The sequence below is a fragment of the Mesoplodon densirostris genome, chromosome 18 (genome assembly GCF_025265405.1).
Source record: "Mesoplodon densirostris isolate mMesDen1 chromosome 18, mMesDen1 primary haplotype, whole genome shotgun sequence".
Taxonomy (NCBI): Eukaryota; Metazoa; Chordata; class Mammalia; order Artiodactyla; family Ziphiidae; genus Mesoplodon; species Mesoplodon densirostris.
In genome coordinates, this window is record NC_082678.1 from 15,326,856 (window position 1) to 15,609,667 (window position 282,812).

A 282,812-nucleotide genomic window follows, 5' to 3' on the forward strand; every position below is an offset into this window, starting at 1 on the left:
TTACTCCTCACTGACCTCTCCGCTCCCAACCAGCACCTGCCTGAGAGCATTTGTGAGGAGCCTAGGTCAGGCCCATGGGATGCTACAAATGCCAGTTAGAATGAGCATCATTGTTACATTAAAAGGGCCCAGGGGGCTTCCCTGGTGGCGCAGTGGTTGGGAGTCCGCCTGCCGATGCAGGGGCGCGGGTTCGTGCCCCGGTCCGGGAGGATCCCGCATGCCGCGGAGCTGCTGGGCCCGTGAGCCGTGGCCGCTGGGCCTGCGCGTCTGGAGCCTGTGCTCTGCGGCGAGAGAGGCCGCAGCGGTTTGAGGCCCTCGTACCGCAAAAAAAAAAAAAAAAGGGCCCAGGGCTCCCACCACCTTTCCAACCATTTCATCCTTTCCCACACCCTCCACTCACACTGTCCTTCCTCTGGGCTGGGAACAGCAAGCTCTGTCCTTCTTGGGGTTCCCCTCCTGCAGTGCCTGCCCCTCGCAGGGCTGGCTTCTCCCAGCCATTCAACCCCAGCATCTTTGCGCTCAGGCAGTGCTTAGGGTTTGGGGAGCAGAGCTTGGCTGGGCCCGGCAGAGTGGGGACCTGTGGACCCCGCTAGTGTGCACATCAGAATTCTGGGCCAGCCCCAAGGTGACAGGGAGTCGCTAAAGACCAACAGAGTGGGCACCACTGTCAGAATACCGCGCTGGGTGGGGTCAGAATGAACACATCACATGGCCTGAGAAAACACATTTACCTGCCGGGTGCGATATCTTTCATTTTAAAACCCAACACAGGGACTTCCCTGGTGGTCCAGTGGTTAGGACTCCACGATTCCACTGCAGGGGAGACGGGTTCAATCCCTGGGTGGGGAACTAAGATCCTACATGCTGCGCAGAGTGGCCAAAATAAATAAGAAAGAAAACCCAACACAGCCTTAAGGAATTAGAATTCTTCCAGTGAGAGACTGAGCCCTGCAAAGGGAGGTGCCTTTAGGCCATTTTAATGCCACAAGGGGATCTTCCCTCCACCCTCTTCTCCGTGTCCTTGTCCACTCCTTAGAGGAATCATGAAATAGTAAAGGGATTTTTAAAATCCAGCCTTAGAGAGATGGTGGGGTGTGGGGGGGATCCGCTGTCCTGCCTTCAATTTAGTTTGTGGTTCAAGATAAACGTGGAACAGTGAACAATCCAGCTGGATTAACAGGTCACCTCCTCTACCAAGTCTTCCTTCAGCCTGTACAGTCCAGTGTAACCTGGCTGCCCAGGGCCATGGCTGTAGCATGCACTCCCAGGCGTGGAGTTTGGAGTGACACCAGCACACTCACACCTCCAGAGGAGGAAGCTGCTTATAGCAGGATGCCTCAGCTTCCTACTTTCTGAGAAGTCAGTATATGGCGTGGTCAGTGTGGTCATCCTGTTTCGACAGGTGTTCCAAAGTAGAGGTTCTGGACACTGTCCACTTCCAGGTGCTGAGGACCTATTTGTAAGTGACCCTATCAACATGTCACCTAAACCAGAAAGATGGTTAACAACCCAAAGAACCAAGTCAAAACACACATACCACATCCAATAAAGACCAAGAAAAGATGGGAAAGCCAGTATTAGGAGCCCATCCTGAATACTCACAGAGAAAACCCCTCACATTCCCTCGTCTATATCAATGCAATAAGTGTATGCATTGAAACATGCACACAATTTTTAAAAATAAAAAAATAGTATAACGTTAGATAGTATATAAATGTAATATGTGATCTAACGTAATTAGAAAATAACAAAATACAAAGACAGTGGTAGATGCAGTTTACTTTGCAGGGCTGAGCCAGACGCAGAGAGGAGGAGGGTGGAGGAGGAAGGTGGGGTGGTGGGATGAAGGAAGGAGGGGATGAGGAAGCCAGAGGACTTGACGAAAGGTTTCAGATGGCATCACCTCCAGCTTTGTCCCTAAAAAGATGGTGCTGTGAACACTGTGGGCTTGAATCTGGACATCCTCTCTTCCTGGCCTGTTGTTCACAAAGGGCCTGGGCTCCTCCACATAGAAGATCTGCTTGGGAAAAGCCTGCCCGGTCATTATTCCCCAAGTCAGCTGCATGACACAGCAGGGGAGCCCCTGGACTTAGCCCCACTGCCCATCCAGCCAAACCCAGCATAGAATATCTTCCTGGTCCCTTGGATATTGGAGCACTTGAAATTTCCTCAATCTCATGCATTTGTAGAATGGATTCATTTGGGCCCTAAACACACCTTTTGGTCCGTCTTGCTCCTTGCCTGCCTAACTTGATAATCCTGGGGTCGTCTGCAGAAAGGACGCTCTCCGAGGCACACTTTGCTGGGAGGATAAGTGTGGTGAGAGGCTGGAACGAAGGGCCTTGTGGGGGTTGCTAGGGCGGGACGCGGTTCTGCTTGGAGAGCATCCAGCCGTCTCAAAGCAGGGCCTGTGTGACCAGGCAAGCTGAACAGAACACTCACATTAACTCCAGAGCCGTGCAGAACAAGAGGGGCCTGTAGTTCTGGGCTTCGTTCACATCTACTTCCCAGCCTGCCTCCAGATCTTCATTTCAGCTGTTTTCCCCACGGAAAGACAGGAGTGAGACTCAGCAGTTAAGTGTCTCACTAACGGGGCTTTGGGGTTCTATGTGGTCAGGGTAAAGTTTGGCTGGTAGGAGTCAGGTTTCTGGGCCTGGGTATTCTTGACTGAGGATCATGCTCTTTGGAACCTATGGAGTAGCTGTTCCCGAGTCAGATGTCCCCCAAGTTAAAACATTGGGGGCCAAAAATTCAGTCCTCTGTCAGCACCAAATGAATTCATCCACCTTGGGCTGCAGGCCTGTCCAGACAGAAGGAAGAGCTGCCGGTAAGGAATTATGTTTCCTTTCTTGTTTAGGGAGGCAGGAGGGGCAGAAGTGAGAAGAAGAATGTAGGGGATTAACTTCATGGCTCCCACAGCAGCACCTCCCTGTATGTGTGTGTCTCTGTCTTCTCTTCTTATAAGGACACCACCCAAGTCTAGTATGACATCATCTGAACTTAGCTAATTACATCTGCAAAGACCCTATTTCCAAATGAGGTCACAGTCACAGGTGCCTAGGATCAAGAATGTAACTCTTTTAGGGAACACAGTTCAACCCCCTACAGGCACCAGCTCCATGGGCTTTGCCAGAAGTCCTCTAAAAGATTCAGCTGTCGGCACTGCACAAAGATTCGTATGATTTGGATGAACTTGGGTCCTTCCAGAGGATTAAAATTATTTTAAAAGCGGGGAGGGGAGAAACAGGCTCTTTGCCAGCATCAGCAGCTAAATTTACAAAGAGTAGATAGATCTACCCAAAACAGATTTTATAAAAATAATCACACTTCAGGCAGCAAAGGGTTTGCTACTCACTCCCCGGTTAGCCCAGGTTAGACCTGCTCCAGGGAGACTATCTTTTTTTTTTTTTTTTTTTTTTTTTGCCACACAGCTTGCGGGATCCCAGTTCCCCGACCAGGGATTCAACCTGGACCACGGCAGTAAAAGCACTGAGTCCTAACCACTGGACCGCCAGGGAATTCCCAGGTAGACTTTATCTAGAAGAAAGATGGAGGTCCCTGCCCCACTCCAGCACTAATGGGAAAGCCCACCACTCCCCCCCACATTAGCTCACAGAGCACCCTCAGCCTCCCCTGCCCACCGGGTGTGGGGTCTGCAGGGATGTGGCTGGTGGCACTGAGAGCATTGCTCCAGGACGACTTCAGGCTGTAGAGCGGGCGTGACAGAGCAGTCACACCAGATCTCCTGCCCTCTTTCATTTTCATGTAAATGGATTACTGGGGTGTGGGTGGGACATGATGCTGGCATTGCAGCCTGAGTCCTAAATCCTTCCCTTTCCGCCTCCCATCCAACCTCTCTGTCTCCATTATCAGGGTTCTGCATAAAGCGGCTTCCTCCAGGGCCACTTCCCCAAAGACACAATTTTTATTGAAGCCACACCTTGAGGGGGAGCTGCCTGAACTGCATTAGACATTCAGTTCACGTGGAAGAGAGGGTGAGAACAGGCGAGGGTAGGACAAATAGAATTTGAGGAGGTTCAATTCATGACAGCAGCAACTACTTCTTAAATGCCTGCTACTCATACACCCCAGGCCTCCACTCTTCTCTTCAATTTAATCTGTGCAGTGACCCTTTGGAAGATGTGGAAACTAAGGGTCAGAGACAGTAGACAATTTAGTCATCATGCATTATGAAATCAGAACAACCTGGACTCAAACTCAGTTCTCTCTGAGCCCGCCGCACCATGCTGCCTTCTTGTCCGTGACTTTCAGAGTTTCTTGCAATCATCTCCAGAGTTCCAGTGGAGACAAACACAGGCCCAGGCTCTGAACAACATGAGGCTTCCTAACCATTTTAGATTTGAACATGCTAAACCTACATCATCTGACACAGCAGCCACGAGACACAGGTGGCATTGAGCACTTCACGTGTGGCTGGTCCGAGCTGAGATGTGCTGTGAGTGTACAGTTCACACCGGGTTTCAAAGTCTTAGTATGAGAAAAGTAATGTAAAATATTTCATTGATAAGTTTTACATAAATTTCATGTTGAAAATGTTTATTTTAGATGTTATCAGTTAAAAGATATGTTAATTTCACCTGTTTCTTGTTACTATTTTTTACATCTTTATTGGATCTTGTTACTTTTTTTAGTAAAGCTACTTGAAATGTTAAAATGACCCATGTGGCTCACACTGGGGCTTGCATTGTATTGCTGTATTGCATTGTCTGTTGGACAGCGCTGTTCTACATCACCACCATCATCATCATCATCATCATCTGTGTAGTCAGGGCTCCACCAGCTGCTGTAACAAGGGGTCTTCAGAGCTTACTTCTGGTCCATGTAACAGTGCTGGCCAGGGCACAGCTCAGCAGGTGGCCTCCTTCACTCCAGCTGACCAAAACTCTGTCCCTTATGATATGTGGCATCACCAGGTCCCCCAGAAGCTCATCTCCAGGCCAGCCAGCCAGAAACAGGGAAAGCGCTTGGAGGAGGGAGCACGGAAGGCTTCTGTTGGCCAGGTTAGAAATGGCACGCACATTCCCCACGTACTGTATTAGTCTGCTAGGGCTGCTGTGACAAAGTACCACAAACGGGGTAGCTTACACAACAGAAATGTACTGTCTCACAGTTCTGGGGGTTAGAAGTCTGAGATCAATGTGTCAGCAGAGTTCGTTCCTTCTGAGGCTCTGAGGGAGAATCTGTTCCAGGCCGGCCTCCTGGATTCTGGTGGTTTGCTGGTGATGGCTGGCATTCCTTGGCTTGTAGAAGCATCACCCCAATCTCTGCCTTCATGTTCACATCGTGGTCTCCCTGTATATGCATATCTGTACCAAACCTGCCCCTGACCTTCTTTTTTTTTTTTTGACTGCGTGGTGCAGCTTGCAGGATCTCAGTTCCCGGACCAGGGACTGAACCTGGGCCATGGCAGTGAAAGCCCAGAAGCCTAACCACTAGGCAACCCTCCCCTTTTTATAAGGACACAGCCATATTGGATTAGGGCCCACTCTACTGTAAGTATGCACTTAACTAATTACATCTGCAATGACCCTAGTTCCAAATAAGGTCCCATTCTGGGTACTGCGGGTTAGGACTCAACATATGAACTTTGTGGGGCCGGTACACAATTCAACGCACAACAGACAGCACTGACTTGGTATCAGTCACGTGGCCACACTCACTACAGGGGAGGCAGGGAACTGCAATGGTGTTGGTGATGTCAGTGCCATAAGCACCACGCCAGCCAGTGGTGAGGAAAGGCTCCATCGACTGTGTCATCATCAGTACAGTCACACGGATCCCTGGTTTATAGACCAAGGCTCAGAGAGCTTGTCCGGCTGATGAAAAAGGATGATGGAACCCAGCCCTGCATCTTCTGACACCAAGTTCCAAATTCTTTCCAGGCAATTCTCCATGCTTCTTTTTTAAAATTTAATTTTTAAGTATACATCAATGTAATGCTCTTTGAAATATTAAACCATACAGATATGGTTACTGTCAACCCAAGAAGTAATCACAGTTACATGAGTTTGACGTTTATCCTTCCAGAACTTTAAAAAAATCTCATACATATATCATACCATCATTTAGTGGCTGTGTTTACACAAATGGTATCTTAAGATGGGTATCACTCTGCAACTTGCCTTTTTCACTCAAAAATCTGTTAGTACCTACACCAATTCATTCCTTGAATGTTCCATGGTCAAGACACTTAGGTTGCTTTCATTTTCCAAAATTGCTAACGAGGTTGTGATAAACATCCTTGGTCTGCTTCCCGGGAGACAGGCTTATGTTTTGCTAGAGTGGCTTCTGAGAAGCAAAGCTGCTGAGTCACAGATGGTGAGGGTTTTCAATGAAATTGGTCCCAGCTGAGTGTATCAACTGGCTACCCTGTGAATTGGATGATCTCTGGGTTCCAGAATGGGTGGGCTCAGAATGTGGGCACAGGCCAAAAAGGGACCACAACTCCCATCACAGCTCTGGGCAGGTGTTGCCCAGTGGGCAGAGCTTCAGGATACACTCGCCTTGTGGAAAAAGAGAAACTGCCTGAGGTAAGGAAAGGCTGCCTTGGGGCTGGCGGTGAACCGTTTAGCTGGCTGGTCAGGGTTCTGGAAGGAGAAACACCAGAAGATGGAGGACAAGGAATCTTCAAAGACTCGTGTATTATGGGCAGGCCTGGACCCCTGCTCTGCTCAGATACCGGCCAGAGTGGCCTGGGCAGAACATCGGTGGCTCTATGGCACTGCATCCAGGGCCATCTGCATGGTGAGTTCTTTCTCAAAGAGTCCAGGAGCACAACCTTCCTCAGCTAGGATTTACCTCTAAAAATTGATGGAAGTGAAATTTAAAACAGGCAAGTCCGTGTATGGAGAGCTTGCTAAGTAAATTATGATGCATATAGAATAAAATACCACGTAGCCATTGATAATCATGTATTCTGTTTATTATCACAACAAATAATTCACAGCAATGACCGCATGAAAATGTGGGTCACAGAGCACCATGGATGAAATGATCCCATTTACATGACTGTAAACAAATACCCACATGCTAACGTACACACATGTACGTGTACTGGAGGGAGGAGGTGTGGAGCTATCACCAAAGTGGATGGGGGGGATGGTTACCTGTAGTTTTTACAATAAGCATTTATGGTTTTTACAAAAACACCAAAGCTATACTTATTTTAATTTAGAAAACACAACGAAGTTATTTTTAATAGACACTTTAAGTCATTTGGCAAACCTTGGTTTTCCTCCCAACAACAGCTCAGCCGCCGCCATCAAGGGAACCCACCTGAGAGATGCCCGCCCTCCCCATTTCCCCTGAAATCCAGGAAGCAGCTGGGGCGAGAGGTCTCCTCTCCAAGACCAGGTTGAAATCCCTGCCCTTTTCTTTCTCAAGTGGTCTGCCATTCTAGAAAGCGTTCTCCAAATCACTCTTTAAAAAAAGAGTTCGCATACCAGGAAGAGCAGGGAGGTACTTTTTCAATCATCTCAGAGGAAGGGATGAGTCCCACCTGTGGACCCCCACGTAGTTGCCCTCCCCCTCCTCTGGGACACCTACTCAGGTTTCTCAGATCCATCTGCAAGGCGGCATCCGGCATCACAGTGACCAGAAACTTCCGTGAGACCCTCTGATGTCGGGCGCCCATCGGCAGCCCAATCAGGCCTTCAGCAGGGCGATCTTGTGTTCTGGAACAGAGTCTTCGCTGCCATTGTAGGGCTGGGTCCCTGGTTCTTGCTTCAGGTATTTCTCTGCAGAAAACACAAGGTTTCCAAACACTAAAAAAGCGAAGTGAGGATAGGTCAGTTCACAGAATGGGATTAAAGGCTGGCCTTTTGGGGGCCTCAAGCCTGGGGAGTTAAGGTCCCTGGGCCAATGTCTCCAGCCCTGGGCCGGTTTCACCTAAGTCTCCACCAGCACCTCACCACTCTCCAAGCCATGATAACCCTACTCACTGCTGGGCGGGTTCCATGGTGCAGCTGGGCCCAATCTGCTTATCCAGTTCCTGTGGATCAGCATCTGGCTGCTTTAGCAGCAAAATGGATGAATCGCACAGACACCAAGTTGAGCCAAGGAAGCCAAACACAGAAAGAACCCTCTTGATCCCACTACATGAAGTTCCACAACAGGCTACACTGACCGATGGTGGAAGAAATCAGAGCAGTGCTTACCCCTAGTGGGGGTCACTGGAAGAGAGAAAGAGGGAACTTTCTGGAACGATGGAGAAAAGCTACATCCTGACTGGACGCCCACTGCATCCATGTGTCAGGACTCAAACTCACATTTAGGATCTGTGCATTTCACTGTATGTAAACTGTGCCTCAATTAAAAACACACATACACTCCCAAAACATAAAACCCCAGAGCAGGAAGGCCCCCTGACAACCTGTCCACTGCCTCATCCTCATCGTCTGAGTGCTCCCCACTCTTGGACTCAAGCACTGACCCTCCAATCTCCCAGGGTTTCTGTCCTGCCGTCCTGACCCTGTGGGGTGTGGGCAGCCAGGCTGCCGTGGCTCTCACTCTGATGACTGGCCACACCCACCTGCTTCTTCCAGGGTGCAGAAGTACAGGACGCCCTTCAGGTCAGCTGACAGCAGGACACGGAGAACGGGGACCTGTGGGACAAATGGTGATTCCAGGTGGGAATGCTCCTGCCCTAGCAAGCCACATCACAGGCTAACTCACATCTCTGTAAGAGGAACACTTCTTAAGTGAGTATCTTCTGAAGGACATGGAGATGCGTGCTCTGCAAATACAACACATGATGTAACGGACACAAGCAGAGCTCTGCAGCCAGATGCCACAAGAATGGAGCCCAGCCGCCTTCTTCACTGTGTGGCACTGGGCAAGTCACTCAGCTTCTCTGGGCCTTGGCATCCTCACCTCGACATGGGAACGGTGACAACACAGACCTCAAAGGCTACTTCGAGAGCAGATGCTGACACCCACCTGCAGGCCAATGAGGGCGAGGGTGGCGCCCCGCTTGTGGAAGTCCTCCAGGAGCTCCCCGAGCCCCAGCACCACCGTGTAGTCAATGTTGCAGATGTGGGTGCAGTCCAGGGCTGCAGAGCGTGGCGGGGATGCTGGGGGGACAGGGGAGTGGTAACACCAGGCAGAGGCTGCCAGAAAAGGCTCTGGCCAGGGGCATATGGGGCCAAACAAGGACAGCAAGAGCTCCTCCCCAGTGGGGACGGGAAGGGGAAAGGACAAGGACCCAAAACATTAGCTGTTTGGAGAAAGCAACAACCATTTCCTTCATAGGGCAGGCAAACAGACCCCTTTCTCCCCTAAATACCAAATCCTGGAAGGAGTGGGCCCTCAGGAACACGTTGGGAAACTGCCACCCTTGCTGCATGCACACACGGTGCGGGGATGTCCACTGGACGCCACTCTGAGACGCCAGAGACCCCCAGGACCCAAGGACAGGTGAGCTCCTTCCTGACAGCTGAGAGCAGGGTCTTGGGGTCCAGCAGGAACTCCTGCTGAGTGGGTGGCGGGGAGCTGGGGGTGACCGCAGCCCATCTGGCCACATACTTTCCAGAGCCCGGCTCAGTAACGCCTCCCGGAGGGTTTCGATCGCAGGGAAGTGCAGACCGCTCGCCGGCTGCAGGACCAGCATCGGGCCCTCTGACACCTGGGGACAGTGGGTGGGGGAAGCCAGTGAGCCCTGGAGGCAAGTTCAACAGGGCAGCTCTTCCAGGCCTAGGGTGGGCGGGAGGGTGCAGAGCTGGCAGGACCCCCACCTGTGCTACAGCCCCATGCACAGCAGGACAGCACTGTGGGGTTATGACCAGAAGGTCAAACCAGCCGCTAGGTGAATGGTCACTTGGCAGTGCCTCGGGCCACAACCACACCAAGAGCTCAAAATGCAAGACAGTGGGGTCAAAGGGTCTGCCCATGGCATGTTTCACCCCACCGGGCCCCCTGAGCCCAGCAGGTCCCCCTCAGGGAGACCAGATGGGCTACCTGTATCTTGGGTCTGGCCACGGAGTGCAGGAGAACCAGCATGGACACCAGGGTCCCTGCCAGGATGCCGTACTGGACCTCCCAGAAGCAGAGCAGGAACGTCACACAGAGGGGCAGCAAGTCCAGCCCTGGGAGAGGGGATCCAGCTGAGGAATGGCCCCTCCTCAGCGAGCTCGGCTCCCAGCTACCCGAGCCCCCTGACAAGAGACACCTCGTGCGTGGCTTTCCTCATAATGAGTGAAGGTGTCATGGACCCCAAACAGCTCCCGAGGGACCCCCATCCAGAGACCTGGGGACTGATGCTTCTGACAGGCCATGCCAGCTCAAGGATGTGTCAGAGGCAAGAAATCCCTCCCTACCTGGGCAAGGGGCCCTTAAGACCTGCCTGATCGGCCTGGTCCCCTGCCCCTGGGAAGAGGTCCCAGTGGGCAGTTCTCAGGGGACCAAGGGAAAAGGGATATGAGGACCAGGGAGGCACCAAGCCTTCTCTTAGATGCAGAAGCCACATAAATCCCTTAACTGCTTTGAAAACCAAAAGAGAACAAAAACTTGTTACGGTAAAGGAATTGCAGGTTCCGGGAAACCTTGAGCTGCTATGACCAGTGGAGAAAGGGAGGCTATGACATGGGCTCTGCTGGTCACCCCAAAGCCCCCATCGCTCCCCCAGCTGGGCCAGCCTTGGCAGCAGCCAACGGCAGAGGAAGGATCATCGATAACCTTGGTGCCGACGGACAGGAGATACATACTCTTCACTCGCCAGAGCGTCCCCACGATCTTGGTGTCGAACAGGGGGACCACAGCCATGATAATGACAGCAGCCAGAGCAGACTTGGGGATGTAGTAGAAGAGTGAGGTCAGGTAGTCGAGTGACAGCAGCACCAGGGCTCCTGCAGGGGCGTGGGGTGCTGTGACCTCATGGCCCTGCCGCCCCGACCCCCACCCAGCAAGGAGTCCCTGCTCTGGGGCACACAGCCAGGTGCCAGAGCCGACGGCACCCGCACCCCGGGCTCCCTCCACTCCTCTCCTCCTCTCTCACTGTGGCGGACACGGGGAACACAGTGTCTGTGCAAGGGGTGCTCACCTGTCATCAGGCCCCCTGCTGGGGTGCACACCCCTGACTGGGCATTCACAGCCGTCCTGGAAGGCAACAGAGACCCGTTAGTGGCTGTCAGGCTGGGAGAGCAGGGAGGCGAGGGGCCACAATCCCTCCCACCTCCACTATCTTTCAGGACTTAACTCCAGCACCAAGATGCTGGGAGCATTTCCATGCACGGGGATCTTTTTTTTTTTTTTTTTTTGCGGTACGCGGGCCTCTCACTGCTGTGGCCTCTCCCGTTGCAGAGCACAGGCTCCGGACGCGCAGGCTCAGCGGCCATGGCTCACGGGCCCAGCCGCTCCGCGGCATGTGGGATCCTCCCGGACTGGGGCACGAACCCGTGTCCCCTGCATCGGCAGGCGGACTCTCAACCACTGCGCCACCAGGGAAGCCCCCACGGGGATCTTTTTAATGTTAAACTGCAGCACCGTGTATTGGGGTAAAGAAGACCAGCCAAGATGGTGAGGGAAGCAGAGAGCCCCCTCCTGTCTCCCCATAGACGTCGTCACAGCTGACCAAGGGAGAGAGGACCAATGTGGAGAAAAGTGAAAACGGCCTCAGGACGTGGGCAAGGGCCCAGCAGGGGGAACCTGGTTCTTCAAGCTGGACAAGGACACTCTGTCCTGGGCGGGGACCTCCCTGGAGACACAGGGAAGGGGGAACGTGGTGACTCACCGACCAAAGCTGCCTGTGACCGGGTAGGAGGAGAAGAGAGAGCCCAGGATGTTCGTCAGGCCTGTGGAGAAACGGAAGGAAAAAGATCATCCAGGATGAGAAGAAGCATAAAATAGAGAGAAAAAGGAGAGGAGGAGGAAGGAGATAAAAACCAGAAAGGAAACAGGAAGACAGAAGGTGAGAGGAACTACCCAGTGGGGCATCCTATATCTGGTTCTCTCTCCCTCTAGGAAGGTCAAACCATGATCTTTGCCAAGTGCGCTGAGATTGATTCTAGCTATAAAGCAGTTCTGACCCAAGCCTTGCCTGTGTGAGTGAAATATACCTTTTCCCATGTATAACAGAATGAGGAATCGTTCCTGCCCAGAAAGGGGGATGGCTGAGTAAGGCAAGTGTGCACAGACAGGCCTGAAGTGCCCAGTATGCCTGCGGGCATCCCTGCTACTCTGAGTTCCTTTAAACCCACACTTTCACGAGATGACCAGCCAAGGTGAATGGGAGGTCATGGCCAGTAAGCTGCCTTCCCTGCGTGCCTCTGATTAACCTGTACTGCAAACAGCCATGCCCGGAACCTGGCTGGGACCTCAGAATGGAGGTAACTGGCCCAAGTTCATCACCATCAGCTCGTCAGCACCCACCTCACCCAGGGGCCTTCACAAAGACCACCATGGTCTCCTTGGCTCCGCAAACCCATAACTGGTCACAGGTTCAAGGCCTGCTCTCGAGACAGCTCAGGTGTCACCTGGGATGCACCGCTCCACAGTCAGGAAGCCTGGGGCCCACCTGAGTTCTCACTCATCTGCCAGCCCCTCCTGGAGGGAGGCACAGGGTGAGGCACAGGCAGCCAAGATCCCACACAATCAGCAGGCTCACCTGAGATCCTACCTGGCCACATTCCTCAGCAACCTGACCATTGCCCTGGAAGCCCCCACCCCCAGCCCAGGTGGAACATTCCAGGCGTTCCCAGGCATAGAACAGGCCACAGCCCTCAGGGTCTGGTACACAGCAGGTGCTCAGTGAGCCTCAGTCAGACACTAGATGTCGGCACCCTACTCCTAGGGATTAAACTGAACCACCTGAGATGGGAGAATGGGCCCCACTCGGACCAGCTCTGCACCCTGCGTGTCGGCACCTCCACCACCCAGACCCCGAGAGCCACCCGCCACTGGAGTCTTACCGATGGCCAGCAGCTCCTGGTTGGCATCAATACGGTAATTATTTTGAGAAGCTATAAAGAGGACAATAAAAACACTGTCACTAGATACATATCATCAAGAAACTGTCTATGAAATGATAAAACAGGCTACCAATTTCCCCCTACAGCATTGTCTATGTTTGTAAATAGAAGGTACAAACACAGATAAAATATATACATATATGCAAATGTATACACGTCTTTGTGTGTTTACAAAAAAAAAAAGACGTAGAGTGAAATGTTAGCAGTTAATTGGGGTAGTGAAGGACATTACAAGTGATTCGTTTTTTAATCCATTTCTGAACTTTCAATATCTGTGCAACAAACATGTATTGCTTTTATAATAAGGGAAAGATGTTTTAAACTAAAAAGCTCTCTGGTTGCAAGTCAAGATGACTAGAATGTCTCAGATGAGGCCCAGAGACATGAGCGGGAAGATTTAGGGAGAAATTATGGAGCGGCATGAATATTAAGACAGTGGTTGGTAAACTTTCTGTAAAGGGCCAGACTGTCAATATTTTAGGTTTTGAGGGTCACACCCTCTGTCACAACTGCTCAACTCCCCGTTATAGCACAAAGCAGCCATACAACACGAAACAAGTGAACAAGAGATCATCTTCCAATAAAACCTTACTTGTGAACTGAAATACAAAATTTCATGTGTCATCAAATCCGAATCTTCTTTAGATTTTTTTTAAACATTTAAAAATGCAAAAACCATTTGCAGGTGATGGGCAGCAGGCTGTGGTTTACTAAACCTTGATTTAAAAGCAGGGCAAGCTTTACAAATGAGCACAGGAAGTCAGCTGACTTCAAAAGAAAATGGAGAGTTTTCTAAGTAATAGACAAGATGAGTAAAATCTGTCACATGCAGATTCCGAGATATGCCCCTCCACATTAAAAAAAAAAAAAAAAGGATCAGAAAAATAAAAACTGAACAAGAAAGATGTGAGCTGAACAGGTCGCAAACTGAAATGCAGCGTGGTCTTGAGCAACTGCTGGTGTTTGGAAAGGAAAACCCTTTATAATGAACACTGGTTTATAGTCTCCTCGGAATGGTCTAAGGATCCAGATGCTGGAACTTCAAAGAAGGAAACATAATCCTGGCACAACCTGGGCTGGGCAGTGAACACAATTTAGGTAGTCATAGTAACATACATGTCATATATCTGAATTTTAACCTTTAGAGTCAAATTAGATCCAAACAAAGGACTTAACCCTCTTATAGAACAGAAGAAACACATCATCCTCATGGACAACACAGAACAAAAGTCCAGGGACCTAAGACAGAAGCAGGGACACATGAAAGGTTTGGCAGCCTCAGCTCAGGCAGAGGGAATCAGTATTGAGCAGCAAACATATAAGTAGATTAACGCTTCCCAGCCTCTCCAGGGGTCGGGAGGGGACAGGCCAGGTGTGCTCAGACACTCGGAAAGGGCACCTTGTCAAATTTTTAGGAACTTTGCTAACAGGGTATCAAATACAGCTATTATTACCAATTAAATGAAAACTGTCAATTAAATAAATTATATTAAAAACAAATACTTAAAAAAATAATACTTTTAAAAAAGCATGTATTACTCAGATAAAAATTCAAAGTTTTAAAAATCAAAGCAGATAAAAAGCAAGCAGGAGATCAGGCAAGCAAGGTAGGCTGGGCTCCGGGTTGAGGTGCCAGGGAGGGCATGGGTGGTGAGCATCTTACCAAAGGATTTGGCCACTGCAATGCTCTCCAGGAGGCCCATCAGGGGCACCACGGCCAGCCCGGCCCCCATGCCCTGAGAGAGGAGAGAGGGATGGTGAGTGACCCTCTGGGGAAGGACAGAAGAGGTCTGACCAGTCAGTGACCTGATAAGGTAGGCACTGGCTCGTCCATGTCTGACAAAAGCAAACATACTTCAGCTGCAGGGCTGTGAGCTCACACTGCAAGGAACATGACACACAGCAGAACACAACAAATTCCTGCTCTACCAGCATCCACGATGGCAGGAACAACCCTGGGCTCAAGGTAGAAAAATAAATGCGGTGCCCTGTGAGGTTGTGCCTAATCTGGAACTCATTCCTACCTGTACCTGCACCAGAGACGCCCCTTCCTGAGGACAGCAGTCCTAGCTGAGTTCAGAGCTGCCTGTCACTAAGCGGATGCATTAGGAGATAGAACCAGGCCCAGGGGCCACTGCGGCCTCTGCCAAGCTGGCCTGGCTCCCTGTCTCTACCCACCTGTACCATCTCGGTGAAGGAGATCGTCCCGTTGGCAGTGGTCACTGAGAAGGGAGGGATGTGGGCATCAGGGAGCCCCTCGGGTGTCTTCCCAGTTAGAACAAAAGGCTGGTATCCAGTCACCTGGAAGGAGTATGCGACCAGGGCAGCAAAGGAGACCACCAGGGCGTTGCGAGCTAGGACAGGGGGAGAGACTGTCAGTGAAACATGGATCGTCTGGGTAACTGGGGCAAATACACCTCAGGAGGTGAAAGACCCCACCCCAGCCTGGGAAACAGCATGGATACAAGCAACCGTATGGCAGGCATGAACACATGACACCATGAAAAACGCACAATGGGGAAACAGAGGAGTGGTGACACACAGGACCAGCACACATTATCATCTACTGGTCACCAGTGATTGCACGGTCAAAGGCAGAACTGGAAAGACAGATCAGATCTCCCAAGGTGATGCCACTTTGAAGATGGAGAAACAGAGCAGGTTTACTCTGCTGCCTAAAACAACTAAAAACTGGACAAAATATATGGAACAACAGCGTCTGTGTATATATACCCAAATATCTCCCAAACTGACCTTCTAGAAATGAAAACCGTAACGTCTGAGGCAAAAAATACACTGAATGGATTAAAGACAGATTAGATATTACAGGAAAAGGACTAGTGAAACTGAAGATGTAGCAACAGAATCTCCTCAAAATGAAACACACAGAAGAAAAGAAAGATTGAAAAATTGTACAAAGCATCAGTAGCTGTGGAACAATTTCAAGTAACCTAATATGTGTCAGAGTCCACAAAGAAAGACCGTGGAGTGGCACGGGGAGATAGCACAAGGATTTGAAGAAATAATGGCTGAGTATTTTTCCAAATTTGATAAAAACTGCAAACCTGCATAACCAAGAAGCTCAGTGAATTCCAAGGACAAGACACATGGGAAAAGAAAAAAAAAAAGAAACTACAACAAGGCACATCATAATCAAATTGCCTAAAGCCAATGATAAAGAGAGTTGTTTTTTGTTTGTTTGTTTGTTTTTTTTTTGGCTGTGTTGGGTCTTCGTTTCTGCGTGAGGGCTTTTTCTAGTTGCGGCGAGCGGGGGCCACTCTTCATTGCGGTGCGCGGGCCTCTCACTGTTGCGGCCTCTCTTGTTGCGGAGCACAGGCTCCAGACACGCAGGCTCAGCAGCTGTGGCACACGGGCTTAGTTGCTCCGCAGCATGTGGGATCTTCCCAGACCAGGGCTTGAACCCGTGTCCCCTGCATTGGCAGGCAGATTCCCAACCACTGTGCCACCAGGGAAGCCCAAGAGAATATCTTAAAAGCAGCCAGAAAAAAAGGTCATATCTAGAGGAATGAAAGTAAGAATGACAGCAGACTTCTTGTAGGAAACAGAGCAGGCCAGAAGACAGGAGAACAGCATTTTTAAAGTGTGGAGGAGCAAAGTATGTCTAGAATTCTATATCCAGCAAAGCTACCCTCCAAAAGGAAAGTAAAACATTGACTATTTTGGACATACAAAAGCTGAAAGAATTCACCACCAACAGGCCTGAACTACAGGAAACAATATAGAAGGTTCTCCAGGCAGAAGGAAAATGATACAGATGGAAATCTGGATCTACACAAAGGAATGAAAAGCACCAGGAAGATGCATAATGTGGGAAGATATAACAGACTTTGTTCTCCTTACTTATACATCTTTAGAAGTAACTACATATTTAAAGTGGAAACAATAATAACGACTGAGGGATTTAAAACACATGTTAAAGAAAAATATATGACAACCATAGCACAAAGGCTAGAAGAGGAGAAATGGATGTATCTGGTCATAATGTTCTTATATCATCGTGAAGTGGGAATGTATACTGTATTAAGATACAGATGTATATAATAAACCCTAAAGCAACCACCAAAAACAAACAAGCAAAAACAAAAACACACACACAGCAGTTATAGCCAATAAGCCAATAAAGGGAATAAAAAAAGAATCATAGAAAAATATTCAATCCAAAAGACAACAGAAAGAGAGGAAAAAGGGAACAAAGAAGAAATGAGACAATAGGAAACAAAGCAATATGGTAGATCTAAAGCTAGATACATCAATAATCACATGGAATGTAAACATTACCCCACCCCCCAATGAAAAGGCAGAGATCATCAGATTGTATTAAAAAACAAAACCCATCTATATGCTTCCTACAAAAAACACACTTTAAAAATAAAGACACAAATAAGTTAAATAGGTTTAAAGTAAAAGGATGGGAAAACATATGCTAATACTAACCAAAAGAAAGCTGGAGCAACTCTACATGAAAGTAGAGCTCAGAGCAAAGAATGTTACCAGGATAAAGGGTGTCATTTCCAGAGAAAATTATAATCCTACACATGTATGTACGTACGTTTGTTCTCTGACAGTAATGGAATTACGTTAGAAGTCAGTAGCAAAATACTAATTAAAAAATCCCCAAATATTTGGAAACTAATTCCTAAAAGGCTCCTGGATAAAAGGGTAAATAATCCACAATTCAAAAGAGACGTCAAAATGGAAATTAGAAAGTATTTAGAACTAAGTGAAAATGAAAACACAACCTATCAAAATTGTGGGATGCAGCTAAAGCAGTGCTGAGTGGGAAATTTATGACCCTAATCACTATATTGGAAAAGAAGGAAGGTCTCAAAGACCTCAGCTTCTGCCTTAAGAATTTGAAAAAGAAACGTAATTCAAAATCAGCCAATGCAAGGAAATAATAAAGATCAGATCAAAATCTACTAACGAGAAAACAAAAGCAATAGAAAGATCAATGCAATCAAAAGCTGGTTCTGTGAGATAAATAAAATCGATACACTTCTAGATAATTGATCAGGAAAAAAAGGGCAAGTGACCTGGGAGCAAGTCCTCACTCTGCCTGCTCCTAGATATGTGACCTTGAGAAGTCTTATTTGGTTTCTCCGTTTTACCTTTCAGAGCCTCATTTTCCTCACTGGCAACACAGGGAAAATAATACCCCATCCTTAAGGCTGCTATGAGAATCAAAAGAAGTAATGTTTGTAAAATGCTTTATAAGCCATCCACCACTGTATGTCAGATTACAGCTCATTCAATTTCTGCAAGTCTCTACTTTTTCATCTGCAAAAGGGGAGAAATGACAACTATTCCACCTGTACCCCACAAGAGTGTTCTGGGGCTAAACAAATTCTCTACGAATTGCTAAACAAACACAAGGTACTACTATAGGTTAACCTGTCCTCACTCAGCTAAAATACAAGCTGAAACGATGACTTTTTAATAAACATAGTTGGGTGCTCAGTAACTAGTTTCCTAAGGATACACCACATATCCTGGAGAGAAAGAAGACAGTAGTCCCTGAGAAGCCTACAGGGTTTTGGAGCAGCATTTCTCAGACCTCAGTGTGCCTACAAGTCACCTGACAAGCATGTTAACGTGCAGATTCTGCGTCAGAGGTCTGGGCGGGCCTGAGAACCTGCATTTCCAACAAGCTCCCAGGGGATGCCTGTGCTGCTGGTCAGAGGCCACACTTTGAGTGTTAAGTTCTGGGCAACAGAGCCTGTTTTCACTATTTTACAGATGACTGTACTAAAGCTCATAAAATTTTGACAAGTGACTCATGCAAGTGCCAGGTACGTGGCTAAACTAGGACTTGAAACCACTAGTTTCACCATAAACCCAGTGCTCTTCCACCCTCCCAAGTGCTCAGCGTTTACCCATGGCCTCCGGGCTGCAGAATGGCGTCTGGTGAGTGACTCTTGGGACTGGGGACCAGCTGGAGAAGCTGGAAGTAACTCAAGGGCTGAAATCTAGCCACCCCCTCCCTTCCACAACTGGCTGGATTTCGTGGCCATGGAGCAGTAGGGCCAAGCGGGATGATTTCCATTCCCCTCAGCTCTGGAAAGGCCCAGCAGATATCAATGCTTCCTTGCTTTGCTGTACCTGCCATTCTCTCTCTGTGTCACCTACTGGCAGCTCAGTGGAGAGATGTCCATCCCCACCCCCACCCTGAGATGGCCCTCCAACCAGCCAACGGTTCCACTAACTCTCCTCATCTTGCCACCTTTTACTTCAGCCTTTCTTTACAGGTCCTCTGGTTAACTGCAACTCAACCTGCTAATTCCAGGCCTGAAGCAAAATGTTTACCCTTTGCAGCTACACAATTAAAACAGGACCAGTCTGTCTCAGTGGAACTTGCTTTCTCCCCCAGAGACCTGTCAGAGTTTCTCAACCTTAGCACTGCTGACACCTTGGGCCAGATCATTTTTTTGCCATGGGAAACTGTACATTGCAGGATGTTTAGTAAAATCCCTGGCCTCCACCCATCAGAAGCCAGAAACAGTCTTGCCCAGTAGTGTCAACCAAAAATGTCTCTGAACATTGCCAAATGTCCCCCGGGGGCGGGGGGGGGGGAGCAAAATCATCCCTAGCTGAGAACTTCTGCTGTTAAACAGAGTTCTCAGCCCTGGATGCGTATCAGAACCACTTAGCGAGTGACGTGAAGATCTCTAGGGATGGAATTCCGGTTCCTGGGGTGACTACAATGTGAGGCCAGGTTGTGCAGGACAAATCTGGAAATGGTCCCTCAGCCAGAAGGCCCCCTCACCTGTGGTGGCAGTCCAAACCAACCCATGGCTGAGCCGCACGCCAGTGGGCATCTCGGGATGGACGGGAGGCACGTGGTCCCGCATCAGCTTTAGCACGAGCAGCAGCACCATGCAGACCAGTCCCAGCACTGCATCGCCCACCCTGCAGACAGACACCAGTCACCGCCCAAACCTGCTGATAGCACAGGCCTTCTGGCCTTTGGTTTCTGCTGGAAAATTTTCTCTCGAATGCTCTTTTTGTTTTTTCCTAAGTAACCTGTGTGCCTGTTCCATTTCAAAACTTTATTCAAAACTTAGTAGGTACACATGCCCTGGGAGCTGAAGCCCAGATCACAGTGGTAGCCGTCCGTAGGCACGCTACCAGCTCACGTTTTTAGTCACATAGCTCTCTAGGCTACACGTGTCTCGTCAGTTCCGGGAGATTCACTCCTGACTGCCGATGATGCTCTCTGACCGGTCCATCTCCATCTCCACTGCCTCCCATGTGGCTGACCCCCACCAGGTGCATCTTATGGGCCACGAAACCTCAGCAGCAGATCAGAAAGGGAGGAGAGGATGGTCACAGGGTCTCCCCCACTCCCTCTAGGCAGCTCCCCGTACAGCTCCCCCCAGGTCACTTCTTCCTCTTGCCCCTCCAGCCAGAGAGGTGTTTTGGCCTCCAGCTGGGCTCATCGAGCTGCATCTCCTATTTGTCCCTTTAACCTGCTTGCCGAGAGAAGCCCCTCCATTTGAGTGATGTGCTTGCTGTAGGAACTCTCTCCACCTGCCACCCGTCTGCTGGCACCTGCCTGTCTGTTGGTCCCTGCCTTCCCTTGCCCTGTGGTTCTCTTGCTCACTGAACTATGAACTCCTTGAACGAGAGACCACCTGCCCTTCCTTCATATGGTCTCTCCTCACTTCGACCACAGGAGAAAGCCCTGCATGGGGTCACGCTGACTGGCACACTGGACTGACCAGAGCAGAGCTTCTCAAGCTTCAATGTGCCACGTGGGCCTCTTGTTAAGCCGACTGATTCAGCAGGTCTGGGCCGGCCAGACTGTGCTTCTAACCAGCTCCCAGGTGATGCCGATGATGCTGCTCACGGGACCCCTGTTTGAGCAGCAAGATCCCAGAGGATTGGAATAAATGCCACCTGGGAGTGGAAATGGGGAGGGAACTGGGAGAGGGATCTAGAAGGAAGAGTTTACTTATGGGGGCGGGGGGAGAAACACAGCCAGCCGGTACCTGGTCTCTCCGATGTTGTGGAAAGTGTAATACACTTGCAGAAAAAACTGCCTGGAGATGTGCTGCAGTCCCAGCAGGTTCTGTCAAACAAGAGATTCTGATTAGACAACCTTCTGCTATATAAAGGCCCGAAACCCATCCCTTGCAGCACCTCAATACTGTTCCAAACCTGGAACCCCCTACCCCTCCAAGGGCCCTTCCTGGGGGAAAACATCTCCTGGCTCTCCCAATTCCCAAAGTCCCCAAGGGGAGGAGATCAAAGTTAACCCCCGCGGGGGGGAAGTGGGGGCGCTGACAGTATTTCACAATGTTTCAGTTGTAGCACATCTTTGCAAATTACTTTCCTGAGGAAAATCAGACTGAGCGACCTCAAACCAAGGAGACTGGTTCAACTGCTCCGTGGTCGGGGCCCGGCCCGCCCCCTCAGGCCCGGCTGCCATCTGTTCGTGGTACCATTCATCACTCAGTGGCCCGCCCTTCACAGCACAGACCCCACCGCCATTAGCCCGAGGCCGCATCCGTCATTCGGAGGCCCGCCCATCGGGGACCGCCCCCTGTCAGAAGGGAAAGTCTCGCCATGAGGCGGGCAGACCTGCACGGGCGGGGGTGGAGGGGACGCCGAGGTCCTTGGAGGAGGGCTGAGGGGACCCCGCCAGGTCGGGGGTCCTCAGGTGGGAGAAGGGGCGCCACTCTGTACTTTAGTTCTTTATCTGGTTGGGATCAGAAGGGGAGGTCGAGGCCCAGACTCCCAAGGCAATCAGGCTCCAAGGACCCCAAAACCCACTGTGCACACAGCCCCCGAAGGGGAAGGGCAGACACAGACAGCAGCTTCTGTCCTGGGCAGGGACTCCTGTGTGGGCAGGTCAAGAGGACCCCCACCCCAGCCTAGAGGCTCTCAGATGACTGTCATGACCTAGTCAAGGTTTTGAAGACAGGGACCTAGGGTTGCCAAATACAAATGCATAAAGAAGCTACCCTCTCACTGTGTTATGAAAAAAGAACATTCTTGACACTAAAAATGAAAGATAATGTTTCCAGAATAAAGGACAGAGCATCCCACGAAACAGCACTCGCCAAGCTTACCCTGACATATGTGTGTACATAATCTATAGTTCGAATTTACCCACATTGTTCTAGGCTGTTTCCTCCTAAGTGGAGATAGTAATAAGCCTACCTCCCAGAGGACTTCTGAGAACTAAACATAGGGAGAGTTTAACCCAGCACCCAGTGACGCGTCAACTACTTTATTCTCTCTCACACGTACCCTCTTGGGCTTCATGTTCTTACTTTCTCATTCGGCCTCCATCCGCGAAGACTGTCACAGGCCAGACTGAAGCAGAGCCTGACTGTCGGAACCACACCATGGAGAGGGGTGCGTGCGTGCGTGCGTGCGTGTGTGTGTGTGTCCCTGAATCTGTACGATTCAGCTCAGTTTCATTCTGTACACCCAAGCACAGCTCCGGGCGGCCACGTTGGAAGTAAAACAGTGCCTGCCTTCCAGGTACGCAGAACCCAATGGAAGGAGAGTAAATGATATCCTCAGATAACCAATGATCACTGATTCCAACACTTCTCATATGTGTTTAAACAGAAACATAAAAAGGCACGATACTTGAGAAACATTAAACAAAAAATTGGAAAAGACAGACGTAAAAGTGAAATCACCTAGCTAAATTAGCTTGGGGAGCAAATTGCTTGTTGGAATTTTAGCAGTACACTCGTGACTTGTAAAGGCCCAACGGTTCAATATACAGTAGGGGCAGGACTCTGTGACGTGAACCAAGCACTCAGGCATGACAACTGCAGCAAGAGCGGGGGCTGTCATTACTGGTCCCCCAAATTACCTGTTGTAGAACTTGGCCATCACTCAGTGTCTCCCCCAAAGGATGATTTTATTAATGGAAACTCATGCCAGCACAACAGGCTCTGAGCCTCAAAATAGCAAGAGTCTGACCCACACATATCAGGACCTGGTCCTGGTCCTGCTAGCCAGCAGATGCCCCAGGGCCAACTAGGGTGCCTACCTTAATCTGCCCGAAGCCGATGATGATGGCGGCAGCCGAGGTGAAACCTTTAATGACGGGACAGGAGATGAAGTCCAGCAGGAACCCTGGACAGCCAAGAGGGAACACCAAGCTGGTCCCAGCCCCACTGGGTCAGTGTGGGCTGGGAGAGGTGGTATGGGTGGGATTGGGTCTAAAGACTAGTGGCATACCCTGTGTGGGCTGGTTTGGAGAGCAGGAAAGAGACTAGGGACTGAGGCCCTGGGCACTTCTCAAAGTGTCCTGGCCCCTGAGCACAATAGAGGAGAGCTGACAGCCACCCTCTTGACACACACACACAGACAGACAGACAGACACACACACGGATAGCCCTTGGAATGCAAAGAAGGAAATGCTGAAGGCAGGGCATCCCCAGAAGGAGGTGCCTCGGTACCCCAGGAAGAGCAGAACTGCAACCCCCCGTCCCCATGACAGGAAGGTCTGAGTGTCTTACCCAAGCGCAGGAACCCCATGCCTAATTGGATGCAGCCCGACAGAAAGGCCAGCAGCACAGCATAGGCAGGCTCGCGGAAGGTGTAGAAGGAGACCAGGAGGGACATGATGGCCGTGGGGCCCAGAGTCACATCTCGGGAGGTACCCAGAAAAAAATATACGAAGCACCCCATGAAGGCAGAGTAGAGGCCGTACTGTTGGGCAGAGAGAGCAATGAATATACAGGAGGCACACGGCACCCCCACAGGGTCCCTGGTGTAGCTGGTTAAGCACAGGGATCTGTGTGGTCCACTGTGTATTCTGGGCACAGCAGCACATACAGGCAGGGTCAACTGCTCACCCTGTTACCCAAGGTTGTGAACCTACAGTGACTACGGGGCCTCTTTCCTACCCACACCCAACTGGGGCCTCGTGTCCTTATGTCTGAGCCTGTGATTCTGAGAAAGCATTCTTAAAGCCAGAGTGAGTCATCCCACTGGCCCCATCAGGCAATCCAGAACTAGCTTGGTGCCCGTGTGTGACAAGCATGACAAGAGGGGTTACAGGAGCACGCGTCTGCCCAAAGGCAGTCACGTGCTCTAGGTTGTAAACTAAGGCTTCTTGGGCCCCATGGGACTGGAGCCCAGGGTGCCCCCCCCCCCCGTCTGGAGGGAATACTATGCATGCATTTCTACTCTGCTCCTGGGTGAACACTAAGGCCTGGAGTGGGGTCAGGCTAAGGGGAAGGGATGTGGTGGGCAGCAAGGGCACACATCTCACCTGGGGAGGGAGTCCAGCCACCTCGGCATAGGCCAGCGCCTGGGGAATGACTGTGAGCCCGACTGAGATCCCAGCGATGAAGTCCATCTTCAGCGCGTGCCAGGTGTAGTCAGGCAGCCAGGCCAGGAAAGGCAGCCTCTTCTGCATGGTCGCAGTGGACCAGCAGCAGGACATCGGGGCAAAGCCCTTGGGCGGCTTCATAGTAGATGACATGTCTAGGAAGAGTGGTGGGGGGGCGGGGGGACACAGACCAGCAGTCAGGGCCTGGGCTTCAGAAAACCCAGCAATAGGGTGAGAGTGAGGGTGAGGTCCAGAAACATCAGGAGATGCGCAATCGGTCTCCTCTCACCCGGGGGGAGGAGCTAGATGCGTTAAATCTTCCCTCACCTTGCTGATCTGAGTCAGGAAACCAATAGCCTGTGCAAAGAAGGCGTCAACCAAAGGTGGAGTGCCCCCCGCCACCGACTGCTCTCCCTTAACCCCACCTGCCCACACCCTAGGTGCCTTCTCTTCCTCCATCGACTCTGGCCAGAAAAAATAAATGATTTCTCACTGAGAAGTTCAAACACTAAGCACTAATTAGACTCAAAGTTTCTCCTCCCAGGAGAATTTGTTTCCTTTTTTTACTCCCCCCCCCAGGAAATTTAACGGGGAGCAGTGCAGAGAAAAGCAGGCCCACGGAGATACCCACACGTAGCTGGCGAGGAGTAGGTGGGGTGACTGGAAGCCCTGAGGTTTTCCAAGTGCGCAGCATAGCAGGCTCCACCCACTACGGCAGACTGCGGCGCTGCGGTGGTGGGAGGGCTCCCATCCTGAAGCTGCGCATCATCCCAACCCCCACCTGTGGCGTCTACATCCTTAGAGGAGCCTTAGGTATTCTAGTTGGTTCTGAAAGAACGTCAGAAGCTCCCCCCAAGTAATTCACGGCGCGCATCCTCTAGGGTCCTGGTGCTCCTGGCGCGCAGCGCCCGTCCCAAACCACCCCCAGCCCCGGTGGGGCTGCTCTGGACAGAACCGGCCCCCCACCCCCGAAGCCGCTTGCCCCGGACGCTGGGGTCTAAGAGGGGGACCCCACACCGTCTGCCGGCCGGTGGCCTGCCGGCCCCAGCAAGGCGGAGGATGGCGGGGACCTGGGTGGGGATGAGGTGGGTGGGGAGCGGGGTCCCCGCGGGACGCGCCCGTACCCTCGGACGACTTGCCGCCCCCCCAACGTCGGCCGCCCACCAGCGACCCCGGCCCATGCCCTGGCAACTCGAGCACCCGGCCCCGGGCTCCGCCGCCGTCAGCCACGCACTCACCAGACGCCACAGCTCGGGGTCTTCCGTCGTCTCCGCAGCGGGTCTGCAGAAACCGCAGAGGTTGGGGGAGCGGGAGCCGGAGCCGGGGCGGGTCCTGGGCGGGTCCTGATGTACACGTGACCGAGGGTGGGGGCGGGAGGGCTGGTGCTCACATGACCGCAGGGCGGCGCCCGGCTGGAACCGTCGCTATGCGCTGCTCCAGGCCGGCCTGCTGGGTGTTTCTCTTCGTAGTGGGTCTCTGTTGTGTGCACCGGGCGCGCCCCCGAAACGTGCTGCTGATCCTCGGTAAGTTCCGACCCGCCGGCACCCCGGGCACCGCCCTCCACGGCCGCCTGTTGTCGACCCCGGAAGAGGCCAGCGCTAACCCTCCGTGCCCTGCAGACCCCATTGCCGTTCATTCCCCGACTCCTCTTTTTGCTGACCCCAGACTCTTCGTGGTCGGCTCCTTGAAGAGGCAAGCAGAGGCGGCCCTGCCCACTGCAGGGTCTGGAGGGGTCAGCCCCAGCATTCACACCCCATTCCTGCCCCCGGTTCTGACCCTGTAGCCCGAACCGTGACCAGAACAGCCAGGGCTAAGCCTGCGGTCCTCACCCACCTCGGGAGGCTGGGCGGCTTTCCACAGATCGCAGAGGGGATGCCAGAAGAGGAGCTGGTGCCCAAGTCCTCAGATACCAGCAGGGTGCCCTAGATCTTTCATCTTCTCCCCAGCAGTGATAACCCCGTTCCCCTTCCCTTCTCAGACCCCAGAGCACTGTGGCTCAACTCTCTTTCTCCTGGCTGAAGGGAGCAGCCCCCACTCACCCACCCGCCTTCTCCCCCGGCCCTCCCCCACTCCGTGAAACCCCAAGTTCCTCTAGCGCCCTGTTGTTCACGAGACTTCCTGCTTGGGTAACCAGAGCCCAGCTATCACAAGGCAACCTGATTCTTTCCTTTTTTGAGGTCTGGCTCTCTGCCAGGGTCACTGTTTCTGATTAACTTTGTGGTCTGGGGCAGGTCCTTCAGCTAATTGTAACTTAAACAGCACTCTACAGAGCGGTTCCCTTCAACTCCCCATATCTCAGGGGCATTGGCAGAGAACCAGCACGTGGATCCACATCCTCAGGCATGTCTGCAGAGCTCAGGACTGCCGAATCATGCCTGCTTGGATCTCATGCTCCCCTGAGTTTTATGCCTGCCTACTAACATGTTCACCCAGTTTTCATACATGCCTGGTGGCATTCCCATTCAAGTAACAAGCCTGCTGAATATCATGCCCACTTGGGTCATTCCCACTTGGGAATCACACCTGCCTGATATCAAGTCTACAGAGGCATCATACCCGCCTGGGCATCACTGCCAGGCCACTGCAGCAGGACCCGGGTCTCTCTCACTCTTTCTGAGCCCAACCCATCAGGTCCTCTGTGTCTCCCTCCTTCCTCAGCGGATGACGGAGGTTTTGAGAGTGGTGCCTACAACAACAGTGCCATCACCACCCCTCACCTGGATGCCTTGGCCCGCCGGAGCCTTGTCTTCCGCAATGCCTTCGCCTCCGTGAGCAGCTGCTCTCCCAGCCGGGCCAGCCTCCTCACTGGCCTGCCCCAGGTGAGGGCAGCAGGGGTTCAGGAGGAGGGAGAGCTCTCAAGGCCTCTGCTGCTGGGAACCCCTCCCTGGTCTCCCTGGGGACGTGCCCACCTTCCCTCCCCCACCCCCAGCCACATGGTCCAAGTGCAGCCCTGCTCCACCACTGTGTGACTGTGAGCAAATCACATATCTCTGTGTGCCTCAATTTCCTCACCTGTAAGATGGGGTGATAGTAATACCTCACTCCTGGGATTACTATAGGATTGGCCAAGCTAACTCTCTATATGTAAAGCTCACAGCAAGGTGCCTGGCAGGTACTTGCCCAGCCCAGTATTAACTCTTTTCATGATATTGTCCCAGGAGCTTTTGTGACAATAAAAGCTGCCATTTAAGGCACTCACTCTACTGTGCTAAAGTATATGTAATGAAAAAGTTTCCATTTTAACTATTTTAAGGCTGCAGTTCAGTGGTATTAAGTACATTCGCATTGTTGTGCAACCATCGCCACCATCCATCTCCAGGACTTTTTTATCACCCCAAACTGAAACTCTGTCCCCATTAAACACTAACTCCTTATTCCCGCTGCTCCGCCAGCCCCTGGCTGGCAACCACCATTCAACTTTCTGTCTCCGTGAATTTGGTTACTCTGGGTACATCACATAAGTGGAATCATATAGTATTTGCTTTTTTGTGGCTGGCTGATTTCACTGAGCATAATGTCCCCAAGCTTCACCCAAGCACGTCAGTACCTCACTACTTTTCAAGACTGAATAATGTTCCATTGTGTGGATAGAGCGTATTTTGTTTATCTATTTCTCTATTGGTGGACACTTGGGTTTCTTCCACGTTTGATTGTTGGAATAATGCTGCTGTGAACCTGGGTGTTCATGGGCACTTACTCCTGATGTATTATCTCACAGCGTTATTTTATGGGGGGGGATGCTCTGTACGTCCCTTTCTGAGAGCCTGAGGCTGTGAGTAGGAGGCCTACATAAAGAGGAGACTGTGGCCTGTACACAGAAGCTTCCTGAAAGGTTAATCAGACAGCTGTAGGCTACGCTCACCTCTGGGCAGTGAGCCACAGGAATAAGGACAGGGTTTTTCCTTCTTACATCTCTCTAGCCTGTTTGAGTTTGCAACACGTACAACAATTTTTTTTACACTCTAAAAAAGTCAGCTAATAAAAAGAGGCCTGTTGGTGTGGTTTTCACTCTACGACGTGTGTTCTTGATAGAAAAATTGGGAAGTACAGATACACAAAAAGAAGAAAATAAAAGCCACCCCTAATTTTAGTGTACATTCTCCCAGTCTATTGTATTTCCTGCTGTCGTCCCATGGTAGGGACCTGTGGGCCTGTTAGGCAGGGAGTGAGAGATGGAGAAAACCTCTCTGAGGACTCTAAATCAGGGGCCTACAAGGGGCCAGGCTGGTGAGCCTGGGAGAGCAGAAGCGTTGGGAGTGGGGTGGGGGACAGGACGCTGGCTGCCAGGAGGCGCCCGGCCTCACAGCATCTCTGCTGGCAGCATCAGAACGGAATGTATGGCCTGCACCAGGATGTCCACCACTTCAACTCCTTCGACCGGGTGCAGAGCCTGCCTTTGCTGTTGGGCCGAGCTGGTGTTCGCACAGGTGAGGGACTTCGTGTAGCCACAGGGGCAGGACAGCAACTTACCTCCCTGCCCCAGAGGGGCAAGGCCTTGTCCTGAGCCACCATGGGCCCTGTGTTGCCTGCTCTGAGCACTTGACCCCAAGGAATCTGGGCCTCCTGGCTGGGCCATGGGCACACGAGAACAAGGGCCCAGCTGCCCTCCTGGAAGCCACAGCAAGACACAGGGTCTGGAGAGCGGAGAAGGGGGCAGAGGGGAGTGGGAGACCAAAGGGGCTCTGGATAGTCTTCTCTCCCCGACTCCAGGCATCATTGGGAAGAAGCACGTGGGGCCGGAGACGGTGTACCCGTTTGATTTTGCGTACACGGAGGAGAATGGCTCTGTCCTCCAGGTGGGGCGGAACATCACTAGAATTAAACTGCTGGTCCGGAAATTCCTGCAGACTCGGGACAACAGGTGTGAGGAGGGTCCCTCCCCCTTACTGCCCTCACACAGCCAGACCTCTGGACAGTTAATACTGGATGCAGATCCCAGAGTCTTTGGTTGGGATTCTTGGAGTCCCCTGACAGCTGGGGTGTGGGTGGAGGAGAACGTTCCAGATGCTCAAGTTGATCTGGTCAGAAGAAGAGGGGACATGGGGAAACTGAGGCAGTGTGGATCACGGGGAGGCTCTCAGTTGTAGGGGAGTAGGCAAAACTGAGCAAAGGATGAAGCTCCCCAGGGTAGAAGTTAGGTGGTGGGTCAGCCATCTGACTTTGACCTCAACACTCAAGCCCGTCCTTCCATCTGCAGACCTTTCTTCCTCTATGTCGCCTTCCACGACCCCCACCGCTGCGGGCACTCCCAGCCACAGTACGGGGCCTTCTGCGAGAAGTTTGGCAATGGAGAGCGTGGCATGGGGCAGATCCCAGACTGGACCCCGCAAACCTACAACCCGAAGGATGTGCAGGTAGGAGGACCCCTCACCATGTTTCCGAGAACTACCCTTCTTCCACCTTGTAAATATGGGGACCTGTGCCCCGTTTGTGGGTTGGCAGCCCTGGCCCCAGATGTGTAAGAAGAAACCCTCTGACTCACTGGAGCCAGGTCCCCATCCATGGGGTGGCAGAGAGAAGCGTAAAGACATGGAATGATGGTACCCAAAAGCGTGGGTGTTCTGGGATAATCCATTCAGGAAGAGAGATGATTTGGGGCCCTGGGAGGAAGGCTGGCACCTGTATCTCCCACCCTAATTCAAGGGCTGGCCACTTTGCCCCCTCCACCCAACCTATCTGTTCTAACCTTGACTTTCCACCCACCTGCCCCATCCCAGGTGCCTTACTTCATCCCTGACACACCGGCTGCCCGAGCTGACTTGGCCGCTCAGTACACCACCATCAGCCGCATGGACCAAGGTGGGTTCAAGGAGCCCAGGTGGTGGCATAGGGCACAGCTTGGGCCCCCATCTTGGGCCAGAGCCAGGAATCACAGTGCCGCAGGGCCATGTCCCCTCTGGGGGAGAGTCATTCCTGCCTCTTCCAGCTAATGGTGGCTGCAAGTGTTCCTTGGCTTTGCAGCATTACTCCAGTCTCTGCCTCTGTTGTCACATGAGCTCCTTCCCTGTGTTTTCTCTTTAGTCTGTGGCCCTCCTCTTCGTTTTGTCATTCGATTTAAGGACCACCTAGGTATGTCAGGATGATCTCATCTCAAGATCCTTGACTTAATTGTATCTGCAAAGACCTTCTTTCCAAATAAGGTTACATTGACAGGTTCTGTGTGGACATATCTTTTAGGGGAACCACCATTCAACCCAGTCTGGGAGGTTGGTGCCTTTATCGTTTCCCTGTTGGTACCATTAGTTCATGGGGACTTGGGAAGGGGGTGGGTGTAGAGAGAATCTTATCTCCTGGCCCCACCCAAGACCATCCTTATTACCTCCACGGGGAGATTCCAGGAAACACAGAAACCACTGCATGGCAGGTAGCAGCTGCATAGGGGTGACACAGAACTGCCAAGGTTGGCCAGTGTCCCTGGAGGGGTGCACTCAGGTGGAGGCCATGCAAGTCCTGCTGCAGGACAGGGCCCTGGGCAGAGTGCTGGGCGGGAGGCCTGGCTGGTGGTAAGGAGGGCCAGGGTGATTGAAAGAAATGACGGTGCAGGGTTCAGCAGCCGGATGAAGAAATGCTTTAGTGCACATGCATTCCCACAACTGTACATCTGCCTGCGGCTGAGCTCTGCTATCTCCTCCACACCCTGCAGGGATCGGACTCGTGCTCCAGGAGCTGCGTGGGGCGGGTGTCCTGAATGACACCCTGGTGATCTTCACATCTGACAATGGTATCCCCTTCCCCAGCGGCAGGACCAACCTCTACTGGCCGGGCACTGCTGAGCCCATGCTGGTGTCATCCCCAGAGCACCCAAAACGCTGGGGCCAGGTCAGCGAGGCCTACGTGAGCCTCCTAGGTATGACTCTGCATTCCATGCAGCAGGGGTCGAGGAGGGGGAGTGGGGGAGGAAGAGGACATTTAGTGGGACCACCACGACCAGACGTAGCTCCTCATCCACTACCTTATGCGGTTGCTACATCACCTCAGTGAGGAAGGGATGGTCAGCCCCATTCTACAGATGCAGAAATGAGGCTCAGAGACATGAAGTTAGCAGCCCAAGGTCACACAGCTTGTAAGCACCAAGCTTGGATTCTAGTTTGGGTCTCACTGCCTTCAAGCCAGTCATTTTTCCACTGGCCCACTGGTGAGCCTCAGTCACCTGGAGCACTTGCTAGTATCCAAATATCCCACCCCAGAGTGTCTGATTCAGTAGGTCTGGGGTGATGCCCCCAAATTTGCATTTCTGACAAGTTCCCAGGTGATACTGATGCTCCTCGACCCCACTTTGAGGGGTCAGGGCAGCAGCATGCTTGGGCCCCTGTGGCTCAGGGCTCACATCTCCCTTTGGCCCCAAGGTCAGGAAGTGTTCTGGCCACAGCACAGAACAGGAATAGGCCCCTGTGTGGGGGCTTCCTCGCTGGTCTGAAGGATTTTAGAAGGATCCTGGGTATCACCAAATTGGGGGCTCTTGTCATGGCATTGAAAGCATGACGGCCCAGAGGGTGACGCAGCAGTGACGGGTTGGCCTGTAGCAGCTTTTCCCTGTTGGTGATTTGATGTGCAAGGTGGCCCCCCAGCTTCCAGAGTGGCCTGGATTCAGCCCTTCCACAGGGGTGGGCCTGGTGCCCTGGAGGGCCCGCCCTGCTGAGATGTCATCTCCTTTCCAGATCTCACGCCCACCATCTTGGATTGGTTCTCTATCCCCTACCCCAGCTATGCCATCTTTGGCTCAAAGACTGTCCAGCTCACTGGGCGGTCCCTCCTCCCGGCGCTGGAGGCGGAGCCTCTTTGGACCACGGTTTTTGGCAGCCAGAGCCACCATGAGGTCACCATGTCCTACCCCATGCGCTCCGTGCACCACCAGAACTTCCACCTTGTGCACAACCTCCACTTCAAGATGCCCTTTCCCATTGACCAGGACTTCTACATCTCGCCAACCTTCCAGGACCTCCTGAATCGCACCACAGCCGGCCGGCCCACGGGCTGGTACAAGGACCTGCATCACTACTACTACCGGGAACGCTGGGAGCTCTTTGACAGGAGCCAGGACCCCCACGAGACCCAGAACCTGGCTGCTGACCCCCGCTATGCCCAGGTTCTGGAACTGCTTCAGACCCAACTGGTCAAGTGGCAGTGGGAGACCCACGACCCCTGGGTATGTGCTCCCAATGGGGTGCTGGAGGAGAAGCTCTCTCCCCAGTGCCGGCCACTCCACAACGAAGTGTGAGGCCCTCCCCACCCCCACAGTGGGGGACCGCTGTCCTGTGTCTGAGCTGTGTCCTGGCACAGGAATTCCCTGGGGGGTACCCAGGATGGTGCAGAGTCCCCAACCTGTGACAAGGTGAAGGTGGTCTGGGGAACAGCAGGAAGAAGGGTCTGGGACGTGGGGCTTCAGTCCCTCTTGGTTCTCTGGAACCCACAGACGTTCTTGTGCCCTTCACCTGAGAGGAGATGGGCTTCTGTGTGCCACGAGGGTAGTGGGTGGGTGCAAACTGCACTCAATGTGGGGACAGCGTCTGTTTGTCAGTCCTGGTCTGGAGGGAGCCTTTGAAGGAAACTTGGGCTTGTCTTCTTCCTTCACTTTGTTCACAGTCAGGCTCCCGAGCCCCGGGCTGGGTTTCCATACCACTGATTCTGGGCAGGCTCCCTAAGTGACGAGTTTCATCCTGGGGTCTGTACGAGCAGAGCTTGCCCTTCTTTTTGAGAGTGTCCAAGGATGAAGATGTCTCTGCTCAAGGCCTGAAGCTGCCCCATCCTCTGGTTGGGTGAATTCTGTTTGGGTGAACACAAGTCTGTAGCACAGACAGTACTCGTGGTATGCTCCAGACCTGCCCTGCCTCCGCCTGCCTGGAAAACCCAGAAAGGGGGCATTCTCCTTCAAGTGGATGGGCTCCCATCACCCTTCCCACCCCCATCAACTCCATCCTGGAGGACATGGTGGGGAAGCCACAGGCCAGAGCGTTGTAAAAGCTTTTTATTTTAGTAAAATATACCACGTTCATTTTCTGAATTTGTTTATGACACAGGGGCCATCAGCAAGGCCTCTACTCTGTCCACACAACCTTCTTCTGCTCATCTGCAATGGCCAGGCGGACACAGCCGAGCAGGGCATGCAGGTCGCTCCAGCTGTCAGGGGCCAGGCTGCTGTACAGACAGGGCACTTCATCCAGCTCACGCTCCTCTTGCCTGGCAGCCTCCAGGAGCTGGTCCTCTGCAGTGCCGAGCCGCTGCAGAGCCTTCCTGCCAGAGCCGGAGATGGGAGGGTGGCTCAGGGAGAGCCTTGCACCAGCCTCCCAGCACGGAGCCCCAGAAATCAGACGCCAGCTTGGAATTCTAGGGACCTGGATGGACCGATGATGCAACAGATGCCCCTAGACACAGATGGCCTGCTTTGAGGGGACCCAGTGCCTTGTGAAGAAGGTGTGACTGGGGCCCTAGATGATGTTGCACTAACGGGGGTGGGGGTGGGGGTGGGGGTGGCGGATCTAGTTTATAACTTCGGTTCTCATAAAGGGGGCAGCAGGATATCTGGGCTTGTCCCACCCATGGACCAAATAGTGTTTTTCAGTCTCTGTCCTTACCTAACACAGATGAACTGTTAACTCTACCCCATGAAACATGTGGCCTCAACCGAGGTCATTCAGGTTCTAGGGTCTCACCTTACTGTCCTCTGGGTTGCTCCCCGGGGGTGGGCTGCAGGACCTCTGTCCTGGATATTTTAGGGGAACTGCCCTGTGACACTTCCAAGGCTGGCACGAGGTGAGATCCTGGAAACCCCATCACGGGCTCTGGATGTGGTCACCATGGGCCTTACGGGGAGTTCTGGTGCCCATTCAAACCTCACCACCAGCCCCCAGGGGTGCACCTACTTGAATTTCTTTGCCACCTTCTCATTGATGGAGATGTGGATAATGATGGGGAATATCTCCATCTTATGCAGGACACGGACACTGTCCAGCTGGACGTCCAGGAGGGCGTGGGTGTTCTGGGGGGAGAGGGGAGGGAAGTGAGCCTCAGCCTTAGAGGAAGTGAGCGGAGCCCACACCCAGGAGTGATGCTGAGAGAAGGGAGAGAAGGGTGAGAAGGGTACAGGCAAGATTGAAGTTTGTAAAGGAGGTGGGGAGAAGAATTCGGGAATGCCCTTTTGTATACAAGGGTGCTGGCTGTACAGTTTTTAAAAGTTTCCATCCGTTTGATTTTTTGCCTGGGAAATCATAGGTCATTGGGATTGAGGGAGACTGCGTAGAGCTCAAATCCTAGGAGTTGGATGGCCCCATCAACCTCTTTGGGGTTGTGAAGGATGGGGGGCCATTGTGCCTCTGGCTCACAGCTGTTCTGACTGCTCTGTATCAACACAAAACTTTATAGTTCACAGTGAGCTTCTTTTCATATATTTGTTTGAGCCTTAAAACATGGAGTGTTATCTCCACTTTACTAATTTAGCAAATGTTTATTAAACATCTCCTGTGTTGAGGAAACAGGCTCAGGGAAGTTAAAAGTCCCGCCCGAGGTCACGTGGACACCAAATGGCAGAAACGGGGTTTGGTCTTTCCATGATGGAGCCAGAGATAAGATGAGCACCAACCTGGGGTGTCCAGGGGGCCCTGGAGGTTGGCCCTTCCTTCTCCCACTGCCGTCCTCTGGAGATGGAGTTCCTCACAGCCCCCACCCCACCCCTTACCTTTCCCATGAGGGACTCGACTGCTCTGCAGGTGACACAGTAGCGACCACCAGACGCCTCCCTCTGCTGGATGATGTCCCCTCTCTGGCTGGAGGCATCATACTCCTCCTGGCTCAAGTATGCTGAAGGTGACAGTTGATGGGGATGTCACCCACCCAGCTGCTCCCCCAGGACCCCATGCTGAACACCCATGGGTCTGCCCCCACAGACCCCCACCAGCTCTGTGGTGTCCTCCTCTAGGGTGTCCTCTTTATACACTTTATAAACCTGACCCTGCTCTTCCTGCTTGGAAGAGTCCATGCCCTGCACATTCACCCTAAACCATTGGACACAGCAGGTGCCTAGCCAGTGCCAGGATGTGGGTGGATGGATGGAAGGTTGGATGGAGGGAAGAATGGAGGGAAAGAAGGAAAGATGGACAAATGTAGATAAACCCTTCTCCCATCACTTCCCAAGCTCCGAATTTACATATGCAACTTCTTAACACCCAGAAATCCCTCCAATCCCTTAAATCAGTGGTTCTCAACCAGGAGCAATTTTACCCCCAAGTTACACTTGGCAATGTCTGGAGACATTTCTGACTGTCACAACTTCTGGGAAAGGGGTATGCTCCTGGCATCTAATGGGTTGAGGCCCAGGTATGTTGCTTATCTGTGATGCACAGGACATCCCACAACAGAGGATGATCCAGCCCTAAATGTCATGCCCAGGCTGAGAACTTCTGCCCTGTATAAACATGTTAAAACACACCCTGACTTTTCCCTTCTTCCTGAATAGCACCCAGTCTCCCAAGTGAGAACTGCACGTGCCCTCCTGCTAGCCTCCACCCTCCAAAGCATCACCAGATCCTGCAGACAGCTGGCAGACAGCTCTTGGGGCTGCCCTCTTCTCCCCACTGTGGCTTTGCTGTACCACCTCTGGCCCAGCCCCTAGCCAAGCCCTTCTCCAGTCCATCTTCTATTCTGCTTTGAAAACGGGCATTCAAAGATCAGGCCTGATCACGTCCCCTTGCCTACCACATAACACGGCACATCTGGGCATTCACCGCCTCCCCATGGTGCTGTCTGTGCTTCGGTGCCTTTGTACACTCTGCTCCCTCAGCCTGGACTTCCTGGTTCTGCTCGCAAACTCCTGTCCTGTCTTGCCATCAGACTGCAGCCCCACTCCCACCCCCTCCAAAGAATCCCTCTCTGGATCACTTGTGGAGCTAAGATGGGTCAGTCTGCCATGTCTTTAGGTGTCTTGTCTCCAGAGGAGCAGAATAGACCCTGAGGGCCTCTTGGACTCTATCTCTAGCCCGCTGCACAGAGCCTAGCACACAGCAGGTGCTCACTGGAGGAACTGCGTGGGCCACACTTGCTTCTCTCTGTCCCCTCTGTGAACTCCAGGGGAGAAGGACAGGGCCCTATTCACTCTCAGCTTGTAGCCTAACTCTCTGAGGCAGCCACCGACCAGTGATTGGTGGATGGAAGAAAGCCAAGGAGCTAACTCCTGCTCTCCACTCTCCAACCAGCTGAGCCACCTTTCCTGCTGAGCAGGGCCACTGGGACCCAATATTCCCACTGGCCAGTGCATCTCCATGGCCCTACACTGAGTGGCTATGGGCAGATGGATGGAGCCCTTTGGTTGTATGACTCCGGTTAAGTACAAACCTATCTGCCAGCAGAGCTGCACTGGGAGGAATAACATACCCCCCAAGTCCATGTTCATCTGAAACCTCAGAACATGACCTTATTTGGAAATAAGGTCTTTGCAGATGTGGTTAGTTAAGATGAGGTCGCACTTGAGTAGGGTGGCCCTAAATCCCATGACTGGCTCCTTGTAAGAAAGTGACGTGAAGACAGAGGGATACACAGACAAGGAGGCAGAGATGGGAGTAATGCAGTCACAAGCCACCAGCAGCCACCAGAGCAGGAAAAGGCAGGAAGGACTCCCCCCTAGAGCCTTTGGAGGAAGGGCAGCCTGCAAAGACATCTTGACTTCAGACTTCTGGCCTTCAGAACTGTGAGAGTACACATCTCTGCTGTTTTAAGGCCCCCCCCCGGTTTGTGGTCCTTTGTTTCAGCAGCCCCAGGACACTCCTCTGGTTGTGCTGCCCTCCTGAAAGCAAATACTTCTCCTTGCCACCTGACAGTCAGGTGGGACTCCCAGGAGACAGCGTACCTGCTGGGCACTTCTTAAACCCTTGGAGGAGGCACAGCTTCTCCATCAGGATCTTCCCGACCACCCTGGGCACGAAGAGCACGGGCCGGGGCCGGCTGGGCCTGTGGCTGTGCACCAGGGTGTAGGGCACCAGGGTGAAGTAGCTTTCAGCCCAGAAGCACACGGTGGAGGGGTCTGTGGAAGGAAGGAGCCGTGAGCAGACCGGGCGCCAGGCTGCAGCAGCCCCCCACCCCCAGGAAGGCCTGTTTCTGTTTTGCTCGCCACTGCAGCCCTGGCACCTGCAGTACGTAACACAGGGCACGCTGGGCTCCCACACGATGCACCATGCCCTCCACACCTGCCCTGGCTGATTCCTTTGTACCTGTTGATTAGATTCCCTGTGCTTCTCTAGGATCAGCTTCGTAGGCTGCAGTTTAAAACCTTTTCCTTGTTTGGCTCACAGGGAGGATAGAGAAACCATGTTCATCCTTGCAAACAATCTGGAAGCTTCCTGTGTCTTCTCCCTCAGCCTCAAGGGACACGTGATCCCAGTCCTTCCCTCCCTCCCAGGTCCCTGATCTCCTCTCCTGGTCATTTAGGTTATATTAGGCACTCAAAACACTTTTCAAGAAGAAAATAAACTCAAAACGATTTACCTTTCTCTAAATTCACTTCTGCTTATCTCATTGCACAGTTTTACCGGCTCAGGGGTCTGTGCTGTGCCGGCCTCTGTCACGGCCTCATGCCCACACCAATCACTCAGCAGTTGTCTGAGGGTCCACTGGTTTGTGCAGTGTTGGGCACTGGAGAGTGTTCAGACTTTAATATTCTAAAAGGACTGCTGTCCAGATGACTGTACCAGTGGCTTCGGCCAGTCTTATTGAGGCAGGTTACAGAAGTAGGAGTGTCAGTTAAAGGACATTAAAGGTGTGTAGCTCAGCTGCTCTCCAGAAGGGCAGGTGGACGTCAGTTATGGTTCTTAAAGTCAGATTCTGGCCTAGATGAGTGGCATCACCCTGACCCAGCTCACCAACCACAGCAGCCTCCAAAGACCCTCCACCAGCTCCACCCGCCTCACCTTCTACCTGGCTTGGGTCCAACTGGCCCCCGTCAAAGGATGACCACAGAGGGCTGGCCTTGGTTCTGTCCATACTGACGATGCGGACCAGCTTCTGGGCTCCCCCAGAAGGCTGCTGGACAAGGGAGAAGGGACGTCCCACGGGGCTGGGGGGCTGGCACCACCCCCCCCTGCCGCCGGCAAATCCAGGGTGGTCCCTGGACTCCCAGGCTGTGCCTGCTGAACAGCCAGCAGGCCCAGGCCCCATGCCAGGGGGTAGGTGACAGAGGGTGGCAGGAGAGGGTCCTCAGGCTGAGCCCCCCAGCCCCCTTCCCGAGCAGGGCATCCGTGGGAAGCAAGAGGGAAGAGTAGGGGCCCCCAGCCTAGCCCTGCCATGATCCAGGGGGCTGCCCTAGTGCCTTGTTCAGGGACAGCTGAGTGCTCTGTGTTGGGAGAACCCAACAGTGCCTGGCCTCAGTGGGGAATAAGGATGGGGGGCAGATGGTAGGCAAATGGGGTGATGGAGGGAGCAAGACGGAGAGAGCATACATGACGTATCTGCACGCGGTAGAGGAGCTTGCAGGAGGGGTGGCATGCAGACCCAGGTGAAGGTTTGGAGGGCCCGGGGGAGAGACACGCCGGATCACCTCCCTCAGGTTAGCAGCCTACACTCTCCACCTGGGACCCTCAGCCAGTACCCACCTGTCTTCCAGCCCATGCCAGGTGGGGCTGGGACCCTCTGGGTGGAAGGAAGGGTTGATTGGGCCCCTCCCTCCAGATGATGTGAGCTGGGGGAGAGAGGAAGGGCCCACCCAAGCAGGACCCTGCATCTAGGACCTGCGCTGACTGGTCCTCACCTTGCGGGTCATGGTGCTCTTATGAGCCATGTCCTGGATGAGGGCGATGAGCAGCTGCTGAGCCCTGCACAGAGGAGGAAGGCCCCGGCCCAGCTGCAGGGAGGGCTGGACAGGAGAGGTGGGCCCCCTGCCCAGTGCTCTGGGAGACCCTCACTGCCCCCACTGCAGTTCTCCACCCCAGCAGCTATGATAGTCCCCTGGGGTTTTAAAAACCTGCAGAGCCTCAGCCTGGAGATGCTAATTGAATTGTCCCGAGGCGGGATCCAGGCGACACAGTGTGAGTAGGGTCGAGGCCACTGCTCCAGAACCTCGCTACTCCCAGTGTGGCCCGAGGACTTCAACCTGGCATCACCCAGGGAGGGGGTTGGAAATGCAGAGTCTCAGGCCTCTCCCTGCACCTGCTGAGTCTGATCTCCAGGTGACAGAATTTGCCGTAACGCTTGAGAGGAGCCAGATGAGACACCATGCTTTGTGCCCTATGGTCGATCTAGAACATGGTTCTGAGCAGGGGTGCTGTTGCTCCCAGGGAGGGTGACCAGCTGTCCCATTTGGCCCAGGACTGAGGGGTTCCCCAGGACATGGGACTTTCTGTGCTAAAACCAAGGCAGTCCTGGACATACCAGCAGGATGAGTCACCTATCCTCAGGGTGCACTGGCAATGTCTGGAGATTTTTGGTTGTCACAACTAGGGGGGCAGGGGCACTACTAGCATCCAGCGGGTGGAGGCCAAGATGCTGCTCAACATCCTACAGTGCCCAGGAGGGTCCCCCACGACAAACAGTGAGCCAGCCCCAAATGTCAATAGTGCTGAGGATGAGGAACTGGTCCCAAGTACTCTAGAATGCTCTAGGACTGAGGTCCATCCCAGTTCACAGAGAAATCCCATCCAAGCAGTGAACTTGGTGGGTAGCACTTCTTTGAGGTGCCCCACCCTGTATCCCTGGGCAGTAGAGGGAGCCTCAGGAAAGCTGTTTCTCCTGGGCAGGAGGGGGCCTCCTCACTGAGTGAGGCCAGGCAATGTCCCCCCACCCCGGGGAGATCCCCGGGCCCTCTCTGGGGTGTGGGAGCCCACAACAGCTGCTCACTGTGCATAGTTGGGGATGGTGCCCTGTTCGGTGCCCTTGGTGCTGTAGGGGCCAACACGGTGGGCGTGCCAGCAGCTGCCGCCCTGGAACAGGGTGTCTGTGACGTGCAGGATGTCGTTGCAGTGCACCTGCAGCTCTCCCTCTGCCCGCCTCTCCAGGGCAAGGTTGACCCGGATGTAGAAGGAGTCCCCTGACGTGGCCACTTTGGCCTTTAGGTCCTGGACCAGCTTCTTATAACCTGATCAAAGAGGACATGAGGACAGGTAAGTTTAGGGCTGTGATTCCCCATGAGAACAGTTCTGCCTGGGGGGCCTCTGCAGACCTGGGGCTCAGCCTGGCTCTGCAGTGGGCTGGGAGCACTGGCACCGGTGGCCTCTGGGTGGGGGGTAGGACAGGACAGGGGAGTGTGTACCCTCCATGTTGACCTTCACAGACAGAGAGCAGAAGCCGTTCACCCTCTGGAGAAGTCTGACGGCCCGATCCAGGGTCATGCCCTCCAGGACAGCCTTGGACAAGGGCTCTGTTGCCTTGTAATCCACCTGAGGGCAAATCATGAGGGTCACCTCTGTTGACCAGGGTTCTGCAGCTGTGATCTGAGTGCAGGCGTGTGCCCTGCAGGAGACCCACTCCTTCCCAGACACCCACCCACACCCATCAGAGCCCTGTGTCGGGACATCTTGGTGCAGCGCCTCCTGGTTACACACGTTCCTGCCCCGGATCATGTATTGAGATCGCCACTGGGCACTGAGTGTCTGCTCTCCAACATGCTCCATTCTAGAGCATTCTGGAGCAGAGTCCTCAGCTTGGGACTATTGACATTTGGTGCTGTCCTGGGCCCTGCAGGATGTTTTGTGGCATCTCTGGCCTCCACCTACCAGATGCCAGGGCACCCCTCCCGCCACTCCTTCCCCAGCTGTGAAATCAACAGGGCTCTCATCCATTCATTTATTCCCGGTGTTGTTTTGGTTTAGGAGAGTAGATATTTTTATAATGAGAAAAAAAATGAGATATGTTTTTAACGCTATTAGAATTGAATTGGCCCCATTTGGATATCAGGACTGTCTCATAAAGGGGATCCGTTGCTTTAACCACAACATGAGCTGATAACTGAGAATCTCACGAGGACTGTTAGAAGTGTGACGAAGGGCTTTCATATTGGGTGGACTGATGCTTACGTCAGGAGCTCTGTGTGTGATCATTCGAGACACATGAGAACTCAGCTCAGCACACAGACAGTGAGAGAGAAGCCATGGGGTCCGAGGGAGTCCTGACTGAGGCCTCAGCCCCTCCCTCTCCCTCTCAGCGCTTGCCTTCACTCCCTACACCCCCCTACCCTGGGAGGAATGGGTGACACCTGTTTCGAGAATTTCTTGCTATTCTTAAAGGGCCTGATGTTTAATAATTCTGCTTTTAGGTTACATCAAAGTCACCTCCCTGCCCATATGTTCACTTAATAATAATTTGGTTGTACATTTATGTTTTTTGCAGTTTAATGAATATTTTGCAGTAAAAAAAATTTTTAGATGCCCCCAATGGTTAAAATGGTGAATTTTATTATATGTATTTTAACACATACACACAAAGTAACGATAAGATTACAGTAAAAAAAAAAAAAAAAAAAGCCCCACATCAGAATCTTATGTAGCCTTTATCAGATCCCTGGGTCAAGACTGCTGCATCCGCAGGAGGGAGGGGATGTGGGAACAGATGTATATGTATGACTGATTCACTTTGTTGTAAAACAGAGACTAATAAAAAAAAATACTGGGGAAAAAAAAAAAAAAAAGACTGCTGCATCCCCAAAGCCCTCTCAACTGGTGCATAGTCCAGACTACAACAGCTCACAGGCTCACCCTCCAGAGTTCAAGGATGTCAAGGTGGAGAAGCGTGCAGGGTTTTGATGAGAATCACCAGGACTCTCCTCTAAACATGTGTGACACTCTGCTTTACATCAGCCCAAGAAGGAGCGTGGGCCTATCCAATAATACATCTTTGTCAAGTTGAATCTGTGGCTTCCTGGGTTACCTGCCCCTCCCACTGACCCCACCCCTGAGAGGATCCTGGGGGCTCGAGGGGTTGGTGCCACACTCACCATCACAATCTGGGTGCCGGGGCACAAGGCCATCTCGTCTGCCGCGGAGCCCGGGGTGACCCGATGAATGTAGATGCCCGTGAGGTTCCCGCCAATAACGCTTATCTGCTCCAGCAGCGCGTCCCCCTGGAAGGCCAGCACCGTGACCTGGCTCAGGATCTTGCGGGCTGGCCTCCGCCTCAGCGGGACACTGCTGCAGAAAGGGAGGGGCCAGAGCTCATGCATCCTAGAGCAAGAGGTCGGGCCAGGCCGTCTCCCCATCTGCCCCCTCTAGTCCCATCACTCTGGTATTCTCCTTCCCCAGCCTCAGAAAGGCTGATAGTGAGGACACAGTCCTCACTCTGCTCTGCCACCTGCTGGCCCTGGCCCCCGCCCTCTGCTCACCTGGCGGAGAGGTGGAGGCCCCCAGAAGACAGCTGCAGGATGTTCTCGGACTCAGGGAGGTCTAGGAGGAAGCCGCGGGCTTAGGCCTCGAGCCAGCCTACCCCTCAAGGTCATCCCCCTTCTGAAGGATCTTTGGCTCACCCGTGCAACCTCAGTGCCGCCACCACAGGCACCCCCCTACCTGTTCTGTCTTTTGCTGAGGCTGAACCTTCTCTTGCCCCTCCCTCCCTTGATGCGTAGAACCTTGATTCACCTCCCCGAAAATAGGAGTAGCTGGTGGAGAGCTGCATCTGCCAGAGTTTAACCTACATTGTGTCCTTTTGCAATCTTTGAATGAGTTGCTAGCATTTTACAAGGTAGGGAATCTGGATTTCTGGCTTCACTTGAGAAATCAAATCTGGCATAACCCTGGATGTGTATTTCTGTGTGGCAGCCATCGCCGGCACTGGCCATCGGCTGCCTCCTGTCTCCCCAGGCCACGCTGCTGACCAGCTGGCCATGGCAGGCCTCTGAGTTGGCAGTCTCCTAGGACTAGATGTCCCCAGAGTCTCTCCAAGGCCTGTATTTTATATGTGTCCTGTGAGGCAGATGGCACACCACCCCCAGCCCAGGTGAGGCTGCCCTTCTCACCTCCTGAGCCGCTCACAAGAACCAGAGGGGCCAACAGAGAGCTAAGAGTTGCCGGCTGCAGGCAGCCTGTGCCCAGCTCACAGGCAAACAGCCACTTGTGCTTACATTCAAAGCCAAGTGAAATTATACACTCCTGATGTATTTGAGGTCAATTCCACTAAAGTTATATGAACCAGGACATTATGCAGAATGACAAAAGGAAAAAAAAAAGAGCAATGACTCTTCCTGTTCGTGCTCTTACATCCTGGTTGGTTATACCTGGGGTGGATCCTCTCAGTTGATCACCGTTATAAATAAAAATGGCAATGAATTTGCAAAAGGCAAGGTTTCTGGTCATGTGACCCACAGAAAGCCTGGGGCCGTCTGTCCTACAGGTGCTGCTAGGCAGAACAGCGTGGGGTATGCGCGCCCCTTGGTGGCCGTAGGATGAAATCTAGAGGGTGCTAAGCACCTACTGTGTGCAAGGCCCAAGGCTGGAGGCAGATGTGCAGTGGTGGCAAAGTAAGGAGGCTGCCCGTGAGGGGTCTGTGCCTTGAGAAGGAGGGAGGACCAGTTAAGTGACAAATATGAGGAATAAGCCACAGGAGAAATGGGAATGTCTCAGGTGCCAACACCCAGTAGAAATGTTCCTAGCAGGTGCCTCGGCCAGGAACAGAGAGGATGGAAGCCTGTTGCCCTCTGATATCACTGGGAGGCCCAAGTGTCCATGGGTCGGAGCAGGGAGGGACAGAGAGACGAGGTGTGTGCCTGGAGCTGTCTGAACATTTATGCCGAGCTGGATGTGGAGGTGAATGCAACTCCCTTAGCCTCCAGGTGAAAACAAAGGACGCCCAGTAAGCACGGCACATCTGGACACTGGTTTAAACTGCCAGGTAGTCTGGATTTTCCCAGAGGCCCAGGGCAGTGCAGTAGTCAAGTTCGCTCCTCTCTGCCCATCCCCTGGACAGAAACTGGGGTGTCTCATCTGCCTCCCTGAAGATCCCTGTCTTCACTTCCCCGCCTGACTCTGCCAGCCCAGCCCAGGGGTGGTGGGGTGGCTGCAGAGGTTGGGGGATATGCTCACCTGCCCTGTCTACAATCTCATAATCCAAATCTGCATCACCCTTCTTAGCACCCAGGGAGCCTCCCTGGTCCACCTCCAGGGTTTTGGGGCAGCCACTGAAAAGCATAAGAAGAAGATGGAAGCCAATGTCCCAGTAAGCTGCCAGGGGGCTGGAGTCATCCGATCCCTTTACCAGCCCCTCTCTACCTGAAAGACGAGGGGTCTTCCCAGAAGTCCTCTGTGGCCCGCTTGTACAGGGACTGCTGGCTGGGAGGCACAGGGCTGCTGGAGTGGAAGCTATCCACCAGCTCTCGGCTGGACGTGGCGCTCAGGTCAGACCAGAGCTGAGACTGGAGGAGGACGGGGCAGAAGTCACCATGGGGCTCTCACAGGGACCCCTGGGACACCTCTCCTGCTGCCATACTGTGTAAAGAGTATAATGATGATAAACCACAGCCTCCCACTGACAGGGCAGAGGAAGCAAGAGGGAAGGAAGGGAGGAACAAAGAGCCAGGCCACATTAATTGAGCACCTACTATGTGCTGGGCACTCTATTACCTACTTTCTACATTTTATATTGCTTAGTTCTTATGATAAATCTATACGATGGGGAGCGTTGTCTCACTTTACATATAAAGCAACTGAGCCCCAGAGAGGCCACATTACTGGCTAGTGAGGGTCACATGCTGATGGGGTGTAAACATGCAAGATGCAGAGTGTGGCATTGGAGGATGCAGGTGAAATGTGTAGATCCAGGGGTAGCCCCTCGGTTCACTAAATAAGCATTTCTGTAGCATCTACTATGTGCCAGACCCTCTTCTGTCCCGATAGACGAGGGCGAACCTGGTCTGGCCCCAGCAGTGGCAGAGGCACTGGCATACCTCAGAGGAGCTGCCATCGCTGTTTTCCCATGGGCAGAGGGCAAACATGCGCACCAGCCGCTGCTTCCTCTTCGGACAGGGCTCCCTGGCTCCCGCCTCCTGCTTGGGCTGCCAAAGACCCGGATAGGCCGGTTAATTCAGGAAACGTCCTTTGGTTGCTCTTGGGGTTTCTACCAAGTCCCAAACCCTGTCTCCAGCCTTCCGAGTGGTTTCCTTTCATTGGTTTCAAGGCAAAACATTTATGTCCCTTCCTCCCAGCCTGGGACACCCAGCACTGTGGGAGCTGGCCACCAAGGGGACATGCAGCAACCGGCTTGGTGACTGCATTTTATTCCTTTTGGATAATATCTGTTATTCTTTCCTGGTTATACAAATAATACATACTATATGTATAATATATCTAAACACACTCCACAAAGAATATTGGTGGGGAGGAACAGGCTGATTAGAGAAGAAAATAAAATTGACCCATCCTCCCACACTCAGAAATAGAACAGCTAGCAGTTTGCTATCTGTCCATCAGGCTTTTTTCTATACATATGTATATATATTTTTTATTTTTTTTTTGCGGTACGCGGGCCTCTCACTGTTGCGGCCTCTCCCGTTGCGGAGCACAGGCTCCGGACACGCAGGCTCAGCGGCCATGGCTCACGGGCCCAGCCGCTCCGTGGCATGTGGGATCTTCCCGGACCGGGGCACAAGCCCGTGTCCCCTGCATCGGCAGGCGGACTCTCAACCACTGCGCCACCAGGGAAGCCCTACATGTGTATATTTTTTGAACATATTTGATGTGGTAAGTGGGTAGGAAGGAAGGGCTAGGGCCCCTGCATAGGGAGGGGAGGGTCTGTTTGTGCCTCACCCAGGTCCCTGGGCACCTCTGAAGAGTCTCGCCCACCCACCAGGGTGCCTTGGAGCTGGAGCTGCCGGCAAGACCATAATTAGAGGTTTTACAGTAATCTAAGTTCTTTGAGGACATAGCTCCCTCCGTGTCTATCACTCAGCTCTCAGATAGTTGACTTTCAAGCATCCCAGGAAGGCATCGTCCTCCAGAGCAAGTGGCTGTCTGCACAGCTCATATGCTGCCTTCTTTCTTCATCAAACACCACACATTATAGACTCCAGAACCTTCCACTAAGCTACCCCTTCTATGAGGTGCATAGTATTACCATAAAAGGAAATGCAGAAGGAGACTTAGCCTTCCCAGCTGGGTACCTTCAACCTCTGACCACACAGTCTGCTCACGGGAGCCAGCGTGGTGGATGGAGCTGAATCCGGTGGTGCCAGCAGGGCCCGTGCGGCCCGCTCGGTCCCACCCCAGCACACCGTGCATCCCCCCCACCCCCCGCCCCACCCAAGCAGCAGCAGAGCTCACCCCTGGCAGCGACTCGGCCTGCACTTGTAGCCGCTGGACCTGCTGGCGCAGTTCGCAGACCTGGTCTGTCAGCTCAAACACCTTCCTGCGGAGTGCGTCCTTCTCTGCCAGGTTCTGAGAAATCTCCATCTGGGATCCATCCCTCGCTGAGTAGGCCTGCGAGCCGAGATAGAACGGATCGACGCCCAGAGGATAAAGAGGCTGTGCCGCCACCACGGAGAAGTCCAGCTAGAGAAAGCCTCCCATTTCTGCCCCGCGGTTATCCTGGACTTCCCCTGTGCGCACCATACACAGCTCATTCTGCAGCTTACCACCATTTACAGTTCACGTAAATGTGTGTAGTTTTAGTAACACCCAATAGGTGGGGTGCACACAAACCACTGTTAGAAATGAAAAGAGGGAGGACGCTGTACAGCAGGCATGGCAGGAGATGACAGTCGAGGGGAGTCAAGAAACCTCCCAGGGACCGGGAGAGAGACCCCGAGTCTGGAACCTGCTGCCATCGAGGGCGGGTGACCCGGCCGGCCTGCCCTCGGCCACACCCAGAGGGGCGGGGCCTTCCCGAGCCTCCCGACCTCCCGAGACTCTGCCGGCGCCGGCGCAGCACCTTCTGTTCTCGGAGCCCCTCAGCCCGACACCCAGGCCGGCCCCTTGCCTCTCCAGGGTACCTGGTCCCGCTCCTTCTGCAGCTCGACCACTTGGCTCTGCAGGACGTTCATCTTCTCCTTGTAGATTTCGCAGTCCACCTTGGTTTTCTGGAACTGGAGCAGGGTCTGCTCCTTCTCTTCCCAGTACTGGACAGAGGGGGACAAACATGGCCCATGAAGGTCAGCGGCTGTGAGGGCGAGGCTGAGGATGGGTGGTGGGGGAGCCTCGAGGAGAGGGAGGGAGGTGGTTCTAGAGGGAAAATAAGGTGAATTCACGCTCATTTCTTAAGTGCTGGATTCCATGTGCATCTACAGAGTTGCTGTGTTGATTATATTTTAATTTGGTCATCAAAATATGCATGGGTGCTGCATGTCTATTTGTGTTTTGTTTATCCCATGTCCCAAAATGCATAAATATTTTCCCTCTACCTGCCTCATTCTCTTCCACCATCTCCTTTCTCTCATCCTCCCCTTGCCTTTTATAGCAACTAAAGAAATCCCTGGCTCTCACCCTGGGGCCCCTACTTGAAATCACTCTGTGTTTTAATCACTTGTTTGCCTGACATGTTTTCTCCCCACCCCACAAAGTAGACGTGACCTCTAGTCTTTGACTGTGAGTTGGTGCCCAATCTAGTTTTGACAAAGAAATCAACGAACAGGCCCATGCATTCGTTAGGCAAAGCTGGTTTTAAGCTCAGTGTGGATTAAAGAATCTGCTTCCTCCCCCAGGCAGCCCAGCCCCTAAACACGGCCCAGAAGGCTCACCTGCTTTCGCTGTCTCTCAGCGGCCATGGCCCGCTCCCTCAGAGAGTGGATGCGGTTCACCAGCTCCTGCCTGCTCTCCAGGGCCTCATCCAGGTTCTGCTCCAGAATGTCCTTCTCCGCCTGGTGCAAAGAGAGGTCAGCCCAGGGACCCTGAGCTCCCCAAAGGCCTGCCCCTGGGGAAGCATCCCCATCATCTCGTCCCAAGGATCGGAGGCAGGAAGCTTCAAGGATGGTGTGTGGACGGATTTAGCCTTATTACTGCACATCAGGCAGGAAAAAAGGCAAGGTCAGCAATCAAAATGGAGAACATGCATTTCAGCTCCAAGTGTGCATGGCTAGGAAACAAAGTACAGGAAGCTGAAAGCCTCTGAGGGTAGCATAGCACCTCCACTGTTTAGGCACCTTCAGGCTGCTCCTTCCACAAATCCACAAGCAGAGCTTCCAGGAGGGGGAACACCAACGGGTGGGTCATTCCCTGCTCATGCTCACTTTTATGAGTGATGGCACAGTTCAGGCCACGGGGTGGCAGTGCCAGGCGGTGGCCTGCCCCACACCCCATGAACGTCTATTGAAGGATTAGTTCAAAAAATAGGTATTTATTGATTGAAAGGGATTGGAGAGGAGAGGCAGAGGGCTTGCATAATTCCAAGGCTTTGGCATCACTAACTTCTCTGCATCCTACCATTCCCCACTCCCTCATGCCTGCATGGGCAGGGCGGCAGAATATTTTGCAGGCAGAAACGTTGCCCTGCTCCCACAACCTTAAGCTAATCCCATCATTTATAATCAGCCTCATCTATTCCAAACAACAGGGCAGCAGCAAACCAGCTGAGTAAGACTTTCGAATATGTGTGCAACAGCTATCAATTCTGCTAACATTTGGGGGCTGGGAAGAGCGGGAAGGAGGGATGTGAGAAGGAGCCGTGGAGATGAGTCACTAGGTTTCATCTCACCCAGGTCTTAACCACACCTCAATAGGACCACTTGTCAGAAATCCCACAGTCTGGAGGCCACAGGCCAAGGTCAAGGACACTCTCCGCTAGCCACCAGGGAAGGAAGCTGAATCTTGTGGGGACCAGGGCAGGAAGCTGACCCTTGGAGGCACCAGGACCCACCAGGCTGAAGGTCAGGGAGCGGAGCCTCTCATTCTCCTCCTTCAGGCGGCTCAGCTCCTCATCTCCAGGCTCCAGCTCATTCGTCATCTTCAGGGACCGCTCTCGAAATTCCCGCTCACAGGAAGAAGACATCTTCTCTCGCTGCAGCTCTTGCTTCATCAGATACAGCTGCCAGGATGGAGATCAAGAGGGAGAATGTAACTGCTGTTTCTCCACTAGACCAGGAGCCAGCTGTCGTTCTCAACCTTTCTCCTTAAGGATGATGCTGTTCATACTCAAAGAGGTCCCTCTCCGGAGATTTCAAAATCCATTAAAGGATTTTACCTAATGAATAGTTCCAGTCCCTGCGGGACAGGAAAGACATTTTAGCTTTATTTTACAGATGAGGTGTAGGGGTTAAATCACTGGGCTGGGGTCCTCAGGGACAGAACAAGGAGCCCTGGCCACCAGCTCTTGCATCTGACAGCCAGCACAGCCGGGAATGAATGTCCAGTAAGCCTCCTCCAGCATGGCCCTGCTTCTCTGCCTTTCCATATTCTGCTAAACACGTCAGATGAAGGGAAATTGGATTCATGAAAATCAGTAAGTAAAAAAGAGGAAAGTCAAGTCAAATAGAGCAGAGATACCTGGGAATACAGGACCTGGTCTATTCAGACACACTTGAACTCTGTGTGCTAGTATGAGCCGCCTCCCACCCAGTGGGCTGCATGTGCAGGGCTATGAGCTCTGTAAACGACCTGGCCAGGTCCTGCTGGCCTCGGTCCTGCTGGGTAGTGGTCCAAGAGAAACTTGCACCTCGAGCTGATGGGCCTGGCCTCTCCCCATCTCGGGTGTGGTGTCCCTGGGAAGAGGGGAGTTTCCCTATAAGGCAAACCCAGGAGGTCTGGATGTCAGGGTGGAGTTCAGCACTCACTCCAGGGTTGGGGTCAAGTGGAGAAGGAAGAACATTTGGGCTTGGACTTTTTCCCTCTGACATCTAGTTAGCAAACTTTCCATAAGCAATTACCAAGTTCCTGCTATGGGCTAATAACTAGGTTAGGCATATCATATTCTCCAGATTCAAAAAGTAAAATTAGGGCTTCCCTGGTGGTGCAGTGGTTGAGAGTCCGCCTGCCGATGCAGGGGACACGGGTTCGTGCCCTGGTCCGGGAAGATCCCACATGCCACGGAGCGGCTGGGCCCGTGAACCATGGCCGCTGAGCCTGTGCGTCCGGAGCCTGTGCTCCGCAACGGGAGAGGCCGCAACAGTGAGAGGCCCGTGTACCACAAAAAAAAAAAAAAAAAAAAAAAAAAAAAAAAAAAATTAAATCATTAAGATCTGGAAGGAGGAGGCCTAAAACTGAAAGTAAACCAAACAAATGAACCTAATTATATTTCAAGCTAATACCGTAACCACATGAAGGGAGAGAGAGAAAGGGGTGAGGCAGAGGCAGAGAAAGAGAAGATGGAGGGCAGCCACAATAACTTACGAACACAGTATTTAACTAAAGACCCTCAGCCTAGGGCAGGGTTGGGTGGTGGCGGGGAGAGAATTACAAATCCTAGTCTAGTCCATTGTACTGGTACGGGCAAAGCAATTCTGAATCTATTTCAGATGTACCACAGGACCGAGCAAGAGAGGAATGTGTTAAAGTGGGAGCTAGGGTTCTCACTGAGGAAAGAGCACACAGTATGGAGTGGGGCACAGCAAGAAGAAACCCTGGGGGATCTACTGGAATTAGAGGTTTGGGCGTGAACTCATGATTTCTAAAACATGTGCATGTACGTGTATATGCATACTTGCGTGCATATGTGCCTATGCATATTTGTATGTGTATGTATACTTGTGTATCTATGTGCACGTTTCCTAGCCCTGTCCACTGAAAGGGCCGAGAAGCAAAGACACCCCAGTAGCAATGAGCATACTGGATCTTGGTCTCTAAAAGGAACTGGGGCTCCTTGGAGAGATGGCTGACCCTGGAGCTGAGGCAGGGTGGGTACGAGATGATCCTGGAATATTTTGTGATGATGCAAAGAAAGTCCGTGCTAAGAAAACGCGGGGGCATGTCCCAGGACACAGAGCAGATTGATGGGGCTCCCACAGCCAAATCTAGGACACTTTGAGCACCAAACTCGCTTAGGACAATAATATGTTTTAGATCACTGGAAATGGGAATCCACATGTCTATGCCAATAACAGATGCATAAGTGGGGGAAAGGAAAGTCTCGTTCTCACAGCCAGGATGCCGAGGGTAAACTGGTCACTGGAGAAAGCACTGGAGATGGGGCTTATCATTCTGCAGCCACTAGAGTAAAGACACGCTCGAGCAAGAATCCCCGGTGAGGCTAAGTCCAGAGGGGAGTGTCGACAAGGAGCAGGGGTGCTTGCTGGCCTCAAAACACCTCCCCCTGACCCCCAGATTGCTTACTAGCTGCAGGGAGTAATAGTGTGACTGGCGATTTTGGTACAATACCTGATCCTGATCTGGATCCTGGACTGGAGGGAAAATGCCATCAAGGATGTAATTTAGGTCAACTGATAAAACTGGAACACGTACAGTAGATTAGATTAAAGGATTGTATCAATGTAATTTTATGAAGTTGATAACTGTACTATGGTTATATAAGAGAATATCTTATTTTTAGGAAATAGTCTCTGAAATGTTTAGGGGTAAAGGGCCATGATGTACGCAGCTCAGGTGGTTCAGGAAAAAGTGTGTGTATGTGTGGAGAGAGAGAGACAGAGAGAGAGAGCACAAGTGATAAAGTAAGGGTATGTGGGAGTCCTTTGTATTTTTATGTGTATATTTTTGGGGAAATTAGAAATTCTTTCTAAATAAAGTTTAAAAAACTAAAATCAAACAGTGCCATAGTTAAAAGCAAAAGCAAATGCCAAAATGACAAGGAATGAATATCCTCCATAAAGAACTCTTGCAGGTCAATAAGAAGATGATTATCCTCAACAGAAAAATGAGTGAAGGACTGCTGGGGTCTAAGGGCCCCTAAATAACAACACTCCTGTTCTCCCACCTGAATCCAGGACCAGCTGAGAAAGACAAAGGAGGGGCCGATAGAGGTCCACTGTCCCCATGGTTACTGACACTGCCGGAGGGGAGTGGGGCCTGGGTGGGTCCACCACTCCCAGAATAGCCAGATGGGCCCCCAGACACAGGCAGGCGGGGTCCCCATGGTGGGCACTTCGCAGACCAGGCAATTACAGGGCAGGGCGGGCTCGAGGCCACATAGCCTATGCAAGGGGGCCCTGGTGGAGGAGAAAGGTCAGCTTCCTGCAGGGGCGTCACAGGGAGTGGGGGTGGGAGTTCCAGGAGATGGACCAGCGAGTGCAGAGGCACGGGGTGGGAAGCAGCAGGTCAGGATGGGCACCCCGAGCGGCATCCCCGATACCTCCTCTTGCAGGCCACGGCAGCGCGTGGTGGCCAGATCCTTCTCCTGCAGCGCGTTGCTGTAGTGCAGCGAGAGACTCAGCATCTCGTCCTTCAGCTTCAGCACCTCGTGGAAGTGGGCACTGACCTCGTGCTTCATGCGGCTGTGGTCGGCCTCCAGCTGGCGCAAGCCCTCGGCCCGGGCCTCGGCCTGGCCCAGGTGTTCCTGCAGCTGCTGGCACTGCCGCAGCAGGGCCTCCTTCTGCCCCTTCTCCTGGCTCAGCTCTTCCTGCAGGCTGCCGATGGCCCCGGCCAGGCACTCGGTCAGCTTGGACGTCTCCATGAGCCCTGCGGGACGGGGCAGTGGGCCCAGGGGCTCTTCATCCTCCAGAGTCTTGCCTCCTGTGCCCGGACTCTCAAGCAGGACCCCCCCCACCCTAATCTGTTGGTCGCCTTAAACGCTTCCAGGGTCAACAGGACTGAATATTTTGGTGAACTAAAGCGTGACAGGCAATTCTGATACAAGGACTACCCCTTCTTGGCTTCCCTGTGGGATCCTGCTCTTCAGACCCAACTTCCCCCCAGTCGGCTGAGCCGTGCTCGATGCTCGTTCTCACGTCATCCTAAGGAAAACATAGCAAAGAATCTATATAACAGAACTCTGAATCACATAAATATGGACTGTGATGCCAAACAGGCAGAAACGTTTTCTTAGCCACAGTTTTGAGTGATGTTGCCTGCTCCTTTGAATACCTAAATCTTTCAACAGCTCCTCCAGAGAAGCCTAAAATTACTCAATTAATAAACATGGCCTCTTCTCCCACCCAGCCAGTATAAACCTTTACTTAGCAGCTCCTCTCCTTTTCCCCTCTGGCGGCCCCTCCTGAGAGCCAGACCCAGGTGGGACAGGGTGGGACCGGGCTCCCCTCCACCTCAAGCACCAAGTAAAGGTCTCCTAGGAAATGACACACTTCCTCTTTGCCTGCACCTCTCAAATGCAGATTCCACGACCTGTGAGGGTTCTTCTCTTGGTGTTGGATAGTTGGGGACAAACTTTTTCTTTTAGAACCCAAGGTCATGGGCTCTGCCTACCCACCCCCACTATGGTTAGTGTGTGTGTAGGGGGTCTCCTCACCCCCAGAGTGCGGGGTTGGGGGGGTGCAGAGCACAGGGACAGGAATGTCAGCTTGAAGGGAGCAGGGAAATGTCTGGAACGGCCTGCAGTCAAGGCGGGACACCCCCTCACCCCGGGTTACATCAAAGACCCAGCTCTCACCACTGAAGTTTGTGAAGTCCACGCTGGGCTGTAGCCCGGTGACCAGGGTGTAGACGTCAGGGTTGTGGAATTTCAGGCTCTCCAGGAAGGCGATGGCCCCGTTCTTCCCTCGAGTCTTCAGCAAATCCAGCAAGTGCCCTTTGGAGAGAGAACAGTCTTAGCTGACCAGGTGCTAGGCGGGCTTCCCATGAGGGGAGCAGGGTGCAGGGAGGGGCATCCTTGCACATCTAGAAATCAGGAGGTCAAAGCAGTTTTCCAGGGCCCCTGGGGTGGGGTCCTCACTGCTCCATTTATTCCCATGATGGTGGTCAGTCTCGAGAAGGGCCAGGCTGATATTTATTGAGGAACTGCTACAACACAAGTGCTAAGAGTTGGGGATAAAAGACTCAGGAGGATGATCTTTGCTCTCAAGACTTCCCAGGTTTGTTGGTGGACACATGCAGACACATGTATACAAAGCAGGTTGGGGGAAAGAAGCAAATAGCAGCGCCCCAGGTCCTGCGTCCCAGAGAAACTTGGGCCTTCCCAGCCCACCCAGATCCCCTCACTCTCAGCTTGAATTAGTAGCTTGACTTCATTTCTCCTTTAATGGTCATAAGGCAACAGGCACAAATAGTGTCATATTGATAGCTACCACTTACTGCCTGCTTTCCATGGCCCAGGCTTTGAGATGAGTATCTGATAAGTTGTAACCCATTCAATTCTCCTAACAACCTTATGTGATGAAACTATTAGCTTCCCGGTTTCTGAATGAATAAACACAGCTAATCAGACAATCAGAATCAGCTCCAAAGACATCTGGAGTGGGTTGAGTCATGGGTCCCAAAGTTATGTCCACTAGGAACCTACCAATGGGACCTTTTTTGGAAAAGGCTTTGCAAATGTAATTAAGGTAAGGATCTCAAGATGAGATCCTCCTGTGTTATCCAGGTGGGCCCTAAATCCAATCACAAGTGCCCTTATAAGAGACAGAAGAGGAGAAGATGCAAAGATGAAGCCCACGTGAAAATAGGGGCAGAGATTGGAGTGATGTGGCCACAAACCAAGGATGCTGGGACCACCAGAAGCAGAAAGAGGCAAGAAGTTTTCTCCCCTAGAGCCTTCAGAGGGAGCACAGCCCTGCTGACACCTTGACTTCACACTTTTGGCCTCCAAACTGTGAGAGAAGACGTTTCTGCTGTTTTAAGCCACCTGGTTTGTGATCATTTGTTGTGGCAGCTCTGGGACACTAATACAGTCCCCATGACTGGACCTCGGGTCCCCTTGGTGTTGTTCCTTAAAGTCCTGCACTCCCTGCCCTCACACGGGCCTTCCCGGTGCAACCTGCACTGAGCAGGCTCTGCAGAAAGGGCCTGCTGGGGCCACGGTGGCCGGGATGCAGGTCCTCACCAACTCTCATGGCCGTGTTTGTGAACCTGGGGCTGTGTAGCACCTCCTCCTCGTCCAGCTGGTCCAGCACCTTTGCCTGGCGCAGGTAGGGGGTGAGGCGGCTGGGGCAGATGCTGCGCACGATCCTGCAGCGGTGGTCCTCCATCTTCTCCCACAGCATCTCCTCATCCAGGGTGGTCAGCGAGGAGTCCGTGTGGCACAGTTCTGCCATGGCTGGGCCTGAGCACCCTGAATGGGAAGAGCAGCCATGGAGGGCTGGGATCAGGGACACAGCTTCCTGTACAGAGGACCTTTCCATCCAAACCCTCTTCCCCACGTCACCAGTAGGGAGGAAATGACCAATTTGGAGAGGACATGACACCCGATGCGGCCCTAGTGTCCCGTGACCAGCAAGAGGACACTATCGATTCTTACTGTTGATATCAAGTCGATTGCTCTACCCGGGGCAGAGCAAGAAGAACTGGGTTTCTTTGGGATCTAGGAGACTGGATTTGCCTTTAAAACTTAGGAAGCTGCCCCTGGCCTGGGGAATTGGTTTACCGAATGAGGGTGACATTAAAAACCAGATGGATCTAGAACGTGCATTCTTAACAGGAGTGACAGAGCTTCCAAGGGGTCAAAAATGGATTCTTGAGCAAAAATTCTTACTCTTCTGTGTATAAAGCACAGATGTGCATAAACAGACACACAGTGTACCTGTGATGTTAATATCTTATGAAAGGGTGATTTGGGAGGGGGTAGGCACAATCACGTCTAAGATACAAGACCTTCTGTTAAGAGGACCTCAGGGGGGCCCTGCCAGCCACAGAACACACACCCCACCCCTGGCTTTGTAATGAGCCACCTCCACAACTTTGCCCCGCCTGAGCCCCTCCTCCCTCCAGCCCTGGCACAAGGTCATTAGCCCACTGATCCATCTACATAACCCTAAGATGCTTTTAACCTGTAGCTTGTTTCAAGCATACTAAAAAAGTCCTGCAAATGATATAAAATATCCATGTACCTGCCATGCAGATTCAACCCATCTTAACACTTTGCACCTGGCCTCCTTTTTTTTTTTTTTTTGCGGTATGCGGCCCTCTCACTGTTGTGGCCTCTCTCATTGCAGAGCACAGGCTCCGGACGCACAGGCTCAGCGGCCATGGCTCACGGGCCCAGCCGCTCCGTGGAATGTGGGATCTTCCTGGACCAGGGCACGAACCCATGTCCCCTGCATTGGCAGGCGGACTCTCAACCACTGCACCACCAGGGAAGCCCTGGCCTCCTTTTTAAGGAAGTGCAGTTCGTGACAGCCCAGGCCTGTTGTCTCCTGGTCCTGCTCCTCGCTCTCTGCCCACAGGTAACTCCTGGGCCACGTGCTGCATATGAGTGTGTCTAAAACAATGCATGGCACTTCTGCATGATTCTTTGTGCCAACAGAAACTGCATAAACAGTGTGGTGCTGGGCATGGCCCTACACTCTGCCTGTTTTTGAGGTTTAGCAAATGGATACGTGCAGCTTGAGTTTTTTTTTTTTTTTTGTGGTACGCGGGCCTCCCACTGCTGTGGCCTCTCCCGTTGCGGAGCACAGGCTCTGGACGCGCAGGCTCAGCGGCCCTGGCCCACGGGCCCAGCCGCTCCGCGGCACGTGGGATACCCCAGACCAGGGCACGAACCCACGTCCCCTGCATCAGCAGGCAGACTCTCAACCACTGTGCCACCAGGGAAGCCCTTGAGATATTTTTTAACTGAGTACTGGATTCAATTATACTAAGAAACCATAGTTGGTGCTCCTGTGGGCAGGCATTAGGTCATTTCGCCTTTTTCTCCAACACACTGCCGCAGTGACCGTCCTTGTGCATTATTTTGGGCACAGCTGGGAGCATTTCTCTCAGACTCGTGAATTCCTATGATTTGGTTCTTTTCATCTGGAATGACAAGCTGGACTGGCTGGAGTCAAATACCTCTTGAAGAGGTCTGTACACGAAAAATGCTTGAAAACCAGAGCAAATCAACCCTTGTAAACTAAGAAAAAGAGGAGATGGTTGTTGGAGGGTCCTGTCCCCGTGAACAGCCCCCCACAATCCACGCGAGGAGCCCAGTCTTTAGCAAGGACTCACCAAAAGCTGCTCACATTCGTTTTTGTAGGCACTCCTCACAGTGGGATGCGATCCCGTGTTCTCTCCGAGGCCGGGTGTGGTGCTGGCAGGACGGGGCTGGATGGGAAGAGCCCGAAAACCAGTGCTAAGATGATCTCATATCTATTTCAAGCCATGTGACTTGTACCCAAACTCAAAGATTGGGCACCAAAGACTAATGCAAGGGGGAAAAAAGAAAGCAAACTCTGATCCAGGAAATAATTCGACAGATCTTTGACCCCTACCGTTTACTCAGTAACTATAAAAGCTTCCTTGGGGCTTGAAAGCAGGTTTCTAGAAGGAAACTGAACTTTGAACCCTGGAATACCAAGGAGAGTGGACAGGTGCAATAGCTACCCAGTGTGTCTTGGTCACCATGGGGCCAGATTCACTGACACCCTTCCCCTAAGTCTTGTACTCAGAGAGATGGATCTGCCGGCAGGGGTGTGGGTGGGAAAGGGCCCAGGGGTCTCACTGGCTGAGGGAGGAGGGGGAGCAAGCTGAGGACAGGAGTTCTGTCCTCAGGCGGTTCATTCCTGGTTTCTTCAGGGAACAGTCAATGGATGCTCATGAATCAGGGCTTTATAGGCTGAATTGTGTCCCCTTAAAAGATATGCTGGGGCTTCCCTGGTGGTGCAGTGGTTGAGAATCCGCCTGCCGATGCAGGGGATGTGGGTTCGTGCCCCGGTCCGGGAAGATCCCACATGCCATGGAGCGGCTGGGCCCGTGAGCCATGGCTGCTGAGCCTGCATGTCCGGAGCCTGTACTCTGCAACAGGAGAGGCCACAACAGTGAGAGGTCCGCGTACCGGAAAAAAAAAAAAAAAAATGCTGAAGTCCTCATCCCCAGTACCTGTGAATGTGACTTTATTTGGAGACAGGATCATTGCAGATGTGATCAAGATAAGGTCATTAGGGTGGGGCCTTGAATCCCACATGACTACTGACCTTATAAGAAGAGAAGAGGCCCAGAGACAGACACACAGGGAGAAGCCATGTGACAACTGAGTCAGAGATCGGAGCGATGCTCATAGAAGCCAAGGGACGCCAAGGATTGCCAGCAACACCCAAGGCTCAGAGAACGGCATGGAACAGATTCTCTCCTATACCTTCAGAGGGAGGCTGGACCTGCTGGCACCTAGATTTTGGATTTCTAGCTTTCAGAACCGAGGGCAAATAAATTTCTGTTGTGGTAATGTATTATGTCAGCCCTGGGAAACTAATACAGAGGGGCAAAGGGGATTTGGAAACTTGCCCAAGTCCTGGAGTGCCCAGCCACGTCCAAGCTGTCAACCACACACTTGAATGGAAAGTTCTCAAGCTCCTGGGATCTCTACCCAGTAGATGTTTACATCACTGGGGTGCGGCCCTCCAAATCAGGATGACCTTCCACCTTGTATCAGGACCAGCTATACAATCCACAGAGCCCGGTACAAAGTGGAAATATGGGCCCCTTGTTTAAAAAGTATCCAGAATTTCTAGTCAGTGACAGCAGAGCATTAAACCAAGTGTGGGGCCCTGGGCACAGGTTACACCTATGAAGCTGGCACTGCTTTGCATGATCAAGTGGTCTCCAGGCCCCCACTACGTAATTTATGCCTAAATCCCTGTCTTGACCAAGTGATTCTTTTGTGATGATCATCGCCCTTCTGTGAGGTTCTCTTTAAATACCCCTGGGGGAATGAACATTCACTCCTGGCACCTAGGTGTGAGGGGGCTTGTCAAGAGGTGGAGGGCCAAATGGGACCCACTTTCTCCATGGCTGCCAGGCTGGTGGCTTGGGGGCCAGGACAGGATTCTAACTGTTCAACCTTCATAGCAGAGGATTTTAACTGGTCAACCACCCAAGGACCCAGGACAGAGGATCAACCCCAGGAGCAGCCCTACCAAGCCCCGTCTGGCCCTGCCTGGTGAAGGCCATGGTCTTTGCTTTCTCAGGCCCTGCCTGTCCTTCTGGGACAGTGGTGGGGCAGCAATAAGATCTCAGGTACCCAGCCCCAGTGCATGGCCAAGGAGGCCAGGCCTGCTGGCCCCTGCTGGCCCAGCGCCCCCAGCCAAGATCCATCCCCTGCCCAGGAGGCCCTGAGTGGAGCTGAGTGCTTTTGCCCCGAGGCAGCTTTGCATTCCCTCCTGGCCTCCTCTGTTCCATCCCTACACTTGCTCATGCCAGCAACCTGTTCCCCTCAGCTGATCCCATGACCCCCAGGAATGCGTTGCCACGTGTACCGAGGCATCTAGGGGGTCCCCTTGCGCCTTCTCAGATGACAATCTCGTGAGAGCAGCCACTTCTGCCACATCCAGCTCAAAGGTTCTGGGTCAGATTCTACACATAGAACCAGTCCAAATGGGAAAGGGGCTGAATGAAGAAGACTCACAGAGTCTCTCTTCCCCAGTGCCTCGCAAAATGAGCCAAAACATAAAAAAAAAAAAAAAAAAAGAAGAAGAAGTGGCAGCAGCCACAAAATAGGAACAATGGAAAGATAAACAAGTTTTTCCCCCAAACTTTGAGAAATGTCATAATATCAGACGAGCCCCGCAATGGGTGCAGTGGTGTCAAGGGGCTCGGGGCCGCCAGTGACAAAACCAGGTCTCAACGGAGGCATGTCGATTTTATATAAAGCCTCTGCCTTGTCGTGGTTATCATAATCTCTTAAGCTTAGTTAGGAGATTTTTAGGGAAGTAATGGTTCTTGGAGTTGAGAAACACTTATACTGCATTCAACTGTTTCATCATAATTTAATTTTAAATGTAAGTAAAGCTAAAATTTTACTTTGAAAACATGTGGATCTCATTTTTGTTGAATGATGTTAGTGTATCTATCTCTCTAGCAGTCCCTCAATCCATATATTTATCCACCCATCCGTCTAATCTGTCCATCTGTCTATTGTTCAGTATGTGTGTATGTGTTTGTGTGTGCACTCGAATGTGTGGGAGAGAGACAGATAGAGAGAGAAACACAGAGAGATAGAAACAGAGAAACAGAGAAAGAGAGCAGGTAGATTCTGGAATGCTGTTCCCTGATGCTAATACTCATTATTTGTGGTGCTGGAATTTTAGGAAATCTGTTGCTTTCTTTTTTTCTATTAATTAAACTTTTTAGAATGAGCAAGCATGGGTTCAATAACAACCATAAACTCATTGTTTCAGAAAACAATCAAATTAACTCAGTTGATCAAATGGAGAGGGAAGTCATCATAGATAAGGTGCCCATCAGTCTTAGAGCGCCTGGGATACTTCCTGTCCAAGCATGATTATTCACCGTGCCCCCCTTTCTCTCTCACAGGTGACATGGTTTGGGTGCCCAACTATCAGAGACCAGTAGAGGCATCCCCTCTCTTGCTTTTCCCTCAGTCCTGTGAGGAAGAGCCAACCCTCATGTGTGCCGGGCACAGAGATGGTGGGAGCGGACCAGGTTGACAGGTGCTGGCTGAAGAGGGGAAATTCTGGAAAAGGCAGGGGCGTGGGGGAAGAAGACTTGATTGGCTCAGTCCTGCATCAGTGGAGAAGGGAATTGCTTCTGACTCCCAGGACGGGATTTCTTAACCTTCCACTTAATAAAGGAGAGGGGAGCACATTTATAAAACCCTGTGTTCCCCACAAATCTCTCATAAAATATCCCCCTTAATATGCATCAAGCCTGAGCCTGAAGATTCAAAAACAGATGGGAAATAAATACACTGGCCCTGAACGGTGGACCTAAATGCCTTCCTTTGACTTAGGTCAATGGCCCTGGATTAGTTGGCTCCAAGGAGACAGTGACCCAAAAACTTGGGCTCACAGAATATTAACTTTTATTTTTAGCTTACACCCTGGCATGCTGTCTGGTATTATATGATATAGCTGCCAAGGGTCTGGGTCAGGGAGCACATCTCCAGCCTGCAGCTCAAATTCTGGGAGCTCCAGATGCCCAGGTCTCCATGCATGCCCTGACAACCAGGACTGGCTGGAAAGCCTTCCCTGGGCTGGGTCACAGGGGGTGACAGCCTGCCCTGGGAGCGCCTTCTAGTCTGACTGCCACCCCTGCCCCCGCCTACCATAGCATCACAGGACTCCCAAGGAACACCTGACTGTTCACAGACTCCCACTTCCATCAAAGTGAACTCAGGAAATCAGGGCCAGCTGAAGCGACGAGCTGCCTTACCAGGACAGCTGAAGACAGGTCTCTCTAGGACTCTCTAAACCTCAACCAACTACCCCTGGCTCCTGGGACCTGTCAGCCACACCGGGGTTTGAGTATAAGTGGGCGTAGCTGAGTAGAAGCCATGCTAGTCCCTGCTTCATGCAGTGAAGCAGCTCAAGACAGGTCCCCAAATGGGAATTTAAAATGTGGGAGTTTCTTTGCAACTCAGCCCCAATGTAAATAAGGGTTAGTCCTAACAGTAAAGAAAATTTAGTCCAGAGATCCCTAAGGATATTTTGAACTCTATAAAATGCTCTTTTCACCCTACAGCAATTCTAGAGGGAGGCTTAGATTATAAGAGCCCTGAGCCTCTAAGACGTGGGTCCTCCTATCTGACCCTTTCCCATGTCAACATTCTTCTCAAAGCCCAAGGCGGAGACCTTCCCTTGCCTGTGATGTAGGGAAGAAGGATAAATGAACACACACACACACACACACACACACACACACACACACACACACACGGAGGCATGCACAGTACTCCAGAATAGGGAGAATGAGTTAGAGGAAGCTTAAGGGAATTGATGACCCACAAATATGGTGAGTGAGGCAGAAGTTCACCAAGCACAAAAGGGGTGCTCCCTTGAACCCCTCAGCTAAAATCCGGCACCAAAGTGCCGTTGTAAATGTCCAGCTATGCCCTTACCACAGATAGGAGGCAGCTGGTCTTACTCACTTTATACCTGAACTTAGAAACCTTCCTTCCTTTTCTTTTGTCCTGGGCAACGATGCAGAGATAAGAGTACTAAACAGAGCATTCCTTTCACCCAGCATGGCCCATACTGTCTTAAGGTGGTACTTAGCAGCCAGAGAATGTTCAAGTAATTTAACCAAGCAAAATGGGACAAGATGCTTTCTCCTCTCGTACCCAAACCAGGCACCACCTCCACGCCTTATAAGGAGGAAGCCAGCCCCTCTCATTCCCCTGTAGACAGCTCTTGGACCCCATTCTTGGCCTATCCACCCTCCCTGGGTATGATGACCTGCTCTCCTGGGGACAGACTCCGTTTACTTGCCTTCCTTGTCCTTGAGAAGCGATGGTTGACCAGCCACAGTCTTGGCTGAGCAGCCACAGACAAGCAGGTTTGACAGGCACTTCTGTCTGGGTCCTGCCCACAGGAGCTGCGCCTCACTTGAGCCTCCACGCATCAGTGAAACGCCAACACATTTTCCCACAGCAGGGAGGACGGCTGTGAAGGGTTTGTTTTGCCTTTGTGAAAACTGCAGGAACCTTCCGAGAACTGCCCGTGTATGTGGTCAACCCACAGAAGACAGTGATTGAGAAGATGATGGAAAATCTTGGAGTGGATAGAATCTTCTCTTCTATGTGAACAGTCAGCCCATAGATCCTTCAGAAAAGTCCTAGGAAGTTTAGGATAAATTCTGGACCTCTTCTTTGGTTCTCATGAGCAATTCTGGGAAGTATCTAAATAGTTCCAATAGATCCATCTAAAATCAACATTTGATAATTACTATTTAGATTTAAATGAAAGTCTTGGTTCTTCTATGTTAAGATATATCTAGAATGTGATCACTCCCGCCCTTTGCACTGCTGGGATCTGATCAGCACCTACGCAGACCTCTGCAATGACCTCCTAGCTGCTTTCTCCATGCCCCCCGAGGCAGGTTCTCAACACAGTAGACAGGACCTCCCTGCTAAAGGATGAGTCAGGTCATGTCATTTCCTTTGCTCTACAAATCCTCGAGGACTAACCATGCCCCACACGTGAGACTCTGATTTCCTGGTACTTCCTGACCCCATTTGCATTTACCCACTCCACATATGGGGCCTCCTTGCTAGTCTTTGACTGCGCCAGGCAGATGCTAGTCCCAGCGCCTTTGTACTCGCCTCTGCCTGCAATGCTCTTTCCTTCACCTCCTTCAGGACTCCACTCAAGGGCCACCTTCCTAGAGAGGCCTTTCCAGCCATTCTATTTAAAATCATAGGACTGGGCTTCCCTGGTGGCGCAGTGGTTAAGAATCTGCCTGCCAATGCAGGGGGCACGGGTTCGAGCCCTGGTCCGGGAAGATCCCACATGCCGCGGAGCAACTAAGTCTGTGCGCCACAACTACTGAGCCTGTGCTCTAGAGCCTGTGAGCCACAACTGCTGAAGCCCGCGCGCCTAGAGAGGGTGCTCCGCAACAAAAGAAGCCACCGCAATGAAAAGCCCTCGCACTGCAACGAAGAGTAGCCCCCACTCACTGCAACTAGAGAAAACCCATGCACAGCAATGAAGACCCAACGCAGCCAAAATAAAATAAATAAATAAATAAATAAATAAATAAAAGGTCTCATTTTTAAAAATAAATAAATAAAATAAAATCGTAGACTTCCCACATGGCTCCTCATCCCCCTTTCCCTATTTCATTTTTCTCTATTGGACACACTGCTCCCTGACGTATTATATATTCTAATTATTTATCTGTCTCTTGCCTGCCTCCCCATGACAACCCTGAAACTTCCAGAGGACAAGAATTCTTGCCTTTCTTGTTTTCTGCTGTGTCCCCACCCTGAGAAGAGTGATGCTCCATGCATACTAGTTGGGTGAATCAATAAGCATTGGTTGGGTGCCTGGTTCCCACTGATGCATATACTACTCAAGAAAGAAGGGACAATCATTGTTCCATGGCCTATATGAGTAGGAAGGACCTTAAGGATTATTCTCCTGACAAAGGCAGGTTCCCAAGGTCACACAGCTAATTGATGGAGGAGCAGCAACCAGAACCCAAGTCTCTTCCTCCTGGTGAGTGAGAGGGTTGGGGCTGCGGTCGCTCGGGGCAGAGTAGGTAAGAACACAGGTCTGAACTCAAATAAGAAAACAAGTTCTTGGACCAGAGCCCCAGCCCTGTTGCACATCAGCTACCCTCTGGGGCAGGTTATTTAAACCCCTAAGCCTCAGCTTTCTTACTTCTCCAGTGGGGCTAATAGTGGCACCTGCTTCATGGTGGGAAAGCTCTTCTCTCTGTGCCTGGTGCATAGAAAGTTCTAGATAGTTTTAAAAAACTCAAAATGCTGTCCTTCCAGGTAAAGGAGGGGGCCAGAGCCTCACTAAGACTCTGTTAAGAACAGAAATTCTGAGCGTTATAGGACCAGAGTTGAGAAAGCCCCAGCCCCCCAAGGTCCATGAGCTTTCTGAGGGCAAAAACCGTTTCTTAGTCACCACTGGGTCTTCAGGAGCACCCCGACTGACAGTTATTCTGTATGACACGGGACTATAGCTGTGTACACAATTCTAGGGTCAATCAAGCAGCATTTTGGTAACCTGGGCTCAGTGGGAAGAGTATGTCCTGGAGAAACTCCCAAGCCCCAGGGGGCACCAGGATAGCACCACCTGGTCAGCACGGCCCCTGGCAGCAATCAATAAAGGATCAAGGAGTGAGCGATAGACGGTCATTGTGAATGCCCTGGGCACTCTGTGGAGGGCCTCTGGGTGCTACCTTATCCATAAAATGTAGGGAGTTGGTGGGGGGTTCTGGGTTTGCCTTGGGATCAAGATGCTAACACCACTTGCAAATGCAGGTGCTACAGGAAAGCCCTGTAGGAATAAAGTTCAGACTCGCAGCAGAGAGCACCCGGGGACAGGGTTCCAGGCTGAGGTGTGGCTCTCTGGCCTCTGCATGGGAGCACGGACCCCCACCCACCCACCCTGGCCTGCACCAAAGCGGGGAGTGGGCCAGGGGAAGTCGGGAAGCAGCAATATCCACAGGAACAGGTGAGAACGGTCATTCCCTACTGCTTTTCACATATGAACATGCAACTGACTACCTGACAACTCCCCTTGGATACCTAGGCATCTCAAATTTAACCCAGGGAAATCAGATCCTTTTTTTCCTTTTTTTTTAAGAGACAGGGTCTTGCAAATTTGCTCAGGCTGGAGTGCAATGGTTATTCACAGGCGCAGTCCCACTACTCATCAGCATGGGAGTTTTGACCTGCTCCGTTTCTGACCTGGGCCAGTTCACCACTCCTTAGACAACCTGGTGGTCCCCCGCTCCCGGGAGGTCACCATATTGATGCTGAACTTAGTGCGGACACTTGATCAGCATAGCGTGCTACAGCCCAGAAATCCTGGGCTCAAGCACAGATCTATTATAAAAAAACGTTTGTTAATTGAGGTGAAATTCACATAACATAAAATTAACCATTTTAAAGTGAACAATTCAGTGGCATTTAGTACATTCACAATGCTGTGCAACCATCTCCTCTATCTAGTTCCAAAATATTTTTGTCACTCCAAAAAGAAAACCTGTGCCCATCAAGCAGCCCCTCCCCCCATTCCCTGGTAACCACTAAGCTGCTTTCTGTCTCTATGGACTTGCCTATTTTGGACATTTCACATCAATGGAATCATACATATGTGACCTTGGAGGTCTGGTTTCTTTCGTGTAGGATAATGGCTGAACAATGTCCCATTGTGTGGGTGGTCCACGTTGTGTTTGTCCATTCATCTGTCGGTGGACACTGGGTTGTTCCTACCTTTTGGCTGTTGTGAGACCTGTGGCTATGAACACATGGGCACATGCGTTTGCTGGATCTGTTGATTTTGCCCTCAAACCAGCACAACACTGCTGCCCATGGCTTCCCCCATCTCATGATGGTACCACCCAGATGCTCACACCTGAAACCCAGGAGTCAATTTTCATCCTTTAAACCCTAACAGCCCCCTCTATCCCATGTGTCAGCCCTGTCCAGAATGTCTCCTGAGCCCTCCTCTCACCATCTCCACTGCATCAGCTCCAGAAGCCACCACCACCTCTCCAATGGGGCTCCCAGCTCCTCTCTGGCCCCTTCACACCAACCTTTCAACCTCTTGCTGCAGCCAGGTCATCTTTCTACACTTGATCTTAGCCAAAAGGGTGAAAAGTGATAAGCCAGGTCATCTTCCCAAACTGTTTATCAGAATGAATCCTCTCCCCACAAAGAAAGACAACCCTGAAGTGGCTCCTATGGCAACCATGATGCATTTAAACTCTATTTCACAGTCTATAATACCTTTTATGATCTGGCCCTGTTCACCCCTTCTCCCACTCCCCCTCTGGCCGACATTCTCGATGCTGCAACCATGCTGGCTTTCTGTCCCTTGATTGTGTCAATCCCCAGTCCACCTGGGGGTCTCCACACTCCCTGTGCCTTCTTCCTGGAACCTGGGGTGTTACCGCAGCCACCTCTTCTCACAATTCACGTGAAAATTTCCTCCAGTCACCTGGTAAATCTGCAACCCATTAAGTCTGCCACTTTGCCTCATTTGATCTGAATCACAGAAATTACAAAGCCTACAGTTATTTTATTGCCCTCCTCTGGAACACAAGCTCCACGAGGACAGCACTGTCTGTCCTGTTTGCCACCCAATACAGCCCCTGGAACAGTGCCTGCACCAGGAAGATGCTCCAGGCACATCTGTGGCCAAAATGTCAGATGCCAGCAGTGTGGAGTCCCGGATCCAGCTGGGTGGGATCTGGTGATGTTTATTTAGTAAGGTGTCCTGCCTGGCTGGGTGGGTTAGAGGTGGCTATGCCTACAAAGGAACAGTGTTTGTCATTCAATACCAGGTGATAGGTGAGGTTTCTGGCAGGAAGTCGCTCTTTGGGGACAGCCCCTAGGATCCAGGACATCAACTCCTGTGGTGATGATTCATGGAAACCCAGCCCAGCCCAGCCCAGCAGCACTACACCCAAACTTCTACCCATCCCAGACAAGACGAGCTGACTTGATTGTGTACACCCTGAGTCCAATAAGGGTTCAGGGAAGAGGCAGGGCAGCTCCTCAGGTACCACCCGCTGAGCTGTTCCTGTCTTGCCCACCACTCCAGCGTGAGCTGGGAGAGTTCCTGTGCTCCTCCTCCCCTCTTGCGTTGGACACCCAGGCACACCACGCTGTACTAGGGCAGTGCTGGGGAACAAAACAGACATGGGCCTGCCCTCCTCGAGATTAGTCTAATCAGGAGAGATAACCTCCCTCCCACAGATTTGGAAAGCATGGGAAGTGAGGTGCAGGAGACAGAGGGCTGTGCCCAGACGTAACAGGCAGGTCCACCTGGGTGACCCAGAGCCCTGGGACAAAGGATGCAGGCATGGTAAGCCATATAAACACACTTTTTCGGGGACTCAGAGTGGGGCAGCTTCTACCCGTTGCTGCGCTGGAAGTTACTTTTATCTTAACAGGCTGGGCGTTAGTTTTCCCAGCAGTAAAAATGATTAAGACAAGATATATGCCTGCACTCCTTAATTGAAATTGCAATGGAGGTTTCTGATAAAAATTGAAACATTAATCTGGACATTTAAGCAGTGGAATTATGTATTGACAACTCGTGGGCTGTCAATTCTTGCTTTGTAAGTACAGTTGACTTTTTTTTTTCTGATCAGAAGTTTCTAGGAGATAGCTTTTTTTCCCACATCTTTATTGGAGTATAAATGCTTTACAGTGTTTTGTTAGTTTCTGCTGTACAACAAAGTGTATCAGCCATATGTATATATATCCCCATATCCCCTCCCTCTTGAGCCTCCCTCCCTCCCTCCCTATCTCATCCCTCTAGATAGTCACACAGCATCGAGTTGATCTCCTTGTGCTATGCAGCAGCTTCCCGCTAGCCATCCATTTTACATTTGGTCGTGTAGATATATCAGTGCTATTCTCTCACTTCATCCCAGCTTCCCTTTCCCCCACCACCGTGCCCTCAAGTCCATTCTCTACGTCTGCATCTTTATTCCTGCCCTAAAAAGGAATGAAATTGAGTTATTTGTGGTGAGGTGGATAGACCTAGAATCTGTCATACAGAGTGAAGTAAGCCAGAAAGAGAAAAACAAATACTAATGTATATATATGGAATTTTAAAAAGTGGTACTGATGAACCTAGTCACAGTCAACACTTGAACAACAGGAGTTTGAACTGTGCGGGTAACATCTACAGTGTTTTATATCATATAAGACAATATTGATATAGGTACTGAGAGACAGATGATTCATCTTGTAAACATGTAACTGAAAGCAGGGCCCGGCAGCTTGCCGCTCAATGGCCAATAAAGAGGCAAGGTTGGTGGAAAGTTTGCTTTATTTTGGATGCTGCAAATGGCGGGTGGGGGGAGGCAGACACCTGTCCAAAGGCCAACTCCCCCCACCTGACAATCAGGGGACAAGAGCTTTTATAGGCAGAGGGAGGGGGCTACATGTAGAAGCAGCACAGTCAGCTCTGACAATCATCTTGAAATTGGTCATTGGTGGTCTGACCAGCATCTTCTTGATAGTTTTAAGTACAGTTAATCTTCAGTTCCATGGTCGGTTTGTTCCCACTTCCTTGAGGCCATGTCTCAGGATTGTGGCAGCTACAGTCTGGTCATCATGTAGTTAACTTCTTCCACCTGGTGGGGGCTTCAGCATCTATAAGACAGCTCACGGGACACGGCTCAGAATATTATCTACAGCCCTTGAGGAGGAACTAAAGGTCCTTGACTTTGCTTAATGACTAAACTATCATTATTTAGTCTTGGACAATTTTCCTTTGTTTCTGCATTTTCCCACTTCTCTGATTTAACTTATTCTTTGGCTAAAGTTTTACCACAGACAAAAGGCAGGTGGAGGACAGAGGGGAAGGACCATAGTGTCCTGCTCTGTTTCAAACAGACAATGTGAACTTGGGGTATCGATTATTACAGTACAGTACTGTAAATGTATTTTCTCTTCCTTATGATTTTCTTAACAGACATTTTCTTTTCTCTAGCTTACTTTATTGTAAGAATACAGTGTATAATACATATAAATACAACATGTGTTAATCGACTGTAGGTTATGGGTAAGGCTTCCGGTCAACAGTAGGCTATTAGTAGTTAAGTTTTGGGGGAGTCAAAGGTTATACCTGGATTTTCAAATATGCAGGGAGTTGGCATCCCAACCCCCATGTTGCTCAAGGGTCAACTGTGGAGGCTTAGGTTCAGCATAACATAGCTACGCAGAACAAGTATTTCAACAAATAGGGAGAAGAGCCAGGCATGTTCCAACACACGACTGCCTAGGTTATTCTCACCTGCCGTTGATAAAGCAAAGCGCGTTTCAGGGAATTCCCTGGTGGTCCAGTGGTTAGGACTCAGCGCGTCCACTCACTGCGGGGGGTGGGGGGGCCCTGGCTTCGATACCTGGTCGGGGAACTAAGATCCTGCATGCTGCCTGGTGAGGCCACAAAAAAGGAAAAAAAAAAAAAAAAAAAGCAAAGTGCATTTCGGATCTCGGATCTTAGTGACACTGAGACCTTTGGTGAGCATTGTACAGCCCTTGTGAAAATTGGCACCATGTTTGAGAAAAAAAGAGAAAAACCTCTTCTCCTGAGAGGAGTTCTTATCCTGGTTGCAATTACCCAGAGCCCTCTTTCCTGCGTAATAAAAACATGGCTCTCTATGACCTATTGTGCCCACTGCCAGCTCCTAGTTCCTGGAAGAGTGCAGGTACACTCCTTATCATCCCAAAGAGGCCTCCTGGTGGACCTGCCCCTTCTGTCGTTATCTTGGGGGAGGGGTCAGCCCCTTTGATTAGAGGAACCTCAAGGAGGACTAAGGCCAAGTTGGCTTGGTTGCCAGTTCCACTTGAGACCTTTGCTCCCTGACATAGCATGCCCACGCCCACCCCTGACTCTTGTCATCTTCATGGACTCTGGTCTAAAAAGTTATTGGCGCCAAACAAAAGGAAGAGGGCTTTAAGATGTGTATTCAGACATTGAGCAAAAGGGACATTGCCAGGAAAATGGCATAAAATATAAATGTGTGAAGGCAAGAGACAAGTCCAGGGGGATCATGAATAAGATCAAAAATCTCTCGATAAGTACAAAAGAGGCAATCATCCTCTTCAAACTTAGTAGAAGAGTGCAATAATTTCATCCCCTCCCCATTGATATCAGATTCATAAAGTCAGCGATCTTCAGTTTACTCTTTCCCCATACCCTTGGCAAGGTTATTTCACATGCTGTTAAGTACCTAGAGCAGCACCATCCAATAGGAATACCACATATAATTAAAATGTTTCTAGTAGCCATATTTTAAAAAGTAAAAAGAAATGGGTGAAATTAATTTAAACGACATATTTTAACTCAGTGTATCTAAAATATGGACATTTCAACACATGATCAGTACAAAAATTATTAATGAGGTCTTTCACATTCTTTTCTTATACTAAGTCTGAAACCTGTGTGCGTTTTACAACACAGCCCTAGGGCACAGCTTGCAAAACGGAGTGTGGGCAACTTCAGAGAGGGTACTGGATAACTCTTTGTGGAGTGAGAGGACATAAGAACTTATATTTGCATTTTATTTAAAGTCTAAGAAAGAAATTCAAATTTATAAATATTTGACTGATACTGGCATCCTTTTCAGGCATGTTTCTCAGGTCAATTATCTTGTAAGGTCTGGGCATATTCCAAAGTCAGGGCAAGAGCTTCAGGGCAAGTAAGACCGCCCCATTTCCTTGTTTGCTGTCAACATACTGCAAACCTCTGCATTCTAAGTGTGCCTGGTTTAGTGGATAAAATGATTATCCCTAAAAGTTTTCACTAAATTAACCTTCACAACAGGAGAGCGTTCAAGCAGTCCTGGAAAGAGGCTGTTAAGAGATTAAAGATGTGCCCAGTGATGCGAGGCAAGCAAACAATGAGAAAGGACAGAGCTTGCACTTGGGCAAGTGTAAGTTTCACAAAGTTAAAAACGCTATTTTCACACAACACAGATGAACGCTCGTCAGGCGGTGACGGTGGTTGAGGAGCCGGATTTTTAGAGGCACTTAAAGAAGTTTAGGGTAACATGGCATAACTGGAAATATTCTACAGGGCAACCGAAAGCCATAACCTCCAGGGTCATCTTTTCTGCAGGGCGGGATTTATCAGCACCTCCGCCAGACACGCGGAATCCAGGGCCTTAATGAACAGACAGACGCACAGTCCAGCAAGGCGCGGCCCAAGGTCACGCGGCCAGTCCTGGGGGTCCTGGTGCCGGGGGCCGTCGCAGGACCCTTACTCTCCCAACACACTCGACCCCGGGTAGGGGCTTTTCCATTAGGGGGTTAAAAACCGGCCTGGGGGTGTCAAAGTGAGAGCTGACAAGCAAGCAGTTAAAGATTCCAGACTTTCCAAAAGCAGACGATGTGCAGTGAGGATTTCCATTGGGCGGCAGTGGTAACGAGTAATAATGCGTTTACCGGCGTCCCCGGCCGGCGACAACGTCGGGACATGCGTACACATGAAGGAATGGGTACCGGTGGGGACCCGCGCCCAGTGGGTGGCGGGTCCCCACCGAAGCAGGGCGGGTCCCCACCGAAGCATGTTCCCACTCGAAGCAGGGCCGCCTGGAGACCCCGCCCTGAGCAGGGGCGCCCTGGCGCGGTCCGCGTCCCGCGCGGAGGATCCGGTAACTGGAAAGGACTACATCAGCCAGAAATCCAGGCCGGGAGTACCACACCCAGTACGAGCCGCTGCGCCCTGCCGCCTCCGCACCTTTTGTAGGGGTGGGCGGAGCTCGGTTCGGCGAGATCCCGCGGCAGCCCCTCCCGCGCAAGAGCCGCAGCACCGCCCCGTTCCCAGCATTAGGTGCCCTTTCCCCTTTCACGTGACCAGGAGCTCCCCGCCCCTTCTGAGGCTTGGCCCCGACGCACGCTCGTACGCACGCACGCAAGCGCGCGCTATGACGTCAGTTCCGGCAGCGGCGGCGCGGGGCCGTGCTTCCGCTTTCTTCTGAGGCGAGAGCTTGGCTCTCAGCCTGCTCGGAATCATGGCGGGTACGGCCACAATGGCGACCTCGGGCTCGGCGCGGAAGCGGCTGCTCAAAGAGGAAGACATGACCAAAGTGGAATTCGAGACCAGTGAGGAGGTGGACGTGACCCCCACGTTCGACACCATGGGCCTGCGGGAGGACCTGCTGCGCGGCATCTACGCTTACGGTCGGTGAGCTTGGGCCGCGGGCTGGGGTGCCCGCGGGGAGGGGGGCGGCCCGGCCGGGGGTGGTTCCCGAGACTGGGAGTGCGGCCGCCCCGGGGCTGGGGGTCAGGGTTGAGGCCGAGCCCGGGGGCCCTGACGGGCGACCCCTGCACCCAGCACGTGTTCCCACCCCTGTTTGTGTCGGCCGGTTCGGGTGTTGTTCTCCCGGCGGGGCGCCGTGCTGGATCCCGCGAGAGCTGCAGGGTCCCGCGAGGGCTGCAGGGTCTTCCTTGCAGCCCGGAGTCACTCATTCAGCGGATGATTGTCTTGCACCTGCCAGGTGCTAGGAACGTGCGCGGCTCTAGGCACTGGCGGCTTAGTAGTGAACGAGGCAGGCCTTACGGAGCTTGTTATGTTTGGGAGGATTATATAGTCAGTGGTAATGGCTACGAAGAAAATAAAGCGGGATAACGGAATCAAGCGTGATTGGTGGGAGGAGAGAGTTAAGATAGTAGAGCACATAGGTAAGGGGGCTCCCAGGAGGGGCTGGCATTTGAGCTGAGATCTGGGCTAAGGAACCCGTTATGAGAAGATTATGGTAGAACTGGGCAGCTGGTGCCAGGGCCCTGCAGCCGGGAGCCTTATGCATTCCAGGAACAAAAAGAATCTCCCTGTCCTGGGAGCCTAGGGGCGAGTTTGGGGGGGGGGGGGCGCAGATCTTGGAAAGCATGGTGCGAGGTGATAGAGTTTGAATTTTATTTCTAAGTGCAGTGGGAGGCCATTGGAGGGTTTCAGGCAGGGAAATGATGGGATCAGATTTACAGTCACAGAGGTGGTCCTGGGTGTCTGGATATGGGGGGAGGTGAGGCAGGAGAGGAAGCAGGGAGATGTTAGGAGGCTTTTGCTCCAGTCCAGGGGAGTGATGATGGTATTGTGGTGGAGATGGAGTACTAACAGGCTTTGCTGATGGGTAGAATGTGAGCAGGAGATGAAAGTCCTGGATGTTTGAGTAACTGGGCAGGTGATGATGCCCTCTCCTCCGGCGGGGAGCACTCGAGGGAGGTCTTCTTGAATGAGGAGAGCTTGAGGGACCTGTAAACCATCCAGTAGGAGATGTCAAGGAGGCAGTTGGGAAGAGGTCGGGTTGGGGATGTAGATGGGCGTGATCAGCATCTGTGCTTAATGCCTGGGACTGGGACCCACATCTTTTTTATTCAGCAGTTCATGATGTCATGATAGTCTAACACAGAGAAGGTACGGAGGGAATGGGAGGTGAAGAACCACTGCAGCTGGCCCTCGTAGTGTGGCCGACAGCCCTGCCTGCCTCTTGACAGCCGGGACGTCCCTGCCCTAAAATACTGTGTTTAGTTTCCTATCTACTTGCTGGGTCATCCTGAGGGGTTTAAATCATCTATTATATTTGCTTTTGTGTTAGATGGGAAATTGTACTACATTTTAAAAGACTACCAAAAATTAATTAAAGTACATTATTTGTACGTAAAGTTTTGTTTGTTTACTTGGACAGTAGAGGGGTGGTGTTGTAGTTCATGTAGCTGCATCAAGGCAGGAGGAGTAGATGAAATGGGGTTGTAGGTGATAACAAACAACCTGCAGACTTACTGCTGGTGGGGAGTGGTGACTACAGCACTGATGGGTTTATATTCCTTTTTTTAACTTAAAAAGTAATAAAAAAAAAACCCCATTAGTGCAGGTTATTGTAATATAGTCAAACAACACACAAGTAATTGAAGTAAAATGTGAGCCTCCCTCACCCCATTCTCCAGGAGTAACCACCATTTTTTTAACCTAACTGGGGTGTCTGTATTTTGCAACAGTGTTCCTTAGAGATTGTGTCTGTATAAATAAGATGTATGTTAGTATAAAAATCCACTTCAGCCTACTTCATTCAGCAGCTGTTTCTTGAGAGCTTAGTATGTTGGACATTGGGTTAGGAGGGGGTGGCGGATTTTAAAAAGATAACATCCTCTGCACAAGGAGCTCCAGTGTATGGTTGCAAGTATGCTGTCCTAGTGGTTAGAGCTCATTTTTTCTGTTTTAATTTACAGGTTTTGAAAAACCATCAGCAATCCAGCAACGAGCTATTAAGCAGATAATTAAAGGGAGAGATGTCATTGCACAGTAAGTCTGCTCATGCAGAGGGGGAGTCAGGTGCTGGTTAGCACAGCAGCGTGTAGGTCAGTGCTTCTTCATTCAGATGCCGTTACCAGCTCTTGCCTTGACTTCAGCTATGGGCTGTTTGTTTTTAGTTTTGCATCCTCCACTCTAGAAAGCTTTCTTTTTTTTTTTTTTTTTTTTAGCCAACTTTACTTAACCTATTATTTGGCATATGGAATTGTATATAATACTCTTTTAATAGTATTATTCCCTATTTGCCTAATTTTTAAAGACTCATTTACAAAAAAAAAAAAAAGTCTGAAACCGTAGAAAAGAATTATATAAAGGGGAATCTTTTTTTTTGCCACCTCTAACACTCATTCTATAGATTCTGCAGCTCTATCACCCCCTGATGCAAAGGCCACGTTTACTGTCCTTATCACCTGTGATTTAAAAGTTGTGACGTTATGCCTGAGTCCCACCACCTTGCAGTTAAGATATTGGTCAGGGGGTGTGGGGGAATCAACTTGGAAGAAGCTGCCCAGTGCTTCTTCAGCTCATCTCCTCAGAGCACTGCTGGAGCAGGGGTTACATGAATGGGAGCAGTGGCATGTAGCCCATCACTCTAAATCCCATTTATCTGTGTTTTCTTTACTAGATCTCAGTCTGGTACAGGCAAAACAGCCACCTTCAGTATTTCTGTCCTCCAGTGTTTGGATATTCAGGTAATCTTAAACTTCTCTTTAATCCTAGGAAATACTTCCTTTACCTTCTGTAACTACAGTGTTCAAGAAGTACAGTTCTTAAATATCTCTAGTTATACTGATTAAACACATTTTTAAAGAGAATCTTAAGTGCACACTAATATCTGAGCTAATATCCTGTCATAAATTCTTTATTTAAACTGAGAGTCTTTTTTAAAATTTTTATTGAAATTTAGTTGATTTACAGTGCTGTGTTAGTTTCAGGTGTATAGCAAAGTGATTCAGATATATCTAGTTCCCTGTGCTATACAGTAGGTCCTTTTTGGTTATCTTTTTTTTTACATAGTAGTGTGTATATTTTAATCGCAAACTCCTAATTTATCCCTCCCTCCACCCTTTCCCCTTTGGTAACCATAAGTTTGTTCTCTATGTCTGTAAACTGGGAGATTTTTTTAACTAGTGGAAATTCTTGTCTGTAAACAAGAATTCTGACCGGTATACCCATTATCACTGGATATGCAATTTAAGTAACATTCAGGTTCGCTTACCTGAAATCAGATGTGTGGTTAACTTGAGATAATATTCAAAATAGATCTGAGTCTGAATTAGTGCAGTCTACCGTGAAGATACTGAGATTCTCTATTTTCCGACAAATTATTTTACCAGGTTCGTGAAACCCAAGCTTTGATCTTGGCTCCAACGAGAGAGTTAGCTGTACAGATCCAGAAGGTAAGACAGTTAAAGATGGCACTGTCGTATTTGCAAGTACAGTTGACCCTAAACAGCATGGGTTAGAACTGCATGGATCTATTTATATGCAGGTTTTAAAAAATGAATATGTACTTCAACACTACATGATGCGAAGTTGGTTGGATCCAAGGTTAGGGAGGGCTGATTGTAAATTCTGTGTGGATATCTGACTAAGCTGAGGTTGAGGGGTGTCTGCAGTCGGTAGGTAGGCCGGCATACCTAACCTCCCTCCCTAACCCCCACGCTGTTCAAGCCAACTGTTGACTTAATCTAATGCGGTTTTTCTGTTCTGTCAGATTTTTTCCCCCTGATTCCTAACATTTTGTGATAAATCACATATTATATGAGTTACTGGTTTGTATGAAGTCATTGTTAGTGTAGCTTGTGGGATTCCAATAGTTTTTTGCAATCTTAGAATTGTAATTCTCTTCCAAAAAAATTAAAAATAATTGTAATTATTTTGTTTTTATAGTATAAACATTTTGGAAGTGTATCTATTAAGATGTTAATAGCATCTGTGGGTGGATAGGATTATGAATTTTATATATTTTCTTATTTTTCTGTAAATACATACTGCTTTTGTAATGAGAAAACAGTAAAACTGACTTCATTCTGGCGCAGAAAAGAGTGGAAGGAGGAGACTTGGGCTCTCTGTAGTTTTATGATAGAAATAATGGCATAAACAATACCCAGTGGTCATCTTAAACTAGAATAGAAACAATCTTCATTTTGGGGGAACTCGGATGTTTCAGACTCATAGCAGTCTTGGGGCAGACCTTGAACATGAATCTGTGTTTTAATTCAGGGCCTGCTTGCTTTGGGTGACTACATGAACGTCCAGTGCCATGCCTGCATTGGGGGCACCAACGTGGGGGAGGACATCAGGAAACTGGATTATGGACAGCATGTTGTCGCTGGCACACCTGGGCGTGTCTTTGGTAATTGCTTTTGTCTATAAAAAGTGCTTAAACAATAGAGGACAATTTTCAATTTGATATGCTACATAGTGGATTTTTGCATTTGAGTAACTTGTAAGAAGTAGAGGGAAGGTCCCTGAAATGCTGTGGAAACTGGTTGAAATGGCTGGCTCTTTACTACAGCCTGAGGTCTGCTTATTTCGAAATCTGATTTTATAGATATGATTCGTCGCAGAAGTTTGAGGACACGTGCTATCAAGATGTTGGTTTTGGATGAGGCTGATGAAATGTTGAATAAAGGTATGAGTAACAAAAGAATTCATTTTCTATTGATGTAAAATTCTTAAATTTTCACCGTGTAAAATTGAAATGTGGAGCTAATGAACTCAGTATAAGTAGTATGTTCTTTGTGGAAAACAGTTATGCCCTGGGTGCACTTAGGAATATAAAACTCTGATTTTTTTATGGTAGTGGTTTGTAAGACTGATGACAACCAGAACAGCAGCATTTCAGCCAAACTGATGGGGTACTGCTCGTTGTGTGGTGGGTGAGCACAGATGGCTGAGGCGTGGAGCTGGGATTTGGTGCAGAGACGCCTGGTGGTGGGGAAGGGGTGGAACAGATAGCTGAATAAATCTTGTTACATGGCAGTAGGGTATTTTGTGGTTTGGATGTTCCATAATTTATTTCACTAGTTGTTTTTGATTGGTTGTCCAGGTTGTTTTTACTCTTGTATCGGTTATTTTTCAAGATAAATTTCTAGAATTGGGGTGTATTTCATGTATTTCTCCCAAAACGTATGAGGACAAATATGTGAGGACCCGTAAGTCATAGCAGTTGTGCTCTTAGCACAGCAACTGGGAAATGCATAATGACAGCTGTTACCTTGGTTCAGTAACAGCTGCGGGCAGTACCTCACAGTGTCTTCACGCCTCCCCTCCCTGCACACCCCCCTCCAGTCTTACTTCCATACCAGGGGGTCGGATGGGTCGTCCCCTTAGACATTGGGGTCGCCTGGTGTGAAGGGAATATTTTGCTTCTCAGGAGTCACCAGTAACTCATGGGGTTCTTCCCAAGCGTTTTCCTGTTCCCTGGTTCTTGAGCAGTTCTCTCAGGAGCCTAGAGGCTGATGCCACCCCTTGGAGCAGCCCTCCACCCCACCTCTGTCTTGGGCCCCTTACCTGGAGGCTCTGCTCTTCAGCTAAGTTAAAGGTACAGTTACTACAAAGTGAGGTCTCCAGAACCAGTGGCATCTATGTCAGCTGGGAATGTGTCGGAAATGTAGCTTCTGGCCCCCTGATCTGTACAGTCAGAACCTCGCGGCTTCCTGTCCCCTTCTCACACGTCAGCCTCCTAACGCGTCCTGCAGAGGTGGTGGTGTGGTGACCCGAGGGCCAGGTCCTGCTTGCCAGCAGGTTTTATTCAGCCTATACCATATGAAATAATGTAAACTAGTTGCATTATTTAATTGGGAGGTTTTTAAATTAAGGTGTAATTGACATGTAACATTTTCAGGTGTACAACATGGGTCAGTATCTGTGGGAGATTTTTTTTTAAGTGGAGATTTTTTTGGTGAAAATCTAGATCTCGGGCTTCCCTGGTGGCGCAGTGGTTGAGAGTTCGCCTGCCAGTGCAGGGGACACGGGTTCGTGCCCTGGTCTGGGAAGATCCCACATGCCGCAGAGCGGCTGGGCCCGTGAGCCATGGCCGCTGAGCCTGCGCATCTGGAGCCTGTGCTCCGCAACGGGAGAGGCCACAACAGTGAGAGGCCCACGTACCGCAAAAAAAAAAACAACAACAAAAAATCTAGATCTCTGGATTTATTTAAAATGTGGCAGATCTGGCCACAGTGGATGCATACCCTCACAGGGCAGCAGCAGCTGGAACTGAGATGTGAAACTACCTGCAGGGGTCTGAGGTTGTGGGCTCAGGGCTCAGGTTTCTGTTGCTTTTACTTGTTGGCATCCAGGACTCTTGGGTGGGGTCTGATCCCTAGAGCACACCAGGGAGAGGAGAGGGGATGCGAGAATTTGGTCCAGCTCTGGAAGAAGATTCCGTGTGAAATGTTGCACCTTTACAGTCACAGTGCTGCGTCCAGTCAAATGTGAACAGTTGATGTGCAACTTCTGTTTCAAAGTGTGCAGCCTTAAAAATTCCCCGTGTGTCTCATTCCTCATCCCAGGTTTCAAAGAACAGATCTACGATGTGTACAGGTACTTGCCCCCGGCCACTCAGGTGGTGCTCATCAGTGCCACGCTGCCCCATGAGATCCTGGAGATGACCAACAAGTTCATGACCGACCCTATCCGCATTTTGGTGAAACGGTGAGGATGCCCTACTTCTCAGGTGGGACTAAAACATAGCATAGTTGTATTTGGGTTTTAAAACATGAAAGTTCTTTTTAATTTTCTCATTTGAAAAGCCAGCTTTTATATAGTCTCCTTTGATCCAGGAATTCCAAATTTAAAAATTTGCTGATAGTATTTACTTATCGATGGAATTATTTACCATTGGCAGTAAAATGTGTATACTATTGAACAGCCGAACATTTTGTTTAGAACCATATACAGGGTGTGGTTAAAGGTTCATACTGATCCCGGGCTTGGGCCCGTGCGGTGGAAGTGGCGACTCCTAGGAGGATGTGGCTGGGGGGAGGGGCAGGGGTTTAATGCCCAGGCTCCTGGGTCGCTGGGGGTTGGGCCTGTGCCTGGAACAGCCCCTGGTCTGCGCACGTCCTCAAGTTTTGGTTGGAAGGATGAGTTGACAGGATTGTGTTTGTCCTCCAGTGATGAACTGACTCTAGAAGGCATCAAGCAGTTTTTTGTGGCTGTGGAGAGAGAAGAGTGGAAGTTCGACACGCTGTGTGACCTCTATGACACGCTGACCATCACTCAGGCTGTTATCTTCTGTAACACCAAGAGGAAGGTGTGTGGCTATCCTGGCTCTTTAATGTCCTGTGGCGAAAACCAAAGATCGGTTTTCATAGAACTTAGGTCAGGTATTTTCTGTTGAGGACCAGAATTATGTGCTTTAGGCTCTGGGTATGTGGTCTCTTCGGGCAGCCACTGGGCTCTGCCCTTTAGCTCAGTGTCACCCTGGACGATGAGCGGACAAGCAGGTGTATCCAGGGAACGTGTGCCAGGTGTTGATCTGGTCCCTTGACTGAAGGCTCCGGGTCATTGGTTCAGGTGGGGCCCGGACACACGTTCTTTGAGCTCCCAGGTGATGCTGATGTGCCGGCAGAGCTGAGAACCCTGGCGGCTCTCCTTGGAATAGGAAGAAGATTTGGACCACATTCCAAAAAAGATTCGAACTTAAATTTCAGATGAGAACAGTGACATATTGTCTTTTAAGAGAATTTTTGCCCCAATATTTGCTGGGCAAAATTAAGTTTTCTACACAGCCAGTGAGGATTAGCCTAAGTTTTGTTTTTATATATATATATATATATATATATATTTTTTGTGGCTGTGCTGGGTCTTTGCTGTTGCGCATGGACTTTCTCTGGTTGTGGCGAGCCGGGGCTACTCTTCGTTGTGGTGCGCAGGCTTCTCATTGTGGTGGCTTCTCTTGTTGCGGAGCAAGGGCTCTAAGCACACGGACTTTGGTAGTTGCAGCACACAGGCTCAGGAGTTGTGGCTTGCAGGCTCAGGAGTTGTGGCGCACGGGCTTAGTTGCTCCGTGACACGTGGGATCTTCCCAGACCAGGGCTCAAACCTGTGTCCCCTGCATTGGCAGGCGGGTTCTTAACCACTGCGCCACTAGGGAAGTCCCTAGCCTGAGTTTTAAGAGCACTTGTTTATGAATATTCGAATTGGTTCTGCAGGTAACTGACATGAAATCCTGTATACAGTCTCTGGTTTGTGAGCTTATGGCAGCATCTGTTGATTCCATCTGTAGGTTGACTGGCTGACGGAGAAGATGAGGGAAGCCAACTTCACCGTGTCATCCATGCACGGGGACATGCCCCAGAAGGAGCGTGAGTCCATCATGAAGGAGTTCCGGTCTGGCGCCAGGTGGGTTGGCTGAGCTCTCTGCTGTGGTCCTGGTGCTGGTGCTGTGGGCCAGCATTTACAGGGTGTTACCCGAGTTTTCCCCCCAACAGCTGAGCTCGGGCAGGTCACCAACTTGCTGGTGAGCAGGGCGGCCACTGCTGGTGTGAGATGAGGCTGAGATGAGAACTAGCCTTAACTACGTAGGTCGGTTGCCTTATTTAGAAGTGTATTTTTCTGTTTCCAAATAAATGGAGATTTTCTGTTTATCTTTTTGTATTGGTTTTAGCTTAATCCCACTGTGGCCAGAGAACCCGCTTTGTGTGATTTCATCCCCTCAGTGTGTATTCAGACTTGCTTTGTGGCCCAGCACGGGGTCATCTTACAAATGTTCTCTGTGCTTGGACAAGATGGGTGCTGCATGGTGTTGGATTTCAGTTGCTAGCTGTATTTCTCAAAACTGCATCCTTACCCTTTTTCCCTTAAGTCTTGTTTCATCAGTGTTTAGAGTGCTGGTTTTCCTCTTGGGGGTTCTGTCCGTTCTTCGTTATGGGTCCAGAGACCTGAGTGTACAAGTTCAGAATTACTAGATTTCTGGAGGATTTAGCTTTTGCTGTGGAAGCGTCTGCCCTTCTCTACTAGGGCTTTTGTCCTGAATCCTGCTCTGTCTGACCAGCAGCACCAGCTCTGAACGCTTGGTGTCTCCTTAGTGTACCACCTTTCTTCCTTCACCTCTGGTTTGTAGACTTAAGCTTTAGATGGATTTCATGTAACCAGCATATAGTTGGGTTTTATTTTTCCTTTTCTTTTAATCTAATGATAATTGCTCTTTTTTAAAAATTTATTTTATTTATTTTTGGCTGCATTGGGTCTCCATTGCTGTGTGGGGGCTTTCTCTAGTTGCAGTGAGCGGGGGCTACTCTTTGTTGCGGCGCGCGGGCTTCTCATTGTGGTGTCTTCTCTTGTTGTGGAGTATGGGCTCTAGGCCTGTGGGCTTCAGTAGTTGTGGCACGTGGGCTCAGTAGTTGTGGCTCATGGGCTCTAGAGCGCAGGCTCAGTAGTTGTGGTGCACGGGCTTAGTTGTTCTGCCTGCTGTGGGATCTTCCTGGACCAGAGCTCGAACTTGTGTCCCCTGCATTGGCAGGCGGATTCTTAACCACTACGCCACAAGGGAAGCCCATAATTGTCTTCTAACTGGAACATTTAGTCTAGTTTCGTTTAATGTAAATACTGATGATTTGGTTTTAAATTGACCATCTTATATCTTACTTGTCATTTCTCTTCTGTGGTTCTTTCTTCTTTCTTTAGTTTGGATTTTTTGTTGTTGTTATTCCTTTTCCCCACTTTTTATTTTGGAAAATGTTTATTTATGTTATTTAGTGGTCACCCTGAAGAGTCATCAGCAGCTGTGGTCGCTTGGTACTTTTACCATCTCCCCTGAGAGCACAGAGAACTTGAAACGCTGACTTCAGTGACCCCCGCCCCAGACTTCTGTCACTGTTGTCATGTGTTTTAATTTACATATATTTCAACCTCAACAAGAAATTTTTGCTTTATATAATGAAACTTACATAATTCATATAATGAATGCTGCATATTGACCATACTTGTTACTCTTCTGTCTTTCCTTTATCTCTGAGCTTCCATCAGGGATGCATTTCTTTCTTTTTTAATATATACATATATATACATATTTGTTTATTTATTTTGGCTGCACCAGGTCTTAGTTGCGGCACGTGGGACCTTTAGTTGCGGCATGCATGCAGGATCTAGTTCCCTGACCAGGGATCAAACTTGGGCCCTCTGCATTGAGAGTGCAGAGTCTTACCCACTAGACCATCAGGGAAGTCCCAGGGCTGCATTTCCTTGTGCTTGAAGAATGTCTTTCTGTATTTAGTTTGGGTCTGCTGGTAACAAAATATGTGTTTTAGTTTCTTTGGAAATGTCTGCTTCATCTTGAAACACCTCCTTCTGATGTGTTGAAGGAGGCAATCCAGGCGGGATCAGTCCCAGAAGTCCTGTGGACACCAAACTCTGCAGACATTCTCATCCCTTACATGAAGTGGCCTAGTGCAGGCGGCCCTCTGTATTTGGTGTTTCTTGGTTGTGTCGGTCCTGTGGGGATGTCACCTGCTGCTGCTCATGTAAAACAGTGTCTTCTCTGCAGGCTGCTTCTTAGGTCTGTTTTGTTTGTGTTTTGTTTCTGTGGTTTCATGCTGATGGGTCCATGTGTGATTCAGTCTTACTCCTTCCGTTTGGCACTTCTGTGACTCTTGGCTTTACCCCTCTGTTGGTGCTCTGGCCCCATTCTTTCCTCTTCCTTCCTCTAGGGCTCCAGTTATATGTGATTATCTGGCAGGATTATTTTCTCCTGTTCTGCTGTCCCTTCAGACTTTGAATGCTTCTAGACCAGCGATGTCCAATAGAAATATAATTCAAGTAAACATATATCATTTAACCCAATATATCATATCACTTCAACATGTAATCAACATTAAAAATATTAATGAGGTTTTTTGCAATTTTTTTGTACTAAGTATTCAAATCCAGTGTGAATTTTACACCATAAGACAATCTAATTTCAGACCAGCCACTCCGGTGCTTGGTGGGCTGGTGGCCTCAGCATTGTGTAGTGTGGGTCTGTGGTGTGTCAGATTCTGTCCTGTGTGAAGGACAGAGAGGTGTGAGTTGCATTTCTAATTTGAAGATACTGTAAACACTGCACCAAAATCAGTGAGGCTGCTGTACTTGAGTTTTTGCTAGACAAAAGTAAAATGTCCTTCCCAATTATTGGTATGGGACTGGCTCTAAACAAATTAAATGTAGTAATGTAAAAGATAGCCAATTTTTTTTTTTTTTAATCAGCACACATGACCTAAGTAATGAAATATACCAAACGCACCTTCTGAACGGGGCTTTCTGGTGCTGTCCCTTGTGCTTCAGCCTGCAGAGGGGCCAGTGTGAGGGGCCCTGATGTGTTCGTAGCCGGTCTGACCCTTTTATGCTAAGGTGATTGTCTCAAATGCCTTTCTTTGTGCAGCCGAGTGCTCATTTCTACAGACGTCTGGGCCCGGGGGCTGGATGTGCCCCAGGTGTCCCTCATCATTAATTACGACCTGCCCAACAACAGAGAGCTGTACATACACAGGTAGGCAGCACAAGCTTTTCTTTGGTTTCACTCTTGTTAATGGATTTACTGAAACCTTTTTTGCTATGTTTACTGAAGTGATTTTGCTTTATTGTTGAAGAATTGGGCGATCAGGTCGATATGGCCGAAAGGGCGTGGCCATTAATTTTGTGAAGAATGATGACATCCGAATCCTCAGAGACATTGAGCAGTACTATTCCACTCAGATTGATGAGATGCCCATGAACGGTAAGACAATAAATCCGTATTTGTGATTGTTTTAGAGAGAGCTTCCTGGTTCCTGGTTTGGGGCACTTGAGGTTTTTCCCTCTTTTTTTTCTTTTGTTTTTGAGAAGTCTTTTGTGAGCCTTTAGTTAAATTTACAAATTTTCACTTTGTATTATTCCTTCTTGTTTATCTTCTCTTTCAGTTGCTGATCTGATTTGAACAATCTGCTTGCTGGAGCCTGTTCACCTATTTTGTATCAATTTGGAAATATTTAGGGGCAGTTTCTCTTTAATGGGGTTTATGTGAATTCTCTTCTCAAAGCCCCCCCAGGACAAACTTTGGAGATTCTGCCACCTTTTCTTACCCACATGTAAATAATGCATTGCTTTAAGTCTTTTTCATTAAACATTTAAAACTTTTCCCATAAACTCTAATTTGTATTTCTAATTTTTGTTTGCCCCCAGCTTTTCTAGTAACCTGCTGCCTGTATGATCTTGGGCAGTCATTTCACTCTTTTTTGATCTTTAGGATGGTGAAATGGAAGTGGTAAGCTGCCTGGCCTCTCCACACTTAACCAGATTGGTACCCAATCCCATTTCTTTTGGATGGCAGGTGGGGGAGTTGAGACCATAAATACTTTTCTCTGGGTTGGCCTTGGTCTGTGTGCCCAGATGCAGAGGGGCAGGATGGCACCCTGGGCAGATAACCGGGAGGAAGGATTCACCAGCCAGGCTTCCTCTGGACTAGTGAGCCCACTGGTCACAGCTGAGGAGGGGTTGTGCACAGGGCACCATCGGTGATTCAGGGAGGGGCAAGCAGGAAACAAGCCAGAAGGTAAGACACCTGAGAAACTTAACCTAATTGAGATGCTGTCAAGTAAGGTAACAAAGAAATGCAAACATCCACGGAAATGTGTATCCTTGGGGGTGATTCAGAAGTGTTATGTTTTCATAACCGTTAACCCTGATGTTGGTGAAGGTGTGGGGGGTGTGATGGTGGCGTCAGTAGGTGCAGACTTTTTGGAAAGCAGCCTGGCTCTTGGGCAGTAGGAGCAATTAGAATACTTCCCTCTGAGGGCGTCCTTCTGCGTAGGCAGTGGTCTGGAGTGCAGACTGCACAGGTGAGCTCACCAGTGACCTCCAGCACCAGGAAAGGAGTGCGTGTCACTGGGGGCTTGGGGAGGGAAGCAATGGGACGTTGGCACTGACGCACGTGGGTGGAGGTTCTTGGGGCCACTAGCATCACAGGTCAGGTGGGTTCCATTGTAACCCGTGGTGGCTACGTGTTGAAACACGGGGCTGGTGTGTCAGGTTAGACAGAAACGTTCACAGCAGTATTCATAATAGCCGAGAAGTGGAAATAACCCAAGTGCCCATTGACTGAAAGATACGGTAAGTACACGAATATTATTTGGCAATAGGAAAGAATGAAGTGCTGACACATTGCAATATGGATGAACCTTGAAAATAGGCTAACTGGAAGAAGCCAGTCACAAAAGGCCACAGTGTTTCCGTTTCTGTGAAATGTCCCAAATGGGTAAATCCATAGGACAAAGCAGATTAGTGGTTTTCTGGGGGCTGAGAGGTGGAAATAGGGAGTGACTGCTAAAGGGTACAGGGCTTCTTTGCGGGTGATGAAAATGTTGTGGGACTAGACAGAGGTAAGGGTTGCACAATTCTGTGAATGTACTAAAAAGTACTGAATTGTACATTTTAAAGTGGTAAAATTGAGTGATATGTGAACTATACCTCAAAAATCAGGTGGGGAATCTTACTTCCTCCTCTAAAATTATACTTAAAGACAAAAAGGGCATGAGCAAGGGGGGAAAATATTTGCAAAGCATATACTTGACAAAGGACTTAAACTAGAAAATATCAAGAACTTTATGTGTAGGTAGAATGGTGGTCCCCCCAAAATGCCCACCTCTTAATCCCTGGAACCTGTGAATATGCTACATTAAATGGCAAGGACTTTGCAGGTGTAATTAAAGATTGAGATGAAATTATCCTGGATTATCCAGGTGGACCCTATCTAATCACATGAGCCCTTTAAAGTCAAGAATGCTCTGGGCTACCATGGGTCAGAGTGTGGTATAAATGGAAGAGGCAGGATTGATTCTCTGGGGTGAGAAGGACTCAACCCACCATTGCTGGATTTGAAGATGAAGGTGCCACGAGCCAGGATATGGAGCAGCCTCTAGAAGCTGAGGAGGACGTCTGGCTCACAACCACAGGGACATGCGGGCCTCACACCCATACACTCAGGAGACTGAATTCTGCCGACAACCTGCATAAGCAGGGGAGCACATTCTCCCCTGGAGCCTCCAGAGAAGAAGCTGCCTTGCTGACACCTAATTTAGCCCAGTTGACCGTGTCAAATTTCTGACCTACAGAACTGCGATAGAATAAATCTGTTATTTTAAGCCACAGAGATTGTGGTAATTTGCTATGGTAGCATTTGGAAAAACAGTGTACTTTGTAACTCATTAATAAGGTCAACAAATCCAAGTAAAAAATGGGCAAGATACCTGAACAGACACTTCACCAGAGATTTATGGGTGACATAGGTCCATGAAAGATGCTCGCCATCTTCAGTTGCAAGATCCACTGTCACTGGAACAGCTGAAAGTGAGCATACAGACCACACGAAGCGACAGCAAGGCTGGTAGGAGTGCAGAGTGGGTCACCCACTTTGGAAAACAGTTTAGTCACACACACCCTCCATATGACCTGACCATATCACACTTGGTGTTTGCTCAGGAGAAATGAAAACATGTCTGTTCACAGAGTGGTCCATGATTACCACATCTTTATTCACAATGGTCAAAAACTGAAAACAATCCTAACATCCATGATAATTTGATAAATGTGGCACCTCCATCCAATGGAAAACTATTTGGCAATGAAAAAGCACACAACATGGACAAATCTCAAAGTAATTAATTAATTAGACCAAAAGAAATACATGCTATATGATTCCATTTATATAAAATTCCAGAAAATGTAAACTAGTCTGTAGTGACCAAAAGCAGACCAGCTGTTGCTTGGGAACAGAGGTGTTGGGGATAGCAGCTTAGTCTACATAGCCCTTGGGCAGGGTCGAGGGGAGGGTGCATCTCCCACCACGTGACTGACACCAGGCCTGGCTGGATGTTTTCCAGTCACCTTAGAGATGGGTGATACTAGGGTGTGAGGTGGGGATGTGTGAGGGTGCTGCTTTGAGCGTGCACAGTACAGCACACGTGTACACCCTGCCTGGGAACGTCCAGGGGCCCATCAAGGATGGAGTCCTGCTTCTGTGTCAGGGCCTTTAGACACATCCTCCTTACCCTGAATCCCAGAAGGGCCGGCAGAAGCTTGATTGCAAATGCCCCTTTTATTAAAAATAATTGCACTTCAGATTAAGGGTTCCCCAAGTCCTGTGAATTCTGCCGAGTGTCTGGGCCCACTTGTCAGACTGGTGGACAGCCTCCACCTGTTGTCGGGGGCAGCTGCCCAGAAAGTCTGCAGCGGCCCCCAGCTCTGTGCTTTCATCAGGTCAGAGCAGCAGCAGAGCTGCCCGAGGCAGGACCTTGGGGTGCAGGTACCACCCCATCCCAAGCACCACCTCTGCGTCACAGGCAGGCAGCGGTGACTGACAGTGCACGCATCACAGTGGCAGGCTACAGTGAAGCAAATCTTCCAGTAAACATTCCAGATACAGGGCACCCCTCAGGGCACTGACCTGACTGGGATCTGGACAGAAGACTCAAGAAGAGCTGCTGGCCCAGAGCCTGGGAGGCAGACTTACAAGCAGATCCGGGTGTTCAGTGATGTCAGTGACATGCGATTCGGGGTAAGCGCTCTGACCCAAGGCCCACATACCGCCGACTGAGGGTGCAGGTGCTGGGCTGCCGGGAGGTCTGTAAAGGAGCAGCACCACTGGGCCCCGGATTAAGACCAACTGATGAGGAACTGCTCTCCCATCGTCAGCAAGACAGGGATGTCCAGGGTCTGGGGACAAGAAATAGGAAAATTTGCTTGGCAAGAGAGGTGGGGCAGACAGCAGTCTGTGGACATGGGTGGACGGTGGACATGGGGTCTGACCTAGCCCTGGGAGCGTCTCGCTCCGTTCCCTCCGAGCACTCTTGGCAGTGGCCGCCTTAATTTGCTTTGGAAACGAGCTGCCCTTTAACCAGGGGCTGACAGTGTGGACACAGGCAGAGAAAAGATGTGAAGTGCGAGAGGACTGAACCTTCCCACTCCTCCCCGCGAGGATCAGTTCCTCTCCACCCATTGTAAGGCCTGAGTGTCCTCTCCCTTCTGGACAGGGAATCCCATGATGACAGCTCAGCGGGCACCTCCCGCCCCCTCGCCCACCCTCAGGGACAGGCCTTCTGGCCTCAAATGTAGGCTCTCTTGCCTCCGTGTCAGGGCTGTAGGTGAAGTTTGATACAGGAACGCCATTGCAGAGGACCTGCTGGGGGGCTGTGGCCACCCCCAGGACGGTCACCTTCCTCAGCTGCAGGCCAGCCCCCTCACTGCTCACGTGCACCAGCTGGTTCACGATGGTGTTCTGGCAGAAGCAAGGGAGAGAGGACCAGAGGTGTGAGCAGATGGCCTGGGGCAGGAAGCCCCACCAGGGCAGGGCCTCTGGACAGCAGATGGGGAGGGCAGGTCAGCAGCACACCCCGTGCAAACCCTAGGACACTGGCGCAGTGCAGGGGACTCCAGCCAAGGCAGTTGGCCTACGGGCTCTTCTCCCCTTCAGTCTACTTGACCCAGGGACAGGTGGCCATCCCAGGACCCCAGGCCAGCTCCCCCCACCAAGTCAGGATAGTCACCCCAAGACACCCCCCAGCCTGGGCGGATCCCAGGACTCACGTTCCTGGCCAGGAAGATGACCTGCGTGTACGCCCCACGGTCCAGCACTCCCAGGCTCTCCCCATCGTCCCAGAACAGCTCCCCTCGGGCCTCCCTGCTCGCAGTCAGGGCCACGGCCAGGGCCATGGGCTTCTTGCGGGACTCTGTGGTTGTGAGGCCAGGGCCCTGGGAGGGAGTGGCCCACGTCACTGTCCCAAACCTGGTGGAGGCCTCCAGACCCAGGCGTGAGGAGCACTAGGCTGGGACAGTGCCGTGCTAGAAGAAACCAGGATCCGCAGGACAGCCTACGGCCGAGCGGCCTGGAGGCCCATGGACACCTCAGAGGACGTGAGGCCCACAGAGGTTTGCAGACTGACTGAAGGCTGTTTTCTGAGAAAGGCCAATGAAGCAGGCCTCTCCTTCGCCAGGCCCGAGAGCAAGTGAGTGCAAGGATGTATCCTGTCCTTCTCCAGCCCAGTTCATCCTCAACCCTCAGAAGTATCATCTCTGCCTGGGGGCAGACCCCCAATTGAACAGAGGCATGTGGGGTCCCAGCAACCCCAGGGCTGGACAAATAGGATCAGGGGCCCGGCCCAAGTACCTGCATGGGGATGATGTGCCCGGCCCGGAGGTGGAGGTTGATGGTGTCCAGTGGGGCGGACAGTGTCACCCACTGCCCCTCGCTGTGGATGGCAGACGTGAGGGGTGCAGGAGGTGGGAGGCTGCCAAAGGCCTCCACTGGCACCTGGAGGGGGATGTCATGTCACAAAGGGTCCTGGGCATTGCCAAGCTCCTGTGCTGTTGTCTGGAGCTGAGAGCACAGATCTGGCCACATGGTGGGGACAGAGCGTGCGAGGCCTGAGCCAGTGCTCGGGTCGGGCAGGTCAGAGGATGCAAGAAGGGGCAGGAGTTTGGGAGCAGAACTGGAGTCCCAGCTCAGCTCGGTGCCAAGTCACCCACTCAGCCTCGGTTTCTCCATCTGGAAAATGGGTCCTGTAAGGATCGCACAGGATGCTGCTGATGGAGCACCCAGGTGAGGGCCCTCATGTAGCCAGGACTCATTTTTCACTCTCTGGTCCACATGGATGGTGCTGGAGGGAAGACCAGTTCCATCTCCCCCATCCTCCCCGGTTTCAGGGCCCCAGGACTCACCGTCTGCAGGTCGTACCACGTGCTGCGGGGGAAGTAGCCAGTGACCTCAACCTTCCCGGCCTTGAGCACCGGGGTGATGAGCAGAGCCTCCCCCCACAGGAGCTGGCGGTCCACTGTCCAGGTGTGGGGGTCCTCGGGGAACCTTCAAACAGGAGGGACGGGCAGGGGGGCCTGGTGACCTCTGAGGTCAGTGGGCTCAAGGGACCCATGGGGAGGTGTGGACAGGAGCCAGAGGACCTGGGTTACATGTGGCAGGGCCGGTTCTGGCCAGCTTAAGTCAAGGCAGGAGCCAAGAAGAACCTCTCCCTGCCCGACTACTCGGGCATGACCTGTTCACATTTCCTGTTTGCAAGTTGTGTTCTTGCCCACATGTCTATCTGGCTCTTACCCCTGGTCTGAGTTTCTGTACATTAGGGACAGTGACTGTCATTTTATTGATAATGTTTTCTCCCATTCGTTTGCCTTGATAATCTTTTTTTTTTTTTTTTTTTTTGCGGTACGCGGGCCTCTCACCGTTGCGGCCTCTCCCGTTGCGGAGCACAGGCTCCAGACGCGCAGGCTCAGCGGCCATGGCTCACGGGCCCAGCCGCTCCGCGGCATGTGGGATCCTCCCAGACTGGGGCGCGAACCCGTTTCCCCTGCATCGGCAGGCGGACTCTCAACCACTGCACCACCAGGGAAGCCCCTGCCTTGACAATCTTATGTTCAGAGCAGTTTTAATATTTTTCTGCTTATGTTCAAAGAAGTGTTACTTTTTTTTTCCTAAATGAAACCTCCTTACCTTTGCTTTTTTGCTTTTGATGCTTAGAAAGCCCTCTCCTGACAGGTCATAGAGAAACATTCACTTCTGATTTCCTGCAGCTTTTTCTACCGCTTAATTTTTGACATTTAACTATTTAATCCATTTGGAACTTAGGTTTGTATGGTTGAAGGGAAAATATGTTGATTTTTGCAAATAGCTAACTAATTACCTTACTACTGGAGAATCCTTTAATCCTCTGATTCGAGGTGCCATTTTATGGTACGGTAACTTCTTAGATATACTAAGTCCTACTTGGGGGATATCTATTGGATTTCTTTAGTGGTCTTGTTCCCTTAAGCCCCAGATGGATTCATGATAGTCTTATAACTTGTTTTACCATCTGGGAGGCCTGGTCTGTACTCAGTGTTCATCCTGGGTTTTTCTGTTATCCAGTGCTCCCTGCCCTGAGCTGGAATCTAATGGGTGGGAACTGGGGGTGCAGGGGGGCACCTCTGTGGGGAGTGCCCGGATTTTGCTGCAACCTCCTTCCTCTCTCAGTGCCCAGAACACCCCCTGCAGCAGGTTAGCTGCCCTGGGGTCAGTGGGCCGGGGGCCATTACTCCCAACCCAGTCGCTCACTCCAAGAAGAGGGGCCGGGCCACGGTCTCGCCTCTGACGTGGGCCCCATGGAACAGCGTGTAGAGATAGGGCAGCAGCATGTAGCGCAGGGCAAAGGCCTTCCTCATGGCTTGCTGTGCTGTCTCGCTGAACCTGTACGGCTCCTGCGGCTGCAGTGGAGGGAGTGGAGGAAGCACCTGGGATCTAGGACCACGGACTCCGAGGTCCCCCCACCCCAGGAGACCCAGCACTTTGGGCCAGCCAGTGCTGGGCTCACTGGCACAGAAAGTGGCACTCCCCAGGGCACGGCCTCCCCTGCCGCCCCCGCCCTACCAGGCTGTTCAGGTCATTGTGGTTCCGCATGAAGGGGTAGAAGGCCCCCAGCTGGGTCCAGCGCACGCACAGCTCCTCCGAAGTGTTGCCCAGGAAGCCACAGATGTCAGCCCCCACCAGGGGCACCCCCAGCAGATTGAAGAGCAGGATTTCTGGAGGGCAGAGTCAGATGGGCCTCCAGCTGCTACAGCAGGAACAGTCTAGGGCCAAGGAGCCTGACAGACATGTCTGTTGAACTGGCTGGAGGCAAGGATCCTTCCCAAAGCCCCTCCCACCCAGCCCCCACCTGATGGTCAGTACACCAATGGCCACTTCACCTTGCACTTGTGGTCAGCAGAATGACAAGCCGCATCTGCTCCCTAACTACCAGGGTGGGCAGGGCAAACTAGACCCGTTAGGGCTGAATTGTATCTCCCTCCAAAGGTAAGTTCTAGTCCTAACCCCTGGTTGCCATATTTGGAAATAGGGTCAGTGAAGATGTAATCAGGTTGAGAAGAGGACGTTAGGGTGGACCCTAATCCACCATGACTGGTGACCTTATCAGAAGAGGGAACCAGGTACAGGAAGCACAGAGGGTCCCAAACAAGATGAACCCAAACAGACCTACACCAAGACATAATTAAAATGGCAAAAGTTAAAGAGAATTCTAAAGGCAGCAAGAGAAAAACAAAGAGTTAATTACAAGGGAACCCCATAAGGCTATCAGCTGTTTTCTCCACAGAAAGGTTGAGAGCCAGAAGGGAGTGGCAAGATGTATTCAAAGTCCTGAAAGGGAAAAACCTGCAACCTAGGATACTCTACCCAGGAAGGTTATCATTTAGAATAGAAGGAAAGATAAAGAATTTCTCAAACAAGCAAAAACAGAATACAGCAATGCTAAACCTATCCTAAAAGAAATACTGAAAGGTCTTCTCTAAATAGAAAAGAAGCAAGAATCTATAGGAAAAAGAAAATCACAATTGGAAAGTAAATCACCTAAGCCAGTACAAAGATTTTAAAAAAAAATCAAAAATATTTTTGTGAAAGCAATGATAACTACAGTGAACAGCAAAGGGATAAACATGAAGATGTAAAAGAGGACATCAAAATCACAATATGTGGGGAAGGGGAGTAATAAAATATAGATTTTTTTTTCAGAATGTGTTTGAGCCTGTATGGCTACCAGTCTAAAGCAAGTAGATATAGTAACAGGTTAACATACTTGAAAAACAGGTTACCACAAATCAAAAACATAAAATTGATTCACAAAAACCGAAAGAACACAAGGAAAATACAAAAGAAAACCATCAAACCATAAAAGGAGAAACAAAAAAGAACAAAGAAGAAATACAAAATCAAATGGAAAATAAGGTTTAAAATGGCAATAAACACGTATCAATAATTACCTTAAATGTCAATGGACTAAATGCTCCAGTCAAAAGACACAGAGTGGCAGATTGGATAATAAAACAAGAGCCTACGAGGTGCTGCCTACAGGAGACCCACTTTAGGGCAAAGGACACACATAGCTTAAAAGTGAGAGGATGGAAAACGATATTTCATGCAAATGGAAATGACAAGAAAGCGGGGGTAGCAATACTCATATCAGACAAAACAGACTTTAAAACAAAATCCATACAACATTTTCAGATATCTTGTTTTCTCATCAGTGACCCAAGCGTAACCAACTCTTTCTCACGTTACAGGTCATTGAGGCTTAGTATTTTAAACTAAGATGGGAATATAAAAATACAGAATTCTGACCCATGCATGAAATTTGCTAGCTACTGTTTTCTACTGTAGCTATTAGCTGCCATTTCTTTAGACGCTGTGCTACTAAAATTTCCTAGATGACAGGGTTCTCATTCCTCTGCTAACAGGATCTTTAGAAACTTAAGTGGCAGGGGTGTGCATGTGGGCTATTATTCTCTCAGAGTTGAAGATGAGAGGGGGATGGTGCCCTTGACTGTAATGTGGTTACCTGAAGTAACCACAGGTAACCTTGGGCTGCACCATGCTAAAGGGCAATGGGATCTTTGACTGTCAAAGTGAACATTCAAAATGACTTTTATTAACAACAACAAAAAATGATTAAATATAATTCTGTATCTTCAAAAAAATAAAGGCCATAAAGAAAGATAAAGAAGCACACTATATAATGATAAAAGGATCACTATAAGGAGAGGATATTACACTCATTAACATATATGCACCCAGTATAGGCACACCTAAATACATAAAACAAATACAGACATAGAGAAATTGATGGGAATAAAATAATAGCACAAGGCTTTACCATCCCACTGACATCAAAGGACAGATCTTCCAGACAGAAAATCAATATGGCAACAGAGATCCTAAATGACACAATAAAACCGACTTAATACCTTCAGGACATTACATCCCAAAAAAACCCCATAATACACAGTCTTTTCAAGTACACATGGACTATTCTCTGGGATAGACTATATAAATACTAGGACATAAAACAAGCCTCAACAAATTTAAGAGGACAGAAATTACCTCAAACATCTTTTCTGACCACAACAGCATGAAACTGGAAATCAACCACAGAGAGAACAAATTACATGGAGACTAAACAACATGCTACTTAAAAAAAAAAAAATCCCAATGGGTCAATGATGAAATCAAAGAGGAAATTTAAAAATACTTTGAAACAAATGATAATGGAAATACAGCCAAACAAAATCTGTGGGATTCAGCAAAAGCAGTCCTTATGGGGAAGTTCATAATGATACAGGCCTTCCTCAAAAAAAAAAACAAGAAAAATCTCAAACAACCTAACCTACCACCTAAAAGAATTAGAAAAAGAAGAACAAACGAAACCTAAAGTTAGCAGAAGGAAGGAAATAATAAAGATCAGAAACAAATAAAATAGAAATTTTTTAAAAATAGAAAAAAAATCAATAAAACCAAGAGCTGGTTCTTTGAAAGGGTAAACAAAATTGACAACCCTCTGGCCAGGCTCACCAAGAAGAAAAGAGAGGACCCAAGTTAACAAAATAAGAAATGAAAGAAGAGAAATAACAACTGATACCACAGAAATATAAAAAACCATAAGAGAATACTATGAACAATTACATGCCAACAAACTGAACAACCTAGAAGAAATGGACAAGTTTCTAGATACATCCAGCCCACCAAAACTGAATCAAGAAGAAATAGATAATTTGAACAGATCAATCACTAGAAGTGATATAGAATCTGTAATTTTAAAAAACTCCCTGCAAACAAAAGCCCAAGACCACATGGCTTCACTGGGGAATTCTACCAAACATACAAAGAAGAACTAATACTGATCCTTCTCAAACTCTTCCAAAAGACTGAAAAGGACAGAACACTCCCAAAATCATTCTATGAAGCCACCATCACCAAAACCAGACAAAGACACTACCAAAAAAAGAAAATTACAGGCCAAAATCTTTAATATAGATATAAAAATTCTCAACAAAATGATACCAAACTGAATCCAACAACACATAAAAAAAGATAATACACCATGATCAAGTTGGATTCATCCCAGGGTTGCAAGGATGGTTCAGCATATGCAAATCAATGGGATACACCACATCAACAAAAGACAAAAACCATATGATCATCTCAATAGATGCAGAAAAAGCATTTGATAAAATTCAACATCCATTCACAATAAAAACTCTTACCAAAGTGGGTACAGAAGGAACATATCTCAACATAATAAAAGCCAACATAATACTCAATGGTGAAAGGTTGAAAGCCTTTCCACTAAAATCTGGAACAAGACAAGGATGCCCACTCTCACCATTTCTATTCAACATAGTATTGGCAATCCTAGCCACAGCAATCAGGCAAGAAAAAGAAATAAAATGTATCCAAATTAGAAAAGGTAAAATTGTCATTATATGCAGATGACATGATACTATATATAGAAGACTCCGAAGACTCCACACAGAAACTACTAGAACTGATAAATAAAGCCAGGTAGCAGAATACAAGGTTAACATACAGAAATCTGTTATTTCTTTACACTAACAATGAAATAGCAGAAAGGGAGAGTAAAAAGACAATCCCTTTTAAAATCGCATCAAAAAAAAAATACTTTGGGGAATTCCCTGGTGATCCAGTGTTTAGGACTTGGCGCTTTCACTGCTGTGGGCCTGGGTTCGATTGCTGGTTGAGGAACTAAGATCCCACAAAGCCACACAGCACAGCCAAAAAGTAAAAAATAAAATACGTCAGAAGAAACCTGACCAAGGAGGTGAAAGACTTATATGCTGGGCTTCCCTCGTGGCGCAGTGGTTGAGAGTCCGCCTGCCGATGCAGGGGACACGGGTTCGTGCCCCGGTCCGGGAAGATCCCACATGCTGCGGAGCGGCTGGGCGTGTGAGCCATGGCCGCTGAGCTTGCGTGTCCGGAGCCTGTGCTCCGCAACGGGAGAAGCCACAACAGTGAGAGGCCCGCATACCGCAAAAAAAAAAAAAAAAAAAAAAAGACTTATATGCTGAGAACTAGAAAACATTGATAAAGGAAACTGAAGATGATTCAAAGAAATGGAAAGATATCCCATGCTCTTGGTTTGGAAGAATTAATATTGTTAAAATGGCCATACTACCCAAAGCAATCTACAGATTTAATGCAACCCCTATCAAATTACTCATGACATTTTTCAAAGAACTAGAACAAATAATCCTAAAATTTATGCGGAACCATAAAAGATCCAGAATTGCCAAAACAACCCTAAGGAAAAAGAACAAAACTGGAGGCACAACCCTCCCAGACTTCAGACAGTACTACAAAGCTACAGTAATCAAAACGGTGTGGTACTGGCACAAAACAGACATATGGATTAATGGAACAGAGAGCCCAGAAACAAACCCACACACCTACGGTCAAGTAATCTTCAACAAAGGAGGCAAGAATATACAATGGAGAAAAGACAGTCTGTTCAGTAAGTGTTGTTGGGAAAGCTGGACAGCTGCATGTAAATCAATGAAGTTAGAACACTCCCTCACACCACACACAAAAATAAGCTCAAAATGGCCTAGAAACTTAAATATAAGACATGAGAGCACAAAACTCCTAGAAGAGAACATAGGCAAAACATTCTCTGACATAAATCATAGCAGTGTTTTCTTAGGTCAGTTTCCCAAGGCTATAGATATAAAAGGAAAAATAAACAAATGGGACCTAATTAAACTTATAAGATATTGGACAGCAAAGGAAACCATAAGCAAAATGAAAAGAGAACCTATGGACTGGGAGAAAATATTTGCAAATGCTGTGACTGACAAGGGCTTAATTTCTAAAATATACAAACAGCTCATACAGCTCAACATCAAAAAAACAAACAACCCAGTCAAAAGATGGGCAGAAGACCTAAAAAGACATTTCTCCAAAGAAGATATACAGATGGCCAATAGGCACATGAAAAGATGCTCAACATCACTAATTAGTAGAGAAATGAAAAATCAAAACTACAATGAGGGACTTCCCTGGTGGCACAGTGGATAAAATTCTGCCTGCCAATTCAGGGGACACAGGTTCGATCCCTGGTCTGGGAAGATCCCACAGGCCACGGAGCACCTAAGCCTGTGCACCACAACTACTGAAGCCTGCGTGCCACAACTACTGAAGCCTGCACGCCTTGAGCCCATGCTCCACAAAAGAGAAGCCACCGCAAGTAGAAGCCCATGCACTGCAATGAAGAGTAGCCCCCGCTTGCCACTAGAGAAAGCACGCGAACAGCAACAAAGACCTAACGCAGCCAAAAATAAATAAAATTAAATCTTTAAAAAAAAACAACAAAAAACTACAATGAGGTATTACCTCACACCAGTCAGAATAGCCATCATTAAAAAGTCTACAAATAATAAATGTTGGAGAAGTTGCAGAGAAAATGGAACCCTCCTACACTGTTGGTGGGAATGTAAAATGGTGCAGCCACTATGGACAACAGTATGGAGGTTCCTTAAGAAACTAAAAATAGAGTTGCCATGTGATTCAGCAATCCCACTCCTGGGCATGTATCTGGACAAAACTATAATTCAAAAAGATACATGCACTCCAATTTTCATAGGAGCACTATTCACAATAGCCAAGACATGGAAACAACCTAAATGTCCATCAACAGATGAATGGATAAAGATGTGGTACATATATACAATGGAATATTACTCAGCTATAAGAAAGAATGAAAATAATGCCATTTGCAGCAACATGGACGGACCTAAAGATTATTATACTAAGTAAAGTTAGAGAGAGACAAATGCCATATGATATCAGGTATATGTGGAATCTAAAATATGATACAAATGAACTTATTTACGAAACAGAAACAGACTCCAGACATGGAAAACAAATTTATGGTTACCAAAGGGGAAAGGGGGTGGGGGAGGGATAAATCAGGAGTTTGGGATTAGCAGATACATACCACTATATATAAAATAAACAATAAGGTCCTACAGTATAGCCCAGGGAACTATATTAAAAAAGAAAAGAGGAGGGAAAACACCATGTGAAGACAAGGACACAGGAAGAAGACCAAGAGCTGACAAAGGCAGAGGTTAGAGTGACACAGCCTCAAACCAAGGAGGACCAAGGACTGCTGGCAACCACCAAGAGCTGGAGGAAGCAAGGAGGGATTCTGTCTAGAGTCTCAGAGGGCAAGGCCCTGCCGACACCATGATCAGACTTCTAGTCTGAGAATAAGTTTGTTGTTTTAAATCACCTGGGGTGTGGTACTTCGTTACAGCAGAGGGTCAGTGAGTCCTCTAAGTTGCTGAAGGGTCAGACAGCTTCCAGAGCATCTGGGCCCCGTGCCGACCCCACCACCGCTGGGCAGGACTAGAGGCTGCTGGGCCACCCTCTCCTTGTCTCCTCAGGAGCCAGGACCCAGTCTGGAAGCCAGTGGGCAGGATGGGGCACAGCCTGGGGCTGTGAGCAGTGCTGGTCTAGGTCATAGCAGGTCCTGGGAGCTGCACAGACTTATTTTAGCTTGGTAACAACAGCTCACACCAGAACTAAAACCCAAGAACCAGACAGGTGGACACAAAGCCCAGGAATCTGGCTCTGGGGTGGCTTCAGAGACTGGCCTGCAGGTGCTCAGGCTCGACCCACCATGCTGGCCCCAGGGTGGAAATCAGAGCCGGTTGGCACCTGTGGGCAGAGCCAGCAGCCGCTTTGTGAAGGAGGAATGGACTTCTCACCCGAGAGCTCAGCTCGGCAGGACATCCCTGTGGCCCGAGGCTCTGTAGATGCATTGCACATGGAAGCAAGCCTGCGACTATGAAAGCACTTCCAGGCCGGGGGTTTGGTGGAGGCTCTTTTCAGCTGTGACCTCTGGGGTCACCTCTATCCCCTTCCCCAGGGCTCCTGAGCCATCCCTGGACCTAAGATCTGTCTTCATCAGAGCTCTTGGAACAAAAATCAAAATTTTCTTTGCAGGGTGGAGCCAGGCACTGAGCCGAGAGGGGTGGGGGCACCCTTTGGACTGAGCTCAGATTCTATTTCATGCAGCTCAGAATGTGGTCACCAGAAGGGACATTCTGATGTTAGCATGAATCCGAGATGGGGACATTGGAAGAGGGGCATCACAGGTGAGCCCAATGGCACATGAGTTGGCGACGGGCCCCACGCCATTGCAGCAGCATCTCTCTGAGGACCCAGCTCTGGGCAAACACGCCCAGAGAGGGGCCCACCCTCCCCTCCTTGCACCCCTCCTGACAGGTGTGCTCACCTGGCACGGAGTAGGAAAGCTGCTCCCAGCTGCTCCACACATCCCCTGTCCAGTGGCCGGCGTACTGGCCGTGGCCGGCAAAGGTGGAGCGAGAGATCACAAAGGGGCGCATCCCCCGAGCCTTTATCAGAGCCCTGGGTGGAGCAGGGGCACAGAGACCTGTGTTGAGCAGGGTCACCAGGAGCCCCACCACTGCCCGCAAGAGCGCCCGGTGGTGCAGCAGGAAGGGCAAGCTGGGAGCAAGGAGTTGGCTTGCTGAGGTCACCGCCACTGTGCCAGGCAGTCAGCCCTGCCACCTGACACCCTCGAAAATGCACATGTCACGGGGAGGACAAACTCAAGGGAGCCAGAGGCCCTGGTCAGCCCTGGCCTCCCTGTCTCATCACCATGCCCTTCCTCTGAGGCACCAGGCATGGAGCTGGGGTGGGGGGCGGGGGTGGGATGTGGGGATGGCCAGGGCCTCCTCCTCTCCTTCCTGCACCCTGGCCCCTCACCTGTGGGAGGCGAAGGCTTCGGTCAGGCCGTACAGGTTGTGCAGGTCGTAGTGCGTGGACAGGAACTGGTGGCTGGAGGCGCAGATGGTGGCTGCCCGGAGGGTCCCGCCAACCACCCCTGGAGGAGAGGGGGCTGTTTCCTTGGAGCCTCCTCCCAGCAGGCTGGTGCCCCCCACATCTTGAGAGACCCCTTGGGACATGGGGTGCGTCCCTGTACAGTCTCCACTTCTCTAAGGACAGGACAAGGCGATGCCGCAGGCTGTGGTCTGCACACCCAGACTTCATGTCTGCCTGCTCCTAACCATTTAAAGTTTTTCCCTGTCCGACTGCCTAAGCCTGAAACACCCCCTCTGAAGGGTCTCGCCTCAGCTGCACATGCCCAGTCAGCATCACGTGGCTGGGGTCTCCCCACATGAACCTTACTCCCAGGGCACCCCTTGCCTTTCCCAGGCTGGCCGCTCGCTGCCCATCAGCTTCTCAGAAACCAGAGGTTTGAGTCTCCCAAACCAGAGAAGGAAATCCCTGATTTGAGCTGTTAAATCCCCAGCCGACTAGTGCTGAGGGGCCGGCAGGTGGAGGCAGCTCACCTGGCATGTAGGGCGGGTTCTCCAGGTTGCTGTTGGGGCAGCCATCCACTGAGCCCCTCACAAAATTGGATGGCTCGTTCATGTCCTGCAAGAGAGGCCCTGGGGGTGGGTGCCCTGCCTGGTGCAGAGAGGGGGGACGGTCCCTGAGGCCACCGGACACCCAAGGGTGGGGCCACACTCACGATCCACATGCCGTCAAAGGGCACCTGGGCGTGGAACTCGGCCACCATGTCCTGCCACCAGTCAAGGGCCTCGGGGTTGGTGAAGTCAGGGAAGGCGGTGAGTCCGGGCCACACCTGGACGAAAGGCCAGAGGGGAGACAGGGGCCCTGGAGCTTGCACGGAGGCCCTGTGTGTCCTGACTGCAGGCAGAGCCGTAGCCTCACTCATCTAACTCAGGGATGGGTGGACTGCAAGGGGAGGAGCATGGGGAGAGGCCCCAGAATCTGCACTGCTGGGAGCCTTGCCAGCCTCCCCTCAGGCTGGGCCCCCTTCCTCCTGGTTCTGGGCCTGCCCTGGACTGGGAGGTCAGGAGTCTACTGGGTGCTCCGCCCACCGGGAAGGCCTGGGAACCATCAGGAAGCCCCTGGGGGCCCAGAGGATGTGGAGGACCCCAAGGCCTCCCCAAGCATCTCTGGAGCTTGTTTCTGAGCTGCCCGCAAACAAGGGCCCCTGACACAAGGATTCAGGGTGGTCTTCCTCGTCAGGGGCCACTGTCACCCCCAGCTGTCACCGCCGCCCCCCCTGCAGTCCCACTGCCCAGGGACCCCTGCTTTCTCCCCCTCGCCCCCCAGGCCCTGCTGTACCTGCCCAATCAGCGGCTGCCCAGTCTCATTGGTGATGAAGACCCGCCGCCTCAGACCCTCGTCGTAGGGTCGGTAGGTCCCGGCAGGACTGGAGCTGCTGATGGCAGGATCCTGGGGAGAGAAACCAGTCAGAGTGAGAGGGAAATGCCCAAAGCCTCGGCACCCATCGCTGGGAAAACGGGAAAACACTCTCGATAAATGTTAACGAGGAACAGGTGGATGCGCCAACACGCTGCGTGTGCGTGGACGTGCACGTGACCCCGCCCCCATTGCCAAAGAGGGCGCACCTGGATGCAGGCGTTACTTTTGATTTAAGGGCCCAGAGTTTCACAAACGTTCTACAGGGAGCGTTTATTTCATTCAGAATAAAAAAAGATAAGGTCTGCGTCTGCCCTCCCTGCTCTGAGTGGACCTGGATGCTGCTGCCTTCAGAGGGGCTGCAGGGATGGAAATGACCATCAGCCCAATTCCAAACGGATTTCCTCTCCTGAGGGGTATCCGTGGTGGCGACCATTTGGCTGTCTTGGCTCCCCCTCCCCTCCTCCGGGCCCCCAGCTGTACCAGACCCTGAATCACACCCCTCTGGCTGCAGGGACTGGCCCAGGGAAGTGTGTCTGTCTGCTGAGCCACTCAGATCCTGCCCTCCTTCCCACAAGCTGACTGCAGGGAGGCAGGGCCAGGAGTCTCACGGAGCTTCTGGGGTTCCAGCCACCCTGGCACACAGCTCCACCCGGCACTTGCTTTAAGCTGTTCAAGTAACCTACAGCCGTAAGGATCCTGAGCCACAGACAGATGTCTCCAGGGACATCACTGGCTAGCAGGAGCCAAGTCTATAAATCTGATATTCCCTTGATATCAAAGACCCTCAGAAACATTCTCAGTAACCATGGCAAGCATGAGGACGATGCCACTGAAAGTTGGAGCCACCAGACACTGGGCCCCTCTCCTTCCAAAAGAGCCTGCTTCCTGTGGCACAAGAGGGGAGGGGGCACTCACAACGATCATGATGTACCGCCGGCCACTTTGGTGGAGCTCCTGCACCATGGCTGGGAAGTCCCCAAAGCTGTCCTTGTTGAAAGTGAAGTCCCGCCTGGCGTCCATGTAGTCCAGGTCATTCCACTGGACATCCTGCAGCCACAGCACAGGGCGGTCGGGGCCCAGGCTCGTTGCCCCTGCCCCACCCTGGGGGCCCCAGGCCCCTGCCCGGCACTCACCAGAGGGAAGTGTGCCCTGGTCATGTTCTCCACAACCTGGCGGGTGATGGCGGTGGAGGAGTAGCCCCAGCGGCACAGGTGGAAGCCCAGGCCCCAGTACGGTGGCATGAACGGGTAGCCTGGGAGCCAAGGCGACTGTGAGGGGGCAGGAGGGGCTGGGGAGGGAGGGGCCGGGGGCCAGGGCCAGGGAGAGGCCTACCCACGATGTCCAGGTACTGCCGCACCACGCTCTTGGGCTCCGGGCCCAGGAAGATGTACACATCCAGGATCCCGCCCGTCGACCTCCAGCTGAGGGCCGGGCTGGGCTGCAGGACCACATCTGGGGGAAGCAGCCCTGGGGCTCAGGAGCAAATATTCACCCCCTTTGCCCAGGGCCTTCGGCACTGCACCAATGGGCCAAACCACTGCTGGTGAGGCGGGGTCCTCCCACAGGGAGCTTGGGGGCCCTGGGACAGTCGCTCTGAGCCCAGCTTGCTGAGATCCTTGGAGCAGGACAGAAAGACGCTGAGCAGCTGGGCCTGGGGCCCCTTTTTTTGGCCTCAGCCCCACCCCGCCCAGGTCAGAGGTCCCAGAGCCCACCTTAGAGGCACTGAAGGACAGAGCTGGCAGAGGCCACAGCCCAATGGTCATTTCTTGGAATAGTGTACGAGACCCGACCCCCTGCCCCCTCTACCTCCAGCCTGTCAGATAGGTGCAGAGAGCCCCAGCCCCCTCTACGAAGGAGGGGGTGTGGCTGCACCAGGGAAACCCTGGCCGGCAGCTCAGAAGCAGAACTGGCTGGGGGATGTGGAGGGCTCCAGTACCCCCTTGCTTACCCATGGCATTGCTGTTCAGCAAGAAGACCCCGTGAGCTAAACCGCCATCCTCCAGGCCCAGGTAGAAAGGGTGAGATCCATATAGGTTCACGTCGGGCTGGGACATGGCAGACACCCTGCTTTACGTCCCGGCCCATGAAGCCCCTCCGATCGCACACCCCGCCCTGGCTGCCCCTTTACCGTAGGGGCGACGTCCCGGTTCCAGAGAGTGACCTTGGTCCAGTTGGTGCTGAGCATCAGGGGCCCGAGGTGTTCGGCAAGGCCCGTGATGTGCTGGGATGGCAGGGAGGTGGACAGCTGCAGAAACTGGTCGGCGAAGAACAGGGGGGCCACTGTGGTGTTCAGCCTGCCAGGAGGAGACGAGGTGGCCTTGCACCAAAAGCCAATGGCCCCATGAGCCCTGACCACAAGCAAGTGCTGGGCAAGGGCTGCCCAAAACCCTTCCAGTCCTGGGAGTTGTGGCCCTGAGCACCTCCCAGGAGGGCCAAACTGCTCCCAGACATCGTGGAGCTGCCCAGCCAGGGGCAGTTAGGGTGCCCCAAGGTTCCATGGGGTCAAGAGCAAGGCAAAAACCACGTACAGGGTCCCCCTCTGCATGAAAGACGCATCACGGCTAATTTCATGGGACAAGTTCCTGCTGCACCCCACCAGCCCGTGTAAGACTTTGCTCACCTGCCTGTGGGTGTCTGTGTGTGTTCAAGGCCAAGATCTGATAAAATGCTTAAAAAACTTCTCTCCAAACTCCGCTTGAAGGTCAGCTTCTCAGAGAGGCCCCCCAGCTGCAGAGCCAGCCCACACTCTGCATCTGCACAGTCCGTTTCTACCTCCCTCTGCTATGTCAGTCCTGGGAGCAGGTCCACAACACCCGGCCAAAAAATGAACAGGCCACAAAAGAAAGAAATGCACTTCAGAAGGCAAGTGCTCTGAAGATTTGGGCAAGTCCAAGTTCCCGCCTTCTGAGCGTGTAGCAGAGTTCGGTGCAGAGCAGGGCCTTGTCAGCCAGCACATATCCGTGTAGGACTATGTGGGCAAAGTGCATGGGATGCGTCCTGGGAAAGGTGCTTGCACAGCCCGGCGTCAGGGCCAGTGGGCAGCCGCGGCAAAACTGCTGACCCCGTGGCTGGGGGTACGGGGGGGTGCCTCTGGGCCCGAGCGACACCGGACACTTGGACTCACAGCCACAGCATTTGAGTCTAAAAGATGCTTCGGTGCATCTAGTACCTGGGGGGTGGGCTGGGGGGAGGTGAGGGCGAGACCAAGCAACACCCTCATCCTCTCCACAAATATCCCTGAGCTCTGCTGTGGGTCAGAACTGCTCTAGGAGCTGGCGGTTCAGGAGGGAACAGGAAAGGCTCCTGCCTCAGGCAGATGGCAGCCACGGTCCAAGCAAAGGTAAGGTCCCGTGGGGGCACACAAACCCCGGAGGGACGTGGAGCAGAGTGGCCGACAGCACAGACGCTTGGGCTGGGCTCCGTCACCTGCCAGCAAGCACCTGGCCTCCTATGTCTCTGTCTCCCCATCTGTAAAGTGGGGATAATAACAGCACCTACGTCCCAGTTGTTATGAGGATTGGACGAGTTAATCACTGCAGTGCCTGATATACTGATGTGTAGTATGTGATAAATAAACAAGAATAAAGCAGGCTTGGGGGTGCTGCCTGGAGTGGGGTTGCCACTTTAGACTGGACCAGGGTTTCTCAGCTGCAGCACTACTGACATTTGGGCCAATCGCTCCGTGTTCTGGGCCGGCCTGTGCATTGTAGGGTGTTTAGCAGTGTCCCTTCACCCCAACACCCAGTGGTGACAACCAAAAATGTCTCCAGCTGTTGCTGTCCCCTCTGAGGAGGGGCCTTTGAGGGCCCGGGGTGGAGGGAACAGTGAGCACCAGGGCCCTGCGGGGCAAGGAACAGCCAGGAGGCCAGAGCAGGAGGGTGGACCGCAACAGGGTCAGGGACGATGCCCTCCAGCTCCCTAACCCTCCCAGCAGATAGTGGGCACAGAAACTGGGCACTCACAGCACCCGTCCATCCAGCTTCCGCCGTATGATCACCCCGAAGGGCTCCTCTGAGAACTCTACGCTGTAGAGCGTGGACGGTGCCTGGCTGCGGACACGTGGGGTCTCCAAGGGCACCTCATAGCGCTGGTTGGTGGGATCTTCGATCTAGAGGACGAGAGTGGTGTCATGAGGCCCTTGGTGGCCGGCTGCCCCTGCACACCTGTCCACTCCATCCTTCGCCTTCCAGAGAAGCGAGGCATCAGTTCAAGCCTCAGGGTGGCCGCACACAGCGTGGGCGTGTGGACAGATTGGTCCACATCCCTGAGCCTCAGTTTCCTCGTCTATAGAGCCAGGAGAGCACCTCCTGTGGGGTGTGCCAGGTAAGACACAGGAAATCTGGATTTCAGATAAACGATTTTTTTTAGTATAAGTACGTCTCAGATATTGCATGGGACATGCTTACGCTAAAAAAAAAAAAAGACTAATTCCTGGGTTATTTGAAATTCATATTTGTATTTTTATTTGCTGAATCTGGCAACATTTTTCTACCTGGCATATCTAGTCACAGGGTGAACGAGCAAACATAAGTAGAACACCCAGCCCTTGTCTGGTACGCAGTCATCACTCAGCAATCCACGGCTGTCATCAGTTACTTTGTTAAAATAACAGGGCCGTACTGAATTATGTGCTTCAGGCTCTCTCACCTTTGTCTGCACATTCATTCAGTTGACAAGTTTTTAATGAGCACCTGCTACGTGCCAGGCACTGTACCAGGGGCTGGGAAGCAGCAGGGAATAAACCAGACAAGAGGCCCTGCCCTCAGTGGCTGGGATCCCACTGCCCACTGCCTGGAACAGCCCCCCCTTCCTCCTTCTCCACCTTTCCCCTTCCTGACTCCTACTTTAAGTCCCAGCTGGGATGTCACTTCCCGGGGGGGACCTAACCTCCCACCACCTCGTCCTGAGCCCTGTCCCCTAGAACATGTTGTAGAACCTCCTAGTGACTGTCTCAGCGGCCCACTGTTCCTTGAGTGTAGGCACTGTGTCTGCTCACACCCAGACTCCAGGTGAGGGCACAACACATGCCTGTGCATAAACAAACACCCCGTAGCGTCTGTCTTTGTCCACTGTCCGCACACTCTCTGCCCCTGGCCAGCCCCCGCCCACCCACCGTGAAGTGGAGCCGGCTCTCAGTCTCCACCAGCACGTCCAGCCGCAAGGTCATGATGTCCTGGGGGAAGAAGGTCGGGGTGGCACGGATCAGGGTGGCCGTGTAGCCCGTCTTGGTGGTGGTCAGGTTCTCCAGCCTGTAACTGGGGTAGCTGGGAGGGAAGAAGCACCAGGGCTGCCCCATCTGGGTGCCCGGAGGCCACCTTGCAGGCATGTAGCAGCAGCCCCGGGCCTCACACTGCTCCTGGGTGATGGCCTTGTCTGGGGCGCAGTCGAAGCGGCCGTCGGGGGGCAGGTCGCACTGTGTGGGTGCTGCCCTGGGGCTGCCGTGGCGCCCTGGGACGGGCTGGGGCCCTTGGCCGCTGGCTCTGGGCTGGCGAGCTGGGTAAATCTCCTCTTGGGAGAAGCTGTGCAGCTCTTGGGGGACCACGTCGAAGTCATGAAGCAGGATGTGCCCCAGGATGGCCAAGGAGACTAGGGCACAGACCCCCAGCAGGGGGCAGGAACAGGGTGGCCACCTCATCATGTGTGGGCAGCGGGCCCAGGAGGCCTGCAGACAGAAGAACCAGGCTCAAAGGGACGGCAGCAGGGAGTGGCCGGGGCCTCAGGAGACTCTCAAAGCAGCTTCCAGACATGAACTTGTGGCCAGCCCAGCAGCGCACAGGCTGGAAGTGAGGTCTGGTGAGGAAGCAGGGCAGACCTGGGGGAGGGAGGAAAAAGGAAAAGGAGAGAAAAGTCCCAAACAGGGAGCTGCAGAACCCTGTGCATTGTGAAGTCTTCTAATATGTTACAAATAAACGCATCTAGAATGTCTGTAAAAATAACTTAGTAACACACAAAGACCCACGTGATAGATCAAGTGGAACAAACAAGTTCCCACAGTAGATAAGTCCCGCTCCCGTATGAAAACTGTGGCCGAGGTGAGTCTTGGCCAGTGGGGTGGAAGTGTGTGCCCTCCCTCTGTCCCTCTTGGGCTGACCAGGACGTGGGTACAGCCTGTGAGGGGTCTTGGGCACTGCAGCCCAGGGCAACACTCAGGGACGGCCAAGCACAGAAGAAAAGCCTGGCCTCCAGGACTGGGCAGGCAGAGCCCCTCCCCGCCCCTGCAGTCAGGCTCGTGTGGGGTCTGGTTCTGGGTCTCTGTCACAGCAGCTGCACTGGAGCCTCACTCTGGTTACTATGGTACTAAGACTGTTCTTACCTGCGTCTTGATTATCTGTATGTTCTAAATATTTTATAGGGAACATTGTTGGTCCAGCTCCTCTGAGAAGCAGCAGACACTGATATGGAACTAAACATGCAAGGCTTTTATTAGGGGGGTCCTTTTCATCTGTCTGAGAGAAACTGGGGAGGTTGCCAGAGAGGGTTGAGAGCACCAACACACCCGTGCAGGTATGACCCCATGGGAGGGTGGTGTGGATCCAAAAGCCCCAGACTGCCATGTAGGTTAGGGAAGCTTGGGCAAGGCCACAGGGCTGGGGTCCCTTGAGCCAAAGTTGGCCGTTAGAGGGGTCCAGGTCTCCTAGAAGCAGCCTGCCCTAGCGTTAAGGGCCGGGAGGCAGCCCCTCGCAGGAAATGCAGTGATGATTTCAGAGCACGGCGACTGAGCCTCTGTCAGTGAAGCTCCCTGTGGTGGGAGGTCTGTGAGCTGCATTCTCATGGCCTCCAGAAACATGCAGGTGTTGGGGAAAAGTCACACGCCAGGCAGAAGTGCGCCCAGGTCACTGAGAGAGTCCAAGCCTGTCACAGACACAGACCGGTCACCGGGAACATTCTGGCCACCATGGGCCACCAGTATGTTAGATGCAAGAGTGAACTGTTTTCATTCACAACACTTATGACACCAAAAGCGTGGAGCTTTTTCTCACCAACCAATTCTCCCATTCTCTGGACACCAGCCGGGTGTCCAGCAATTCAGTTCAATTCTGACACGAACTCCCAGAGTTAGTGCAGGCCCCACAGGTTGTGGGCTCAGTCCCACAAGACTTCCCCCACTTCAGACACTAACCGCAAGTCCCAGGTTGTCACCGGCTCTTCTGACCAAGCCGCTATAAATTCCGGGGTTCACACAACACCCCTCACCTCCTCAGGTTCAACAACTGGCTAGAACAACTCACAGAACTCACTTACTGTTACCTGTTTATTATAAAAGACACAACTCAGGAACAACCAGAGGGCAAGGTACGGGGAAGGGGTGCTGAGCTTCTATGCCCTCTCTGGGCTGGCCACCCTCTGAGCACCAAAATGTGTTCACAAGCTTGGAAGCTCTCCAAACCCCAACTAGTTTAGGGTTTCATTATGTAGGCGTGAATGATGAAATCACTGAGCACTGGTGATTAATCACCAGCCCCCTCTCTTAATCAAGAGCCTCCTGCCCAGAAGAAGGCCAGGAGAAAGTTCCCACCCTCGAATCCTGCCTTGGTCCTTCTGGGGACTAGCCCCCATTTTGAAGCTATATCTACAAGCCCCCAGTCATCTCATTAGCATATAAAAGACACTCTTACCACCCCCAAGATTCCAGGGTTTTTAGGAGCTATGTGCCAGGAACTGGAGACGAAGACTAATATCTCTCTTTTTATACCACATAGTGTCCCAGCTTCACCTGACCCTGCCAGACACATTTGTGATCATGATGACTCAGAAACTAAGGAACTCAGAGTGGAGTCCAGGGGTCCTCACTTGGGAGCTCCTGGGCAATGACCTCAGCCCTTCCCATCCAGACTTCAGAAGCTGCAGAGGTGCCCAGAAGCACGGCCAGGGCAGCACCCCATGCCCTTCCCTGCTTCCATTTTACAGACAGGGAAGAGAGCCTAGAAAGGGGAAGAGATCCTAAAATGGGGAAGAGCCACACTCACAGCGCTTGACAATTTAGAGAGAAAACGGGGAAGAACTGAAGGTCAGTAGATCAAGTGGCACTGCTGACCCAGAGGGCCGGTCACCCCGCCTTCAGGTAAGTGTCTCAGAACTGCCGCTTCCCCAGGCCACGGTGGTCGTGTAGACAAGCTGGGTTCAAAGCCCAGCTCCACCACCGGCAGAGGGAAGCAAAGGGTTCTCAACCTGTGCCTCAGCTTCCTCCCTGTGAACGGGGGCAAGCGCAGCCTTCCTCGCCCAGCTCGGGGGCAGTGAGTGGGAACCGTGGAGTGTCCGGGGTCCCCGATGTTACTGGGGTCACTGTCGTTACCGCTGCCTCCTGCCGCGCGCGGCCCTGGCACGGTGTGCTCAACTTCTCCAGTAGGAAAGCACTGACCAATCCCTCTATCGATCGACCCCTCCCCTTTCGGGCGTCACGACTGCCCGCACCCGCCAAGCCTCCACTCTGTGGGGTTGCCGCGGACCTCCCCCGCCCCGCCGCTCGCTGGGAGCACCGCAGCCCGGGTCCAGCAGTCAGGTCGGCTCACCTCCGCGCACGCGCGCCCGGAGCCCTCGCGCGCCCGGCCCGTAGCAGCAACTTCAGGAACCAGCGCCCACCAGAGCAGCGGCGGCGGGTCACATGACAGCCCCCTGCGCAGGCGCCCTTAGTGAGTGCTCGCCTCCGGGATGCGCCCTCTGGTGGCGGGGCGCTTGGTGGCGTCCTCGCCCTCCTTGGGCCTCGGCGTCCCTGGAACGTGGGAGGGGCTCAGGGGGCGCGCACCTTGCAGGGGAGAGCTCTCGGGGGGGAGAGGCGGGGCCTCGCCTTTTGGGGTCGCAGAGGGCGCTACGCCCCCGCATGAGCGAACCCTCAGCATCCTGGGGCCCGCCAGGCCGCCCGTCGAGGCACGGCTCTGCGAATCTAGCACCCAGACGACAAAATAGCGAAAATTTGAAAGCAACTTAAAGTTCTTCTGAAAAGGAAAACACTGTCATGACCCATACAATCGACTGTCGTGAAAATGTTCAATGACAAGGAACTTTTCGTACACAAAGTCTCATGTTAAGGTGAGCAAGCTTAAAAAAAAAAAAAAAGAGGGGCAAGCTTGTACAGCAAGAAACTAACACAACATCGTAAGGCAATTATACTCCAACAAGAATTAAAAAGAAAAAAAAAAAAAAAAAAAGGAGAAAGCTTTCCAAAATGACATACAAAAGCCGGACCCTGCGACCTTGTCAGGTGGAACCAGGCACAGAAAGCCCGGCGCAGTGGTGTCAGAGCAGGATTGAGGGCTTCCTCGCTTCTTTGTGGGTTTTGCATTTCTGAAATGCTTTAGAATAAATACAATTTTCTCTCAGATTCAGAAAAATAGTTTTATTTTTCTGCTGAAAGTTTAAAATTACTTTGTAGAACATTTTCCCTTTAAACTGCAGAGAAGGCATAGGTAGCAGGGGCTCAGGAATCAGAGTGTGGGGGGAGGAGCCCTGGCTGGAGGAGAGGGCAGGACAACTGGGCAGACAAGGAGGTCTGTGTTCGTGCACCTGTGTGGTCTTATCTCAGGCATTAGACTTCCAGATGCAGCCAGGGTCCCCCGGACTTGCTCCTGTAAGCTGGGAATCTGGATTTAACCCAAGCTGGGAGTGGGGACAGGAGCAGAGACCTGGGTTTCCAGTTTTACTTGGAGGAGTAAGCCCAATGTGGGAATATGGGTTCGTGTTCACTGACACTGCCTTTGCAAGCGGAAAACTCACCAAAATGCAACTGGAAACGCTGGCATTTGACTTGGTTTAAACTGCTGGGTGGCTAAAAAAAAAAACATTCCTACAATGCTGGCCTGTCTGTTTCTCTTAACTGGTGTCTCTGAGGGTAGAAAGATTTGAAGTCCCTGATGATACACAGAACTGATCTCCTCCTTGGGGTGGGCGCTCTCTAGGGCCCGGATGACTCCAGCCTGTTGCTGATGGACTGGCTGACCTTGAGCAGGGCCTCCTGGAACTGGGGGTACTCGTCCTTCACGTGGTGGAGGATGGTGCTGATGCTGGCCAGGCGGTCGTCCAGCCGCTTGAGCTCTGCCAGCAGTGACTGCTTATTGCGGAGCAGGAAGATGTAGCGCCCATCCTTCACGGCCTGCAGGTGCTTGAGGCGTGACTGCAGGGCCACGAGCCTGGAAAGGTTCTTGGGTGGGACAAGAGACCCCGTGTCAGGCTATGCATGTTAAAAAGAGGACACCCACTGTGCTGGCACGAACTCCAACTCAAGGACATGCCAGAGAACTTTGCAGGAACGAAGAGCTGAGGGTGCTGAGTCTCCAGATCCAGGCAAAGAGGCTGACATGCACAGGGTGGAGCCTGGACCCTCCCTCACCCGCCGTCCAACCTGCCAGGTGCCAGGCCCGGCGCCCACCACTCCCATCTCAGCTGGTCAGGTCCCAAACCCTGCAGCCCTGCTTGACCCCTCTCTTCTGCTCACACCACCACATACAATCCAGCAGGAAATCCCACTGGGACGACTTTGAAATTATACGCAGAATCTGATGGCTTCGCACTAGCCCCAGGCCACCCTTGTTCCGTGCATCCCCATCCTCCTTAAGTACCATGATGGCCTCAAACAGGTTCCCGTGTCCACTCTTGTCCCTCCCATTCCACAGTCAACATCAGAGCCGAGTGATCCCAATAACCCCAAGTTACTTCTCCCCCCCAACCCCCTCCCTGAAGGAGAAGCCCGTGGTCATGGTGGTGCACCCCCAAGCTGTGCAAGCCCAGGGGCCCTTGGCAGTCTCCAGCTCCTGCTGTACCTGGCTGCCCCTCTACCTGGGGGTGCTCACTCCCTTGCTCCCTGCAAGTCTTGACTCCAGTGTTGCTTCCCGTGTGTGGCCATCTCAGACCACCCTACTTACAAGTGTAGCCCCCACCCACCTGATGCTCCTTCTCTGCTCCCTGTTTCTCCGGAGTATCTATATCACCATCAGATATATGGTATCTTTTTTCTTATTAGTTTTTTTTTATCACCTGCCCTCCTGCCCTCAGAAGGAGGGCAGGGATTGTCACCTTTTCTATTCTAGTCTGTTGCCCTGGCACCCAGGACAGTGCCGGCCCATGGAGACTTCATGGGAAACATGAGGTGGACGACAGCAGTAGGCAGTGCTGTGATCAGCCTGGGCTTAGCTGGGCCGGAACGGGCCTTGCTGCTGGGTTCCTGTGGCCCTGGTGGCCGTGGGGACTTGCTTACCTGTTGCTTGAGGGCTGCCAGCTGGTACAGGTCAGCTTCGAGCTCGTCGGCCTTGACCTGCATCCTTGACAGCTGCTCCTGTTTCTCCAGGAGGGAGTCGCTCACAGATTTTTGAGTTTCTTCCAGTTCTAGGATGGTTTGGGTGCACTCCTCGGTGGCCTGGGGGGTTAGACAGGAGCATTCTGGGACCCTGCCCACTGGTTATTCAGCCGACAGAGCAGAGTCAGGCTGGGAGGACCCCAGGACCCTCTATGCACATGATCCGGGAGAATTCCCAAAAAGGGGGTGCAGGAGAGTATTGGGGGTGGGGAGGCCAGCAAGGGAGCCCTGGCCGGACCTTTTTTGGGGTGGGGCGGAGAGGAGTCCGTCACCAAGCTGGGCAGAGGAGGCCCCTGGGGAGCCACGAGGGGTCGAGAGGGATGGACGCCAGGAGTGGCCAACGTGGCAGAGAAATGCACAAACCAGGCCCGGAAAAGGCCCCTCTGCACCTCGAGTAACATCCAAATGAGCAGTTGGATCAAGTCTGTCATTTTCGGATACCTTCCCTCATACAGGACTCCCCCTATAGGGGCTATTCCAACATTCTCCATTCAGTCCTCTGGGTGATGCCACGAGGTAAGGACCCATTTCACAGGTCAGTAAACAGAGGTACAGAGAGGTCAGACAACGTGCCTGAACCATGAGTGGAAGAGCAGAGCTGGGACCCACGGAGGGGCTGGGGGGACCCACGGTGGGGCTCCAAGGCCGCTTTCTGTCTCATGTAACCCTCGCCTCTCAGGGAGGGGTCACTGCTCCTATCTCCACTGGCAGATGAGGAAATTCAGGCGTGGAAGGTTTCTACATGCACTGAGGCCACACAGCTGGTCAGCAGGGGCTGAGGGAAGTCTGAGCCCACAGCCCAGCCTGGTGATCACAAAAGGAGGGGGCACTGGGGCCATACAGCTGGTCCCTTCTCAGGCAAGGCACACACTACATGCTCAGTCGATGTGGACTGGTGGACGGGGACATGGGCTCGAGTGGGTGCCCTCCACGTTCCCACTAGCCCATCGCCAGCACCCACTTGGGGTCAGTGACACAGGGACTCGTGCCCTTCACCAGCACCCCATACTTCCCTGATGCCATTTCTATTGGGCAGAAATAGGGCCGCCTCCAGTCCTAAGCTGACGCTCCCTATACAGATCCTCTGTTAAACCCGAGACAAACTCTCAAAGAAAGCCCCTATCAGAGCAGGACGTTAGGGGCACTCGGGAAGCACCTACTGATCTGGCACCCACTGTATCTTGACCCAGAACCAGCACGTGGGGTGTGAGGCTCAGGCTTTTGTCCCCAGCACAGAAGAAAGCAGCTTGTCTGATTCTGCACCCGAGCTCCTCCCATCCCCCCCAGCCCCCACTGTCACTTCTCTGTCTCCTAAAACAGCCCTGACACAGCAGCTGTGACCATAGCTCTGGGAATGAGGGGCAGAAGAAGAGGCGGGGAGGCAGGTGGGGCAGGGAGGGACCCGCCGAGAAGCAGGCAGGAAGCACAGAGCGAAATCGCAGCCCAACTGGGGAAAGTACATCAGAAACACGGCCCTGGCCAGTGACGTCTGCACGCCTGCCAGCGGGGCTGGTGACACAGGCTGACCACCTGTGGACAGGTGGCCCGCAGCATGGTCCCTTCCCAGTCTCTCGGCTCCCCTACCTTGTGAATGTCCCTGATCTTCCGTCTCAGCTCGGTCTGCTTGCGGTGGAAGTCTGTGCGGGTGAGCAGCTTCTTGTCCATCTTGCACTGCCCCTCGGCCCGAGTGGAGATGGTCTCTCTGCGGGCGACAGCCAGCTCCATGTCCCGGATCATCTTCTCCTGCTGCTTCAGCAGTTGGCCGTGCTTGACCTGGGTGCACAGAGCAGAGGGACCTCCCACCACATCCAACTGAACCATCAGGGAACCCACAAGGGTGATGTCCCCAGGGGAGAAAGGAACCTGGGGGCTTAGTCAACCGGTCAGAGTGATTTAAGGTCCATGTAAAGAACACTAGGCAAACAGGGCAACACTGAGAAACCGTCAGAGACTGGGGCAGGTGGGGCGACATGAGGACAAGATGTGGCCTGGGGCTGGGTCCTGGAGCAGAAGGGCATTAGCCAAAAAAAACGGTGAACTCTGGTTAGAATTTGTAGTTTGGTTAACTGTATTGCACCAAGGTTAATTTCCTCATTAGGAAAAACGCACCATGGTTTTGTGAGATGGTGGTGTGTAGGGTCTATAGGGCCTGGGGCTGGGGGCTGGGTCGTGGTGGGAGCTGGGCTGCAAGGGGTGCCAGGGAGCTTTCTGCAGGGGTGGACGTGCTCTACGTCTCCATGGGGTGGTGGCTGCATACGTGTGCACTGGACATTTAAAATAAGTTCATGTTACTGCATGTAAATTATTCCTCAATAAAGTTAATTCAAAATAACAAAAGGATAGACAGGCAGGAATCCCTAAGTTAAGTTAGGAGTGGTGATGGGAGGCCTAGCCCACGAGGTTAAAACAGAGCAAGAGTGACAGTAACCAAATGCTCTGTGCTGGCGCGAGCCCGTCAGAATAACTGTCACAGCAGAGCAGAGATGCAGGACAAGGATGGCATCCTCACCTCCATCCATGTGATCAGCGTGGCCATTCAAATCAGTGAGAAAAGCACAGATCATCTGATACATGATGCTGGCATAACTCACTCCCCAGCAGAGAGAAAATAGAGATGGACCCCTATTCACAACATACCCCCAAACAAAATTCCAGGTGGATTCAAGACCTAAGTATGTGCAAACAATTGAAAAAACTCAGGAATCTGTTTGTGCAACCTCGAGCTGGGGAACCTTCTCAACAGTACAGGAGACCCAGGAGCCATACAGGAAAAGACTGATACACAACTAAACACTAAACACATTCTGAGAGGAAAGAGACCATTAAAAAAATGTGTAAAGGCAAGCAGTAGACCAGAGGTAGCATTTAGAATAGGTATTAAAGACAGGGGTTATTAACCCCAATATACAAGGAGGTCCTAAAAATTGCTAAGAAATAAGAAACAGGAAAATCAGGCAAAGATATAAACAGGCAACCTCCCAAGGAGGAAATGCCAAAACACACATATACCCACAGGTACACATGTGTGCTCAATCCCCCACGTGTAAACCAGCAATGCAAATCCACTGAGAAACCCCTTTTCATGCAGTGGGTTGTCAAATATTATAGACCGATAAACAAATGAGTGAGTTTAGCAAAATCACAGGAACAAAGTCAATGTACAAAAGTCCATTGTATTTCTGTACCTTAACAATGAGAAACTGGAATTTGAAAATTTTAGAAAGTACCATTTACAACAGCACCAGAAAACACGAAACACTTAGGTATAAATCTAACAAAACATATGCAAGACCCAAATGCTGAAGAAAAAAACACTAACAAGGGAAATCAAACAAGACCAAGTAAATGGGGAGACAGATACACCTGTTCATGGACTGGAAAACTCAGCAATGCTAAGGTGTCAATTCTCTCTAAATTGATCTGTAGCCTCAAATCCCAATTGTGATCCCCGCAGGAACTTTTGTAGAAATTGACAGGCTGATTTTCAATGTTTTTGGAAAGGAAAAAGATATTGAATAGACAAGACAATTTTGTAAAAAAGAACAATGCTGGAGGAATCACATTGGACAGAGCCACAGAAATCAAGACCGTGTGGATTTGGGCTCTCGGATCAGTGGACACAGCAGAGGGCCCAGAAACAGACCCATGAAAACAAATATGGTCACTGATTTCCACAAGGATATCATTGTAACAATTGTTTTAGTGACAAAACAACAAACTGGAAACAATCTGAATCTTCACATCAACCTAGGAATGTTTCATTAAATTATGTTATATCCATAGTATATTCTGCAACTGTTAACGAAAGATAATATCTGGATTATTTTTAAAAAAATAAGTTGCTGAATTATATGTACTATTTTTGTTGCGGAAAACAAAACAAAACAAAACCACAACTAGGAGGGAAGGGGGCGGTAGCCCCGTCCGTCCATGTATGTGTGTGTGTGCACGTGCCTGTGTGGGTGTAAGCTCTGTGGTAGAGGGTTTGACCTGCTGCATCTTCTGTGGTTTGAAAAGTCAGTTAAATGGAGTGGTTTTTTAAAACTTATCAGCAGTAGATGCATTTGATCAGAATTCCCCTGGACTCAATAGCTAGCGGGGTTATTATTAACCACGTAATTGTAAAAGTGATGTCACATTTGTTTTTATTACCTGCTCTCATTTGTATCCTTAAGGCCCTGAACCTTTGGCTCAGTGACAGCCGGTGATTTAATTACCAGCCTTTTCTCAAGGGAATGAAATCCAGCTAAAGATGACAGTAGAGAGAAAACATGGCTTGGAAGGAAAAGGTGGGTGTGTTCCTTGAACCCTGTTACTGAGTGAGTCTTTCTGGTCTAACGGTGGGATACATCTCACAAAAGGGTCGTGAAATTGGTGCGGGGAAGGGGGGCGGTCACAGCCAGCGTTTAAAAATACTGAGTGCATTGCTTGCACAGAGTGAGGGTAAAATAGTAGTTCATGAATACTGTGCAGACAGCTGTGTGTCCTGTAACCATTTTGGTGCAGTAAGAACAAGAATTGGACAGGCCCTGATACAGGAGGTCGGCAAGGGGAACAGCGAGTTTCCTTGTGCTTGGGCTGCAGGTCGCTGTGCCGGAGTGGTTTCCTCCCAAGACCCCGAGCTCCCAGGCTCCTCACACCTCCCTCCTCCCACCCACCTTCATCCTGTGGATCTCAGCCTTCATGGCCCGGATCTCTGTCTGGCCCGTCTCAGAATCCACTGATGCGCGCATCTCTTTTGCCAGTTGGATTTTTTTGTCCCAAAGCATGATCTGGTGTCTTTAAGGGAAGGAGAGGCAGTGTAAGAGCTGGAGAACGAAGGGGTTTTCTTTCTGATGCTTTGGTGAGCGCTGCGTGCTGTGCTTGGGGTGGGCTCCAAGCACAAGGAGCAATGTCTGTAACGGGCTATGGGAGACCCTCACCTTCCCGTCCATGAGGGGTGCCCTCGCCTAGCAGGTGGCCTGGTTAATTTGCAGGCACCCAGGCAAGGGTTTAAATAGAAACAAATGTTACCATTCTGGGACCAGAAGGTGAACTCAACCCCAGTGCCCACCACCCTCACTGGGGGACCGGGGCGGGGGGCGGGGGCAGAGGAGAAAACAGATATGTAACTTTAGGAGAAACTGGGAAAAGCAAATATAAGTGATAGAAGTTGATATTAGAAGAAGTCAAGGGCTTCCCTGGTGGCACAGTGGTTGAGAGTCTGCCTGCCGATGCAGGGGACACGGGTTCGTGCCCCAGTCCAGGAAGATCCCACATGCCGCAGAGCGGCTGGGCCCGTGAGCCATGGCCGCTGAGCCTGTGCATCCGGAGCCTGTGCTCCACAACGGGAGAGGCCACAACAGTGAGAGGCCCGCGTACCACAAAAAAAAAAAAAAAAAAAAAAAAAAAAAAAAAAAAAAAAAAGAAGTCAAGAGCCTAGATAGACCAAGAGCCTGAAAGCCATTAAAATGTTAGCAAAGACACATGCCCCCCAACCCCCTGTGGTCTGAATGTTTGTGTCCGCACCCCCACCAAATCCACATGTTGGAATCCTTATGCCAAGTCTTGGGATGGTGATGAGGTCATGAGGGTGGAGCTCCCATGAATGGGATTAGTGCCCTCATAAAAGAGACCCCACAGAACTCCCCCTCTCCTGCCACCCTGTGAGGAAACAGCAAGGAGTCTGCAACCCAGAAGAGAGCCCTCACCCGACCATATAGGCACCCTGATCTCGGACTTCCAGCCTCCAGAACTGTGAGCAATAAATTCCTGTTTATTGTTTATAAGCCCCAGTCTGTGGTGTTCCATTGTAGCAGCCTGGAGGGACCAAGATCCTCTGCAAGCTCCAGGTGGTGTTATGTGTAAATTCTGTCAAACCACAGGGAGGGGATGATCCCTTTGCCACTCAGCCCCTTGGCGATCACATGGCACCAATCAGGGTGCATGCATACAGTACCCGTTCAAGAGCCCTTGCAACTGGAGATACAGATCTACGTGCACCAATGGGGAAGGACATCCACAGAAAAATATAAGGCTACTTCAAAGGAGAACATAGAGACCAATCTCATTTTTGTTTAAAAAAAATGAAAGAAATACATAGAGAAAATGGTAAAGGAAGAGGGTTGGATTAAGCGTGATTCTCCTTTTTACTCTGCACACACTGTTACGGTTTAAAATGCTTACCGTTGGGTCTGGATTACTCTTACAATCAGGCACCAGAAAGATCATACAGTTTTAAAAGTCTGTCCCAAAAGAAGCCACTCTACTTCCAGCCACCACGATCATGGGTTTGGCGGGAGGGCTGCCCCAAGCACAGGAGACAAGAACCCCACTCTTCCCTGGGATCCCCCTCGGGTTCCAGAGCCGCCCCCACCTCCCGGGCCGGTTTACGTGGATGGTGGCCTCCCACGGCTCCGCGGGGCAGCGACCCTGGGACAGGACGCGCCCGGCACTCACTCCGCCTCCACCAGGCTGTTGAGCAGGGCTGCCTTCTCCTCCCTGAGCTCGTTCAGCTTCTCCTGCATTTCGATGGTCTCTCGCTCCGAGGCCTGCATGGGGAGGGGGCAGCTGAGGGTGGGGCTGAAGGCAGCGCACACCTGTTCCCCCGCCCCGCCCCCTGCCTGCCCACCGCGGGCGGGAGCTCAAGGTGGAGCCCACCTTGAGCGCGCGCACGAACTCGCCCTCGGTGGCCAGGTTGCCCTGCTGCAGCTCCTCGGAGCTGCATCGGTTCTGGTTCATCAGCACGTTGAGCTTCCTCAGGTCGTTGTCCAGGTCCCTCATGTGCCGCTCAATCTGCTTCTGCTCTTTCTTCTCCTGGTCGATCTTGTCTGCGGGGAGGGCGGCCAGGGGTCGGGGGTGGCCCCTGGGGGGTAGTGATCCGGGTCTGTGCCCAGAGCGCCCCCCGGCCCCGCCGACCTTCGGGCATCCCCGCCCAGCCAGAGGAGGCCGAAGGGGACAGGGTTGGCGCTCAGACACCAAGCCCCTAGGAAAGACCAGCCAAGCTCAGGGGCAGGGCCGGAAAGCAACAACCCTGACCACCAACAGGGGGGTTTGGGTGGCCCAAGGGCAGGACAAGCAGGCAGCAGGACCTCCGGGAAGAAATGGGCATGATGTGTTCAGGCCGAGTGGGCCCTGGACACCAGGCAGCACTTCCTGTGGGGCTGCAGGGCTGGGCTGACCAGGTGGGACCAGGTGGGACCAGGTGGGACCGGGACACCACAGCAGGTGCTGTGGAGGGGGCTGGGCAGAGGAGCTCACTTTCTATCCGTAGTTTCTTCTGCTCCAGGATGTGGATCTCCTTCTTGGACATGTCCAGGGAGGCCAGGTGTTCCTCGCGCCCCTGCGTGGCCGCCACCATCTCCTGCTGCAGCCGGAGCCAGGTCACCTGGGCCTGCGTCACGCCGGCGTTGTGCTCCTCGATCAGCTTGCTCAGCCTCTTGATCTCCAGCTCCAGGGGTCCCACTTCTTCCCCCTGAAAGTGATGTTCACCAGAAAGCAGAATGAGCCTCTAAATCCGGGTGGGCTGCCGAGGGTGGGGACCCCTGAGATCATGTGTCTGGATGACGAGTAGGGGGTCTTTACTCAGAGGGACTAGGGACCCTGTCATTGGGTCCCCTCCCCTGAGGGCCCAGGCCATATGGCCTGACCTGCTGTGGGAGATATGGGTCTGGGGGTCTGTGACCCCTTCCCCTCCCTCCACTGGCCGGGCCCCACCATGCCCCAGTCTTGGGGCAGGGGCAGCAGGGCCTCTGTCACCCAAAGGAGCTTCGCAAATTGTCTTTTAACAGCACACTGTCATGGGTTATGGTCTTTACTCCCTTGGAATCCACTCAGGTTGCAGCTCTGAGACCGCACTCTGGTGTCGAGGTCTACCTGAGAATGCGCCCCCAGCTGCCCATCCTGCTCTGGGACTTGAAGCTGTTGGTGGGTTCCTCAGGTCAGCGATACCTGGATAACCTGTAGGACTTCAAGCCCCAAACTCATCAGACCACTTCACTTAGAGCTGCAGTCAGTGGCTGAGATCCCGCCCGCTGCCTGTCTTTGCACAGCCCGTGGGCCGCACAAAAAATCAGAAGAGAATTTTGTGCCAGGCAGAAGTTATATGGAATTCAAGCTTCCAGGGCCCTAAGTAAGGTTTTACTGCACACGGCCACACCCGCCTGTTTACGTACTGCCTGTGGTTCCTCATAGCCGCTGGGGTGAGGGGTTGCAACAGAGACCATCTGGCCTGTAACACCTGAAATACTGACTATCTGGCCCAACAGAGAAGGAGTGCAGACAGCCCCTGAGTCAGAGCATTTGGCACAGACACGTGTGCTTCACCTGTACGATCGGCGGGACAGGAACGCGTGTGCCCTATGTGAGTTCGTTTCTGAACGTAAGAAGTTCCTGAAATGGCCAGGCATAGATATCAACCCGAGTAGCCTCTCCCGGCCCTGGGGTCTTACCCCGAGTTCAGAAATTGTCTGCTCCAGCTGCTTGTTCAAAAAGTTGATGAGGCCTTGCTTTCTCTCAATCAGGATTGTGTGCCTGGAGATTTCACTTTCACTGTTTGTGATGAGGTCGTTGACTTTTTTCACTTCCTTGTCCAGCTCAGCCAGTGTCTTCTGATGCATGTCCAGCCTGCAGCTGGTGTTCGTGATGTCCAGGGTGGTCTGAGCAATGTCACCGTCAATTTTGGAATGATGTGTCACCTGAATTAGCAGAAGGAAACATGACTGAACTTTTTTTCTCTTTCTGGGAGGCTCCAAATGAGCTGGTTGGCTTCCTGTTTCCTTGATCCTCCGGGTATTCATCTGGAGAAATTCCAAAACATAATCAGGAGAGGAGGATGTTGGCTTTCTCTCCACCTCATGACCTGTCAAAGGACCTACTTGTTGGAACCCTAATGATTTCTCACAGAAAAAGAAAGCTAACATTATTGTCTCCTCTTATCAAACAAACAGTAACGTGCATTGAAATGGGGAAATGTGAAAATACAGATGATCACCCATAAATCTGCCACACAGTTAGCCAGCATCACTATTTAGAATCTATCCTGCCTTCCCGACTTTGTATATAAACCCCTTTCCCCCCACCAAAAGAAAAACAGGATCACACTCTACATATAGGTTTGTAAGCCACTTTGCAATTTGACAAATTTCATGTCATGTCATTTTTAATGGCTGTGTAATACTCGGTCATATTTGTAACAGAGATTAGGAAGCAAGTCACAGCTGTCCCTGGGAATGTCATCTGTTCCACAATGATCATGGGGCACTGCTCTTGGCAGCTCATGTGTTTTGGTGAGGAAAACCAAGATGCCTGCCTTCTTTGAGCTTGTCAATCTCTTATCAACATTCCAACTCTAAATAATGCTGTGACAAACACCAACTTCTAATTTCTATTTGATGGGACAAATGTCCTTACATTTCACTGGAAAAGCTGGACACAGTCCTTGAGAGAAAAGATTGTACTGTACTGGGGCTCTTGCCAACCTTGGTTCTGGGGGTGGGAGCTTCAGCCCGGGGCAGAACTGCCCAGGGCTTTGCGGGGCTGCCACTGTCCTGAAGGCTGGGCCAGCCCACCCTGCCTCCTCTGTTGGCTTCCGAAGGCAGCTTTGCTCCACTCTTTCCTACAATGGAGGGTTGATCATAAGGATACTTGTGAGAATCAGGGAGGGAGGCAGCTCGGGCTCACTTTGGGATCAGGGCCCCTTTCTCCGAGCTGTGGCTCTGCCTTGACCTTGCTAGCCAGCCCCTCGCCGTTGGTTGCCCACTAGTTCCTGCCCACGAAAATCCTCAGCTCTCTACCAGCCTGTGGCTCCCATCAACTCCTGGTCTCCCAGGGTCATCTCTGCCCCTCCCCACACGACCCCAGCTGGCTCTGTCACACATGCACTCTCTGACCAGCCATCGTGCATGGCTTTCCAGAACATTCCTAGGTTTAAAGCCAGACCCTGCCAGCATCTCAAGTCACCCAGCTCCTTGCGGTCACACCTTGGCCCCTCTGGCCCCTCTGAGCTCTGGCTATCCACCCGTCCTTTTCTTTGCCAAGACCATCCAAGGTCACTGGGTCTTCACAGGGGCCCTACCTTCCTCTCTACCCCAGTGCTAGCCACCCTGGAAGGGTTTCAGCTCCTAAGTCCCCTTTCAGCCACCAACCAGGCCAACCAGAGCACCCAACCTCCCCTCAGTCCCCTCGGGCTGTTTGTCCCCTTTGTTGAGACCACCCTGGCCTCCTCCTGGGACATTGGTACTGCTCCTGAACTGTGTAGGCCCCACGGTTCACCTGTGCCTGCCCTCCCTCTGGACCCATCTGTGTATGATTCTGTCCCTCCACAATCTCTGCTCCTTGTCCCAGATATGCCCACCCTGTCTGCCACCAGCCCACGGGGTGTGATGAGCAGTTTGGGAAAAGTGCCCCCTTTCTAGAGCTGGACTTGCATCTGCTGGCTATGGTTGCAACAAATGCTGACCCAGGACTCTTTACTGCCCTCCTGTGGACATGGGTGGTAGTACATGGGCTGCCCACCAATTGTAACAAATGCTGGCCCGGGACTCTTTACTGCCCTCCTGTGGACGTGGGTGGTAGTACATGGGCTGCCCACCAATTGTAACAAATGCTGGCCCGGGACTCTTTACTGCCCTCCTGTGGACGTGGGTGGTAGTACACCTGCTGCCCACCAATTGTTGCAACAGATGCTGGACCTGGACTCCTTATTGCCCTCCTGTGGACATGGGTGGTAGGACATGTGCCACCCACCAATTGCAACAAACGCTGACCCAGGACTCTTTACTGCCCTCCCGTGGACACGGGTGGTAGTACACCTGCTGCCCACCAATTGTTGCAACAGATGCTGGGCCAGGACTTTACTGCCCTCCTGTGGACATCGGTGGTAGTACACATGCCGCCCACCAACTGTTTCAACGAACACTGGCCCAGGACTCTCTACTGCTCTCCTGTGGACATGGGTGGTAGTACACCTGCCGCCCACCAACTGTTGCAACAATTGGTACATGCACCGCCTACGTGGGTGGCTGGGGAAGAGGGACACCTGGGGGCGACCGGCCTCTGTGGTGCTGCAGCAGGGCTGGGCAGGTTTACTTCACATCCACCACACTCCATAGCTTCTCCAGTACACACTGACTCCCCCCCATTTTTGCTCCCAGCAGGTAGTCTTGCCCCCACTTCCCAGAATAAGAACTGGAAGTACTCCACCAGCATCAGCTAGGGCATCTCAAGGAGATCCAGGCATGGGCGGTCTTGGTTCCAGCCCTGTCTCTCCAGTTCCTTAGCACACCAGGCAGGGAGTGAGCTGGTCTCCTCCCAGGTATCTGGGAGGGGTGAGGTGCTTCAGGCTGCTAGCCAGATAGACAGAAGCCCCGAGGCAGGGGGTCACATCACAGGAAGAGCCAAAGAAGAAACTATTTAAGTAACAAATTGCTTTTCTAAGGACACAGGGACCCCCCACTCAGAGAAAAGCAAGACCCCTGAGGGAGCAAGAGAGAGCTCATGACAGGGGTAGGAGTGGGGTCCCCAGGCCAGGTGGGCCAATCATATTCACTCAGGACCTCCAGGCACACCCTGGGGAGGCAGAGGCTTGGGCAACTCCACAATTCGTTTAAAATGCTCCTACCGGGCTTCCCTGGTGGCGCAGTGGTTGGGAGTCCACCTGCCGATGCAGGGGACGTGGGTTTGCGCCCTGGTCCGGGAGGATCCCACATGCCGCAGAGTGGCTGGGCCCGTGAGCCATGGCCGCTGAGCCTGTGCGTCCAGAGCCTGTGCTCCGCAGCGGGAGAGGCCACAGCAGTGAGAGGCCCGCATACCACACACACACAAAAAATGCTCCTACCAATTTGACCAGGGTTTCTGCTGCAGCAATTTATCCTCAGACATGTGGACAAAGATGTGTGAGCAAGCATGTTCAGTGCTGAGTTATTTATAAAGTTTAAAACCTAGAAACAACCTGAAGTGTCTAATGAGAGAACTGTTGAACAAAACACATACATTTGTAGGATGAAATGTGATGCATAAGCCAACATGTACTTTTTCTAAGAATATTTAATGGAAAATGTTATGTTGAATGTGGCCAATAATGTAAAATAAAACACTACATACATAGTGAAAAATTCATTGACAACTACACTTGTTTGTGCACTTTTCTCTGTGTCGTATTTCATTAAAATTAATGTAAATGGATTAAAAACTGGTATATAGTAAGAGTCCTATGTCCTCTAGGGTTGCGTGTGCATAGGTGTCTTCACACATGTGTTCATGTATGTGAACATGTTGCACAAATGTGTACATGTTTGTGTGTGTGAACGAGTGTGCATGTGTTTGCTCATATGTGCACGTGGGGATGTGTATGTGCACGTGTGTTTCTGTGTGTCTTTGTGTGTATGAGTATGACCGTGTGTGTTTAGAAAAATTTCCAGAAGGAAATACACCACAATTTCAGAAGAGATTATCTCTGGATGGTGGGACTACAGCTTCCTTATTTTCCTCTTATGCCTTTTGGTACTTCTAGGTTTTCTACAATGAAAATGCATTTATTTTCAACTAGAAAAAAATGAAAGGTGAATGAACATGCTGAGTGCCCCTTGCTCCCGCCCATTCCGCCGCATGTGGTCTGTTCCCCGCGAGAGGCACCCCAATGCCTGCTCTCCCTGGGGGCATCTGCCTTTCGAGGCCCGGGTGTGTGCAGTGGCATACCAGGTTGGTCTTTTTCTTCTGGAGCTTCAGGATGAGCTGGTGGAAGTACTTGGTCATCTTGTTGGAGGTCATGTGCTCCTGCAGCTTCTCCATGATGGAGGCATCCATCTTCCTCCTCAGCTCCAGCTCATGCTGGATGGTCTGGTGGAGAGTCTGCAATTGGCCTATGGTTGCCATGTATTCCTGGAAAGAAATAGCCAAAGGGTGGGTGTTGTGAAAGAGGTCGGGGAGGTTTGCCCTGAGGGTGGGAGACATGACCGTACCATGTGGGCCTTGCCCAGTGTGTCCTCCGTGTCCAGCAGGGTGAGCCTGTAGGTGTTGAACTCATTCTGCAGGGCTTCCTCCTTGGCCAGGCACTGCGAAGTCAGTTTCTGCATCAGGCTGGTTTCCCTCTCTGCCCGGTTCAGGATACTGGCCAGCTTCTCGTTCTTTTCTTCTTCCTTTATGATGGATTTCTTATAGGCTTCGAGCTCGCCATCCATGGACTTGACTTGATGCTGGCATTCGCTGCCAAAATTGAAAGAGCAAAGCTAGGACATCGGAACACCAAAGTGTATGGTGGTACCCTGCTCAGAGAAAGCTCACAGAGTGGAGAGAAAGAAATTAGGCAACCAACTCTTTTAATAGTAGTCGAATCTTTTTAAAAAATTTTTTATGACTTTCGCATATTATTTATTTATTTATTTTTAATTTTGGCCACACTGCGTGGCACGTGGGACCTTAGTTCCCTGACCAGAGATCCAACCCACACCTCCTGCAGTGGAAGCATGGAGTCTTAACCACTGGACTGCCAGGGAAGTCCCAATAGTACTCAAATCTTAACTAATATTTTCTAATGAATTAGAATTATTACCCGGACTTCCCTGGCAGTCCAGTGGTTGGGGTTCCATCCTTCCACTGCAGGGGTCATGGGTTCAATCCCTAGTTGGGGAACTAGGATCCTGAATGCTGTGCAGCCAAAAATAAAATAATTTAAAAAAAAAAGTTAAAAGAACTATTACCCATCTCAAGTCCAAGTCTAAAACTCTTCTAATATTGTGATAATGGGGGAGGAAGGGCAGGAAACTGTTGCCTTGTGCTTGTGGGTGGGGAGTGGTTGGCGCCAGCCCATCTCCTTTAGTCATGACCATAACCCTTGGAAAGGATATGCTGTTATCTCAGTTTTGTACTCGTGAACACGAAGCTTAAAGCATTTGAGGCACACAGTGAATGGTGTGGCTGGGAGGAATACAGGTGGCTGTCTCTTCAAATCCCCTCAGCATACTGGTCATGGAAATACCCATAAGTAATGTCAAGTTAAAAAATGCAGATCCTGGATAATGGAATTTCAATTTTTGTGTGTGAGACATTTTTTCCCTTTTATTCTGTGCTGTCCTGCTGTACTTTAAGCATGCTTTTCTCTACTTGTGGTATCTTATCCTTTGAATAAGTTCTTATTCAAAAATTCAAAAAGTACTTTCTTCTTGAACTAGAATAATACCTTCCATATTTTTCTCACATCTATTCCTGGGCCTTGGACTCTCTTCCCCCAGCAACCTGTTACTGTCTCTTAAATGTCTTGCCAGATATATTTTATGCATATATAAACATTATGTTTGTGGGTGTTTGCGTATTTCTCTCCACTTAAAAAATTACAAGTGGAAGCTTAGTATATCCTATTCTGCACCTTACTTTTTCTTCTGTTGTATCTTAGAGATATTCAATATCAGTGTACATAGAAATTACCTTAATTCTTTTCAATGACCAGATAGTATTTTAAATATCTCATTGGTATACATTTAGGCTCTATCCAGTTTTCTGCTTTTTCCCAATTTCACCAGTATAGCAATAAACACCTGTACACATTAAAAAAAAAAAAAGATACTGTAGAGATATGCTGTGTTCACGCAGCAGAAGATTCAATATTATGAAGGTGTCAATTCTCCTCAAACTGCTCTATAGTCTCAATGCATTTCCAATCTCAATGCCAGTAGGCATTTTTTTCCCCAGAAATTGGCAAGCTAATTCTAAAATTCATATAGAAATCCAAAGGACCTAGAATAGCCAAAATAATTTTGTAAAAGAAGAACAAAGACTCCCAATATCTGATTTAAAGACTTTCTATAAAGCTGTACTTATGAAGACAATGTGGTATTGGTGAAAGATAGACAAATAGATCAATGGAACAGGATGGAGAGTGTACACACACACACACACACACAATTGACTGATTTCTGACAAAGGTGCCACAGTATTTCAGTGGAGAAAGGATGGTCTTTTCACCAAGGGTGCTAAGACAACTGGAGATGGACATGCAAAAAAAGACTGAACTTCAGACCATAATAAAATTAACTTGAGGGCTTCCCTGGTGGTGCAGTGGTTGAGAGTCTGCCTGCCAATGCAGGGGACATGGGTTCGTGCCCCAGTCTGGGAAGATCTCATATGCTGTGGAGTGGCTGGGCCCGTGAGCCATGGCCGCTGAGCCTGTGCATCTGGAGCCTGTGCTCTGCAAGGGCAGAGGCCACAACAGTGAGAGGCCTGCATACCGCAAAAAAAAAAAAAAAAAAAAAAAATTAACTTGAAATAGATCATATACCTAAATGGAAGAGCTAAAATTATCAAACTTTAGCAGAAAACATAGAGAAAATCTTTATGACTCTACGTCAGGCAAAGATTTCTTAGAGAGGACATAAAAAGTATGAACTATGAAAGAAAAAATTAATAAATTGGAATTCATCAAAATTTAAAACTTTGGCCTTTCAAAAATACTGTTAAGAGAATGAAATTACAAGCCAGCCTGGGAGAAAAATATTTTCAAAATACACATCTGGTAAAGGACTTGTATCCAGAACATATGAGAACTCATAACTCAATAATCAGATAAACCACTCAGTTTAAAAATGAGCAAAAGAATAAAATACCTAGGAATAAACCTACCTAAGAAGGAAAAGACCTGTACTCTGAAAACTAAAGGACACTGATGAAGGAAATTGAAGATGACACAAACAGATGGAAAGATATACTATGTTCTTGGATTGGAAGAATCAATATTGTTAAAATGACCATACTACCCAAAGCAATCTACACATTCAATGTGATCCCTATCAAATCATCAATGGCATTTTTCACAGAACTGGAACCAAAAGTTTTAAAATTTGTATGAAAACACAAAATATCCTGAATAGCCAAAACAATCTTAAGAAATAAGAACAGAGTTGGAGGAATCACACTCCCTGACTTGGGACTATACTACAAAGCTACAATAATCAAAACAGTATGGTACTGGCACAATAAAACAGACACATAGATCAATGGAACAGAATAGGGTGTCCAGAAATAAACCCACATACTTATGGTCAATTAATCTATGACAAAGGAGGCAAGAATATACAATGTAGACTAGACATTCTCTTCAATAAGTAGTGCTGGGAAAACTGGATAGCTACTTGCAAAAGAATGAATTAGAACATTCTCTAACACCATATACAAAATAAACTCAAAATGGATTAAAGACTTAAATGTAAGACTGGATACTATAAAACTCCTAGAGGAAAACATAGGCAGAACACTCTTTTACATAAATTACAGCAATATTTTTTGGATCTATCTCCTAGAGTAATGGAAACATAAGCAAAAATAAACAAATGGGACCTAGTTAAACTTAAAAGATTTTTCACAGCAAAGGAAACCATAAACAAAACAAAAAGACAACCTACAGACTGGGAGGAAATATTTGCAAATGATGTGACTGACAGGGGATTAATTTCCAATATATACAAACAGCTCAAACAGCTCAACATAAAAAAAACAAACAACCCAATCAAAAAATGGGCAGAAGATCTAAATAGACATTTCTCCAAAGAAGACATACAGATGGCCAACAGGCACATGAAAAGATGCTCAACATCACTAATAATCAGAGAAATGCAAATCAAAACTACAATGAAGTATCACCTCACACCAGTCAGAATGGTCATCATCAAAAAGTCTACAAATAATAAATGATGGAGAGGGTGTGCAGAAAAATTTACATTCCGCTGTTGGTAGGAATGTAAATTGGTGCAGCCACTATGGAGAACAGTATGGATGTTCCTTAAAAAACTAAAAGTAGAATTACCATATGATCCAACAATCCCACTCCTGGGCATATATCTAGAAAAGACAAAAACTAATTTGGAAAGACTCCTGCACCCCAGTGCTTATAGCAGTACTATTTACAATAGACAAGACATGGAAACAACATAAATGTCCATCGACAGCTGAATGGATAAAGAAGATGTGGTATGTGTGTATGTGTATATATATACATACATACACACACACACATATATATGCAATTACTCAGCCATGAAAAGAATGAAATAATGTCATTTGCAACAACATGGATGGACCTAGAGATTATCATACTAAGTGAAGTAAGTCAGTCGGAGAAAGACAAATATATGATATCACTTATATGTGGAATCTAAAAAAATGATACATATGAACTTATTTACAAAACAGAAATAGACTCACTGACATAGAAGACAAACTTACGGTTACCAAAGGGAAAGGGGGTAGAGAGATACATTGGGAATTTGGGATTAACAGATATATAGATAAACAATAGCACAGGGAACTATATTCAATACCTTGTAATAACCTATAATGGAAAAGTATACATATATATATATATATATATATGTATACATATATATATATCTGAATCACTTTGCTGTATACCTGAAACATTGTAAACAACTGTACTTCAATTTTTAAAAATGAGCAAAAGACACATTTTATCAGAGAAGATATATGGATGGCAAATACTCACATGAAAAGACGCTCAATATCATTGGTCATTAGGAAGATGCAAATTAAAATCTCAACAGGACACCACGACATATCTACTAATGGCCAAAATTTAAATGACGGCACTATTAAGTGTTGGTGAGGATGAGAATGGCTGGGAATCTCAAATGCTGCCAAAGTGTTTCCCAAAGTGGCCTGTTCCATTTTGCATTCCCATACCAAGACCTGCACACAATTTCACAGCAGCTCTGGTCATGCTACCCTCCAAACTGGAAACAACCAAATGTTGATATATACACATGAGGGACTACTACTCAGCAACTGATCTTGTAACATCAGGCTGACTCTCAAAGCACTGTGCAAAGTGAAAAAAAAGCTAGACAAGAAAAGCTACGTATCGTGTGATCCTGTTTATATGACATTCTAGAAATGACCACACTATAGGAACAGGAAGCAGATCAGGATTTGCTGGGGGCTGGAGGTGGGAAGAGGTACTGACTTCTGGGATGCAGGAAATAGCTGATATCTTGAGTGTATCATGGCTACTTGCGTCTGTCCATTTGCTGAACTGAACTGTGCTCTGAAAAAGGATAACTTTTAACATAACACTAATAATTTACATAATAAATTTGTACATAAATTATCCTCAATAAACCAAACTTTTAAAAGTTACTCATTTTCTTTTTTAGGAAGTAGAAGCCTTATAAATACCTAGAATTTGACAATAACAATAACAATAAGACATCCAATTTTTATGACACAAATCTGAACACTCAGTAAAACATGCATGGGGGAAAAGACACCAGAATGCTAGCTAATCAACTGTCATTGTCACAAAAGGAGAAAGACTGTGGTATTTTAAATCTTTATCTCTGCTTTTCTAATTTCCTGTAATGTGATCACTTACCCTTGATAAAAATTATTTTTAAAAAAGACACACTTGGGAATCCGCTGGCGGTCCCGTTGTCCAGGACTCGGCACTTTCACTGCTGTGGCCCGGGTTCAATCCTTGATCAGGGAACTAAGATCCCGCAAGCCCCACAGCATGGCCAAAAATTTAAAAAATAATAAAATAAAAAAGACACTCTTTAAAAATGTCCTTCATAGAGAACAAACTGGTGGTTGCCAAGGGGGAGGGGGTTGGGGAAGGGATGGAGCAGGAGGTTGGGGTTAGCAGATATAAGTTTTTATATACAGGATGGATAAACAACAAGGTCCTACTGTAGAGCACAGGGAACTATAGTCAATATCCTATGATAAACCATAATGGAAAAGAATATTTTAAAAATGCCTATATACGTAAAGCTGAATCACTTTGCTGTACAGCAGAAATTAATACAACATTGTAAATCAACTGTACTTCAATTAACAAATTGATTAAAAAGAGTCCTTGATTAACAGACACCAGTGGAAAATAAACAGAACGAAAAGAACTGGTGGAATCTAGAATATGTCTGAAGCTTGGCCCAATCCATCTGAGGATTAAGAGGGAACCTGTTACAGGATCTCAAGGCGATGAAGCTGACAAATTAACACCCAGCAGAGGTGCTGAGCCATGCCTGTCCCACATGTATCCTGTCAGGAAGTATGACAGAGGCAGATACCAGGGCACAAGGGGACGTGTTTGTGTCCCTATCCCTGAGAGGGTGTAAATTCTAGGTAGGGTATCCCCCCCATCCCAAGTTAAGCACAGTCTAGTCTTTGTATTTTCTGGCTTGTTCTGAGACATTTCACATGGAAATGACCCATTTGTTTTGAATGTATGACTTTCAGTGTTTGCTGTAGCCTCAACATGATTCTTCACCTGTGGTAGGGACGCACTCCTGATACAACTTTGTCGCTAACTACGAAGAGTCCGTAGGAGCTGCTGTCTTTCAAGTCTCGGTGTGGCGGGGACCCACAATAATAGAATATGATTGCTTACACACACACACACACACACACACACACACACACAAAACAGACACACACAGGAAGTGCTGGACAACGGGGGGTCCCTGTGGGGGTCACAGGCCATGAGACTCCCAGCCTCAACCTTATTCAAGGTCGACGTTGGACAGGAGGGAAAAGCTGCCCACAGGCCAAGGCCTCTCCTGCACCAAACACAGGGCAGCATTGAGGGGGCAGACACAGCGGGAGTGGGCAGGCCAGCAGCCCCAGGGGGCAGGGTAGAGAGGAGCCTGACCCCTCAGCCCTGAGCCCGCCTGGTTCCTCCACCTGCGTGTTTAAAGGGAAAGCAGATGTTTAGCCGGACTTTGCCGGGATAATTCCATGATTCTCCCTTTGGCTTTCTCTCATCGACTCAGGAAAATGAAGGAAATGAGTATTTTTAATCCAGCATTACCCATGTAAAATGGCTTGTTTTAAAAACAATCAGTCCCTCCGGTTTTGTTTTTCTGAGGTGGAGTCGAGCTATGATGTGCTCCCTCCAGAACCGGCTTCCACATCTGGGCCCCAAGCACCCTGGAGGTTTGGGGAATTCAGGCAGTGCTGTGTCTGGAAGCCTCTGTCTCCAGCACCCCGCCCAGGCTACACGTCCAGCCCTCGCTAGAAGTGAGAGGGGAACGCGAGGGGGGCCTCTTCCTTCCCTTTTCAGGGAGATTAAAGCAGGATTTCGGTTGGAACTCAGCCCTCTGGCAGAACAATAGAGAAGGGATGAAGTTTCTGCACACAGGTGGTGAAACTGCAAATCAAAGGGACACCTTTATCTCCCCAAGATAAATACCCCTTTTTCTTTCTCTCTCTCTCACTGTTTCTCCTTAATCCTCCCAGGAAATCTGAGCGTGAAAGCTTTGCTGCTCCTGGTGCCACGGAAAGTTTGAAAGGATTTAAGAAACACTGAAATCTGGGTGAACAATAAGGGTGGCTTCAGGACAGAAGCTGGGGCCGAAGGGCTGCGGGGCTTCAGGTGCACCCCTTTGTCCCAGGAGAGCCGAGGATGGGCGCTCCATGCTCACCTGGGTGGAGCTGGGCGTGGAGTCCACTCCGCACCCACCTCCGCATTCCCACACTTGTCACGAGCTCTCCCCGCTCGCCCAGACCCCCGCTGTGGTCCTGAGCCACCTGGCCCACCTCCATGGCAACCAGAAGGGCCGCCTGTACCTGAGTGCCTCTTGGATGGTCTTGTGAGCCTCGTCGCGATGCTTCATGCTCACCAGGCTGGTGGCCCACTGCTGCAGGATGCGCTTTTTCTCCATGTTGATGGCATCTATTTCCATGCAGGCCTACAGTGGAGAGTTGAGGTTACTTGGATGTTGGTCTTTTTTTTTTTTTTTTGCCGTACGCGGGCCTCTCACTGTTGTGGCCTCTCCCGTTGTGGAGCACAGGCTCCAGATGCGCAGGCTCAGCGGCCATGGCTCACGGGCCCAGCCACTCCGCGGCATATGGGATCCTCCCAGACCGGGGCACGAACCCGTATCCCCTGCATCGGCAGGCGGACTCTCAACCACTGCGCCACCAGGGAGGCCCTAAAAAAGTGTTTATTCTACTCAAATTAGAATATGGAAATAAGCAAAAAGAAAATAAAAATAATCCCACAACTTAGAGTTCACCATTTCTAACACCCTGGTGTTATCTTCCTGTGTGTGTGTTGTGTGTGTGTGTGTGTGTGTGTGTGTGAGTAAGCAATCATATCCTATTATTGTTTTGTAACTTAGTACTAAAAAGTAGCAGGGGGCTTCCCTGGTGGCGCAGTGGTTGAGAGTCCGCCTGCCGATGCAGGGGACACGGGTTCGTGCCCCGGTCCAGGAAGATCCCACATGCTGCGGAGAGGCTGGGCCCGTGAGCCATGGCCGCTGAGCCTGCGCGTCCGGAGCCTGTGCTCCGCAACGGGAGAGGCCACAACAGTGAGAGGCCTGCGAACTGCAAAAAAAAAAAAGTAGCAGGACTTCCCTGGTGGTCCAGCGGTTATGACACTGCACTCCCAATGCAGGGAGCCAGGGTTCGATCCCTGGTCAGGGAACTAGATCCCACGTGCATGCCACAACTAAGGTCCCATGTGCTGCAACTAAGACCCGGCGCAGCCAAATAAATAAATATTAAAAATAAAAAGTAGCATATTGTGAATGGGTTTCCATGCCAGCAAATATTTATTTTATTGGTGGGATAGTCCTCCACTGCATGGGTATATCATAATTTGTTTAACCAATATCCTCTTCTTGGGCTTTCTTGGTTATCACACACAGCACTGTGTCCCCAGTGACTCTATTCATTTTGTTCGTGAAGTATGTAATGTATACAGAAATTTTATTTGCATGCCTATTTTCCCTGGAATGAAGTCCAAACAGTGATATTTTGGGAGAGCTTGCTGGGGAGTGGGGTGGGTGTCCCTGACATGCAGTACAGTATTGCCCTTGAATAAGGATCTTGATGCAGACAGACTGCACCCCCTCCATCAGTGTGGGAGCCCCGATTCCCCTGCCTTGTTCATCTTTGCCAACTTGGTGGGAGAACCCCTGTCCCGCCCTCATCTGTAGTCAATGTCTATGTCGCACCTGTCATGGGCCCCCCTGTTCTGGGTGCAGGAATGCAGGATGAACAAATGTGGGACGGCCCTGCCCCGAAGGCACACAGCCAGCAGGGAGGGGCGGGAGGCAAAAAAGACGTAATGAAAGAGAACTACAGCATCGTGTGTGTGTACACAATCAGCACAGAGCAGAATCGCACACAGTAGGTTCTCAATTGATTTTCAAAATCTCTTTACACCACCAAACTTACTGGTGTTATGCTTAGAAAGGCCTCTCCAATCCAGGGCTTTATAAATATTTCTCATTTTCTTTCTTCTGGTACAGTTTCCCTTGTTTCAATACTTGATCCCATGTGGAATTTATTTTAGTGTGTGGTATGAGGAAAAGATTTGATTTTTTTCCCCAAATGATTAACCAAATGTCCCAACACCACCGGGTGCATAATTCACTTGCTCTCCATTAATTTATAATCCATAAAATTTCTATATAAACATTTCCTTGATTCTGAGCTCTCTCACAGGCTCCCACAGCCTACCTGTCTGTCCCTGACTCCAGTAATTCATTATTTTAGCCTCTAGGGCTTTATAGTATTTAATGCTAGGTGGACCCACCATCCCGGTTTATCCTGGACTCCCCTGGTTCTAGCCCAGAAAGTCCCATGTCTTGGAAAATCTGTCATTTCCAGGCAAACTGGGACCGTGGGCCAGCCTTCAAGAACCTTCCTCCCTGGACAATTCTCTGCTAGTCCTCTGAATTTATTTTTCAGATAAAATTAAGAATCACTTTGCTAACTAAGAAGTTTTTTCCCCCCTGAGATTCTGATGGGAGCACATTCTAGATTAAGTATATTCATAGGTTGGCAAGCACTGGGCGTTTTCCCATGTGGACCCAGGTGTGTTTGTTTGTTTGTTCAAGCCCATCTGTCTCTCCTTCAATAAAAGTGTGTTGTTTCCTTTGTGTCATCATTGCACGTATGAATGCAGATGGTGACTCACAGATTAAAAAAAAAAAGGTCACAGCCACTTTGGTTTCCAGTGCTGGCCACTGAACTTGGAGCTGCACTGAGCCCGGGCCCTCCCTTACTCCACGGGAAGGGAGATGTGGGCACTGCCCTGGAGCACTGGCTGCCCAGGCTGAGAACGGGTAGGGAGACTTCAGCCCTCTCTGAAAGAGGCCTGCTGTCGGTAAGGAACTTGCTAAGGATGCCTCAGCAAGCAGGACAGAATGTCCCATCTCCTGAGGGGCCTTTCAGTCTATCACTGGCTACAGTGGGAATAAGAATACTGGCTATCAGTCAGCTGGTATCTACTGTGTCCCCAACGTGGGTCAGCCAGATGCTCTGAGATGCTTATGAGGACAGACAGATGTGCAGGAGGCTGGCCGGCTAACTGGGGGCTCAGTCAGTCTTCTTGTAGGCATGCAGGCACTGCCTGGGCGCTGCCAGATGGCACCTGTGCCACTGAGCACTTACCTCGCTCACTGCCTTCTTTAGCGTCCGGGTGTCCTCAGCCTGAGCGCGGTACTGAGCCTCGAACAGGGCAATCTGTTCTTCCAGCTGGTTGGCTCGGGTGGTCAGCTGGTCCACGTGCAGGTCCTGGAAGGGAGGGGACGAGATGCACAGTGAGATGGGTCCCCAGCAACCTCAACCCACGTCAGCCACCCCATGCTGGGCATGGCCCCTCACGCAGGGGCAGGGCTGATCTGATCAGGAAATCAAAGATGTGGCAAATAGTCACACGGGCATCATCTTTGCAGGATACCTGCTGCTTCTTCTCCAACTCGGCCCGCATGCGCTCGGCTTCCGACTTCTTCACGACTCGCTTCATCACCCGGATGTCATCACGCACGTCCTGGTCTATGTTCTGCACGTAGAAGAGATGCAGAGCCAGGGTCTCCATCTCGGTTTGCAGAGCTGCCACTGGGGAGAGAGGGGGAGGGTGTCCCAGCATCGCACACCGGACATCGTGGAAGCAGCACCCCTCACCCCACTGTGGGGTGAGTCTGGGAAACAGTCTTTAAACTACAAAGACCCATATCTTTTGCCATCAAAGACTTTACAGTCTAGTTGGAGAGACGAAATATACGTAATCTATGCCCGCCAACTGCAATAAGCCCTCCATTCCCACCACATATTAGAGATTCTCCGTGTCTAAGGAAGTGCTGAAACAGTGTCAAGGTTACACGCAGGCCCAGCGGCCATGGCTCACAGGCCTAGCTGCTCCGTGGCATGTGGGATCTTCCCGGACCGGGGCATGAACCCATGTCCCCTGCATTGGTAGGTGGACTCTCAACCACTGCGCCACCAGGGAAACCCTGAACTACTTATTAATTTGGAGAGAAATGACATTTGTTTCCTCTCATTTGGTTACATGATTGTTCCATTTATTTAAATCTGCTTTATGTCCTTTAGTAAAATTTTATTGTTTTTCTTCACATAGGTTCACTTGCTTCTTGTTAGACTTATTCCTCAGTATTTTATGGTTGTTATAGCTATTATGGATGAGGTTTTAAAAAATTATAATTCATAATTGGATATGACTGGTAGAAAAGAAAATTATAGCTCTGGTATTCAGTTACTTTATAGATTTCTCACTGTTTTTTTTAGCTTTTCATCAGTGATCTTGAATCTGCTAGGTAAACAATCATACCATTGGTGGAGAATGAGTTTCATGACTTCATATCCAGAATCTATACTTCGTTTATTTTTCCTATTTTCTTTCATGGCTGGAACCTCCAAAACAATGCATCCTCGTCTCACTCCTTAACTATGATTACTCCAGGGCTTTCCTCTGAGTAAAACTGCCTTGTTAGTTGCTGATAAATACTTACAAGGGACTTTCCTTCTATTCTAGTTTAGGATGGACAATGAGTTTTATCCAAACACCCATTTGACATCCACCCAGAAAATCTATTTGTTCTCTCTCCTTTAAGAATATAATGCAATGAATCAGTAGATTTCCTAATTTCAAATTATTCCAGAATTAAGCCCTCTTGACTAGGAGGTATTTTTCTTTTCATATGTTGCTGAGTAAAAATTTAATATTTGCTAATATTTTATTTAGGACTTTTACACCTCATAAGTAGGAACACTTTATAGTTTTCTGTTTTTGTACGTTGTAAGCTTTTCCAGTAAGGATTATACCGAACATTGTAAAATAAGCCTGGGGTTGGGGTCGGGGGGAGGCGTGGTGTCCCTGGTGGTGCAGTGGTTAAGAATCTGCCTGCCAATGCAGGGGACACGGGTTCAAGCCCTGGTCCGGGATGATCCCACATGCCGTGGAGCAACTAAGCCCATGGGTCACAACTGCTGGGCCTGCACTCTAGAGCCCGCGAGCCACAGCTATTGAGCCCGCGTGCCACAACTGTTGAAGCCTACGCACCTAGAGCTGGTGCTCCACAACAAGAGAAGCCACCGCAATGAGAAGCCCATGCACTGCAACAAAGAATAGCCCCTGCTCACTGCAACTAAAGAAAGCCCGCGCGCAGCAAAGACCCAATGCAGCCAAAAAAAAAAAAAGCCTGGGAAGAGTTTCCCAAATTTTCCACCCACTTGTGGGTTAAATAACATAGGAAGTGTCTGGTTTTGTCCTGTCTGTAATCCTATGGCATTTTTTTCCCTTTACCTTTGGAATTTAAAAATTTCACCAACTGTGTCTAGGCATGTTTATTTTTTCTTCCACCCATCTGGCCCTCCATGAGTCTTTACATCTGAAGATTCATCTTTCTTGAACTCATGCAAATGTTTTCCTCTGATGTCACTGGTTAATGCCCTTAATCTCCTGGAATTTCTCTCTCATGGATACTGACTTTACCAGACCTACAGTCCATGTCTTTTATCTCCTTCTCAAAACGTCCATCACTTTGGGTTTTTGCTTTGAATTCTGGGCAGAATTCCTCAAACTGACCTTTTAGTACACAAGTTCAATTGTTCAATTTCCAGCAGTGCTGATTTGCCTATTTAGTACTTTTGGCGGGGTATGGGGGGTGATTCTATTTTTTAATTCCAAGTATCCTTTTCCCTAATAGTTGGTTCTCATTTGACTGATGAGATGTCCTCTAAAATCTCATGTCGAACACCGGCTGGCGTATGCTATGTTTTCGGAACCCGGTCTGTGTCTGTGGAGGCGTCTGCTCTCCTGTCTGGGGATTGCCGCTGATGACTCACATTTGGATGTGAAGGTTTACTGACTGGTGGGCTTCACCCCCCTCCTAAGTGAGGAGGTCAACTATGGACATTCTCCAGAGGCCAAGCCCCACGTTTCACCTACGGGACAGTGCAGTGGCGGCACCTGGTAGGCAGGTCTGGGACCGCCACCCGAGTTCTTTAGTCTGAAGAGGGGAGAAATGGTGCCGTTAGGTGGGTCCTTGCTTGGTTGAACAGTTTCTGCTCCTGCTACCTGGTGACTTCCAGAAAGGACAGAGTGTCCACAAAGATGTCTGGATCTTTCCAGAAGCCCATCCACACCTTGAGGATCTGATGAGGGGTGCTGGTGGGCGCTCACTTCTCCTGTGTGGAGGGGGTGCGGGACATGTGTCCTCTTTCAGCCTGGTCTAAATTCTGTTCTATCTGGAGGATGTGGCTCCATTGTTTTAGTGTGGATGTCGTGCTCTTCTCTTTTTGGTAGATTCGGTTAATTGGGTGACACTCAGGGAGGGGTGCTCTTCCCCAGCTCTGTCCAGAAAACTCTCCTGCACTTCTCAGGGTCCAAAATGCTTCTTTCCATCCACAGTTGGGATATACGTGTGATTTTGGTTTCTCCCAAATTCTTTTAGGTTATTTTCCCCATTATAATAGTAATATAGAGTTGATAAAGAAAGTTGGAAACATGAAAAAGCACAAAAACTGAAATAACCTGCTGTGACCATGCTGTTCACTGTGGCCCACGACCTCCACTCCGTGCAGAGCTGTTGCTTTGATAGGAACAGTGCACGTGACTAGTCGCACCCTCACTGTCTCTTCTGCTCCAAAGCCACCTATTCCCCGTAATCTGCTACACATCCTGGGGCTGCAGGGCTCTGGACCATGGGCTCCTGCGCTTTGGATTGGCCTCACCTATACCTCCCCACCTATTTAAACTCTGCCCATTCCCACTCTTCCCTGCCTTCTGGATACCCTATCTTCAACCCCAGCAGCCTACCAGCCTCTCCAGCATTTTAAAAATTAATTAATTTATTTATTTTTGGCTGCATTGGGTCTTTGTTGCTGCGCACGGGCTTCTCTTTGTGGTGGCTTCTCTTGCTGCGGAGAACAGGCTCTAGGCACACGAGCTTCAAAGCACACGCTCAGTAGTTGTGGCACACGGGCTTAGTTGCTCCGTGGTATGTGGGATCTTCCCGGACCAGGGATCGAACCCGTGTCCCTTGCATTGGCAGGCGGATTCTTAACCACTGCGCCACCAGGGAAGCCCGCCTGTTTTGCTTTTGACTCCAAATACCCAACCTGCCGGCTTTCAGTGTTTGCTCCTTTGCCTAATTAGGTGCATTTTAAGACATTTATGTCTTCCTTCCCCCAAAAGTTTGGGAACCCCTCCAGTACGGGAACACAGCTTGCCTTTCATGAAGCCATGCGATGGCATGTGGGGACACCCCTCGGGGTCATGATGGCACTTGGGAACACCCCACCAGGTTACAATGGCATTCAGGGATACGATGGTATGTGAGGATGCCCCTTGGGGTGTCTATGGCACGCGGGGCCGCGCCACGGGGAGGCCTGCGAGGACACGGGGCTGCCTTACGCTTCTTGCGCTCCTCGCCGGCGGTCTCGCAGGTCCTGGTGTAGTGCAAGCGCACGCTCTGCAGCTCCTCCTCCTTCTTCCGCCTCTCGCACGCTGTGATCGAGTGGCGGTCGTGGCTCTTCTCGAGCTGCATCTGCAGGCGGGCCAGGTGCTGCTGGACCCCGTAAAGGTCCACCCCCAGCTCCTGCCGCTGGACTCGGCTTTGCTTGGTGGCCACGCCCTGCACCAGAGAGAGAAGCTGGGTCACGGAGATGCGGGTGCACAGCCAGGTGGAAGGCGGGACAGGTACGCACCAGCTCTTGAAGTTCCAGCCTCAGTTTCTCTATTTGCCGGTTAAGGTAGTTCTTCAGGGCAGCCTGGAATCTTATCATCAGGGGCTAAAACAGTGGAAGAGCACAGCCGGTTACTGTGCTGTCCCCTCCAGGGCTTAGCCTAAATTGCCACAACTCTTGGCAGGGGACGGCAGAAATGACTTCCACGCTGGGTGCAGGATTCTTATTCCAGAAGCCACAAATTCAAGGCACTTGTTGTCTCATCCTAGGCACTGAAGGACCTGAGTGCAAAATGACAGGGTGGGCTGGGGCAGTGGTCCTGGTTTAATCCCTGGGGCCAGAGGGCAGTGATGAGCAGTGCCTTGGATGCCAGCACCAAATGAACCCTCAGTCCCTTTTCCCAGTGCAACCCTGATCCTTCCCGTGGTACCGGGAGCACCAAGTCTTTCCAAAGAGGTTCATCCAACCAAGACCTGCCCTCCCCACTTACCAGAGGGGTGGGACACTCAAGGCAGTGGCTATCCGTGGGGGTGATTTTGCGCCCACCCAATACCCAAAGTCTGGAGACATTTCTGGCCGTCACAACTAAGGTGGTGCTACTGGCATTTAGTGGGTGGAGGCCCCAGGGATGCTGCTCAACATCCTACAGTGCCCAGGAAGTCCCCACCACAAAGAGTGATCCGGCCCCAAATTTCTATAGTGTGGAGGTTGGGAAATGCTGACTCTGAATGAATGAACTTAAAGGGAGAATAAACTTTACAAGGTGGCAGCTCAAACCCTGCAGATAAACCATTCAGGGAGCAGGTGAGACCTGAGTGTGGCATTTGCCGGGTGGAGGGTGGGCCATGGAGGCTCGGGGCAGGGCAGGGCCTACAGGGCAGGTGTAGAAATGTCTCTAAGTCCATCTTTGTCTGCATGGGGCAAAAGCAAAACTCCAGAATGTTTCCTTACATGGTTTGGGTCCAAAACCACCAGCTGGGATCTGTCTTCTTTGGCCTCGTCGCTGGCCTCAGACTCCACGCTCTCCACCAGGCCTCCTTCCTCGGCCATGCTTAACTGCTGGATCCTGTCCAGGAACAAGGATGTGGCTCCTTCCCTGGGGTGGGCATCAGGCTCTGGGGGGACGAGTAGGGGGGAACAACAAACATCACTGAGGAGTTAATAGAGAGAGTGCTTCTCTGGAGGAATTATCAGGCAAAGCTGACGCCCAGTTTCGTGCAACATGATGGAAAAAAGAAACAAAAGGCACCCCTTTGGGTTAGGGTTCACAAGTGCTATTCACAGGGTCTTCTGCTCATGAATTTTCTACTAGCTGATTCAACACATTCTGTAGAAAGGATTGCACTTTAAAGGTAGACAAGAAGGAAACACATTTTGTTGATACCTTTTAATACATAAATAGTGAACAGAAAGGTGGCTTCTTAATGATGGACTAGATTTTTTTTTTTTAATGGAAAACAGATATGATTGAAAAGAAATCAGTGAGGCTCTAGTTTCAACTTTCCTCCCTTCCTGAGCTGGAGAGATCCTGTTTTGTTTCTAACTCCTTTAGATGTGTGCTGTCTGCATGTTGCTTGTGAGTGATGTGAGGCTTTGTTAGCTGGACCATCCACACACACCCATCATATGGAATATAAAAAAACCCAATCTGCTTTCTCACGTACTCAACACTGGGGTACCGGAGCCAAGTGGAAAGATAGGGGTGTGCCGGGAAAGCCTTGGAAAGTCAGCAAACAGACACACGTTTAGGGGTGAGCTGCCCCGAGACCAGAAGGCAGTGAGACATTTGGCCAGGGCTGTGGGCTGCGGCGTCACCGGATCTTGGTCCAGGCCTGGTTCTGCCACTTACACGGATAGGTTACTTAAAGACTCTTAGGGTCTCTAAAATGGAGAACAGTGCCTACCTCACCGGGTTAGTGTAAGGATTAAATGAGATAAAACAGAAAAATGCTCCACATGTGTTATCCATATCTGTTAATGATATTTTTATCTTTTGGCTCACAGTGCAACAGGAAACAAGGTAACAGGTGGTGAATGAGTGGCAGCCCTTGCGTAGAAGGGCATGTGAAGTGGCTTGTCCCACAATACCTGGCTCCTGCGTGGAGGGGCCCTCGGTAACCAGAGGCGGCTCATCAAAGTCCAGGGATGTGTTGCTGCTCCCCCGGCTCTGTCCGAGGCGGTGCTGAGCCCCCAGAGGAAAGACCTTCTGCTGGAGCGCCCCCTGGGATTGTTTTTAGAGCAAAAACAACCAAATCTGAATTTATGAGGGTTTAGTCAGGACTAAGGAGTTAATTCATTACAGTGTTCAATTCAACATAGTTGTGGACTTCCCTGGTGGCGCAGTGGTTAAGAATCCACCTGCCATTGCAAGGAACACGGATTCGAAGCCTGGTCCGGGAAGATCCCACATGCCGCGGAGCAACTAAGCCCGTGCGCCACAACTACTGAAGCCCGTGCACCTAGAGCCCATGCTCCACAACAAGAGAAGCCACCGCAATGAGAAGCCCACGCACCGCAACGAAAAGTTGCCCCGCTCGCCGCAAATAGAGAAAGCCCTCGTGCGGCAACAAAGACCCAACGCAGCCGTAAATAAATAAGTAAATAAATAAACTTATTAAAAAAAATAGAATATTGTTTGCATAACATTTGGCTTTTGCAAATGGTCAAAACAGAAAACACCTACCGCCACCCCCATGAGGAATCCGGGAGTGGTTTCTTTCTGTCCTGATCTGGAGCAAAGTGTAAACGCTGAGGCACGGGTGTGTGCTGGACCTGGGTTTCTTTACTCCCAAATGCTGTTGTCTCCAAGGATGGTAAGCGACACCTCTGAGCATCCTCTTTATAAAAGGATGCTGGAAAGCCTGAGCCCTGGCCAGGGTCTCCCAAGAGGGCTGTTTCTTCTCTTCTTTCAAACTGTTTCACTTTAGGGACATTTCCATATGAAAAGGTTTTCCCTCAATAGAAGCACCTGGCCCCATTTTAGCTCTAAAGGGGACTCTTGCAACGATTATTGTTGACAGTAATTACTGCTGCTGATGAATAGGTGAATATTAGTAACAACAGACAATGACCCTGCACAAGACCCTGCAAGGTGGATGCCAGTCATTTCTGTCATCTGTAGGGAAGCGGCTCACAGAAGCTGAAGCCCTTGCCTAAGTTCGCACAGCCAGCCAAGGGTCATCTCAACGCCCAGCTCCTGTTCTTTCTAATTGTACTTCCTCAGGTGATGCTGCTTCTAGAAATGATTTCTGAGGCATCCAGAACCACAATGACATTAATGGGGGCCCAGAGTCCAAAGCCCACCTCTGGGGTGTCCAGAAAGGGCTTCTCCTAATGAGAGGTCAATGATGTGTCAGACCACGCCGATGACACAGCAGCTTCTACTCCACGATTAAGTTACTTCTTAAGACTGAGAGGTGAGAGGTGAGAAATACGGTTCTCTCTTTGGGCTTGTCTCTACCCTTCTGGCTGATCAAATTTGGAGACTGTTTCTTTGTGAGTTTTCTGGAAACTAGACTCGAGGGTGGAAATTGGCTTTACAGCTCAACAAGTGACCTATACTTCAACACTCCTGGCTATCTTTTATTTATTTACTTTTTGGCCATGCCTCACGGCTTGTGGGATCTTAGTTCCCCAGCCAGGGATTGAACCTGGGCCCTTGGCAATGAAAGAGCAGGGTCCTAACCACTGGACCGCCTGGGAATTCCCAGTCCTGGCTATCTTAGAAAGGAGGGCACTGTTTTGTTGTGTTAAATTCTTAAAAGTGATTTTGATCATGTACTTGTCATTTGTAATTATAAAGCTTAATTAGGGCTCATCGAATATCAAATTGTGTCATTCTCTAAAGTTATTAACTCTTTTAGGTTTCACAGGGTGGGGAGGGATTGTCACTGCACTGTTCAGAGCAAGAGTGACCGTCTGCCATCACAGCTGCATGCCTCTGGGCAAGGATGTCCCTTGGGCCCTCAGTTTCCTCACCTGAACTATGGGGATAATAATAGTTCCCACCTCACAGGGTTGTTGTCAGGATTCACTGAAGCAACACATGTCAAAGGCATTGAAGTGTCCAGCCCAGAGTCCATGATGGAGAAACGTTATGCGTTCTCTTCCTGCCCCGTCCTACCCCTCACTTCCCTTCTAGAGCAATCACACCTAAAGCCAACAGGTTGGCTTGGCCCAGTGTGGGGTGATGAGCCTGGACAAGGTGAGGAGAGCAGGTTCCCGAGACTGTCCCTGAGGTGGGTCCTGATAGCACAGGTGTCAGGCCTGGGCCTGCTGAGGAGGGGTCCCGGTGTGGAGAGTCACAGCCCAAACAATTGGGGCCTGGCCTGGGTGGGGTTGGCCTAACAAGGTGATGAGGGTGTCCACAGTCAGGGTGGCCCAGTGAGGGTGTGTGTCCTAGCCTGAGTGGGGTGAGGAGTGTCCACATGGGGGCAGGGAAGTGCAGTGAGGGTTACATTCGGGGGATTGATCAAATTTATAATATGTTAAGGATAATAAGGACCAGGTCTCCTACTGTTGGAAAAAGGAGTTAAAATATAGAAGGGGAGAAAACTAGCAGGAACCATGTCAATGGTGGTTTGGAATTAGAGACGTTTTGGTGTGAGCTACATGTATGTGTGTATGTGTATGGTGTGTTTGGGGTCGAGGGTTCCGTGAAAAGAAACCAAGCTGCTGGAGAAATGTCTGGTTCTCAGGCTGGGGCAGTCTGTGCCAGAGAACAAGAAAGTGCCTAAAGGATGATGGTGGTTAAAAAAAAAAAAGAAAAAAAGAATGGTACTGATGTGTCAGAAAGACACAAAGGCCAATTTGAATGGGCTCACTGGTCAAATTGGGAAAAATCTGAGCTTCAATATAAATAATGATAGTAATGAATTATAACACAGTGAATGAAATGGGAAACAATGAGTCCATACAGATATGAAACTTTACATGAATAAATTGAAAGTTTAATGAGGAATGGATGTTACCATAGTTTCAGAGTATCCCTCCCATATTTATCTCAGAAGGAAGAGTTGTTTTAATATTTGAAAATCAATCAATGTAACCACCAAATTAACAAACTAAAAAAGAAAAAAACATGATCCTCCCAATAGACACAGAAAACACTTTTGACAATAGCCAACATCCTTTCATGATTAAAAAAAAATCCACAAACTAGGAATAGATGGAACTTCCTCAACCCAGCAAAAGGCATCTATGAAAACCCACAGCTAAGGTCATATGCAACTGTGAAGATTGAAAACGTTCCCCCTAAAATCTGGAAAAAGGATGTCTGCTCTCACTAATACTATTTGACATTGTACTGGAGGTTCTAGTCAGTGCAGACATGAAAAAGAAATAAAGGGCATCCAGATTGGAAAGGAAGACGTTAAACTGCCTTTTTTCACAGACAACACAATCCTTTTCGTGAAAAGTCCTATGGATTCTACAAAAAAAAAAAAAAAGCTACTAGACCCAATAAGGGTGATTAGCAATGTTGCTGAATATAAGATTGATATACAAAAATCAATTGTATTTCTATAAATTAGAAACAAACAATTGGAAAGCATTTATAATGGCATCAAAAAATGCAAAATAGGAAATTCCTTGGTGGCCCAGTGGTTAAGACTCCACGCTTCCACTGCAGGGGGCATGGGTTTGATCCCTGGTCTGGGAACTAAGATCCTGCATGCCACACAGCATAGCCAACAAAATAAATAAATAAATAATAAAATATTCCACAAATTCTTTTAAAAAATGCAAAATATAGACGGATAAACCTGACAAAAGATGTGCAACAGCAGTACACATTGCTGAAATAAGTAAGAAGTCCTAAAACAATGGTGTAATCTGTTGTTGTTTTTTCTCATTTGAAATAAATATTCACTTTCCTATCTTAAACCAAAAAAGCACCTTCTCACGAGTGTTTCTTAAATGCCTAGGGGTGAGGGGTATCTTTACAGTGGATAAGGCTGACACTTTTTTCATCAAGTGATCCAAGCCAACATCATCAATAATGGACAAGCTGAAATGATGCATCACCTGACAGGACACCAGGAGAACACAGCACCCTTCTGTGACATTCCTGCCGAAGGATCATAAACCAAACCTGGGAACCTGGAAATACCAGGCAAAGCCAAACTGAGGGACATTCTACTAAATAGCTGGCCTGTGACCTTTAAAAGTGTCAAGGTCGTCAAGGTCATCAATGTCAAGGACAGATTGAGAAGACAAGAAACTGGGCAGCTGAAGGCAACAGGCAACTCTGAACTGGAGCTCTGCTATAAAAGACATTACTGGGACATTTGGTGAAGGAGGCCTGAGGATGATTGGGTAATGTAATACAATTTCTTGATTTTGATAGTCATTATATTGTTGTTTGTGGGAAACATACATGGAAGCATTGGGAGGCAATGGGGTATCAGATCGACAGCTTACTCTCAAATGCTTAAAAAAATGAAAAGTTCTATGGTACTCCAATTTTTCTGTAAGTCTGTGCTTGCTTAAAAATTTAAAAATGAGGGGACATCCCTGGCGGTCCAGTGGTCAAGACTTCACCTTCCAATGTAGGGGGTGCGGGTTCGATCCCTGGTCGGGGAGCTGGGATCCCACATGCCTCTTGGCCAAAAAACCCGCAAAACATGGAACAGAAGCAATATGGTAACAAATTCAATAAAGACTTTAAAAATGGTACACAAAAAAAATCTTAAAAAAAAATTTAAAAATGAAAATTATAAGAATGTAACTATTGTCATTATCTAGAACTGCACTGTCCAGTATGGTAGCCACTTGTAACAACTGGTTATATAAATTTAAATTAATTAGAATCTTCAAAAAATTAAAAATTCAGTTCCTCCATGTCCCTGGCCACATTTCAAGTGCACTATAGCCACACGTGAGTAATGGGTACCATATTGGACAGAGAAGATAAAAAGCATTTCCATCATCATGCAGAATTTTACTGGACAGTGCTGCTCTAGAGACTGGACACCTAGATGCCCTGACATGGAATGTTCCCAACTTGGGTTTGGGAACAGCAAGGGAGGGTCCAGAAACTCTTGGCATTTGATGGTAGATCCTGAGACCTAAGTTTACTAAGGCATTTCTAAAAGGGATTGCAATGTGAATTATTTATAGCGTACCCTGAGTTCCTCACATAGGAGTACAAACAACTTGAGCAGTAAAACACTTGCATAAAACAGACCTCAGGCTACTCACCGATTCCTGGTCCATTTGCTCAGATGAGCCTGACACTTGCTGGGAGGGCTCTGTGGAGATGACCCCCACTCCTCTGGATTTGGATGGGCCGGGGGCCTCTCTGTCTTCAAGACCTGTTTTCCTCCTTGCTCCTTCATGCCGGCGTGTGGGGCCAACTTCATCTCTGGCCACCTCCCCAGGACTGATGTCTGAGTAAGCCAGATCTGGAGAACTGACTTCCCCTTCAGGGGCCGTGGCTTCAATATCAGATTCTAACTCCTCTTCAAATTCGAATTCCTCTTCCGTTTCCATTTCCCCTTGGATTTTGACTTTCTCATCGTCTTCATCTTTCCCCTGAACTGTGACTTCCCCATCGTTTTTGATTTCCCCTTCGGAATGCTCTGTAGCACCCTCAGTTTCTTCATTTTTCTGGTCACTGCTCTTCTCTATCGGTGATACCTGTAGCCATGTAGCAGGAAAAAAATCAGGATACAAAGTATAAAGGGTCTTGTGAGGTTTTATTCTTAATAAAGTAATTACACCAATGGGAAAACTGCAGCTACACACTCTGAGCATCGCTAGGAGATTATGTTTCATGCTTTAATTTATCTGCTCTCTGTTTTTGGTAATTATTTTGCATCCTTCATGACAGGAAATGACCTCTGAAAAACTCAGGGCAATCTAACTGTAGGATATCTGAGGCATTCCTGAAGCGCCACCAACACTTCAGAATGGGGTGGAAGGAAATTGAGCTTCTCTGCAAATGACTTGAGTCTGTTCTAGAGCAAGGTCCTAGGATCATCGTACAATTTTCTTGAGAAAGTCTGAACTCTCTTTAGTTCTTAGTAACTACAGCCCAGAATAATTCATCCCATAAGGAACTTTACCCTGTTGCCTTCATGATTCTGATCCTCTTGTCCTTCAGGAGATTTGCCTTCCAGGTGAGACCTGGTGGCAGAGAAACAAGTTACCAGTGTCAAATAACATCTTTCTTTTTCTTGGCATTTATCACCTCCTTGATGTCTGTATATCTACTTATTTACTCGTTAATTATCTGCCTTCCCTCTAGGCTGATGGCCATGACTTTGTCACTAACACCGGCACTAGATCATGCCTGTCACGTGGCACAAAAGAGTCACTCCAAGAATGAATGAAAAATGCAATTATCGAAATATTAAAGGAACAGGTAGATTCTGCCAGAAAAGTCACTTTAAATATACCTCTGTCTGTGACAAAACTGGGAAAAATAAACGCAAAATAAGAGAAAATTGTACAAAAAGGACAAATATTCTAGAAACTCTTGGTTAGTTTCCCCGTGAATTTTTCTTTTTTTTTTTTTTTTTGGCCACGCCTCAGAGCATGTGGGATTTTATGATAGTTCCCCAACCAGGGATCAAACCCGTGCCCCCTGCAGTGCAAGTGCAGAGTCTTAACCACTGGACCACCAGGGAAGTGCCAATTTCCCCATGATGTAGATAGTACAAGAATGTCACATTTTAAAATTGGTTTTTTTTCTAATTAGAAAAAAACTATATGTTTTTAAAAAGTAAAACTAATACAGAAATATGTGACAGACAATGAAAATCCCCTGTGACTTCTCCTCTCCTTCTCAAGATAACCAGTGGTAAAAGTAAGAGATTTAAGGGTATTTTCTTTCAAATATTTTTCTATGCATTTAAAGCCACCCACCCACCCAAATTAGAGATCACACTATATATACTGTTTTGCATTTAGTCTTTTCATTTATTGTAATCTGGACTTCTTTCCATGTCAGCACATGTAGACCAACCTTAAAAAAAAAAAAAAGAAACAATACAGCAGTGTCTAATGTAAAAGGTTAAATTCTTTAAAGTAGTTTCTATCCTTTTAAACAAAGCATAAGAGAACAGAGGCCTGGTGGCTGTATTTTTACCTTACTACGGTCTATCTGTGTGCTCAAGGCATTCACGGTGGGGCTGCCTGACCATAGGGACCCCGGCCCATCGCCTGCCCCCTCCAACCCTGGTGAAGGGGAGGGAGGCGGGGGGCTGGGCTGGTGCCCCCTCTCACAGCACCTCGCTGGGGCAGCATCCAGTACAGAGACCCCTGCTCTCAGGGCTCTGCAGCAGGGACTACCAAGCACAGTGGTTGTCATGGTTACTGTGGGACAAGCAAGTCCCGGGTTTCAGCGAGTGGAGCGCCCGGAGCGAGGGGAAAAGGGGAGGGTACGGGAGAGGACAAAGGGACGCGAGGTGAGAAGGGAGAAGGGCGCGCAGGAATGTGGGGGTGTCCGGGGAGGGCAGGAAAGGCCCAGAGGGTGGGGGTGGCAGGGGCAGAGAGAGGGGAAAGGGGCATGGAAGGGAAGGGGCGCCTAGGGGGCTATAGAAAGGGGGAGGCGTGGGGGTCGCTGCGAGACCCAAGGTCCCTAGGCCCGCTTACCCGCCAGCCCGGCCGCCAGGCTCCGCCATCTCCCGTTGCTACGCGACGCCGTCAACATCCGGCTGGCGAGGACCACGCGCTGGGCGTGCGGGGCGGACGGCCTTTGTGCCATTTATGTGCATTAGAAACACAGAACATCTAACTATGTAAATATATTAAAGGATAAATACGCATTTTCTCCATCTTTATCTCTAAGACCGAGCTCTACCCCTCCTGGCTCAGTTTCTTTAAAGCAACAAACATGTCAACGTGCGTCCAGCTGGGCAACTCCGGCTCCCCGGGGGATCGCGCAGGGCACTCGGGGAGCCGGGGACCTGGGATGGCTAAGTGCCCTGAGGGTGGCAGGCGGAGGTAGGGGCACGAGGGGCTCCGGAGCCGGCTGCACCTTCGGATGCCGAGACCCCTCCTAGTGCCCGCCTGTCCATCTCCAGACCTGGGGGGCTCAGCACCCCTTTCCCGGGGTTCCTGCGAAGAATTCTTGGCGGAAGAGGGACGCCCCGTGGTCTCCTGATGGGTGGTGTTCTTTTCCTACCTCAAAATAGGAAAAACAAACGCAGAGAGTGGAACAGAGAGGGCGAGCACGCACGTGGAGCGTCCTAGCGGGTCTGCCTTCACTCTGGAGGCTCGGGGCTTCCCTCCGGGGCAAAGTCCTGGGGCCGGAGGCCCAGGCGGGCGGTGAGGCCCGGAATGGGATGCGGGCAGCCGGGCCGGGTCCGGGGGTCGGAGGGCGGAAGGTGACTTGGGCAGTTCCGCGGCCGGGTTGGAGCCCATTTGGGACCTGGGGGTTGGGGGGCTGGCCTGATTGGGCCGGGGGCCGGGTTGGGCCGGGGGGCGGGCCGGGGGCCGGGCCTCGCCTCGCGTCCCCGCCCCACCGCTCCTCACAGGCGGCGGCGGCAGTGGCGGCGGCGGCGGCTCCGGGAGCCGGCGCGAATCCGGCCCCCGGCGCGGGACCCGGGTGGGTATCTGGGGCAGGCCGGGGGCCGCGGGGGCGGGGTCTGAGGGGCCCGCGGGGGACCGGGCACAGCCCCTCCGCCGGACGGGGTTGGGGCGCGCGGGGCGCGTGGGCCTGCAGCCGCGGGGCCCGGGAGGGACCGGGGTCTGGCCGCAGCCCAGAGAGGTGCAGGGCCGGAGCAGGAGCCGGGCGGGCAGGAGCACGCCGGTTCACGCGGAGCGATCCCTGGGCCCCCTCTCCGCAGCGGATGCAGGCCCCTGGGGCCGGGAGTGGGCCTACTTCGGGAAGATTCGGTCTCTGCCTGCCTGGAGCTTTGGGCCGGAGAACTTGCGGTCTTTGTCTGGCTGGTCGTCAGAGCACGCGAATGAGAAGTTGTAGGGGCCCGCTGTTCGCCGACACAGACCCCTAAAGTGTGCATTCCACCCGCACAGCGCGCGCGCTTAGCATTCCCGGCCTTAGGGTGGGTGGTTCGGCTGTTTAAGAGCCGCATGTCAGGAAACTCACTTCCTTTAGGCCCGGGCTGTTCCTCCTGTTCTTTTCTTTAAAAAAAAAAAAAAAAAAAAAAAGAAAGAAAGAAAAGAAAGAAAGAAAAGAAAAAGGAAAAAAAAATAGGCAATTTAAGATTGCTAAATATAACCTAAGGAACGCTGCCAGAAGCGGTGAATCTTGAAATCCTGTTATTCCCACACTCGGAAGTTGGTGTCATATGTTGGCCACAATCTAGTTCAGATTCTATTCAGAAATAGAAAACGACATAATACGTTCACTTTCCTTACCGTGAAGTTTGTTTTACTGCCTCCTCAAGTTCATAGGAGAAGCTGGGTTGGTTGGCCAGCCCCTGTGACTGGTCCCACCGACTTTTCTTTACCACCTGCAGGCACCAATTCTTTAATTTGGAAAGAAGAGGGAAATGGTTCTCAAAAAACGGCCATGTGATGGAGGATATTATCAAAGGGCAGGTGCAAAGGCCCAGTTTCATGAATTCCATCCTAAATCTGTCAGAGATTGATTAGAGAACTTTTAAAAAATCTGTGTGTTAGTTTTAGAAATTCCTCATTAGAAACATTAATGTTTAATTGATTAGCAAACATTAAACACTTTTAAGAACCAGGAAAACTTTTGCAAAGAAAGGATTATTAAGGTTAGGAATGCATTTTAGTATTAACTGTGAAGCTCGTTCATGGCTATTCATTGTTGGTATTCGGAGGCTCGTTCTCTGCTGAGTACGCTTGGCTTGTGGAGTGTTTATGGTGAGCAGTCGCAGAATATGACTAAGGAAAGTTCTTATCAGTGGAATTTTTTAATCCTCCAGACATGATGATTGTTGTGTAAATAGCTTCTGATTATCATGCATGAATTCACTGAACCCACTAAACAAACCCATAAAGTCAGTACTGACTTTACAGATAACTTTACAGTTATCCCCATTTTACAGGTGGGAACACTGACACTTAAAGTAAATTCCCCAAGTTCACACATCCAGGAGTGACAGTAATAGAGGCCTTGGGCCCAGGATGCTCCAGCTCCAGAAAACCACTGTAGCACACTGCCTCCCCTCTTGTAACTGGCCCCTATGATTCACATGCACACACTCTCCCTGCCCCCATTTTTGCAGACAAATAACATGGTTCACTCTGCCAAGTGATTCATAAACATGCAAGAGAGTGGGGACTAATCTATGTCACCACTAGCTGCTAATATCAGTTCAGTTTAGTCTGTAAAGAGCTCCCTAGGCCTCAGTGTAAAGGCATCTGAGAAGACAGCCACTGGGTTTGCAGAACCCTACCTACAAATGTGCTGGTCTCCCTGCCTCGGGCTTTGGGTAGCTCAGTGCACTGGTTAAAAACATGGCCTCCAAATGTAGACTGCTGGGTTCAAATACCAACCCTGGTACATAGTACTGACTTAATACCTCTGTGCCTTGTTTTCTGCATCTGTGAAGTGGGGGTAATACCACCTACCACAGAGTTCTACTGCAACAATTATCTGAAATACCTAGTACCTGGCACATTTGAAGTGCTTGTTACTATAAAATTTTAATTATTATTATTGACCATCATTTGGATTTTTCACATTTAACTAGATTGGTAAAAACGTTTGATTTTGTTTTTTGGTTCCATGTGTATGTGGGCCATCAGATGGAAAGCTAATCATAAGCAGAAGTGGAATTCTCCATTTAGGTATATTTACATTCTTTTGTTTTTGCGGTACGCGGGCCTCTCACTGTTGTGGCCTCTCCCGTTGCGGAGCACAGGCTCCGGCTGGACGCGCAGGCTCAGCGGCCATGGCTCACAGGCCTAGCCGCTCCGCGGCACGTGGGATCTTCCCAGACCAGGGCACGAACCCGTGTCCCCTGCATCGGCAGGTGGACTCTCAACAGCTGCACCACCAGGGAAGCCCTACATTCTAATCTTTGTAACTTTTTGGGGTGCTGAGTCCCTGTGGGCTGTCCAGGGACCAAGGTGATCAGGTTTCCTGGCAACACAAATCTGGAGTAGAGATTTTAACTTGTCCCCCCACATCTGGCTGAGGGTCCCCAATTTTGTTATTTACAGGCCTGAATCCTCTCCTGTAAGAGTAGTGAATTAATTTCGTACAGTGGTACAGTTGGGGAGGATGGCTTTAAACATGATGGATTTGTAGCAGTGGAGTGGAGTGGAGTGTAGCAGTGGTTTTATTGGTGTACATTGTATTGTACATTGTTCTATTGTATCTGTATTAGGTTGATGAATACAATCTAATACAGATACAATAGATGAGGCCAATGCACAGAAAAGAAGGCACATACTTTCTGCTCCAAAAAAAGAAAAACATTGGGGCAATAATATAGGAAATCTTTTCCCATTCAATTCGGTGCTGTTGGTTTTGATGCTACCGACCACCCACGTACCCTTTGGGCACCTGGTCTGGCATCTGTAATAAATCTGCTTTGATGAGCTGTCTGATGATATCTGATCTGAAGCGTGTCCTTTACTCCAATCTTCTGATAGAACTGATAAAAACATCCTCAGAGAGGAGAGAAATCAGGTCACTTGCAACTGAGTTCGACGTCTGCCTGCAGTAGCTTCAGTCATACAGCTAGCACAAGGAAAGAACAGAAAGAACCCAAATTCATTATCCAATCTGAACGGCACGCCCTTCTCTGCCTGAGCCTTGGGCAGCGAGTCTGAGCAGGTGTTTAGAGTTGATGCACAAGATGAGGAATCTGTGTGGACTCACCTGACCACATACAGAGATGTGGCAGTGTCTTTTCCACGCTCTTTCTGGATTGGCTCCTATAGAAACCACCATAACATGGGTGCACCCTGAGCCTGTGTCTGCACCTGCTTGCACACCTTGGTGTGTGTGCTGGTTTTCCACCGAGTGACCCTGATCCTGATTTCAACAGTCTGATAAATTGGTCTTTACACTTTCCGGCGTTGGAATCTGAGCAAAGCGCATACTTAACAGATGGCATTGGACACCCTTTCATTTTTCAATTTCTGTAGCTAAAATGCTTTCCCTGAGCAAGATCGGTTGTGTTGCATTCCAGGGGTGTTGTCAGTACATTTCCCCCCAGTTTGATTTCTGTTTTGTGGTACATTAGCTACTCCTTTGCCACAGACAGTGAGAACCTCTGTGTGTTAAAGTTTACAGGCACAGTATAGAAGTCAGGTGCATCTCATCCACTGTGGGGTCGGTTATTGCTTTCCTGGCTGGATTTGCACTTATCCTTGCCTTTTGGGTATAGTCCTTCCTTGGTCCTCAATCCTGACTCATCTTTAAGTCTGTTTCTTCTTGCAGGCCCCCCTTCCTTGGCTCTTTGAGGGAAATGGTGTTGGGGGGTTTGCTGTCGAGGGGCACAGGCAGCAGATGGTTTCTCTTGGGAGAGGCAGAGGCTTTGGGACTTTCCAGGCAGTGGTGACAATTGAAGTGACAACTGGACAGTTGGAAGAGGAAAGTCACAGCTAAGCAGGCCACCAGACCTCCCCTCACCCTCGTTTCTGAAACTGTCTTCTCCAGTTACGGCCTCCTGAAGGTCCTTTTTCCTTATGGCAATTAGCCCAAGCCTCTGGCTCTGGAGTTGATGCCCTAAGCCTCATTCCTTCAATTTAACTGCAAGTCGATTGTTTTGGTCCTCATTTCTACACAGAGGCCCCACCCACAGCAGCCCTGTCTTTGGGCCACAGTCTTTTTCTTGTGAATCCTGAATGCATGTGCAGCAAATGTATTTCTCTGCTGCAACAGTCCCATAATTTGAAGTTAAATACAACTGAGAGGAGGGGTGATATCATCTCACAGGTGTCTTATCTGGGCAATGAGACTGAAGGATACCCACCTTTCCCTGAGAACGGGGTTCCTGATCTACAGGATTTATATCACCCAGTGAACCTCAAAGGTCGGGGTTCCCAAAAAGACTGTGGTGCATGTGCCTGGTTCTGGGTCGGTAGAGAGAGCTGGGGCCTCCTGCGAGGTGTGTTAGCAGAGATGTTTTGTGGGAGGAAAACGATCCTTGTTTGCGTGTGTCTGGCTCGTGTTTAAGATGGCATTGCCTTGTCCCAACTCTGTTGATTGGGCTTTGAGGGCAAAGCAGATGAACCGGTTTCTCCCAGCCACGTGGCAGGTGACCAGAGCTCAGGGCATTTTGCTCCTGAGCAGTGTGACAATGACAAGGCCAGGGGAAGAATCACCTGTGGGCTTTGCCCCATGACACGTCCCCCTAAGGATGCAGTGGCCCCACTCCCTACCTGCCTCCCCCTAGGTGCTGCGAACAGCTGTCACGGTGGGCGTGGGCTGCGACCCTCAGGTGTGAAGGAACTGCCAGCTTGTGAGCTGATAGGACCGCACCTGTCCTGCTGACCCAGGGCGGCCCCGAGGCAGGCACACAGTACAGAACAGTGAACGGGAGAAGCCTGGGCAGAGCGTTTCTGCTACTGGCTTCAGGCTGCCCTGTTTCTTTTTTTTTTTTTTTTTTTTTTGCTGTACGCGGGCCTCTCACTGCTGTGGCCTCTCCCGTTGCGGAGCACAGGCTCCGGACACACAGGCTCCGCGGCCATGGCTCGCGGGCCCAGCCGCTCTGCGGCATGTGGGACCTTCCGGGATCGGGGCACGAACCCGTGTCCCCTGCATCGGCAGGCGGACTCTCAACCACTGCGCCACCAGGGAAGCCCTGCCCTGTTTCTTTGGTCTCACTAGGAAGGTTCAAGAGACGTTTGCACCTTTGCTCTATTTGTTTTCCCATTTGGGAATTGTTGGAGCCTCCAGCACAGGAACCAAGGCTCTGGCACTGGTCTGTGTGCAGCTTTTCTCTGTCCTGTCCTGCTGCCCGCTCAGAGACACGGAAGCCAGGTCTCCCCTCTGCAGGGTCTAGGCCTGGGTAGTGGCTCTGACTGGGGGTTTGATGGTCAGTGGAGATAGAAAGCCCACCCTACCACAGGTGTAGTGTGGTCGGCAGAAGAACAGTCCCCACAGATGTTGCTTCCTAGTTCTGGGAACCTGTGACTGTATTAGGTCACGTGGCAACGGGGATTAAAGTCGCAGTTGGAATTAAGGTTGCCAATCTGGTGACTCTGAGGTGGGGAGATTGTCCTGGATTATCCAGTGGGACCATGTCATCCCAGGGTCCTTGAAAGTGGAAGAGGGGGCCCAGAGTCAGCGTCAGAGTGATGCCCTATGAGAAGGACTCCACTCACATTGCCGGCCTTGAAGGAGGAGGAAGGGGCCACGAGCCAAGGGATCTGGGCGGGTTCCAGAAGTTGGAAAAGGCAGGAAGACAGATTGTCCCCTGTAGCCTTAGGAAAGAACACGGCCCTGCTGACACCTGAGTTTAGCCCAGTGAGACCTGGGTTGACTTCTGGCCTCTGGAATTGCCAGATAATACACCATTGTTTTAAGTCCCTATTTTTGTGTTGACTTGTTTCGGCAGCCATGGGAAACCAATACACTCGAGATAGAAGTGCTTTGTGAAGGAAGCAGGAGGGGAGACTTGTGTCTCTTCTAAAGGGTGTCATTTCTTCATCTGTGTTTTGCTCATTTCTGGCTTTTGGCGACTTTGCCTCTGTGTCTAGGAAGACTCCCTTTCCCTGGATATAAATCACCAAATCTTGGGGGATGAATTTTGGGTAATAGATGCCTTAACTTCATCCCTGGAAGCATTAGCTAGAGGAGAGCCCCACCCCTCACTGCCTCTGGGCCAAGTGTCAGTGGCCAAGTGGCCCCTAGGGAGAGGGAGGAGGGAACGTGTGTGGTTAACAGCAGGCCTGCCGCTGCCCACTGGCTCCAGCCCAGCAGCAGGGCCAGTTCTGAACAGGGCTGTGAAAGAAGAAATTTGCTACCCTTCCCAGCCCCAGCTACTTCTCTTGGGGCTACTGCCGTTTCTGACATCTTTCTCCTGCAACGACCACCAAACCCCCCTCCTCTTGGAAGCAAACTTGAGCTACTTTCATCGCCAGTGTAACTTACTGCTGCAAGCAACAGAGCGCCAAGAATAGTTCTCAAAGGTGTTCTAATTCTTAAAGACTTGCAGGTTAATAGGAAAGAATGGACTCCCTAGTCAGGGAGTTTCTGCAGAGAGTCTTTTGTTTTATGAGGGTGTGTGTTTTTTCTGGGGGGAGGCCAAGTTGATCTGCCCTTTGAATTACACAATAGCCTATTTTGCAAAAATGTCAGTGGTCACTGACAGCTCAGAGCAGCACAAAATTCAACTTGTAATCAGGTATCGATCAGAGGTGGTTAAAAGCCAGCACTGGCATTTTTATTTTATACCTTTTAAAATCATTGCCCTTTTTCTTTGTACACTCAAGCTAATGCACATTCCAGATCTTGGCCTGACTCCATCTCTATATTCCTTGTGCCAACTGCCAGGTTGGCATCGCTCTCCTTTCCATCAACAAAAACATGGCATTTGGAACTCTACTGAAAATGGCATTCTGGTAGGCCCTTCATAAAAGGATCTTCTCAGAGGTATCTTGGACTCAGGAACTTATCATCTAAAATCAACAATATTGATGAAGACATAACCATTTTAAAGTAATGATATTAAGTGAACGCATTCGAGGAGAATGAGGCTTTTTAATCATTGTCACTGATCTACCTGGAGCTGTTTCTCTATCCACCTTCATCTCTCAGAATTTGGGGAGAGGATTTATGATATTCGTACAAAGTGCTTTGAGCATCTTGAGCTGCTATTTTGATTTCAATTAACTCTAAGTCCTTACTAGAGTTGTGAAAAGTCAGATAGCTGTTTTCTGGCTACAGGCTTCACTGGTTTTGTGTGTTTTAGGATCTCTGCTGATGGCATTTAACGATTGTGCTGTGTACCCTGGTCCCCTACTCTATCTGGGTAATAAGGAGAATAAGTCTGGCCCGTAGAAAGGCCCCAGACCTGTGAAGGGGACCTGGGTGTTCTGCTTGCTCTGGGTTCTGTACCCGGCAGCCTTTCTGGAGCACAGCTTTCTGGTCTCCCAGGGAGGTGGGGATCTTTGTTCCCTGCAGGACACCGGGTCCCTAAGGTAATGGGTGTAAACTGCTCTGCACATCGGATCAAGAACCATGCAAGGTCGTGCGTCTTATGGATTCAAGGACATTAGGAAGATCTCCCATCAAGTTGTTTGGTCTTTGCCAGGCCCTGGCATTGCTGCTGGCAGCCTGCTGTCAGTGTGGGGACCAGAGCTCCCTTTGTTGCCGGCCTCGAGCTCCCTGTCCTTTTCCTTGCCTCCATCCACACGATTCCACCTCAGCCTGACCTCTTTGGGTGCAAGCTTCCTGGTCCTAAGCGTCTTTTTAAAAAATTAATATATTTTATTTTTCAGGACAGTTTTAGGTTTACCAGAAAATGAGCAGGAAGTACAGAGAGTCCATATACCCTCTTCAAGTTCCACTATTATTATTTTTTCATTGTGGTAAAGTACACACAGCAGATTTTGAATATTGACCACTTTGAAGTGCACAGTTCTACGGCATTAAATGCATTCTCATCCTTGCGCGGCCATCACCCCCATCCGTTCCCAGGACTCTTCCCTCCTCTCCACCTGGGCCTGCTCCTCTGGCTGGGAGCTTTCCCTGTGCACCTGCTGCTGCTTCTCCTGGTGGCGTCTTCCAGACAGCCCCTGTCATCCCAGCCCACAGTGCAGGCGCCAGGCCGTTGATTAGCTCTGCCGCCCTCCCTACCAGTCTCCCCTCTGTTTTACATGCCCCTTGGAGGCATCAGCACTCCTCTGTGCCCGGACATCACCCTCTTCCTTGGCCTGAGCCCCAGCCCTGACATCCTTTAAGGATCGCCTCCACTGTTTCCTTCAGAGCCCTGCCCCTTATGTAGTGCTCCCCAGAAACCTTCCAGCTGCACCTCCTGCGGGCTGTGATGTGGACCCTGCTGTGGAGCAGTCACATGCCCCCCACAGAGCCCATGAGTGCCCTGGAGGAGACAGGGTGCCCCTCCCAGGCTGCCCCTGTTTCTCTGGCCCCATCCCCGGCCCTGCCCCCAGCCTGTTAAATCCCGTGGGAGCGCCCAGTTAGGACATAGCCTCAGGGTCAGGAGGGGGGCATGTGTGCAGAGGGTGCCCACAGAGCCTGTAGGTGGGGCATGAAGGCAGGGTTGGGTGGAGGAGGGGCCTGGGGCCCCAAGGCCAAAACCTTTCCCCTCTAAGGCAAACTGTTGAAGCCCGAGAGCCAGCCAACAGAGGGGCTGGGAGAGGGATGCAATCTGGGCTCCGCAGGGGATGCAGCTGGTCAGGGAAGTGAGGGGAGCAGGTGCTGGGGGCAGGCCCTCCTCGCCCCTACCCTGCTCCACCGAATCCCCTCCCCAGCCCTCCCCCAGCCTCTGGCCTTCTTCCTCTCCGCCCAACTGCCCATCGGAAGCCCAGACCTGTGCTCCGCTCTGGACGCAGCTTCAGCAGGGCAGTGGTCAGCGTACAGGGAACGATCCCAGCAGTGGGCAGTGAAGGTCCAGGACGGCTAGACCTTAGAAATCTAGGAGGATGACTTAAATGATAGTATAGAGGGGCCCGTTGCTTCCCAAGACGGGGTTTTGGTCAGGTGGGTCTAGAGACCCTAGGGGAGCGGGGCGCTGTCTCTGCACGTCTGTGGCTTATCTGTGAAGAAGGAGCCCCACGACTCTGACCATTAACCTTCCCACCATCCCGGGTACGTTGGAACACCCCTGAAGGACAGGCAGGTACACAGAGAGCTGCCCTGGGCCAGACCACGATTAGTCAAGTCTCGTTGCCAGACCAGTGGGCACTGAAGCCCAGGGCCCTCCCCTCAGGGTGTCTCTGCAGGCAGTTCTCCAGACCTGCTGCTTCCAGTCCACGTCCCTGGACACAGAGCTGCATGCACGTTCCTCTACTCCGGGTGACATGTGGGCTAGAGCCATGTTTATTAACCCAGTGACAGATAGGTCCCTGGCTGCCAGTGAGGAGAGGCCTTCTGCAGCCTTGGATCCACCCAACACCCACCCCTTCATCCTGTTGAACACCCAACTGGTGACAAACCAGGGGATGCAGAGGGGGGTGACCCTGGGCAGCCACTGACGTGTCATTCATTTGTGCTGATAGCAGCACAGCCTGAGCGTCAGAGGGGCTGGTCTACCTTCTGTCAGAGCCCAGTTCTCCACCTTCCTCTGGGGGTGGAGGGGAGCAGTAGGTGAATGGTTCCCCATCTCAAATGGGGATGGTGTCACCTGGGCGCCCCTCTCCCCCAGACCTGCTGGGTCACAGTGTAGGGATTTGCCCAATGAATTTCTTAAAGCCCCCTGGTTTGGAGAAGCACTGAATCAGATGACCTTAGAGCCTCTGGGCACCAGTGGTGTTTCAGTCGAGCTGTGCTTTTTTAGCAGGCCCTGCTTGATGTGGGGCAACTGCACCCCAAGGGCGTTGTCCTGGGCTTTGGGCGGGGAGGGCCTCCATTCTCATCTGGGAGGTAGCCTGGCAGCAACTGTGCTCTTTGGGATTCTTTTCCTTCCCTTTCTTCTGACAGGGTGGGGGGTAAACTCAGATTTATATTCACCAGCTGGAGGACTCGGATAGAACTGCCAAATTAGGACGCTGCCAACTCGGATGGTGGGAGCCGAATAGAAATTCACACTGAGCAAGGAACCCAGCCTCTGCTGACTCGCAAGTCGTCGCCTTCCCCACGGTGGTCAGCTACAGGACGCGAGCTGTGATGGTGGAGCTGGGGGCTGTGTTGGGGGCGACTGTGGTCCCACGTGGTAAAGAGGACGACAGGTGATCGTCGCTCCCCACAGGGACGGAGGTGAGGGGCCCCTGGCAGGACCCGCTGTGTGTGAGGCATTCTGGACCCACGGGCCTTGCGCTGTAAATAGCAACAAGCCATCTCTTTAAACAGAAGCAAAATAAGGCAGTAAGGGGGATTCGAGGGGCAAGTACTGCAGGGGTTGGGGATGCAGGCAGAGAAGGTGTGTTTGGAGAGCTTGCTCTAGGCTCCTCCCTTTGGCTCAAATGAGGAAGCTGTGGCTGGTGGGCCCCTGGAATGGCTGGGGCCTGAGGAGGGCAGCTCTGGCTGGGCTCAGTCACCATCTCAGCTGCCGATGGGCAGAGCCCGGTTTACAGTACAAGCCGGCCTGTAATGAGAGTGGTTCTCACTGGAATGTGTTGGTAGTGTGAGAACCGTGTGTGTCCGTCACGTGTGCAATGTAGGAGAAGACGAGAGGGTGCAGACCAGAGCACGGACCAGGCCACACAGGTCTCTGGGTTATTGCTAAGGGCCCCCTCCTTTTAAATTTCCCGTAAGATTTTACATGACACACACCCCAGCTTTATTAAGCTATATTGATGTCCCTATTTTTATCAAGTAACAGTACACAGTAAAAACAGGAAATAGCGATAAAAACAACATAAACACTCGTTCAGTGAGCTGGTGAATAGTTAACACGTGTGGCCATTTCAGGTAAATGTACACTTTGAATTAGGCTTTTTGAAATATCAAAAGTAGTTCATTGAATATGGACATCATAAGAAAATTAGATGAAAATATAAGCCAGCGATGACTGGATCTTTGGCTTGAGATGAATGATATAAAGTGTAAAAGTGATAAAAAGAAATCACTAAGGAAAAGTTATCATCAATTTGCCTAGAAGTTTAAAACCTCTGTATTTCAAAATGAGTAATACAATTAAAAGGCAAATAACAAATTAGGAAAAACATACATGCAGCAACAATAGCAAAGGATTAAGATCTTTGCTATATAAAGAGTTCTTTCATATCAATAAGAATTCTGACACCTCAGCAGAAAAATTGGCAAAGTACACCAACAGACAATTCACAAATGTTTAATAAACATAGGAGAACCTGCTCAAGTGAACTGATTATCAGAAAACCATTTTCCAATGACCAAATTAGCAGATTCAAATCCCTGAAACTCTGATACCTCTTTGGAAATCCATTGGACATTATGTCAGGGGTCCAGTTTTTCCTCCTAAGGAAATAGTCAGGAATCCCAGAAATTGTCCTAAGGAAATAATGAGGATACAGGTACAGATTTATGTATAAAATGTAAAGTTTATTATTTAAGTAGCCACTATTTGGAAACCAAATATCTAATGATGGTGGCTGGCTCAAGAATGGTGCATCCTTTTTATTTATAGCTATCAAGACGGAGGGTTGACATTTTGAATTTTTAAATTAGTTAATAATGTGGTGTATTAGTATTCTGTGGCTGCCATAAAAAGTACCACAAACTGGGTGGCTTAAGCAACAGAAATTAATTTTCTCACAGTGTTGGAGGCTGGAAACCTGAAATCTTGGCGTTGAAAAGTTGGTTCCTTCTGAGGCCTCTCTTCTTGGCTTGTAGATGGCTGTCTTCATGTTCACATTGCATTCTCCTTGTACACCCGTGTCTATCTCCAAACTCCCTCTTTTTAAAGGATACCAGTCACTGGATTAGGGCCCACCCTAATGACCTAATTCTGACTTGATTACCTCTGTATAGAAGCTACTTTCAAATAAGGTTGAATTATGAGGTGTGGGGGTAAGGACTTTAACATACCAATTTGGGGAGGACATATTTCAACCTATATCACATGGGAAAATATATGTATGTTATAACTGAAAGAAAGGTATGGTATAATTCCAGTGGGTGGTTTTGTTTTGTTAAGATAGACACAGAAGATAGTAGAAAATACACAGATTATTTTTGGATGGTGTGAGTTAAGGGACATGTATTCTTTATACTTCTCTGAACACGTTTCATAATCTAAAAAAAGAAAAAGCTTTTAAAAAATAGGTCAAGGATTCTCCACATCTAGTTTGACAGAGAGCAGAGGTCGAGAACCAGTTTTAATTGAGATGAAATAGGCTCACAAAGGAACAAATACATTGAAAAAACAAATGAGCATTGTCTGAAGAGAGTAAATATTCATGGCTAATGTTTAACAGACGTGCTGGATCTACCCAGAGGCACGTTGTCCCCCTCACTGAACAACCTGGGGGTGGAGCTGGGGGATTGTCCTTGTTCACCCAGGTTGCAGGGGCAGGGGTAGGAGCCAGAATTCCACGCACAGAAGACAAAGGTCTCATGTTCAGGTGTGTCCGCTCACTGGCTGACTTGGGGTGTGCAGCCCCTGTTTTCTCATTTGCAAAACTGCACTTCTAGAATGTACCTTCCAGAGCTGCAGTGGGGTTTCACAGCCGATGTGGGGGAAAACGCTATATTGTGAACTTGTATTTTGGAATCTCCTTCAGAGCTTCCAGCACATTCTTTTGATTATCCTCAATGGTGGCAAACCGTCTTAGCTTGAAGATGGTGTGGTCTTTGGACTCAGCTGAGCATTGTTTGCAGCACGTTCTGGAGTTTAGGGTGATTAAACTAAGTAATACCATTTGAGGCCCAGAAGGAGGTGGGACTACAGACCTGCCCCAGCCTCACCCAGCAGGAGGCCACGGGCCCCAGGAGGCCACTAAGCACCTGGAAGGTGGCTGATGTGAACTGAGGTGTGCTTAAGTGCAAAATATACACCAGACTCTGGAGATTTAAAGAATGTAAAATAGCTCATGAGTAATTTTTCCATACTGATTACATGCTGAAATGATACTATAGGGGATATAGTGGCTTAACTAAAAATATACTATTAAAATGAATTTCCCCCATTTCTTTTTTACTTTTTAAAAATGCGGCTACTAGGAAACTTAAAATTGCATATGAGGCTCTCATTGTATGTCTTCTGGGCAGTGCTGATCTGGAGAAGGGAATTCTTTTTCTTGTATGGCTCATTAACTGATCTTGTAATCCTGGAATGATTCTTGAATTCTAAAAATATTCCAGACAATGGAATGAAGTCATCATTAGAATAAAAGAATATAGCTTTACCAGATGATTAATTGGAAGGAAAACACATATTTTGATGTGTAGGTTCCAGTGTGATTTATTTTCTTTGGAACATTGGTTGTCAAGTGTCATAATGTGCCTTGTGTGTTCAGACAGGACTCAGTAGTTAAGACAGTGAGAGACGCTCCCTCGACCTGGGGAGGCCACAAGACTTCCCCAGAGGTGGGCCCGGAGGGGATTTGGGTAGCGAGGAGCAGCCCTGCCCCAAGTATCCAGAAAGTGGTCTGACCCGGGGGTCGGTCACATATCGCCCGTGGACCAAATCTAGCCTTCTTCCTGTTTTATACAGTGCACAAACTAAGGATGGTTATTACGTTTTTAAATGGGTGAAAAAACTGGAAGAGTTTTCTTGTGTAACAGCAAAATTATATGGAATTGGCGTGAGTATCTATTTAATAAAATCTCGCGGGACCACGGTCATACCTGCCCACGTACTGTCTGCTTTCACACAACAGGGCAGAATCGAGTAGTCTCCACAGTGACCGTTGGGCCCACAGAGCCAGAAATTTTTCCTGTCTGGCCCTTTACAGAACCAATTGCCGTCCCCTGGGCCAAGGGGTCCACTTGATTCTGCAGCCCACATTGAAAGTAGTGTCTCAGGCATGGGGGATGCCTGAGAGGGGGTGGATTCGGGGCCCTGGATATGGCCGAGAATGGAGGGGCTTCTGTGGCTCAGGGCTGAGGAGGTGAGGACCCCAGCAGGGCCTGAGTCTCCAGGGTTAGTGATTTTCAAGGTCATCCTGACGTTGGGAACCTCAGCAATGAGAGAGAAGAGAGTGATGGATTTTTCTGGGTAAAGACGCAGGAATGGGAAGGGTGACTCTTGGGCCTGCAGGGAACTGTTAGAAGGATGCTGTGTTTGGGAGAGTTAGTAGCCGTGGAGGCAACTGGAAATATGCAAAGAGATGGGAGATCAGAGCAAGAGGGCACAGAGGGACACCCAGAGAGCCATAAGGGCCTGAGGATCCAGCCTTGAGCTGCCTGGTCCCAGGACATTGAAGGAAATTAGCACTGAGACAACCCCTACCCTGCTGAGCCAGCTGGACCCCCCAGCCCCCGCCCTCTGCCCCAAGAACCCGTCCAAGCACTGGACACAGAAAGAACTCCATTTAGGGAACATCCTAAATCAGCCCTGGATTTAAGGGTAAATGTACAAAGTGTAGAGGGTGCAAAGAACAATATAATTTAGCCTGAGAACCCCCTCCAGTTGATTATTCAAAAAGGTTTTACTGGGCTTCCCTGGTGGTGCAGTGGTTGAGAGTCCGCCTGCCGATGCAGGGGACATGGGTTCGTGCCCCGGTCCGGGAGGGTCCCACATGCCGCGGAGCGGCTAGGCCCGTGAGCCATGGCCGCTGAGCCTGCGCTTCCAGAGCCTGTGCTCTGCAACGGGAGAGGCCACAACAGCGAGAGGAAAAAAAGTTTTACTGTGGTAAAACATACATGACATAGGGAATTCCCTGGCAGTCCAGTGGTTAGGACTTCATGCTCTCATTGCCGAGGGCGCGGGTTCAATCCCTGGTTGGGGAACTAAGATCTCGCAAGCCGCGCGGTGTGGCCAAAAAAAAAAAGAGGGACTTCCCCAGTGGTACAGTGTTTAAGCATCCGACTTCCAATGCAGGGGACTTGGGTCCAGTCTCTGGTCGGGGAACTAAGATCCCACATGCCTCGAGGCAAATCAGCCTGAGCGCCACAACTACTGAGCTCGCATGACTCAACAAGAGAGCCCACGTGCTGCAAGCTACAGAGTCCATGCACTCTGGAGCCCACACGCCACAACTAGAAAGAGAAAACCCACACACCACAACTAGAGAGAAGCCTGCACACTGCAACAAAAGATCCCGTGTGCTGCAACTCGCCACAATTAGAGAGAAGCCTGCGTACTGCAACAAAAGATCCCGTGTCCTGCAACTAAGACCCGACACAGCCAAAAATAAAGAAATGGAGGGAGGGGCAGGGGGGGAAGGGGGAGTGAGAGAGAGAGAGAGAGAGAAAGGAAAGAAAGAAAGAAAGAGAAAAAGAAAGGAGAAGGAAAGACCACTAAAAAAACCCCCACAAAAAATGACATAAAATTTACCCTCTTAACCGTTTTTAACTGCACAGTTCAGTGGCATTAGGGACGTTTGGGTACACTGTTGTGCAACTATCACCACCATTCATTTCCAGAACTTCTTCATCTTCCCAAACAGTAACTCTCCCCATTAAACACTAACTCCCCAGCCCCCGCCCAGCCCCGGGCACCTACCCTTCTATTCTCTGTCTCTATCAGTTTGACTATCCCAGGTACCTCATAAAAGTAGAATCATACAATATTTGTCCTTCTGTGACAGGCTGGTTTCACTGAGCATGTCCTCAAGGTCCATCCATGTTGTAGCAGGTGTCAGAATTTCCCTCCTTCTTAAGGCTGAATAATATCCCATCATATGGACAGACTCCATTTGGTCTATCCATTTCCAGTCAATAATTTTATCATACCGGCTTCAAGTTTTTTTTGTTTCTTCCTGAGAGCTTGAGTTGCAGCCCCTCTGCGACGCTTCCACCCAGCCACCCCACCCCACGAGGCTGGCCTGCACCCTGCCCAGCATGGCCTGAAATCTCGGACATCCATGATCTCTGACCAGGAAATAGCTTTACACACATCTCTTCATTGACACAGGCGACATCATACCTGTGGTCATCCTACTCCCAGCTTGGTGGGCAGCCGTCATGAGCCCCATTGACAGTAACGTCTGGTTGGTTCACATAGCTGCCTGGGCTTTTGTTTCATTTTTGCTGGAATTAAAATTGCTTTTTGCCAGTGTGTTGGGTGTTGGGTTTTCATTTCATGTTCTCAGTCCTTCTGTTTCCACTTCTGTGAATCGCCTGCTTTTTCTGTTGGGATATTGCTCCTTTTTTTGAAGGGAGTCTTTAGGAATTCTGTATATATTCTGGATCTGATCCTTTGGTTTCTAGTTTATTTTTTTAAAGAATGAGTTGTATGTTAACTCGGGTCCTTCACCTATCACTTGTGACCCCTTCCCAGCTGAGGCAGCCAGCGTGTGTTGGGACGTCAGGCTGGGCTTTGGGATGATGAGGACACACAGGGCAGGTGAGGGTGGAGAAGGCTGGGAAAGGTGGGAAGGATGAAGGAGAACCAGGATGTTCCCTGGGAAGCACCGCAGATGGCTGAGAATCTCAGGAAGGAAGGGACGCAGGGGTGAACTCTGTGTCCTGGAGGTTTTGAAATTGCTGCCGTGGGAACAGGTTCCTCTAGACCAGTTCTCTCTCTCTCTCTTTTTTTCTTTGGGCCGCGCTGCATGGCTTGTGGGATCTGAATTCCCCGACTTGGGATTGATCCTGGGCCCATGGCAGTGAAAGCGCCAAGTCCTAACCACTAGACACCAGGGAATTCCCTAGACCAGTTCCTAACAGGATGATTTTGCCCCCTGGGGACATTTGCAATGCCCGGAGACATTTTTGGTTGTCATAGCGGAAAGGGGTGCTAGTGGAACCTGGTGGGTGGAGGCCAGGGATGCTGCAAAACACCCTACAATGGACAAGACAGCTGCCACCACCAAGAATGACTCAGTCCTGGGGCTTCCCTGGTGGCGCAATGGTTGAGAGTCCACCTGCCGATGCAGGGGACACGGGTTCGTGCCCCGGTCCAGGAAGATCCCACATGCCACGGAGCGGCTGGGCCCATGAGCCACGGCCGCTGAGCCTGCACGTCCGGAGCTTGTGCTCCGCAACGAGAGAGGCCACAACAGTGAGAGGCCCGTGTACCGCAAAAAAAAAAAAAAAAAAAGAATGACTCAGCCCCAAGTGTCCGTAGCGCCACTGTTGAGAACCCAGCTCACCCTCCATATGACCTTGTGCTAGCAGGACCCCTTCTGTGGTTCTACAGCTTCCGTTTCCAGCCTACTGGTGTGGGGTAGAATGCTGCCCCAGGGATACCCAGTCCAAGTTCATGACCTTGGCCATGCCTTTTCTCTCTCTTCCTCCCCCAGGCAGGTCTGGAAGAGCCCCGCCTGGGCCCAAGTGTGCAGAGGATGGAAACACTCCCCCGGCAATGTCTCTGGGCCGCCTCCTTCGCCGGGCCTCCTCCAAAGCCTCAGACCTCTTGACCCTCACCCCCGGTGGTGGCGGTGGGCCCCCTTCCGTCCTGGATGGGGAGATCATCTACTCTAAGAACAATGTCTGCGTGCACCCGCCGGAAGGGTTGCAGGGGCTCGGGGAGCACCACCCAGGTGAGCCCAGAGAGGGGAGGCCTGGGGTGACAGGCCTCGGGTCACATGCTGGGAGAGGAAGGCTTGGGGTCACAGACCTGGGAGGGGAGGGCTGTGGAGTCACAGGCCTGGGGAGAGCTGGCTGATCTCTCTAAAGTTAGCAAGCTCCTGCGTCACTTCTCCATTTGCCCTAATTTCCCCATCTGGGAAGCAGGCCAGTGACCTTTGACTCATGGAGGGGAGGCAGGACGGTTTAAGGGGAATTAGCCTGAATTTGCAAGTAGAAGAGGGCATTTGAGCACTACAGGGCTTCTGGGAGCAGGGAGCCCCCTGTGCGCGGGGAGGGAAACCAGAAGGGAAGCGGGGCATCCTCTTCTGCAGGAACCTGCCCAGTGAGAGGCTTTCCACCAGGCCCCCTTGAGCATGTGCAGGAACATAGCCCTCAGGACAGTCTTGGTGGTTTCGTCCCTTCCTGCAGTCCAGAGTGTGGGGTGAGGACTGAGTGGGGCATGAAGCAGGCCTAGGAATCTGGGGACGTGGAAATCTTTGATCCTGCACACCCTCTGTGCTTAAATCCTCTGTTTTGAAATCGGGGAAGAAAATTCTTAGACTCTGCAGGGATGGAGATGGAGGAGGGTCCTTTCCTGACCCTCCACATGGGAGCCCGGAGTTACCCTGAGCCATTCCCGGGACACTCCAGCCCATGGCTTTCCTTGGTCCCAGGAGTGGGAAACTTTTCCTGTAGTGGCGGTGACTTTGCTATCTTTTGCTAAGCCACAGAGAAAGAAACTACATTTTTTCCAGGGCTCCAGTTGTATTCTGAGCCCCCAAACATCAAGCTTCCTTGTGCACTAAGGGAGTGGGCACAGATTCTCTTTGCAGGAGTGTCACTGACTGTGACTATTCTGAGGCAGGGGGTGTTAGACCTGGTTATGGCAGCCCAGCACTCACACCTGAGTCCCTCAGCCCTGCTGCTCTGAGGAAGCATCAAAAAGATGGGATAGTGATACTAGAGGTCTGTGTGGTCCTTTGTCATTTGCGCAAATGACTTGCAACAGACAAATGTATCGCTTTACGTAATTTGCACAACAACCTCATGAGAGTGGCTGGAGCCTGGGCAGGCCTGTCTCTCCGACAAGGAGGCTGGTGCTCAGAGGTGCTCCCCAATGCCAGCCTGGGGTGGAGGTGGGGTGAGGGCAGGCCCTGGGCTCGTCCTGTGGCCTCCTTAGGCTGCTGAAAGGTGCTTCCGTATCCCCAGTCCCAGTGCACCTGCAGCCTGGCTGCAGCCCACCTGAGTCCAGACAGAGGTCCCACATCAGATGCCAATACATTTAAAATTATGAATTACAATCAGATCTGGGCACTTTAATGCATGCAAATTATGTGTCAACAAAATACTGAATAAATAAATTAATAAAAAAAGACAAGTTTAAATTATACTAATGAACTCTTTGAAGAGTATTCTGTCCTCCTGCCTTGATAAGCATATCTTTACAGTCACCCGGATAGTTAGGTGCAGACTTAGAATCACCAGACCCTCCAGGTTCCAAAGCAGGAAAGCCGGCTTCCGGCCCCAGCTCTTTCCTGCACTACAGGGGCCCCGGGTGGTCTCCTGGGGACACCAAAGCCCCATCCACAGCCCCCACATACAGCTCAGGTGGGAAGCCCCGAGCAGGCCCTGGAAGCAGACTCTGAACTGTGAGGGCAGGGGATTCCAGGGTCCTGGTCCCTGGAGTGTGCTCTAGAAGGGGGTGCAGGCTCTGGGTGGCATGTCACCTTGACCCTGTGGACGCCTGACCACGGGACCAACTCCGAGGACTTGGGGTGCCAGGTGCAGAGGTTCTGGGCCTGGGTCTGAGGGTGTTACATGTTCTGGGCATAAAAGAAAAAAAAATAGCAGCAGCCTTTGGAGGGCTTCTGATATCATCCTGTTGTGATGGGAGGCAAGGGAGAGGGGGCCAGAGGTCTCAGGCTCCCTTCCCAACCCAAAGCCACGTGAGCTGCGGGTGTGGAGACACTTGGCGTCACCCGAATGTTATCCTTCTGCATAACTGGCCGACAGCCCTGGAGTTCCCCCCACCTCTTTTGGAAATGGGAGCCAGGCTAAGGATTCTGGGTTGAGCCAGAGCCCTGGGGCATGAAAGGAACCCCAGTTCCTGCCCCAGGGGCTTCTCAGAACAGAAACCAGGAGGCCTGGGAACCTGGTGCAACAGGCCCAGGAGTCAGGACACCCCGAAATGGCAGGTGCTGCAGGAGGAAAGGCCACCTTTCCCCAGACTGAGCAGTCAGGGGCCCGAAGAGCCCACCCACGCACTGCCGGCGGCCTTGGAGAATCGCTCTTCTCATTTTTGTCAGCAGTGCAGGGCATGACATCGAGATGGCCCCCTCTTCCAAAACAGTGGTAAGGAAGAAATGCTAAGAAGCCACAGCCAACTGGAAAAGGCCCAAATGCCACTCATCTTGGATTTATTCTTTTTGGGACATAACAATAAAATCTGCTGCCTGTATCCCTTCTAAGACTGTGGTGAGGCTGTGAAGCCAGTGGGGCTTCTGGGCCTCTGTGTTCCTCCCCAATTCCCTGGGCTTGCCCAGACCGGGAGGCTGATGGAGGCAGGGAAGCTCTGGAGCCCCCAGACAGTGGACAGGGTGGGGCTGTGAACGAGGGGAGGAGGGAAAGCACAGGACGGGCTGCTGCTTGAGGTCCCGGGCCCACTGGATCTGCTAAGTGTGTGTGCTTAGAAAATGCCCACAGCACTCATTCATCCTGCGCTCAACTGTATCCCTCAGGTGTGTTTTCTTAGGGCCGGGCTGTGTCTGGAGCCTGGCTAGTCTGCACAGCCCCACAGTTTTACCAACCCAGGTGTGGCTCCTACGAGAAACCAGCCAGCGGCACTTCGTGCATGGCCCTCCCTAACCATCTGTGATCCTGACCCCTCTTAGGCTACCTGTGCTTGTACATGGAGAAGGATGAACTGCTGGGGGCTACGCTCATCCTCGCATGGGTCCCCAACTCCCGGATCCAGAAGCAGGACGAGGAGGCGCTGCGTTACATCACCCCCGAGAGCTCCCCCGTGCGCAAGGCACCCCGCCCTCGGGGCCGGCATACCCAGAGCTCGGGGGCCCCCCACCCACCGTCCCCCATGGAGCCCAGGCCCACCCTAATCCCCAGAGATGAGGACATCCTGGTGGTGGCCCAGAGCATCCGAGACCCCGAGCGTGTCAGCCCTTCGCCCGAGGACGGGGAGAAGCTGGCCCTGGGCTTGGGGACAGACAGCTCCCTCCTGGCCTCTCAGCCGGCCCACAGCGACTCCGGAATCTTGTCGGCGGTCAGTTCGCAGGACGGGACGGAAGAGGGCCGGGAGCCGCGACCCGAGGCGGGCGAGGAGGAGGGCTCCTTGGAGCTGTCGGCCGAGGGCGTGAGCAGAGCCAGCTCCTTCGACTCGGACTCAGAGGCCTTCTCTTCACCCTTCTGCCTCTCGCCCATCAGCGCCGCCCTCGCAGAGAGCAGCAGCTCCGTGTTCCTGGAAAGCGAGAACGGGTGAGTTCCTGACCCCCCACTGCCTCTCTGGAGCCAAGGGCAGTGGCATTTGTCCCCGCTCTGCTCACTGAGCGCTGCGGATGCCTGCATCCCATCCCGCAGGCACCAGAGCCTCTGCACGCTGTCCCCTCACTTCACACCACCCTAGGGGATTGTGATGGATGCACAGTCCGGGGGAGGGGGGCTGGGGGTTCCCTGCCTTTTCTCTCCCCTTCCCTAGGACTAAACATTCCCTGCCAGGTCTGACTGGCCCCATAACCCCCCTGGTGCCAGGCCCCAGGAGTCCAGGTGTCTTTTGTGCTCATCTCTGGAGGAGATGGTCGGTTATCCCACAACCCCCAGGCAAACTCAGGGAGGCCTGGGTGGTGGCCGAAGGCTTGTGGGGGAGGCCTGGTCCCCAGCCAGGCTCTGTGCTCTGCCTGGGGCCAAGCCAGGCACGTGGCCCGGCCGGCCAGAGGCATCCCTAGCCTTTCTACTTCTCACACCCTCAAGCTGTAAGAGGCTGGAACACAACCCTGGGGGGAGTTGGCAGCATTTACTGTACAGCCCCAGAGCCCAGGGGAGCCAGATGCCTGGGCACACTGGCGGGCTCACTGGCCACACAGGCAGGGACCAGGACGGGCAGCAGTGAGACCTGCCCCCTGCCTGATTGGGGAGGGTTGTTGCAGTCTCATGGCGGCCACCACACAGCGTCGTTAGGGGGCCTCAGGGCCTCCCAGAGGTAGGTGTGCACAAGGCTCATGAACCACAGGCTTGGGCTAACCCAGAGCAGCTGGGGCAGGCCTGGGATGGGCAGGTGTGGGGCTTCTGCCGCCCCTTCTCATGCTCGGCTGTGGTCCTTGTTCTCATTGGATTTCTAGGCTAATAATGGTGATGATAGTAAGCGCTGACATAATCAAACAGTCAGCACACAATTATTGAGCTCATGAGATGAGATGGGCATGTGATAAGTGTGAATGGTCTGAGCTTTGCCTGGGCACTGGGCATGTGTGCCATGGATTAATTCTTTTTATGCTCACAACCATCCATCCCAAACCCTGTGAGGTAGGTGCTAACATCACCCCCTGTATATAGAAGAGGAAAGCGAGGCTCAGAGAGAGGTTAAGGAACTTGCTGGAGGTCACCCAGCTAATTTAGGAGCTGAGTCAGATTCGAACCCTGCTGGGTCTACACCAGACCTAGAGCACATAAGGTCACATGAACTGATGTAATCCCAGGAGAAAAGGAGTAGGGCAGAGGAACGCAGAATGCTTTGCTGGCTTCAGCCGGAAGGAATTTGAGATGGATTCATTCCTGTTTTCTTCCCCTCAGTAAGATGTGGTCCATTAAAGCCCAAGGGTAAACTGATAACATCCGTCTCAAGTACTGGAGGGTGCATGTAAGGGGAGCGGTCAGCTGTAGTCGAGGACTCCAGTGCCCCATGAGGTTCCCTGAGCCGTGTGCTGTTTCCCACCAGGAAACCAGGCTGAGAACATAACTCAAAGCCACGCCTGGGTCCCCGCTGCCAGTGGGGCTCTGTCAGCGCTCCCCCTGCTGGTGCCACACTACCAGTCACTCCCCATCCCCCTCCCTCAGCCACTTTCTGTCTCTATGGATTTGCCTGTTCTGGACATTTCACCTCAATGGTATCATCCAACTTGTGTCTTTTTGTGTCTGGCTCCTTCCCTAAGGTCCATCCAAGTGTGTCAGCACTCCGTTTGTGTGTCTGGCTAATATTCCCAACAATTTCCACCTCCAGTTGGATTTGGAAGCATTATTCTGTATCGAGTGCAGACTCCTGAGCTAAAGCTGGGTGGCGTCTGTCAGGTGTGAAAGTTTGGCTGCCCCACGATGAGTCCTTTCTGTGGTCATGCTTTGGGAGCCCTACTTTTACCTTCCAGATCCCTGCTCCATCCAGTTTAATTTAGGGGTCATGTTTCTGCTTAGAGCTGCAAGACGTGCTCGGAAGGCTAGTGTTGTCAGGGGGCTCCTTCCCTCGCCGTGGAGCCCCAACAATTCCATATTGCTTGCTTTTCTGGCCCAACCAGGCAATTCAGCCAAGGCTTTGGGCTGGGGCAGGATGGCCATGAGTGTGGTCCCTCCCTGCCTCCCGGGAGCGTGTGCTTCAGTCAGGGGCTGATGTGGAAACAGCCTGGCTTTGAGACGGAATGTGAGAGGTATTACAGGGAGGTACCCTGGTTCCTGACCCAGCCGTGCTTGACAGGTTGCTGGGAGCTTAAAAAAAAAACAAACAGATGTGATTTCAAAAGGGGCTGGGTGGGCCCTGGAATCTACATTTCCTGCCAGGCCGTCCCTGCAGTTCATGTTTACTTGCTTCTTTGCTCTCAGAGCTGAGTTGCAGTTTCGTCTCCCCACCGCATCTGAGACCTGGAAGCAAAGCTGGTGTTCCTCCACTCCCTCCCTCCCACAGCTCCTGCCCTGTGATGGGCCTGGAAATTGGGACTAAATGGTCAGTAGTACTGGGTGCTATAGAGCAGGGCTTCCCAGCCCAGCGAAAAATGAGAATGCCCCAGGCAGCTTTGAAGGCTCCTGATGCCCAGGCCACACACAAACTGATTGAACCAGAATGGCTGGGATGGGGCCCGGGCCTGGGCAGTGGTTGACCTCCCCAGGGGTTTCCAAAGTGCTGCCAGGTATGAGACCCGCTGCTGGGGTGGGGAGCACGGGGAGAGAGGTGTGGGCCTTGTGCCTCAGGCAGAGGGCATCTGGGGCGAGGTCCTGGAGCACTGGCATCTGTTGGACCAGACACCCCTCAGGGAGCTTGTCTTTGAGGACTTGAGTGCACTCATAGCGGCTCCTGGAGCAGAGGCTCCTAATTTAACTGGGAATTGGCTCCCTGGGAGGGGAATGGGCAGGCTGGCTCATGGGATCCCTCTGGTGGCAGAACTGAAGAACTACACATGGAGGCTGAGCCTGAGGCTGGGGATGGGCGAGGAGGGGGAAGCAGCCCCCATCCGAGTGTCCCCTAAACATTTTGTTATGTGGCTGGTAGTTCATAGAAGGGCTGAGTGGTTAGAAAGGCAGTGTCCATTCGTGTGCTACCTGCGGGGTATAGCCCGGCACAGCCTCATCCCTAGATGGCAAGGCCACCTGCCATAGCCACCCCACCAGCCCCAGCACAGTGATGGCTGGAAATCCTTGACTATATGAGTGTCCAAGGACTATTGGGAAATGGGTGGACAAGCAGAGCTGTGCTGCTGACTTGTCATCATGGACCCTCCTCCCATGGAGATCTGAGTTATACAGCAGGGTTTAGGGTCTGTGGCTCTCAGCCCCGTACGTTCCACAGTGTCAGAAATCAAGGCTTTGGATTGAGATGAAGGTGAGGATGACCATCGACAAGATAAGTGGCCATCCCATCATTCGCTTCTGTCCTGAGAGGTACCCAGTCTCAAGGGCCAGTTGGATGAGGGTGTCATATAACAGGACCTGCATGTGGACCCCCATGTGGCATGTCAATTGCTCCCCCTTGGGGAAGTGTGTGGCAATATGTATGAGCTGAAACACAGCTCCCACTCCCTAAATCAAAAGGTCTCTTCCGGAACTCGTCCTAAGAAATAATCTAAACTCAGAAATAAAGCACATTTGCATGAAGATGTTCATCATGCTGTTCTTTACAATGGAGGAAAAAGGGGAAGAATGTAGAGAAGGAGACCCATCCATTACAGTTTATCTTCCAGGTCAAGGGATTTTTAACAGGGGTCCATGAGCCCCCTGAAGTCTTACACCACTTCCCGTATGTGTGCTCATGGGTGTGCATTTTCCTGAAGAGGGAGCACCCTCTGACTCCCCAAAATGTTCAGAACCTCGGTACTGCCAGACAGAAGAATGTGTATTTGTAAAGGCTGTGCTGCAGCATGGAAATTTATAGTGCATCACAAACAAAACAGGTAGCAAATGATGTGCACATTTTGATTGAAATCTATGGAAAGGCCTGATGCATGAATGAGGTGGGCCAAGCAGTGCTGCCCACTAGAACTTTCCAGATCTATGCCTTCGAGATAACACCACTGGCTTGCTCAGCTAGGGAACACTTGAAAGGTGGCTAGTGTGACTGACACACTGCATTTTTTATTTTATGTGATATTGATCGAGATAAATTTAAGGGGCACATGTGATCACTCTATTGGGCAGCACAGGTTGAGAGGAAGCTGTGCCAATACGTTAGGATAGCGTGGTTACGAGTAATCTTTTTCTTTTCTCATGTTTCAGAAATGTTACAGTGTGGTTATATTAATCATAAACCCACACACAGCTTAGACTGGCTCACCCTTGTCCACTGTCTTGCATGCTTGTTTTTTTTTTTGTTTTTTTTTGTTTTTTTTTTTTGCGGTATGCGGGCCTCTCACTGTTGTGGCCTCTCCCGTTGCGGAGCACAGGCTCCGGACGCGCAGGCTCAGCGGCCATGGCTCACGGGCCCAGCCGCTCCGCGGCATATGGGATCCTCCCAGACCGGGGCACGAACCCGTATCCCCTGCATCGGCAGGCGGACTCTCAACCACTTGCGCCACCAGGGAGGCCCTGCATGCTTGTTTTTTTATTTTTGTTCTTTGGAAGTTTTTTGGCCATGCCGCACGGCCTGTGGAATCTTAGTTCCCCGACCAGGGATGGAACCCGTGCCCCCTGCAGTGGGAGCACAGAGTCTTAACCGCTGGTCTGCCAGGGAAGTCCCTTGCAAGCTTGTTAATGAGAAGACCTCCTAGACCCTGTGAGGTCCTTCCCATGAAGCTGATGCTGATGGTCTGCCACCCTCGTCCCCAGAGTTGTCATCGGTGCCCCCAGGGTAAATGTGTGCTGTGTTTCCCCTCTCTCATCCCCTCCTTTGTCATTCTTGGTGTGTGTTCTTGGGGCGGCCATCCCGAGTGAAGGGTGGCGTTCAGGTTACAGAACGAGCTGGGTGGCCTTGCCACGCAGGGACTCTCGCCATGGCTTCATTGGTGCAGTGGTCCAGCCAGCCCAGACGTGGGTCCAGGAGAGCCGGGTACAGCGCCAGGGGGCCGCGGGCTGCCTGCCCTTGGGGTCCTGCTCCGATGCTCACCTGCCTCCTGACCTCCTGTCCTCTCCTCTTTTCCCACACACGTGGTGTTTTGGCCAGCCGGCCCCAGCAGGCTCACCCTTCCCCAGCCTCCCTCCAGCTGGAATGTTCTCCCCTCCCCTGCTGAAACCCCAGCCAGACTGCGGTCTCCTCCGTGACCCCTGCTCGCTCTACAGAGCTCCTGCTGCTTTCCCCGGGCGTCTCGTTTGTGTGGCATTTAACATATGCCGCCTTGTGCTGTTGCTTTTCCGTGAGACTTACCTGTCACCTGGACCAGTGCCGTTCTATAGAACTTTCCGTGGTGATGAACGCTGTCCCATGTGGTAGCCACTGGCCACATGTGGCTGTGGAACCCTGGAAATGTGGCTCTGGCAATTGAGCGACTGGATTTTTAATTTATTCATCTTCACTGAATTTAAAGTTCAGTAGCCACAGGCGGCAAGGGCTTTGTGTTGGACAGTGCAGGTCCAGACGAAACAGTGCTTGTGAGGGGGATGGAGGGAGTAGTCACACTCCTGGCAAAGAGTAGCCCCTCAAAATGCTCTGTCAAGGGAAAAAGGGGAAAAGACCAGAAAACTGAACAGGTGTTCCCCCCACCCACCCACGCAGGGGCTGGCTTACTAGGGGGTGGGTGACAGGAGGGGTCACAAGCAGAAGCCAGTGAGGAGGGACGGTGACAACGGATGACTGCGCCCACCCCGCAGAGGGAGCCAGGCTGAAATAAATGGCAGCTTAAGTGCTTTTTGCCTTTAGGAGGAAAAGGCTCTGTGACACCAGAGTATCAGCCGTAAAGGCTGAATTATTCATACCTTCTCGTTGTCATTGGTATAACAGGCCCTGCTCTGGGGAGAATCCAGCCTCTGAGAAGGACCTGGAGCCCATGAGCTTGGTGGGCCAGGTCCAAGTGCTGAGTATCACTGATGGGGGGCTGCCAGGAGGGACCCAGAGGGTGTCATTCTGGGTCACCCAAAGCCTGGTTTGGGGCAGGTTATGTGATGCCATGAGATTCCTAGTTGCTTTGGGCGGTTTTCATAAATAGCCTTGCCCCATTCCTTTTCTGTCCAGCCATCTCAGGGGAAGCGGACAAGCCTGCAGGAGTGAGAGATTCATCCAGAACCACTCACTCCTGGAGACGGGGTCGGCGGGGGGGCGGTGATATAAACGAGGGAGACGCTTTTCACCCCTTCCCACCCATAGTAGCTAAAGCAAATAAGAACCCTCTCCCACCTCTGGGATGGGAGGCTGAGAAGAGGGGAGCCAGAAGGATGAGACCCTAAAAAGATGAAGGGGGGAGCAACAGGGAATGGCCAGTGGCTAGACCAGTGGATGTCCTTGGAGGCCATTCCAACAGCAGTGGGACTGGGGAAGGGGTGAGGGAAGGTCCTGGGGCTGCTGCCGCCTAGGAAGGGAGGATGATGGTCGGAGAGGAGCTGTGGGACGGAATGCTGGGGGATGAGTGTGGGCTCCAGAGAGATTTAGGAGGTGGCATGGCCAAGAGTTGGTGAGAGATAGGATGGCCAGGCGCTGGGGGGTGCACCCCCCACCCCCCAAATTTCAGGAAGATATATCTGAGGTAACTCAGTATTGGGTTAGCCCGGGTGCCCCGGGTCCCCCTGATGTCCTGAGGATGCTCCTGGAACACTCACCCTCACCCCTTTGGGGCCCCCAGCAGCAGCCTGGCAGCCAGGAAGCTGGCAGCTTCCAAAGATCTGTTGTTTGGGTTTGTTTGTGCTTCTGTAACCGGGAGCTGAGATTTATTTCTTTAAAACATCCCATCTCCCGACACCCTGCAATCTGTTCTGTGCGTCGTTAAGACTAATCTTGTCTTATGTTTCTGTAGCACTCGGCAGGCTCTGTGCCGGCATCTCTCCCTCCACACCCGCCGCCCGCCTGTTCCAAGCCCCCCCAGCCAAGGTGGCAGTCACCCGTCACTCCCCATCTCTGTGCCTGGGGATGGCTGGTAGCAGTGGTCCAAAGGAAGCCGCTCCGAGAAGGGCAGCTGGTGGGACTGAGCCCTTGGACCTGCCTGGGAGCCTCACTGCTAGGCAGGGAAGCCAGGCACTGCCTGGGGAGGAGAATGGCCCTTCACTGTCTGCCCTGCAGCTCTTGAAACGCATTGATGGGCGGCTGCCACTGCCTCCAGGAGCTTGGAGGGGCTGCCAGGCAATTCAGGCTGGGTCTCGACAGTGCCCAGTCCCTTGGTGTGAGACTTAGGGCAGCTGTTGGCTCAGACACACTGTCTTGGGAGGGAAGGGGCAGGCCAGCTGGGCTGGGCAAGATCTGAAGTCAGATGTGAACCAAGTCCCACGTGATCCCTGGGGCATGAGCTTGGCGAGGTGTTTAATCTCTCTGCCTCAGTTTCCTCATCTGTGAAATGGGTCCGTTGTGAAGCCAAAGAGAGGCGAAGAGCAAAAGCACTTCGAAAAGGTTCAGCACAGAGTAGGCAAATGGTAGTCATTTACCAGGATGATAAAAATAAAAGTGGCACTTTTATGGCACCTACCAGTGTGCCAGCCAGATATTAAGTGCTTTGTGTTAGTTTCCTGGGGCCGCCATAAAGAAGGACCGCAAACTGGGCAGCTTAGAAAAACAGAGAGGGATTCTCACAGTTCTGGAGGCCAGAAGTCCAAAATCAAGGTGTCTAAAGGGCCTTGCTCCCTCTGAAGCTCCAGGGAGGATCCATCCTGCCTCTGCCAGCTCCTGGTGCTCCAGCCATTCCTCATGGCTGCGCCCCTCCAATCTCTGCCTCCATCGTCATGTGGCTTCTCTTCTTGTAAGGACACCAATCCTTGGATTTAGGGCCCACTCTCAATGCAGGATGATCTCATCTTGGGATCTTTAACTAATTATATCTGTAAAGACCTTGTTGCCAAATAGGGTCATATTAGGAGGTTCCAGGTGGATGTGAATTTGGGGGACGCTATTCAACCCAGCACGTGCTTTGTGGGTACTGACCATTTAACCCTTAAAACAATGCCTGTGGTCAGCGCTGTTCTTCTCCTGTTGTAGAGAAGGCTGAGGCACAGGGTCACAGAACGAAGGCTCCTAGCTGAGGTACCAGCTCTGAAGTTAAGAAAGCAAAACAAAATCGGGCCCTGTGAAGCCCCTGTTTCCATCATCACTTGGCATATCAGTCGCCCCTCCTGGCCCAGCCCTGGCAGCCCTCTGGGTCTGTTCAGGAGCCCCCCGAGAGGCTTGTGGGGCCCAAGCAAAGATGCTGCGGAAATCTACTTTAAAAGTGACAAAAGTAATATATGTATATTTTAGAAATTTGGGAGGAAAGGCATAAAGAAAATATTTATGGTCATCATTCCTTTTGGCATTGCTATTATCATTTTGGTTTGCTTCTCTCTGGCCTTTCAAAGTTGGGGATTGTAATTGTCCATCTCAGGGGTCAGCAGATCTTTTCTGTAAAGGACCATGTAGTGCGTATTTTCAGTTTTTTGAACTGTACAGCCTCTGTGTAGCTTCTTAACTCTGCCCATAGAGAGAAAGCAGCCACTAGCAATATGGAAGTAGTTGGGCGTGGCTGGGTTCCAATAAAACTTGATTTATGGACTCCTTGAATTTCATATAATTTTCACGTGTCATGAAATATTTCCCTCTTTTTGCCTTTTTCAACATTTAAAAATGTTTAAACCCATTCTTCAATTAAAAACCTGCACACGGATGTTTGTAGCAGGTTCCGTCATAAATGCCAAACTTGGAAGCAACAGATGTTCGTTCTTCAGTAGGTGAATGGAGAAATAAACTGGTCCATCTAGACAAGGGAATTCTATTCGGTGCTAAAAAGAAATGAGCTATCAAGACAGGAAAAGACATGGAGGAAACTTAAATGCATGTTGCTAAGTGAGAGAAGCCAATCTGAAAAGGCTACAGACTGTGTGATTCCAACTATATGACTTTCTGGAAAAGTCAAAGCTATGGAGACAGTAAAAAAAAGATCTGTTGTTGCCAAGGATTAGAGGAGAGGGAGGGTTGAATAGAGCACAGAGGATTTTTAGGGCAGTGAAACTATTCTGGGTGACACTGTAATGCTGATACATGTCCTTATGCATTTGTTAACACCCATAGAATGTACAACACCAAGAGTGAACCATAACGTAAACTATGGGCTTTAGATATTAATAATAATGTATTGATATTGGTTCATCAATCATAACAAATGTACCACGCTAATGCAAAATGTTAATAATAGGGGAAAGGCTGTGTGTGAGTGGAGGAGTATCTAGGAACTCTTTGTACCTTCTGCTCAACTTTTCTGTAAACCTAAAACTGCCCTAAAAAATAAAGTCTATTAAAAAATATTCTTAGTTCATGGGTTGTACAAAGACAGACAGCGGGCCATTATGTGCTGACGCCGGGTCTAAACCAGCACTGTCCAGTAAAAATGTAATGTGAGCCACATAAAATTTAAAATTTTATAGTAGTCTTGTTTTTAAAAACTCTATTTTGGGCTCCCCTGGTGGCGCAGTGGTTGAGAGTCCGCCTGCCGATGCAGGGGATACGGGTTCGTGCCCCGGTCCGGGAGGATCCCACATGCCGCGGAGCGGCTAGGCCCGTGAGCCATGGCCGCTGAGCCTGCGCGTCCGGAGCCTGGGCTCCGCAACGGGAGAGGCCACAGCAGTGAGAGGCCCGCGTATAGCAAAAAAAAACAAACAAACTCTATTTTGACATAACTATAGAGTCACAGGAAGTTGCAAGAAATGTACAGGGAGGTCCCATGCATCCTTCATCCAACCTCTCCTGATGGCAGCATCCCGTGGAAAACCATAGTACGTGCTGCAGACCAGGAAATGGAGGTGGGTACAACTCACAGATCTGGCTGGTCTTTCAAGCACCCATTTGTGTGTATATGTGTGTAGATTCCTGTGCAGTTGTATCCCATGTGTAGCTTTGTGTAACCACGACCACAGTCAAGGTACAGGACAGTTCCATCATCACACGGCTCCCATACACTCCCCTCATAGTCACAGCCACTACTCTATTATCTGTCTCTGAAGACTTTCATATAAATGGAATCACACTCTCTGTAACCTTGATATGGGCCTTTTTCACTCAGCATAATGCCCTTGAGCTCCACCCAAGCCATCATATGGATCCGTAGTTCTGTCCTTTTTATTGCTGAGAAGTATTCCATGGTGTATACAGATCAGTTTGTTTAACTGTCTGCCCTTTGAAGGAAGTTCATTGATGGGTTGTTTCCAGTTTGGGGCATTTATGAATAAAGCTGTTGTGAGTATTTCTCTGGGAGAAATTCCCAGGGGTGCAATTGCTGGGTCATATGTATGGTAGTTGCATGTTTCGTTTTAAAAGAAATTGCCCAAACTGTTTTCCAGAGTAGCTCTGCCATCTTACATTTTTACCAGCAGTATGTGAGTGGTACAGTTTCTCCACACCCTCACCAGTGTTTGGTGTGGTCACTATTTTATTTTTTGGCCATTTTGATATGCGTGTAGTGGTATCTCATTGTGGTTTTAATTTGCATTTCCCTAATGATTAGTGATGCTGAGCATCTTTTCATGTGTTTCTTTACCATCTGTTTATCCTCTTTGGTGAAATGTTTCTTCATGTCTTTTGCTTATATTCTAACCGTTTTTTTTTTAACTGTTACATTTTTGAGAGTTCTTTTTATTTTCTGGATACTAGTCCTTTGTTAGATACGTGATGTGCAAGTATTTCTCCCAGTCTGTAGTTATCTTTTCATCCTCCCAGCAGGATCTTTCACAGAGCAAAATATGTTAATTCTGGTGACACCCAATTTATCAGGTTTTTTTTCTTATGGATTTTGCTTTTGGTGTCAGGTCTAAGAACTCCTGGCCTAGTCCTGAATCCCAGAGATGATCTCCTGTTATTTTCCTAAAAATTTTATTGTTTTACATTTTGCATGTAAGTCCATGACCCATTTTGAGTTAACTTCAGTGGAAGGAGTGAGGCTTAGGGTAAGGTTTGTCTTTTAGCCTGGGGATGTTTGGTTGCCCCAGGACCATTGAGAAGGCCAACCCGCCTCCATGGAACTGCTTTTGCACTTTTGCCAAAAGTCAGTTGGGCATATTTGTGTAGGTCTAATAGCCACATTTTAATAAGTGAAAAAGAGACATGTAAAATTAATTTTAATAATTACCCAGTATATGCAAAATATTACCATTTTAGCATGCGATCAATATTAAAAGTTGATGAGAGATGTTTAATATTCTCTATCTTTGTACTTAGTCTTGGGAATCCCATGCAAGCTTTAACCCTAGAGCACATCTCAGTTTTAATTCGCCACATTTCAGGTGCTTGATGCCATGTATGGCACAGGGCCACTGAGTTGGCCAGCTCTAGTCTCTATTGGTTGGTGTCCTGCTTTTGTTTTGTTTTTGTTTTTATATTTTTTAATGTTCTCTGGCCAGCCCTCTTCCTTTTTCCTTGATGGCTGTGTGGCTTCTAGGAGGAGGTCTAGAGAGCATTCTGTTGCTCCTGCTTGTTGTGGGGAAGGTTCTGTAGCCCTGACCCCTCCCTGGCTTGGAGCAGGGATTCTGAAAGTCACCAGCCAAGTGTGTCACCCAAGGAAGCAAGATTCCAAAGAGATGCATGGGGGAGCCCTTGCATGGGTGGATCTTCTTGAAATCGTGCTATTGTCTACTGCTCCCCCCGCCCCCGCAAGGACCATCAGCTCTTTACAAAGCTGGCCTCTTTCTATGAAAGCTGTCAGGACAGGGAGGAAACAGGTGCATCAACCCTCCTGAAGTGAAAAGAAGGAAGTTCAGCCTCTGGGAGAGGCTGTGCTCCCCAGGGAATTGGCATGCCCACTGCAGGATGGCTGTCGAAGGACAGGAAATGAAATTGTTGTTGGCCCTTCCCCCTCAGCTCATAAACCAAGACAGCCCCTCTGGAGGTACCTGATGCAACCCTCGATTTGTTGCAGGGGTTAGTGGGGATGCCCTCTGCAGGCTGTGTTGCTCTGACTGCACAGAGCCCCACTCGGGAGCAGAAAGCTGGAGGCCCTGGGGGCCCTGGCTTTTGCATCAGCAGCCCTGGCAGGGACTCTGCAGGGCCCGGGGCCCACCTGAGCTTCTGAGAGCTCTGAGCGTGAGGTCACAGAGCAATGATGTGAAAGTGCCTCCCAGGTGAGACGGGAGCCCGAGCTCTGCCTTTCGGGACTCCCGCTTGGCTGTTGCAATGTAACCCAATACCTGATGAAATCCTCCCTAAAAGCGAGGGGCGGGGGGCAAATGACCTTTGTCTTTTGATCAGAACGTTCCTGTATCCTCTACTGCTTGCCTTAACGTTCATTCCCAGCAGAGTAAACAAGGCATTTTTACTTGGATTTTCCTTTCAATTCAACCAGTGTTCCCTAAATGCCTGTGACGTGCCAGGGAGAAAGGGCTCCTGGTGGCCCCTCCACCATATCCAGAATGTGCTTCCTTGCTTCAGGGAGTCTGTTTGGGGAACCTGAGAGTATCGTTTCCCTGACGATCTGACAGCTGAAGCCCAGACACACTGGTCATTGCAAACCGCCTGCCCTTTGAACGTCATGGGCTGGAGGAAGCAGGCCTGGACTCTGGTGCCAGCAGGTGGCCTCGAGCAAATTCCCGACCTTCCTTAGCGGCAGGCAGTGACACAGATGGTCCTTAAGTGTGGCCACCCTGGAGCCGAGCCCCTGGTCACCTCCCAGCTCTGCCCAGCCCTGTGCCCTGGCAAGTCTCCATCCTCACTGCCCCGCCTTTTGTCCCACACAGTGGGACAGTGACCATCCATGCCCACGAGACCATCACGGGCAAGGCCCCTAAGTGCCCTGGAGGTTCCCAGGAGGAGGCATGGAGACCAGCCTGCAGGCTTAGATGGCACGTGCCTCTTCTGTTACATTTCATTTGATGGTTTCCAAGATGGGATGCAGACCCTCTAGAGAAGGGGGCCTTTCCTGAGGAGGGGTTTTGGGGCCCCAAAGGCCTATAGGAAGGAGGTGCCTGCCAGGGTCGAGGTAACATGGGAGTAAGAAGTCAGAAGTGGAAATGTTCTGGAAGGAGAGAGGGGGGCTGTCTCGTGGGTCACAGAAAGGGAGATTCGCACACATCTAGAAGGGAGAGGGAGGAGACCTGGGACCCAGCAAAGCGGGTGGGGGTGGGGTGGATTTGGCCTCTCCCAGGAGCCCCAGGGCTGGCGGTTAGGGCCGGACCCTGTAGATGGTAAAGGCATCAGGATCTGTCTTGCTTCTGTAAATATTTAAACACTGGGAGGATTATTTTTGGTAGCTACGGTCTCTCTCCAAGCCTGGCAGGCTGCCGGGCTGCTGGGAAGAGTGTCGAGTGACAGCGGGCTCCCTGCACGCTCCCCGGTGCTCCGTGTGTGCACGGCCACAGCAGCCACGATTTAATTGGGGTCACGGTCCCCCCTTTTGGGAGAGGGCGGACAGGCACAGGCTTATAGGCTTTCACCTTCAGGGTGAAACTGACGTGACCAACATGGATGTCAGGTCTCAGAAGTTCCCCTGACGGTAGTTGAAAGTGACAGTGCCTTGAGCTTCCAAACCATGAGCAGGGAAGTGTAGGGCCAGCTGCCCGACCGGGCACCCCCCAGGGAGGTCGCCACACTCCACCAGACCCACCTGGGGTGAAAGGACACATTGTGTGCCCCGCAGAGCATGAGGGGCTGCAGAGAGCCGTCTTTGTCGGGTCCACGGGGCTGACGTGCAGAGAAGCCTGCTCTCCGGGCGGGCGTGGACGTGGGGCACCGAGGGCCACCTGGGCGCGACTCTCTGGGAATGGCAGCCCGTTTCCTCCAGCCCCAGAATCAGGTCTGTCTGGACATCACGGCCCTGCAGCTTCCCCATGAAAGACGAGACTGGCAAACACCATCCTTTGAAACTCCATTTTCCTGGAGGTGGCACTTCAGCTGAGGAGGGCTCTCCATGTGCCCAGCAGATGGCAGGCTTCCCCCAGATCAGCCAGGGGTGTCCCCTGCCCGCTGAACCCGCCGTGCCTCCTGACCCCACCCCCACCCGGTCTCCCCAGACAGGAAGTTCCATCTGCCCTTTGTTGCTCACCTGTCCCCACTCACTTCTCACTGCCCCCTCCCGAGGGGCTCCCTGAGGGTGTGCTGTTGGGAGGGGGACACAAGCTCAGACCCAAGCCGGCCTCCCTTGGCTGTGGAGCTGCCAGACGCTCCTTTCCTGTGTCCTGTCTCTGTTTTCAGCCAGCTTCTGTCTCCCCACTGACTTTCTGTCTCCTCTCTGGGGGTCTGATGGGTGGAGTATTGCCAGCATGACGCCCCCCAACCTTGCGCCATCCACGCCTCCCCAGAGATCAGATGGGTCCTAGACAGGCTTGGCCTCTGGCCCCAGAGCAGAGGTGCACGGCTGATGTCAGACCTGGGATGTGAGGAAGCGGTCAACCAGATATGGTCGCACACAGGGATGCAGCCTGGTTCCTGTCCTTCTCACTGCCCCTGTGGATGTGCTGACCCCTAGGACAGCCCAGCTGAGTCTCAAGGGTGGCCTTGTTTGAGATTTACTTTGCTGGACCCCCTCTTTTTAAAAAAATTATGATTTTTATTCAATATATAAATAATACGTGGTTAATACAGAAGTGTTAGATATAAAGGGATGGTGCTCCAAAGAATTGAAAGCAGGGACTCAAACAGATATTTGTACACTCAGGTTCATAGCAACATTACTCACAATGGCCGAAAGGTGGAAGCAACCCAAGTGTCCATTGATGGATGAATGGATAAATAAAGTGTGGACCGGATATCCACACAATGGAATAGTATTCAGCCTTAAAAAGGAAGGAAATTCTGACAGAGGCTACAACATGGATGAACCTTGAGGGCATTACGCTACATGAAATCAGCCAGTCACAAAAGGACCAATATTGTATGATTCCACTCATATTAGATTCCTAGAATTGTCAGATTTATAGAGCCAGAGAGTAGAAAAGAGGTTACCAGGGGCTGGGGGAGGGTGATGGGGAGTTTGTTTCATGGGGACAGAGTTTCAGTTTGGGAAGATGAAGAAGCTCTGGAGATGGATGGTGGTGATGGTTGCACAACAATGTGAATGCACTTAATGCCACTGGACTATACAGTTAAAATGGCTAAAATGGTCAATTTTATGTTATGTGTATTTTGCCACAGTAGAAGAAAGGACAAAGAAGGGAAAAGAAGTTGAGATCATCAGGGTAATTGGGACTGTGAGAAACCACCTTGGGTGCACATCTTCCCAACCTTTTGAGAACCAACTTTTTCAGATTAGCCATAAGCCTATGTCGATTGTCCCCTGCCCCAACATTGGTCTGGAACTTCAGGCACTGGGCAGTCATGCCCATATGGCCTAGGACTCCTGTCTGGGGGCATCTCTGTGCCAGCTCTGGTGCAGCTGCCATGTACCTCTGTCTAGCCTGGAAGGAGAGGCCGTCAAGGCAGGCCACGGCACCATGGCCAGAGGGCTGACCGTGGCCTGGGCTCCCACCACCTGTCTTCTCCTGGTGACCAGGGCCTGAGACTGGTCGCCACACATGCCTCCCTGTAAGAGGGACGTATGCCTGCTCTCAACATGTCTTGTTCAACCCAAATCGAAGGCGGCGGAAAGTCAAATTCAGTTCTAGGCCCTGAAAACTGGTTCTTCTGAGACTCTGGTGGGCGGGGAAACCTGGAGGAAGCTCCCGGAGGCTTGTCAAGGTCAGATCAGGAGATACTGCTATCCCAGCCTTTTCCAGAACTTAGAAAAATAGACTCTCTCCCCGTCGTCTTCTGGGAATTGGGAAACTGAGCATGCCCTTCTGGGTGCCTGTCACTGAAGGGAGGGCACCATGGGTCCCCCTAAACAGGACCCCGAACCCCCGGCCTCCCCACCTCCTGCCCCAGAGGATGGGCGTTGACGCTGGGAATCCAGAAGGGGGCATCAGGGAGGGGCATGCCAGCCATGAGGGTCTCCCTCCCACCCCCCAGTAGCCTCTACCAATAGCGTGTGATGAGATTGGCCAGGACCAGTGTTTATGCCCCTCCTCTTACAGCAGGAGCACTGGTTTTTCTATTAATGAATGTTCTAGAGTCCTCCCAGCCTGCAGCAAAGCTAAAGGCAGCTCGGGTCACAGGCAGAATGAGCGAGGGCCACTGGGGAGGCGGGCCTGGCTTGTGGGAACTGGGCTGGTGAAGCTGGCCTGCCCTCCACTGCCCACCTTCTGTTAGCCTTCTGGGCTCCGAGGTGGCTACTGTCAGAGCCCAAATCCCTCTCCTTCTTGCCCTGGGGCCAAGTAGCAGGAGGTGGGGTACAAGTTGGGGTGGGTCCCAGGACCAATGCCAACTGCCCCAGAGGGCACGCCTGCCTTCTCAAAGGGACCCAGACACAAATTCCAGGCCTCCAGAAACAGCTAATCATGGAGTGACCTTTGAGTCTGGCAGGTGCTCAGCCAAAGATCAGCATGAACTTGCCCCAAATGGCCAGTGTCCCTAATGGCACAGGTCAGGACCTCCAGGCTGCCCTGGGGCCCACCTCTGGGGTCATCGCTCACGGGACAGCCCAGGCGGAGCCTGAGCCCCTGATGACTCAGCAACCTTCACCTCTGCCAGGACAGGGTCACCCTGCAGACGGTGCCTGCGCAGACTTGCCCGTCCAGCCAGGGTGAGAACAGCCCCGCCCACATGGGGAAAAGCCTTTAAAACAATTCTGGGCTCTGCACAGGCCCTTAACCCTGGCGGGGGTAGGGGAGTGGCAAAGATACCTGTACTTATTAGGACTTTCTCTGCAGCAGGCAAAAAATCATGTTTTTTTGTCCTCGAGAACACCCGGCGCCACGTGTATTTTGGAGGCCCCTCTGTCACTCAAACAAGGCTTAAAGAGGAATGGTCACCTGCTCAAGGCCACACTGATGGAAAGGACTGGAAACCGGTTAAAAGGCTTTGGGCGTTTAACCGAGTACAGAGCGGTAGCCCCCAGCTTTGAGAACTCCACTCCGATTGTTTAATGGGCAGAATTCACTCCTTGCTCACAGTTCCTCTTTGTCAGGGGAAAGCGGTGCTGCCTGTGGGGGTCTTACTGGTTCCCCACATTTGGGGTGCCCTTGGGGCCACCTCGAGTCCAATCTGTGAGTGGGGTTGCAGGTCACCGCTCCCTAGCCATTCACACCATGCTTTTACCCAGAGTTGGCGTTTGTATAATGGATGGCGGAAAATGTCCCCACTCATCCCTATGCTTTTTCCCCCATTTTTAAAGAAACGTCCTTTGGGGAAAACTTGTTATCTCTTAATTGATTGAAAGACTTTTCCTTGGCAGAACTGAGGATACTGGGTCCCCAGAAAGGTCCCGGGGTTGGGGGCAGGCATGGGGTGGGATGTGGTACACCGTCCAGCCTGGCAGAAGTGGGAGGCATGGCCATGCCTGGGCTTTTCCACGGGGCTGGCCAGGGCACACTTCACTGTGCTTGGCAGAACTGAGCTTTGATTCTGTGATGCTTTAACTGACAAAACAAGCAGGGACCACTGAGTTTTGCTTTGTGGCTGATTAACGATTAAAGGGACCAACATTCCATGCATAAAACCTTCCAGAAAAACTCCCTTCACCCCTAAAGTGAATGGTTTGGGGTTTGTCCTCTTTGCAGTGGAATGGGTGTGTTGAGGTGCTGGTGTGCGCTGGTGGAATTCTTGGTTCGGAACACAGGGGAGCAGCCGCGGCTGCGAGGAGCAGGCAAGCTGTGTGTGTCTGACTTTCCACCACCATGTAATGATTGGGCAGATCCAGGGAACCCCATCGGGTGGTACCCACCGTGCCCCTTGGTAGCTGACGGTGTAGGGTTTGGACTTAACACACAGCTCTCTGTAGTTGACAAAGGAAAACTATTTCCAGTTTGGGCAAACTGGCCACAGCCGTTGCTGAAGCTGGGGGAGAGGCCCGCCAACTTGGTGTGACTTTTTGGATGGTAGTGTTTTGTTTTGTGACTTTGGAAAGAACATGAAAGACTAGGCAGACGTCCACTTGCCAAGGAGCCCAGGGCTGGTGGCCAGGTCAGCACCTCCCTGGCAGGTGTCAGGGAAAACGTTCAAAGTAAATAAATACAGTGATTTCTGGGAGTGCATAATACCTTTCCCCTCTCTTTCCTAATCCCAGCGCCTGGGGCTGGAACCCCACAGGGAAAGTTCTTGTCCTTTCATAACTGAAGGTTGGCCTGGGCCTGGACGGGAATGGGGATCCTGGCTTAAAACACACGTCCACACTCACATACACATGTGTACACAGACATACGACATATATGCGCACACACACATACACGTACACCAGACATGCACACACCCCACACACATACACATACACAGTTTCAGGGAGAAGAACTTGAGAGTATTTTGTTTGAGTCAGAAGAAAATATTCAATATCCTCTCATTCTCCTCTACATGTTTAGTTTTTCCTTTGCTGTTTTTAAGAAAATCACTTTCGGAATTGCTGGGCTAGTTTTTCCAAGTTTAAGATACAGTCAGCCCTTTGTATCTGCAGGTTCAGCATCTGCTGATCAACCAACCTCAGATTGAAAACACTTGAGAAAAAAATTTTCTAGAAAGTCCCAAAAAGCAGAACTTGAATTTGCCACATACCAGCAACTATTTACCTGGCATGGACATTGGATTTACAACTATGTAGATAGCATTGCCACTGCATTAGGTATTATAAGTCATCTAGAGACGGTTTAAAGTTTATGGGAGGATACATCCCCAGTGTTCACGGCAGCACTATTTATAATAGCCAAGACATGGAAGCAACCTAAGTGTCCATCTACAGATGAATGGATAAAGAAGATGTGGTATATATACACAATGGAATATTACTCAGCCATAAAAAAGAATGAAAAAATGCCATTAGCAGCAACAAGGATGGACCTAGAGATTATCATACTAAGTGAAATAAGTCATATAGAGAAAGACAAATATCATATGATGTCACTTATATGTGGAATCTAAAAAAATGGTACAAATGAATTTATCTACAAAACAGAAATAGACTCACAGACATAGAAAACAAACTTATGGTTACCAAAGGGAAAAGGAGGGGAGGAATAAATTAGGAGTTTAAGATTAACAGATATATACTACTATATATAAAATAGATAAGCAACAAGGATCTACTGTATAGCACAGGGAACTATATTCAATATCTTGTAACAACCTATAATGGAAAAAGAATATATTTATATATATGTGTATATATACATGTATAGGTATATAAAACTGAATCACTTTCCTGAAACTAACACAACTATACTTAATCAACTATACTTCAATATAAATAAATAAATAAATAATGTATCCAGGAGGATATGAGTCAGTTATATGCCAATACTATGCCATTTTATATGAGACTTGAGCATCCTCAGATTTTGGTATCCACAGGGGTCCTGGAGCCAATCCACCACGGGCATGAGGAAGGACTGAATAGCCTCTAGATCTCATACAGACATAACATCCAAGACCCTCAGAGGGTTCCAAGCCTGTGGGCCTCCAAACACGTGTGTTTGCCCCGTATTAAAAGCTCCACAAAGGAAAATTCCTCGCCTGCCTCTAAGCCAGCTGCTGTTGAAAGAGCCCCCAAGCCCCTCTGAACCCAAATCTCCTTATTCCTAAATAATGTCCTTTCCCCTGAGAACCAGCTTGCAGCAGTGCCCAGAGTTCTCCCGGCGGAGTGAGGCCACAGTCACAAAACTGGGGGAAAATACTTCCCAGGGGCACCCCCAACCCGCAGCCTGCACCCTCGGAGAGAGTGATGGTTCCTGGTCACCGGGCACATGCCTGCACTTGTTTGTCCTGTTTTTAAAATAACCATCCTTAAAGAAATGCTTGCTCCTCACCACCCACAGACCAAGATGTTCTGGACAATTCCCTCTCTTGGTTGGGTGGGACCACAGCCTGGAAGACGCTTCCTGCGAGCCTGCTCCTGGCTGGAGGTCCGATTCTGCTCCGGGCAGTGATACAGCTCCGCCACCATTCCCAGTCCTGACCTTCTGTTGCCCACGGTGGAGGTGCCTGGGCTCCACCTTGCATCCAAGGGCCTCTGTGTAAACAAAATACCCCAGGTGACTTTGCTCCAAGGCCACTGCAGGAAGGGAGCCTGGGAAACACAGCAGCAGAGCCCACAGGGCAAAGGGACAGCTGACCTCAAGTCCAGCTCCTCTCAGCGGTCGTGGTAAAGGCAGCCCAGGGCCTGCCTGGACAGCCCCCAACCCAATCCTGCCCAGCCTGCCCAGGAAGGGCCTCGGACATCAGTCTGGCTGCAGGCTTCTCATTCAACCAAACCTACCCACTGACCTAACAGGAGTGACATGTCCCACTGAGGATGCAGGATACAGGGCTCAGCCACAGCCTCCTGAAGGGTCAGGTTTGCCGAGCTCTTCCTGGTGAATGGGAAACCCAACTGGGATGTTGCTTTCCAAGGTTAAACCCACTCACTTGCTGGAGCGGCCCCGTCCTTTTGTAAGACACAGGAATGGTGCATTGTGGGCATGCAGGCCCCACTCATCCTTCAAAGCAGGAGTTGCTGCCCTGAGTCCGCGCTTTCTCAGGCGGCAGGGGCAGACTTTGTCCTCTCCTTTGTCCTCTGATGCAGATCTCAGGGTGAGGATGCTCTGCAGGCAGGGGCTCTGGAAAATGTCCTGGGGGCTATGGAGCCACGTGGTTGTGTTGAGGATTTGGGGCCGAGGGGCCTGCTCTTAAGCTCTGATTCGAAACTGTGCATTTGTGACAATCAAAAACATCCGCTTGGGCTGGATATCTGTCTGGGAGGATGATCAGAGATCTTGCACTCAAGAAGTGAATGCATTCTTGCAATGTGGAGCTTATGCCCAGCGTGTCCTAGAAGTACAAGGTCTGAGACCAGTGTACAAAGCTAGTGATGGCTTTGGGCCCAAAGTGGGTGGATGCGAACCCAACAGCACCTTTGCTGCCTCTGCACCCCACCCCCTGCATTGGGACCGTGCAGGAATTGGCACTGCAGTGATTTATGCAAGTGCTAATCAAAAGCTTTTATTTTCTGATTATCTCTCCATTTGATGGATGTCAGATGCCAGTGCAGTCAAAATATAAACAGATTCAAGTCGGAACATTTCAAAGAAGAAACTAGCCGTTCCAGAGAGCAGAGGACAGTGCCCCTTACGCCGCCTGGCAAAGAGTTCCATTGGGGAAAATCATTTTTCATCACCTTTTTGGGTTCTATTTAAATTAAGCTTCACCAAGCAAGTTTGGCAGCAACGGAAGGCTCCTAATCTGGTCCCCCTTGACCTCCGCTGCCTTGATTGGCAGTTTGTTGCCGGGCAGGAAGTTACGCCCGCGAGGTAGGAGCAGCAGAACAAATGCCCTAGGACAGCTCTGCGTCCCCCAAGGACCCCAGCGGAGCGGGGAGAGCACGCAATTAGAGAGGTCTTCACACAGAAAGTTAATTAGCTACTAAATAGCATTTAGCACAGTTTACGATGGGAAATGCATGTCTGAAAAGCAAATGGAGACCAGTGAATAATGGCGGCCACAAGATGGGGGGGGGGAGGGTCCTGGCCACTGGCACTTCACCTCTCGGGCCTGACTCAACGCCAGCGTCTCAGGACATGGGGCCTGCGTTCCCTCGAGGGTGGAGGGAAGGAACCTGAGATGGCGCAGTCCACGTGCCCAGGAGCTGTCCCCTCTGAGAATGAGGGCCAGGAACCCCAGGACCAGGCAGGGCAGGATGTCCCCCAAGACTCCGCCTGCCCTTGGAGTGGCTGTCCTGCCTCCCACCTGCTGTCCAGCTTCCCAGTCATAGAAATTAGTTCAGTATGCCTTCAGTTCCTGGGAACTGTATGTGTGCTGGGTTGAAGGGTGTCCCCCCAAGTTCATGTCCCCCAGAAGCTCAGAGCAGAACCGTCTTGAGAAGGGTCTTTGCAGATAGAATTAAGGCAAGGATCAAAACGAGATCATACTGGATTAGGGTGGGCCCTACATCCAGTAAGTGTCCTTATAAAAGACAGAAAAGGACACCCAGACATGGGGCGGAGCCTGTGTGACAGGGAGGCAGAGATCGAAGTGATGCAGCTGCAAATCTAGGAACCGGGGGCGGCGGGTGGGGGGGGGTTGCCGGAGCTGCCAGAAGCAGGGAGAGGCAGGAAGGACTCTGTCCTGGAGCCTTCAGAGGGAGCACGGCCCTATGGACACCTTGATTTTGGACTTCTGGCCTCCAGGAGTGTGAGAGAATAGATTCTGTTGTTTTAAGGCACCCGGTTCGTGATGATTTGTTAAGGCAGCCCTGGGAAATGAATAGTGTGGGGGCCACACTAGAGCCCCACCTCGGTCCGTGGGAGGCCCGGCATGGGTGCTGGTGTCTGAAGCCAGAGATGGGTTGGTAGCCAGGAGAAAACCAGGGGCCCCAGAGGAGCGGGGTAGGTGTCAGGGCCGCCCTCGTGTTCTGTTACATCCCAGTATTAACTCTCATATGCTCGTTTGACCTACTTGATTTATTTGCCTGCTGAAACCGTGGGTTGATGGCTTGCGGCAATCTTTTTGCTTTTTGTTTGTTTGTTTTTGCCTTTGATGTTTTTAATGATTTGGAGGGTTTTTTCTTTTTTAATTATAAAAGTAACACCTGCTTACTAAATAACTTTTGGAAAATAGGAAAAAGATAAAACAAGGGGGTGAAATCCTACCTGCGACCAACACAGCCATTGTCAGCATTTTGGTGTATTTCCTCTGGCCTTGTGATTGTTTTAATTTTTTTGTTTCTGACGCCTAAGTTATTTTACAGAGTTGCAGACATGCTGTTTGTAAAATTTCGTTTTGTGGTTTTTAAAATAATAATTTAAAATTTTGTTATATTGAATACATGCAAAAAAACATACATAACATGTAAACAATGCAGCATAATAATAAAATGCTCCCCTATTACCCGTCGCACAGCTACAGGACCGAACTGACCCAGCCACTGCAGCCGCTTCCTCTCCTGGAATCCAGACTCTAGAAGGAATCACTTTCTGGAGTGCCGTGGGCATCATTTCCTCCCTCTTTCAAGGCAGGTTGTCCACATCTGTATACCTTTCCCAGCAACACATGTTTAGTTCTGTCTGATTTTGAGAATTATTAAAATGTCAGCATCCTTTGCGACCTTCTGTGACCCAGGTCTGTGTCTAAGATCACGCTGTTCATTTCTTGTGACTGCCGTGAGGTACCCCAAGCTGTAACTATTCCCCAGATTGTCCATCCATGTTGCTGGCAATCGCCCTTTGGTGTGTATTCGGGGATTTTCTCTATGACAATTCTTACGCCCATCTTTGGTACAGGGAGAGAATCCCTCTGGGATGTGTGTGCTCAGCTTCACAAGATGCACCCGTGTTTTACACCGGCAATGGGCTGGCTTACACTCGCCCCCACCAGGATTGTGTGAGTTCTGTCCTGCTATTTTCAGTTCATGTCCTATTGTAAATTCTTCCCCTGTCTTCTTAATGGCCATCATTTTTAATGCCTACTTAATATCCTATTGGGTAGATATGTGACATTTCACTTGACCATGCACCTTTCATGGACATTAAGTTGTTTCCAATTTTCTGCTCATCCTATGAGAAACCTGCCTGGGCTTGGTGCTGGTACACAAATAGGATTATTCCTCCAGTGGGTTCCCAGAAACAGAATCAAAGAGGGGAATGTTTTCAATTCTTGAAACATGTTGCCAATTATTGCTTTAAAAGCTTGAGCCTTGGTTGTGGAGAAATTCATAGATGTGCGCAAAGGTGTAAATATTTGCGTACACACACATACACACAGAGGTTCCACATATACACGTGTGCAAAGGTCTGATGTGTAATTTTGTGCATGCACAAAGGTTTAATGCATACACACGCACACACACTGAAGTTCAGTGTGATATTGTTTATTTTACAAAAAAATAAAAACAGGAACCATCCCCCAAGTTTTTGTCTATAGGGAATGTTTAAATAAATACACAGAACCTGAAGCAGCCCTTAAAAAGAGGTGCGGCCGATCCGATGTACTGACAGGACAAAGGCCATGAATATGGTAACTGAGAAAGAGCCAGCTGTAATAGTATTGACAGCATGATCCTATTTCTGCTTTAACGCATGTGCCTGTGTGTGCACGTGTGTGTGTGCACACGTAGAACAGCCGCACTATTACCTGGAGTTACGATGGAGGGGTGGGATTGAGTCTGGGCTGCGGCTGGTGAAGGAACAAGAGACTTTACAGTTTTGCTTTACACGCCTCCGAGTGTCTGAATTTGTAACAAGCACATTCCTTTTCCTATGAAAGAAGGGCTCATGGAGAGGGTAGAGATTTGACTGTTCACCCCGCCTGGGGCAGGAGGAGGTGCCGGCTTCATGGTACAGTTCCCAAAATTGGCTTCCACCCCTTTGGAAATAAATCATTGCTGATCCAAGGATTAAAAACCATGCTCATTTGCATTTCTTTATGACTGAGGATTTTGAATATATTTCTGTATGTTTATTCATGTTGTTTCTTCTTTTGTGAAGTATGTGTAATTGGCCCATTTATCTTCTGGGGTCTTTGATTTTATAGAAGAGTGCATCCAAGAGACAAAGCCCTCATCTGAGGGTCTCCCAAAGCCTCCCCCCAGTACCACCATTTGGGGATTATTTACATGGAGACCAGGAGGCAGGGAGATACACCATCTCCCTCGGATCTGCCACCCGTGATGTTCGGTGTCCCTTGTACCCTGTAAACCAACTCCAAGGACAGACAGTTGCTTGGCAGTCGAGGCCGACAGCGAGCTTCGGGGTTCGGCTGAGTCAGGCTGCTGGAGGATGGCTGTGCCACCCTGAGAAGCAGAGCTACCTTAGCCCATCCTCCCCAGGTTGATGAACAGCCATTTTGCTCTAAGAAGATTCTGTCAGCCAGCATCCCAATCCTGGTTTGCCTTAAATGCCCTGAGCCAAGCAAACCATGGCTCGGTGCCAAAGGATGATGTTGGTCAACGTGAAACCAGGCCCAGGGGACAAAGAAATAAGAATGGTGTGTAAGGGGCATCATAGGGGAGGGAGGAAAAGGATCCAAAGCAAGTTCTGTTTCAACATCACTCATGGGATATGGTGCTATATACAGAATTCAGGTTTGTGGGGTCAACCATGTGGATGGAATTTAAGTGAACGTAAATGAATAGCCAGCACATCATCCAAGAATGCAAGCAATTTTTTATTTATTGTCATTATTATTTGCAGTTTGGGGTTAGGTGTGGTAGAGAATGGCAACCAACATCCCCTCCAGGGCCCCCCAGCACCCAGGGCCCAGTTGCTGACTCCTGCCCTCAATACCAGCAGCTCCAAGTCAGCTCTGGTATGGGGTTCCTGAGTCACTCATGGCTCCCCTTCCAGCCTGCAGGGACTGAGGGCGCCGGGCTGTGCACAGGAGGGCACGGCAGGGCTGTCCCTGGGCCATCACTCTGAGTGTCCCAGATGGCATGTTGGGGAGAGCCTTTCAGGACTGGCTCTCTCTGCTACTGGGGCTCCTGAATGGTCCACGGGAACCCAGACTGGCTGAAAGTGGGAAGGAGCCACATGGAGGGTGCAAAGCCCAAAGCTCAGAATCCAGAAGGTTCTGGCTCCCAGCTCTGCCCTCCCTCCCACAGCTGTGCTTCTCAGCTTGTCCCTCAGTGTTTCTTGTTAGGAAAATGAAACAATTGGCCTCCTGACCTTTGAGGTGCTTCTGTGACCACATGCTCTTTCTCTGGACAGACCTTGCTTACCTTGACCCATGACGCAGCACCGCAACCCCCCACTGCCCTTCCCCCAGAAGCCTCTTTCAGGAGGGATGGTCTAGCCTGATAGGTGGAGTCCACTGATTCACGGGATGGCCAAGCAGACCTTGCCGTGAAGCTGAGAGCGAAGGCGAACTTGGGCTGAAAGCCTGAAAAAGAGTTCATGAAATTTAATCAGATGCCTAAGGGGAGCACCTAAATTTAGTCAACTTATTATTAGTATTCATTCCATTTTTAAATTGCCTAGGGGAACGTCACCGAAAAAGTTGGGAAACCACCAGCCTGGATGATGATGATTCTGCTCTGTAGACCTGGGGGAACTGCCAGGGGACTGCAGGGGTCCTGACCTACTGCACAGCCACCACCCCTGGCACCCACACTGTGAGCCACTTTTCTGGGTTCAAGGCTGCATGACCCAGAGGGTCTGGGCAGAGTGGATGCCCACAGTGGGGTCAGGCAAGCCTTCCTGTATTTGGTCATAACAGACGCATACGGACTCACATCGACCTAGGCCTCATCAGCCCTAGGCTCTGGCCAATGGGGCCCCCCTGCCCACCCATAGCAAGGCCCCTGGTCAGCGAACCCCTAGGCCCCCAAGAGTCTGCTTCTTGTTACTGAGTGTCTGGCCTCCACCTCTGCTGGTTCTGCAGTCTAGGGTGGGCTTTTTGGAGGAGGAGCATAGAGTCCCTTCCCACTCTAGGAAGGTCCGAGTGACTTGGAGCCCAATAGATGGTAGGTGACTTTTCGGGGCTGATGGCTGATTTCAGGAATTTTTGCAGAAAAATCATGCAAGATTAACGTGGTGCCTTTTTAAAATTTTTTTTAAAAATTTAATTGACATATAGTTGATTTATAATATTGTGTTAGTTTCAGGTATACAGCATAGTGATTCGGTATTTTTGCAGATTATACTCCATTATAGGTTATTACAAGATAATGGGTATAATTCCCTGTGCTATACAATATATCCTTGTTGCTTATCTATTTTATATATAGTAGTTTGTATATGTTAATCCCATACCCCTTTTTTGTCCCTTCCCCTTTCCCTTTCCCCTTTGGTAACCACAAGTTTGTTTTCCATATCTGTGAGTCTGTTTCTGTTTTGCATATACATTCATTTGCATTATTTTTTAGATTCCACATATAAGTGATAACATACAGTATTTGTCTTTCTCTGACATTTCACTAGGCATAATATTCTCTAGGTCCATCCACGTAGCTGCAAATGGCAGAATTTCATTTTTATGGCTGAGTAATATTCCACTGTATATATATGCCACATCTTCTTAATCCAATCATCTGTTGATGGGCACTTGGATTGCTTCCTTGTCTTGGCTATTGTAAACAGTGCTGCTATGAACATTGGGGTGCATGTATCTTTTCAAATTATAGTTTTGTCTGGATATATGCCCAGGAGTGGGATTGCTGGATCATATGGTAATTCTATTTTTAGTTTTTTAAGGTACCTCTGTACTGTTTTCCATAGTGGCTGCACCAATTTACAAGGTGCCTTTTTTTTTTTTTTTTTTTTTTGCGGTACGCGGGCTTCTCACTGTTGTGACCTCTCCCGTTGCAGAGCACAGGCTCCGGACGCGCAGGCTCAGTGGCCATGGCTCACGGGCCCAGCCGCTCCGCGGCATGTGGGATCTTCCCGGACCAGGGCACGAACCCGTGTCCCCTGCATCGGCAGGCGGACTCTCAACCACTGCACCACCAGGGAAGCCTTACAAGGTGTCTTTTTATGGCATTAAATTACCTGACCTGCGAGGTTCTTTCTACCCCCAGCCAGCACTTAGATTACAATTGAATGTTGGTCCCACAGAAAGGACACAGGAACATTTTCACACCCGGGTGTTTGTAACAACCTGTGTTCCCTCTCCTGTCCTCCCTGTCCTCCCTGCCCTCCCCTGTCTTCCTTGAATATCACCTTGTTGGTTTGGGATGGTGTAGTAGCTTCATTTTGAAAGGGTCACGTGACTGGCCGTGGACTAGGCTGGGCCTGATGCTGGGGACACCCCCACCTGTGAGTGTGCGTTATTTGCTTGTCTCTGCAGCTCAGGGTGTTGCCTGAGTGGCCCTCATGGGCCTTGCCTTGGTCAGGGTCTGGCTCTTGCCAGAACTTGTGTCACTCATCGTTTTCTCGGTCCTACAAAACTTCCAAGGTGCAACCATGAATGGGCTGAGCACATGCGGCTAATAAGAGCACTTTGGTTTAGAAATATCTTATTTTCTTACCCATATTAAGTTCCTGTAAAATCTGGAGGAAATGTGTGTTTCTGCTTTTCATTCTTTCTGTGTTTAGAAAGCTCTCGCTGCTGTTGTCTTCTCAGTGAAGTCTGTCTCAAGGATGGAGTCAGCCGGGAATGAAGCAGAACAATTGCTTCTCAGAAGCCTAGCTCAGAAGCAGCTAGGAGTGGTCTCTAGGCTGCTTGGGCTATTAATTATTTTGCTTTATTTATTAGATGTACCCAGCATCCCTTAGCCTCCAAGCATATTTGCAAATGCCTTAAGGGAAAAAGAAAAACAAATGATTCCTGCCATCAGAGTCTCCAGCCCATAATGAATGATACCATATAATAAAGTTAAGTGGGAAAAGACCCACACAGCATCCCATGTACCTCCTGAGTCTACCTGTGTAACAATCATACATGCATATGATACATGGATGCTCAGAAACCCACGAAAGCAGTCGGGTTGGTTAAGTGAAATTTTTCTTAATTTTACTTAGAAATCTGACAATATCATTCTATATGACTCAGAAAAAAATTAAAATAAAAACAGCACCCTGAGGACTAGTGCATTTTCCCCTCCTGTCTGCCAGCACCACTCCCCCCGGCTGCCAGAGGAAGAGAGGCCTAGCCTGGTTATCTTTTCCTAAATTGTGTTGGTAATAAACCTGGATAACGTGCCTGCTCTCCTCCTCCCCGTGATTTACACCTTTCATAATTAGCCCTGTGCGGCATCAGGGACGCCCAGCAGAGTTAATCGGCAGAGCTCAGCCGCTGCCCTCCCAGCTCCCAGCAGAGCCTAGCTCTCGGCGCCAAGAGCTGTGATTTAAGCCAGGCCCCTCCCGTCCATCCTGCAGCTCTCAAGTCCCTCTGGACGGGAAAGCCAAGTTGGTCTCAGGTGTGGCTGGTGACACCCTGAGCTCAGCCACGGCAGGTTCTGGGGGCTGGAATAACAGGATGCAGGGCTTCTACTCTGATAACTTCCCATTTCCACTTGTGTCAGAAATGACCCCTTGAGCCCAGTAGAACCAGGTTCCCTTGGTGATCTTCAGCACCAAGATCTCTGAAAACCTTGGGAAGGGAAGTCGCCACAATCGCTAAGGTTTAGAGCTCTGGCCAGCTGTTCCGGAAATGACATTGATTGACTGTCTTCTGGGTGCACAGGCGGGCTGAGGTCTGCCAGCAAACCCCAGAGCAGGGCCCCACAGCCTCCGTGGTCAGCGGAAACCGGGCAGAGTCCAGCCCAGGGGGTAGATTCAGCCGCCACTGTGTGTTTGTGTGACGTGTGTGATGTTAATTATGGCAGAGGTGCCTACAGTTTTGCTTGCAACAGTCAGCTTAGTATGCATTTTACAAACTGCCAGAATTTGAGAGCCTAACAGGGTCTCAGAGATCAGAATCCAGCCACTGTCACCTCCATTTTACAGATCTAAAAATTAAGATGAGGAAAGTGAACCTTCCTTTGTCATCCATCCGCACCCTCCTCTTCCATGCCAGGCCCCTGTGGGGCAAAGGTTACAAAGACAGCTAAGACACCATCCCTGCTGGGAAGAATGACACATCAAGGGTGGCACAGAGGCTGGGGAAGGCTCACAGCTTGGGGGATGAGGGGTCAGGGAAGGTGGGCTCCCTGTCAATGATGGAGGGCAGCTGCCCCACACCCACCCTTCCTGCCCCATCCTGTCCTCCTGGTTAACAGAGTCCTGCGGAGTCCCCCAGGGTCAGAGTACAGGGAACACAGGCGGGACAATCTCTCCCTGAAGTCCTCACTCACGGAGGGCTCGGCCAGACTCCGGAGGATGAGGAGCAGAGAGGTGCAGGGGACATTAGGGGGCAGGGGAGGGGTGCAAAAGCCAGGGACTCATGTATGGGACTGGGGTTGGGAACAGCAAGCACTCTGGAGCCTGAATTTGCAAGGAGGAGATAGAGCTGACTGGGGCGTTGGAAGGCAAAGGACGTCCCACTCCGGACTGACCTCCCAACAGCCACGGACAGCTGGCAGGACGGCAGAGCTGCACCTGACAAGCAGGCAGTTAGAACAGCAGTGTCCACTCACTGTTATCTCAGTCCCTCAGCCCTGTCCCTGTGCTTCCCCCCTCCCATCTCCCCATTTTACAGCCGAGAAGGCCAGGGCCCAGCAGAGGTAGGTAACTGACCTAAGGCTAGATAAGGGGCCAAGCCAGGATTGGTCTCAAGTCTTCCAGGCTCCACGCTGTGCAAAGGGAGGATTTCCCATCCGGTTTGTCTTTGGCAGAAAGGATGTAGGCACACCCCAAACATGCCTGATGGCCTGACGTGGCCGTTCATGTTTCAGTATTTAAACACACACGTGTGTGCGTGCTGCCGTGACGTGTCCTCCAGTATCCTTTTCTCTTTAGAACTCTTCTTCCTGTATTTTTAGTTGGCTGCTTGTCAGTCAAACATTTGGAAGCCCTATGTGAGAAAAGCCGTAAAATTGGTACATGATAGAGGATAAAGAGATGCTTTCTCCTGCTGTACAAGAGATAATTTAGTATAGTGGTCAGGGCACAGCGTGGCCTTGAGCAATGACTGGGCCTCTCCGGGTCTCAGTTGTCACATCTGAAAAGTGGGCGTGCTAGTAGGGATGCGGTGGGGATGCCATATAAACCTTTAGGACTTAAACTGCTCTGTATGTGTTGGTTCTTATTTTATCCTGTCCTTTCGGCTTTGTCTGGGCAAGGTACAGTTAGTGAGGTCAAGATCACAGGTTGACCTGTGTGTAGACTAGTTAGTTTTGCAGGAACAAAACAGAACTCAGAAATGCCCAGCGTTGTGAGGCCAGCATCTTGTACTGGCCTGCATAATGTCCACGCCTTGGCTGGCCTCCTAGCCTACGAATGGGTGGAGGCTGTGGGAGTGCAGGACGTTGGCCCTCGTGACCAAGCCAGTCGCCCCCAAGGCCACTGTTGTCCTGATGCTTAGCCAGAGGCTTAGCCAGGTCTTTGCAGAGCCCCGTCCAATCCAAAGTAGCTTTGAAACAGCCCCTCCCTCTCCAGGTCCAAAGGGGCACTCAAGCTCCACATGCATGTGCAGAGGCAGGCTTCGCCAGAAACTGCATCTGTGCTGAGGGCTTCAAGGACAGAGTTCCTGGGCCGCCAGTGGCAAGTTGGGGTGGTTGGGGGCCTGAAGCTATGAACGGTTGGTGACACGCAGACCGAGTTGGTGGCAGACTGGGGTAAAAGTGATCTTTGTCTTCCCCAGTCAGGGTGGACCTGTTGTGGCCATGGCTCTCTGAACACCCCCGCCTATGTCATTGATCCCTTAAAATCAGGAGCCTGGGGCTCCCAGAACATCCTGGTTGCCCAGGCTTCCTTCTTTTAAGCAATCTTTTTGTGTAACGATCAAGGAATCTTCACAAGGGCTTGTAGAGCACCTGGCTGGTTCAGGGCAGCCCTTTAAGTAGGCTCCATAGGAGGCGAGAGTTCTGAGAAAATCTCACAGCCAGCGGGGCCAAGTGTGTGACTCTGCCAGGTGGGCGCGGCGGCAATGCCAGCTGGCCGAGCGCTCCCACTGGGTGGATTACACAAGATCCAGTTGTTTGTTCTTCCTTGAACCCCTCAGGTGGATTTCTTGACGTAGACTTTACCAAGCGGGAAGACAAAAAACAAAACAAAAAACTTGCTTCCCCAAAACCCCAAGCCCTGCTGTGGGGAGGGAATGCTTTCCAGACTAGGGGGCTTTTCTGGGCCCTTTTTTTTTTAACCAATGTTGGTTTCTTGTTTTAATTTTTATTTATTTATTTATTCGTCTATTGATTTATTTATTTCTGGCCGCTCTGCACGGCTTGCGGGATCTCAGCTCCCTGATCAGGGATTGAACCAGGACCACGGAAGTGAAAGCCTGGAATCCTAACTACTAGGCCACCAGGGAACTCCCACTGGGTCTTTGCGGGCCTTGCTTTCTCTCAGGGTCCCCTGAAGACAGAGCACTTCATGTCACAAAGCAGTGGAACAGCCCAGCTTCTCCCAGGGTTCGCTTTTTAAAAAAATTATTATTGGTGTATAGATGCTTTACAATGTTGTGTTAGTTTCCTCTGTACAGCAAAGTGAATCGGCTCTATGTATACATATATCCCCTCTTTTTTGGATTTCCTTCCCATTTAGGTCACCGCAGAACACTGAGTAGAGTTCCCTGGGCTTTACAGTAGGTTCTCATTAGTTATCTATTTTATACGTAGTATCAATAGTGTATATATGTCAATCCCCATCTCCCAGTTCATTCCACCCCCGCTCCCAGGGGTCACTTTAATGTAGAAGAAGTGGATGCGGGGCAGCCTGCCAGGAACAGTGCGGAGGTCACCACCACCAACCAGGCCAGAGATGGAGGCAGGATAGGAATTTGACAGGGAGATGCCGCACACAGTCACTTTGGAAGCAAGATGGCCAGCCTTCTATCCACTCTTTCAATATTCTTGGACTTATTCCACAGACTCTTCAAAGTGCTCAAGATAACGCAGCTCCGTGGCAGGGCTTCCCTCCTTCCCACCTGTTGGTCTGTGTAGCCTTCGCATGGGTCAGGGGCTGGCCAGTCCTACAGCTGATCTGGCATGGGCATCCTGCCTGAGTGAGCCAGGAAGAGATAGGAAAGATGAGAAAATATATTTTGGAGTGGAGGAAACTGAGAAATTCTAAATCAGTAACCCATTGAGGTTTTTTAGTATTATTATTGGGATAAAATACAGTTTACCATCTCATCCTCTTTTTTTTGCGGCACGCGGGCCTCTCATCGTAGTGGCCTCTTCCGTTGTGGAGCACAGGCTCCGGACGCGCAGGCTCAGCGACCATGCTCACGGGCCCAGCCACTCTGCGGCACGTGGGATCTTCCCAGACCGGGGCATGAACCCGTGTCCCCTGCATCAGCAGGCGGACTCTCAACCACTGCGCCACCAGGGAAGCCCCATTTCATCCATTTTTAAGTGTACAGTTTGTAATGTTAAGTACATTCACACTGTTGTGCAACCGTCACCACCACCCATCTCTAGAACTCTTTTATCTTGTAAAACTGAAGCTCTATTCATTAAACTCTAACTCCCCATGCTCTCCCCCCCAGCATCCCGTAATCTACTCTCTGTCTCTATGAATTTCACTATTCCAGGCACCTCATATAAGTGAAATCCTACAGTACATGTCATTTTGTGGCTGGCTTACCTCACTGAGCAGGATGTCTTCAAAGTTCATTCATATTGTATCCTGTGTCAGGATTTCTTTCCTTTTTCAGATGGAATACTATTCCATTGTATGTATAGACCACATTTTGTTTATCCGTTCATCTGTTGATGGACACTTACTTTGTTTCCACGTATTTTAGAGAAATGGCTATTGTGAATAATGCTGTTATGAACATTGGTTTACAAATATCTGTTTGAGTCCCTGCCTTCAATTCTTTGGGACAACCTGATTAAAAAAGCAGTGCCAGGGCCCTTCTGAGAATGACTCCAGCCAGCCCTTCGGGCTTCCTTATCATTTCTTCCACACATGCCCTGCACCTGCCCAGGCTCTTCCTTCCACCCAGAGACGCTCAGGACCAGCCCCTGTGCCACCTCCTCTGGGACGGAGTCTTTCCAGGGGCCACACCCCCTGCCTTGGGTGATGCTTTTCTCTGACACCTCCCAGCGCTTTGTGCTTCAATGACAGCAGCACCTGGTCCATGTGCTGTCATCATCCACTTACCCATGATCCTCAGCTTAGCTTTCCTATGAGATCCCCATCCTCTGGTGGGCAGGGAACCGGCTTCCTCAAGTCCTCCTTGAATGAAGTCAAGTGTTATAGAGAAGAGTGATTGATTCACTTTAATGAGTCAAATTGAATAAAAGTTTAGACTGTTCTATTTTAATTGTGCCTCAGCCATTACTCTAAAATGGTTTCTACAAGCTACCTTCAGATGCATGAACACACAAAGCAAGGCTTGGGAGAAGAATCACCAAGCTGCTGACGAGGATGGCTTCTTGGGGAGCACACTGGACAGAGTGGGGAAGTGTCAGGAGGGGCGCTTCCACTGCTGATTTTGCACATTTTAGTATATTTTGAATTTTTTAACCACAAAAACGAATTTATTTATTACTTGCAAAAGTTAAGCAATAAAAAATGCAAGGAGTATATTCCAATGTAAAATTATTTACAATATGAGATCATTTCCATTCCTTCACTAGGAGGAAAGTTAAACTCAACAATGTAAGAGCAAAATGAACTTCTGTTCCCAGGGTGGTGCCATTTCCCCTGTAGGACATACCTAGTGATGGGTGCCTTTTTCTGGCATGTGTTGCTTATTTGACCCATTAATGCTCTCTGTGCTCTTTGCTTTACTGGCTCTACGCCCCACCTCAGGCCTCACCCAGGCTTCCTGAGACCACCCTCAAGAGGGTCTGCTCCCAGCCCCTTGGCCTCCCACCTCTGTGCCCATGTCCCCTTGACATAGTCATTCCCTTATGTGTCTGCTCTCCGTTCTCCACCAGAATGAAAGTCCACATGTCTGGGGACGGCATCCAGCTGTCCCCAGAACACGGAGGCGCTGAGAACTTTGTGTTGAATAAACAAGTATTGACTGAGGTCATGCTTTGTGCCTTTGCCAGGAGATATGCAGGCTGAATCAGACAGGGGAGTGTGGGGACACAGTGACTTCTTTTTATTGAGATATCATTCGCATGATGTAAAACTCACCCTTTATTTATTTTTTAAAAATATTTTATTGAAGTATATTTTACATGAATTGAAACAGAGATCTTTATTGATTTTTTATTTTTTTTGGCCACACGGCATGCGTGACCTTAGTTCCCTGACCAGGGATCAAACCTGCACCCCCTGCAGTGGAAGCACAGAGTCTTAATTACTGGACCGCCAGGGAAGTCCCAAAACTCACCCTTTAAAAGTGTACAAAGCAACGGCATTTAGTACATTCACAAAGTTGTACCATCCCCACAATCTAATTCCAGAATATTTTCATCACTCCAGAATAGAAACTTCATATCCATCGCAGTTAAAACCCACTCCTCCCTCCCCTAGCCCCTAGCAACCACTAATCTGCTTTCTGTCTCTATGGATTTACCTGCTCTGGACATTTCATATAGATGGAGTCATACAATATGTGTGTGGCCTTTGTGACTGGTTTCTCTCACTTAGTATGTTTTCAAGATTCCTCTGTGTTATAGCATGTATCAGTACTTCACTAATTTTATGGCTGAATAACATTCCATTGTATGGATATACTACATTTTGTTTATCCATTTCTCAGCTGATGGATATTTGTGTCATTTCCCCTTTGGGGCTATTATGAAAAATGTTGCTATGAACATTAATTCGTATACAAGTTTTTGTGTGGATATATATTTTCAATTTTTTTGAGTATATACCTAGGAGTGGAACTGCTGGGCCATATATGGTAACTCGATATTTAACTTTTGAGAAACTTCCAAATTGTTTTCCACAGTAGCTGCACTATTTTTTATTCCCATTGCAATGTATAATGGTTCTAATTTCTCCACAACGTCACCAACACTTACATTTTCCATCTTTGGTTTTTATTGTAACCATCCTAGTAGATGTGAAACGGTATTTCTTTGTACTTTTGATTTGCATTTCCCTAATGGCTAATGATGTTGGGCATCTTTTTGTGTGCTTATTGGCCATTTGTATATCTTCTTTTTTAATTTATTTATTTATTTATTTTTGGCTGCGCTGGGCCTTCATTGCTGCGCGTGGGCTTTCTCTAGTTACGGCGAGCGGGGGCTACTCTTAGCTGTGGTGAGCGACTTCTCATTGCGGTGGCTTCTCTTGTTGAGGAGCTCGGGCTCTAGGCACGCAGGCTTCAGTAGCTGTGGCGCACGGGCTCAGTAGTCGTGGCTCGCGGGCTCTAGAGCGCAGGCTCAGTTGTTGTGATGCACGGGCTTAGCTGCCCGGCGGCATGTGGGATCTTCCAGGGCCAGGGCTTGAACCCTTGTCCCCTGCATTGGCAGGCGGATTCTTAACCGCTGTGCCACCAGGTAAGTCCTGTATATTTTCATTGGAGAGACATCTATTCAGATAGATCCATTGTTTAATTGGGTCAGTTGTCTTTTTGTTGTTGTGTTCTAATTTTATATATATATATATATTCTGGGTACTAGTCCTTTATCAAATATGTGATTTCAAATATTTTCTCCCATTCTGTGGATTGTCTTTTCACTTTCTTGATAGTTTCCTTTGAAACACAAAAGTCTTTAATTTTAATGAAGTCTGATTTATCTATATTTTCTTGGGTTGCTTGTGCTTTTGATGTCATTGAAGAAACCACTGCCTAATCCAAGGTCATGAAGATTTATGCCTGTGTTTTTTCTAAGAGTTTTATAGTTTTAGCTCTTACATTTAGGTCTTTGATCCATTCTGAGTTAATTTTTGTATATGGTATGAGGTAAGGGTGCAAATTCATTCTTTTGCCCATAGATATCCAGTTGTCCCAGCACCAGTTGTTGAAGACTATTCTTTCTCCCACTGAGTTGTTTTGGCACCCTTGTTGAAAACCAATTGACCATCAATGTATGGGTTTATTTCTAGATCATCTATTCTATTCCACTGATCAATATGTCTGTCCTTATGGGAGTACCACTTTATGGTGTGTTTTGGAATTGAAAAGTGTGAGTCCTCCAACTTTGTTCTTCCTTTTCAATATTGTTTTGGCTATTCTGGGTCCCTTGCATTTCCATAATATTTTTGGATCAGCTTGTCAATAACTCCAAAAAAGGCAACTAGGATTTTGATAGGGATTGATAGGGATTGCTAAGCTGGATACTGCCAGCTTAGCAATATTAAGTCTTTCAATCCATAAGCACAGGATGACTTTCCATTTGTTTAGGTCTTCTTTAATTTGCTTCAACAATGTTTTTGTAGTTGTTGTGCAACTCTTTTACTTTGTGTGTGTGTGTTATAAATGGAATTGTTTTCTTAATTTTGTTTTTGGATTGTTTGTTGCTAGTGTATAGAAATGCAATTAATTTTTGTAAACTGATCCTGTATCCTTCAACTTTGCTGAATTCATGTATTAGTTCTAACAGGTTTTTTTGTGTGTGGGTCTTAATTCCTAAGGATATTCTATATGCAAGATCGTATCATCTGTAAACAGATAATTTTACTTCTTTCTTTCAGTCTGGATGCTTTTTAGTTCATTTGTTTTTGCTTGCCTAATTGCTCCGAGTAGAACCTCCAGTAGAATAGAAGTGGTGAGAGCAGACATCCTTGTCTTGTTCCTGATCTTAGGGGGAAAGCTTTCAGTCTTTCACCATAGAGTATGATGTTAGCTGTGGGTTTTTATAGATGCCCTTTATTAGATTGAGGAAGTTCCTTTCTATTTTTAGTTTGGTAAGCGTTTTCATCATGAAAGGTGTTGGATTTTTGTCAAATATTTTTTCTGCAGCTATTGAGATGATTATGTGGTTTTTGTTCTTTATTTTATTTATCTGGTGTATTATATTGATTGATCTTCATATGTTGAACCACCCTTGCATTCCTGGCATAAATCTCACTTGGTCCTGGTGTATGATCCCTTTTATATGTTGTTGGATTTGGTTTGCTAGTATTTTGTTGAGAATTTTGTGTCTCTATCATGAGGGATATTCATTAGGGCCTAGAATGTTATGTTCTTGTGATGTCTTTGTCTGGTTTGGGCATCAGCAAGTGACTTAATACAAAATCCAAAACAAAACACACAAAAGGGAAGGATAAATTTCTAAGGATTTTGCAAGAAATAAAGGAAAATCAGCATATATTGGGTACCTGTGACACATCAGATACTCTGCTTAGCAGCTTCCCTAAGGTCAAAGGAAAACCGCACAGACAAACTGGGTCTTGGAGAGTGAAAAGAACAGGAATGGAGACAGGAGAGCAGGCAACCCAGAAGGAGGGAGCCAAGGAAGCAAATGCACGGAGAGGGCCTTATGGGGTGGAAAGACATGAGTTGTCCAGTTTGCCTAAGATATAGTGGGAACATGTAAAGGGGTATAACTTGGTTGAATAATGTCCCCCTAAATCCATGTCCACCTGGAGCCTCAAAATTCCACTTTATTTAAAAAAAGGGTCTTTGCAAATGTAATTAGTTATGATGAGGCCATTCTGGATTAGGGTGCGCCCTAATCCAATGACTGGTGTCCTTATAAGAAGAGAAAACAGAGACACAGAGACCCACACACAAGGAAAAAGGCCATGTGAAGACAGAGGTAGAGACTAGAGTGATGTATCACAGGGGTCCCCAACCCCTGGGCCACGGACTGCTATTGGTCTACAGCCTGTTAGGAACCCGACCTCACAGCAGGAGGTGAGCAGATAGCGAGCGAGCAAAGCTTCATCTGCCGCTCCCCATCGCTCGCATTACTGCCTGAGCCATCCCCCGACTACCAACAACCCCCCCCACCTTCCGTGGAAAAACTGTCTTCCACAAAACCGGTCCCTGGTACCAAAAAGGTTGGGGACCGCTGATGTACCACATGCCAAGGAAAGCCAAGGATTCCACCAAAAGCTGGAAGAGGCAGGGAAGGATCCTCCCCTAGACCTTCACAGGGAGCTTGGCCCTGCTGATACCTTGATTTTGGACTTGGGATCTCCAGAGCTGGGAAAGATAAATTTCTATTGCTCAAAGCCATACAGTGTGATGCAGTAATACAAGGAGGAACAGGCAAAGATGAGCTGAGGTTAACTTGTGGAGTGTATCACGTGCCAGGCTGAGGACTGGGGCTTTACTGGCAGACAAAACCGGACTGCTGATGGTTTCAGATCCAGGAGCATGGGGCAATGGGGAGCAGTAGGTATGTTTTTCAGGGGCATTCTTTAAGAGATGCTTTTTAAAATAGAATTTTGTTTTCCTCTGTATCTTCCTTTTTTTCCTTTTAAGTCATTGCCGTTGTCTCTGGAAGTCACACACCATAGGAGTCAGAAGTTTGAGCTTTGGATGAGCCACGCCTGGCCCATCCCTGCTCTGCCATTTACCATCTGTGAAATTTGAGGGTGATGTTCCTGACTTCAGTCTATTTAGCTATAAAATGGGGTTAATAATATCTCCTTCATAGTGTTGGTATGAAAAAGTCTTTAAAGCAATCAGCAGAGCTCCTGGCACATAGGAAACCTCAAATAAAGGGTAACTGTGATGATAATTGGTCCTTGAAACCTCACTTTTTCTTTTCTTTTTTTTCTTTTTGAAATTATCCTTATTGGTTTTACAATATAAAAGCTAATATGGACTTCTTGTTTAAAAAAAGATAGAAGATTAGCTTATTGTTTCTGATTATCAAAATGATACATTATTCCTTTTAGAAAATGTGTAAGACAAAGAACAAGATGAGGGCTTCCCTGGTGGCGCAGTGGTTGAGAATCCACCTGCCGATGCAGGGGACACGGGTTCGTGCCCCGATCCGGGAAGATCCCACATGCCGTGGAGTGGCTAAGCCCGTGAGCCATGGCCACTGAGCCTGCGTATCCGGAGCCTGTGCTCCGCAACGGGAGAGGCCACAACAGTGAGAGGCCCGTGTGCCGCAAAAAAAAAAAAAAAAAAAAAAGAACAAGATGAAAATAAACTATAATGCCATCTACAGATGATCTTTATTGTCATTTTGGTGTAGTTTTCTACTCATATATTTATGTAGATTTAAAATATTTATAAATATACATTATATACAAAACCATATTTATCATTTCATATAATTTTTCATCCTACTTTCTTCATTCAACATAATAGCATTTTCTTTGGTCATTAAATACTTTTATAAAACGTTTTATAGTAGCTTAATGGCATTGTATCATATGCATGTGCTACAATATATTAAAATATCCCTTATTGCTAGAAATTAGGTAATAATACTGAGTTGAATATTGGTATTTTTTACAACTTTATTGAAGTATAATTGAGGAACAATAAATTGCATATATTTAAAGTGCACAGTTTGCTGAGTTTTGACATATGTACACTGGTGTACATCACCACAATCAAGATAATGAACACCCATCACCCCCCAAAGTTTCCTGGGTCCCTTTGTAACCCATGCCTCCCTCTAGCCCCTACCTCAAAAATGACTTATCTGCTTTCTATCACTGTAGATTAGCTTGCGTTTCCTAGAACTTTATATAAACGGAATGCCCGCAGTATGTTTTTTGTTTGTTTGTTTGTTTTTGTTCTGGCTTCTTTCACTCAGCATAGTGATTTTTCTGATATATCCACATTGTTGTGTATATCAGCAGTTCATTCACTTTTGTTGCTGAGTCTGATCCCGTTGCATGTATATATCACAATTTGTTTATCCATTCACCTGATGATATAAACACTGGGTTGTTTCCAGTTCTTAGCTGTTACAAATAAAGCTGCTACAAACATTGTGTAGATGTCTTGCATATGGACATAATGTTTGGATTTCCCTTGGTAAATACCTGGGAGTGTAATGGCTGGGTCATATGGTAGGTGTGTGTTTAACTTTTTAAGAAACTGCCAAACTGTTTCCCAGAGTGGTTGTACCATTTTACATTTCCATCAGCAGTGTGTTCCAGTTCCTCCCTATTCTCGTTATCACTTGGTATAGTCAGTCTTTTAGATTTTAGCCATTCTCACAGGTGTGTAGGGGTATCTCATTGTGGTTTTAATTTGCATTTCCCTGATTACTAATGATGCTGAATATCTTTTCGTGTATAGTCTAGCTTTTCTCACTTAACATAATACATTTCAGATTCATCCATGTTGTGTGTATCAGTGGTTTCTTCATTTTTATTGCTTAAGAGTATTCCACTGTATAGTTGTACTGCTGTTTGCTTATCCATTCAGCAGTTGAAAGAAATACCTGTTGATTCTTGCTTTGGCAATTATGAAAAAACTGCTATAAACGTTCATACACCGATCTGTGTGTGAACACTTTTCACTTCTCTTGGAGTGAGATTGATAGGTTGTATGGTAAGTGTATGTTTGACTTTATAAGATACCACCAAACTATTTTCCAAAGTGGCTCTTTCATTTTCTATTCCCACCGGCAAAGTATGAGAGTTCCAGTTGCTCTGCATCCTGGCCAGCACTCTGTAACAGCATTTTTCATGTGTTTGTTTTTTAATCATTCTAATGGGTGTGTAGTGTGTCACATTGTATCTCCTTATATCACATTGTGGTTTCAGTTTCCATTTCTCTCACATGATCAATGATGTCATATGCTTATTTGCTTATTTGGCGAAGTCTTTTCAAATCTTTTGGCAATTTTAAAATTGTGTTGTTTGTTTTATTACTGAGCTTTGAGGGTTCTTTATATATTCTAGATACAAATCCTTTATCAGATATGTGTTTTACAAATATCTTTTCCCGGTCTGTGGCTTGTCTCTTTATTTTCTTAACAGTGTCTTTCAAAGAGCAGAAGTTTTTCATTTTAATGAAGTCTGATTTATCACTTGTTTTCTTTTATAGATCATGCTTTTGGTATCACATCTAAGAAATATTTATCTAACAACACTGTTGAGTTTTAAGAGTTCCTCATACATATTCTGGATACAAGTCTTTCATTGGATATATGTATTATGAATATTTTCTCCCAGGCTGTGGGATGCATTTTTATTTTCTTTAATGATGTATTCTGAAGAAAAGAATTTTCAGTTATCTAATTTATTAATTATTTATTTTATGTTTTGTGCTTTTTGTTTTCTAAGAAAACTTGGCCTATTCTAAGGTTGCAAAAGTATTCTTTTATGGATTCTTCTAGAAGTTTTAAAGTTTTAGGTATCACATCTAGGTCTGTGATCTATTTTGAGTTAATTTTTGTGTAAGACATGAAGAAAGGGTTGATGTTAATTTTTTTTCCATACAGATATCCGGTTGATCTAACAACATCAGTTAAAAAGCTATTCTTTCTCCATTGAATTGTCTTTGCATCTTTGTCGATAATTAACTGATCATATTTACCTATTTCTGGGCTCTATTTTGTTCCATTAATTTAAAAGTTTGCTCTTTAAGCAATACCAGACTGCCTTGATTACTGTAGGTTTATAATAAGTCCTCCAGCTTTCTTCTTTTATTCATATTTGCTTTAGTTATTCTAGGTCTTTTGCATTTCCATATGAATTTTAGAGTCAGCTTGTCAATTTGTACCCAGAAAATTCTGCTGGAATTTTGATTGGAATTGTGTTGAATCTGTAGATCTATTTGGCAAGATTGCCATCTTAACGATGTGACTGTTTCAATCCATGATCATGGTATATCTCTTCATTTATTTAGTTTTCCTTTAATTTCTCTCAGCAAGGTTTTATGTTTTTCAGTGTATAGGTCTTGAATGTCATTTGTTGGACTTATTCTAAGTATTTTTTAAATTAATTAATTAATTAATTAATTTTAAAATTTATTTTTGGCTGTGTTGGGTCTCTTTGCTGCATGTGGACTTTCTCTAGTTGTGGTAAGCGGGGACTACTCTTTGTTGTGTGGTGCGCAGGCTTCTCACTGTGGTGGCTTCTCTTGTTGCAGAGCACAGGCTCTAGGCACACACGGGCTTCAGTAGCTGTGGCACGTGTGCTCAGTAGTTGTGGCTTGTGGGCTCTAGGGCGCAGGCTCAGTAGTTGTGGCACACGAGCTTAGTTGCTCCACAGCATGTGAGATCTTCCCGGACCAGGGCTCAAACCCATGTCCCCTGCATTGGCAGGTGGATTCTTAACCACTGTGCCACCAGGGAAGTCCCTATTCTAAGTATTTTATATGGGCTTTTTGCTACTATAAGTGGAATTTTTTGTTTATTACATTTTCCAATTATGTGTTACTAGTCTTTAATAATACAATTAAGTTTTCTACATTAACCTTTATAACTCTGCTAAATTCACTGATTAGTTCTAATAGTTGTTTTGTAAATTCCATGGGATTTTTCATGTAAACAATTATATCATCTGCAAATGGGGACAGTTTTACTTCTTCTTTTCCAATATTTATGTGTTTCAGTTTCTCTTCTTGCCTCTTGCTAAGTGTAGAGCCTCCCAATCGTAGGCGGAAACATTTCAGTCTCCTACCATTGAGTATGATGTGAACTGTAGAATGTCTGCAGGTGCCCTCTATCAATCTGAAGCGGTACCCTTCTATTCCTAGTTTGCTGACAGCTTTTATCCTGAATGAGCATTAGATTTTTGTCAGAGGCTTTTTCTGTGTCTATTCACATACATATTTTTTGTAGGTATCTCTGGCTGTTTTCTTAGGATCAGTATCTGGAAATGAAAGTAAAGGGTCAAAATACATAAACATTTTTAAGCCTTTTGCATCCGATTTCCTAACTGCCATTGAGAGAAATCTGAACAGCATACAGTGCCCCCAGCTGTGCGAGAGTGTTTCCCCAAACCCTGACTTACACTATATTTCATAACTTTTTAATTACGCCAATTTCATAGACCTCCCCTCAAATTGTATCTTGTTTCCAGTTGCATTTATTTCATTACTCTGGACATGAAAATTTTATTGGCTGGTTGTATTTATTCTCTAGTGATTTGTTTTTTCTTGTACCTTTGCCATTTTTTCTGTTGGGCATTCATTTTTTTTAATTTACATAATTTTTTCTGTATTAAAGATATTAATCCTTGTCATATATATGTCCCTGTTTGTTTTTTGGCTTTTCATTTTAATAGACTTTATTTTTTAGAGCAGTTTTAGGTTCATAACAAAATTGAGGGGAAAGTACAGAGATTTCCCATATACCCCTGCCCCTACACATGCAAAGCCTTCCCATTACCAACATCCCCACCAGAGTGGTACATTTGTTACATTGGATGAACCTACAGTGACACATCACTATCCCCCAAAGTCCATAGTTTACATTACGATTCACTCTTGTACATTGCATGGGTTTTAAGAAATGTAATATAATGACATGTATCCACCACTATAATGTCATACAGAGTAGTTTCACTGCCCTAAAATTTTTCTGTGCTCCACCTGTTTACCGCTTCCCACTCCCCCCAATCTCTGACAACCAGGATCTCTGACAAAAGGATAGTGATCCTTTTACTATCTACATGGTTTTTCCTTTTCCAGAATGTCATAGAGTTGGAATCATATAGTAAGTTTCCAACTCTGCCTTTTCAGATTGGCTTCTTTCACTTAGTAATATGCACTTAAGTTTCCTCCATGTCTTTTTCATGGCTTGATAGCTCATTGCTTTTTATCGCTGAATAATATTCCATTGTCTGGATGTACTGAAGTTTGTTTATCCATTTACCTACCAAAGGACATCTTGCTTGCTTCCAAGTTCTGGCAATTATGAGGGGCCACCAAAGGGTGGCATTATTTCCAGCCCTCCTCCCCCAGTCCTCCCCACCGCCACTCCATATGCACACAGCACAATTTCTGAAACTGCACACCCTTCCCAACACGCTGTGTCCTGCTCACCCCACAGGGCAGGCCAAGGTTCGCAGAAACCAGATCCAGGATGGACACTTGCTCCGACAGAGTCCAGGGTAAAGGCTCCTGCTCCCCTGCTGTGGTGGAAGGACTGGGGCCCTGAGGTGAAGGAGCCCCAGAGAGAGGGCCCCCCAACACCTTCCTGCAGCAACTTGCCTCCAGGCAAAAGTCTGCTTAAACCCTTTTACAACTCCTGAGGGGGAAATTATTTGCATTAATTAATTGACTGACTAATTAATTCAAGACACTATACTTGGGACCTACAGCTGGGGTTCCATCGACTTACTGTTCAACTGAATCAAAAGGCTCAGAAGGAAGAAAAACAAGAGCTAACTTAAAAGTTTGGATTTTTAAAAATGTTAAAGTCTGGCTGCAATGTCTCTTTGACCTTGAGAACCACAATTCAATAATTTTGGAGGAAGGGAATTCCCTGGCAGTCCGGTGGTTAGGACTCTGCGCTTCCACTGCAGAGGGCATGGGTTAAATCCCTGGTCAGGGAACTAAGATCTTGCATGCTCCTCGTCATCACCAAAAAAAAAAAAAAAACCAAAATAATCATTTTGGAGGTTTCTTCCTTCCTGCTCAAGCTTTTTCTGAAAACAGACACTTCCCGTATATATCAGTTATCTATAGCCCCGTAACAAAGAACTCCAGAACTTAGCAACTTAAAACCACCATCTTCAGTTTGCTCACAGGGCTTCCCGTTGGGCTGGGCCAAGTCAGGCTGTTCTGCTGGGTGCTCTGGGGCTTCCTGAGGCAGCTGTCACCAGCTGGGAGCTCAGCCGGGTGGAGGGTCTGAAATGGTCTCTGTCCATGAGGTTTGGGGACTCTGATGCTGTCAGCTGTGTGTCTCTCTCCTTGTGGTCTCTCATCATTTATGCCTGGGCTTCCTTACATGGTGGCAGGAGTATACCAAGAGTGAGAATACAGAAGGTTCTTGAGGCCAGGCTCTGGAGCTCATAGAATGTCACTCATACCACATCCTATTGGCCAAAGCCACTTGAAAGGCCAGCCGAGATTCAGGGGTAGGGAAACAAACACCACTCTAGGAATTTGGGGCCATATTTAATCTCCAACTCTGTGCCTGACATTGCAGGAGTTGCCAGATGGACAAAGAACACGCTTGCTATGTTTTGCTGTGGCAGAGCTGGCTTTTCTTATTCATTTCTGTTTTGCATTTTGGTGATCTTCAGAAAAAATGCTATATTTCTTAGAGTTTAGCATCTTCTCCCTCTACCTATAAAACATTTTTAACTTATAGCATATTGGGAGTTATTGCCTTAGATAAACCATGCTTATAATTTTAATGTACCACACAATAATTTTATGAACAAGCCAAATTATATACCACACATATTCTTAAAACCAAATTGCTCTGTATGTGTAAAAAGATAAAAAATAAAAATTGTACGTATTTCAATTTTCCCAAGATTTTATTTCCATGTTTTTCTATGACTTCAAAATTCCCAGACATTTAACATTTTCATCCCAGGCATGAGTATTAAATCTCTGTGTTCTGTGCCAGGCTTGTGCTGAGAGCTGGGGATGCAGAAGAGCAAACGAGATACGGCCCTTAACCCCATGGCAATGGGTGTTCAGGCAGAAACAGATGTGGCCCTAGGTGACCTAGATGACTGTACAGTCATCTGCTATGACAGGCCCTAAATAACAGAGAATGAAGTCTTCTATCAACTTTGCTCCAGTTTGAACCGTGGAACCCCAGCTGTAGGTCCCAACATAATGTCTTGAATTAATTAATCAATCAATTAATTAATGCAAATAATTTCCCCCTCAGGAGTTGTAAAAGGGTTTAGGCAGACATCTGCCTGGGGGCAAGTTGCTGCAGGAAGGTGTTGGGGGGGTCTCTCTCCTGGGCTCCTTCCCCTCAGGACCCCAGTCCTTCCACCACAGCAGAGGAGCAGTGGCTTCGGCCAGGACTCTGTCGGAGCAAGTGTCCATCCTGGATCTGGTTTCTGCAAACCTTGGCCTGCCCTGTGGGGTGAACAGGATGTAGCATGTTGAGAAGGGCATGCAGGTTTTGGAGGATCGTGCTATGTGCGTGTGGAGTGGCGGTGGGGACAACTGGGGGAGAGGGGCTGGAAATAATGCCATCCTTTGGTGGGCCCTCTCTGGCTGGGCTTGGAGGTGAGCCTGGATGGGCCAGCCCCGTCGGGGAAGCACGCCAAGCACATGCTCTCCGGCCACTGCGGCCTCATTGTTCAGTAAGCAGATTATGAAATGCTGTGTGAAGCGGCATGGTGGGGGGCTGTCTTCAGACCTTCGGCTTGCCTTGTTTTGCAGACAGTCATTGCATAGTGCAGCCAGTCAGGCTCCCCTCGGGAGGACAGGGAATCCCTCAGCCTTTTTGGGTCCGAGTTTGCCGTGTGGCTGCCTGCTTCAGCTTGTCTACCTACCCTCCCATCCAGCTGTCTATCTTTACCTGAGTCTGTTTCCTGGGAGAGCGCAGGTGCCCCTCAGAAATGGGAGGACCTGGCTCAGCCCACTTCCTTAGGCAGGTGGGGAAGAACTGCACACCAGGCCCAGTGTTGTTCTAGAAGCAGCCAAGTTTCTAAAAAGGCCAGTCTTCCTCTTTGAGGAAGTTCCGAGTTAGAGGGATTGTGCTTGAACAATCCAGAGTAGCTTCATTTGGAGACCTGGTGCCCATCAGAGGAAGAGGTGCCTCAGGATTAATTGCCTCCGACACTTTTATGTTCTCGGCTGAAACAGGAAAGCGGGATAAAGTGATTGCAGTCTTACCTCTGTGGGATATCAGGGTTGGGATCCAGAACCGATGCTTGCCTTTACTCTGGCGATATTTTAGCAGTCATCTGCTAGATGTTACTATTAAATCTCAAGAGACAGCATTTAACCTGTGGTGTAGCTGAATCCATGTAATAAAATATTTGGCAACCGAGGAGCCAAACAGAATTATTAATTTTTTAAAGAAGCAGAATAAGATAATGGGGTTGTATTGCTGAACTTTGAACTTAGAAACAGTTAAATACACCGATGAAGGCGTGGGCCACAAAACTTGGGTTCAAATTCCAGCTCTACCACCTGCTAGCTGTGTGACCCTGGACAAATTACTTAACCTTTCTGAGCCTCAATTCCTGTTTTGTACAATGGTGGTAATAACCGCCCATTTCCTAGGATTTATTGTGAAGCTTATATGTGATAAAAAGCACATGAAAAGTGGTTAACACAGAGCTAAGTGTTTACTATTAGTATTAATAGTATTATAACACAAATGTTTCCTTATGGAACCACTGTTCTTTCAGGAAAATACTGAACCAATTTGAACCCAAATGGAAGCCCCACACTGTCTAAAATGGTCACAAAACAGCTTCTTTTAGTAAGCCCTTAAAACCAGGGTGCCCAGCACTGAGCACTGTTCATTCTACACGAAGCCATGTTATTATCTTCGCTGTGCAAAAGAGGAAACAAAGGCTCAGAGAGGCTTGGTAACTTGCCCAAGGTCACACAGCAAGGGCTCAAACCCAGTCAGTAGGACCTCATCTGCCATTATGACAACCTAATATCTCTGTTAAGGTGGAACAAAATTTGATCACAAAAATCCTTTCCCATCCACATTAAAGTGTAATTGGGCAAGACCTATGATAGGATTCATTCGTTCATTCATTCATGGGTGTCCGTGGACAGCCTCTATGTGCCCAGCGTGTTCGGCTATATCTCTGAGTGTGCACGCACGTTTAAATGGTTTCCCCAGCCCTCCCTGCCCTTCCCTCATGGCTGCACAACAGAGAAACGTGTGGCCCTCACATGACTTACTCCACCAGCTCCCCCTCCAGCGTGGACGCCCACCTGCAGTTCCCGGACAGCAGTGGCCTCCTGCAGCCCCCGCGCTGGGACGAGCCACAGCGGGCCTGCGCCTTGGAGCAGATCTGTGGTGTGTTCCGAGTGGACTTGGGTCACATGCGCTCCCTCCGCCTCTTCTTCAGGTGAGGCCCTCTTGGCCACGTCCTGGAAGCTGCCTGTGTGCTGTGTCCCGGGGGGCCATGCTTGGGTCCAGCGCCCCTGCATCCCCAAACACCTGCTTCCCAACATCACTAGTCTCGTCAGCAGTGCCCCCTGCGGCTGCCCCACAGAAGCTGGGTCTGGGTAGCTCCCAAACTCTTTCCTCTGCTTTCAGGGTGATGGTAAAAGCAGCTGTTGCTTGGAGCTCTGGTTTGGGGAAAGACGACGAACCAGGGCTACACAGAGAGCAGTTGCTGCAGGCTGCCCCTGGTCACCCACCCAGAGGCCCAGCGTGCTCAGAATAGGCCATGGCTTTCTAGAGGGAGGCACCCTTTCCTTCATTATAGGGAACCATCCCTTTTAGTTCCCTAACGGCCACCTCATGTCTCTCTTCCTGAAAGGCAGGGTGGCCCAGCCACAGGAAAGCACCAACCAAGACTGGTGCTTAGAAGAAGCAGGCGTGTCTCTGTGGGAGTTCCCAGACCCAGAGCCACATTCCGCCTTTCATGGAACGGAAGCCAAGTTTGGGCGATGGCCCTGAGGCATGTGTCGTGAATTTCCCCAGCGGATTCTCCCAGAGTGCTTTCCATGCCGGATGGGGAAGCCTGCTGGAGGGGCGTCCCTTAGCGCCCGCCCCATCTGGGTTCAAAACCTGATTCCCTGTCAGGGCATCCACCCCCAGGACTCCCGGAGAGAAGGGAGGATATGACCTGGCAGGCAAGGGTGGGTAGAGAAGGCTGCTCTGGCAGGTCTCCCGGGAGTGAGGACAATACAACCTGGGGTCTCCCAGGAAGGGAGCTGCTTTGCCTTCTTCAGCAAAGGGGTGATGGCTTCTGTTGGGGCATAATTCTGTCCCCTTGCCTCCAGCAGCCAAACTCCACGGGGACTTTCTGTTTCCTGCCTCTGAGGTTGGCAATAGGGGCCTCTGATTATACTTGGAAATAAAAACCCATGTTTACATATTCATGGGTCTGTTCTCTTCCCCACTCCGATGGCCACTCAGCGATGAGGCCTGCACCAGCGGCCAGCTGGTCGTCGCCAGCCGGGAAAGCCAATACAAGGTGTTCCACTTCCACCACGGTGGCCTGGACAAGCTGCCCGACGTGCTTCAGCAATGGAAATACTGCACAGAGACGCACCTCAAAGACCAGGTAGCCCGGAGGAGGGAGGCCCTTCACCACCCCTGGAGGCACCTGGCTGCTGAGACACCCCCCCTCCCATTTCCCCCCTCCCCTCCAACGGGGGCCCAGGACATTGGCTCTCTCCCCCGGAGACCCAGGCCTCTCCTGTGTGACCCGTGGTCGCTGGGGGCCTACAGAGCAGCAATTTGGGATTTGAAACATGTGCCCAGGCTTCTTGTAAAGGCAGTACTCCGCACTTGAAAAATCATGTTTTGACAAGGCTTCCTGCCATATTTTGCTCAATCTACATACAAATGTAATAAGAGCTCTTTAATTATCTGGTTAAGATACTGTATGTGCTTATTAGAAACGGGCTGACTTTAAAATTCCCTTCCTTCCCACAGAGCCTCCTGCTGGCTTCCCTTATTACAGTAGCATGGCTTTTTTCCCCCCGTACATTGAACAACCTTTGATTTTTGAATTAAATGTCAGCTGCAGTTTTGCCCTGGATCCGTGACTGCCCGTGGAGACAACCTGACAGGCGGGCTCCCCGCTCGCAGAACAGCCATCCCTTTGTATGTGGCCAATCACATGTAATTTATTGCAGGCCCTCCCGGCAGAGGGAAGTTGGCCGTCCGAGGCATTAATTCCGTATTTGCAGCGGGGCTGGAGGGAGAGTGGGGCGCGGCGGTCGATGGGAGTGGGCCGGGAGCCGGGAGCGCGAGGGGGGACCATGGTAAGAGGACGGTATTTTCTTTTGAATTGTGTCTAATTACACTTGCCATTTAGGGGTTTGTATGCGGGGAAGAGGCGTCCCCCTCCTTTCGGAAGAGAGAGAGAGGAAGGCTTACATCCCGCGAAGAGCGCGGCTGGCTTCGAAAGCGAAGCGGCTGAGACACTGATCCCCAACTGTCCTCCGTCCAGCAGGTCGCCGACGAAAAGACGTGCATGCAGTTCTCCATTCGGCGTCCCAAACTGCCGTCTTCCGAGACGCACCCCGAGGAGAGCATGTACCGACGGCTGGACGTCGCGGCCTGGCTCCGCCACCTGAACGCGCTGGGCCAGGTGGAGGAGGAGTACAAGCTCCGCAAGGTGAGGCCCGGTGTGCCCGCGGGGCCCGATTCAGGACCAGGGGTCGGGGCCGTACCCACGGGCCGCCTCCGCGGGGTGCGTCCGCTGGTGCCAGAGCTGGCTGTGTGAACGCGCCCGATAGAGCAATCAAAGCCGCTGCGATGAAAAAGCAACCTCCGGAGTGGGTTTGGAGAACCCCGCGTCAGCCTGTATAGCAGAGCTCGCAGCCCGCGCCGCGATTCCAAAACCGGGATTAGGCCCTGACGTGAGAACGACAGGTTAATCTGAGTGCCGCACCAGGGGGGGCATTGACATTGAAATGAGCCTGGTTTGTGTCCTGTATGGGAATGGGGGGCCGGCACTTTCCCCTTCCAAACATGTGCAAATTGCAGCGATCTGAATCAAGGCATCAGTTGTCAAGAAGGCGCAGCAAAGCCACCAAAACACAGATCCCCGGGGATTTGGGGGTCCTTTGAGCAGCCCTGCTTTGGCCCCTCCCCAACTTTTGCCGCTTCCTCCAGGCCATTTTCTTCGGCGGCATTGATGTGTCAATCCGGGGGGAGGTCTGGCCCTTCCTGCTGCGTTATTACAGCCACGAGTCGACGTCGGAGGAGAGGGAGGCGCTGCGGGTGCAGAAGAGAAAGGAATACGCCGAGATCCAGCAGAAAAGGTGACCGCGGCGACCGGCCGGGGCCCACTCGAACCGCGGAGGGAAACGAAACCCACCCCAGCGCCGCGGAGGGAAACCCACCCCAGCGCCGCGGAGGGAAACCCACCCCAGCGCCGCGGAGGGAAATGCCATTTGGAAAGGCAATTTGAGGTGCAATTCAGCATTGATAATATGTTCCGTGACCCATAGTTTCCTTGAAAAATGGGTCTCCCAGGACCGTGAGAGATGGGGCTGGATAAGTGCAGTTATTACCCCAGCGCCCGGCCCCGGGACTGGCTCTCTTTAGCTCGCATATCAAGATTTTAGAATTCTTTTTCAATGTACTTAACGAGGCGCTGACATCCTTCCGCAGAACGCCGGGGTGGCGGGGGTGTTTGGGGGGCACTGGGACTGCTGAGGTCTGTTTGGGCCTCGCTGATCCCGCGGCTGCGGTCAGCTCTCTGTTTGGGACCCGTGAGGCCGAGTTAATGTTTGGAAAGCCTTGTGCACCGCCCCCCCGCACCCCAGGTCAGTGGGAGCCGGAGGGTTTGCCAGCGGCCCCAGTTCCCATCTGGGAGCAGGGCTGGGCGGGACGCCCGCGCCAGCCGGGAGCGTATGTGCCGCTTGCTGACCCCCCAGCGGGCGCTCTGCTCCATGCCAGGCTTTCCATGACCCCTGAAGAGCACAGAGCGTTCTGGAGGAACGTGCAGTTCACCGTGGACAAGGATGTGGTACGGACAGATCGAAGCAACCAGTTCTTCCGAGGAGAAGGCAATCCCAATGTGGAGAGCATGAGGTACCACCTCCCGGGCCAGCATGGTTCCTACCCCCTCGGTTTCACTCCCATCTGCCACCTCACCCCTCAGGCCTCAGTTGACCCTCTGGGAAGCGGCCGAGCAGCAGCTTCTGCAGGGGTCAGGGGTCTTTCCTCCAGGTTCAATGCCCCAGTATCAGAGGGTCGTTAGCTATTTTAGGCAATGTCAGTGGGTCTCTTATTGTCCTAGAGACCCAGGGAAGGCCTGTAGGCCCCACCCGCTGGACATCCACCAAGCTTAACCTTGCTTGTCTCACACCAGCCGTGGCCAGCCTCCCCCTGAGTGTCTCTGTCTCCCATTGGGTGGTCTTCTGGATGATAAAGCCACACAGGGCTGAGGCTGGCATCTTTGACGTTCTGCTACCTCCTGGCAAATAATTGCACAAAATTAGCAGCCCATGAAAACGTTCCTGGCCAGCCCACCCTTTGTCACAGGCAGTTGACAATTAAGAAAATCAGACCCACATTCCTCCTTGCCCTGCTCTCGAGGGGCTGGGCTGGTGAGTGCCTAATTGCAGGCCATTACCTTTCCCCAGGCTCTGGAGACGGTCCCAGAGCTGCCCTCCTTCCTCTGATGTCAAGGTGAAAGATGGGGGCCCGGACAGCCCAGGGTCTCCAGCCTGGGGTTCTACTGGCCTGCACAACAACACACTGCTACGTTGTGGCCACCCTCCACTGACCTCCCTGCTCTCTGCACTGCGTCTCCAGGAGAATCCTGCTGAACTATGCAGTGTACAATCCAGCCATCGGCTACTCCCAGGGCATGTCGGACCTGGTGGCACCCATCCTGGCCGAGGTCCTGGACGAGTCAGACACCTTCTGGTGCTTTGTGGGTTTGATGCAGAACACGATCTTTGTCAGCTCTCCTCGGGACGAGGACATGGAGAAACAGCTGGTGAGGCTCTCAGATGTGTATGGCTTGGCTGCTGTGGGTCAGCAAGCAGCAGAAAAGCCCGGGTCAGCCTTGCCGATGGACTATGGGGGGCTTAGCCCTGGGCCTCTGGGATAGGGCCAGCTCCCCCAGGAGGGACGCACGCTGTTCCCAGGTCCCAGGACACGTGTTGCCATCCCCACCTCACACTCCTGCAGGTCCAGAGTCTGGACTGTGCAGGGCCCTCCCCTTGTGGCTTCCCACCTCCCTGCATGTGGCATCCCAACCCAGGCTCCCTGGGAGACAAAGAAGGGGGGGGTCCCTATCACACCTGACCCTGTGCTTTGTAAAATGGTTCCTCAGGTGCATCTGGGCCCCCTGCAGGGGTCCAACATAGCCAGGGTTCTGGGGGTGGGGATGGGAGGGGCTCCTGAAACCACCTCGAGGCCCACTGGGTAGTCGTCACAATCGTACCTCGAGGGCAGCAGGCTTGCTGTGCGCAGCCGGCACCCCTCCCTTCATGGCCTCCCCTAACCTACACAGACCAGGCAGCACTGAGAATTGGGAGCGAGGCGGCAGAGCTGGGTAAGGCAGGGCCAGGAGTGTGCACTCTTTCCTGACCTAGCATCTGTGCACTCCAGGCACCTGCCAGGTGCTGCTGGCACTGGGAGATGGTCTCAGTTCCCCAGTCTGCAAGAGATTCTTGGTCTGGAAGCTGACAGTGTGAGGAGAGGATGCTGGGTGCCAGGGAGTGATACAGAAAGAGCTCTGGCGATAGAGATGGGAACCAAGACAGGCGTCCCAATGTCTCCTTGGACTAGGCCGACCCCACGGCACATGGGGTCTGGCCCTGGACACTGCCAGGCCTGCCAAGACTTGGCTGAGCAGAGCTCTCTGGGCAATGACACTGGGCGCCCCGGTCAGGTTGGTGGCCCACATGCAATGAGGGTGGAGCTGAATGGAGGGCCTCAAATGCCAGGCCAAGGAGCGTGTCCCGTCGACTAGCCATTAGGAAGCCGTTGAAGACTATGGATGGGAGAGCAGAACACAGCAGGGGATTGGACGAGGGGGAGCCAGGAGCAGGCAGGTGGGGATTGGAAGGTGAGGGGCACCAGAGCGGGGGTGGGGAGCACCCGTGAGGGAGGGAGGGGGTCAGCTGCATGTGTGGCCTTGGCCCTGCTGTAGGCCACTGGGTGGAAAGACTGGCCAGTCGGGAAGGATCCTCAGAACCAGTTCCCGTGCCATCCCAGCCGCTGTCTCAAGTAGGAACAATGGGTCGCTTGTGTGGGAAGGGGCCTGTGAGTCACCAAGCCCCCACCCCAGGATCTGGCTGGGATCTCAGCCGAGCCTGCCCACTCCAGCCGAGCCTGCCCACTCTGTGCTCTCTGCATCGGCCCTGTGATGTCAGGTTTCCACGGTACCTGCAGAGGCAATTACGGGCTCTGATGCGAGTCGCCCCTGATGGGCTCCGAAGCACATGGCCCCATGACTCGTTAGCTGCCAGAGATTGATTTTACAACGGTGCTGGTGAAGTCAGCAGCCCAAGCAGGACGTTGCCAGAAATAGCCTCGATCTTATCCCACGTCACTGGGTGGTGACCTTAAGTGCAGGAATTGAGCCTCTTGGGGTTCAGAATCCCCCCCTCTCTGCTCTAAATCAGCTCTGGAAGATGATGGATCTTGGTGATCAGAGCGGAAGGTGGTTGAGTGGGTGTGGGGGAGGGGGCGTTGTCAATGGATGATCTGCTCGACATCCCAGAAAGGAGGGGGCGTCAGAAACAGCCCCATATGGCGCCTGAGGCCTGGGGGTCTTCCTAGCCTCGGACCTGCCACTAGCCTCCTGGTCCACATCAGGGTGCTATGCTCTGCCTTGCCCTGGGCCACGCCACAGCCTCCAAAACAGTCTGAAATCTGGGCTAAGCTGACAAAGACAGGTGTGAGTCAGACTTCCAGCGACAGAACAAAATAAGTGGGTGCAGTGACATGTAGCAGGTAGAGACCTCACGCATGGCACACAGGCTTTGGCGGGGGGGAGGGGTGGACTGAGGCAGGGCCTCGGTGGGAGTGGGCTTCCTGGGCCAGGCAGGCAGGCGTGCTCGGGGCTGGGGGGCTAACTCATCTCGGCCTCGCCCCCAGCTGTACCTGCGGGAGCTGCTGCGGCTGACGCACCTGCGCTTCTACCAGCACCTGGTCTCGCTGGGCGAGGACGGCCTGCAAATGCTCTTCTGCCACCGCTGGCTGCTGCTGTGCTTCAAGCGGGAGTTTCCCGAGACTGAGGCTCTGCGGATCTGGGAGGCCTGCTGGGCCCACTACCAGGTGAGCCAGGTGCGGTGCCCAGGGCTGGGGGCTGGGACAGCGGCTCCAGAGCGACAGTCGCCATCCTGCACCCAGCCTAAAAGGAAGGCGGGGTGCCCACATAACTGTGCGCCTCCTCTGGGGTCCCCCTCCACCATCCCTGATCCCTTGCAAGCCACAGTCAGCCCCTCACATGGCGACTGCCTTCCAGTCCCACGTGGCCAGCCTCAGACCTGCAATTCCCCTCCCAAGTAACTGAAATCGATGCAAATTGCCCACTGACTGCACTCATTACCACGTTCTGGGGCTGAGCACGCTCCTGTCACAACCAATCAGCATGAAAGACATTGCGGGGCCGAGCAGGACACCAGTGCCCACATGCTGGAGCCAGTGCCCGCCTGCCTGCCCCCTCGGGACGGCTCAGAGAAAGGGCCTGAGATCTTGCTTCCCCATCAGCCCCTCTGAGAGCCCGGGCCCGGCCCACTGTCCCCACCCGGGAATGTGATTTCCACTTGCCGTCCACCGTTATCATTGTCTCCTCAACAAATTCCCCTGAGAGTGTCGAACTGGCCCTGTCACACAGCTTTAATGCCCAAATTAGCAACAAGCTGGCAACGTGAAAGGATAGGCAAGTCTCTCTGAATCCATCAGCCTTAAAAAAAAATAGTATTGACGTATCCGGGAGGTGGCCAGGACCTTTTCTGCAAGAGTGGGCTCCATCCTCCCTGCGGCAGCCAGAGCAGCTTGGATGAGACAAACCTCGCTGATACGTGGGCACGCCCACCAGCCCTTGGAAGTGCATCAGCATTTCCCCTCCTTACTAATGCCAAAGAAGGATTATGTCTGATAGAAGTGAGTGTGAACAAATGTGGTGCTGGTGCCACAGGCTGTCTTTGTGTTCATCCATCCTCACCCGCCTCCTGCCCCTGCCCCCAGCCCGGCCCAGGTCTGGGCTGTGATTCCTGTGTGGATTAGCGTGCTCGACGTGCACTGCAGGCTGGAATCAAGGAAGCATTGGCAAGGATGGTCCAAAACACTGGATCACATTAAAAAAAAAAAAATTGTGTCCACTTTGCAAAGCCTCATTGCATGTTTTTCCAGCAGCAAGTTTGCCACCCTCGTGACATCACATTTAGGCTAATGTTACAAGTGAACTCAGAGCATTACCCAACAAATGGGGCCATTTCCAAGGCTAAATTTAGCCACATTTGGCCCCACCACTTGATCAAATTAGTGGCAGGAGATTGGAAGGGGGGGTAGGATGACTGTAGTGGGCGTAGGCTAATTCATTAGAGTGAGCTTGTGGAGAGGGGGGTGGTCACTACCAGCTGCTTTAACTTTTAAAGTGTCCCCAGAGTGAGAAAGGCTCTGTTTCATTCATTTATGATACTTCTAGTTTGCCCTCGGGGGCTGGGCTGCCCTGGGCCTTGTCCAGTGAACTGGGATTAGTCCTGTACTGCCATCCAGCCCCATTTAGAATGTGCCCCACCTTTTCTGCCCCAGAGTCCTCTCTGAGAGGAGGTAGACATGCTCCTTCCTCCGTCCTCCCCAGCTACCCCCAACCCACCGCCAGCCCTGGCCACAGTTCGAATAGCTGTAGAAGGATCATTCTGAGCCACAGCAAGACCATTCTGGATTAATTCAGAGGAAGGGGCTGGGCAACCTGGGAATGGTCTCTTCAGAGTGGGTGAGGTGTGGGGTGTTTGCTGCCCATAACTTCTGCCCACATCCAGGGCTCCTCCTGGCCCTGTTTGCAAAGGAACAAAGTTCTGTCTGGCTGGGTGGCCGACGTCAGGAGACTAAACACAGGCTTCCTGGTGGTCCTTGTCCTTCCTCTGCCCCCGGGAGCAAGTGTGACTCAAAGGCGGTGTGCCCTCAAAGTGTCCGGGCTGGAGAGCACACAGGATGTACCCCCGTCAGGACCAAGTGCCGGCTTCCTGCTGTGGGCCAGACCTTCCTTTCTGGGCAGCCATATGAGGCAGCCTCCAAGGAAGACAGCGGAGTCCTCAATGGGCTCTGTAAAGCTGGTTAAAGATGGTGGGCTCGTTGTAGGGAGCTCCATGGGGACCATCGGGATCTGCCGTGCTCTGCTCTGAGGCTCTTCTCCCCACTTTCTTATCAACAAACCTAAGAGTCATCTCTGGGGCACGAATTGGGACGTTTGGGCTGGAGGCAGGAGGACAATGACCAGTGGGTGGCTGCCAGAAAGTTCTTTCTCACTGGTGTGTTCTGTGACCCACTGGAGCGTGTTCTGATGCACCGTCTCTCAAGAGAATGGGCACGGGCCAGCCTTCAGAGCAGCGTGTTCTTTGTCCCTGTGCTGGAAAGCCTCCCAGAGGGCTCCCCGAAGGGTAACAGCAGCCCGTGGGTGGCCAGCTGCAACATCGCCCCTTTGTATGTCACAGCAGCCTTTGGATGGAGGTGCTCACACTGGCCCATTTGCAGGTGGGGAAACTGAGGATGAAGGAGGTTGCTGGGCTTGGCTAGGGCCACATGAAACCAGACGACCTCACCTCGAGCCCTTACCCCGCACCTCTGCACTTGGCCTCTACCTGCAGGCAGGGCCTGGGGCTGGGTCAGGGGCCTTATCTGAACCCACTCTCTACCCCCCAGACGGATTACTTCCACCTTTTCATCTGTGTGGCCATTGTGGCCATCTACGGGGATGATGTCATTGAGCAGCAGCTGGCCACCGACCAGATGCTTCTGCACTTTGGAAACCTGGCCATGCACATGAATGGGGAGCTTGTTCTCAGGAAGGTGAGTGTGTCTGGGGGCCCTCCCATATACAGAGCCCCACCCCTTCACTTCCAGAGCTCCGCCCCCACGCAGCCCCCCACAAGCCCCGCCCTCCACATATGCAGAGCCCTGCCCACACACAGAGCCCCACCCCTTCACTTCCAGAGCCCTGCCCCCACACTCCAGCCACCCTGGGAGCTCCTGACCAAGGCCCAGTGGTCAGCATGTCTGGCGGCTGCTCAGGGTGCCTGGCAAAAGAGGCCTCTCTCCTCATGGACTGAACAGATTACCCGGTTTGATAGACAGATCCTCCACCTGGGGTGCCTCACTCCTAGCCCAGAGCCAGGAAAACTGAGCAGGAGGCTTAGGGAGGGGAGGTGGCCACTTTTCATCCAAAGTTAGTGGAATAAAGGGGGCCTTTGCCACCTCCCCACTTCCCAGGCTCCTACTGGAGTCTGCTTCTTAAAGCTCTCTGGTGTCTCCCAGGGGCAGTGAGGAGGGCCTGGGGTCAGGGTGGGGTGGGTAGGAAGAGGGTGGTGGAAACAGACCCTGCAGGGCGGAGAGGTGGAACCGTGGGGCCAGGCCGAGCCAGGGAGGGACAGGGTGAGCCTTGTGCCGCTTTTGCCGGCCCTGTTTACCCTCCATATGAAGGCCATTGGGGGAGCCTTCTTTGTGTCAAGCCACATGGGAGCACTGCTCCGGAAACCATGTGAGTCCCGTCCCTCAGCTGGATCACGGTGTTGAAAGGGACGGGGCATGCAGAGCCCTCACCCTGACCTGGCACAGGGCGAGCCCTTGGGTGCTGGCTATTGCTGCCCTTGCTCTTGGGCCACTGGCTGTCCCCCAACCCCCTCGTCACTGCCTGTCCTCTCTGTTTGCAGGCAAGGAGTTTGCTCTATCAGTTTCGCCTCCTGCCACGGATCCCCTGCAGCCTGCATGACCTGTGCAAGCTGTGTGGCACTGGCATGTGGGACAGTGGTTACATGCCCGCCGTGGAGTGCACAGGCCAGCACCCGGGGTCTGAGAGCTGCCCATATGGGGGCACTGTGGAGATGCCTTCGCCCAAGCTCCCCAGAGAAGGCAGGAAGGGCCCAAAGACGCCCCGGGAAGGCTTCGGTTTCCGCAGATAGGTTGGGCTCCCTGTGCTAGACGAGGGGTCAGGGAACCTCAGCCAGGTCCCAAGCATGGGGGAGGGGGTGGGGCTAGGCTTGAAGGGGATGGGATGGTAGAAACGGAAGGAAAATGCCCTTGGGCGGCATGAAGGGAAACTTTTCATATTAAGGACAAAAACGGAGTCCAGAAGTGACAGAAGTGGAACCCGCCAGCTGCCCAGAGAAAAGTCACCTCCCAAAAAAGCGGGACCAGAATGCATGGCCATCCCACCTGGAGACGCAGGCTGGCTGGGTTCTCGTGTTGCCTGCCTCTGATGGATCTCGACACGTCCCAGGAATTCCTCCAGCTTCATCAGCCACCGAAGGGTATTGCCAGGCACTGGGAAAGGCAGAGACAGAAGGAGAGGTCTTGTGCACCCACCAGTGCCGGGGAGTGCAGAACAAGGGGGTCCTGTCCAGGCCCAGAGACATCTCTGCAAGCCAGACACACCCGCCTCATCAGGCTTCATTCTCTGAAAGGACCAACCATACTCCACAGCTTCTCCAGCCACAGCTGCAAAGCTGATGTGAAGACATCTGCCCCCGATCCCCGCCCCCAGAAAAAGCCCCACTGATTTCAGGGTAAAGAGGTGTAAGAGCAGGGGGCTGGGGGCTTTCACACTCTGTCCATTTCAACATCCTGTTCTCTTGGTATGTGAAGGAATCTGCTGCCCGTGAGCCTGAGCACAGACTGTTGAAGTGTTGGATTCCTCTCCCTTTGTTGGGGAATGTCTGCATTTGGTATTGTTTAAGGCCAACCTCACCAAATACTGCAACCAACTGGGGTCTGGATGGGTTGAGGTGTGTGTGTGTGCACGCAAAATCCTCTGAAGGGAATCTGCAATGTTTGAGGGAAGGGGTACTATATTAACTGACCAACCAAGACAAAGGCACCTGAAAGTGCTAGAAAGACTCCCACTTCCCTGCAGGGCCTGCATTCTGCCATGAATGCCAGTCTTCTGTAAGTCAGCTTCTCAGGTGGTTGGACGCAAGAGTGGCCACAGTACAGTAGCCGTCACTCAGGGCACCTCTGCTTTCTGTGTGGGAACGAGGTCTTCCCAGCAAGCTCTCCCCGCTCCCAAGATTCTCATCAGTTGCTCCTTCTGGGATTCAGAGAAGGACAGATAAGGGCATGGGAGGGCTCCCAGCCAGTGTAAATTGGTGGAGCCATTTGCACAGGAAGCCACCTCTTGAACTGGCAGGAGCAAGGAGCCTGGAAATGTTCCTTGAATCCTCCTGCACATTCTTCTGGGGAGAAAAATTCCTGAAGTGCTGAGAGTCATCGTGGAGACACAGCCCAACTAATGCTTCTTCCTGCCCTCAGCTTTTGTCACTGAGAGTTGACGCTGCTGGATGGCGCCACTTTAAAAAGATGTTTATCAACAGGAAAGAGGAAGTTATCAGCCTCCTCCCTTCTCAGCTTCTCTCTTCTCCATGAGCCCAAGTCCTCCAGCAGGCAGGAGGCTGACACTGGTACTTCCAAGTTCCTGGCCCCTCTGTCCAAGAGCCTTTTGGAGAGACCATCCTGGAGCCCCATCAGTGCCCAGACCTTGGGGTACTGACCATTATAGTCCAGCAGCAGGGTCCAGCTGGATGGGGGTAGACTTGTGCTCTGCTTCTGGGGAAAGAAGATTGCCTTTCCATCTGGAGGATGGCTCCTGATCCATTATGGAAATGGCTTGAGTTACCCAGGCACTATGTTGACCCTCCTCTAGAGACCATATCCCCATGAACAGGCATAACAGTTATCCATTGCCACAGTAATGCTACGTAACAAATAGCCCCCAAACATGGTGGCCTCAAATAGCACACACTTACCTAGCACATGAGTCTGTGGGGCAGCAGCTCAAGCTGGGCATTTCTGGTCTGGGTTGGGCTTGCTCCCATGCCTGGAACTGTTAAGTCCTAGGGGGCTGCTCACACACGTAGAGGTGTGTAGAGGTCAGACTTGGCTCTGCTCTGTGCCTCTTGCATCCTTCCCGCAAGCCAGTCCTGGCCAAGGCAAAGGTGCAGAATCAGAAGTGTACAGGCACCTTCCCAAGCCTTGACAGATGCCCCCCGTGCTGCCACCCCAGTGGCCAAAGCAAGTCACATGGCCAGACTCAGCATCTAGGGATGGGGAAATGGACCCTCCCTTGCAGTAAGAGAAGTGACATGGTGAGGGGCCGGGATTCGGGGAGGGGTGAGGAACTGGGCGGCTGGTATGGGGCTGGAAGAGTCTACCAGCACTACAACAAAGTCCTGGTCCAGATCACACTGTTTTGGAACTCACCTTCTACCAGGGGCGTGACTTCCCCTGAAGGGGCAGGAGATGCCTAAGAGGAGAAAGAGTGCTCCCCCTCATCCTCTGTAGCAGAAGAACGTCCCTGCGTTTTACAATACCTTGTGCCTTTGGGCTGCTGTGTGTGGGGTGGAGGGAGAGGGGTCCCAGGCTCCCTCACTTTGGAGGGTCCTGGGTGGAAAACGCTCATTCTGAACCTCCCAGCTCCCACAGCCCCTCACCCCCATGGCTCCCCAGGACCCTCCCACCTCTCACCCTATGGGCTGGGTGAGGTCCCAGTGAGATCTGGGCCTCTTGGAGCAGCCAGGACCTCGAAAGCTGAAGACCTGGGTGTGTGGGCTCTGCGAGGTCCCGCTGCTCCGGAGGGATGGAGAAGGCCCGCCCCTGCACGGCTCCCTTAATCTGGATGCAATTAGAGGAAACCAGCCAAAAACCCTGCGGCAGCTGTTGCCTCAGGATTATTCCCAGCCAGCAAAAGGCATTAGGGTGATAATTCAGTCATTAGACTTTTAGCCTTCCCACCGCCAGAGCGTGCAAATACAGGATAATCAGCCCAGCACGGCCATCCTCAGCGATACTGCTTATTTAACCCATTTTTAAAAAATGACACTTAATGTTATTGGCTGGGGTGCGTGTGTATGCATACTTAAAAGTTTCCCCACCGCCAATGTCTGTGCTGACGTTACATGATGTCGTCGGGACCTCTGGGAAGAGAGGGCACCTTTGATGCGCATGTGCTGGCACAGAGAGGGCAGTGGGGCAGGGACTCACCAGCCCAGTGGGGGTTCACCCTCTCAGGGAAGGCGGATGATGGCAAGATGAAGCTGGGTGTGGGGAAGGTGGGCATACAGTGGGGTCAGGGTCTTGTTAAGTGCAGAGGGGAACAGTGTGCTATTCCAGAAGGTTCTGACTTAAGTCCCAGCAGGGGAGACTTGGAACTCACAAGTCAAGGGAATTGGAGTTCTTGAGCCAATTAGAGGGGTAGGGATAGGCAGGCTGGGAGGGGTCCCCAGCCCATCTCTGCAGAGAAGGAGGGTCTGCAGTCCAGAGGGCAGTTCCATTGGCGGCCTTGGTCTGGATGTCATCAGCAGGTAGCGCTGTGTTGTCCTGACCGGCTAAGTGTCAGGCAGGACAGAGATTTTTGAATCCAGGACCTTTGAGTTTTCTGTAAAATCCTGCTGGGGGCAGACAGCTGGACAGGATGAAGATGCTGGTTCTGAAACGAGGGCAGTGGCTGGCAGTCACTCAGCTCTGACCTTTGATGGGTAGGAAATGGGGCAAAATCTGTGGACCACAGTGAGGGACCTCTGTGGCTCTCCCCTCGGTATTTTGTGAGGTCCCTCTGAGCTCTATTGTCTGCTTCTTGTTCGGTAGAAATAGCTGGGAGGAGGGCAGCCCCCAGGGTGGTGGGAATCTGCTCATGGCTGTGCCCTGCACTTGCGGAAGCCTCCATCCTCTGTTTGGCCTCCCTTCCGCCGTGCAGGGAGGCTGGAGGGTGGCAGGAGCACCTGGGTTCACCCGGCCGAGAGAAGGAAGCCTCTTCCAGTTTGTCTGCCCAGCAGAGGCCCCCAGAGGCTGCCCCGCCTCGGAGGAAGGAGGAGTTTCCCTGGGAAACCCCACACACGTGCAGAGGTGCAGCCCTAGACCGGCCTGCAAGCTGTGCCACAAACCCATAGCAAAGGGAAGGAGCCTGCGGGTCTGGCCTGAGGCCAGGAGCTTCCTCTGGAGACCCTGGGGAACCAGATGGCCCAGGATCTGATTAGCCCTGTGTTTCTAAGCCAGGCTGCAAGGCCGTCCCTCGAAGTGAAAGCATTCTGTCCCCGCCCGTCCTTGGCTCAGAGGGAACTGCCCCCAAAGTTGTGAAGCCTAAGAACAGGGCTCCCCTACAGAGGTTGCGCAGTGCTGTGTGGAAGGAAGACACTTACCTAGGGGTCAGGAACCTGGTTCTTGTCCTGCCTCTGACCCTTCCCAGGTGCGTGACCTTCCTGCACTCTGAGCCTCAGTTCCCTCATCTGTAGAATGAGAACGGCGCTGCCCTCCCAGCCCACCTCACAGGACTGCTGTGGGGACTCTCCAGGTGAAGGTGTCATGAAGCTGGTTTACCAGCCCCGGGGGCTTCACCTGCCACTCAGGGAAGAGATCACTGACCTTGGCCTTGCAGCCTTGGCAGAAAGGCGGCATGCTCCCAACCCGAGAGCTCGGCCTGCTTTGAGAGTCAGCAAACCCGCTCCCTTCTACACGTCCACTTTGCTGCATGTCCCCGACTAAGGGGGACCTCTCTGTGCCTCTTCTGTGAAATTCACCCCATGCCATCCCACTCCTGCCATGAGGATAACCAACCATAAGCCATGACCTTGCTGACCCCGAGAGATGTGTCTGTGTGCCGTGTGCCCAGCTCTGCATCAGGGATGAGGTCCAGGCCTCGGACCCCCACGGCTGTGAAACCCACTCAAGCAGGGGGGCTGTGGCCTCCTGGGTCAGGCTGTAGAGACTGGAGAGGGGTGTCCCTTGGGCCTCTTGGGGGCAGGGCGGGCATGCAAACAGCCTGCGGGCATGCAAACAGCCTGCAAGCATCTGGCCGTAAACACATTGTGCTGAATTTCTAGGTAGGAAAGTACATTTCAAGTTCAGAGATCAAGACTTGGTCATCTTCTCTCCAGCACCTTGTGTTAGTCAGAGGGCAGGGTTTCTGTTGTTTAAGGGAAAATTTAATGAAATTCCCACCATTACCAAGAGATTACTGATGTCCGTGGCTAGCATTCGTTCTCTGTATTTCATTTTGTTTTCTTGTTTTTTTTTTTTGTTTTTTTTTTTTTACGGTACGTAGGTCTCTCACTGTTGTGGCCTCTCCCGTTGCGGAGCACAGGCTCCGGACGCGCAGGCTCAGCGGCCATGGCTCACGGGCCCAGCCGCTCCGCGGCATGTGGGATCTTCCCGGACCGGGGCACGAACCTGCGTCCCCTGCATCGGCAGGCAGACTCTCAACCGCTGCGCCATCCCAGGGAAGCCCTGTTTTCTTTTTTAAATACAATCGCCCACTGGTCAGGCCATGCCCCAGGCTCGGGACTGGCCACCCTGACCCCTGGGGCCACGGCCCCCACTGTGCTTCTGGCTCTCATGGATTCCACTGCAAAGTAAATAAAATCATATTGACAACAAACACGCTCTACGGCGCCTCTAAGGAAAAGGTCCGGCGAGATTTGTTAGGTCAGAATGTGGCAGGTTCCAGTGCTGGGTGAAGAGGGCTCCCACAGAAGAGCAAGGAGGGCCGGAGGACTGGCCAGTGGCACAGCAGGCCCTGCTCTGGGGAGCCTGGCTGCAGGCCCAGGGGTCCATCAGGCATCTGAAGAGGACGGGCGCTTGGCCTGCAGCAGGGAGGAGCTGCTCGCCTCCAAGGTGGAGAGGTAGTAAGAAAGTGCCCGTGAACCCCAGTGACCGGGGGCCCCAAGACTGGCCCCAGCACCTGGAAACACACAGTGTTTTATTGAGACTTGGCTGCCAGGGCTCTGATTTCAGGAAAAGCCGAAGCCTTGCGTTTGTGAACTTTTTACGGAGGCAAAGAAAATGAATTTGACCTTGTTAAGGGTGGGAGTTAAAGGAAGAATTCAGGCATCAACTTCTCTCATCTCCATCCCCTGGAGCCCTACTACAGGGGACACGCCCCAGGGATTACAGGGAGGTGGGCAAGGGGGCTGGGGCCTGTCCTGGTTCTCCTGGAATGTGCTGGTGGGTGGAGGGCTCCCAGCCCTAACACGTGCGTGTGGGATTGCGAGCTGGTTTTCTGTGGTTTTGTATGTACCTTTTCGTCCTTTTGCCTGAGAGTGGGGGAGGGTGCATATGCCGCCCTCCTGAATGTCTGCACCCCTGGAGGTCTCGTGTCTGCAGGGTCTGTCTCACCGTCCACCCACCTGGCCTTGGCTGAGATGACAGAGAGCTTTGTCACCCCTTTTCTGCAGGCCAGGAGTGCCCCTGCCTGAGGCTGGCTGGCCACGTGGCCAGGAGGAGCAGCAGGCCCAGCTGATGCATCAGCTGCCATGCCTGGCTGGTGGCTCCACTTAGAGAAACCTTCTCTGTCCTTTTGGGAGTGGGAGGCGCTGCTTCCCCCTCATGCCTGGCCCTAACCTGGGATCTGAAGTCACCCCTGACGGCCGAGTGCAGACAGAGAGGGAGCTTGGAGTTCAGGGGCACCAGCCCTACCATCACCACCCTCCAGGGCATGGCTGTGGGTCAGTTCGTCCTCAGAAAGGGGCAGTCCCACCCCACAGAGCAGCCCTGCAGTGGGTCGAGGCCCATTGTGGCCCTCACCTTGGGCCATGGCCCTGCCCGAGGGGGCCTTTCAAACCTGTCAGGCAGCTGGTTTCCTGGGTCTGGCCCAACCAGGATACTCCATCAGGTGTTTGTCTTTGCTCTGCTCTAGTTCTCCCAGAGATAACAGCCGTGCAGTCACGGGCACAGGGGTGTGCTGCCCTAGAGCCAGACTCTTCAGGGTGGCCCCTGGAAAGACCTGGCCTCTGTTGTCCTGTGGTCCTGAGGGCTGGGCCTGGGAGCAGGTTGTCTGTTGTGGCGCAGATGGGCCATCTGCACGGCTCGCTTTACACCCCTGCTAACGGCAGAGACACCCCCGCCCCGCCCCTGGGGCCCATTCACCAGAGAGTGAGCGTCCTGTGCACCATCCTAGTCCCATCATTCCTTCGTGCATCCGTTCAGCAAACCCCACCAGGGAGACGGGTACCATTGTCCCAGGGACCTGCTCCAGGGGTCCGAGGCTGAGCACACCAGGTCACTGGGGTTTCTGGGGCGGGCAGCACGTACTCTACAAATGCTCCATGAGCAAAACTGCCTTGCCGGCCCTGGGAGAAGCCACTCAATGTCTGCACTTTTGGGGCCCCCGGGGCAAACCTTGAACTCCTCGGGTCTGAGTGACCTTTGGCTGCAGAGACTCAGGTGAGCCAGAAATGTCACTGAGATGATTTTCTTTCAGTCAAGTTGGATCCCATTATGAGCCCTGCCAACCCAGTTAAGTCTCAGTTGTTACTGGTGTCTCTCCTTCCCCCCAACACTCACACGAAGACATGCAATGAGCAGGGGTGGGAGGGATCCCACGCAAAACGTGCAGGGGGCTCTCTGCTCCTGGCCCATGGTTGCCACTGAGATACCCCCTGTCCAAACCCAAAGAGCCCATGAGGTCTGGCTCTTTCCTTTGACCGGGGCCCTGGTGCCCAGGCACAGCTGCATCTCTACCCCCATCCTGTCCCTCTGCAGGGAAGCCACCACCACCATACACACACACAGGGCGGGGAGGCCTCAGCCAGCCCCTTCCCCCCCACCCCAGTTCCATTGCCCACCTCTCTTCAAGGAGCACCAGCTTTTAGAACAGAACCCACAGGAGGCTGGCCACAGGCTCCTTCCCACCACTCAGCAGAAACCTGGAGGGGAAGGAGCACAAGGGCTTGACAAGCCTGGGATATGCTTGGAAGAAAAACTACAGTGAGAACAGGGCCCCAATCATCTGTATGAGTTATTGGGCCACATGAGCGATCTCACTGTTAAAGGGGTTGGGTCTTCACACACCCCCCACCTCCTCATGGCCATTGGGGAGGGTCCCACCCAGCCACTGCCATGCTCTCTGCAGACTGGAGGACACCTGCCAGTGCCCTCATGAGCCACACTCAGTTGCTGGCCCTGGGACACCCCTAAAGTCATCCCTCCTCCTCAGTGGACCCCCTCCCTCACCTGTGAGGCTCTCTTCTCTCTGCATCTCAAGAGAATAACCAGACCTCTGGGCTCCTGGGGCGTGTACTGTGTAATTTAGATAAAGTGGTTTGAAAATATGCTATTCATTCTCTGAATGTGATAATACGTCTGCCTTGATAGGTCAGATGCCACAAGCTCTTTCATCGGCAGTTTGACACTGAACAAAGGAAAACACTTTATATTTTGAGTTGTTAGAGAGAATGGCTTAATGGTTTTCTAAACGGTTGTTTGCATGCTGAAATTAAGTTGGTGCAACAGGGGGATAGTGCCACAGGCTGGGTATAGCAGCCCCTCAGCAGGGAGAAACAGGTTCAAAACCCCCTCAACCAGTAAGAGACATGTGCAGTTCAACAAAGTGGGAAACCTTCATCAGGGATCAAACACAAAGTTCACGGGGTTCATTGGTTACTGGCCATGAATAAGCACAAATAGAAAAAGACATGGAGGGTCCTAGTGGCCACAAGTTAATGGTTAGTGAGCCCAATTGTCCGGCAATTTTAAAACCTAACAGTAGAATATGGCAATGGGCAAGGCCCAGGAAGCCCTCTGGGATAGGAGGTCAGAGCTTTAGATCAGTTCACTGGAGAACTATGGCCAGTGCCTGTCTGGACACCAGCTACAGGGGTATGGATAGAAGATTCTGAGAGGCACAACAAATGACTAAAAAGACCTCAAAGGGTAGAGGACGGGACCCTGTCCAAAATGAAGACTGAAGGATAGTAAATGTTATCAAGAGTTTATGACTTAATGACGAGAGTGCCAACTCTCCACTTTTCTGGTGGGGAGAGCTGGGCAGAGGCAATCGTGGTCACAGGAGGCACTGCCAAAGGGCTGGGCTTCAGGAGAGCCACTCTTGGGTCACCGACCTCTTGGTGTCCCATCCCCTCTGCCCTCCAGGACTCTTGGTGTGGACTCGCCCCTTGTGGGAGAAGCCCATCGCTTGCAGGGCTCCTTACTCCGTCCAAGGTGCGTGAGCACAGGGAGTGTAAGGGAGTGGGGAGTTCTGGCTGTTCATATGAGCTCAATTGGGAGCCCGATTTCCGATACGGGGTCTCAGTGTCCTTCTGTAAAAAGAAATCCAAGTGTACTTAAAGCAAGCATCTGAGACAAAAAACCAATGAGGAGTACACACAGTGCGGGGAGGGGGATGACAGTCCTCCCAGGACACTGTCTGGTATCCAGGCCCTGTCCTCTGTTCTGCCCACCTCCTGCCCCTATCGGAAAACTTTAGAAACTTTAGAAAAAAGGTGCTGGGGACCCTCAGACCTCTGGACAGGTGCCCTCTGGGGGAATCCCACCCACCTACCCAAATGGCAGCGTCCGTTCTATTTCCAGGCACATTCTGCCTTTCTCCAAAGCCCGGGCATCCTTTGGGTTTTCTGATAAATCCCCAGGTTCTGTCAAATGATTCATTTAGATGGGAGTTCCCCACCCCCATTCATGGTCTTACTGCTCCACTGGGCCACACGACTGCCTGAGCCAGGCTGATAAATAGCAGCAAAATTTTAGGGCTCAGAGTCAGCAGCCTGAAGCAGAGTGGCAAGGAGCGGGTGGGAGGTGTCCAGTGCACAGGGACGCAGGGGTGAGGGCATTTCCAGGAGAGGTGAACTGCTGGCTTCGAAGGGGGATGAGACAAAGAGCTCAGCTCTTCCCCACGTTGCCTGGAATGCATACCTCAGAGCTATTGGTGTGTGTGTGGGGGGGTCTTTCAGGTGGGTGAGACCCAGGAACTGGACTCGGGCCAGTGCAGGTAGGAAGAGGCACTGCTCCCACAGGTCTTTCTTCAAGAGCTGGCAGGTGAGCGCAGCAAGGCTGGGAGTTGGTCCCCCCACCCCGACTTCCAGCCTGCAGTCTCTCCCACCCCCTCCCTGCCTGCTGCATCTGCACCCCTCTCCCATGCAGTGACCAAAGGATTCTGCAGAGTTGAGTCTTACCAAAAAGGCCACTGTCCTTCCCCTCAATCTGTTGGGCCAGAGTGCAGTCGCCAGGCCAGCCCCAAAGAGCTTTCTGGGTCCCCAAAAGAGGGGGAGGCCCCCAGAATCTGAAATGTAGCTATTGGTTCACCAAACCGGCCTGGCATCCTGGGTCCCTGCACAGACCTCCGCTCCCATCATGAGCCTGAAACTGACCCAGAATGCCAAGGTCTGCTTGTAGGGTGAGTGTAGAGCTGCTGGGCCCCCAGAAACTGGCTTTGATTAGAGGGGACACACCACCAGAGGGTGTCCCAGTGATGGGTACAGACTCCTGTGGCTCCTGCCCAGGCTGAGGATGGGTACCTAAGAGACTGCCAAAACCTGGGCAGGACTGAGCTCCCCATAGGGGTTTTCCTTTCCAGAAAACAGGTTCCAAAGTTTGGGTGGAAGCCTGCTTGGTATGCCCTGCCCCTAGGGCCTGGGACACCAGGTAGGTTTGCACAAGGCTGGAGGAAGGCTGCATGGGCTCCCCACTCCTGTTCTCAGCTGTCCTGCTGAATCCCAGACACAGGCCTGGCTGTGGGATTCAGCCACACAGTGGCATCTCTGCAAAGCCTGGGATTCTCACCAGGAACTGGTCTCCCAGGAGGGAGGGACGTGGGCAGGCGCTCCCCTGCCCGCCCACAAGAGGCCTGGGGAACTAGGGTCCCTGTGCCTGGAGCCCCCACTGGGGCCTGTTCAGAAGGTGGCACGTGTGGGCACAGTGGGGCACCACTTCCTCAAAAATAATCCTTGGTGCTAATTCCCATTTCCCCAGGAAGAGGGCCAGTGTCTCTCAGATCCATCCCATTTTCTGCAGAAGGGCTTTGTTGCTGCTTCTTTCTTTCTTTCTTTATTATTTTTATTTTTAGCTGCATTGGGTCTTCACTGCTGCGCGTGGACTTTCTCTACTTGCAGTGAGCGGGTGCTACTCTTTGTTGTGGTGCGCAGGGTTCTCGTTGCTGTGGCTTCTCTTGTTGCGGAGCACAGGCTCCAGACGTGCAGGCTCAGTGGCCATGGCTCACGGGCCCAGCCACTCCACGGCATGTGGGATCCTCCTGGACCGGGGCATGAACCTGCGTCCCCTGCATCGGCAGGCGGACTCTCAACCACTGCGCCACCAGAGAAGCCCTGCTGCTGCTTTTGATTTCACACCCATTGGGCCTTTTCTCCAAGTCCAGGCATGCGGACCCTAGTTAGAGTGTGTGTGTATGGTGGTGGTGGCTTCCCTGCAGAGGGACAGGATGGGGGTAGGGATGCAGCTGTGCCTGGGCACCAGGGCCCCGGTCAAAGGAAAGAGTCAGACCTCATGGGCTCCTTGGGTTTGGACAGAGGGTGTCTCAGTGGCAACCATGGGCCAGGAGCAGAGAGCCCCCTGCACGTTTTGCGTGGGATCCCTCCCACCCCTGTTCATTGCATGTCCTCATGTGGGTGCCCTATGCCCGGCACACGCCTCAGGGCCACCATGTGGATGGGTTCCTGCCCATGTGGTGGGAAGGAAGGGGCACCAAGGGAGAGGGGCACGCAGGACAGGGAAGTGCCTGGGGCTTCCAGAGGGAGGGGACTTGGGGAGTGGAGGTGGCATGAGGGCAGGGGACTTGGGTGGGAATGGGGGAGGGGTGCAGGAGGGAAGGGAGAAGGAGGGGCAGCCCCCTCCATCCCTCCCAGGCCCACGGATCTAATCATACCAGGTGTGCTTCAGATAAATATTAATAACCCGGTGACAGAGGGAATTTGGGATAATCTAATTAAAAGGGCACCATTCAAGCTGGCAGCTTTACTAAGGAATCACTCCCAGTGAAATCCATGAGCCCCCGAGAGGGCCCTAAGAGGGAGAGGAAACTTCCTCTCTCCCCACAGCTGCCCACCCAGGGCAGCATGGGCAGGACATGGCCTCTGGCAGGGCAGGTGCCTGGCTCCAGTGCCCTCTGAGCCCCACCCCCACCCCTGCCCCAGCTCATCACTCCCAAGCACCAGCCCTGGGCACCAGCCTGAGGCTAGGGCACCCGGCCCACCCCGACTCCAGCACCTTCACCCTCAGCCCCTCAGCCTCCCCCTCTGCCTATCTGTCTGTCTCTGTGTCCAGCTGATAGTTTCTCTTGACAAAACCTGAACACCCCATGCCCCCCCACCGTCCTCCAAATGCAAAGAAAAAGCAACCTCAGGCCTCAGAAGGGCTCCCTGGGTACCTGGCTTTCCCTGGGGGGCACTGGGGCCTCTCAGGAATGCAGACCTGACCTCTCCCAGCAGGGCCAGGCCCCACCGCTGAGAGCTGCCCATTCTTGCCTTGGACAAAGTCCTCATCCCAGGGCCAGAGTGGCCCCGTGCCATGACCCCAGAGTCCAACCAGCTTGGGAATCTATCTGCCTGATGGGTACCTTATCATGGGATTCACAGGCTTCCAGGGCCCACTTTCTCTTGAAATCAAGATTTATTGGGGCCCCTTGTGTGAGTGAATGGTGTTCTTTGGCCTTCGTCAACTTGGCTTGGTCCAGCTGGAGTGAGGGGAGCTGGGTACGGGGCAGCTGTGGACGAGGACAAGTAGTACCCTGAGCCCAGGCAAGGTCCTTCCTGGGCTTTGCCGTCCAGCAGTCCAGCCCCCGCCCTCCCCTGGCCCCTGGCCCTGCCCTTGACAAACAGATGGACAGCCTATCGGGGCAGGCTACTGAGCTTCTGGGCTTGAACAGCAGCATCACTGGCTCTTTATTCTGTATTTGGGGTAAACAGATTTCTCTTTCCAGTCCCCACTTTCCCCCTAAGGCTGTCTGCAGGAGAAGCCCGTGGGAGGGGTGGGACGCCGCTGACCGTCCACCTGGCTGGGAGGAGGCCTCCTTGGGGAGGCCCAGGAAGAGAAGGGGTTAGTTCATCTAGTACTACTCCAGGCAGGGACTCGATCCTCCCAGCCATGTCCTGTCATCTGGAATACCCCATGGTGGAGAACTTACTACCTGTCAGTAGAAGCAGCTCTTTGGCCAGGAGCCACAGGACCTCTATGTGGATTAGGCAGACCTGAGGGTGAGGCCAGTGAGTAGCAAGGATAGGGGCATTTGGTACACTGACCCTGCAGGGCCCTTTCCATCCATTAGAGCACTCAATATTCACAGCAGCCAGATGGGGGCAGTGCTGGGTTTACCCTGTTTCCTAGAAGAGAAAACAGAGAGGTTAAGTAATTGGCCCAAGGTCACCCAGCCAGTAGATGGCAGAACTGGTGCCCAGGTCTTTCTGATTCTCTTTTCCCTGTGCTTGGACAGTCTCTGGCCAAGGGCTTTAGGCCATCCTTCCCCCAGGGACGGGACATCTGAGCACTGTCCAGTGGGCACATTGAGTCTCAGTTTATCTGACTCTGAACTGAGCTGCTCGTGCTCTCTCTGGTTTCTCCCTCATGCCCACCCAGGGGATGAAAGGCAGGATGTGTGAGCTGGAGTTGCTGTGTGACTTGGGGCATGATGCCTCCCCTCTCTGGGCCTCTGTCTGTGGGGCAGGGGTGTGTGATCCCCAACCAGAGGACAGAAGTCCCCACCTCCTCTAGGGGCTCACCTGGCCCCACCCCCTCCACTGGGACCCCAGCACCCAGTAGGAAGGAGCCAAGCCCACCCAGACTGAGGCTGCCAGGAGCTGCACCCAGGAGCCAGGTCCTGGGGCTCCATCCCCTGCAGGCTGGTGAGAAATGCACAGGCTCTCTTGCCTGCCAGGCTGGGAGACTTCAGAGTAGAGGGACACACCCAGAGTTGGATATACCCCTGGGCTTGGTCCTGAGATTGGGGAGGAGGCGGGGCCAGGGCCCAAGGGGCAGCTCTGGGATGGAAGGAGGGGCCACTAGTTTCAGATTCCCCCTTGGGGCAGGGAAGCCGGCCCCTTAAAAAAGGGGGAAGTGAGGACAGGCCCACCTGGAGCCCATCGGGTCTCAAGGGCAGAAATGGGGAAGGGCAGGGCTGTGGGGAGTCGATTCTGAAGTAACAGAGACCATGCCTCTCACAGACTGCTGGGTCCAGCCCTGGCCTTGACTCAAGGGGTACAGTGGGGAGAGGGGGAGAGTAAGCTGTGGGTTCTGTCCCAGTCTCCCCAGGTTAATGCCTCAGCTGTAAAATGGGGCCCTTAGCGCCCTCCTCTCAGGGACAATAGTAGCGACAATGCACTGAGCACCTGTTTTATACCAAAACTCTGGTCCAGGTAAAGGATGGGTTTTCAGGGGAGAAACAGGCTGGGGGAGGGGAGCTGCTTGCCCGAATCCACAGGGAAGAGCCACAGGCAGATGTGGAACCAGTGGGGTGGGCTCTTAACAACACCCTGCACCCCTTTCCTCCTCCTGCCTACTTGTTCCCTGCATACAGGGCTGCCTCAGGGGGCCACTGCCCCTGCCCCCATAAGATGCTGTCAGGTCCGCTGTGTCTATTGCGTGGGGCCTGGAAAGAAGAGACCTGGGCGAGCCCGAGAGATGGTTGTCAGAAAAATCACACAGAACACATGCAGGAAGCTTGACAAGCTCCGCTGATGGCACAAGGGCCCAGAGGGAGCGATGAGTGTGAGGCTGGGGGACCGGGGGCTGTGAATGAGGGTGCAGCTTCTGCACCCTGGAAGATGCCTGCATCCTGCATCCTACCCATAATGTGGCTTGGCTGCTAGGAGTCACCTCTTCCAGCCATCCTGGAACCGAGGCATGCACACCTGCCTTAAAGGGGTCCCACACCCCAGGTACCAGGAGGCCAGTTCAGGATCAGAGCACAGGAAAGGTGGTTATGCTCACTGGTCATGTCACTCTTCCGGGTCCTCACCCTGACCAGACATGAGAATCACCTGGGGACTTAAAACCAAGGATGCCTGGACCTCTCCCAGATGTGTGGGGAAATGGGGGAGGCTCTATCTGTTTGAAGGTCCCCTGGAGCCTCAGCGTGGATAGCCCAGCCCTGCCCACTAAGGGGGCTGCTCCCCGTTGAAGCCTGGTGCTCCCTCGCTGCCCCTCCCTCCCCTTCCCACCGAAGCTGACCTCTGGGGCTGTGTGGAGGTACCCATCCTCCTCCCCAGGGAGGCACTGGGTGGGAGCATTGGGCACCTGGGACTCCCTGAGGCTCACTTCACCTCACCCCCACCCCTGCTTTTATATTCTGGAAACCATAGAAGTAGAACCATCCTGCATCCGCAAGCTTAGAACTTGACAGGTCCACAGACTTGCTGATTTTCCAAAGTGCTGAGCTGGTGTGGCCACAAGATGCTTCACACTTCTTGTAAGAGAAGAATAAGCCCCCGCGTGTCTTTGGTGGCCCCCGGGCCAGCCCTGCCTGCCCCCACTTCCGCCTTCTCTGGGGCCACTGATGCAGGACTCCTGGATCAGAGCACGCCTGGGGAACCAAGGCTGGACCAGGCGAGGCAAGGGGGCATTGAGCTGCTTTCGCCTCCACCCAACTGGACCTCAAGGCCCAGCCCAACTGTGCCCACATGGTCCCCCCTCTAATCCTCTGTGACCCCCCGCAGCACCCCACAGCTTCAGGCCCTGGTCCCCATGAAAAGCAGTGCAAAGATAGACACTGGGTTTCCAGGGGGTACCAGCTTTGGCTCCGAGGCCATCTTTCGTGGGGGCTCCCAGCCCCAGCCCATTTCTAGGCAACATGGGTCTCCCCTAATTTGGACTTTGACTCAAGGAGTGGGTGGGAGGCTGTGTTTGCGTCTGAATCCCACAGTCCTGCATCCAAGACTCTGTGGGAATCTGGGCACATCACATGACTTCTCTGAACTTGAGTGCTAGCAACCAGGACATTGGTTCTACCTCCCAGAGCTGGCTCCTCTGCCCCCACCCACCACACCCTAGACTTCCCACCAGGACCCTCAACCTCAGCAGTGAGTCATTGGTATGGCCCTACGGTCCCCACACCCAGCACGGAGCCTGGCCTACAGCAGCCTCATGGTGTTTGAGGATAATAAATTAATAAACAAGGCCCCCTCCCTGCTGCTCGGCAAATATTGTCAGAATGAAGGCATGTCACCACCAATACGGACACGTCAGAGTACACAGACCATAAAAGAGGCATGACAAGTGCTGATGGGGCGGATAAGATTAGATCCCAGATGTAGAGGCCGGCTCAGCAGGTCACCGAGGGGTGCGCAGGGTGGAGTCTGAGAACATTCTCGCCGCTCTCCAGAATCCTCTGTGCACAGAGGGTCCTTTGGTTCCAATCCAGTATCTCACTGTGTGACCTTGGGCAAATGGCTTAGCTTCTCTGAGCCTTATACTGCTCACCTGTAGAATGCGGACAGTAACAGTAACCACCTCTCATATTCATTATGAATTAAATGAAAAGCATGAAGTAACACATAAATCCTGTCACACGTGCCTGGCCTGTTGGAAGCCCTCAAACTGCAGCCATGCCATCAGGGTCTTCCTCACATCACGTGGAGTGCACAGCTGCAGGAGAGAGTGAGTGGCTTGTCCCCTTGTCCTCAGCTCTGCTGCCCTGCACAAGCCCCCTGTCACCCATGACCCCGTCTCTGGGCTTCTCCCACCAAGGTCTCAGTGCCTGCCCCAGGGCAGGTGTGAGAGGTAAAGTCCAGGGGACAAGGGACTGCACCGTGGGCCCAGCTGTCTACTGCTTGTCCAGCCCTCACGGCACCCTGCCAACAGGTAGGCAGGCAGTTCCTGGACCATTTCACAGATGAGCAGACGGAGGCACAGAGAGTTTGTGGAACATGCTAATGTCACTTGGCCTGACTGGGGCCGGCCCAGAGGGAATGGGGGGTGTGGTATGTGAACACAGAGGGGCAAAGGGGATGGGTGTCCCCAGGATGGAAAGGCGACCTGGGCCTGGCCACAGCTTTGGGGTGCTTCAAACCTGTGCTCAGTCCCCTTGGTTGGGGAGGGACCACTGTGATACTTGGGTTTCCTACCCCAAGGCAGCATTGGTGCCTGGGCCCCCGTAGACCCTGCTCTGGCTGAAGGGGTGATTTTCCCAGGAAACAGAAACTGTCTGTAGCACAGATCAGCATCTGCTGGATGTGACCCTGGGCTGGGCAGCTAGCAAGGGCTTCCCACAGTCTCATAGGATTTGTATCTTTCACGGGTTTGAATTTCACCTGAGGGACAGGGCTGTCAGAGCATTGTGACTGTGGTGGTTTGGTCTCACCAGGTTGGGGGAGGTGGTGGCAGGGGAATGGGGGTCCCTGGAGCCCTACGGAAGGATAAGAGGATTGTCGGAGCAGGGGCACCTCCTCAGGAAGGTCTCATATTTCTGGGAGGGTCAGGGAAGCTGGGCCAAGGCCTCCAACCTGGGGAAGGGACTCAGCGACACTGGGGGTGACAGCGTTGCTGGCCAGAAGCTACCATGCTGGGGGAGGGGCCTTGGAGTCCTAAACCTGGGAGGCTGGTATTGACCTAAAACAATAAAATAGCCAGTTATTTTACCAGCAAAATGGGTTTCTTTGGGAATGGCAAAAAATTGCAGTTTGAGGGATAAAATCCATGGCAAACCACTGGCAAGTCCGGAAAACAAACGAGGGGGCACCTTCTTTTATAGAGGAGAAGCCCCCGCCCACCCCACAGGCTGTTATAAACAAAGAGCTCATTGGAGGAAACTAGGAGTTGGAAGTGTTGTGGCTTTTCATTGGCTGAGTTGTGACAGTCTCTCATTGGCTGGGCTGTTGCCAGGCGGAGAGAAATTCTTCCGTCCTCTGCTGGGTAGAAAAGTACTAACCTTCTTCTTGTTGGAGATGCCAGGTACTCCCTTCTTGTTGGGTCTGCAACTGACGCTGAATAGACCATGAGAGCTCCCTCTCTGGCCTCCCAAATCCCACTTTAAATGAGGTTTCTGTTTATTAAATTTCACACCACAGAGCTGAGGGAGGATGCCACAAGGCTTGATTGGAAGTGCTCTCTCTGCCCCCCACAACAGCTCTACGGGCAGTGGAGGTCTCCCATGCCTGTGGCAGTAGTCCGGGGACCCCAGCTGCTACCCACTTCCAGTGGGTGGTTTGTGCCTGCCAGGGAAGAGCCAAGGACCTGGCACAGTGTAATGACAAGAGCACAAGATTCAGAATAAGGGGGGCCCTGAGTTTCTGGGCCACAGTGGTTAGTCTACACAGTGAGGGGCTTGGGCTGAAGTGAATGCTTTTGGGGACCTAAATGCTTTTGCCCCTAAATGTGACAGGGACCAGCCAGGCATTCTCAGTTATTCCTCCTAGTGGCCATACAGGGTAGGGCTATTATTATCCCCATTTCCTAGATTAGGAAACTGAGGCACAGAGAGGTTAAGCGACCTGCCCAAGGTCACACAGCTGCTTAGTGACCTGTGCTGGGTCACTGCAGTTCCTCTCGCCCTCACCTTCTGCCCTCTAGGTTGCTAATGCCAAAGGGAGGATGACAGCTCGAGGACTGGTGTCCCTGGGAAAGACTGGCCAAAATCAGGTCCCAGAATTGGGGAGGGGTGACTCCCACCAGAAAGCACTGAGCAGTGAGCAGGGAGGTAGTATGACCCCCACTGTAACCTGGCCTGGGCCCCACCGATACCATCAGACAATGTCCCGAGGGAGAGAATGCACAAACAAACTGGAAATGACTGAGGACACTCAAGGAGGTCATCCTCCCCACAAATCTGACACCTGAAGGGATAGGCTTATGGGATAAACAGGAGGCAGTGTAATGAGGTTCACATCCCAATCTGTGTGCCTCAGTTTCCCGCCCATCCAAGTAGGAGGAAGTTGCCACCTTCCACACAGGGTGGGTGCCTGGCACCAAGCAGTCCCTTAACTGTCCAAAGCTGCTTTAGAGAATTTTGACAAAACCTTCTGAGAGGAAGCAGCCTCTCCGATGGCCTGGTCCCCTGTGGAATGGGCGGAAGATGGGGGAGGGGAGGTGATTGAGCCAGGCCCCCCTTCCTGTTGCCAAGGGGCTGGTCAGCCCGAGGCCTGTCTGAGGCCAGGGGGCCTCCTGGAGGGGCTGCTCCCTGACGTTCTCAGCTATCTCTCAGCCTTGAACTTTCTATTCTGTTTTGCAATCAGCTCAGAAAGCGGCATTTCTAAACTCCCTTCTTATCACCGGGAAACTTCTGACACAACAATAGCTGATTGTACTGCTCTCCTGGGTGCGGCTAAATTCCTGGATCCCCCCATCCCCACTCCCCAAGCACACACACCTTTTTTTTTATTGGTAGCTTTGAAACTATAATGATGCCATTGTGGTTGGTGTGGTTAGGTGACAGTGTGAGTTTATTTTATTTATTTATTTATTTATTTATAACATCTTTATTGGGGTATAATTGCTTTACATTGTTGTGTTAGCTTCTGCTTTATAACAAAGTGAATCAGGAGAGAGGGGGGACCTGGAGGCAACCAGTGAGACAATCAAGGGAAATCTTCTTAAAGGGCCAAAAAGGCATCATCTTGCATAAGTCACCTGGAAGATAGCAGAGCCTGGACTGGCTGGATTCGAAAATATGTTCTTATTTGTCAAAATACCAGTTTTTTTTCAGTTATTATAATTTTCTCCCCCAGCTCGAACCCAGCCAGTAGGACTCAGCTGCATAGAGTTGATACAGATTCATCTGAACGTAAAGTAACAACAGGCCGTCAGATAACAACCCTTGGTTGGCCACGTGCTGCGGTGGGGAATGAGTCAGGCCCAGCCCCTGGCCTGCGTAGCTCTGTGACCCTGGGCACGCTGCCCTCTAGGACTCAAAGTCTATAAATAGGTGGGGAGCCCTGCATGTTGGGGTGGGGGTGCCCCTCGGTTCACGCGTAGGTGGCAGCCACCGGCAGGAGCCCCTGGACTGGGCCTCGCACTCCTGCCTCCAGTTCACCAGCCTGGGCCTCTGGGAGACAGCCCCTGCCCGGAGCTCGGATGCCACCTGCTACCGCTGTCCCCTCAGCCCAGAGGACTTCCTGCTTCACCCGGCCTCCCAAGAAAACCCTGGGAGGCATTTCTTAGAACGTTCGGCAGTTGCACATTCAGAAGGACTTGGCAGGGGCCCCAGCAGCCGGAACAGAGAAGCAGGTTGAATTCCAAGACCTGGAAGCCAGACGCACTGGCGGGGAGACCAGCAGGGCCAGTGTGGTGCCGGCGTGGTGTTGGCATGGACGCTGGGAACCGTCACTCTGTGGGGAGTTCAGGTGGACCTCCTGCCATGCTGCCCCCTAGGGCCTCTACCTGCAGAGTGGCACCTCAAAGCCTAAGCCTTCCTTGGCTGCCTGGTTCAGGTAAATGGGGAAACAGGTAAACGGTGAGTTGGCATTGGACACCGTGCGCAGGCTCAAAGAGGGGAGTCATCATCTTTGTTAAAGAAACAAATATGCTTAAAGACATTGGTATTTGCTCTCTTCTGGGTGTTTCACTGGCTTCATCCCAGTCAGCCTTCCCCACAGGATCTGACTGGGAAAAGAGAGGCACTTGTCCAAGGTAAGTCCCTGATCAGTTTCCTGGCCAGTTTCGCAGCAGGGGCTGAATAGGGCTCTGGCTGACTCCAGGGACATGCCACAGAGGCTCATGGGTCCCAGGCTTTATTTCTGCCCTGAGGCCCCTTCTCACCCTGGGTGAGACTCCCCAAGGCCTGTGGGACAAAACTTGGACATCAGAAGAGAGACCTGGCCCAATGTCATCTTCCCAAGTGGCTGGACCACCCTGCCCAGCAGAGGGCCTTCAAGGGTTTGGGCTCCAGGTGGACGTGGCCTTGGAGAGCAGAGAGGAGCAGCCAGGCTGGGAGGAGCCCACGTCAGGGACATTCAGAGACCACTAGGGTGGGGGCTGGGAGCAGCTTTCACAGGAGGGCCGGTCTGTTCTAGAGAGAGGGGACAAGGCTTGCTCTTCCCTGGGCAGGGCAGGCAATTCAATCCAAGAAAGGACTTTCAGGTAGAGTTGTCCTGTGAGGGAGCCATGAGTTCTCTGTCATTGTGCGGTGCAAGCAAGCCTGGAGGGGGCTCTGGCTAGCAAGTTTGGGGGTCAGCCGGATGACCTTTGAAGCCCTGAGAAAAGGCCAAAGCTTCTGACAGCTTAGCTCAGACCTGGGGACGGGGGAGGAGAGGGTGGGCTCAAGTCAAGGGAGGGCCAGGGGTTGAGGGGGCCCCCAGGGACCCAAGGGATGCTGGAAATGCTTTTGTGCAAGTCCTGTCTGGCAGGGAGCCAGGGCACCCTGCCCTGTGTGCTGTGGACAGAGCCATGAGCCACAGGGCAGAGCCACCGGGCAGAACCAGATGTGACAGGGACAGAGGCCACGGCAGTTGGGAGGAGCCATCAGAGCAGGTGAAGTCAGCCGGGAAGGTTTCCTGGGAGAGGTGACTCTCCTGCTGGGCAGGAAGGACATCTCAGAGTCTCTCCTGCTGTCATACCTCCCCCAGGAGAGCAGAGGCAGGCCGCCTCTGCTGGGACACCCAGAGCTAGCCAGTCACCCAGCCTCTTGCCGAATAGGTGGCAGGAAAACCTAAGCCTTTAAAGAAAAAAAATATTGAAGTGAAGTTTACATGAGATAAAATCAACCGTTTTAAAGTGGACAATTCAGTGGCATTTAGCACATCCATTATGTTGTGCAACCATCAGCTCTATCTGGTTCCTCATTTTCATCACCCCAGGAAACCTGTGCCCATTGAGCAGTTTCTCCTCATGCCTCTTCTCACAGCAACTGGCAACCATCAATCTGCCTTCTGCATCCACGGATTTGCCATTCTGGATATTTCATATCCTAAGCCATTTTTAAAAGAGCAAAAAGCAGATAGTTGGGATCTGGTCCCTCTGCGTGTTTCCAGCTGTGTGGGCTTGCGCATAATATTTTGTCTCCCTCTGCTTCAGTTTCCTCATCTGAAAAATGGGCATAAGAGTGTTTCATAACAGGGTTGTCGTGGGCATAAAGGGGTCATCTAGGCAGTGCACTGAGTGCAGGGTCTGCCCCTGGAAGCCTGGGTGCATTTTAGCTGCTGTAGCCATGGGCATCAGATGTTCGGATGGTGTGGTACAGGACAGCTGGGGGCATGGAAGGGCAAAGCCTGGAACAGCAGATGTGTTTTCCACAGGCTATGGCTCATGCGTGTCACCTGGGCAGGTCACATACCTGCTTCCAGTCTGCACCTGCTCCTTCCTCCCTCTGTGACATTGGGCCTCAGTTTCTCCATGTGGAATGGCAGGGCCTCACAGGGGGTGTGGCCTGGCACGATGCCGAGGGTTGGGAGATGCTCAGGAGGGTTGGGAGAGCCCGAGCAGGGTTGCAGTGGGGACCAAGGTGGCCTTGAGAGGAAAGTCCTGGACTGGGTGACAGCAGGCAGGTGCCCAAGGCCACAGTGCTGGGGGTTGAGAGCAGGCAGGCATGGCCCTGGCTCCTCCGGCATGTCCTCTGGAGCTGAGCTTTTGATCAAGTGGCTGGATGCTTCCTGTCCTGGCTCCCCTTACAGGCGATCTATCAGCTCAGCTGTTACTGTCCAGGCCAGCGAGTGGCCATAAATGCTCCCGCCACCTCCCACACCCACCCCCCGCCCCCCGCCCTGCAAGTGGGCCAGGTTTTATGTTGTAAGAACACTGTGGGGCGCCTCAAACACACCGCTAATGACAGGCATCATGAAGCAATAAAAGTGATGGGGCTGGGAGGGGGCTGGCAGGAAGGGCGGGGGGCCGCCAGTACCCAGCTCCCCTGGCGGTGGTGGCAGGAGCTCTCGGAGAATTGATTAGTCTTGGACGTGCTGACCTTTTTGTTCTTGAAAAATTGCTTTTGAGCAGCTGAGGCAATAAAAGTAAATTGATTCAGAGAGTAGGAGGATGAAATTTGCGTTAGGCGGGGAGGGGTGCATAAACACCTCATGACGTCAGCACTCCTCTCCCCCGACCACCCCCCCCAGCCCCAACCCCTGGGCAACAGGAGGGCAGGACCTGAGGCGCAGGCAGGGCAGTGCTGGGGGCCAAGCGGCCTGGGCCTGAGGGACCTGGCCCACACTCAGGGGGACTTCACCAAATGTCTGGGCAGAGAAACGAAACTGATAGTGAACAAGGGAGGGCCAGAGATGAAATGAAGTAGGAGTGTGGGGAGGGGAAGGAGGCAAAAAGAGAAAAACACCAAGGTGAAAAAGTGAGGGAGATTTACGCTAGACAAGAAGGCAATGGGGACCCAGAAGGGAACCGGGGAAAGGAGAGAAGGGATGAGATTTGCCCTCGTCAGGGTTCTCCTGAACACTGCCTGTGCCTGACCGTCCTATTTAATCCCCACAAAGCCTTATTTTTGTCCCCATTTTATAGAATGAGGAAACTGAGACCCAGGGAGGTCACGTCACCTGCTCAAGTTCACCCAGCTGGGAAGTGGTAAAGCCCAGTTGAGCCCCTCTGAGGCCAGGCAGAGGGATCCCGAGGGTGGACCCGTTACTGAGTCACTGTCAGCACCAAGGAGCTACTGTGGGCCTAACAAAGCCCCCTAACCCGTGGTGTCCAGATGAGAGGCTCAGAGCAGATAAGCTGAAGCCCCGAGCACAGGGTGGTCGGCTGGGTCTCAGCCATCCTGCAGTCTCAGCCTATGTGCCCCTCACCACCCGGAGTCCATTTCTTCACTGGGGACCTTGGGAAAATGACATGAGTCCAGGTCTGTGAAATCCAGAGCTGTGTGTACGGGTGCCGAAGATGTACTGAGGAAATGGACCCAGCCGCTGGCCCAGGAGAGGGATAAACCATGTTTGATCCTTGCAGGAGCCCAAATCTCCGCTTCCTCCAGGGCATCTCTGTGTTCATGGGCCACAGTCCTGGATTTGGGTTTGGGGGTTGGAGATGTGGAATCCTGTGACTTTTTAGTTGGAGTATGTGGCCTCAAGTGGTGACTAAACACCAAATCAGGCCCGTGCAGGAAGTGGTTGATGTCTCCCTAAAATGCAGGCACCCCAAGGGGAAAAAACGCAAACACTGTCCAAGCTCTGTGGGTGATCCTGTCCCAGAGGCTCCCCTCTGCCCCCAACCAGCCCCAGAGAGACCAGCCCCCAGCTAAACGTCGCCTCAGACATTCTGGATCCCACACCCTGACACGACTCTCCCACCCACAGGCACTGCACCTGGCCCCTCTTCTGTTTCTGTCTCTGTCTCTGTCTCACCAGGCACTCACAGCTGCAGCACCCTTGCTTTTCGCCCAGCCTCGAGAGAGGGCCAGGAGGCTTTGCTGCCTCTATATCCCCCGGAGGGAAGGGGCTTGCCAGGGTCTCCGCGAGGCCTGGGTTTCCTGCTTCCCTGGATGCCAGCACGTGGCCGCCCAGGTGCCCCAGACCCCGTGCGCAGGTCCAGCGAGAGGCCGCCGGGGTCTGGAGCGGGCGCTAGGGTTCCCGCTGCAGTCTGCACCCGCAGGAGGGAGGGGCTGCGCGGAGCCGCGCGGCGCCCCCTCCCAGTCTCCCTCCGGGCTACCGGGGGCGCAGCGGGCCTGGGGCGCGCAGGTTGCCGGGCGACCGCGCCGTTGCCAGTGGAGACGCGCACGCACACTTCCCCCACGGCGGCCGAAGGAAAGCAGGAGGCTGCGGGGCGGTGGGTGCCTGCGCTGCGGGGAGCACAGCGGGAGATGCGAGGAGGGACCGCCCGGGGGCTCCTCCAACCTTTTAGGTTCGGGGCTGGGGGGCGGCCTCTGGCCCCCGTTCCACAGTCGAGGGCGGCTGAACCGCGGGACGCCCATCCCAGGGCCTCCTGGCTTGGGCGCCAACCCGCCCCACGCCCACCGACCCTGAGCGAGTGCAGGAGAAAAAGCGGTTGTGACTTCGTTCGTCCTTCCCAACCCGGCTGCCATCCTCCTGGCAGTTTGCCTGCTAGGGTCCCAGGAGGATGGAAAGGGAGATTTGTCACGGGAGATGGGTTATTTCCTTACAGGAAAACTGAGGCTCTGAGTGGTTGGGAAACTTACCTGAGGTTTTAACTGCTAGGGACCGGACCGGCAGTGCCAGGATTCGATCCCATAATCCTCACACTGACCACTTTGTTCAGTAGCTTGGTGGGTGACCCTGGGTGGCGCCCTCGCCCTCCCTGGCTGCCCTCTTCCCGCTGTAAAAAGGGGCGGTTCCTGGATCCAGGAGTGGAGCCTGGGGTGCAGGCCAGGGCCTGGCGCTGGGCCGAGAAGCCACTGCTTGGTTCCACCTCCCTCCCGAGCAGTCCTGACACTGCCAGGGCATGAATAAAGCCTGGCAAAGCTCCGGGGAGGGTGTGCAGAGGTCAGCCGAGAGGGCTGTGCATGCAGCCTTCTTGGGACTGGCTGCCAGGTGCAGCCAGGCCATTCTGCCTGGGCCCAGGCTGTTTCACTTCCCCTGGAGTAGGGGGGCAGCAAGGAGCGAGGTGGGGCTGGAAACAGGGGACCCAGCCAGCCACGTGCTGGAGCTGAGAGCAGGGAATTTACTGAGGTCATGTTTTTACCCCTAGTCCCCTCCCCCTGAAGACCAGTCTAGGGGAGCTGGCAGAGGCTGCCATGGGAGGTCCCCTCCTGTGTCTTGACTGGTGGTCCAGACTGTGGCATCCACCCTACGCTCCACAGCAAGATCCTTGCATGGGTAGATTCTAAAAGACTCCAGGAATCCTGTGCCCACAAATATGGCTGAAGGCCTACGAAGTAGCTAGTCTATGATTATTCATTCATCAAAGATTCATTCAGCAATATTCAGTCATCTCAATACTGTTGTATTAAAATGCAAATTCCTCTGACAGTATTCTGGACTTCAGAGTAGGTCTTGTCATTGTCAGATACTAAATGTGTCATCCCAAGCAGGTCAGTGACTATGACATTGAAAGGACCCCTTTCTGGGGAAAGTGGACACCTCTGACCTGGATAATGTACCGATCACCACCCAAATTTGTCTCTCTCCCCAGCACCCGAGGTTGGTGGAAAAGGAAAGCATTCTCTGCAGGGCTGTTCCCGTGGTGACCTACGAGCTGTCCACTCGCCACCTGTCCTGGCTATGCTGGATGCTGGACATGGGGCATGTGGAGGGTGGTCAGGAACACTAACTGCACGGGCCAACTTGCTCTGTGAGGATAGGAAGGGCACATGAGTCCACACTGTGTGCGCAGCAAGGGAGGTGGCAGCCGTGAATAGTTTGGGGAAGTGTGCCTTCACAGAGGAACCAGCACCCACCTGTGGACGATGATTGGGGGGGGGCGGGGTGTCTGTGTGTACACCATCCAAAGGCAGGCACTCAGCGTACAGTGTGCACACACATGGCAACATCTGGACAAATGCCTTTCCAGTGTGGGTTGGTGACACACTAAGCACTTTGCAAGGGAAGGGACTTTCCAGGGACACCAAGCAGTGTCCAGGCAGAGAGGCAGGTAGTCCTTGCCCTGTGGCCAGAACTGGCCCCACTGCCTGATGTACAGAAGGGAAGTTGACACAGAACCCCAAAGGACCCAGCTTTGAGTCCCCCAGAAGCCAACATTTTGGGGAGATCTGCAGTGGCTTTAGTGGTCCCTTCTCACTGAGAAAAGGCAGTTGCCTTTTAGAATCAGTTGACAAGACACGTGAAAACCTCATTCCCATTACTTTGCAGCCTCCTCCAGGTTTTGTCTCAGTTTGGCTTGTGACTGTACAGCAGATTCTACTTCCAAGCTGGATTTTGCTCACCTTTCCCACCTGATCTGCCGTCTCCTCCTGACAGTAATCTCCATCATCAGTGAATGAAGATTTCTTGCCAGAAAAGCCATCGCAGTAGCATTTGTTGGGTTTTGGAAGGGGAGCCCCCACCTGTCCTGAGCATGGGCAGCGCGTGGCCCCTCACAAGCAAAGCCAGGTGTGCTAGCGAGGCGACGGCCCTGGTCTGTGTGTGGTCAGCCACCGTGTCCCTCTATGGATGGGTCCTGGCAGCACTGGGGGTAAGTGTGTGAGCCTGGAGGGGGTCCCTGTTCTCTGGAGAAAGGTGAGTGACTGCATGCTCCTCCAGTGGGGTAACATGCTGAGTACAAAGACGGGAGGGCAACTCATTCCAGCTCAGCCTTTATAATCCCACCTTTAGATCCTCCAGTGGGGGCGGTGGGTGGTCTTCCCAATGCAGAGGAATGTTGGAAATAACCGAACTACCCCACAAGGAGACGTGCTGTATCCCAGTTCAGAAAGCCCAGCACCCATTTAATTCGGGGCTTCCAAAAACTACACCTTCGTGTGATTCCATTTATGGAACGTCCAGAATAGGCACCTCTATAGAGACAGAAAGATTAGTGGTTATTGAGGGCTGGAGGGAGGGAGCGGAACGGGGAATGACAGCTAATGGGCACAGAGGTCTTTTGGGGTGATGAAAATGTTCTGGAATTAGATTATGGTGATGGTTGCACAACTCTACATCACTGAAACCACTGAATTTTACACTTTCAATGGGAGAATTTATGATACATTGATTGCATCTCAATAAAGCTGTTAAATATTTTAAGTCTCATGGGGAAATGTTCCTGATGGTATTAACCAGCATGTACATGATTTCATCTTTATAAAAATAATATGTGCACAGGTGTAAGTAGTCAGAAGACAGGAAGGAAATACACTAAAAACACTAACAGTGGCTTTGTCTGGGTAAAGGGATCAGAGGAGGTTTTATTTTTCCTGCACAAACAGCCAGGGGGCAGGATCCATCTAGAGTTGGGGGTGACGCCGAGGCCCCAGACCGGACCCCCTGGACCAGCCCATCCCTGCTGGAGGCGGACCTCATGACTCACCTGCAGAGGCATCATGCATCAGGCAGCCAGGGGTCAGCTCCTCCCTGGGGAGGGAATGTGGCTGGGCCGGCAGGGCAGCAGGTGAGGTGGGCAGGGCGGGTGTGGTGGGCAGGATGACTTGTGAGTCCCACTCTGGCTGTGAGCTTCAACTGGTTCCCCTCAAGGCAAACAGGCAGGAGAGGTCAGGCAGGAGATGAGCAATAATTATCCACCAGGCAGACAGTCTTGGCACCCCTCCATTCCCGAACAGAGAGGTCACCCCTGGCACCCCGGCCAACCCTGATGGCATTGCCCAGCAGCAGAGCTGGCAGAGGTGCTCATGACCCTCCAGGACGGTTCAGACAATGGGGCTAGTCTGGAAGGGAATCCACTAGGGGACCAATGTTAGGGTCCTGGCCTGACTCTTAATCCAGACTCCCAGCAAAAACCTCAGCCCCTGAAGTCTCCGTTTTGAGCAGCTGTATCCCAGTGCTTTGCAAAGGAGCTGGCTCCATAAATAGTGGTGGACGAATGGATGGATGAATGAAGTGGGACAGCAGCCTGCCTGTCACCTCCGGGTGGCGGGAGGGACACACGGCCTTGTAGGGGAAAATACCCAGGGAGCGGGGTCAGCACCATAGGCACTGCCTGAGTCACTTGGTTATTCCTGGCCGCCGAGGACATCTGAGGCGGGAGTGGGACTGAGCAAGGGGGCCACCCGGGGGCTTGGTGAGGCTACAGTCAGGGAGCTCAGCCCTAGAGTAAGTGGAGCAGGGGTGTCTGAGGCCTGGGTGGGAGGTTTCCAGAAGACTGCTGGAGTGGGCCAGGGATCATGTCCAAATCAGGGCCTGAGTTCCACTAACAGGGATGCATAAGCTGGCAGCTTGGTCTGCTCAGCACTGTGCAGCTGGTCAGTGAGCCCTTCCTCAGGCTCTGGATGGCTCAGGGGACAGGGATGTGACCATGAATAAGTAGCCACAATTAGCCCTCCCTTTCACTCCCCCCATTCTGGCACTCGGGGAAGAAGGGTAGCCTGACAGCACCTGCTGCCTCCAGAGCCCAGAGGAGCCCAGAAGATCACAGGTGCAGCCAGCTGCGGGTGCTGGCCCACAGAAGGCCCAGCCGATGGAAAGCTCACAGTGTGGATGGGCCACGGGCTCACCACAGCACAGAGAGGCCACAGGAAGTAGTGCAGACATCAGAAACCAGGGTCCATGGCCCAGCTCTGCCTTTTTCTAGCTGTGTGGCCTCAGGCAAGTTACCTCACCTCTCTGAGTCCTGGTCTCCTCCACTGTAAGATGAGGTTAAAAATACTGAGTCCCTGGGCTTCCCTGGTGGCGTAGTGGTTGAGAATCTGCCTGCCAATGCAGGGGACATGGGTTCGAGCCCTGGTCTGGGAAGATCCCACGTGCCGTGGAGCAACTAAGCCCATGTGCCGCAACTACTGAGCCTGCACTCTAGAGCCCGTGCTCCGCAATAAGAGAAGCCACGCAATGAGAGGCCCGTGCACCGCAACGAAGAGTAGGCCCCGCTCGCCGCAACTAGAGAAAAAAGCCTGCGTGCAGCAACAAAGACCCAACACAGCCTAAAATAAATAAATAAATAAATAAGTTTATAAAAAAAGAAAAGAATCCACCTGCCAATACAGGGGGCATGGTTTCGAGCCATGGTACGGGAAGATCCCATATGCCGCGGAGCAACTAAGCCCGTGCGCCACAACTACTGAGCCTGTGCTCTGGAGCCACAAGCCACAACTACTGAGCCCACTTGCCACAACTACAGAAGCCCGTGCACCTAGAGCCCGTGCTCTGCACACAACAAGAGCAGCCACCGCAATGAGAAGCCTGCGCACCGCAACGAAGAGTAGACCCCACTCGCCGCAACTAGAGAAAGCCTGTGCACAACAAAGAAGACCCAATGCAGCCAAAAATAAATATATTAAATAAATTTCTTTTTAAAAAGTGAGACTTTACTTCTAAAAAAAAAAAAAATACTGAGTCCCAGAGCCCACGCAGGGCTCTATGCGATAAACACTACATGCAAAGTGCTTGGCATGTAGTCTGTACTTAAGAAGTGGCAGCTGTTGTTATCCTATTATTATTCTATTATTAATAGAACTAATATTAATATAATTACTGTCCAGTCTTAATATCTCTAATCCCAAGACTAGATCTGTCCCCAGGGCCACCCCTCAGTTGTTTAGTCTCCTCCCCCTTCCACACACCTAACCCTGATGCCTTAGGATATTTCAAGCTATTTCTTATGAATATGAAAGGTTTTGCCCCCAAATATCTTCTGACTTTGCAAAAGCTCCCAGGGCCCTCCCTGCTTCATCCTCAAACTGGTCCACTTGCTCTGTGGCCATGGGTGCTCCCTCCCCAGTTTTGGTGACCTCTGGCGTGGCCTTTACTAATGTCTGGGGCCTGGTGTCCTCCACAGTCAGCAGGGACCCAGAGCAGGACTGGCATGGGAAGGGGTACTCTGGGCTCTGTCCCAGGCCTCTTACACCCTGGCAAGGCCTAGCCAGGCAGGAGGAGGCAGGGGGAGGGGGCTCAGGGAGAGGCCAAGGAAAGAGGAATCTCGGCCCTTCGAGGTCAGCCTGTCTATTTTTACATCCCTTCCCAAAAGGGGCCAGGACGGCAGGCCCGCGGCTATCACTCAGCACGAATGTAATCCCCAGGGAATCAGGTGTCTTTGGAAATGGGACCCAGGCTGGGGATGCTCAGAGGCCCTCAGTCCCCCAGGGGGGCCTGAACCCAGGGAGATCCTGGCCTCTGGAGTCAGACAGCCCAGCCTGAGCGGAGAATGGGGCAGGGGCTCCACCTCTCCAGGACCCGGCATCCCCTCTGTGAAATGGGCGTCACGCCTCCTGGCCTGTGTTGGAGGGGTGGAGCTGTGGGAGAGCTTCTGGGTGGGATCCGTTGGGAAGCAGGCCGAGCAGGCCAATGGCTGCGGGCCTTCTGGAAAGGACTTGCCCTAGGGAAGGCCCTGTCCTCTGGGGAGGGCCCTCTGAGGCCGTGGGTCAGGGGTCAGCACACTGATTTGCTCAGAACAGCGAAGGCCACAAGGCCTGACCAGTGAGGGTCAGGGAGCTTCAGGGAGCTGGGTGGAGGTCGCCCGGATCCACCTTTGGGAATAAGGGGCTGATTTCCACAGACAGTCCTGAGCTCCCAGCCCCCTGTGGGAGGTTCCCTCACTCAGTGGAAGAGAGGTCCTCAGCCAAGGGCACATCCTTCCCAGAGCAGTGGGCATCCAATGACCAGAGAGGCCCTGCCTGCTCCACCCAGCTCCGACAGCCCTGAGCCCAGGTGAGTCTGCCTCAGGACTCCTCAGAGCTCCACCCCTTCCTGCTTCAGGTGAGATCCCCAGCTGCCACACCTGCTGACCCCAAGTGTCCCACTCAGAGTCTGCTCCCCAGGGAGCCCAGCCTGCAAATGGACCACTCAGCCTTGCACAGGAGGCTGGGCAGCTGTGAGGTCCTGAGAAGACCCCACACAGATGCCTGCCTCGGGTTCCCAGCAACAAATCCAGCTCCAAGACTTCTGTAATGGGTTGAATTCCACCCCCCCAAGATTCGTGTCTACTTAGAACCTCAGAAGAGGAGGACACAGGATCCTTGCAGGTGTCATTAGTTAAGGATCTCAAGATGAGAGCCTCCTGGATTTGGGTTGGGCCCTAAACCTAATGACTTAGATGAAGAGGAGAGACACAGAAAGACACGCAGAGGAGGCTGAGGGAGACGGAGGCAGAGATTGGGGTGATGCAGTGAAGAGCAAGGGAACACCAAGGGTTGCCACGCCCCCCAGAAGCCAGGGTTCTCCCTCAGGGCCTCCAGAAGGAACCAGCACTGCTGACTGTTAGTGAATACATTTCTGTTGTAAGCCTCTCGGTTTGTGGTGGTTTGTTACAGCGACCATATGAAGCTAACACAATTTCAAAGGCAAAATGGTCTAAAGACACAGAGATGGCTATCTGCCCCGTACAAGCTTTCTTTTCCCCCAGGTGCTGTGGTGCTGTTTTATCCTGAAGGTACTTTGGCATCTCAGCAGAAGAGAAATGAGATGGGATTTAAGTTACAGGAATAACTTCCTTGCCACTGTTAAGGAGCATTTGTTGGAGGGGAGCTGGCGTGGAAGAGGGGACACAATTACAGGGTGACCCACCACCCTGTTTTGACACTGAAAGTCCCGCAACCCAAGACACCTCAGTCCTGAGCGAGGTGCACAGCCGGCCAGCCTGATGGCCCGGAGGCCTTTGCAGTCCGTCAGGTAAGATAAGGAGACTGGAAAGGAGGGAGCAGGTTCTGGGGGTGTTTGGGGAGAATCGGTGGGTCTGAGAGGCATGAGGACAGGAGAAGCCAAGGCGGAGGGGGGCCCATTCTCGGGAAGACGTGTTTCATTTGGGACACATAGGCTGAAGTCCGGGTCGGCTGTCGGGGCTAGGAACTGCTGTGCAGCCCTGCCGGACTGGCTAGGAGGCTGATGTTGGAAACAGAGGTCGAGAGGCCAGGACACCGAGGCCCTTGCTCCAACCACATGGGGAAACACCCTGGAGCCTTAAGAGTTGTGGGCGATGCTGGAAGGGGTGGTGAGAACCCTGAGACTGTAGGACCAGACGCCAGACACGGTGGGCAAGGCCAGCAGGTGCAGAGAGCAAAACCGCAGCTTGTTCTCCCTGTTAAGTTGCACAGCAAGTGAGAGAAGGACTCAAAAGCAGCAGAGCAATACAAAGAGGAGAAAGGGTCACGTCACACGGAGAAACCTGATAAGAGTGACCTCAGCCCAGTGGTCAAGGTCGGCATCAGCAGTGATGGTCAGATGCCCTTGACGTGCCATGATGAGCGAGGACTTTCACCTCTGCAGTCTTCCTCCCCCAAACCCACTACCCAGTCCAGTCCCGAGAACAACATCAGACTCATCCCAGTGGCGGGCATTCTGCAAGGTACCTGAGCAGTGTTCCCACAAAGTGCCAAGGTCATCCAAACAAGGAAAGTTTGAGCAACTCACAGCCAAAAGGGGCCCAAGGAGACGTGACCAATAATGTAACGTGGCTTCCAGGATGGGATCCTGGAAAAGAAAAAGGACATTAAGGAAAAACTAAGGAAATCTAAAGAAAGCATGGGCTTTAGCTAGTAATAATATGTCAATATTAGTTTGTTAATTGTGACAAATGGGCCATCCTTGTGAAAGGTATTAACGATAGGAGAAACCAGGGCTGGGGTGTATGGGAACTCTGCACTGTCTTTGAAACTTTTCCTGTAAGTCTAAAACCATTCTAACATTAAAAGTTTATTTTAAAAAAAGGAAAGGAGCAACATTCAAAGGGTACAGATAATCAGATTACAAAATAAGAAATACAAGTGGGTGAATAAACATTGGAAAAATCCTCCATCTTTCTGATAACTAAATAAAAGTAAACACAGCAATGAGATATTTTTGCCTTATCCTATGGGCAAAGATGAAAACTCCGATTATACCAAATGTTGGTGGAGGAGTATTGAAAACAGGCATGTGTTGTTGAGGGTGAAGAAATTGGTAATTTGTCCCAACTGTATATATACAGGGGGGAAAATGGTAATTTGTTTGTGTCTCTTATAATATTCACATCTTCATACACTGTGAACCAGCAGTTCTACTTCTAGAAACTTAGCCTCCAGAAACATTGGAGTGAAAACATTTGCTCAAAGGCACAAAGATATTTGAAGCAGTATTATTTGTAAGAGTGAAAACTGAGAAAAATGTGTATGAATAGAATATTGATTAAATATATTTTGATACATTTAATGGAATTTTATGAATCCACTTTAAAGAATTATGTACATTTTTTACAGAATATATGAAGTATATTCACGTATAGAAAGTTTTCAAAGATAGATGATTAAATTATATGGCAAGTTGTAAAACATTTACATGACTACACACACATACACAGGTGTACATAGGCACAAACAGGGTTGGTTTCATGGAGAACTACTTCTGCAGCCATGCAGGGCCCCGTGCTTGGAGGGACCTGTGCTTGGCTTAAGGGTCTTAATAATTTTATTTTTGGACTTGTGTTTTGTAAGTGAAGTCTTTGGGATGATGGAGTGTGCACAGAAGCAGATACTTGGATATACACCCCCTTGCATATGGCGTTGGCAGTGGCCCACGAGCGTGGAGTTGTGTAGACCCTGCTCTGAGGGAGTTCAGTGAAATTGAGCGTGAGAACAAGGCAAGTGCATTATGCCTACAACCGAGTAAGAGGGAACACCGATGGCTCTCAAAGGCCATGCCTTCTGTTCAAACCAGAACTTACTTTGAATACAGAAAGAATGCAATGCAGTTCTAAGAAATAGAATGACCAGGAAACCCTATCATATCCTTTCTGACCTGTGTTACTTCCTTGTATCAGCCAACCATTCACGCTGAAATGATGATGTGAAGGGGAAAATAGGGCACCCCGTTGCTCCTTTTCCTCCCAGTCCTTCCCTGCTCATCTGGGTCCCTGAGCCCCTTTTTCTCACCCATCACAGGGGACAGTGCAGGTCAGGTGTAAAGCAGTCAGCTCTCGGGTGCGCAGAGCCCTGATGAACCACTATTCTGTTGGATTTTCTATTGGTCTCAGTCAAATGCAATAGTGCTGGATTCAGGGCTGGGCTCTGTGTCCTAGCCACCCTGGGGAGGGCATCACTTTCTTACAGAAGGCGGTAAGGGAAGGAGCAGCTCGGGCAGGCTGTGATGGGGCTGGCATCCATGCAGGGCCTCGGAGAGCTTCCCTCTCACAGGCCCTCCTTAGGAAGTGACTTGCATATGCTCAGCCCAGTGAAGGAGCTCCAAGGAGTAACAGGGCTTCCTCCAGCAGGTACACAGGAAATCACCACACGACCCAGCAATTCCACTCGCAGGTATGTACCCAAAAGAACTGAATACAGGGACTTGAATGAATACTTGTATACACACGCTCATAGCAGCTTAACTCACATCGCCAAAAGGTGAAAACAACCCAACTGTCCATCAATGGCTGCATGGAGAAACAAAATGTGGTCCATCCACACAATGGAATAGTATTCAGTCTTAAAAAGGAAGTTCTGATCCAACCCGGATGGAACACTGGAAACATGATGCTGAGTGAAGGAAGCCAGACACAGAAGCCACATAGAGCATAATTCTATTTCTATGAAGCATCCAGAATAGGCAGAGCCCCTGGAGGCAAAAGTAGAGCAGTGGTTTCCAGAAGCTGGGAGAGCAGATAAATGGGGAGTAATGACTTAGTGGGGTCAGAGTTTCTTTCTGGGGTGAAGAAAAGTTCTGGAACTAAATAGAGGGGATGATTGCACAACATTGTGAGTGTACTGAATACCACTGAATTGTAAACTTTAAGACGAGTCATTTTCTGTTATGTGAATTTCACCTCAATTTAGAAAAACGGGACAGTAGTGCTAACTAGCAGCAGGGCTGGTGGTGGTGGTGGTGCTAGAAGTATTGTAATAGTAGTAGTATTATAATACTAGTAGTGCTAGTACTATTAGCAGTGGTAGTAGTACTAGTAGTATTGGCAGTGTTAGTAGTATCGGTAGTACTAGTTAGTAGTAGGAATAGTGGGGCCCGGACTCCTTGGTTCCACCCCAGGTGAGGCATGAAGGGAGGTCATTCCCGGAAGCCAGCTGAGCAGCGGCGCCCACCGGCAACCCTCCAGGCTAGAGCAGGGGCAAGGACTCCAGAGGGTCTTCTCACATAATAGAGGCATTTCAGAGACTTTATCTATTATTGACAAGTTGGAAGAACCCCAGAATGAGATAGAGGCAGGCAGTGCCAGCAAAAGGGAAGACAGACGCCCAAGGAAAACACCAAAGCCGTAATCATTATATGCCGCTCAGCTGTGCACTGAATTTTTATATACAGTCATAATAATATAACTGTTATTGATCTTCCACTTTTAGTACCAACCTATAAAGAAAGCATCGACCATAAATGGTTACAGAGTAGATGACCGACGTCAACAGCCTTGGCAATGCCCAAGAAGCAGAGCTGTGGAGGGATGTGTGCAGGGAGGGGAGCCCCGAAGGTCAGGGCAGGAATTCTAATATCCTCAACCTTCCCAGAGGGAAGTCGAGACATGCTGGGACAGTGTCGTCTGTGGCTCCAGAAATGGGGTGGGACAAAGTGACATGGGTAACAGGTGAGCTAAAAGCAGCGGTCCACCTATATTGGAAAAACTGGGTGGAACTGGGTTTAATCCTCAACCATCACAGCAGGCAGCCAACAGAATGTCTCAACGTGAATTAAGAGATAAGATGTAAGTGGTGGTTTATTCCAGTTCCATGGCCTTAAATAGCATCTTTGTACATCAGCTCCTAATTTATACCTTTAATTTGTACCAAAACACCGTCCCAACTCCAGTCAACCACCTCCAACAATAAAGCTGACATTCTTGCTAGGCCAACGAGGAAGCAACCCAAACTCAACACATCCAAAACTGAACACTCAGTCTTTCCCATACCTGCTTCACCTACAAGCTTCTCCATCTTGACTTTGTCAAGGCCATCCTGCCAGTTGGTCAGGTAAATAAAACTTGAAGTATCCTTGACTCCCTTTCTTTCACTCTCCATCCATCAACAAGCCCTGTAGTCTTTGCCTTCAGCATTGACCCAGAACTTGGCCACTTCTCACTCCCCTCCATTGTCCATGACTGCCTTCATCCTGCCTAGAATACTGACCAGTCTCCTGGCCCAGGGGTCCCCAACCCCTGGGCCACGGACGCGTACCAGTCTGTGGGCCTGTTAGGAACCGGGCCACACAGAAGGAGGTGAGCAGTGGGCCAGTGAGTGAAGCTTCATCTGCTGTTCCCCATCGCTCCCCATACCTCACATTAGTGCCTGAGCTATCCCCACCCCCCCACCCCTGTCCGTGGAAAAATTGTCTTCCACGAAACCAGTCCCTGGTGTCAAAAAGGTTGGGGACTGCTGTCCTAGCCAGTCTTCCTGCTTCTGTCCTTACCTGCCCCAGAGCTTATCCTCAACAGAGAAGCCAGAGCACTCCTCTGAAAACCCAAATCAACTCATGCTTAGAATCCAGCAATAGTTCCTTTAACTCAGGGGGGAAAAAAAAAGTCTGAAGTCCTTAAAACTGCCTACAAGGCCTAAGTGCTGGAGCACCCCTCCCCATCCTCTCTCTGACCTCATCTCTGACCCTCTCCCCCAGCCCCTCCCTGCTCCAGCTCACCTACCTCCTTGCTGATCCTTGAACACACCATGTACACTTCCACCTTAGGGTCTTTGCACGGGCTGATTCCTCTGCCTGGGGCATTTTCGGGGAGTGTCCACCTTACATGTTCATGATGTTTATTGTTTGTTGTCTGTCTGCCCCTGCTGGAATTATATTCACTCCAGGATGAGGGCAGCCCCGTCAATCTCCTGCAGGGCAGAGACCTTTGTCTTGTTCAGAGTTCCACAATGGCCTCGAGCAGTGCCCGGCATGCAGTAGGCCCTTCATAAATATTTGTCAAGTTATTGACCAGTGTGCCAACTGAAGTTATGAAAGAGCTAAGGGCCCTCACAGTGATTGCCTCCAGAGAATGGGCTCAAAAGAGGGGAAGGGATGAAGGAGGAACTGTGGTCATCATAAGCCTTCGGCACCATATTTAAAAATCTGTGCGTATGTATTACTTTGATTTTAAAGTTTGCTTTTAAAAACAAACAAATAAATGAGCTGGTTTGGCCCTATGCATTTCGCCTTCAAGAAATAGTCTTCCTGCTAGCGGGAAGCAGCCGCATAGCACAGGGAGATCAGCTCGGTGCTTTGTGACCGCCTGGAGGGGTGGGATAGGGAGGGTGGGAGGGAGACGCAAAAGGGAGGGGATATGGAAACATATGTATAACTGATTAAATTTATTATAAAGCAAAAAAAATAATAAAATAAAATAAAATAATAAAATAAAAGTAAAAAAAAAAAAAAAAGAAATAGTCTTCCTGGACTTGTTATAACACCATGGGGAAAACTTCCGACAAAAAAGACGCAGGACCAGGGCTTCCCTGGTGGCGGAGTGGTTGAGAGTCCACCTGCCGATGCAGGGGACACGGGTTCGTGCCCCGGTCCGGGAGGATCCCACATGCCGCGGAGCGGCTGGGCCCGTGAGCCATGGCCGCTGAGCCTGCGCGTCCGGAGCCTGTGCTTCGCAACAGGAGAGGCCACAACAGTGAGAGGCACGCGTACCGCCAAAAAAAAAAAAAAAAAAAAGACGCAGGACCAGATGGCTTCACAGGTTAAATATGCTAAACATTGAAGAAATAAGTAATACCAACTGTACACAAGCTTTGTTAGAAAACTGAAGCAGGAGAACACTTGCCAGTTCATTCTATGAGGCCTGTGTTAGTCTGACACAAAAATCAGACAAAGACGTTACAAGAAAAAAAAAAAAAAACAACCAACCAATATCCCTCATAAACAAGGTGCAAAAGAGCTAAACAAAATTTTAGAAAATCCAATCCAATGATATATTAAAAGGATAATGCATCATGACCAAGGAGGAATCCCAGGAGCAAAGACTGGTCTAACATTTGAAAATCAATCAATGTAGTTCATTTTGAAAAACTAAAAAGAAAAGCCATATGATTATCTCAAAATAGAGACAGAAAAAAGCATTTGACAATATCCAACATCCATTCACGACAAAAAAAATTCTTAGTAAACTAGGAAAAGAAGGGAACTTCCTCAATCTGGTAAAGGGCATCTATGAACCCCACAGCTAACATCAAAATAAATGGTGAAAGACTAAAAACTTTCCCCCTAAGATCAGAAACAAGACAACGTGTTGGAGGTTCTAGCCAGTGAAGCAAGGCAAAGGAAAAATAGCATTCCAATTGGAAAGGAAAAACAAAACTGTCTTTATTTGTGGACAGCATTAATCATCTATGTAGAAAATCTGATGGAATCTACAAAAAAAAAAAAAAAAACCTGCTAGAACTTAAAAGTGAGTTTAGTAAGGTCGCAGGAGAAACATCTGTATATAAAAATCAACTGTATTCTATATAATAGTAACAATCAGAAATTTTAAAAGTTTAAATATCATTTACAGTAGCACCAAAAATATGAAACACTTAGGGATAAATCTGACAAAAGATGTCTAAGAATTGTGCACTAAAAACCACAAGTCATTGTTGAGAGAAATTTAAAAGATCTAAGTCAATGGAGAGAGTTACTTTGTTCATAGCTTAGAAGACTCAGTATCACTAAACTCTCCCTTCCCCCCAAATTATATACAGATCCAATGCAATCCCAATCAAAATCGCAGCAGGCTCTTTTTGGTAGAAATTGAGAAGCTGATTCTAAAATATAAAAGGACCTAGAATAGCTGAAACAACTTTGGAAAAAAAAACAAACCCAAAGTTGAAGGGCTAACATTACCCAATATCAAGACTTATCATAAATCTACACTAATCAAGGCAGCGTGATATTAGCGTGAAGATGGACAAATAGGTTGATGGAACAGAAATAGATTTTTACATCCCTGTACAACTGATTTTTTACAAAGGTGCAAAAGCAATTCAGTGAGGAGAGTAGTCTTTTCAACAAAGGAAACATTTGGACATCCATATGCAAAAAGAGCACTCCAATTCATACCACCCACCACTACAAAAAGCAACTCAAAATAGATCATTGACCTAAATGGAAAACCTAAAACGGTGAAACTTACAGAAAAAAAAAAAGAGAGAGAGAGAGAAATTTGTGATCTTGAGTTAGGCCAAGATATCTTAGATACAATACCAAAATCCATAAAAGAAAAACTTAATCAATAGGAGTCATTAAAGTAAAAAAGTTTTATTAGGAGTTACCTAGGGCTGGGGGTGACTGCTTATGCGTATGAAGCAATGAAAATTTTCTAAAGGTTCTGTCACTGTGGTGGTGTTTGCACATATCTGTGAATATCTAAACATCTCTGAGTTGTACACTTAAGTGACATTGCATGGTATGCGAAGTATATCTCAATAAAGCTGCTAGAATTTTTAAAAGAAAAAATTAAAACTTCCACTCTTTGAAGACTGTTAAGAGAATGGAAAGACACAGACAAGGGAAAAATATTTGTAAATCACGTATCCAATGAAGGATGTGTATGAAGAATATAGAAAGAACCCTCAATGCTCCATAATAATAAAACAGACAACCCCCTTTTCCCGCCCACCCAAAAAAATCCTCTCATGGTTTGAACAGACACTTCATCAAAAAAGATATATGTATGGCAAATAAGCACATGAAAAGATGGTGAGCACAATTAGTCATTAGAGAAATGCAAATTAAACCATAATCAGATAGCAGCACACACCTATAAGAATGACGAAAATTAAAGTCTGATGACGTCAAGTGTTTGATGAGGATGTTGAGAAACTAGACTTCCCAACACTGATGGCGAAAATGCAAAATGGCATAATTGCTTTGGGAAAGTTTGACAGTTTCTTAGAAAGTTAAAGATACCCTGTCAAATGACTTAGCCATTCCATTCCTAGGTAATGAGAGCATAAATCCATACAAAAACACGCACACAAATGTTCTTAGCAGCTTTATGTGTAATAACAAAAAGCTGGAATCAACCCATCAACAGGTGAATAGGTAAAGAAATTGTGTTATTTCCATGCACTGGAACACTGTTCGGCAATAAAAAGAAATGGGCTATTCATACACACAACAGTGTGAACAAATCTCAAAACTAGGCTGAGTGAAAGAAGCTGGACAAAAAAAGAGTATGTACTGTATGATTCCATTTATACAAAACTCTCCAAAATGGAAAAGAATCTGTGGTGCCAGAGAGCAGATCAGGGGTTGCCTGGGGAAGGTCTGGGCAGGAGGAGGCAGGGAGCGGGGAGGGAGCAGAGACTGGGGGAGGCATCACGGATGTGTTCACTGTCTTGAATGCATATGTCCAAACTTATCAACTTATACCCTTTAAATAGTAATGTGAGTTTTTGTATGCCAATTATGCATCACCAAAGCTATTCTTAAAAAGTAATATATCTTCATTTTAACAAGCGAAACAATGCAAAGATAAATGAAAACAGAATCACTGTGCCCTCTTTTCCTCCATTCTCACTTCTCTAAGGTTTCCAGTATCAGGCAGTTTGGGATTTGGCCACAAGTTTCTCACATTCATATTGCCGTCTCCGGAGGTGGTGGGGATTATTACTGTCTGATAATATTAAGATGGGAATCATGCCTTACAGCTTCCACTTGTTGGGTCTTTCCCTATTTACCAAATATCTGATGGGCATCTCCTTCCATCTGAACCAACACAGATTTAACTCACTCCTTTTCAGGGCTGCTCTATAAGCCATGGTGTGAATTTACTACAGTTTGCATAATCATTCCTCTAAAGATGCACATTTTAGCTGCTTCAGTGTTTTGTTTGTTTGTTTTGCTTTGGTTTTGCCCACCATCAACAATGCTGAAAAGCATTCTTTTATGTTTATTTTCACAGACTATTGTCTTTATCTCTATAGAAGAGGCTCCCACAGTGGGATCATTGGGTCAGAAAGTATGTGAATTATTTTCTTCTTAGTAGATATTGCCAGATTATTTCCACCAGGCATGTATGATATTTCCACCAGGCATGTATGAGGTGTCTATGTCACCCATGTTTTTGCCTCAGTGGAACTTAGTGTTTGTATTAAATTTTTGCAACCTAAAGACTGAACAATATATCATTTTGAATTTTCCTATCAGTGAGGTGAAATGTTATTTCATTTTGCCCACTAGACACAATGTGGTCATTGTATCCATATCCTTCAATACTATTTTCTTTTGTTGGGGTTTATATATGTTTTAAATTCAATTGACCATTTAAATCTTATTTTCTATGAGTTACCTGTTTATATCCTTTGTCTATTTTTCTGTTGGGTTGTTTAGATGTTTCTTACCAAATTGTATTAGCTTTTTGCATATTGAGGAAATTAAACATATGATACACACATATATGCACATACATTACACACATGCAAGCACAAAACATACACATCACACATGTGCACAACCACTGTACACACATACACACATATCACACAGCTACATGCATGTATCATACACCAGTATACACATACCCACACACATCATGTGTACATGCACACACACATATATACTTAAATGTATGCACATGCATACACACATGCACATATATACATATGCATACATGTGCATCTTATGTACATATACACATGCTCACACAATACGCATGTACGAATACATGCCTACATACACATATATGCACACACATACACATGCATCTTATACACATATATACACACATGTGCATCACACACACACCATGTGGAGAAGGGTGGGTCCCAGGGCCCATTCCAGCAGGAGGATCCAGGGCCTGGACAGGGTGAGGCAGGGAGCCACAGGAAGGCAGGGGGCAGGCAGATGGGCCGTGGGTGGACTAAGCAGCCACCCCAGCCCTTGGAAGGGGTTTTGAGGACAACTTGGCCCACTGTGACAGCCTCCACCACCTCTTGGCCCCCATATGGTGAGGCCCTGGGGCTCCTGCACCCCACACCCCAGCACCCCTGGCCACCTCACCTGGCTTCCACCCTCCCCACCCCCTGCCAAGAGGATGGTTGCAGCACCAGGTGAGCAAGCAAGGCTGGGCCCTTCGAGGAGCCTCGATGCAGACTTCTTCCCTGCCTGATGTCTCTTTGGGGTGTTTTGTGTGAGCAGGTTTTGACATGTTGAATGAGAAGTTGCTTTTTTCCCTCCTGCTCATGAGATTCCACGCTTAAGACTTTAATCGCAGAGGCTCTGGGCGTGGCGAGTGCTTCTCTCAGCCTGGCAGGTGCAGGTGATATCAGTTCGCAGCGCCTGGCAGAGCTGAGCCAGGGGGCTTCTGCAAGGATGTGAGCTCCTCTCGCCGCCATGCTGCAGGTCCAGGGGCAACGTGGGGCAAGGAGGGGCCCTCGGGTGTGGGCACCGTTATGTGCCAGGATTCACACCATCATATAACTCCTTCTGTGTTCTCAGACCTCCCAGCCCATCTAAAAAAAAAATTTTAAGTGAGAAAGCTAAAGGAAACTAAGTGGGAGGGAGGTGTCCACACTTCACTGCAAGTGTTAAAATGCTGACACCCATAGACAGATAAATTATGCATGTGTGTAGTAATACCCAGAGCAACCACTAGGAAAACCATACAAATAGATACATATAAAATCACTATAAATATATCAAGATGGACCCTAATGTTCAAGTAATCCACAGAAAGGCAAGAGAAGAGGAACCGAGGAAGCAAACAGAAAATTAATAATAAAACAGCAGGCATAAAAAAAAAAACAGCAGGCATAAGTCCTAACATATTAATAATTTGCCTTAATGTAAATGATTTAAATACCCCAATTAAAAGGAAGAGATTGGCAGAGTCTATTTTTTTGAATGACCCAACAATATGTTGTTTACAGGAAACTCACTTCAAATTCAACAAAGACATTTCACTGAAGAGGATCCCCAAATAACAAATGAACACAGAAAAAGACCTTCAACATCGTGAGCCATGAGGCAAATGCAAATTCAGACCACAATGAGATGTCGCTACACACCTAAAATAAAAAATACTGACCATACCGCATGCTGGCAAAGATGCAGAGACATTGGGTCACTCATGCACGTGAGTGGGAATGCAAAATGAGACAGCCTCTCTGGAAAACAGATTGGCAGTTTCTTACAAAACCAAACATGCATTTACCATATGACTCAGCAATTGCACTCTTCAGCACTTACCCCAGAGAAATGGAAGCTTATGTTCACACAAAAACCTGTCCATGAATGTACATGACAGCCTATTCCTAATAGCCAAAACTTGAACCTTCAAAGGGCAAATGGTTGAACAGTATATCCATGCCATGGAATACTACTCAGCGATAAAAAGAACTGTTGACACATAGCACACCTTGGATTAATCTCCAGGGAATCCCAAAAGGTTACGTAGAGTATGATCCCATTTATAAAACATTCTTGAAATGACAAAATTATAGAAACGGAGAGCAGATTAGTGGCTCCTGGGGGTGGGGGTGGGGCCACTGGAGAGTGGAGGAGGGGGGTTGGGAATGGTTACAAAAAGAGCAACACAAGAGATCCTTGAGGTCATGGAACCGTTCAGTATCTTGGCTGTGGTGGTGGATACATGAACTTACACAGGTGATAGAATTATTGAAACTAAATATACACACAGATGAGTACAAGTGAAACTGAGGAAACAGTAAGATGGGGGTATTATATCAATAGTGATATCTTGTTTGTGACATTGCGCTGTAGTTTTACAAGATGTTACCATTGGGGGACCCTGGGTAGACGTGCTACACGGGATCTCTCTGTGTTGCTTCTTACAAGAGCATGTGAATCTACAATTATCTCAACATAAAAAGGTCAATTTAAAAAAATAAATGAACAAAAAATAAACAAAACCAAATGAAACTCCCTCCGGACAGCACTGACCTTCAGTCCTGCCTCGTGATTCCCCTACTCCCCCACCCCCATTGCTCCCCAGCTGCTCCCAGCTCGGTCCTGCTCCAGCCCCCAACGACTACAGTATGTCACTAAATTCAAGGTTATGGCTTATCCTGGATTCTCCCAAACAAAAAGCCTGTCCTGGGTTTGGCTTGATTTGCAAGTGTTTTATTTGGAAAAGTGATCAGGGAGCAGAAGTGAAGAGGAGTAAGCGTGAAACAGGAAAGGAGGAGACCCAGTGAGAGGAAGCTTTATGGAGTTGCCATCGCCATGGACAACGGTGCCTGGTCCTGGGGGCCCTACAGAGCACAGCGGGGAGAAGCTTTTGTTTGTCGTAGATACCTTCTCGGTCAAGGGTGACCCTGAGGGGCATACTTGTGGGGTGCACATGTGTGGGTGCTGAGGGAGCTCCCTTGGGCTCCCCCACCTTGGGCAGATGAGAAGGGCCAGGATTGAAAGTCAGGGAAAAGCTCGTGTCCACCTCTGGCCTCTGACCCATCAGCCTCCCATGGTGCCCCTTGGAGCCTCAGCACATGGCACATCTGGCAAGCTTCCCCCACAAGCCTGCCCCTGCTGGGCTTCTCTTCCCAAGAAAACACTCCATCCACTCAGATGCTCAGCAGAGCCCAAGAGCCTCACTGCACCCAACCCTTCTTCAGAGACATCACTAGAGCTGAACTTCTGTCCACATCTGTCCTCCCGCGCCTGTCCTTGTCCAACCACTGTTTCCTGGGGCCCTGACCAGCCTCCTTGCTTCTGCTCCTGGTCTTTACTCCATTCTGCCCACCCTAGCCAGAGCAGGGCTTTCTAACCTGCAGAGTGCTGGGCGTGTCCTCCCACAGAGCCCCTGATGGTGTCTGTGGGCTTTAGAACAAAATGCAATTACTTGCCTCAGCCTCTGACTCCCACTACAGATGCTCCTCCCCTCCAAACTGGCCAGGTACCCGGCCATCCTCCCCAGCTTCGGCCTCAGCCTGCAGGACATGCCAGCGCCATCCTACATGCATCTGCTTAAGTGCCACGTCCTAAGAGGGGTCTTCTTGACCAGCCAGCCCACCCAACAGGGCCCAACTGCAGTGGTCACAGGACAGGTCATGCTTAGTAATTACACATTTATCTGATTCAGACACTGGCAAAGTTAGCAAATAGTAAATGTTGGTTGAATGCCTACCTGTGCTGGGCACTGACTTACGAACTGTCTCACACTTTCTGGCACCTTGTGCTTTCAGCCACTGCCCAGGAAGCATCCTTTCCGCCATGCAGTCTGAGAGAGCCAGAGCCAGGGAGGGTTAGAAGCTTCTCCAAGGAAGTAAGAAGATGATGGAACCCAGGTGTGTCCTGCTCCCAAGCCCCCATACGAGGGGCTAGAGCGACTGAATCCAGCCAAAAGAGAAGTGCTCAGAAGCCGAGCTGGCCCAATGCTGATGGAAGGGGGACCGGGATGTCAGGCCAGAGCAACAAGGCTGGGCCGGCTGGTAAGCACATAGCCTTACCTCCCAAGCTTTGAAGTTGGCCTTCTGTGCTGGAGAGCAGGGCAGAACTTGCCCTGGTGAGCCTGAGGTTGCCCCAGGCCAGGATGGACAGTCCCCAGGGTGGGAAGCATGTGGGGGACAATACTTTGTGAGCGAGGAGGGACTGGGTGTCAGGGACAGCAGCCTCATAAGCCGGGTGTTTCCTGCAGCCACGTCTGGCGTGAGCAGTTGTCTGGTGAGCCTTCCACCTATGGTCAAGCTCAAAGCCAATGACTTCTCTTGCCATAGGCCACAGCTCCAGGGTCTGGGGTACGGGGTGGGGCCCACACTGCTGGTAAACTCCAGGGGCGGGAAGATGTGGAGCCCAGCTGAAGTCTCTGTAGAATCCTTCCTGTGTCCCCGAGCACATGCCCACCCGCTCGAGCCACGCACCGCAGATAAAAGTCCACAGAGAGATCAAAAGTCTCCGTGCACCTGGCCGGCACAGTGAAAGTGCACAGAGATTACCTAAAAAAAAAAACCCAGGAGGCCAGCAGGGGCCTGGCAGATGGAATTCACTGAATCCATGCCTGTTGAAGGGCTGAGCTCCCAAAGTACGTCAGTCAAGAATGAGGGTGGACAGTGGCTCTGGCTGCAGCACCGTGGCAAGAGCTCCCCCAGGTCATGGGTCACAGCCCCATCGGGGAGGCGGTTATGGCATGTGTCCAGCATTGCCAAGCAAGAGTCGGGGTTTCTGTTACAGGTCTGTCTCTACACTCCATGTCTTCCAGACTCTGTGTCCCCCAAAGCACAGCAGCCAGGGCTTGGGGGTGCTTGGTGAAGGCTACCCTGATCCAGGACGTGTAGGGTGGGCATGTGTGTGTCCTGAGAGAAAGGAGAGGAGCTCCAATCCACCCTAGGCCCCAAATCACTCCAGGGTTTCCCAGGCATCTTTCTGCAAATCCAAGAAGAAAGGGTGTGTGGAGATTGCAGGCCACTAGGAAACTGTGGAGTCCCAGCCTGAGATCATCCGGGGTCATCTAGACTGCCCCCCACCTGTGTCTTCACAGCACGATGGGGAATCTGTTCCTCTGAATCACAGTTCACTGCCCTGGATGCCATCAGGACCACCTGGGCAATTCTGTACAAACCCCCCCACAGATCCTGAAGCAGTTGGTCTGGTCAGGGCCCTGGGCTGATGTTATTTTAAAGTGCCCTCATGCTTCTACTGTGCAGCCCAGGTGGAGACCCCACTCCAGTCAGCAGGGCCATTGCAGCTCGAGCTACTGCTACCACGTTACCAACGTCTCAAAGGCCTCCATGTGCTCATCTGTAAAACGGGAACACGACACCTGCCTCATAGGGATGTGAAATGGGAAAACCTTGGCAGGTGTCTGGGCCTAAGCAGGGACCCCATAATGAGTGCCCCCACTGCCCCCAACCCCGAAATTCCTTCCCCTGTGTGGTCCAAGTCCTGGGCTCCGAGGCAGCTATGCTGTCTGGGAGCTGGAACTGCCAGCACTGAGTTCAAATCCTGTGATGCTGTTTTCCAGCTGTGTGACTCTGGGCAAAGACCATAGGAGGTCCCAAATCTGGAGAGTTCCTAAAAATATGAAACTCACACCCCATCCCAGGCTTATTCAATAAGGACTGTCTGGGAGAAGAATCCTAGCTTTTTTTTTTTTTTTTTTTTTTTACCCTAGCATTGTTATTTTTATTTTTTTATTTTTTTAAATTTATTTATTTTTGGCTGCATTGGGTCTTTGCTGCTGCACACGGGCCTTCTCTAGTTGTGGCGAGCTGGGCTTACTCTTCGTTGTGGTCCGCATGCTTCTCATTGTGGTGGCTTCTCTTGTTGTGGAGCTCGGGCTCTAGGCATGCGGGCTTCACTAGTTGTGGCTCATGGGCTCTAGAGTGCAGGCTCAATAGTTGTGGCGCACGGGCTTAGTTGCTCCTTGGCATGTGGGATCTTCCCGGACCAGAGATCGAATCTGTGTCCCCTGCATTGGCAGGTGGATTCTTAACCACTGCACCACCAGGGAAGTGCCCTAGCATTTTAATTTTAACCAGAACACTAGGTACTGGAGACAGCCAGCCAGGCACCCATGTTTGGGGTCCACTACATTAAAGCCAAGCCTTTGGTTTCCCCTCTGGGAAATGGGGTGATAACAATGACCTCCCAGTACTAAATGAGACCAAAGGAGTGAAGGGGCCTCAAGGGTGAGAATGCAGAAACGGGTGGGGCCCAGAAGGGTTCTGCCTCCTCACCTCCCCGGCTCACGATCCCTCTGGGGCTCTTTCTGCTGCCTCCAGGTGGCCTTCAGTCACGGTTGGTGTCAGGGGCTGCTCATGTCCCACCTTCCATTAGACGGACTTCCCTTGGGTAACTCTCCTGGCCTCTGGCCTGCCTTCCCCTCCAGCAGGTGGTCTGGCTGGTGAGTTTGGAGGAAAGAGAGAAGCATACTTGACTCAGCCTCCCCCTTCCCTCTGTGGAACTCACCAGCTGCACCCAGCACACAGGAGCCTCTGGTCCCCCGGGCCAGGAAAACAGGCACAGCCTCCAGGGCAGGACCAGATGCGGGGTTTATGGGGTCCGGAGCAAATGAAAGTTTGGGGTTCTTGTTCAAAAATTATTAAAATTGCCAAGACAGGGACTTCCCTGGTGGTCCAGTGGGTAAGACTCTGCTCTACCAATTCAGGCGGCCAGGGTTTGATCCCTGGTCAGGGAACTAGATCCTGCATGCCGCAACTAAGAAGTCTGCATGTCGCAACAAAGGTCCCGCGTGCTGCAACTAAGACCCAGCACAGCCAAAATAAATAATAAATAAATAAAATAAATATTTTTTTAAAATGCCAAGACAGCGATGGCAGAGCACTAAAACAGGGGTGGCAGGAGGGTGCCCGTCCCACTGGGCAGGTCACCTGCAGTGAAGCCGCCCTGACCCAGGGGAGCAGCAGGGGTCCAGCTCAGCTAATGACACAGTGGGAAGAGAGCAGCAAGAAGACCAAGCCATCTTCTCCCACCCAGCATGCCTCCCTCTGCCCTTCAGAGCCTGCCTCTCACTCTCTGTTCGTGAAATTTAAGTGGAGCTAAGAGGAGCTGTTCATTGACCCACTCAAGACCCGGACAGTCTGCGAGGAGATTTGGCGAGGAAAAAAAACACACTTGGGTCCTGTCTTCTAGATGCATGTGGTCCAGGAGGCAAGGCCTTCACTTGATGCCACTCAAATCCCTCTTGCTGCACTGTCAACCCTCTCCTCTGGCCCAAGTGGTAGGTGGGGCTTACTCATAGAGCCGTAATAACACTTAGTCCAGACCTTGGAGCTGAGCCCTCAGTGCCTTCCCAGCACAGAACGGCTGCACCTTCTACCCACTGCACGTGCCCAGAGTATGGGTGCTGTCACCTTGATTCCTCCCCACCTTCTCATCAACAAACCCTGCAGAAGGACCCACTCCCTGTACTTCTCTCCACCCCCTGCCCCAGGTTCCAGCCACCAGCCTCCCAGGCTGAGCTGTTGCTATGTTAGCCTAACCACTTCCCTTGCTTATCTCACTAGAACATTTTCCGATAGAGCTCCAAGCACTTTGGCACACCCTGCAGGGGACAGACCTCAGTTTCAGAGCCCTGGATTAACACCCCCCCCACTGGCTGCTGCAGCTCCTCTGAGACATGTGGGCCTAGACCAAAGGGACCAGTCCCCCACGCCCCCCACCCCAGGCTGACCCTCAGTCAGAGCTGGGCTATATGCCTACTTGGTTTCCAACCTGTTGATGGTCCCTCCCTGCCCTGTTCCTCCAGGCTGAGGCTGGCAGAGGGCCAGGGATGTGTGTGTGCCTGAGGGGCAGGCATGGGGCAGGGAGGGGCTGGCAGAGTTAGACCACTTCCATCTGCCTCTTTAGTAGTTGCTGGGAGAAGAGGAGGAGAGCCTGCCAGGCCAGGGTCCCATTGGGAGGTGCCCACCCAGCCAGCCCTCCTCCCCAGAGATGTCTAATCCTCAAAATCAGTTGGGCATTTCCCTAAAGGAGGGAGGGAGGAAGGAGAATGGGCTGGTGGGTGGAGGTATAGAGGTAAGCCCCTCCCCACCCCCAGAGCGGGCCTACCAGGCAGGGTCTCACGGACAAGCGCTTAATAAAAAAGGCTAAAATAAATAAATAAATAAATAAATAAATAAATAAGGCTATTCTGCCCCACACTGTACCCGCCTCTCTGCAGGTGACCCACAGGTACACCCATGTTTAAAAACCTTGGTGAGGGGGGCTTCCCTGGTGGCGCAGTGGTTGAGAGTCCGCCTGCCGATGCAGGGGAAACGGGTTCGTGCCCCGGTCCGGGAAGATCCCACATGCCACGGAGTGGCTGGGCCCGCGAGCCATGGCCGCTGAGCCTGCGCGTCTGGAGCCTGTGTTCCATGGCGGGAGAGGCCACAACGGTGAGAGGCCCGAGTACAGCAAAAAACAAAACAAAACAAAACAAAACAAAACAAAACAAAAACCTTGGTGAGGACCAGAGAGAAAGAGGTGAACACCAGGAGTCTGCCTGTTGGGGGTAGCAGGGTGAGGGGGTGCAGGGGGCCGGGGAAGAGTTGGGAGACAGAAAGACCAATTCCAGAGCCTTCCAAAGGCTTGCCCATCCCCCAAACCAGCACTTAATCCTCCATCTCTGCTACTTAACCTCTCCCACCAGGGGCCGGGCACTTCAACTCCATTTAAATAAGCCCTTGAGGGCTCAGAAGAAATTGTTGCCAGCAATTCAAAAGCCTTGAACCCTGAGGGCAGTCAGTGGCTTTCTGTCCAGCTGCCCCCGGGGTTCCAGGCTGTCACCAGAGGCCTTCCCACAGCTCAGAGGCCCAAGCCTGCTATCCAGGGGAGGGGGATCCCCCAGAAGGGTAGCATCAGTACCCCAAAGCCTGGTCTAGGTCTCTAGTGGACCACTCGCTGTCCACCTAGTTAGCTTCCTTTAATTTTCTTTGGCCCAATCAAGGGGGACCCAAGTCGGGCATACCTGGACCCAGATGCCCTTCCTGGTTGAGAAACCCTGGGCAATTACTTAACCTAATTACTTCCCTGGGCAATTACTTCCTTTTCTGCAAAACGGGCTTCAGAGCTCTTGTGAGGGCTAAATGAATGATACGTGGGCCTGGTACCTGGAAGACAGTAAGGTACAAGGCCAAAGCAAAGAATCACCTGGAATCAGGAATAGTGTGAGCAGTATCAGTCCCTCCAGGTGTGAGCAGACTCAGTCTTCCAGGTGTGAGCCAACTCTCCCTCCAGGATGCTTGAGCCCCCGGTGTCTGAAGCCACCCAGCACCTAGAATTTAAGGCTACCAGACAAGATATAGAACACAGTTAAATCTGAATATCAGATACACAACAAATCATTTTTTAGTTTAAGTATGTCCTGAAATTGCATGGGATGGTCACTGTTTATCCTAAATTCAAATTTAATTGGGTGCTCTCTATTTTCATTTGCAAATTCTGTCAATTTTATTTTATTTTTTAGGCCACTCCATGAGGCATGCAGGATCTTAGTTCCCTGACCAGGGGTCGAACATGTGCCCCCTGCATTGGGAGTATGGAGTCTTAACCACTGGACCTCCAGGGAGGTCCCCAAATCTGTCCATTTTAACTGAAGTCTATCCAGTAACAAGGGGTTTTGTTTTGTTTTTTTTAATTCCCTGATGAGAGGAGGCAAGATCAAGTTAAGTGAAAAGCTGGATACAGATCATTACTTGTTTTTAAATTTTAATATATATTCGCATAGAGAGAGAGGAACCCAGGTACAGACACTGACTGAGCCTGAGATGGAGACAGAGGAGATGGACAGACACAGAAGAAAGGCTGGGAGGAAAGTTCCAATAGGTTAAGGGTGACTATCTCTGGACTGCAGGTTTCTCGCTTTCACTTTTTAAAATTTTCCAACATTTTTCAGTAAACAAGTGTTGCTTGATTTAAAAAAAATACATTTTAAGTCAATCACTTATGTGGAGAGTCTGTTAAAATCGCTATTGCATTGTTAACCGCTGAGTGAATAAAAGAAAGAAAAAATTCACACGCCAT

At 50.7% G+C, this 282,812-nt stretch overlaps 7 protein-coding genes and 1 non-coding gene across 16 annotated transcripts; 3 read left to right on the forward strand and 5 right to left on the reverse strand.

Annotated features, from left to right (window-relative positions):
* Positions 1-6,925: 6,925 nt before the first annotated feature.
* Positions 6,926-25,649, reverse strand: SLC26A11 (solute carrier family 26 member 11). Its single transcript, XM_060080828.1, has 17 exons — positions 25,545-25,649; positions 24,247-24,461; positions 23,489-23,681; positions 23,017-23,102; positions 20,993-21,072; positions 19,768-19,910; positions 15,162-15,337; positions 14,647-14,719; positions 12,924-12,974; positions 11,747-11,807; positions 11,057-11,112; positions 10,722-10,862; positions 9,976-10,103; positions 9,544-9,643; positions 8,959-9,092; positions 8,552-8,624; positions 6,926-7,757 (listed from the first exon to the last, which is right to left on the reverse strand). Exons 2-17 carry the CDS (start codon positions 24,457-24,459, stop codon positions 7,666-7,668), a joined length of 1,800 nt encoding a protein of 599 aa, XP_059936811.1. The 5' UTR covers positions 24,460-24,461; positions 25,545-25,649; the 3' UTR covers positions 6,926-7,665.
* A 35-nt stretch (positions 25,650-25,684) lies between these two features.
* Positions 25,685-33,298, forward strand: SGSH (N-sulfoglucosamine sulfohydrolase). Its single transcript, XM_060080829.1, has 8 exons — positions 25,685-25,829; positions 26,965-27,125; positions 28,628-28,733; positions 29,017-29,167; positions 29,504-29,660; positions 30,024-30,105; positions 30,950-31,153; positions 31,965-33,298. Exons 1-8 carry the CDS (start codon positions 25,697-25,699, stop codon positions 32,522-32,524), a joined length of 1,554 nt encoding a protein of 517 aa, XP_059936812.1. The 5' UTR covers positions 25,685-25,696; the 3' UTR covers positions 32,525-33,298.
* A 43-nt stretch (positions 33,299-33,341) lies between these two features.
* Positions 33,342-55,285, reverse strand: CARD14 (caspase recruitment domain family member 14). Its single transcript, XM_060080827.1, has 20 exons — positions 55,075-55,285; positions 53,686-53,823; positions 52,432-52,757; positions 49,048-49,215; positions 47,933-48,052; positions 47,189-47,314; positions 46,512-46,676; positions 45,149-45,250; positions 44,475-44,617; positions 44,289-44,383; positions 42,596-42,656; positions 42,212-42,404; positions 40,532-40,658; positions 40,120-40,357; positions 39,035-39,098; positions 38,190-38,313; positions 37,142-37,315; positions 34,979-35,100; positions 34,167-34,282; positions 33,342-33,537 (listed from the first exon to the last, which is right to left on the reverse strand). The coding sequence occupies exons 1-20, from the start codon at positions 55,283-55,285 to the stop codon at positions 33,342-33,344; spliced, it is 3,009 nt and encodes a 1,002-aa protein (XP_059936810.1).
* Positions 55,286-72,054: 16,769 nt separating this feature from the next.
* EIF4A3 (eukaryotic translation initiation factor 4A3) lies at positions 72,055-84,517 on the forward strand. Its single transcript, XM_060080705.1, has 12 exons — positions 72,055-72,279; positions 74,323-74,395; positions 75,030-75,096; positions 75,742-75,804; positions 76,631-76,763; positions 76,962-77,042; positions 78,925-79,066; positions 79,529-79,667; positions 80,643-80,758; positions 83,775-83,882; positions 83,983-84,110; positions 84,292-84,517. The coding sequence occupies exons 1-12, from the start codon at positions 72,111-72,113 to the stop codon at positions 84,306-84,308; spliced, it is 1,236 nt and encodes a 411-aa protein (XP_059936688.1). The 5' UTR covers positions 72,055-72,110; the 3' UTR covers positions 84,309-84,517.
* TRNAE-CUC (transfer RNA glutamic acid (anticodon CUC)) lies at positions 82,508-82,580 on the reverse strand. Its single transcript has one exon. It is a non-coding gene; the product is annotated as a tRNA-Glu (tRNA).
* A 2,501-nt stretch (positions 84,518-87,018) lies between the features above and the next one.
* Positions 87,019-110,059, reverse strand: GAA (alpha glucosidase). Its single transcript, XM_060081629.1, has 20 exons — positions 109,967-110,059; positions 106,570-107,268; positions 105,419-105,564; positions 103,585-103,750; positions 103,405-103,501; positions 102,789-102,908; positions 102,590-102,708; positions 102,372-102,503; positions 101,376-101,486; positions 100,753-100,866; positions 100,571-100,655; positions 99,984-100,101; positions 99,490-99,623; positions 91,776-91,927; positions 91,464-91,612; positions 90,083-90,224; positions 89,532-89,675; positions 88,952-89,116; positions 88,491-88,643; positions 87,019-88,081 (listed from the first exon to the last, which is right to left on the reverse strand). Exons 2-20 carry the CDS (start codon positions 107,092-107,094, stop codon positions 88,022-88,024), a joined length of 2,832 nt encoding a protein of 943 aa, XP_059937612.1. The 5' UTR covers positions 107,095-107,268; positions 109,967-110,059; the 3' UTR covers positions 87,019-88,021.
* Positions 110,060-111,063: 1,004 nt separating this feature from the next.
* CCDC40 (coiled-coil domain containing 40) lies at positions 111,064-150,459 on the reverse strand. Its single transcript, XM_060081674.1, has 20 exons — positions 150,259-150,459; positions 148,728-148,788; positions 147,862-148,299; positions 142,750-142,882; positions 141,613-141,776; positions 140,683-140,766; positions 140,390-140,609; positions 136,415-136,572; positions 136,126-136,248; positions 133,291-133,412; positions 125,682-125,925; positions 125,419-125,601; positions 121,173-121,418; positions 119,983-120,196; positions 119,383-119,552; positions 119,182-119,273; positions 117,402-117,522; positions 114,328-114,516; positions 112,645-112,803; positions 111,064-111,591 (listed from the first exon to the last, which is right to left on the reverse strand). The coding sequence occupies exons 1-20, from the start codon at positions 150,285-150,287 to the stop codon at positions 111,346-111,348; spliced, it is 3,396 nt and encodes a 1,131-aa protein (XP_059937657.1). The 5' UTR covers positions 150,288-150,459; the 3' UTR covers positions 111,064-111,345.
* Positions 150,460-151,148: 689 nt separating this feature from the next.
* TBC1D16 (TBC1 domain family member 16) lies at positions 151,149-236,714 on the forward strand. 9 transcript variants are annotated; one of them, XM_060081749.1, is made up of 12 exons: positions 151,149-151,213; positions 168,511-168,750; positions 171,670-172,267; positions 220,397-220,558; positions 221,578-221,725; positions 222,620-222,787; positions 223,288-223,436; positions 224,077-224,211; positions 224,938-225,124; positions 227,236-227,424; positions 230,008-230,154; positions 231,015-236,714. In XM_060081749.1, exons 2-12 carry the CDS (start codon positions 168,573-168,575, stop codon positions 231,261-231,263), a joined length of 2,310 nt encoding a protein of 769 aa, XP_059937732.1. In that variant the 5' UTR covers positions 151,149-151,213; positions 168,511-168,572; the 3' UTR covers positions 231,264-236,714. The 9 variants fall into 9 exon arrangements, with proteins under 9 accessions (XP_059937732.1, XP_059937731.1, XP_059937734.1 ...); XM_060081748.1 differs by having other exon boundaries at positions 151,155-151,213; positions 168,515-168,750; XM_060081751.1 differs by having other exon boundaries at positions 151,155-151,213; positions 168,515-168,750; positions 227,236-227,415.
* Positions 236,715-282,812: the final 46,098 nt, after the last annotated feature.

Coding starts and splice junctions, on each gene's coding strand:
- CARD14 (XM_060080827.1), bottom strand. CDS start 55,285: ATGGCAGAACTGTGCCACACGGACTCCTCGCTGACCACCCTGGATGAG. Junction 52,758..53,685: donor GGACTTCACAAACTTCAGTG/GTGAGAGCTGGG, acceptor CCCGTCCCGCAG/GGCTCATGGAGACGTCCAAG. Junction 42,405..42,595: donor GGCCTCCACCTCTCCGCCAG/GTGAGCAGAGGG, acceptor CCCTTTCTGCAG/CAGTGTCCCGCTGAGGCGGA.
- EIF4A3 (XM_060080705.1), top strand. CDS start 72,111: ATGGCGGGTACGGCCACAATGGCGACCTCGGGCTCGGCGCGGAAGCGG. Junction 72,280..74,322: donor GCGCGGCATCTACGCTTACG/GTCGGTGAGCTT, acceptor TTTAATTTACAG/GTTTTGAAAAACCATCAGCA. Junction 77,043..78,924: donor TGATGAAATGTTGAATAAAG/GTATGAGTAACA, acceptor TCCTCATCCCAG/GTTTCAAAGAACAGATCTAC.
- CCDC40 (XM_060081674.1), bottom strand. CDS start 150,287: ATGGCGGAGCCTGGCGGCCGGGCTGGCGG. Junction 141,777..142,749: donor CCCCTCCACGCAGGAGCCAG/GTATTGTGGGAC, acceptor TCGTCCCCCCAG/AGCCTGATGCCCACCCCAGG. Junction 125,602..125,681: donor CACTGGGCAAGGCCCACATG/GTACGGTCATGT, acceptor ATTTCTTTCCAG/GAATACATGGCAACCATAGG.
- SLC26A11 (XM_060080828.1), bottom strand. CDS start 24,459: ATGTCATCTACTATGAAGCCGCCCAAGGGCTTTGCCCCGATGTCCTGC. Junction 14,720..15,161: donor CCTTCACCGAGATGGTACAG/GTGGGTAGAGAC, acceptor CTCCTCTCTCAG/GGCATGGGGGCCGGGCTGGC. Junction 10,863..11,056: donor AGCAGGGGGCCTGATGACAG/GTGAGCACCCCT, acceptor ACGCCCCTGCAG/GAGCCCTGGTGCTGCTGTCA.
- TBC1D16 (XM_060081749.1), top strand. CDS start 168,573: ATGTCTCTGGGCCGCCTCCTTCGCCGGGCCTCCTCCAAAGCCTCAGAC. Junction 224,212..224,937: donor CCCAATGTGGAGAGCATGAG/GTACCACCTCCC, acceptor CTGCGTCTCCAG/GAGAATCCTGCTGAACTATG. Junction 230,155..231,014: donor GGGAGCTTGTTCTCAGGAAG/GTGAGTGTGTCT, acceptor CTCTGTTTGCAG/GCAAGGAGTTTGCTCTATCA.
- SGSH (XM_060080829.1), top strand. CDS start 25,697: ATGACCGCAGGGCGGCGCCCGGCTGGAACCGTCGCTATGCGCTGCTCC. Junction 28,734..29,016: donor CCGAGCTGGTGTTCGCACAG/GTGAGGGACTTC, acceptor CCCCGACTCCAG/GCATCATTGGGAAGAAGCAC. Junction 30,106..30,949: donor CATCAGCCGCATGGACCAAG/GTGGGTTCAAGG, acceptor CACACCCTGCAG/GGATCGGACTCGTGCTCCAG.
- GAA (XM_060081629.1), bottom strand. CDS start 107,094: ATGATGAGGTGGCCACCCTGTTCCTGCCCCCTGCTGGGGGTCTGTGCC. Junction 102,909..103,404: donor GCTGAACAGCAATGCCATGG/GTAAGCAAGGGG, acceptor TGCTTCCCCCAG/ATGTGGTCCTGCAGCCCAGC. Junction 88,644..88,951: donor TCATCTTCCTGGCCAGGAAC/GTGAGTCCTGGG, acceptor TGCTTCTGCCAG/AACACCATCGTGAACCAGCT.